This window comes from Tenrec ecaudatus, chromosome 18, assembly GCF_050624435.1.
Source record: "Tenrec ecaudatus isolate mTenEca1 chromosome 18, mTenEca1.hap1, whole genome shotgun sequence".
Classification (NCBI taxonomy): Eukaryota; Metazoa; Chordata; class Mammalia; order Afrosoricida; family Tenrecidae; genus Tenrec; species Tenrec ecaudatus.
Genome location: NC_134547.1, coordinates 67,245,833 through 67,534,190, shown reverse-complemented (window position 1 = coordinate 67,534,190; position 288,358 = coordinate 67,245,833). Strand labels below are relative to the sequence as shown.

The following is a 288,358-nucleotide window of genomic DNA, read 5'->3' as shown; positions in this document are numbered from 1 at the left end:
TCGACAGCACCTAACAGCAATCTATCACGTACGGCGACATTAACCTAGTTCACGCAGGCATTATTGTATTCCAAAATACGCTGAGTGCCACTGTAGTGTGCACCTGAAATTCACCTGGGGATGGCAGTCAGGGGAGAATAGTTCCAAGGAGGAAGAGGGGTACCCTAAGAACACTCCTGGAGAAGGGGTGCTCTGAAAAAAACGCAAAGCATCCAGACAACTTATGGCCAACTAACTCCCTTCGTCGTGGCCCCAGACCCTTTGCTCTTTCCCACCCATTGGCTTCCCCAGTGATTTCCAGTAAGAAAGGATCAGGCCATTGCCAACTTGTGGCTGAGCTAGTAGCTAAAACTCACTTTGGGAACTGACATCCTAGTTGATATATGGCAGCTCTTAGTGAGAGCAATGCTAGATCAGCTCTGACAAGACTGATTTACCACAAGGGATGACAGCCCACGAGGCATCTTAGGAACCTTGGTCAGACATCCACACAAAGGCCAGAGCGGCCATGTCCAGGTCCCACTGCATTTAATCTCCTGGGCAGGGGTGTGCCAGGCTAACCCGGACATAGGAAGGCTTGAAGTCTGAGTCAAGAGACGGAGTCTGAGTGCACAAAACATGTGCTCAAAGTCTTTTGGGGGACTAAGCCCTTCACCAAACTGCATATACTTGGTCATGCTTCTATTAGGATACAAGAAGGGACCCAGACACAAGCTGGGGACTCAGGGTGAGTCATTGACTAACTCCAAGGGAGGGCCACTGGCCACTCTTCCCATCCTCTCTCTGACCCCACATTCTACCATGGGCAGTCCCATGGGTACGTTCTCTTGAACTTCTAGTATCTCTGGTGTGATGAGCTGACCAAATCAAGGACCACCCTTGACATCATCTATCTCCCTCTCTTGATCCCCACTCACCCCAGCCATGGCTCCTCCTACTTGCCTCCTGTATACTACTGGTAGCTACGTGGGTGAGTTCAGGACCATCTGTCCCATCTATACTCAGCTTCTTGCCTTGGAAGGACCCAGAAGTTTCAGACTGTAAGTTTCAGGGATCTAAAAGATAGAAAGTACAAGGGTACTTCAACAAGTTCATGGGGGAAAAGGAATGTAAACATCATAGAATTTTTCCACCAATTCTCTGAGGTCCCCTTGTGACGCAGGGTGAGAGAGAGAAGAAACTATGAGACACACTTGGGCCTTTCATGAGCACGACACTGGGGGGCTGGGGTCTTATCAAATATGGTGCCTGTGTTAGGCTGGGTTGTCTAAAGAAACAAATGTAGTGACACTTGTATACACATAAGAAAAAAGTTTTATACCTAGAAGTATTTTATATCAAAAGAATGGCATCCCAGCCCAGTCCAACTCAAGTCTTCAAGTCCAATGCAAGCCAGAACCTTCTTCAGACTCCCAGAGCCACATGGGTACAGAGTCACATGAACCCAACACGCAGCAGCAGGCCACATGCTTGCAGAGTTCCAGCAAGCAGGAAGGCAAAGTCCCAGAGGGAGATCATCCCTGTTCATCTTGCTCTCGTACAAAAGGCTTACGACATCAAACAGGTGTCATCAGACTGGACTTGAGGTTTGAGGCCACCCCTGGCCAGGAGTGTCTGTCTGACAAAATCGCAACTACCATAGGACTAACCATCTAGTGTTCTTTCCCTGCAGGGCTAGCTGGAGGTCCTCAGGTCTCAGGGCGGGGCATTCCATGAACAGGCCACCAATCCCCAAACCTTAGTCAAACACATAGGAATGAAGAGAAGCAAAGCAGGGCCTGAGGCCTGCTGGCGGGTGTCCCAGACCCGACAGACGGCCATGGAGGTAGTGCTGCGGAGCAGCCTTTCTCCCAGGTGCTGCAGATGGGACATTTAGCAGCCAGCCGGAATGGGGTGGACCACCAACTGCATATTTTGTGGCCTGTTTAACAAGGCAGGCAAGGACCCCATTTCCAGAAAGACATGATTCCAATCTGACTGGAGGGCTGGGGGGCTTCTCCTCCCTTACTCCTTTTATAATTGTGCTAAATGGTTAGACTTTTAAGAGGGTAGTTTACTTCTGCGCTGTACATGTTCTCTTATTTTATTTGTTTTCATTTCTCCTCTTCTTTCTAACTTTGGTGCATTCAAAACAGCTCAGCCGAGGGCATTTAGTAGTGGCTGTACTTACATGTAGGCTCTTAATGTAGTCCCACATGGAATGTATTTTCACTTAAGTTATATTTTATTAGATAGCTGGGTTTCCCCAAAAGGAGCACAAGGAGCTCTATAGAAGGTGGATGTCTTTGATGAAAAAGACGGCTTGGGAGGGGACAGAGTGCAGATCACAGCAGATTCCTCTGAGAACCAAGCCTGGATCTGAGGCTCAGCCTTCCCACAGCATACCTGAGAGGTAGCCCTATGCACAGTGCTGATGGCCGAGGAGGGGAGTGGACATCTATGGGTGGGCCTCTCTCTGTCACTTTCACTGTAGAACCCTGGACCAGCAGGCCGAGGGCAGTGTCCATGAGAGGTAACCGACGCAGGAGGCTGTGAGCTGTCCCACCTTGGGTGTAAGAACAACATCCCACTTGCTGAAGGGCAGCCACAGCATCCTGGAAAATGCCAGCTCTGGGATGGGCGGGAAAGGAGTGTACTGGGGACGGGGGCAATGTTTGGAGGGTATGTGGCAGGTAGCTTTAGCTCCAGACCCTGAGCTGAGAGCCCACAGAGTCTTGGCACATGCCAGTGGATGCAGAGCCAAACGGCCCGCAGACTTCTGAGCTCGAGTTTGCAGTGACAAGAAACTCCGGGTGATTTTGGAGTCTCCCGTGAGGAGCCAATCTGTTGAGCTGCCTTCCCAGCTCTGGGACTGATAGGAAGCTTCCCAGAAAAGGTGTAAGCAGGCTCGGGCTGGCTAGCAGCTTGAAAAGCTGGAGTGGATCATACTGACCTTGAGGAACAAGGAGACAGTGGTACTGAACGATGAGCCTGAGAACATCTATGCACAAAGATGTGAGACCTGGTGGGGACCAGGCCAAGGGGGGTGAAGGTAGAGTCAAGGAGGGGCGGGCACAGCCTGACAGAACACCACCAAGGCAGGTCTTGGGCCCTCTGGCACTTCCTGGGCTCCATGAGCATGGCCAGGCTATGAAAGAGCAACACTGTCCTCCAAGGACTCCCATCGGCAAGGCTTCTGCTGCTAAATCTGAGCTGCCATCACTATAACCGAAGGGTTTCCGAGGACCTCACAGTGCATGTTTGGAGGCAGCCTTTCCTCGGGGCCACTGGTTAGCGCAATCTTCTCTTCAGGTAGAGCGAAGTTCTACATCTGCAAACCGACTTATACAGACAAAACTGCGGCTTAAAACACAAGACTGAGGCTGGATGGTGGGACTGGGCACATCCCCCTCCACCCTTCTTCCTTAAAGGGGAGGACCCCAAGGTAAGGGAAAGACAAACAAAACAGCTTGCCCCGGAGCCAAAAGTGAATCAGGACAGGAGGGAAAGCACCACCTGGACATCTCACGCCACCGAGCAGTCCAGATACAGAGGGATGCGGTTCTCACAGCTACTGCCTTCTGAGAAAAGGAGAGGATCAGCTACAAAAGGCATCAACAGCTATGTGTGCACAGTCTCTTCCAGGCCAGGCTGCAACATCGACTTTCGTGGCACAACCTGGTCATTACAGTATCACAGGGCTGCCAGGCGCTCATCTTCCTAGGTTAACACGGAGCATCCGCTGGGCGAAATTTCCCAGGTCTGCCGCTATCCCGACAGCTGTCAAGCACACTGTTAGTGGAAGGGGAAGTCGGGATAACGCTATTCATTGGCAACTGGGAAGCTGCTACCGATGTGTTAAATGCGCAGCCCTTTGAATCAGTGAGTCCCCTTGCTCCGGTCTTGCCCCGTGAATGCACTTACCAGTACATATAACAAGGATGCTCCCAGCAGTAGCAGAGCGGAGACCCAATTAGGACTGAAAGCGCAGGAGAGAGGGTGCTTTAAGAGGGCTTTGCTTGGAAAAGCAAAACACCACCAACTACTAAAATATTTGCAGGGAGGGAGGTTAGCTGAGTAAGTGATTATAAAAGCACATGAGAGCTCAACAGGAAGAAGGAAGGGTAGGGAAGAAGGAAGACCGTTGAAGGACAGTGACGGGAAGGGCATCGGCAGTGCCATGGACAGCCAGAAGAACCAACGGATCTGTCTTGAAGGAAGTACAGCCAAAAGAATCCTTGGAAACAAGACTTCATCTCCGGTAATTTGGCCTGTTAGCAAAACCTGCTGGTCCCTGGATCAGGACATCATGCTTGGTAAAGAGTGGGGGAGGGAGTGCGGAAGAGAGGAAGGTTCTCATGCTACAACAATGGGGCTCAAGCATGACAATGACTGTGAGGATGGCAGGGTTTCGCTCTGTCATACATGGGGTCACTACAAGTCCACAGGGTTGCTATGAGCAGAGCTGCCTAGATGGTACAACAGCATAGCATATGACAGACTATTATACACAGGGTAAAAACAGTCAGATAGATCCGTAAGATCTTCTCGAGAAGAGTACTAAGGCGGGGAGGAGGGGGAAGCAAAGTATAGGCCGTGCCCACCTGCAGAGGCACACACAAACTAGGTACGTGTAACCAGGTACGTAGTAAACTGCCAGCTCTATGACTCCCGCCTCCATCTGCACATTCAAGTCGTATGTGTGTACTGTCACTGGCTCGCGTCTTCACATCACTCTAGAGGTTATGACTTACCACCTAATAAAGGTCCTTATTGTGCCACCAAGTACCACACAGTAAGTTAGAAAGGGGGGGGGGCAGTCACTGTTCTAAATGTTCTTAATGTAATCCAAAATAATGGAGTTGGAGAGCTAAAACCCAGGCTGTCTTTGAAATAAGCTGGAAAAGCAGGAGCCAGCCTTTGCTCTTTGCTGTTACCATTTGTCAGTCCAGAAACGGACATAAGTGAGTGATGGCCCCTTGCTACAGATGGCAAGAACACCTTCCCAGAGTTCACAGAGGTATGATGGCCGAGACAGGAAATCGCCTGCCCTTCTCCTCTGCCCTGAGACACACAGTCAGTCTCCTCTGCCTCCAGGGCCCCTGTGCCGGTCGCTCCCACTGCCCAGCTTAACTCTTGTACCACTGTCCTCTAGTATACCCTGGCTGTCAGCCCCCCAGGGACCCCCTTCAGACACCAAGCATGTGGTTCCTCACACCACATGCTTCCCTGGAATGGCACTCATCCAGTTTCCAGTTCACAGAGATGTTGACACTCCTGGGCGCCAGGGCAGTGTCGGCACCTACTTTTCCCTCGCTGCAGACGCCCAGCTCCTATCAGCAGAGGGTGTCATCGAGTCATCAACACATGAGTGAGCGACAGTGAGTGAGTGGCTGCAGCTCACCCTTCATGTTAAAACAGTCAGTGGCTGGTGATACTCTCTCGCTTGAACCACCATCTCGGAGGCCCTGCATGACCTACGAGGCCCTGTCCCTCTCTGGCCTCTTCTCCCACACCAGCCCTCTGCAGCCACATTCTGCACACCAACTCCTGGGGACCTTTCTTGTTCCTCTGTGATGCTGATCCTGCTATGCAGGAAGCTGTGTTCCTGACCATGTCATTTGCCACTTCATTCACAACTCAGAGCAGATGTCACTACTTTAGAGAGAGCGCGCTCTCAGGGGACCAGTCTGTGTCATTCCTCAGCCCCTTCTCTGCATTACTTTCCTCCACGGAACTCCCCACGGCCTGACAGCCTATGTAACACTAACTCAATCACACTTACATAATCTCCCGCTCCGACCCAGGAGGTAAGCCTCCTGAGGGCAGGGCAAAGATCTTGTTCTGCATGATGTGATGTCCTTAGTTCCATGAGTATTGCAAATCCTCAACAAGTGTTTGTTGAATGAATTCACATGTGATAACATACACAGGCATATCAACATGGACATATGCAGAGCGAAAAATGGCTACGTATAAAACAGAGAGGCCTATTTCTAATCATATAATCCATAAACATAATAATCCCCCAGCTACCCTCAGAGGCACTATGTACACACTGGTTTCCCTTAATAGCTGATGTAATGGGTAAATGGTCTCACACCTTTGAGCAACAGAAGCACTGACAGTAAGCCAGTGAGCTAGAGCTCATTCTTTCATTTGAAAGTAAACAAAGTAAATGTGGCTTTAAAAATGCAGAAAACATTATTCCAAGAGCAATAAACTTTACACACCACACTAAAATCACCATGTGTTTATCCTAATGCACATATTTGACAACTGAAAAAAAAATGGTCATGTGCTTACCCATTCTTCTAGAATGCGTGACACTGCGTCCTTGGCTCTTGCCACGTTCCTACAGGCCAGGATCACGTATGCACCATGGAGGGCAAAAGACTTGGCGGTTTCAAATCCTGTGGTTTACGGGAAAAGTTGACATTAGAAACACAACATCAAACAGTGAGTTATAAGAAATGGACTTTTGAGGCCACATGCCTTGCCCTAGGGCGGTGATTCTCAACCAGGGGCAATCTTGCCCCCCACAGAACACTTGGAAATGTCTGGAAATATTTTCAATGGTCACAATTTGGTGCAGGGTGCTACTGGCATCTAGTGGATAAAGGCTAGGCATGTTACTAAACATCTTACACTGTCCATAGCAGTCCACCACAACACAGAGTGATCTTGCCCAGAGTGGTAACAGCGCCAAAGTTGAGAAGCCCAGCTCTTGAGACACACTGGTTCAAAGATGAAGGTCAGTCACAGAAGCACTCAAAGCAGTCAGTCACTGAATGATTAACAAAGAGCATATCGAGCTACAGGTGGGAGGCAAGGCTACATCAAGAACTAGTGTCCCTCAAAGAATTAGTGGCACTATAAGAGAAAGTATACTTGGAAAGTAAAACAAACAAGCATCATTTATGGAGCACTTGACAACGTGTCCTGACAGAAAGAGGGAGCAGAAAACACAGAGACATAATGATGGAGGGGAGAAGAGGGTGGGAATGGGGGAAGCTGGTGTAAGAGACAGGAAACAGTACAAGAGACCAATGTCAGGAATGAATAAAAGGACATCACTATGGGTCCCGCAAACACTACAAATGCGTCAGAGACTATGTTCAACAACACAATGTTACCAAGAGATCTAAAATATATAAAGGTGCTTCAAAATGTTCTTGGAAAAATTCCATGACCTTTTCAGTACATTTTCCACAAACTTTTTGAGTTGATTAAAGAGGACAAAATGCTAGAAAACACAATCCTTTGAAACAGTCACCAGAAACAAAGCGAAAAACACCTGAAAAACTGAAAGTTCTGCTTATTAGCAGGAGAGGATTAATTGTGCCCCAAATAAAATTCTGATCCCCTATGTCAACAGAGAAATTTACCAAGCATATAAGAAGAAAAAAAAATCACCAAATATATCAGCATACTTTGAAATTATAGAAAAAATAAGGCATTTCTCATTTATTTAATTAAGTTCAACTTCATTAATTAGCACAAAGTGAAAATTAAAGAAACAATAAACTACTACATACCCACTGCTACAATACTTAAAATTAAAAAAGAAATTTTAAACTCAACCATTCCAAATGCTGAAGAGAGTGTGAAACAACTGGAACTCTTGAACATTACTGACTAAAAAACAAAACTATCTAATTCTAGGCCTTAAGCTGCAAACCTGCTCTATACTTTATAATACCACATTTTATGAACTCTGAGAGAAGACCACGAGACCATAGTGCAACAGCAAAGGAATCAATTCTACTAGAGAAAACAGCCATGTAAATTTAGACAAATCAAGGTCAAATGACAACGTTATTGTGTCCAAGATGTTAATATTTATGAAAAACTAGAGTATCATCATCTTACAGAGATCAGCATGTACAAGAGTCTATTGAAGTTCATTCATTCATATCACTTCCACTAAGCTAATATTCATGGAAGCCGGGCTATTTATATACAATGGCTCTCAAGGAAAGCCAGCATGGCATAGTGGAAAACACTCAAGAATTCAGGACACTCATATTGATCCCAGCTCTAACCATTGACAAGTTACGGGACCTATGGCTATGCTTTTAACCCACCTGAAACCCAACTGTCTTTTTTTTTTTTTAAATGAGGAATGGATGGTGAACACACATTTGGAGTAGTTGGAAAATAAATGCTAGTTCCCTACTCTTCTAAAAATCCTTTGTGTAAATCTTATGCCTTCTCTGACTTGAATGACCTACCAAATAAAGAGGGGACTTCAGGAAGTTCTCCGACTGTCTTGCCCCGCTTCCCGTTAAGTGAAAAGAAGAAAGGGTTATCAGGGTTTGGTAAACCCAGTGGAGGGGGATTGTAAAAGCGTTTCCTGGAGCTTTTCAAAGGCTGCCGCGGCCACCAGTGGGAAGTGTGACCACCAGTGGGGAGTCCAAAGGTCCGCTGGGAGTTGCCTTTGCTGCAGATACCTATACCTTATCCTGGATTCTGGGCTATCGGAAAAACCTTGCTAATTGCCAAGAGGGCGCTGGGTAATTTTTTTTTTTCTGGAAAGGAGGAAGTAGGCTAGTCTGAGACCGTGACCTAAGCAATGCAAAGCTGCCACACAGGATACCACTCTCTTATCCTTTACAAACACCTCCAGAGCAAAAGCAGAGCGTGGAGATTTCAAAAGATGATGGCTTAACAGGAAGTGCAATAACACTTTCATAGTAAGTCATATCTCTAGAGTGTGGAGTTTACAAAAAAAAAAAGTTTAATAATGCTACCTACTGCTAAAGTCCTGCATAAAAGCCCAGGAGACCAGCATCCCTCACTACCGTAATACTGCAGCTGATGACCAGTTTAATTAGCTAAATGGAGTCGGGCTAAGCCAATTCTGCACAGTGCCAAAGTTTGAGCAAAATAATGAAGGCAATGTTTACTAAATTTAATAACCTGATTCATCTTATAAAAAATTAACTTTATGACAATGTTTAAATTGAACCAGTGTAACTGCAAGGAGATGGCAAGTGTGAGTCCAGAAGAATATTTAAAGCTCATAATATAAAGAAAATGAAGGCAGGCATTTTAAACAATAGCCAGCATCCATTTTCTCGTACTTGTTACATTCAATCCAATCAGAAAAACAAAGGGGCCATGCAGGTTTCACATCTCACTATCTTTCTTAGGTTCTAAAGCTTTGGACACAGACACACTAAAAGTCTCATAAAATTGAAAAATATATTTTTAAATAATAATGATTTTCTTCTTCTCTTACACCAGTCTACACTCTCCACAACAGAGGATTGCAGAGCCCTGGTGGAGTCTTTAAGCATGGGATGCTAACCTCAGCATCAGCAGTTCAAATCCATCAGCCACTTTGCAGGAGAAAGATGAGGCTGCTTGTTGCAGTTAAGATTTACAGCCTCGGAAATCCTACACAGGGGTCGATATGCGTCAGAATGATGGTGATGGGTGTTACTGGCTTAGAACAGAGGTGATAAGCTTATAACCAAAAGGATGTTTTAAAGTGCCTTGTTTAGTCTAGCTTTGTTCCTTCCTACTTGCCTTTCATTCCTTTTTCTCTTCCTCCCTCCCCTTCTCCCTCTACCCCTTTACTTTCTACCCTCTCTCCAGTCTCCCTCCCCTCCTCTTTCCCTCCTTTCTTCCCCAGATAATTAGCTTCCAGTATTAAGATATTGGGAAGACTGCATATCAAAAGCTAGATGTCTAACTTCTCGGGGGAAAAGCTGATTACCTGGCCAACAAGGTGCCCAAATAGTGACATTCAGGTAGGCCAAGGAGCCACCATCAGCTCCTCCTGCTGGCCACCATCCCTAATCAAGCTGCTGACATTATCCATCCAGTCCTATAGACATCTGATGCTTGGGTGCACAGGACCTGATGGAGGTTTCTGCTAGTGACAATGACTCGGGCTTACCACCAAACTGCCTCTGTTAAGACAAATCAGAGTCTCAAAAGAGGTGTCCCTCTAACCTGCTTGAGGTTTTACTGAAACCAGAGCCAGCCTTACTCTGCCAAGCATGAGAAGATGGGCTTCTAGGGACACTTCCAAAACTGTGACAGTAGCACTAGGCTCTGCACACAGAGAGACCCAGGAGAGCAATGACATGGGAGCCGCAAAGAGCTAGTTCCTTTATCCACCTCCCTGTGTGGCTCCCAGGGCCATTAAGCTGCAGCAAGACCAGGAACTGGGCCACAAACTACCTGGGACTGGAGGACCTACAACTGCCCCAAACAGGCAAAAGAAGAGGGGGCATGGCAAAACAAGGCCAGGGACTAGCAAAGGGGCCCCAAGACCAGGGAGACCTGGGAAAAACCTAGGCATAAAGGGACACCAACAATGATGATTACTGTTCTATTCTTTTAAGGTCCTTGAGTAATGTTGTAGTGAGTTATGTGTTGGGTTGCTCACTGCAAGGTCAACAGTTTTAAACCACCAAATACTTCAAGGGAGAAAGATGAGGCTGCCTGCTCCCATCAAGAGTTACAGTGTCAGGGAAACCCACAGGGGCAGCTCTACCCTGTCCTATCGGTCACTATGAGTTGAAATCCATTTGATGGCACAGATACTTGGAGTGGTTATATGGAGGGTGGCCGGGCGGGACACAAGGAAGCCTGATATCCCTCTTTTATGCTGGGCAGATAAGGGAGGCTGGAGACAGTTACTTAGAAAGGGCATGCTGGGTTTGGCGACAGAATGGTCACACCTGATACAACTCTGGGGCAGAATCAGCAAGTGGGGACAGTGACCCTCAGGCAAAACGACCATTGCCAGGTGTGGGGAGCCAGTCGCCCACAAATAGTACCACAGCTTCCACTGAAGCAGGGGACCAAGGCCATTGTTTCTTGTTGGAGTTTTTTAATTTTCTCCATATTGTGGATTCACTCAGGCAGTGTCCCCATTTACTGTAAATTATGGTTTTAATTATCATTTTTATTAAGATGCCCAAAGGAGCTGGGGCTTACAACACCCGTAATTTCTAATGGGCTGTTATTATTAATTTATAATTGTGAAAGACTGGAGACAAATGCGACTTGTAGCTCTACACAATTAAAAGGCCACCGAGGCAGTGATGTTGGTTTTTTGGATTTTTTTCCCTCCCAGAGCCCCCAGGGCTGCAATCTCTAGGAAACAATCAACAAGTTGCCAACTCTCCCAGCACAAAACGGCTCCCTCTCAGGAGGGCTATCAACAGGAACACAACAAAATGATGAAGTCTGTCCTCTGGAGTTAGATTTGGGGGACAATTCAAATTTCCAGATAACATTTTCGTTCATGAACTATTAGCTTTAAGGATGGGAGTGCCCAACCATATTTTAAATTCTGTATCATTGGCTAAGTGAATGCTATCAATAGAATTACCATATGTCCCAGGGGTAATGATTTATAATGTTGCCCAACAAAGTACAAAGGGAACTAGTGGCATATATACTAGGTGGTACCCTCCCCCCTTAAAAAATGGAATTCCGCTACCCTCTAAGTCAGCGGTTCTCAAGCTATGGTCATGACCCCTCTGGGGTTCAAACGATCCTTTCACGGGGGTCGCCCAATTCATAACAGTAGCAAAATGACAGTGATAAAGAAGCAACAAAAATAATTGAATGGTTGGGGGTCCCCACCACATGAGGAACTGTATGAAAGGGTCGTGGCATTAGGAAGGTTGAGAGCCACTGCTCTACGCTATGTAATCACATTATTTTACAACACAACCTTATCACATCCAAAGTACTCTACATTACACTTAAGACATTTGTCAAATCTGCGATTCCATTCTTGGAAACACTTTCCAAACTCATCTATTTAGAAGGATGACAGCATCTCCCTTTCTTTTTTTCTTCCCCTCTTCTACTTGGCCAAATCGCTGTTCTTTCATGTTCCTCTTCGTTAACAGAAACAAAAGAAGATGGCAAAACTAGTCCCCCATCTGCCACAATCAGGACTTTTTGTCACACACTGTTACACAATCTTTTCAGAGCCTCTAAATAGAAAGGTTGATTAACAGTCTGACATAATGGAAGGAACTCCAAATGCACTATCCCCCTCACGTTACAAAAAAAAAAAAGAGCATCATTTTTTGTGGGTGCCCTCTCATAAATCATAGATACATGAATGGATCTGTGGCCCACACTTAATTGTATCCCTAATCTAAGAACAATTAGTTCTTATGGCATGGCCCTGCTCAACACCTGCCCTCATAAAGAGATCAGCAAAGTGTGGTGAAGAAACTAGATGATTCCTGGCTATCTGAAAGAATAGGATGTAAAGGAACAACTGATCTAAAATTTATGGCAAGGAGGGTATAGGATGCCCAGTAGGCAATGCCCAAGGGCAGTGTAGCTGAGAGGAATTGCTGAAACCCGAATAAAGGGTGAGCATGATAGTGGGACAAGAGGAAAGTAAAAGGAAATAGGGGAATGAATTAGGAGGAAAAGGACATTTATAGAAGTCTAAATACAGGCATGTACACATGCAAATATATTTTTATATAATGATAGGGAAATAGATCTATTGACATATACTTATAAGTATTAAGGTAACAATGGGCATTGGGCCTCCACTCAAGTATTCCCTCAATGCAAGAACACTGTGTTAACCTGGCATTCTGTGATGCTCACCTTCACTACATGATCGTTGAACACAAAATGGGTTCATAAGCAAATGTGGTAAAGAAAGCTGATGGTGCCCAGCTATCAAAAGACATAGCATGTGGGGTCTTAAAGGCCTGAAAATAAACAAGTAGCCATCTAGCTGAGAAGCAACAAAGCCCACATGGAAGAAGTGTACCAGCCCGTGTGATCATGCGGTGTCAATGGGATCAGGTAACAAGCATCAAAGACCCAGAACAAAAAACACTATCAATGTGAATGAGGGAGAGCACGGAGTGGAGACTCAAAGTCCAGCTGTAGACAATTAAACATCTCCTCACAGAAGGGTCACAAGGAAGAGCTGAGCCAGTCAGGGTGCAGTATAGCACTGATGAAACATAACTTTCCTCAATTTATTTAGTGCTTCCTCCTTCACTATCATGACTTCAGTTCTACCTTACAAATCCGGCTAGACCAGAATGTGTACACTGCTACAGATAAGAGCTCACAACACAGGGAATCCAGGACAGATAAACCCCTCGGGGCCAATAATGAGAATAGAGATACCAAGAGGGTAAAGGAAGGTGGGGGCAGAATGGGGGAACTGATCACAATGATCTACCTATAACCCCTTCCTAGGGGAATGAACAACAGAAAAGTGGGTGAAGGGAGAGAGCAGTTGGTGTAAGACATGGGGGGGGGAATTATAAATCATCTAGGGTTTGTGAGGGAGGGGGAGGGGGAAATGAGGAGCTGATATCAAGGACTCAAGCAGAAAGAAAATGTTTTGAAAATGATGATGGCAATGTGTGTAAAAATGTGCTTGACACAATGGATGGATGTATGGATTGTGATAAGAGCTGTAAGAACTCTCAATAACATGATTTTTAAAACAGAATAGTGTCTGGGGTCTTAAAGGCTTGTCTTAAAACAATCAACCATCTTGAGGTGTCAGTCAAGTCCACCCTGGAGAAGCACACTAGGCTGTGTGATCCAAGGTTTATAAATAATAAAATCCAAGACTGGAGTAGGGAATGGCATCAGACCTTAAATTCTGAACACAAAAATTCATTTGCAGAGACCCACATGGATTAAGCTTCCGGTGAATCTCCTCTTATCACTGACCAAGGATGTGAATAGCCTTCCTATCAGACAGAATGCACTGGAAGGTGACTTAATGCAAATGCAGTGAAGGTTAAAATTTAATACTTTATCATTGTTCTCCCTTTGACCCACTTTACATTTTTTCTAGTTTTAATATTGTCTACTCCTTTTTCATTTGAGGTTTTTCGATGTTTCATTTTGTTATCATTGTTAGGTTTGTTTGTGTTTGAGTTTGGGTGTTTTTGTTTTTGTATATTGTTCTGTATATGACATCTGGGATACCTAAATATAGAGAGGCAGGCAGTAACTGGATTAATGGTTTCTTAGGATTATGGTTGGGGAGGTGGAGGATAAATGGGAGCTAATAATAATGAATACAAGAAGAGAAGATGTTCTGAAATTCTTTGTGGTAATGATTATACAACACTCTTTAATATGATTAAACCATTGAATTGCATGATATGGAAATTATATGTCAATAAAACTTAAAAAAAATCAGTCTCAGAAACCTGCAGAGGCAGTTCTGCTCTGTCCTATAGTGTCATTATGAGTCAATACCAAATTGATGGCAGTGAGATTGTGACCTGTGATTAATAGAGATACCACAAAATTTGATTTTTTATTTTATTTTTTTCTTTTCAATGGAATTTTATTTTTTAGTGATTTTTTCCTTTCTTTTTTTAACATTTTATTAGGGACTCATACAACTCTTATCACAATCCATACATATACATACATCAATTGTATAAAGCACATCTGTACATTCTTTGCCCTAATCATTTTCAAAGCATTTGCTCTCCACTTAAGCCCTTTGCATCAAGTCCTCTTTTTTTCTCCTCCCTCCCCACTCCCCACTCCGTCATGAGCCCTTGATAATTTTTAAATTATTATTTTGTCATATCTAGCCCTATCCGGCATCTCCCTTCACCCCCTTTTCTGTTGTTCGTCCCCCAGGGAGGAAGTCACATGTAGATCCTTGTAATCGGTTCCCTCTTTCCAACTCACTCACCCTCTACCCTCTCAGTATCACCCCTCACACCCCTGGTTCTGAAGGTATCATCCACCCTGGATTCCCTGTGCCTCCAGCTCCTATCTGCACCAGTGTACAACCTCTGCTCTATCCAGACTTGCAAGGTAGAATTCGGATCATGGTAGTGGGAGGGAGGAAGCATTTAGGAACTGGAGGAAAGCTGTATTCTTCATCGGTGCTACGTCGCACCCTGACTGACTCATCTCCTCCTCTAGACCCCTCTGTGAGGGGATCTCCAGTGGCCGACAAATGGGCTTTGGGTCTCCACTCTGCACTTCCCCCTTCATTCACTATGGTAAGATTTTTTTTTTTTTATGATGATGCCTTATACCTGATCCCTTTGACATCCCGTGATCTCACAGGCTGGTGTGCTTCTTCCATGTGGGCTTTGTTGCTTCTGAGCTAGATGGCCACTTGTTCACCTTCAAGCCTTTAAGACCCAAAACACTATCTCTTTTGATAGCCGGGCACCATCAGCTTTCTTCGCCACTTTTGCTCATGCACCCATTTGTCTTCAGTGATCCTATCAAGGAGGTGTGCACACAATGATATGATTTAAGCAACAAAGCCCACATGGAAGAACACACCAGCCTGTGTGATCACATGGTTCCGAAGGGATCAGTTATCAGGCATCAAAGAACAAAAAATTTGATTTTTTAACAAAACAAAGCCACTGTCTTAGAGTCAATTCCAATTTGCTTATATGGTTTCAACCCCACGGAGGTCTCCTGGGCCTGTGCATCTCTCTGAAAGCAGGCAGCTACATCTTTCTCGTGAGGAATGCATGGTAGCTTTGAAGCACCAATTTTGTGGTTCGCAATCCAGGGTTCCTTGTGACTAATGAGTAAATTTGTTAATTAAATGGAAAATGACTGATATTGTTGACTGTTTCGATTAAAACTATAACAAACCTACAAATACCATCAACAAGGGCACTACTTTCCAACTCGATCTGAATAATGTCAATAAAGAGTCGATGGCAAGAGAAACACAAAACCAAACCCATTGCAGCAGGGTCCATCCCAAGTCACAGCAACCCCACACAGCAGAGCAGAATAGCCCCCATAGGGGTTCCAGACTGTGACCTTGGTAGAAGCAGATTGCTCCATGTTTCTCCTGAGGAGCAGCTGGTAGATTTGAACAGCTAGCCTTTCAGTTAGCACATACCTTAGTTGCTGTGCCCCAGTGCTCGTCTCAGTGACATGATAGAGAAATCAACTCTTCTAGGGCATTTTAGACTCAAAGCAGTGGGTTGGAGTGGGTAGGGGGTTGCAGGTAAAGTTGTCCCATACACAGTCACCATGTCTGTAAGTTAATGTCATGCCTGTATTTGAATGATCTCCTTTAGAGATCACCATTTCTGTCCCTTATTTCTGAGTCCCAAAGAGTCAGGATCTCTCTCTCTCCCTCTCATTCCTGCCCACAATTGCCAACTCTTTAGAAGTTACAAGATGAGACAGATCTCACAAGAGAAGTCACTCATAGAGAAACAAGTAACATATCGAAGTGCCTCGATGCCCCACCTTGGAATGCCCTTCACCAGTCATTTCGCCTGGCCAGAATTCTATGGATGCATCTCGCCCATTAACCACCATTTATGAAATGTGAGATTTAGTCTTTGTGCTGCTTTAAAAGCACAAAGGCTGTACTGAGATCTTTTTCATGTCTGGCATTCATATCATTTGCTTTAAACTTCTAGCTATGTAGTAGATTCTGCCTCCCCTGAAAGATAATGTGGCGAAGCTGGCCCTGGGTACTATAGATGTGACCCTGGGTGCTACGTGGCCAAGGATGTTGTGTTAATGAGGCTATGTCAGAGTAGACTGGGTCCTAAATCCAATCACTTCTGAGAGGGAGCTTTTAAAAGAGCAGGACAGACATCCACACACCCAAAGGAGAAAGGTGGGCACCATCTGAGGCCCCAGCCACCAGGGAAGGAAGAAGTCCATGTTCTGACAACAGAATCCAAAACCCAGTAGAGAGGCCAAAAGGCCTCATTGCCTCTGAGAGCCTAGTTTGAACTTTGAGTCCCTAGAACTGTGAGAAAGAAACCTGCTCTCTGAGGTCACCTGGAGGTGGTAATTTTTTGGTTAAAGAGCACTAAGTAACTAAGACACTCAGTAAGCAATTGTCCTGAAAGAAAAGCGTGCCCGCCACCCCCAGCAATTTCGTTCCCTCTTTCCTTTCTGTGTCATTGCGTCCAGGCGAAGGATTCTGGTCTCTTCTGCTACTTTATTGCATAAATATACTTGCTTTATGGAATCTAGCCCCAAACTGCAAGGGCTTATATCAAATTATACCCTCTCCTGTTTCATACTGCAACCTGGGGCTTGGAATCAACGCTGCTGTTTCATTTCCCTGTGCCAGTGCTCTGAGAAGGGATCGATCACAGGTTAGCTTCTCTCAACATTTGTCCAGCTCAACAGTGCTCTGGCCCAGTGTTAGCGCAACCCCGCTCCTCGGAGACAAAGCCTGGAGAAGTCTTCGACTCTACTCTTCCAACTGCTAAGTCATCTTCCAAGGGGCAATTTGAGTCCCATGACCATTACAAGTTACTCCTTAATTTGGTTTGTGTTTAATTTCTAAAAAGTCAAAGAGAAATGTTCCCAAATACAGAGAGAGGCGTTCAAGAATGGGGTTTCAGTTCACAAGGGCTTGCAGTACTTTAATAAACAGGGCACAGAACCTTTCAGAAGGAACATTAAAACAGAGCCAAATAAGGAAAAACAAAGACCCCAGGGTAAAAATAGTAATAATACGTAAAGCAAGAAGTGCAGCTTTGCAGCTACGGAGGCCGCTCTGGACATGACTTCCAGTGAGGCTCCATTCCTTTCACTCCCTGGCATCTGGGCAGGGGTCCACTGTCTCCATGTTTTCAAAGGACAGCACATGCTGTTTAGCAAGAATTTCTGCTCTTCAGAGGGCAAGCCTTCTGTAACTAACAACACACACATACACACACACACACACACACACACACACACACACAGCCATGATTGCCTCTTATCATCCTGCACTCATAGCAGTTCACTAAGTGAACCAAAGTGTTTCTAGGGTTTCCCGTGGAAAGATTTACCCGGCAGTTCAGTCTTTATGGTTTGGGGGATTTTTTTCTGTATTATTTTTTTAAACCACTTTGATGGATTAATTTATAGCCACTTCAAGAACATAAGAAAACCCAGCTCTGAATTTGCAGGCGTGCTGGTTCTCCTGTTACTGAACAGCCAGTTGTTTTCACAGCTGGGCGCGGGTTTCCTCTCTGGGCTACCCCTTCTGGGCGGCTCCCGGGTCTCTTCTCCTTTCTTTAAGGACTAGAGAGACCAGAGGCAGTCGGCCTCCCCGCCCACGTTCCACTCCTGTCAATTAAGAGGAAGTTAGGAAGGAATTCAAAATAGGAACAAGAAAACCCCAAAACAAAAGCCTTCCTTACTCCACAGAGAGCTTCAAGAATGAAGCGCCAGTTCCATCCTGCACATTGAGTGTGGACCACTGAGCCCCTTGCTAATCCAAGCACTCTTCTTTTTCTTTTTTTTTTAAAGTTCATATCGACCTTGGCGCTCACCTTTACAGGAAGTGGGATATGACTTCTCCTCTTGACAAGATTAAATGCTTTATGCTCCCCAAGTCACGTGAAGGCGCTCAAAAGGCAGCGCTGGGGAAAGCCAGCCCTTCTAAGGAGTCCAAATTGGCTTTTCGTTCACCCGTCGCCTCTAACTTTTGAGGATGCAACTTCTCAGGGGCCTCGTTTCAATTCCATCTTTGAAGCAAAGACAGCACGGCCAAAGCTCCCCATTAACTCTGCGCTGTCTGGGTCCCCACGACCTTTTTAAAAATCAGTGACTCTGGCAACCCCTTCTTACAAGGGCAGCAAAATGCCAACTGAGGATTGGCGGTACTTCATCAGGAAGGGACACAGTGTCCTCTAAATTTAGTGGAATAGAGATAAGTTTAAAATACGAGAACTTAACTATCATCGCTTTCTGACATTTCGTAAAATCGGCACGTCTGCTGTAGCTGTTTTATTTTGTGGGTTGACTTCATCCCACCCCCACCCCCACCCTCATACAAACACTGGCAACCAGCTCCATCCAACCATGAGAGTTTGCTTCTGGTGAGTTCTTGAAAGAGTCAAATGCCCCATGACAATCAGTACAAGAACGAAGAAAACACACTAAAACCGATTGTGACGATGATTGTACAACTCTTCTTGATGTGACTGGATAATTGAATTGTATGAGATATGGGTTATATGCTAATAAAATTGTTAGAACAAATATAGATCTTAAAAAATCTAAAACAAGAAAACGAGAGAGTCAAAGGGATCACACCAGTGATGGAGGTGCCAGCATCAGTGGTTTTCAAACGCTTCACTTGGCTTCCCTTCCCCAGGAGTCAGGATGCACAGAGAACAGCACAAAGAGTGGCAGCCAGCTTGGCACTCCCCTTTCTGATCTAACACCCTCCGTCATGACAGCGCCCAGGCCCACCTGGCCAGGCACATACCACCACCACTTCTGAAGCACTCTGGGGAGATGCATCTGAAATCAGACTCGTTGGGGAGGGTGTGAAAAAGCAGTCCACTTTTTATTAGGGTGATGCCTTGTTTTAGAATGGCATGGCAAAGGACAGGAACAACATGCCACTCAGGGAAGGCCTACTCCTCCTTTACCTGGACCAGGCACCTGCTTGGCAAGGACATGGGGACATGGGAGAGGCACAGAGCAATGGTATTCTTTCCTCCTAAGACTGCCTTTGCCTGACTCCTGGAGACTCAGTCAGCTGTAAGTGCCTGCTTAGCGCCCTTCTACTATCCGCTGCCTCTGGGCCAAGGGGGCCCCTCAGGGAGCCCCAACTTAGGCAATGTGCACGATTAGGGATGATGCTTAGCTTCTGCTCAAAAAGGAGAGCTAGTGAGCTTGCGGTTGGTTATGGCATTCCAGCCCTTCTAGAGGACGCCAGCATGCAAGGAGCGTCCATTCAAGCTGTGCACCTGCAAGGGGTCTCAGCTCCCTGCTGTGTGAGCCCACCTGATTGGGGATCAGCCATAGGCGCATCTAGGGCATATTTTACTTCTCAACTGGATCATTTGAGAAAGTAGGCTGTACCAGAATGTTCATGGGGTTCAAGCACACAGTCACGTTTTAGAGAATCTATCAAGCTTCTCCTCAGGGCTTTGAGGGAAAGATGGACAGAGAAAAAAATAAACATAAATTGAGAGCTCAGAGGCCGGGGCTGCTCTTTGTAACAGGAGAAAAGGCAAGAACCCAAGAAGTCTAGCCCCTGCTTCGCCAAGCCTCAACAGCCAGGGAAGTAAGGTCAAAGTACTTTAGAACCAACTGGGGCAAATAACTAAAGTGGAATTGATGGGACTTCTGTATAAAATCTAACTTCTCTTAGCCATCTTTTTCTCCTTTTTCTTTTGAAACACCAACAGTACAACAGCCCTTCTCCCTATGCCCCTGGTCGTCCCTCTCTCCTGTCCCTTCCTGCCTCCTGAGCTTCCACTGACTGCCATGAGTTGATGCCAAGATTGTAACACTGTTCTGCCCTTGTGGTTTCCTTGCATGCTACGGGTCAACTTAGATGTCTGTCTTTTGTTTGCCTACGAGTCGAAATTGACTCTATGGCAGTGTTTTGATTGATTGCTTGATTGGTTGATTGATTTTTAAATTATTGTGTGGCTGAAAGTTGAGCCACAGGGGTGAGTTTAGATCCAGACTTGAAGGATTTCAAAGGGCCATAGACTTCGGGGTTCCATTAGTCTCTGCAAAGCCAGTGAGTCATGTCATGTTACTGACTTTGAGTTTTTCCCCACATTGTTTCTCCCACTCTATCCAGAACCATCTAGTGTGGGTCCTATCAGAGTGGTCAGTAGTGGTAGCTAGGCACCACCTGGTTCTTCTGATCGCAGGGTCATGGGGGCTGAGGTCCACATAGTCCCTATTCCTTCAGACTAATTATTTCCTGAGGTCTTTGATTTTTGTCACTCTTCCTCTGGATGAAGACAAATACTTGTACCTCAAACACTTCTAAGACACCTGTCCTTACTCACCTGAGAAGGATGTAGAACAGTCTACATCCTGTGTTATGCCAATTGACCTGGATGCTCATCCGCACCACAGGCTCTGGTTGTGAGCCCTCCAGGCCCAGCAACTCATTCTCTCAAGGTATTTATGGCTAGCAGTTTTCATAACTGAGGTTTCTCCTTTGAAATAACTGGAGAATAGTTCTATAAATGAGATGAAGCTCTTGCTTCTCAAGTACCTGGAACAGCAGCATCTACATCCAGTCCTTAGGATCTTATTAGATATGCAGATTCTCAGGCCCAGCTATGGAATCACAAACTCTGGAGCTGGGGCCCAGCAAACTGGGTTCTTTTCTAGCAGGCCCTCCAGGAGATGAGAAGGTAAGAACCTTGAGTCTTGGTCCTTATCACCTTTGCTAACCACTCAATGCAGATTTATACATGATTCTCATATGGGGGTCTCATCTGGCCTTCCACACCACACATATGTGATCATATGATATCTATTTTACATATGTAAACACTGAATCAGAAAAACCTACTATATGGAAAATCAAAGGCTGGATTCGAGGACCTGAAGCTTTGAAGACTCTTTGCGGCTTTCTCCTTGATGAAATCAGTCCGTGTTTTCTAAGGGTTGTGGTCCCAGACTAAAGGCTCACAGCCCTCATGCCTAGAGGCGGCATAAAGGTTACAATCTGGGTCAGATCACCCTGAATTAAAACCTGTTGTTGCCACTTTCTGATGACCCTGTGACCCTGAGAAAGATTCTTGTCCTCTATGAACCTTAATTTCCTCATCTGCAAAAAGAAGCTATTAAAAAAGGCTCACTTACTCTAATAGCATGTTAGTAAAATCCAGTGAGGGGACTATGCAGACTCCCTGGCAAATAGCAAATGCTCAATACGCTTGGATTATTATTAATACAAAATTAGCTCAAATGTTCTCTGGATGAAAAGAGATTACACTTTTGGTGGTGGGAAAACTGGGTGGAGCAACAGCTGTGAGAGGGAAAAAGATTTCACAATATCTAACTCGAAACCCAAGGGGAGAACACACCCAGGACTATGTTCCTAAATGTACCCCAAAACCCATTGCTCAGAAAGTCCCTATCAAGCAGAGTAGAACGTCTTCCTTGGGCTTCAGAGACTTTAAATCTTTACAGAAGTAGAGCCTCATCTTGCTCCCAAGAACAAGTTCTCCTTATTAAATGAAAAGACAGCATAGCAGTGCTTTAGGACAGCTAACGTTTATTTTTTTAACAAAGATATCTTTATATGAGAAATGAATGATAGAATAGAGGTCAACCAGCTCACTGTAAATGGCCACTCCAGATTGTAGGCTTTGTAAGCCAAATGGTCTCTATAGCAACTTCTCAACTCTGCACTAGTTATGTGAAAGCAGCCATAGACAATATACAAACGAGTGGCACAGGCAAGGTTCCAATAAAACTTTATTTGTAAAAATAAGTGAGAGGGCTGATTCGGCCAATGGCCCTGCCAGCCAACACTATAGTTTGCTTGCACCTGGAATAAACAATGCACGTTTAACTAACATTTAATTCTAAGCTAACCTGAAGCAAAACAAGAACAGAGCCTGAAAAGACATACAAGGTGACCTTGACCTGGGGATTTTCTATGAAAGAAAGCTTTATTACAACAGCCAAGTGCAGAACCCATGTGGATAATAGCCACCGAAAATTGAATTTTAGACCATTTACAAAAGTCTACGAAAGCAAATATAAAGAGAATCTCGTTAAAACAAATATTCAACAAATTTTTTAAGTATTCAATTTGCATCCAAATCTTATTACACTGTGTGTTTCACCCAGAATTTTATTCAGCTTAGAATAACTGCCTGGGCTTTTCATTGCAAAGCTGGATGTGTAACTATAAACTACATCCTGCCTCTCCCTTTGTGTGTAAAATTGACAAATGTGTTGCTTTTGGATTCCAGAATTCTGGAGAAAGCCAACTTAAATGAATTAAGATGACTAATGTGTTGATTCTGTTTCCAATCCAACAAAATGTTGATGTAAGAATCCATGTCATATGATGCTATGTGTTTTAGTTCAAATTTAACATCAAATATTGAATAAGGCAGTTTCTAAGTAAATTACTAAGCTAAAAATATTCCTTCGGCATAGCAAGAACTCCATCTTGCTTAAATAAATGGAAATTTGAACATCTTTGCTCAGATGAGCCTAACTAAGAAATTAGAAAAATGCAAACCTCTATTATCGTCAACACTATCGATTCCATCTTTGTTGGGATGTAGCACAATATTGTATATCAAGGAAACAGATTCATTTAAAGTTATTCCCTCATAATCATGACTTCAGCCAAAGCTCTACAGGCAACACTTGAGCAAAATGTTTCTTTCCTGGCAGGCGAGGTAAGCAATCACATCAAGGTGAATGGTCGGCAAGCTACCACAGGATAATTTGGAGTGTCTTCGAACACCCGGCTACTATGGGGTGTCTGGCATGACTAGCTCTTTTGCAGCATGATAATGTTTTCACACGTGTTTTCATTGCATTTACTTAACATTTGGCTGATGAGTTCCTGTGGCTATAACACACTGCTACACAGTTTTGATTTAAGTAAACTAACATTAGTTTTTCATCACGTAATACTTGAGAAATTTCTATTTCCACCAAGGCAGTGACAAGCTGCACTTTTGTAAAGCTGTTGAAAGTATTGGGAGCCTGGCTTCAGTTTGGTGAGCATTTCCCATGCAGCCTCCATGAGAAAGACATGAGCTGTTAGGTCTTACCACGTTCATCTAAGTTTATTATCAGATCATCTTCCTTTTCTGAAACTAATTACATTGCTGGCCATCAACAAAAGCACTTTAATAACTATCTTTGGTGTAAAAACATGGTCTGTGAAGGAGTTAGTAAAAAATAAGAAAATAAATAATTAGGGGAACCCATTATTTAAAAAAAAAACAAGAAAATTTTTTAAATTTTAATACAGAAAAATTTAGAAATATCTTATAAAATTAAAACATGTAATGGAAAATGCTGAGAATATATATATAGTTCTTTGGTTTTAGATTCAACTATAACAGGTTATCAGTAATTAATGTTCTTTGTTTTCATTTCCTGGCAGCTGTTTAGGAAATTTCCATTGTTTAACAAAGGGTAATTCTGAAAGGAAAAAAAGCCAAGCCCTCAGTGGTAATACTGAAGAGTTCTATGGGTGAGATATTGAAAGATGCGGAGCTCATCAAAGGGGATAGAAGAAATACATAGAATTTCTGTACAAAGAAGGATTGATCGATGTCCAATCAATTCAGGAAGTAGCAAACAATCAAGAACAGACGGTACTGCAGGAAGATGTCCAAGCTGCACTGACGATGCTGGTGGGAATAAGGCTCCAGGGATTGATGGATTACCAAGTGCGATGTTTTAACAAATGGATGCAACTCTGAAAGCACTCACTCGTCTGTGCCAGGAAATGTGGAACACAGCTGCCTAGCCGTCCAACTGGAAGATGTTCATATCTGTGCCCACTCCAAAGAAAAGAAATCCAACAGAATATAAAAGTTATCAAATAATCATGCAAAAGTAAAATTTGGCAAATGATAATTAAGAAATAGTTGCAGCAGTAAGTAAACAAGGAGCTTCGAGAAATTCCACACGGATGAATAAGAAGGCACGTGGTGAAGGAGACCATTGCTGACATCAACCGGATCTCGGCTGAAAGCCGAGGCTAACGGAGAGATGGTTACCTGTGTCTTACTGACTGTGCAACGGCACTAGCCTATGTGGAGCATAACAAGTTATGGACAACATCGGAAAGAATCAAAATCCTAGATAACCTCAGAATGGATTATACCTCAATATAAAAAACAAGAAGCCTCACAACTGGGCCAATAAACGGAGAAAAGATTGACGTTGTCAAGGATTTCATTTTGCTTCAATTCACAATCAAAACAGCAGTCAAGAAATCAAATGATGCATTAAACTGGACAAATCTGTTGCAGAAAACCAATCTAAAGTGCTAAAAAGCAAAGCTGTTACTTCGAGGATTAAGGTGGACCTGCCCAAGCCATCATATTTTCAATCGTCTCAGATGCATGTGAAAGCTGGACAATGAATCAGGAAGACCAGGCAACGATCTGATGCATTTGAATTGTGGTGTTGGCCAAAAAAATACTAAATGGATCAAGGACTGCCAGAAACACAAACAACTCTGTCTTCATAAAAGCACAGACAGAATGTTCCTTAGAAGCAGGACGGTAGGACTTTGTCTCATGCACTTCAGGCATGTTATCAGGAGTGACAGTTTCTGGAGAAGGACATGATCCTGGGCAAAAACAGAGGGAATTCCTTAATGAGATGGACTGACCGAGTGGCTACAACACACCCAGGCAAAAAGAAGTACTGTGCATCTGACAAACAGAGTTCCAGAACTCCACACCAACTCAGCATAAGAAATCCAAAGCCCTACCCAGCATTCAAATTGCTTCCACAGAGCCCTCAACGTCTAGTTTAAACATCTTTGTGACTGGGTGTCCATCTTCTCATGGAAGTTTCACGATGATTGGAAACCAAACAACAGCCCACTTGGTTCCTAATAAGTGGTCAAAGAAAAAGGGAAGGGCAACTACTTCTGGGAATCATGCTCTAGGACAGCAGTTCTCAACCTGGGTTGTGACTCCTTTGGGGGTCAACTGACCCTTTCACAGGGGTCACCCGATTCATAACAGTAGCAAAATGACAGTGATGAAGTAGCAATGAAAATAATTTTATTGTTGGGGCTCACCACCACATGAACTGTATGAAAGAGTCGGGGCATTAGAAAGGCTGAGAACCACTGCTGTAGAAGCAAGCAAGCTCCACAGGCATAGAGTTAGCAAGTTCACTGTTGCTCCCCCAGGACCTAGAATAGTGCAGGTATGGTAGGAACTCAGGGTCCCTGGTGGCATAGTGGGTTACAAGTTGGGCTGGTCTGCAAAACTACCAGTCCAAAACCACCAGCTGTTCCACAGAAGAAAGACAGAGCTTTCTACTCGTAAAGAGTTAGAATTTCAGAAACTCATGGGGCAGTTCTACTCTTTCCTATAAGGTTAAGGTCACCGTGAGTCAGATTTTAATCCATGACAGTGAGTGTTTTCGTTTGATTTGGTATAGTGGGAACTCAATAACTATTTGTTTAATGAATGAATATTGATCTCATTAGAAGGTCCTAGGTAGAATTGGAGAAAAATGTGGAACACAACTGACAATCATAAAAGAGATCAGGCTTACTAGTAGGATAGAGAGAGAGAGCGAAGCCCCGAGTCATCCTTCAAGTGTAGAACTGAACTCACCCTGTGATAGAATAATCAACCACTTAAGATCAAAAGCAGTATTTACCCAAGGACAAAGTCAGAGGGTTAGTTAGGAAAGTAGGAGGAACAGAAACAGGAAACAGAGTGTTTGTACACTGAGGGGACTGCAGTTGATGAGTTGAAACAAAATGGGTAAAATTTGAATGTAGAAGTGATGATCAACTCTGTAATCCTTCACATAATTCACAATAAAATATTTAAGAGGAGGAAAAAAGAATGATTTGTTGAAAGGCTGCCATTCATCTGGGTAGCATCAATAATAGAAAGCAATGCCTCTGTTCTAGCACAGTCCATTAAAAGTTAAAGCCTTAAGATTAATCATAAACTGGGACTGACTTCAAGTCCTGACAGACAGCTATTTAAACTTTAAGTAGATCCTGTGACAGGCTATATGTAAAAGAGGGCACAAGAAGCTTACATGATGGTTCAAGGGGTGGACTGTACTGTGCACCTCCCATACACCTGTTTCATCTTAGTACAACTATGTTATAGCAATCAATTCCATGAAGTTTTCAAGCAACTTCACACAAATGTTATCAGGCAGGTTTGTCCACCTTACCTACTCCTTTTCTGTCCTGAGTTTCTTTGACATTGCAGCAGCAATCTGCTTGGCACTCATACATGTAAAAACTCCAAATAATAGGGCATGTAAACCTGGTGAGCCATCTTGAACTACTGGGAGTCGGAGCAAATGGATAAATGATTTCCCTGTGCATTCCCTAGGCTCTGAGATGATCTCACAAAGTTCCACAGAGGGTCCTAAGGAATTGAGTCCAAATAACCCAGAGAAATTCTCCATCCCCAGTCCCATCTTCTGAAATCACATCCCAATGAAATTACCTATAAATAGGCCTCAATTTCCTATTCCACATCCGAGGGAACCCAGGCTAAGACACAGTTCTTTATAAATATTTTCAACAACAAGAAACTTACTACCTTGAGTTTATACTAGAATCCATTTTTATAACTTGAGTTGAAAATGACAGACTTCTGCCCATTGGTCCATGTTTATCTCTGGAAGTCCGCCAGATAAAGGTTTCTCTCTTTCCTGGGTAGCTACTAGGGCACCCTGATGGTGCAGTAGTAAACTGCAGGACTGCTGCCGGAAAGGTCCAACTGCTCTGAGGAGAAAGATGCAAGTGACTGCTTCTGAAAGATCTGCAACCTTGGAAACCCTTTGGGGCCGCCCTACTGTGCCGGAGAGGGTCGATAGGAGTCAGAAATCAACTCGATGGTAGTGGAGTCGCATTTTTAGGTAGCTACTAAGGCAATTTGTTGGCACAGAGGTTAAGCACATAGCTGCTGAACCCAAAGGTCAGCAGTTCAAAACCATCAGCTGCTCTAAGGCAGAAAAATACAAACATGAGCGTCCATTAAGATTTACAGTGCTGGAAATCCTATGGGGCTGTTTTGCTCTGTCCTGTGGGGTTGCGGGGACTCAACAGCCGTGGGTTTGCTTTGGGGTTATGCAGCTATTGTAAGAAATAATAGTCTTCCTTTAATGGCTTCTCCTAGGATCCCTGACTTGGCGGCATCCTCGGCCTTCACTCTATCGTGCTCTGTCCACACATGACCTCGATATTCTAGATGTGGTCTGACCCACAGGGCTGTTTACCTTTCTTAACAAACCATGGCCGTTTCCAACCCACAGTGGGGTTTCAGGGGAGGCCTTACCTCTGCACCCGCTAGGAATCTCAAGAAACGCAGTGAGATAGACACTGCCTTGAGCAGCTGTTGGTAACAGAGCTGCCAAATGACGATCACAACTCAGAGGGCCCACTCTCAACATCCCCCCGTTCACACCAGTGGAGTGGCACATTAAGCACTTCACTCTCGCCCTCCCGCCGTGGGGAGCACATGGTTTTCACAGGCTTGATTGCGGTCTATGGCAGCGGGATGATTGCGACTGAAGCTGGCGGGTGCCTGCTGGCTTCTCAGAGTCGGCTGTCCCAAATGAGCTTTATTATCACGCGGAAAATGCATAAATAAATAAAACATCTGAAAAAGACTCAGTCATGAGATATGGCTTCCTACTTCCTCTGCCACCCAGCCCCTGCCCCAAAAATCTTTTCTTTTTCATGACAAAGGTGAATTAAACCCCATATGTGTGCTTTTTTGCACTCTTCCATGCTCCCCTGTGCACTGGGGACCCACAGTAAAGCAAGTCTTCTCCCCTGGGATTTCACCTCCTCATTTTGCGCTAACGGTTCCATCAAGCACATCTTTACTGCTCAACTGAGTTCTAATTAAGCATTGCAAAGAAGAACAAAACAAAACAAATGAGTTGCCTTGTTTTAAATGTCCTTTTGCCAAGTGTAATCGCCTGGTTCTTAATATGAGAAGTAAATGTAATAAAATTAAAAAGGAATATTTCACCGAAGACAGAATAATTAAAAGGCATACTGTGCCGTCAGCAAAACCGTGTTGGCTCCCTCGGCTTTTTCAGAGGGGCTGGCTTTGCTGTGGGTGCTCTGCAGGCTCCCAACAGCTCTCCCGCCAGGCTCTGGAAGGCCGTTATTCAGGGTGCCACCCAGACGGTCAGCTGCTGACCACCTGCCTGACAACGTTTGACATTTCAGAAAACCTATCTGTTCTCAAGTAGGCCTTGTTCTCGTGATCCAGGCTTCCAAATCTCTCTGCTCCTTAAACTTGCCTTGAAGATGGGGGTCCAAGAGAGAGGTAGACAAGACAGACATGGTTCAGCCTCTCCCTTCTGTTAGAAACAAGGACCTGGTCCAGGCACAGCACGAAACGGTGCAGCTTTGGAGAGTGATGACCCTGGTGATAGCACAGCTGTCCCTCAGCTGGTGGGCTCATGCGGCCAAAGCTCAAGAGTCTCTTCTTCTCAGTTTTATGTGAGGGCAGATCTTCAGCCAGCTCCTCTGACGTTCTCCAGGAGAACCATGACACACGCTATGAAACAAACAGAAACGTAGTCCCAGGGACACAACTACCAAGGTCTCTAGTGGTAAATGTCTACCAAGCTGTGGCTTCACCTTGCTAAATTCTCATGCCTAAGAGGTTGAGGTCACTTCGTGCATCAGGAATCTATGCCCCCGGGTCAAAAAATACAGTCCACAGCCCAGAGTCAGTAGAATAGTGGAAAATACTCAAGTTAAATAAGAACGTGTAGTTATCAAGAAAACGCCACACATGAAAACAAGTGTGTGTTGAAGTCTAGTTTTCCCATGACACAGGCCTCTCACTTGGCTCCTAACATGCGGGATGATGACAATGTCCCCGTTTGGAGATGTCCTTTGGCATCTCTGTTTGTATAAACATCCCTGGCCTCTCTCTGCCTGGGAGAGGGCGATGACTGAAGGTGTTTGTGAGGCTGGGCGTGAGAACGCGGCCCCCCTCTCAGCTATGCCCTTCTGCTGCTTTGCCCCCAGCCCCAGGGGAGGACTGGCGTGATCCAGCATGACGTCGTGGTTTATCACCCTGCCTAAGTATGGCAGGCAGCATTAAGACGCCCACTGAGTCATAATTGCAGGCCATGTTCTGTCTCAGTCTTCCATTGGCTTTATCTTTTATTTCTGGATCTGTCCATAATGTAAGGGGTTGAGAAGGGTGTTATTTTCAAGACTCCTCGCACCACAACACCTCTTCTGGGTTAACAGGCCGGCTTAGCAAGAGTAAGAAGCTCCCTCCAGTCCCTGTCGTTTCAGACCAGTGTGACCACACATGGGCAACCAGTTTAGAAATCATAACTCACTGTGATCTGAAAGTCCATTGCTAAGCTCAGGAGCCCTTGTGATGCAGTGGTAGAGCACGAAACTGCTGAAACAAAAGGTCAGCGGTTCAAATCCATCAGCAGTCCCACAGGAGAAAAAAACCACCAATCTGCTCCCCGAAAAACTGAGAAACAAAATGTTGTCAAGATGATCCCAACTCATAGCAATCCTACAGGACAGAGCAGACCTGCACCCATAGGATTTCTGTGGCTGTAATCTTTACAGAAGCAGACCACTACACCTTTCTCCCTGGGAGCAGCTGCTAGATTTGAACCACTCATCAGGAGAAAGAGCACAGGCCCCGGGGCCCTGTCATGAGTCAGAATGGACATAACAGCACTTAACAACATACACAAGGGTTCAAGGCTACATCTAGAAAGTGAGCGGGCAAGCAAACGTGAGAGAACATAGGTGAGAAAAAATGGTAGTGTATGCACTCAGGAAACAGCATCCTTGTGAGCCATATCCTGGGAAGCCAAAAAGCCTATTCCAAAATTTGCATCTATACCACAAGAGGCTACTTTTTTTTTTCAGTTACATGTTATTCCTTGTTTCACCATATCCCGGTAATTTTTAAGACGCCAGGCTTATCTTGCAATCCCACGGTTTATAAAAGATTCCATTATAAGAGTACTCATTATTGAACCTTTTAGCCCAGATGTAATTTCTTACATGTTACAACAAGTTTGGCATGCATTGTGAATTTCAGCCAAGGTTGATAAAGTTCAATAACTTGGCTAACCAACCATGTGTACTACTCATTATAGAAGTAATAAATAGATTCATCAAAATGGACATGAAAAAGCCATAAGAAAACCGGATGCCATTTCCAGCCAGCCTCATAAAAGCACCTCTTGGGCTTTAATATAATTTTATACAGAGTCACAACTCCTACCCATCATTCAATACAGGTACCTATAAAACGAGCGTTTTCCCACATGTGCAGGCTGAATGAATCCCAATTCCAATGATGCCTTCTCCATCCCGGAGATCTCAGAGGCCACACAAGCACACATGTTTGTAGGTTCAAGTCCTAAAAGGATTCATATGAAGGAGAAGGGAATCGGGCAGGCAAGCCTACCCAGGTTTCTTTGCAATTATCTTTTTTAGTCTGCTTTCTCAATGCCATGGAATTGGTGCTAACTCACAGCCACCCTATAGGACAGAGTAGAACGCCCCCTGTGGGTTTCCAAGATTGTAACTCTTCCAGGGAGGAGAAAGCCCCCACCTTTCTCCCACGGAGTGATGGGGGTTTAGAACTCTAGTCACCGCTGTCCCATCGGGACTCACTTCTCTTTTGGTCAGCCTCCATGGTAGTAAAACCAGCTTGGAGCCCTGGTGGCACAGTGGTTATGCGTTGGGCTGCTAACCACAAAGTCAGCAGTTCAAAAGCACCAAACATTCTGCAAAAGAAAAAGGAGATTTTCTGCTGCCATAAAAAGCCCATGTTGGAATACACAGGGCAGTTCTGCTGTACCCTTTCAGGTCGCTATGAGTTGGAATCGATGCGAGGACGGCTACTTTTTAGTGGCAGTACTTTGCAAGACTACTTTCGATCTAATTCGTCTCGTGTAACACATCACTGTTAAAATCCACAGCCAGAACAGAAAGCCTGCTGCAGACACAGGCACAGGAAGAACCAAGAAGACCCAGGTTCCCAGGAGAGAAGATGTTCCTTTGGGCAACACCATCGCCATCCACAGTTGACCCCCAATAAACTGAACACAACTGGGAATCTGAATTTCACGGGAAAAGAAAACTTGAGGGACTGCATCGTCCTCCAAATCCTCCCCAGGGCATGTCTCCCCTACTTCTGAAAGAAAGCACAAACAGGTCTGCAGACTCCTTTTCCAGGGCACGAGAGTCTGCCCTCCTTAGAAGGAGACCTGCCTTCAGTTTGGGGCCCTCCAGAGGAACTGGCTAGCTACGGGTACTGAAATAGGGTCACTCCAGGTTACATGGCACACTGACCACCATGCCCTGTGCCTATTTCTCTGAGGGGTAAAACACTATGCCTGAGTTGGTGGGCATGGGTTAGTCTTCTCGGTGAGCTTGAGGTGCAAGGACAGTCAGGTCTACGCTGCAGCTCGGAGCTATGACGGCATCTGGATTTGCCCACGTGTGGTCTCTGTCCTAGCCATCGGAGCATCAACACTGTCCAATCGAGAATGAGCATCATTCTCGCCCGGGACAGCACTAGATTCTTCCCGTGGCTCCAGTGCCCTTGGACTTCCTCTGTCATCTGCTTCTCCCCAGTGGGAAGACCCAAGGCAAGGTTACTAATGGCACCTCACATGCCCCACTTCTTTTCACCTCTACCATGGGGTGGGGGTGGGAAGGCATGTTAAGCATTCTACCACCACAGCTCTCCTCAACAAGAAGAAAATCCTTTCTTGCTCTTTAGTGCAAGTGCCAACGGAATTACCACAACCTCAGGCAGACAGTGCTCTGCGCTCAAGGAGGCAGCAGGTCAAGAGATCAAAGGGCACATTGCATTGGGTACATCTGCTGAACAAAACCTCTTTCCAGTGCGGAAAAGCAATGTTCCTTTGAGGGCTTAGGTGCACCTGACCCAGGCTATGGTATTTTCAATGCCCTCCCTATACATGTGAAAGTTGGACACTGAATAAGGAAGACCGAAGAAGAACCAATGCATTTGAACTACTGTGCTGGCGAAGAATACAGAAAGTCAGCCTGCCTAAAGAACAAACACATGTATCTTGGAAGAAGTACAGCCAGAATGCTCCTTAGAGCACTGGTTCCCAACCTTCCTAATGCCGTGGCCCTTTGATACAGTTCCTCATGTTGTGGTGACCCCCCAACCATCAAATGATTTTCATTGTTACCTCATCACTGTCATTTTGCTACTGACTAGGCAACCCCTGTGAAGGGGTCGTTTGACCCCCAAAGGAGTTGTGACCCACAGGTTGAGAACCTCTGCCATAGAGATAAGGAAGGTGAGACTTGGTCTCACGTACTTTGAACATGTGGTCAGGAGAGACCAGTCCCTGGGATAGGACATCCTGCCCAGCAAAGTGGAGGGGCAGCGACAGAGAGGAAGGTCTTCGGTAAGATGACTGTGACAGTGCTGCAGTGATGGGCTCACACATAAGTGTGGCTGGCTGAGGACCAGGAGCTTTTTGTTCTGTTGCACACAGGGTTGCTATGGGTCAGTGATGTGAGCATCAGAGAACTACTTCATAAGATGTGGACACAAAACACTCCATTTTGGAAAAGAAATGAAAGTATAATATTTAGGCCTAGCCTAAATGTTGAACCACTGCCAAGAACCAACAGATGGTCTGAACAGCCACCCCAGAAAGCCTGGGGAACCCCAATAAGACTTGGGTAGACGCCGCAGAATTTCCAAAATGCCATCAAAAGGCCAGTTGAACAGCCTATGTACCCGGGTAGAGACACTGACTTTTCAGAGAGCTAGAACCAAGGAGACATCAACTCTGCTCTAGCTCTACCCGGGGTGAGTGCACCGATGAAGGCAATGCTCACTGGGACTATGATGCTGACATAAGAATGTATTGTATTGCCCCTATACTTGATATTTGCTTTAATGATCTTATAGTTTGAGTTAATTTTAGGATTATTAGATTGTTTGATGTGTGTTTGCAGTGAATAAATTGAGCATTCGAAAATGTCAGAGAGCGGTAAGTAATTACTGATTGCGCCGCTTGGGACAGTCAGAACGGATGCAACGTCACCTAACAGCAGCAACAGGCCACTGACGTGAATGCTTCACTCGGCACAAAAAGAGCATTCCTACAGAGGAATCCCTTGTTTTCTCAAAAACGTCAGCTACTTCCCACTCCTTCTCAAAAGCGTGAACGCCAGAATGGCAGTGATGTCCGGAGATATTAACGTCACATCTGAAACTGAGCAGAGATGGGAGAGCGGAGCCACAGATGAGCTTCGAAGGAGAGGCAGCTCAGCTGAGAGAAAGCTCCTGCTGGGTATCCTGACAAGATGAAGGTTGAAGGAGCCCAAGAGGAGTGGGCTTTCTGGGACCCGCAAAACTTCGAGGGTAAGTCCCAATTCAATGGTCTACTGAGTGCTGAGTGGACAGAAGACGGTCTTTGAAACAAGCGCCCGACCGTTTCCTTTGTGGCAGAGCCCAACAAGTGTGGCCACATTTCTGACTAGAGACTTGGGACAGCCAAGTCCGCCCCCATACACCGTCCTCTAACAGAGGCTCTGAAGCAAAACCCTCCTCCCCAGAAATCCCATCCCAATATTTAAACAAAGCACGGGGTCAATAACAAGTGACATTTGCTACTGCTTACCTGCTGCAAGGGTCCATTCACCCCACCAGACATGCACACACTCACGCATTCACTCACCTGCACAGTCACCCCTTCCAGAGAAATCCTTAAAGGAATTAGTCAAGGCGCTTTTAAGACACAAGGGCAGTCCCTAAACCGATCCTGGAGCCAGGACTTCTGTAAGAGGAAAGCAGGTGTCCTCCGACTGGAAACCCAGACACACTCATCTGCAGATGTGACCACTCGGCAGTGACGGGCCCCAGTCCCACTCAGCTCAGCCTTGCAGAAGCACCCCTGGCTTGCGTGCACTGGCTTCCAAATTATGAACGGCCTCTGCTGAGGTGTGGGACAGTCTTTATTTCAAATTCATTGAGAGTCATCTGGACAGTGTACACAAAACACAAGCTTGGGATTTTTTTGAATGGCAACAAGCAAGTCCCCCGTGGGAAGTAAAACATTATATCAATTCTTTAATCCAAACAAGACTGGTTTTATGGCAGTGGCACTAACTGCAGAGATACTCCTTAACAAGTGAGTGCTCTTGATGTCCCTAACTGTTCACACATGGTCTCTAAGAGGTAATACGAAGTGTGTCCACCTGGATATGACCCAAAGGTGTACCCGCTTGCCCAACAGCGGTGACAGAATGTGACACCCTGTGTCTCGTGTTCAGTTCTGCAGCTGCCATGCTGTCGGAGGAGCTTGGGAGGGAAAGGAGCACAGGAGAGCTAAAGCAACTACAAAACCTCACTGGTCTGTATATTGTCAGAGGCACAGCCAGTATCTGTAGAGCTTGGCTTAAGCGTGCGTGAACTCGAACTCGGGGAGCCCAGCGAGAACTTCAAGAAAGGTCTGTCCGCAGCACTCAGAGTACGCTTGCCACTCAACCAGCAACTGAATTCCATTATCTACTCTGAGAGCAATACACCTGGCTCCTCTGCACTTCTGCCAATAGTAAAATGATCTACTAGCCCGCTAGTTTGCACACTGGTGGTGCACATCTGGCAGTGGTCAACATCAGGCTGGGAAGCAAGAATAATGCTGGTGAGGGCTGGGTGTCAGGTTGGCTGGGTCATGATTCTCAGTGGCTTGGCAGTTGTATAATGACACAATTTAGCAGCGACACAATAATGTGACTTGGCTTATATGTAATGATGTCACCCTTCATTTTGTGATCTGATCGTTGTCCTCTATTCCTGTGTCACACCAATTTCTGCAACACACAAGCCACCATAGCACGACAAACTGACAGGGAGAAAGGATATACTATGGCACTGGTGAAGAATACGGAAAGTCCCACGGACTGCCAAAAAGAACCAACAAATTGGTCTTGGAAGAAGTATGGCCAGAATACTCCTTAGGGGCAAGGTTGGCGACTTGGTCTCGTACACTTAAGGGATGTGGTCAGGAGAGAGCAGTCCCTGGGAAAGGGCATGCTGCTTGGTAAAGTAGAGGGGCAGCAAAAAGGAGGAAGGCCCTCAAGGAGATGGACGGACACAGTGGCTGCCTAGGCTCAAACGTGAGGAGGATTGTGGTGTGGGACCGAGTGGTGTTTCTGTTGTGCCCAGGTCCCTACGAGTCAGAATCAACTCGGTGGCACTAACAACAACCGTTTCTGCAGAGTGACCTGTTCTTTGGAACCTTGGGTGTACACAGCTCTTAGGCTGCCAACATGTTCAAACACTGACTGCTCTACCATGAGATGGGTTTTAAAAAACCGTAACACGGTGGCATGCTTATGAACACCAGGCAGGCAAATAACTCTGGTTCACAGGCATGACGAAATACGCACTGACATTTGGTCACCAATCTACATTGTTTGGCCATACCTATCACACACAACCACAACAATGGGCTCCACCCTGCCGGCGATTGTGGAGATGATGCAGAAGGCAGGACACAGTGTCTGTAGTCTGGGCCTGGCCCCCAACATGTTGTGTTTGACACCCCTCCCCGCTGTTGTTGTTCCTTGCCATCAGGTTGGCTCTAGCTCACTGCAACCTTGACAAACTTTCCTGCCCCTCCCCGCACTCCGTGTGCAGGCAGAGCTAAAATCATTCTGTTCTTTTTTTTTTTAACATTTTGGAAAAAAATAATCAAGTTGAAAAAACTAACAACGGATCACTGAGCGAGGAAGGGTGTCAAACAAAACATGTGGGGCTCAGGCCCAGACTACAAACAGCGTTCATTTGTTTGTTTTTACCTCTGCCTGCACTCTGAGTGGGAGTTTCCCACCATGCCATCACTACACGGAGCACAGAAGTAGAGGAGTGGACAATAAAGAATAAGGCCTGGGCAGTTGCACCCCATCCTGCTTTCAACAAGCTCAAACGGGGACAACCAGGCAAGTATTGGGGGGCTTCTCCCCAAACGAAGGACACGAGAACCTTTCTAGATAAGACTTCCCCATCCAAAGGGTCCAGGATAGGGAGAAGACGTAGACGGAAGCAGGAAACTCTACTGCTCTCTGGGAAGGCATCTCGGAAGTGATTTATCACTTTCTGCAGCCTAATGGAGCGCCCCTCAAATCCCCAACATCTCATCTCTAGAACCAGTGGTTGTGACTTTCTGTTGCCCAAGAGGCTTTGCAGACCTGAGTGAGGATTCTGAGATGGGGAGAGTCAGCTGGGCCTAGAATGGAATCACTTGTGTCCTTATCAAAGACACTACGGGAGAAGGTGACAGGAGCGCAGAAGCAGAGACTGAAGTGACCGCCTTGAAGGGAAAGGGGGAGTCACAGCCAAGGAATACCAGAGGCTACTAGAGACTGAAAAGGAAACAAAGTCTCCCTTCCAAACCACGAGAAGGGACCCGCCCTGCTGACACCCTGACTTCATCCCAATGAAACAGATTTGAACTCTAGAGCTGTGGACCAGTAACAGGATCCAGTTCTGTGAATTGATGTCTGCAGAAGCCCTGGTAGTGTAGTGGTTACATGTCAGGCTGAGATCTGCATGGTTGGCAGTTCAAAACCACCATCAGCTCCGAGGGAGAAAGGCTGGGCTTTCTATTCCTATAAACAGTTTCAAGAACCCACAGCAGGTCACTGAGTCAGCATTGACTCAACAGCAGTGAGTGCAAGGTTTGTGGGAATCGGTTACCAGGACAGTAGGAAACGAATACACCTTCCTAAGAATGGAGTGATCCTATGAGGAAAGTACACGTGAAAGATGCCCACATACGTGTGCACTGGGGGAAGTTAGTGGCCAAGTCACTCAAACACAACTGGTTTCCTCTTGCTAAGTCTTCTCCCAGACAGGCCAACCGGCCACCGAACAGTAAGTACACTAACAGCAATTGCCACGTTAGTCCCAAACAATGCCCTTTTGTACACAGACTGACAGCTCCCAAGCCAGCCTTCAGGCCTGCAAGGCTCAACTCTCTTGCCACCCATCTGACTCTGCTCCCCACTGAGATGTTCCCCTGTACGGAGCTCTCACAGCGCGCTCCACTTTGTCAAGCGCTCAATCTGCAAACTGTACGTGAGCGCAGAGGAAAAAGAGTGGCGACAGTGATGTTTCTGTAGCATCACTTGGGACGTGATGACGATCGCTCCGTTGATAGGCAATTCTCACACCCAACTGCTGCTTTTAGGAGCCACGGCCACCCAACTGGACAATACAGCCTTGCAGGGAACAAAACAACTCAAGGCAGGCGGCGTTCTAGGAGAGCAGGCCAAGTGCTCTGAGACCTTCTTCCACAGCTGTTGCTTCTTGCCCCTGGACTGCGACAAAAATAACTTTTTCTGGTTGGTTGGTCTTTTTCCAGGTGATTTTTCTCTTCTTTCTTTTTTTCTGGATGAAGTTACAATGTGACTTCCAACTAAAAAATATACATCTAAAATGTTTCTTCCCTACAAAGGAATGGAGTCACAGCCATATGGCTGATGCTGAGGTTCCGGGCACACAAAAAACAGGCAGATCTGAAACGATTTCAGGGCTGCTTTCAACCCCCGGGAAGCACGGTCCACAAACGCCTACTGCCTTTCCTATGTGCCTGCAATGTTGGGCATATTGGGCCTGGATATTGGCCTGGGTGCTCCTTGACTCCCATCATGAACAGCCTGGCTAAGTGGGCAAGAGATTGGGGCAGGTGTCCAGGGAAGCAGAGTACTGGCCTGGTCCATGGTCACTCAGATGGGAAGGGGCCCAGCCAGGCTTGGAAACAAGGTCACGGCCTGGTCTCAGAGTCAGTCTTACTTTCCGTCCCCCGCGCCCAGCTGCCTCCCCAGATAGAAGCTCGCTCCCTATCACGCCTGCCCCGGCTGTCAGCAGAGCTATTTTCAGCTCTGGTGCAATTTCAATGCCAGGTAGCCGGACTCATCAGAGGAGATCAGGCGTTAAGCGCGGTGTGCCGGGGGGTGGTGCCGTCGAGGGCTGGAGGCCTGCAGGAAACCAGGCAAACCGAGGGAACCAGATTCACCCATTGCTGTCTCTTGGGACTCCCTGGGCAGCCGAGCTGACCACCTGGACAGTTTCTGCCCTGCTCCCTCCTCTGGGGCAGGATTTGAAGCGGTGACTAAGACTTGCGCCATCGGTGCCCCAACTGGCTTGGCCGACCAGCCTCTTTGCAGAATTAAAAAAAAAAGACTCAATGCCCACCTGGCATTCGAAAACTTTTGCATGACAGCCCATCAACCAGGATAAAGTGTAGGCATCTGCTCTGACAGCTCCCTTGGCTCGTTCCCGCTTGGGCCATTCCCAGGGGGCACTATCACGCACTCTGGGAAACACTGACTTGAGCTATAGCTGGTTTAATACGTAATAGATCCATTGTCCTCAAGTTGATTCACAATGGTGTGGATTCACTATGTGGAACTGCACCAGACTGCCAGACCTTTCTTCCGTGGAGCTGTTGAGTGGTTCTGAACTGCCAACCTTTAGGAGTCAAGCACAAACTCTTTGTGCCACCCACCCCGGGGATCACTTAATAAAGACTTAAGCGCAAAAGTTTTTAATGGGAAAAAAACAACTGGGCAGCTAGGCTGACCCCTTTTTCAGTATGTGTTTAAAGAAATGAATGCTTCGAGATAAATCCACTTCTAAGTAAGGGAGAGGGACACTTTAAAAATTAAATTATGCCACATGAGGTAAGCAATCGATTAGCAATCAATACATATCCAAAAGTTACCAACAGAAGAGGAGAAAGCAGTTATTCTGAGCTGATCAATCTAATCATCAGAGACACGCAAAGTGAAGAGCTGCATTGGCAAGCCACTCCTCGCCAAGGTTGGCAAGGATGAAGGGAGAATGGGCATTCAACCGCACAACCTCTGGTAGCTATTGCCTGATGAAGCAAATCACGATCTTCGAGCAGGGCACTCAGTGGAGCTGTCCCACGTGCATGGAACAGAGCCATGCCACAGTGGTGGACAAGCGGAACAGTCCCCAGGGACACCTGGCCTCCCAGTGCTTGGCTTTGCTGTGCTTCTACAAACTGCAGGTCTGTGGTCACCCCACGGAGAGCAAGTATCAGCACCAGCACATGGGTCACGGCTTGTTGGCTCTCGCCAGGTTCAAACACGATCCTATGCCGTCTCTCATTAACCAGACAGCAATGTGGTGTGAACGCTCCCTTTAACCTGCACTGGGAAGCCAACACCACAGGCGACCAGCTCAGTGTCAATACTTGCTCGCTTTATTGCCAGGGTCTGGAACCGAACCAGGAATTTTCCCCAGGGCCACCTCATCTCCATTCCATTGATACCACAATCTCCAGCCACCCAAGCAGGCTACCCTGGCCATCTGAGATGCCACAGAACAGGAGATAGCAGGGAAAGATGCCAACAACCCACACTTTGCCAGGAAAAAACGGCGGGTGAGGGAGGAAAAGAAAAGCTTGGAAGCTGTTAGGTGAAATATTCATGATAGGCGTCTTCTTGCTAAGAATTGGGGATGACTTTTATCTTCTTCATTTACTGACCAGCATGTTCTGTCTCCATCTCCTTTGTCACTTGCACACACACACACACACACACTCTTAGATAAGAGGGGCCTTGGTAATGAGTTGGGATGTGATCCACATGGTTTCCAGTTCAAAAGCACCAGCAGCTTTGAGGGAGAAAGACTGGGCTTTCTACTCTTATAATAGTCTCAGAACCCCACAGGAGGCCTCTAGTGCCAGCACTGACTCAATGGCAGTGTGAGAGAGTAAAAGACAGAAACTCTGATCTGCTTTCTGAGACCACACAACTGAACCTGGCTCCCATCCATGATGAAGCCCCAACCCAAAGGGCACCATGTGCTCCAGAAAGCACCCTAAGATGTGAACCGCAGCCCTCTAGGCTGGAGCTCACAGGAGCCCTCTGCTGTCTGATGAGGGCAGCGCAGATACCGAGGGCACAGTAAGAACACAGTGACTAAGGCCCTCGCACGGCCAGGCCAGTGCCTCCAGCTTTGGGAAGCAGCCCTTCCAGTCATCCTCTGGAGCCTTCATATGAGCGAGTGGTCCGAATGGACCTTCTCCTGACTGCAACCCTGGTGGGGAAAACGTGAGGGCTCCAATTGAAAAGGGGTTTATAGAAATGCTACAGAAAGTTCAAGGGAGGACGCAGGCTGTGTAGCAGCCAACAAGCGATGATGGCCCAAGGGGTCTGTAGTACCAGCCTCTCTTGGACTAAAATTGTCAATAATTCCCAGAATTGCAATTCCACGTTAACTGTTTATCTGGCAGACAGTGAACACATTTGCAGCCCAACAGCCAGAGGATGCCTTTCCTTGGCTGGAGCCGTCATGCAGGTGACAAGCTCATCACAGTGCTTTCAGGAGCATCCACTTTCCCCGGCCAAAGAGCAAGTTGCCGAGAAGAATCATCACATAAATAAAAGTATGTGAGTATAATACAGTGCTTTTGTTTTACCAACCCCCCACCCCACCCCCACCACCCTTAGAAATGTGAAAATAAGCAGCTTTGGGGAGCCAAAAGTTTTGTGTTCTGGGCCAAATTTCTATTCGAGAGCTAAAGCAGGCAATTAATGGGTTGCCTGGAACTTTCAAAGAGGAGGCAATGCAGAAACGAGCCTCTCCCAAAGGCTCTCCTGTGTGAGGGCTGGCTCCTTGATTCGCATTAAGTCCTGAGTTTAAGGGGTCTTCTCTTTAAGAAACCCAGAAGCCCAACCCAACCGACTGCAGGCCAGTCGCTTCTGCCTTGAGGTGACCCTATGGGGCAGAGGAGGCCAGGCGTCCCAGAGCCTCCAGGGCTGTCATCTTGATAGCACTCCGCCTTCTTCCATGGATCGGGTGTTGGCCTCCAATTGTTGACCTTGAGGGTTGCAGCAAAGTGCTTTACCTGCTGCGTCAACCTAGACCGAGCCCCAAAGGGCACATGTTCTAATAGTTCAAGAATCAATCAGGAACAAACCACCTATTTACAAGAAAAAGTATAATACATTGGCTAGGGCAGGAGGGAGACCCTGTGTTCTTCCATACACACACCAGGATGTCAAGGCATTCTAAAGGGATCATAGTAAGCAGAGGTGTAAATATTTAAACATTACAATTCCCACCTTAAAGGGGGAGGCGGGGAATCACACTATCGATAGGACCGAACACTCAAAAGCAATGGTGTCGTGGAAACGCAAGCCCCGGTGTAATCTGGCAGAACAAGCTGCTCCCTGGACACAATGGACCTTTCTATTGCAAAGCCCTCTCCAGCCTGTGCATCTCACACCAACAAAATTAAACAAGGGGGGGGAGGGGGGAAAGAAGCCACAAGCATTTCAGGCGTGACCCTATTCACTTTGAACTCTATCGCTGGGATGTATAAGACCTAAAAGACACATGAGGAAAATAAAAGGCATGATTTAACAAAAACGAAAGCACGCCCAGCAGAAGAGAAGGAAACTGGAGGAGAGGCCTCTTTTGTTCCCTTCTCGCAAAGGGCAACAGCGCCCTCTAGTGGAGAGACGTACACTGCCTGAGAATGAAGGATGGCACAACCCAGCGTCCTACTCAGAAAATCCGCCCAACGCCTTTTCACTTTGCTGCTGCCTCAGTGAAAGCACAAGATCAGAGCGTTGGAATTGACTAGGACGTCAAATGCCTGTCAAATCCAACATCACCTACAGAATCTTGACGAAGACAGACTTTAAGATAATCTGATTTTACAACCTTGGAACATTTTGCCTTGGAACAGTAGCTGATAATGTGCTCGTTTGTGATGTAGCTACTAAAATAAACTAAAATCTAAAGATGAAAGCCTGAAACTCAACTGGTCAAATCTGGAGAATGAGCACTCAGAGACCCAGCTGAGAACTAATCAAGATCACAGCTACCCAGGGGATGCCAACTCACAGGGACCCTATGGAAGAGAGTAGAGCAGCCTCTGTGAGTTTCTGCGCCTAACTCTTAACCAGAATACGAGGTCAAGTAAAACCATGGAGTAAATCCAACTGACAGATTCATAGCTGCCTCTATGGAGCAGAGCAGAACTTCTCCCTGGAGCTTTGAAGGCTAAAAATTGTTAGTGGCAGTCTCACCGGTCAATGACCTCCCAGTTAGCAGCCCAATCACTGACATGCATTATCATTACAATGTGAGGCTCAGCAGAGAAATTCACAGGGGTCTCTCCTTGGATCCTGGCTTCTCAGAGACTCGGATCATATGATTTCCATGTACGCTCAGTATTTCGATATAAATGGGCTACTGATTTCCTTATGTGACTAATTTGCCATCTTAATGTAATGTCATTCCAGGACTTTTTTCCAAGACTGCAATACAAATCTCAACATTATCTCGCCACAAAGTCATTTCAAAATCATTTTATTTATGATATATGGATAGATTTTAGGATGAGACAGAAGTGACAACAGATGTTTTTCATGTAAAATTAGAGTTTAAATTTCCAAAAGGCTATTTTGATTATTTTTAGTTTTCCCTCCCCCTCTACTTCATGAGTACCAGGCTCTTAAAAAGTTGATAAGTTCCAAGATCTCACCAGTTTAAGTCTTGTCAGTAATCAGAAAGGAAACTGTCATCAAGCATTTTCTGAGTCCCAAGTGTAGACTAAATATAAACAGTGCCTTCGAGTTATAGAATCATTGGGAGAATGTGGAGGGGGATGAGGGGTGGGGTGAGGAGGGACTTGTGGACTGAGTAAACCTATGGCACAGTTTAGGCTGAAAGGCAAAATTACAAATGGAAATTATAAGGCACGCAAAAGAAAAGAGAAGATTGAAAGTGTATGGGAAGGTGGTTGGTTTCACAACTGTGATGTGTGGATTTGAAATCTTAAGAACGCACAGATGTGTCTGCATGGAGAAAAGTCTATGACTACAGAATGGGTGGGCTTTAGAATGCCCATCAGATCAGAACTCATCTCCCTGGCAATGGCTAGAATCCAAGATGGCCATCACCCCGTGATTTCATACCACATGACAAAAGAACCAGACCCCACGTCTCCCAGCCTGGGTGCACGCTAAGCCAAAAGCACCAATGTCAACAGTCTCCAACAGTAATGTTTCAGGGTTCCCTGCCTAGAAATCTGATGCACTCCTCCTGTTTTCAAGGAAAGCAAACTTCAGGGTAGATTTGATAGCTGGAGCACATAGTTTTTACATCTTTTCTCTCTCACAGCCATCGAGTCGATACTGACTCCCGGTGACCCCTACAGGACAGAGCAGAACTGCCCCATGAGTTTCCGAGACTGTAACACTTTACATAGTAGAACGGCCCATATTTCTCCCACAGAGCTGCTAGTGGTTTTAAACTGCTGACCTTGCAGTGAGCAGCCAAACTGGTAACCACTACACCACCAGGGCTCCTCTTAAAATATCTAAACCTCAATCTAAGTTAGAATCTGTGTAACAACCCCGAGGGAGGTGATTATAACAACACATAAATACTGACTGATAGATTCCAAGGGAACCAGCTTATATTTGTTTAGGAGGGGAAAAAACCAACAAAAAAGCCAGTGTTTCTCTTGTTAATGGGTCCTCTGGCTCAAAAATCGAACTGGGCCAGGCAATTCTAGATTCCAAGTCACACTATTTAGTAGGGTCCGTTACTGTGGAGGTTCAAAAGGTGAAAGGAATTGTTCATTCTGACTAAACTCTTGAGAAGGATTTGAAAATCAGTTTTGAGGCACTCTGGGTTGAAGACTGGATATGGCAGGAGAGTTCTTTCACTGCTACCACAGAAAACTGAGCTGGAAATGTCAGGTTGGCTCCTCCTTGCTACAGTGCTCAAATGTAGGAGAATGTTTGACAAAGCCTGGGTATCAGCCCTTAAATGTGACCACAGCCTCTCCTGCTCACTGCCACCATCTTCATGTGTTCCAACAAATGTCCCTCTAACAAGAGCAGGGTTAATACTGTCCCCAAACCCCCTGTGTGGGGGTTCAAGGCACCCTCATTAGGACTTATGTGAAAGAGCCTGTCTTTGCTGGGCATGTGCCAGGTTGCTGAAATGCAGAGGGGCATGCTACACTGGACTATTTGTACACATGGCCAAATCAGTTAGACTGACAGGTTCAGGCTCAGAGAAGCTCGGGGCTTTGGGCTGTGAGATGCCTAGTCTCCAACAGTTCTTCTCCTGAGCCATCACAGCAAGATTTATCTGTAAGGTTCCCAGGTGGAAGGCATTTCCCTTCATTGTTACCACATCCAGGCCGTCAGCGGGTGACCCCAGAGCCATGACAGCCTGCCCCTCCCCGCTCAGTGCTCAGTGCCACACGGAGACATGAAGGCCTCCCTCGTCTCTACAGCTCGGCACTCTGGGCTGCGGGTTCCGGGCCGCTCGGTCTCCTAGCAGCAGCTCTGGGTGAAGAGACGGCTTCCCCCGGGATACTGAGGTGCTGAACTCCACACAGAGAGAGAGGTCCACAAGCTACCGCTTTCAATCTACAAAGTTCTTCGGGTTCAGACAGCTGGGCAAACAAAGGTCAAGGAGAGAACAGTGTTAGTTTCTGAGGCAGCAACATCCTAGGCCTTGCAGCTCCCTGAGAAAAGTGCACCCAGTTCAGGCGAGGGCTGCAGGGAATGGGCAGGGCCTCCTCCACACAGGCAGATGCCAGGGAGCATCCATTCATCAGTGCAATGGCCACTTCAGAGACTGCAGATGCCCTCTTACTTTCAAAGTGGTCCCATCACTGCTTCCCAAAAGGTCAGAGAGCACATCCTTTTGGCTATGTGGGACAGATGGTCTCCGCTCAACTACTCAGGCGACGGAACACACAGCCAGCCAGACAGACAGGAAATGGAAGCAAATGGACATGGTGTGTTCCAATAAAGCTTTATTAAAAAAAAACAGGCAGTGGGTCATTGGTGGCCAGCCCCTGATCTAGACAGCCCAGCACAGTCAACAGTACTGATTGGGAAGGGGTAGTCTCAGCAAAAACAGATTCCAGGGGCTCTCGAGGCTCTGTGGTAGCGGTTCCTCGGAATCCCCCAGCAGCTGCCAGAAGCACAGCACCCTCAGCTCTGGAGTCAACTGAAGAAGGCTTCCCTCCAACTGCCTCAGTCACACAAAACAGCCCCAATTCAAAATACAGCTCTCTCCCACTTGTTACTGGGGGCAGAAAAAGACAACAGTCAGCTTCTAGGTGATTTCAAATGGGTGATGTCTTAAATCAGACCCTGAAGCTCACCAAAAAAAACCAAAAAAACAAAGCTGTCCCCTCCGACTGTTAAATAAGTAGACAGTTCAGAACCAGGAGGAGGGGGGAAGGGGATCTGAGCACAAGGGAAGAGGAACCAAAAAGGCCAACCAAGACTAGGCATGCGCAGTAAGCACAAAAGCAGCAGGTAATACTACATGACTTTCCTATAGGGGACGCTAGACCTAACAACTTGCTTAAAGCTTATAAAGCATGCGCACACAAGAGCATAATGACTTTCAAAACCAAGACCCAACTGTGGTCCCCATCCCCAAAGACGCTAGCTCACTTTAAGAAAGCACTGCCCACTGAGTGGGGGGCCAGTGGGAAAAGACCTCTGGAAGAGGAAACCCACAGAGCATGCGAATAGCACGAGAGCAAAGCTGCCCCTGGGTCCTCTGCCACAATGATTTCACTCCTAATAAAGCGTTTCTGCATTCCATTGCATTCTGTGTCTCTTGGCGGAATTCCTTCCCCTACAAGACTAAGAACTGAAGGTTAGAACCAGTCCAGACCCACCTGCAACACGACCACCTCACTGTCCCCTTTCACAAGCAAGAGCGTCTCATCATTGGCAATGCCAAGACCGTCAGAGAACAGAACAGAACCATTGGCAACATCAGATTGGCAAAGTAACCTCTGAAGCCCAGGAGAAATCGCCATCTCTCAAGAGAACCACAGATGTGTTCTGTGCCAGTCCGGTCCACTTCTGGGAGAACAGAAATCCTCAAGGCTAAAGACTCAACAGCCCACAGTCAGAAGCAGGCCCCCATGGCGACAGAGAAGAAGGGAAGGCCGGCATCACGAGGGCTCTGAGAGAAGATGGCTCCTGAATGCCCAGCCGCCATGGAAACGAAGATGCCCACTTCACTCGACATTCAGCTACTTCTTTGAAACGGGCAGAAATAGAGTCGTGATAGCAGTTTCTAAATTGACACGTTTTGCAGCTCAGCTTTATCTAGAAGTCACAGCCTGCTCGGGCAGGGGCATTCCCCGACAGCCATGCAGGATATAAAAGCGTTAGTGAGTCAGGAGGGAAAGCCACGGGCCTCTGAAGCACCTGCCTTTCTTTGCACCTAATATGACTGTTGCAGCGAGGACGCTCTTTCCAAGCAGGTGATTGCCTGGAATGTTCAGTATGAGATATTCTTTTAATGGAGAATAAAAATCTCCAGCGCTCACTTTGACGTGCACTTCTGAGGAGCAGAGAGGGAAGCATGGTAAGAGGCAGGGTTAAAGGCAATATCTGAGGGAAGCTAGAGCTCAGGATGGCTGTGGGTGTGCACAGGAGGGCTAGTCACCCTAAGACAGGCATCTTGAGCCTGAGGATTTGTCCAGAGTATTGAACTGGACCAAAGACGCAGACTTGCAATGCCCACAAAACAAGTGACAAGCATTAGCAAGGGAGGGCTTTCCAGGGAAAGGGACAGCTTGGAAGAGAACCAAATATTGGGGGAACTTTGTGCAAGAGGTTTGAGGTCCATGCTGACTGACAGCACATGCACTCTGCACCATTTCTGAATCGCCTCTCTGAGTTGCAATTAAAGAGCCAATGAGATGGAGTTCTTTTACACTCAGAGCCACTCGACAGTCACGGCATGAACCTGCCATGATGAATCTTTGGAAGAAACATTAGCGAGGGTATGTCATCTGCCATCAGACCTAGCAAAGTTTGTACACTTACAAGAAAAATAACCAATAATTACATGGGGGGGCACATTATTTTACTAATTAAAATATAGTCTAGCCAGAAGCCAGAAGATTAAGGGAATGAGATCTTTTGGCTAATTTTCTGGTTAATTGAGTGTTAAACAACAACAAAAAGCTATTTTATTTTAGTGTTTAAGTCATTAGTTTTTTAAAATGATCCTACACTACATCGGTCAGTCCACCCACGCCCTTGCCGTAACAGTCAACATAATCAACACAAGCTATTGCTTCTTGGATGCCTGAGGAGTTGGCCATTGTTTCTAGGACAGTGTCATGGATGTTGCCAATAATAACTGCAGAGAATGTATCCCGATGCAGAAGTCCTGACAGCTAGATGGAACATATTCAGAGGCCAGGCTGAGGACAGTGAGTTGATATTAAAGAAATCATTCTCTATTGGACAAAAAAAAAAAAAGAAAAGACCATCGGCTTCTTTGTCCTGATAGACAAGTTCTGCTCTGGGCTGGCAGCCTAGACTTCAGCCCCTGGTCTGTGCACAGACCAAGCATTTCCAGATGCATTCTCATCTCCCGGGCTTCCCAGGTGGCACTGCGGCTTGCTTCTGGAGAATGAAGGCGGGGCATTCAAAATGAAGGCAGGAAAGCAAGGAGAGGATGGGGTGATACACAAAGGGGCAAGATGACCCACAGGGGGCACTATTTGGCAGGGGTGCAATCCCACCCAGAGGACAAGACAGAAGACTGTGCCATGCAGTTTTGGATCATTGTTTGCAACTCAGATACGGATGTAAATGAGCTTAAACAAAATGCCGCACACAGCACCACCCTAAGAGTCCAGCTGCTGTCTGCAGGGTCTCTGTTTGGGGAAAGCAACCCCCTCCCCACGCCATGCCATCAACCACCACCCAACCGTCACTGTCAGCGTACCACGGAAACTGTGAGACTCATATTAGAGGTTACAACAAGGACTAATGAATTCTCCAATTTTATAAAGAAAGGAGATCCTTTCCTGAAGGAAAATGATATTCTCGGGGACCAATGAAAACCTGCAGCTGCCTCTGTTCCAGTCAGGAGACAATGTTGTTGCCCATATTCCATTACCAATCAATGGTGGTTTGAATAACCCAGGGAATTGGACCATGTCCGGACAGCACCCAGCCCGGGTCAGAAGCTCTGAGGCCGAGCCTGTTGTCTCTGCTCCGTGAATACCAAAATAGCCACAGCCTTTTGCTGAGTGTTCGGCTTTCAGAGAAGTCAAGGTCGGCTCCAACTCAGCCTTCCCTAATGCTGAGATGTAGATGTAAAAAGAGGTCAGGATTTTAATGACATGGCAGTGGAAGGGGGCTATAAATACATCTTCCAATTAGAGAATCACAACCCAGAAAGTTCACTGCATGAAATTTACGTGGATTCATTTTTAACTCACACACACACACACACAGGCGCTCACGCACAAGCAAATAAAATCATGGTGGCAGCCTACCAATTCCGGAATTGGCCCCAGTCACAACAACCACTTTGCCGGTGAAGTCTCGGCCCTGCAGGATTTCCATGGCGGTGGTGCTGCCGTCGTACCTCTGCCGGGTGGTGGGTTTGGTGGGATTGTCATCCACGGTAAATGCCAGCCGTGGGTCCAAATAAGTGGTCCTCTTGTTTAGATGACTGTCGAGAAAAGGATATCATATTTGGCCTGCGCCCACGGGCCGTGGGCACTGGCATTCAGCACAGTAAGATAATTACATTTCTCAGCTACCAAAACCTTTCTTCACACTGACAGGAAGCAGGCCCCTTCAGTCGACCTTCTGGCCTCCAAAGGACCACACAGCCCCACGGAACGATGGCCATCAAATCCTCTTCTGCCTTGTAGCCAGCAGCCTTATGCATACCACACTAACCCAATGGGGATCCTGTCTCCGTAAGAAGCTAAGGAAGGTTTGGTTTAATCAGGCAGACTAAAAACACTAGAGAAATACCCATGAAAATTCTGCAACATTCGGCAGTGTTCAAAGGTCAGTTTTTGCCCCACTTTAAGGAAACCGAAACAGAAGTTGCAGAGGCCACGCCATGGGAGTGCTACCTTAGGCTCTGGACAGCTGGCCCACACTGGGAGCAGGTCCTGCCCTGCCACCATAGTTTGGTGTAGCTTAACTACAAGTTAAAATATTACATGCATACCTTTTCTTAAAAAAATAACAAATAATTCCAACCAACCAACAACTCCCAACTCTGTCAACATTCATTGCCCTCTTGACAGGAGTGGTCAAGAGGGCAATTGGAGCAGTGGCCTGGGTTAAAATCCTGGCTCTACCTCTTAGCCACTGTGACATCCTGAACAAGCAACTCGCTGGCTCAGTCTGAGCCATCAGCAGTGAACCATAGGTAATGAAAGCACTACTGCCCTTAAGGTTACTCTGAAGACTGGATTAGCTAAGGCTGTGGAGGTAAGGTGAGTCAGCTCCCCCTCTCATGTGATCTCACAAGGTGAGCAAGGCCAGGCCTGATTCCTACTTGGATGGGAGATAACCAGGGAATTCCGAGTGTAGTAAGCTTTGGAAGGGGCCCAATGGTATGGTGCTGCTAACTACAAGGTATTTCAAAACCATCAGCCATACTGTTGGGGGAAATGAGGCTTTCTAATCCAATAAAGATTTACAGCCTCAGAAACCCACAAGGGAAAATATACTCCATCCTGTAAGGTTGCTGAGTCAGACTTGCCTTGTTAACAGTGAGTAAGGCTTTAGAACCTTGATGGCACTGTCAAGTAAGCAAGAGACGGCTAACTGAATAGTCAGCGGTTCAAACCCACCAGCCCTTCCACAGGAAAAACTGAGGCTATCTGCTCCTGAAAAGACTGACAGCCTTGGAAACCCTGTGTAGGAGCACTATGAGTAAGGACTGAACGGATGACAGTAGGTTGAGGCTACATGATTCCTAAGTGAGTAATGTTGTCGTTTGTTATTAAAATGTACTTCAAGGACAGAATCAGAAAGGTGAAAAACATTAGAGACAAGGATGCTCCATTTATAATTATTATCTATAAATGGTTTCAATTTTATAAGTATTTATTAATAAAATTGTAAGTTATAGAATATCTGTATAAAATACTCATGCTCTACAACCCAGGCTGTCAAGTCGATTCTGATGCCCCGAAGCTATCTTTCGAGAAATAGGCTGCCAGGTCTAGTCTAGACCCAGGGTCCAACTAGAGGGTTCAAACCACTGACAACTTGATGATCGGCTGAGCATTCAATCATTAAACTACCAGGACACCTCAAAATCCTTAAGAGTGACTAACTCTCTTTGAGAAACAATAGGTCTGAGAAATTGTTCATATGATAAAAAGCTCCCGCTCACTGCCATCAAGTGGATTCCAACCCTGGTGACCCTACAGGACAGAATAGGACTGTGCCTGTCCCTGTGGGTTTCTGAGACTGTCAATCTTAACGAGTAGAAAGCCTCAGCTTTCTCCTGTGGAGCAGCTGGTGGGTTTGAACTGCTGACCTTGTGGTTAGCAGCCCAAAGCATAACCCATTAGGCCACCAAGGCTTGGTTCACAATGTATTACACGGGGAAAGTGGATTCCTATGCCGTTTCCCCCAGCACATCGCCTTCTCCTGTTAGTGTTTAAGAACGCTGTGCAGCACAGACAGGAAGAGCTCGTCCTGCAGAGAGCATGGTGAGTAAGGGGTCCATGTGGTTCTAATTTCCCCCATTTTCTATAGTTGATTTGTATTTCCACTCCTAATATTTAAACCTCATTAAAAAGTAAGGAGGCCAAGAAGAGTGTCTCTAAATACTTACTCCACAAAAAACACTTGTCCGTTCTCATCAGTTTCTTGTTCCCAGCCATATGGCATGTCTGAAACACAGCAAAGATTGACAGATTGGCAGGGGTCCTGGTAAACAGAAGCCCCCCTCTCTCATCCTCCCAGGTAAGAGAGGAAGACCCACACCTGGCAAGCCCCTGCCCAACAAGCCTATCCCACCAATCCAACAGCTTCAACACCCAAAAGTCATGTGATCCAATTCTGGCCACCACACAAGGTCTAATAACTAACCAAGTGGAGCACATATTTGTGCCTCTTGCTCAGTCTTAAACACTACATCCAATCCCTGCCTCTGCGATGCTCCAATCAATGTGAATTCTCAGCTGGATAAATCTATAGAACTTATCTATATGGGTGGCAGGCACCCAACACCTCATTCATATGATGACTTCTGGCATCTGTCATGCAATATTATGCGTGTGTCTGTGTGTAGCGTAAACACGTACTGTTTCGTGTTTACATACTGTGTCTTCAATTGGACCCTAAAAGCCCTTGAAACAAGGTCCTACCTTCTTGTCCTTCCATCCCTGGGATCTCCTACAGAGAAGCACCTGGAAGGCATGGGACTCTTTGTGGAAGCCACACAACACTGGTATCTGTATCGGTGCCATGAACCAAGAGCAACTCTACAAACAGATCATGTGACAGTACAAACATACAATGTGGTTCAAGGACCTGATAATTTTAAAACCAGGTTTTACTTTTATTTTACTTTTCTTTAAGACCAATAAGTCATCCTCACTCCACCTCATCATCTCATCCCATTCTCTTGCTGAATCCTACACGTACCACAGAGCCGACTGCAGCTCCCTAATGGTTTGCCAGAGAGCTGCCCCAGAGTGACATGCTGACCCACCTGGATGATGTCTAACCAATGTTTTAAACACAAGGCCCTGGGTCCTATGACGACAGCAAAATACAAACCTCCAGCTACTCGCTTTCTTTTCCCAGTTTTCGGATGCTCCCACTGAGTCTTCTCCTCGGTGTGACTGTAAAAAAAAAAAATCCACAAAACAATGATGAGCTATAATGACATTTCTAGGATGAATCCCATTGCAAAGAGTGGGAATTCTGGAACAGTCCACTGTGCTCATGCAGAACCTAGAGAGAGTTAGAGACAGTCATTCACACAGAACCCAGGGAAACTGCAAGGTTTAAAGCCAGGAGAGGTGTGTGACAAGGTTGTATCCATTCATCACACTTGCCATTCCCCACTTATTCAATGAGCTAAGAGGCTGGACTACATGAAGAACAAGAGCTCAGAATGGAAAAAGGCTCATTAACCACCTATGCTTGCAGAGGGCACACCTGGCTGGCCCAAAGCTGAGAAGACTTGAAGCGCTTACTGACAGAGATTAAAGATTACGGCCTTGAGAATGAAAACCCACACAACTAGGCCAAGAAACGTATCATGCTGAGCATGGAAGAGATTGTCAAGGATTCCATTTAACTAGGATCCACAATCAAGGTGCATGGAAGCAGCAGCTGCCAAGAAATGAAATGGCATATTGCATTAGATAAGTCTACCGCCAAAGACCTCTTTCAAGCACTGAAGAGCAAAGCTGTCACTACGAAGACCAAGGTGTGCCTGGCCCAGGCCATGGTCTTTTCAGATTCCTCGAATGCAGGCAGAAGCTGGATGATGAAAAGGGAAGACAAAGACAAGGGAAGATTGATGAGTTTGAATCACAGGGCTGGTGAGTTTGAATCAGAGGACGGTACCAGGGACCGTCAAAAGAACCAACAAATTTGTCTTGAGAGAAGTATAGCCAGAACGCTCCTTGGAAGAAAGGCTGATGAGACTTCATCTCGTACTCTGGACATGTTATCCCAGCAGGAGGACATGGTACTTGAGAGTGTAGAGTGTCGGTAAAGAAGAGGAATAAAGATCCTTAATGAGATGGACTGTCACAGTAAATGGAACAATGGGCTCGCACAGAGTCACGACTCTGTGGAGTCAGGATGACACAGAGTGGACACTGCTTTGTTCTGTCGTTCATAAGGTCCACACAAGATGGAACCAACTCAAGGACATCTAACAACACACTTCTAAAGATAACCGCATTAAATGTGTTCCCTTCCAGGTGATGCTGTCATTTAAAAGTAATAGAGCCAAACATTCTGTCAAAAAAAAATACTTTCTTCCATCATCGTGGACTCCTGTCACACGTCTGCCTCTACGTTGGTATAAAGGTGGCGTCTTCCCGCCTCCCTCACATCATTCACAGGACAGGGTCTACGTCTGCCAGGCCTGCTGCCACCACTTCAGTTGTGCTGGCCCCTCCCTGTCCTCAGCCCTGCCTTGCTCCCTCCTGCCTCAGAGACTGCCCCCTTGCTGTTCCCTCCACCGGGCCCACTCCCCTGTGGCTCCTTCTCATGTTCCCAGTCAAAATTCACCTCCTCCAGTAAGGGTCGGTCAGTCTCTAGCTAGAGCAGACCCACCAATTCCTACCCAGCTCCAAATCCTATCCCAAACATAAACCTCAAAAGGTGCCCTGATGGCACTCAGGGGATACCAGCTGCCAGAAGTCTCTGCACTGCTCACACACTGCTTTCTTCTGGTGCCTCGTCACCGGTTGCAATAAAACCATTGACTTGCTCACTGCTTGTCTCCAACACCCAGATCTCCTAGGCAGGAATATCTTATCCAGAGCCTGGCAAATGGTAGCACTCAAGAAATACTTGTTGGAAGGAGGAACAATGGAATGAACGATCCAATGAATATATGAACAAGTGAGGTCATAGCCCTGAGGTGGGGCACAAACAGATGGCCATGAAACATGCAGGGCAAGATAGAAGTCACAGGCTCCTTGGAGTCAGAAGGAGGGGCCCCTTTCCCAACAGCAAGGAGGCTGACCCCTGGAAAACAGTGAGGTGCAGGACCAGAGAGAGTGGCTTAGGGAGCAGGAAAGGGTGAGAGGAACCAGGATGCCATGTCAGAGGGGGGCCAGGCCCTGCCTAACTCCATTTCTCAACTTGTACCCGCCCTTCCCAGTCTGCCCTGGACATCTTAAAAGCATCTGTTTTCCTACACGGGACAAACAAGTCATGTAACAGTCACCCCCAACCCTCACTCCCTCCTAGATGCTAATAACCAGAGAGACTAGAAGTTCCACCACGGGTCTGTTCTGAGCACAGCCACCCCAAGGTAGACCCCAAGGTCTAATTGAAGAAGGTAACGTGGTGGTTGAGGACTCTCCAACCCACCAAATGTATGCCTACCACATTCCTCAATTTCCCCATTAGTAAAATGGGGATAGTATTAACACTTTTTGTTAACAGATGCCAGCTCACTGGGACCCCAAATGACAGAGCAGAATCGTCCTATAACGTTTCCTAGATGTAATGTTTGTGGGAGCACATTAACCCTCCTGTAGAGCCACGGGTGGCTTAGTAGGCTACCACTTGGGCTGCTCACTACAAGGTCAGTAGTTCGAAACCAGCAGCATGTGCTGTTTGAAAAAAAACAAGACTTTCTCCTCCAGTAAAAAAAATCACAGTCTCGAAAAACCACAGAAGCCATTCTACCCCATCCAACAGGGTGGCAATCAGCTGGAATCCATTCACTGGCAATGATTATGGATCTTTTGGAGAGTCACTAGTGGGTTAGAACTCATCTTTTCGTTCAGAGTTGAGTACTTAACCACTGGTCTACTACTAGGGTTCCCTGCAGTCATACCCACTTGGGGTCAAAGGGCTGAATAAGCCAGCATGTCATAAGGATTCTAAGTTGGCCTTCAACATAGCGGTGTTTTTCCAAAGTAAATACTTCTCTGTGAAAATTAATTAAAAGGTATTCCTTTTTACTATAGCCTAAACTTACTTTAACAGTCATGTCCTCAAAATGTTAACCTTCCTTAAATCCTCGTAGAAGCCTCTTTTTTTCTTTCAAACAACTTTTGGTTATTCAAAGAAATACTTACTCATGATTTTCATTTCAACCAAAACCAAACAAACTCACAGCCATGGAGTCAATTCTGACTCACAGTGACCATGTAGGACAGGACAGAACTGCCCCTGTAGGTGTCCTGAGAGTGTAACTCTTTACCGAGTAGAAAGCCTCATCTTTTCCCCACAGAGTGGCTGGTGGTTTCAAACTGTTGACCTTGCGGTTAGTAGTCTACCTTCAAAATTACATGTTGACATTATGCGAACAGCACACTCAGGGAAGAAATTCCAAGTCTCTTGCTTTTGAAGCAAAGTTTAAGTCAGCAGGGAGGTCTAAAGCCCCGACTGGAGGGGTCCAGGGAAGTACCTGAAAAAGAACACCATCTCCCTGCAGGGAAGGCTGGGGATGGGAGGGATGGCCAGCAGTGGTCTAGACTTGGATCAGAACCCTCCACCTCTTCTCCCCCCAAAAGATCTAAACTCCCTCTCTCACTCTCTCAGTGGGTGGGAAGGTCTCAGAGCGCCCCTTCCTTGATAAGAACCCAGATTGAGCCACAAGTGCCTCTCCGTGGGGGCCCCCAGGCCGGTAGAGGGTCCCACATAATGTGGGTGCCTTTGGGTTCTATCCTTGCCCCATGGTGCATGTGGTCAGGGATGCGTGTAAAGACGGGGTAAGGCTGGGAAAGGGATTTCCACAAGACCCCAGAGATCTAGGACCTCCAGACCTGGCAGCCCTGGCCTCAGGCCTGGCCCAGCTGCAACCAGAGGGGTAGAGTTGCAAACAGGCCATGACTGGTCATCAAATGGAAAGTCTTCAGGGGCGACTCAGAGAGAAGGTTGGTGGCCCTTCCAGAGTTGGGAGGGAAACGACTGAGCACAGACACAACTGGCAGGTCAGGAGAGCCCCAGGGGGCTGCTGAGACGGGCAGAGGTGTCACTCAGTCTCAAGGGCCAAGGAACCGAGGGCCTTGGCAGGGCAGAAGAAGGGGTGAGGAGGGACGTGCCCTCCAGCTATGGGAGCCTGTCCGTGCTGGGAAGACCCCCCCAGCTCTCTCAACAGGCAGGTAGTGGAGAGGGAACCGTGACAGGGCACGTGTGTACGTTTCTTATCACTCAACAGTTATTTGTGCGAACGCGTGTGCTGTGCTTTATGCCAAATGCCACAACTAACGCTCCTGGCGACCACCCTCGGCTCCCCGTGCAGACGAGGCCGGCAGCCGAGCCGTCGTGTCCTGCAGCTGCCCAAGGTCACGCAGCAAGTGACGGGGACCACACTGGAAAACGCACCGGGAAGCTGGGCATTTGTTGACAAGCACCTACTGCCAGGTCCCCGACCCGGCGGGGCACGTGGCTTCATTTCCTGGGTCGCCGCCGTGGCCTTCGGCCCCGTGACCCCCTCCCCCACCCACGGGTGCCCCGTCGCTGCCGAAGGGCCCTTGCTGGCCCCGGGGCTCCCGCGACGGACTCGCTGCAGCAATGCCTTCCTCTGAACGGGCCCGCGGGGCAGCGCAGGTGGCGCGTGAGGGCAGCAGAGTGGCCGGCGGCGTGAGGCCGTCGGCGTTCAGGGGGCTCCCGGCCCGGCGGCACCCACTGCGGCTCCCTTACTTGGCATAGTAAACCCAGCCGTCCTTGGTGGTCCTCTCCTCCCAGCCGGGAGGCAGCTCGTCCTCGCTGTCCGTGTCGTCCAAGCCCGCGTAGCGTAGGGCTGCCATGGCCGGCGGAGGAGGTTGCTGGGTCACCCACTCGTTCAATCGCCCGCAAGCCGGGTCGCTTTCCCTCAGAAACTCCTACTTCAAACAAGCGCCGCGCGCGTCGTCCTCGAGACCGCTCGCGCCTGCGCACTGCGCCGCCCCCGCCCCTCTGCCGACTCCGGACCCTGAAATCCAGTCTCCAGACTTTCCCAGCTGCTAGCTGTGAAAGGGGAGGGGCCCGACGAGGAGCGCGGCAAGAGCGCGTACGAAGCCGCACCACCACTCGAATGTATCTAAAAGACGGAGAACCATCCAGGATTTCCCAGATGGAACGGAGCTTCGTCAAACTGTCAGCCGCCGGGATGGGGCGTGAGCGTCCAGTCACGGCCCAGGACTCCACCCGTTGCTGGGAGACCCATAATTCCTTCCGTGTTGTTCTGCCCAATCCTGTGGAGGCTTCCGCGATGGGGCATCCTGGGAAATGAAGTCCAGGCCCAGCCGCGCTAGAAAAGTGGAGCTGAAGTGAAGGCTTCCGGTAGTGGTCTTCTGAGCTGCAGCCCCTCCTGGGGATGGAGCCTTAGGAAGATAGAATGTCCCTGCTCAGAAGCCTTCCGGGGGCGCTCCTTCGCCCAACATTGTGAGTCTCAAACCGGGTTGTGCATATAGAGCACCTGCAAAGCGTCCAAAATGCCGATTCCCGCCCTTCCAGGTTCCCCCAGTCAGCCTGACAGAAGTTACTATATCCCTAATACTTGGCGTTTATCCCGTGATAAGTTAGCATTTACCGGGTCCCGGGCTAGGATTCCCAGGTTTCTAGCTCTTTCCTGTGCCTGACGCCTTTGTGGAGTCCTAGCAAAGTTGAGACTCCATCCCTGCGTCCTAATGGTCCGTGTCCTCCTGACTACAGGGACGGAGACAACCCTATCTTTGGCTAGCATTTAGTAAAATGTCTGCAGCCACAAAGTTGCTGGATGGATGGATGGATGGATGGATGGATGGATGGATGGATGGATGGATGGATGGATGGATGGATGGATGGATGAATGAATGAGATTCTTCAGCCCTGGGACTGATCTTTCAGGAAGCAACCCTCGTGAAAACAAAATTTCAAAGCTGACCCCTTCACATTCTCATGGAGCGCGGCGAGCAATCTATATTTGTCCTGAGTCAAAAGGCTACCAAAGTAAAAATCTTCCACTTGCCCCCGCCTGTGATGTTTTCCAGAACATTCCCCTCACTGGGGTTTGGCGCCTTCCCGGTGGTATAGGGAAATCTGTGGATTATCATTTCTCTGGCATAGGTCTCTGAATAAGGCAGCCCGCCATCTGACTTTCAAATACTGCGGGTTTCCAGCAAAGCAGGGTTGCTTTTTGTCTTTTGAAGTCCCGAAATTGGAATTCCTGTAGGTGGGCTGCTGTGCAGGCTCCTCAGGGGAGAGATTTGCTTTCCTTTGAAATTGCCCAACCAAAAAATCTGATTTAATGAAATCACGTTTTCATTTCAAGAGGCCTGCTAGCCTAACTCAAACCTAGGGAAACACATTCCCCACCCCCAAATCTATGGGTATTTAAACCTGTCACTATTAATCTCTGCTCCCTCTTTCTCCTCTCACCTGAACCCACTGATTCCTTTGATAGGAATAGACAACTAGGGCTTCAACTGCTCTGGTGGTCTGAAGGGGGATGAATGAGGCCTAACTGATTATTAGGCTCCGTGGCAGCAAACACTATCTGTGGTTTGTACAGATATCTTGGGTTGTGCCCTTAACGAGAGGAGCTCGAGATGGTGCTCGACTCCTAGCAGGTGTGATCATTCCAACCCACTCAGCCCTGACAAATTGCTTCTCTGACGACTGTGATCAGGAAAACCCTATGGACCAATTCTTCTGTAACACATGAGAATTTCATGTGGAGAATTTCATGTTGAGAGGTGGAAAGGGAGCACTCATTGGTGACCACAGCTTCTACTGGCCCCTTGTGGCCTCTGCCTGACCATAGGTGGTCATATAGCATGGTGCCCTTTCCCAGTGGGGTTGTGGTCTCCTTGGTAGAATTCTCAAGTTCTGGGTCAACATTCTACTGCTTTCACCTCAACGTTCTCTCCTGCCTTCTGCATTTCAGTTTCTTGGCAAATCATTACCCTAGAGAGAGTCTTTCTTATACAACACCAAGGTCAAGACCCATTAGATGCCAATGCTCCTCCAATTATGACAACCAAAACTCTCACCATTGGTTATCAAATGTCCCCTGGGGAGGGCAAATCATCCCCAGGTGAAAATCTCTGATCTCTACTAACAGTCTATCAGAACATTGCCAACTAGGAAACCCATGCTGTGATTGTTAGGTAAACTGAGGCATGAAACGAGAAGAGACAGACCACACTCGCCGAGGATTGATTAAAAAGCAGGCTTTATTGGGGACAAGTGGACGGGTTCCGCAGCCCACAGTAAAGTGAAGCTGTGGAAGCCGCGCCAGGGGAGCGCTTGAGGGGTTTTTTATACCCCCCCCCCCCCCCCGTTGAAGCTTCTGGAGAGTTGACGTAAGGTGCGGTTTTTCTCAGTGGGGTATACGTGACTGTTTGTTCTGGTTCTAGAAACAATGAAATGGGCGGTCTGTGCTTTTAGAGGGTGCAGCTGTTCACAGAACTAGCCCGTTTCTGGGAAACCAGTCTGGGGGAAGGGTGTCCATGCTTTTACCAGACAGTGATGCCTATATCCAAGTGTTGAAGGGCCCATTTCTGGATGAGGACTATAGCGTGTACCTGCCTCTTGACTTCCTAGCCTGTCTCTGTAATTGAGAGCTAGAAGCCAACAGAGAGTCTGGGGAGGTAGTCCAGATAACAATAATGGTCTGAGAACCTCATCTGACTCCCCCTCTTCTTTAAATCTTATCTATTGGGATTTATTAGACTTTTAAAAGTAAAACATATAGGTACTTGGAGGCTGGCCAGCACAAGCATGACAGATTCTAAGGTTTGTACTCTGTAGCTTCACAAACTTGTATTGTTTTTGTCATCAAGAATTAAAAACTCAAAGGGGGAACTTATTACAAGGATCTACATATAACCGCCTCTCTGGGGGACGGACAACAGAAAAGTGAGTGAAGGGAGAAATCGGACTGTGTAAGACATGACAAAATAATAATAATTTATAAATTATCAAAGGTTCATGAAGGAGGGGTGGGAGGGGGGAAATGAGGAGCTGATACTAAGGGCTCAAGTAGAAAGCGAATGTTTTGAGAATGATGATGGCAACAAATGTACAAATGTGCTTGACACAATGGATGTATGCATGGATTGTGATAAGAGTTGTACAAGCCCCCAATAAAATGATTTTTTAAAAGAACTAAAAACTCATACAAGAACAACAGTCTACAGTAAGGGTGAACATAGATTGAACTAGAATATTAGCAAGGCCTGAGGGACCCCAAAAACAGCCCCATTATTTCTCTCTCACAGGTTTCATGGCCTCTTCAAGTCATTCACCCCCATTTACCTTTGACCTTGGCCTCCTTTTTTCTGTTTTCTCCCTTTACTGGCTTTCTCTGTTTACTTAATGTTTTTGTCCCCAGGCCCAATAGAATTTTAGCTTTGACTTTTGCCCTTACAAAGTCTACCACAGGATAAAGCCTCCTGTAGTACAATCATAGTGGGTTGGAGGAGACTTAAATTCAGGCACGAGCCAAAGTCCTCAAAATGTATCACCCCTAAGGACGTCTAAAGAGGTTTGAAACTGTAAAAGACGCATTTGATTTTGTAATCCAGGCTAGCTGGATTACACTAATTATTAGCCACAACTCAAATTCACGGCCACTCAATCAATTCTGACTTATAATGACCTTATAGAATAGAGTAGAACTCTCCCTTTAGGTTTCCAAAGCCCTAAATCTTTACAGGATCAGAAAGTCTCATCCCTCTCCAGCAGAGCTTGCTGGTGGGTCTGAACTGCTGAACTTGCAGTTCACAGCCCAACTCATAATCCTCTAGGCCACCAGGGCTCCTCATCACTGATTACTACTCACTGCCATCAAATCAATTCCAACTCACTTTGACCCTTTAGGCCACGATAGAACCACCCCAACAGGTTTCTGAGACTGTAACTCCAATGGGCGTACAAAGCCTCATATTTATCCCACGGAGCATCTGGGAGTTTCTAACTGCTGACCATATGATTAGCAGCCCAATGGGTAATCCACTACACTACCAGAACTCCTATGGCAATGATTATTATTGAGGTTTTTAAAAATAATAAAACCAATCAATATGTGGTTATACAACTGGATACCAGATGGCGCTGTTGGCCCACACTTTTAAAGGCTGATGCCCAATCCATACTGCACATGGATTTTTACCTTTGAACTATCTTTTTCTTGTTTCTGCAATATCTGACAATTTATGAACATAAGATGGATCCTTTTCTTCCCCCTGGATGTAATTTGGCACTACTGAAAAAAATGTATACAGTGGACACCAGATTGTGTAACATTTCTAAAGCTCTATGTCTTTAGTTTATTATCATGGTCAACATGGTGGTCTTTTCCCCACACGTCCAACACACAGCTCAACAGATCTGCCAATATGATTTATCTAAAGTCACTATTCCTTAAGAATGCAGCAATTGCCTAGAGGAATTACTGAGAGCCGAATGAAGGTCAAACATGATAGTGAGACAGGAAGAAAGTAAAAGGAAATAGAAGAAAGAATTAGGAGGCAAAAGACATTTGTAGAGTTAAACGTATAGGCACGTACATATGTAAATATATTTATATAATGATAAGGATATAGGTCTATGTACATATATTTATTAAGGTAGCAGATGGAAATTGGGCCTCTATTCAAGTACTCCCTCAATGCAAGAACACTTAGTTCTAATAACCTAGCATTTTGTAATGTGCACCATCCCACTATGATTGCTGAAGACAAAATGGGTGCATAAGCAAATGTAGTGAAGAAAACTCATGGTACCCGGCTATTAAAAGATATAGGGTCTGGGGTCTTAAAGGCTTGAAGTTAAACAAGTGGCCATCTAATAGGAAAGCAACAAAGCCCACATGGAAAAAAGCACACCAGCCTGTGTGATCACGAAGTGTCCACAGGATCAGGTACCAGGCATCAGAAGACCAAAAACACAATCATATCAATATGAATGAGGGTGGCCGGAGTGGAAACCCAAAGCCCATCTGATACAGACAATTGGACATTCCTTCAAGGAAAGCATGAGTCAGCCAGAATGCAGTATAGCACCAATGAAACATACAGCATGCCTCTCTAGTTCTTTAATGCTTCCCTACCCCCCCACCACCATGACCCCAGTTCTACCTTACAAATCTAGCTATAATGGAGCATGTACACTGGTACAGATAAGAGCTCTAGACACATAGAATCCAAGACAGATCAACCACTCAGAAACAGTACTGGGAGTAGTGATACCATGAGGGTAGGGGGAAAGTGGGGGAAGAAAGGGAGAACCAATCACCATGATTGGCATATAACCCCCTCCCAGGGGGTGAACAACAGAAACGTGGGGGAAGGGAGACAGCAGATAGTGTAGATATGAAAATAATAATTTATCAAGGGTTCATGAGGGTGGAAGGGTGGGGGAGGGAGGGAAAAAGAGGAGCTGATACCAAAGGCTCAAGTAGAAAGATGGCAACATATGTACAAATGTGCTTGATACAATTGATGTATGGATTGTTATCAGAGCTGTAAGAGCCCCCAGTAAAATGATTTATAAAAAAAAGAATCCAGCAATTGTACAATTCTACTTAATGTGATTGAATATGATATATGTATTAAATCGCAACTAATAAAAAAATACAGCCTGACTTCAACCAACTCGAAATCTAAACTTTGAAAACAAAAAATAAAGCCTGAGGTTTAGATGCCAAACTTATGATGCTAATGAAATCAGAAGCCTTCTAGCTTTTCTGATAAGCTTCTTATCAAGAGGTAACTGACAAAGAGGAATGCTGAGCAGGAGTCTTAGGAGAAACTGTCCCTAGCCTGGGTGGCCTTATTTGGAAGTGTGTTTGTGTAGCAATTAATCAGGTATACAGTGAGTGAGGGGGGAAACATGCTATGTGTGTTAGTCTGGGTTGACTTAGAGAAACAAGTTCATAGAACATGTGTATAAGAAAGAACATCATATAAAGAGTCATTGTACGTTAATAAAACAGCCCAGCTCAGATCAAGTCCATTAGTTCAATATTAGCTCATATGCCCGATACCAATCACAAAACACATCCAATGACACCGAATGCAGAAAGATCACAGGCCAGGGGGTGAGGAGTCTTGTGGATCCAGTGGCAGTGTAAGCATCTCAATGCTGGCAGGGATCTTCACGTGGCTTCTCCAGCTCCGATGCTTTGGCTGCTGTCAGCATAGCCCCATGTGCCTTGTCAGTAGAGATTCTCTAAGGGAGAGAACATGTGCCCTGCCTCCAGTGAGCTATTTACCTGCTTAGCGTCTCCAGTTGAGGTCATTAAGCTACTACCTGATTTGATAAGCTAGCTCCACCCCTTCACTCTGAATCCTCAAATTGACACCAGATTATGTAGCTACCACACTATGTCTCTGAGGGATAAAAACTCAAAACCCAGGGCCTTAGAATCCATTCTGACTGATCCTGATCCCATAGGGGCCGTGACAGGTTACAGGAAAGCTGAGAAAAACAATAGGCACTGATGATTAGCAGCAGACTAACAATGGCAGGAAGCCAATACCATGGTATAGATGGTTGCTGTTAAGTGATCTCCAGTTGATGTCCACTCATAGAGACCCCTTGTGCCCGAGGGGAGCTGCACCAGAGGGATTTCTTGGCTGTAGTCTTTTCAGAAGCAGAGCCACAGGCCAAGCTCCCATGGAGCTTCTAAAACAAAACAAAAAACCCTCACAGCCATCAAGTCCATTATGATTCATAGTGAGTGACCCTATAGGACAGAGTGACACTGTCACTCTTCATGGGAGCCAAAAGCCTCCATTTTCTCCCTTGAGGAGGTGGGCTCCAGCAGTCAGTCTCTTGGTTATTTAGCAGGTGAGTGCTCAGCAACTGCACCGCCAGGACGTCTATCAGACTCATGAGACAAAAATCGACCTTCCCTGGCTGTCAGTGGGGGCTGGCCTCTGGGGGCTAGAACATGAGAGGGAAGGGAGAAATGGGAACTTGGAGCATTCTTTCCAACTATTTTGGGATTGAAATGTTTTATCTTTTATGAAATGATGGTGATGGGATGGCAAGGGTTGCTTTTTGGTTCTTTCCATTTTTCGAATGTCCTTTGTAGTAGAGTTTAATTGGTGAGCATCAGGTTTACAGAAGGCTATGGATAATAAGGGAAAGCCCAAAATCCATTTGCAGAGTCACCACGTGGAGTAAGCCTCCATTGAATTCCCTCAGACAGGCAACCAGAGATGGGAACAGTCTTACCCACAGGCAGAGCCTCTTAGAAGGTGGATTTCCACCAATTGTTACTTTTTATGGTAGCAGAAAGCCCAGTCTTTCTCCCACGGAGCTGCTTGCTGATGGTTTTGAACTGCTGACTATTCAGATTCCAGCCCAGCATGTAACCATTACACCACCAGGGCTCCTTATGGTTGGAAGAGTCATTAATTTAATTGAAATTTTAAAAGTCCGTGTCTTTCTAACTTTAGCACCTACCTGCTAATTAGTCAGTATTCGCAAAATTGTATTTCAGCTTCATTTCATTCCAGGCTACTTTCCTTCCTATAAGGAAAAGGATCTCAGCAGCCCACCCAAAGGTGACAGTCACTCAAAAACTGCGGAGATGCTCCATTCTGTTTAAAGTCGCCAACCACCTGTTTGGAGTGTCTGATTGTGGCCGTGAGAGCCTCCAAGGTGTCACTCTGGCCCAAGGCTGTGACAGTCTATCGAATGAATTTTTCTAAAGACTCCAGGCCCTGGAAACCAAGATTCTGTCCAGACTCCGCAGAAGTGCACAGGCACGTATACCGGAGGGGAACGGGAGGACAAAGAAAACAGGGATGGCTTCAAAGCCCTTAGTAGCCTGCCAGGCACAGAGGAAGTACAGCTGCAAGTTGGCCGTTAGCCTTGTGGTTGGTGACTGAACTGAACTGGAAGAACCTTAAACCACCCCCAAGAAGCATGGCTTTGACCGGAAAACCTGGCCATCACAATGCAGCACTTTTTTTTTTTTTTAGCATCTCTGTTCTTTTTAGTAACTTCTGAATAAAGTCTCATCTCAGTGCAGTGGGCTGGGTGGCCGGGGAAGGGGACTAAAAGCCCCACCTGGGTGCCCGAGTGTCCAATGAGTCCTCTTGGGCTGGCCCCAGGGACCTGTTCAGACGTGGTCTCCGGCCCCACGGGCAAGCATCACGCTCACAGGGTCAGCGGCTCTGCGCTGGTGCAGCTCAGCAGGTCATGGCCCTCCATTGGCTCCTGGCCTCCTGCATGGGGCGGAGGCTACTCTTCCCCCGCCAGGGCCTCAGTTCCAACAGTTGGTGGGCCAGCTGGAAGCAGCACACAGCAAAAACGCTCTCTGCCACGCAGAATACCAGCGTGATGCCCCGCAGACACAGACTGGAGCAGTAAATGTATGTGGGGTCAAAGGGACAGTTGGGTGCAAGGGCCAGAACTTCAGGGTTCCCAAAGGTGCAGACGGCTAGCAGTGCCCTGTCCTGGGTAGCAAAGGTCATGGCCATGGAGGCCAAGAGGCCGAGGACGCAGGTCAACAAGAGGAGGGCACAGGCCACACTTGAACTGAACACTGTCCAGCGCAGGGGGATGCTCGGGAGGTATCAGGACAACACGATGGTAGCGATGCCAGAGATGATGACCCAGGCAGACACATCTCGGCTGCTGCGCAGGGTCGCCCCAGCAGGTGGCTCCGGAGGCTGCGGGTCGTCGAGCAGGGTGGGGGGTGGGTATCACACTCCCTTCCTCCATCCGTGACCTCCGGGCCGCCGCCTACGCACCCGCAGCACTTTTTATGCACAGGATCACATACAAACTCCATGACATACAGAGAGGTGGTTGGTGGTGCCATGGGTTAGGTGTTGGGGTGCTAAGCCCACCAGCCACTCCCCCAAAGAAAGAGGAGACTGTTGGCTCTCATAAGGATGTCCAGTCTCATGCTCCTCTCTCTGCCTGATATGCCATTACTTCCTTCCTTTAAGTGGCTATTCCTGCTTGTCCTTTGATACCCAAAGTTCTTCACTGGTTTTTGCATGTCATAGACCCCTCTGGCAGTCTGGTGGATCCTTTCGCAGAATGTCTTTAAACACGTACAGTAAACCACACTGACTTGCCAAGAACACCAATGCATCATTAAAATATAAAAGTAAAAGTATAATGTACTCAGTATGCATGAAATCGCAAGATCTGATAACAGGTTTCACAGTAATCTGAAAGCATAAACCAATTAACAAAAATAATGTTTCAAAATATCTTCAGTAAATATTTTTTATGTGATTTCTACTGGTGACAAAGTCACCAGTATTGCTAGTATTGGTTTCCTACATTCGTGGTGGAAGGAAATGGGTTATGGGTTCATGAGAAACACGGGGCAAATTACATGTAGGTGCACAGACCGTTTGAGTCCTGGTCATGGGCCCTGGCTGTGAGTCCTAGTGCTCTGTCCAGGTATTGGAAGCATCCCTTCTTCCAAGACAGCATAGAGCTACCTCTGTGGGTTTCCAAGACTTTAACTCTCTAAAGGGGTAGAAAGCCTCATCTCCTGAGAAGCAGCTGGTGGTTTCAAACTGCCAACCTTATGGTGATCAGCCCAAGACTTAACCACTATGCCACCAGGGCTCCTCGGATAGACATCTGTTGCTATCAAGTCGACTCCTGGTGAGTCCCCATGCGACCTAGGGCTTCCAGTGGCCAATCTTTTGCAAGTAGATTGCCAGACCTTTGTTCTGCAAACTCGAACCACCAACCTTTGAGTTAGCAGTTGAGCATGTTAACTGTATCACCCAGAGGCTCCCTTGAACACCACTAAAAACTTACAGCCATCAAGCCAATTTCAACTTATGGTGACCGTAGGGCAAGGTAGAACTGCCCCTCTGGGTTTCTGGTTAGAAACTCTTTACAGAAGCAGAAAACCTCATCTTTCTCTCTTGGAGGAACTAGTGGGTTTGAATTGCTGACCTGGCGATTAGTAGCTCAAGGAGTAACCCACAGGGCTTCTTGCTTGAACTCCCAGCCCCTGTGCTACCCAGCCTTGGAGATGATTCCAATGATTCCTGCCACCTCCTCCCCTCTTTCTTATGGAAGCCAGATACCAACAATATGGTATGGAAATGTCAGAGGGCAGCTTTCAAGGCTATATCACAGTGGACATCGTGGCTCTGCCCTGATTTCTCTTGGGTCATTTGCTCTGGAAGAGACCAACTGTCATGGGATGAAGACACAGGGGCTGAGGCCTCTGTGGCAAGCTGTGGCCCTCTGCTAGTAGTCAGTATCACCGCACCAGCCACATGAGCGAGTCTTATTAGAAGCAGATCCTTGGTCAAACCTCCAGATGTCCAAAACCTGGGCCAACATCTTGACTACAGCTTCAGCAGGCCCTGAGCCAGACTCCCACTCCAATGCTCTGGATTCCTGACCCTCAGCAACCATGTGAGATTAACAGCATGTGTTGTTGTTTAAAGCCAAGACGTTGCTGTGTAAATTTGTTACGCAGCAGGTAGTAACTAGTACAGCCTCCTCTTGTCTTCCCATAGATGCATCCTGTGCTTTCCTCTGGCATAGAATACAGCATAGAATGCTGGGATTGTGTGATCATGGCTCTGTCTGAAAGAATGTTGGGTTAGGATTGTGCCGCCTTCCACTTGCCCTGGAGTCCCTGGCATCAAGCTGAGTGTAAGCCTGTGCTCACAGCAGGCATTAAAGAAAGGTTTTTAAATATTATTTCGTATTAATTGGAAGTGAATACATATCTCCTTCCATAGTTCAATCCAGAAAGTTTATTAAACACCAGAGAATTGGCAGCCTCGGTTTCCTCCTAGATTGCCATATCCAGAAACAGCATCCGCTGTCCAAGCACAGTATAAGGCCTCATTCCATGATGTTGCATTTGCTAGGTGTGGTCCAGGGAGTTCCTAGTCATGGCAACTCTGTGCACAACCGAACAACTCACACCCCGCCCTGCTCCACCATCCTCACAATCATGGTTCTATTGGAGCTCATTGTTGCAGCCACTGTGTCGATCCATCTCGGTGCAGGTCTTCCTCTTTGTCATTTCCCCTCTCCTTTACCATATGAGACGCCCATCTCCAGGCACTGGTTCCTCTGGATGGCATGTCCAAAGTACACGAGAAGAAGTGTTGCCATCTGGGTTTCTAACAAACATGTGGCTGTATTTCTTCCAAGTCGGATCTGTTTGTTCCTTGGGTCAATAGCTCTTATTAATAGAGTCATTGTGGGTTCCTAGGACCTCAGTATGTTTATCTAGAGCAGTGGTTCTTAACCTTCCATATGTGGTGACCCTTTCATACAGTTCCTCGTGTTACACCCCCCCAACCATCAAATTATTTTTGTTGCTACTTCATCACTGTCATTTTGCTACTGTTATGAATCAGGTGACCCTGTGAAAGGGTCGTTCGACCTCCAAAGGAGTCGCGCCCCACAGGTTGAGAACCGCTGATCTAGAAAATCGGGATCATAATCCCCACTGAAGAATAACAGGTAACAGTCATTGAACACTTACTATGTTCCAAGCTGCTGTGCCAAGCACTCACCAGGAATAGTGCACTCCTCCCAGCCACCGGATGACACACTCGTGGGTCCTATTCTGATGCCCGTTTTAAAGATGAGCAAACTCGGGTTTGAAGCTGGCGAGCTCACTCTGACTTGCAGATCCCCAAGGGTGTCAGAGCAGGGCTGTGCTCCACAGAGCTTTAAAATTAGCTGGTTTCCCACAGGCGCATCTCCAGCCCTTTCTTCTGAGTGTGTACCTGCCAGGGGCTCCCACTGAGGTTTGAAGAGGCAGAATTGCTTCCAAGTCCAAGAAGGCCAGGACCACATTTCTTCAGTCTTCATCACCATGCTGGATACTCCACAGGCTCCATAAGAAAGCAGGTACAGGCCTTCTTAAGCTTAATCCCTCTTGTCAAACAAAGGCTCCTCACTCCACCTAGCTGCAGTGTTGGCATTTTTAAGGGATAGAAGATGACCGGCATCTGGGAGGGAATCTAGGTTTCCCTGGTTGTAGACACCACCACATTCTTCCTCTCGGCCACTGGAGAGAGAAGGCTGGCCCTCCCCCTTGGGCTGGCCAGTACACTGAGACAAAAGGAGAGAAATCCGCAGGGCCCCAGGTATTCCCCCAGCTAACCCTGGAATCAGCATCCCCCGGCAAATGCTTAGCACAGCACGGGATGGCTCAGACTTTGATGCCGAAGATGTTTCAGACACAGCATTTGTTTCATAAATGTCAGTTCTCTCAATGATTATAACCATAAAGACTGATGAAGAAATAGCTTACTAAGCTTAGATATCGTCTATCTTGAATGGGGATTGATATCTGGGGGGGAAAGATGTGATTGTAGTAGCTAGAATAGAAGTATCTTTAGATGGGGGGGTGGGGAGCACACTAGCATTCCTGCCCCTGTCCTCTTCCCCGCTCCCAACCACTTTTTCTCCTGACTGATAGCAGGGCATGTGTGGTTCATGGCATTCAAGCAGACTTTGGGGGGCGTGAGATGGAGATGACACCCCAGGGAGGTGAACAAAGCTAGGAATGGCCGTGGAACTGCACTTCCCACTCCCAGGGGGGTGGGGAATGGGGAGAGACAGGCAGGCACTGCCATGTATATCTGTTGTAGGCTGTGATAGTAAGTGACGGAGCCCAACTTTGAACCAAGGCTGTTTTCCCAAGAGCCTGTTATGCATGCTTCAATATTCCTCTGAGTCCACTGTGGTGTGAAAGGTTGTTGGCTCAGTTATTGATCTCCCTTTGGTGTTCTGCATCAATTTAACATTATTAAGCAATGATTGTGCTCTTCTGTGCTAAGTGAGAAAAACCATTGACTGGGTTGAATCGATGGGGAAAAATAGCCAGTATTATTCCATTCTGACCGTGTGCCCGATTCAGTAATAAAAACTATAGACATACTCGTATTAACTCATTGACTCTCACAACCATCCTATAAAGAACATGCTACTAATATTGTCATTCTATAGCTGAGAGGAATGAGGCCGAGAGAGTCAGAACTGCCTAGCTTGTCAAGGCAGAAGTCAAACGCTTACAGTAGGCTCAGCATGGAACCAAGAACACCCACTGGTATTCAGTGGCAGAATTCTCGCCTGCCATGCCGGTAACCAGGTTTGCTTGCCAGTCAGTACACCGTCCATGCAGCCACCACATGGTCTGAGTGTGGCTCCATTGTTACACAGGTCTCAGTAGATCTTCCAGACTAAGACAGACTAGGAAGAAAGGCCTGGTGGTCTACTTCTAAAATCAGCCCGTGAAAGCCCTGGAGACCACAACCCTGTCTAATCCACAAACCATCTACTGTTCATGACATCTCCATGAGTTGGGAAAAATAACAACTTTGAACCACGGTGGCATACTGCCACTTAGAACGGGATCCCGCCCTTCAGGAATCTCTGATCTTCCCAGGAAGACAGACAGCTCCTTGAATTTACCTGTTGTACCTCTTCCATCCCTCTTCTCCACAGTCCTGTCCCTGCCCTCCATCCTCAGGTGAGCATTCTGAACAGCTCACCTGGGTCCATGTTGTACACTCAGGCCACCTCTCCCTCCATGGTGACCCCCCTGTCATTGCCCTGATGTAGGCAGCCATGGCCCATCTGTGGGAAAGCAAGATATCCCAAACAGCCTCTGGCTGCACCGGACAGAAGGCACTGCTGCATCCTTAACCCAGGGCTCGATGTCCATCTTGTAGGCATGAAACACTTGAGGAAAGATAATCTTCATTACTTGCAAGGAGGGAGCAAGGGAGCCTGGGCCTCTGGGCCTCTGGGCCTCTGGGCCTCTGCTCCAGGAAACCCTTGACATGGCCCAAACCAAAACTCTCTCTCAGCACACAGAACAACAAAGCAAGATGCTAATTAGATTACTCTTGAGCTGAGCTGTGCTGGTGGACAGTAGGGTGGTGACCAAGCAGTCAGTTAGAATTTTGTTTGTGAAGGCCTCTTAAAAGCAAAAGCAAAGAAAATTCTTATGGGACAATTTTTATTCAGGTTCTCAAGCCAAGGTCTGGTAAAAGAATTTGCTTGTCTAGTTTTATTACTTCTAACTGGAATTGAGTATTTCCTTCACGTTGCAAATAGAGACATAAGAGTGCTGTGTGTCCCATCAAAACCCCAGATGTTTTCATAGGCCATTACAGATGCGGTACAAATCTCCAAGTATTGTTTGTGTTCACTGGGTCTTTGAAACGAGACACAGTTGTTAGATCTGTCACCAGGTCTTGTTAGTCCATGCATTATTCAAGAAGCATGTTTCTATGTATACCACAAATGTATTTTTAAAAACACATTTTGATAACTATATTTCAATACTATCAGTTTTCTTTGTAATGCCAACTGTTTTTATTGTATACATTTAAGGATGGAATTCTGAGGGCCTATACTCTGCACCAGACTCCTGAGAACACCGGTTCTCAATCTGTGGGGCATGACCCCTTTGGGGGTGGAACGACCCTTTTACAGGAGTTGCCTGATTTATAACAGTAGCAAAATGACAGTGATGAAGTAGCAACAAAAATAATTTTATGGTTGGGGGGGGTCACCACAACGTGAGGAACTGTATCAAAGGGTCGCGGTATGAGGAAGGTTGAGAACCACTGCCCCAGAAGGTGCCAGCAACAAAAGGTTGAAGATAAGTAAGTGTTTATAAAATAATGATGGCAACATATGTACAAATATGCTTGATACAATTGATGTCTGAATTGTTATCCGAGCCCCCAATAAAATGATTTAAAAAAATAAAGATTGTAGGTTCGAGTCCACCCTGAGGCATCACAAAGAAAAACCTGGCAACCTACTTCCATAAAAAAATTCACCGCTGGAAAACCAATGGAACATAGTTCTAATCTGAGACACACAGGGCAGCCCAGCATCAGGGTAGACTCGACAACAGCTGGTGTTGGCATACGATGCAGCTGACTGCCAACGAGCTCTTAGTATATTTATTTATTTATTCATGTAGATAAAAATAGAGGTCTATGAAATCATCCTAGGAAAGGAACAGCCCCCAGAAAACTGTGCTGCTTTTTCTGTCCTTGATAGAGAGCTGAGCTGAGCCCCAGCCAGGGTAAGCAGTTTTCAAAGGGTCAGCCAGTACAAGGTAAAGCCTGTGTGGAAGCCAGGCCCTAGCTCTTATCCACAACGAACACAACCTCTAAAGATATGGGTACTGCCCCGAGAGAATGGATAATCCACTGAGGAAGGCAGATTTGTTCTGCCTGCCGCACAAAACTCCAATACCTTAAAAAAAAGAACAGAAAAAGGAATCTCATCTGTCATAGCACACGCACAACTGGATGAATTATGAATTTTCATCAAATTCAGAAGATCTCTTGGGAATGGGTTCATCTGTCCAAGATTCCCCATGGTAGAACCTAGATGAGGAGGGCAACTAAATTAATTTCCTGACATACTGATGAATTTGGCACAGAATTTTAAAGGCTTGTCAGGTTAGTTGGGGAGTATGCTTTAGGCGCCCATCTTATTTTTTGAAGTCTTTGAGTTGAAGAAGTTTCCCCTTGTAGCCACTTACAGAATGACTCTTCACCCCCCGCCCCCACCCAAAAAGAATGCATCTCTGCACTATATCATTGAGAGCCACAACAAGAAGAGGAATCCAAAAAGAATCTGAAAAATTACCCTGCAAAGGACACTGGACACGGTCTACAAAGGGAAATGGGCTTTTCTGCTGGCTGAGGGCAGGGATCTTCAAGGTGAAGTGCTCACACCGGTAGATTGGGATCCACTCTATGCAATACCTACCAACAGCTGTCCCTCTCATTCCAGATGTGTTTGTCCAGCACAATGGTGGTGAAACAAATACACATTGGCCTGTGAACAACAAGGACAGCAGTTTGAAACCACCAACCGCTCCTGTGTTAGGATTCTCTAGAGAAACAAACCCAGGACACTTATGACTTTAGATAGATAGATACAGCATGAAGAAATAAACAGTTAATTAGTCCACAGAGTGGTACAGAGTGCTCAGTTCAACTCACTTCTGTGAGCCAGTTAATATACTGGCAGTCCTTCAACTCGCAAGGGCTGCTGGGTGCAAGTCAAGAAAGCAGACAGCTGAGTCTTCCATAAATAATACAGGCAGTTCATTCACAGGTAGCAAACAGCAGGGCGGGTCACCAACAGTCAGCCAGATGACAGGGTTTGACAGTCCCCAGCTCAAGTGATGTATCCACCAGCAGTGTGGTAAAACAGGTCTCAAAGTAACCTCAAACTATAGTGACACAGTCCATGGATTGGGTGTCCCACAAGCAGTGTAGCTCTCAAGTTGAGGTAGAGAACTAGCTAAGGCAGCTGCACACTGGTCCATCAACAGAGAGCAAGAGACAGAAAGGCGAGGCTCACCTAGCCATTTATCTCTTTGTCCTTCAATTAAACTGTGATCTTATTAATCCCACATGTGTTCATTGACCAGGTTGGCACAATAAACCTATCACCGCTATTTTGGAAAAAGATGGGGCTTTCTACTCCCCTAGTTACAGTCTCAGAAACCCAAAGGGGCAGCTCTACCCTGTCCTATAGGGTTTCTATGAGTCAGAATTGACTCCGTGGAATGAGTTTGGTTTTTTGATTTGGCTTTCTGCCTCAGGAAAGAAATCTAAATCACCATGACTTCAAGGCAATGGAGGCAACTCTACCCACTTTGCTAGTGATTGGTCAGTAGGTAGACATAGTACTCAATTCTGGCCAATGAGAGGTTAGAGACTCCTTGGAGGTGCTTCTGGGAAGATTTTCTTTTGGAAAGAAACCTTATGTTCTACTTGGAACTCTGCCACAGAAAGATGGGCTGCTTAGAGTTGGAATGACCATCTTACGAGCATGATGGAAATCCCTGCTAGAAGCAGCTTGTTCAGTCAGGACAAATACTCCCACATCTTAGGCAACAACCACTCCTGACTTCAGGTCATTTCAGAGCTCACTAATCATGGAAGGACCCAGGTGCTTTTGTTCTTCTTTTTTTCCCCCTGCTGCTTTCAGGACAGTGGCTTGTCCTCCTTGGCTAGCCCCTTTCCTGGTTCCTAGGGGGCCATCAGAGGTGGGAAGAAACAACCCAGAGGCAGGAAACAAGGGGGTATCCCTTTCTTGTGCATCTGTTCAAGAAGGAGGGACAAGGTGCAAGGTACCCTTTGTGGCAGTTCCATAATCTGTTGTCAATTTGAGACTTGAGAGTGAAGGGGTGGAGTGCAGTGTCAGTCAGGTCACAGCTTGGTGACCTCATTTGGAGGTGCTAAGAAGATAAACAGCTCATTGGAGGCGGGACACATGCCCACTCCCTGTGAACCATTCTTGTTGAGAAGACACATTCTTGTTGAGAAGCTGAAGAAACCACATGGAGACCACTGCCAGTGCTGAGATGCTTCCACTGCCACTAGATCCACAAGGCTTTCCACCCACTGGCCTGTGATGTTCCTGCATTTGCGTCATTGTATGTGTTACATGAGTCTGAAAAGGACTTTATAGATTGGTCTCAGACATATGGGTAATATTGGACTTATGGACTTGGTCTGGACTGGGCTAGGGTATTTTCTCAATATTCAATTGCTCTTATATATAAAGCTCTTTCTTATACATATATGAGTGTCTATGGATTTGTGTCTCTAGTCTACCCAGACTAACACAACCTTCATTGGCCAGAATTATGTCACATGCTCATCCATAAACCAATCATTGCAAAAGGAAATGGGGTTCTAATGATTACCTTAGATCAGATACTATTCACCCTTGAGAGTCAGGCAGAGGGCCCAGCTCAGCCTGACACATGTCCTCTGACACATGAACAAAACTCTGATACTATGAGCAAGAAAGGGTGTGTGTGTGTGTGTGTGTGTGTGTGTGTGTGTGTGTGTGTGTGTGTGTGAATACTTGGAATGAAGCTGGGAACAGGAGGAAACACAGGAGGAGAAATATTGGCATCAGAAATACTATGTTCAGCCAAGGAAGAAAAATGCAATTTGCTTTAAAACATTCATATTTTTCAGGCTTACTCTGATGGCAATCGACTGGTGATTAAATCCACTGAAATCAATAATCCACTGCAGAAAAAGAGGCAGCCCAGTTACTTACACTCCTTGTTATTCAAGTAGTATTAATGGTCTTATTTTTCTAAAATTGGGCTTAAGTTCTCAATTATCACATCACCGTCCTTAAATTTTCTCAACATTGTGCTTTAAAGAAAATCCAGACTTTTGAGTGGGGCTGAGAGCCTCTAATTCAGTGGCTCTCAACCTTCCTAATGCCGTGACCCTGTAACACAGTTCCTTGTGTTGTGGTGACCACCCCCAACCATAAAATTATTTTCATTGCTACTTCATAACTGTAATTTTGCTACTGTTATGAATCGGCGACCCCTGTGAAAGGGTCCTTCGACCCTCCCCAAAGGGGTCGTGACCCACAGGTTGAGAACTGCTGCTCTAATTCATCTGGCATTGGGTTGCCAGCTACTTGTGAGCCAAGGACACCTTTTACCACAGTGGGCTTGAATGGCAGCCCTTTCTGCTGCCCAAGTTCAAGATCCCCTGCTTCAAAACAAGTGCCAACCAGAAAGAGCAGAAGTTATCAGGGAATAAAAACAAAGTCTCTATTTGTGATTAGAAAAGTTGTAAAAGTAATTTTCCTAGGTAATTTTTTTTCAATCAAAATGATTCCCTGTTGCTGCTTTCTATGTCGGAACAACTGCATGTTACAAAAACAGGACTCTCTGCTGAAGTGATGAGTCAGCACCTAATAGCACCAACCAGGCCTTGCTCTTCAAGTTCAGGGAGGTACATCTATGGTGGCCCAGTTAAGGCAAAAGTTGGCATCGGGCAAAAAGGAAATGAAGACCAGAAAGGAGGTGATTGTAAACATGGCGCTGTTGTTGTTAAGTGCCATCAAGTGTGTTGGACACACGGTGATCCTATGTATAACAGAATAACACCCAGCCCTGCACCATCTTCACAATTGCTGTCGTGTTTGAACCCATTGCTTCAGCCGGGGCATCAATCATGTCATCAAAGCCCCTGCTCTTCTTTGCTGCCCCTCCACTTTACCAAACATGATGTCCATTGCCAGGGACTGGTCTCTCCTGACAACATGGCCCAAGTACGTGAGAAGAAGTGTCCATCCGGGCTTCTAAAGAGCATTCTGGCTGTACTTCTTCTGAGACAGATCTATTTCTTCTTTTGGCGTAAATGCATCGATTCTTCTTCAGTGTTCCTCATTTAATGTCCAACTTTCACATGCATGTGAGGTGATTGAAAGCACCCTAGCTTGGATCAGGGGATAGAATCCCTGGTGGCATAGTGGTTACATGTTGGGCTGCTCACCACAAGCTCCACTAGCCGCTCATGGAAGAAAGACCAGACTTTCTATTCCCATAAAGAGTTGCAGTCTCAGAACCCCAGCGGGGTAGTTCTACCCTATCCTATAGGTTCACGATAAGTCAGAATCAACTCAGTGACAATGAGTTTGTTTTTTTCTTTTTATTTTGGGTCAGGAGCACCTTACTGTTTTTCTTAGGGATACTATGATTCAGACCCAACTGTTATTTGTTTGTTTGGTTTTTTTTGCACAGACAAAAGTTCATTTATTACTGAGTAATCATGAAAGTCCATGGGTAAATGAGAAAATAACATCTAATTTTCATAACCCCTCAAGCTTCCCCAAAAATCTGTTCCTGAGTGATATTCTGTAGTGCTGAAATTTAATATTCTTTCCTTTTTTTGTTTTGAACTTGTATGTTTGAGTCAGACCCAACGTGGCAGCACTTGGCAATCACAACAATAACATGAGAACCGAGAAGAATTTTCTCATCCACTCATTTGTTTGCTTGTTTGTTTTTAGCAAACACCAGGATATCTAGTGAATGGGGACTTCCCAGACCACCCAGTGAAAAGAGAGTCCTTCAGGATGTTGCTCACCTCAGAACAAGGTTTGTTTCCTTCATCTCACTTTTTGCCATGTGTAGCCAACTGATGTGTTCACAAGTCACCTCTCTTTCTGGGCTTCGAGTTCCAAGCACATAGGGACTTGTCTGCGTGGTTCAGTCTTCGCCCTTAGCACTGAATGATTCCTGGTGCACAGTAAATGCTCAACAAATACTCACTGGATGAGTCAATGAGAAAGGCCATGGATGACACCTGAAAACAATGAGCTGAAAGACTTCAGGTCCCTGGAAGTTTAAATGCTCTAATGGGGTCTCTCGGGTGGATGATGCGGGACCTACTTGCAGATTCTTTTAAGTAATGTTCTTTAAAAGGAAAGACCTTACACCCCAGTCTTTACTTCAACTTGTTGAGCCATCTGTAATTCAGGCCCTGGGATAAGGGCAAGGCTTTGGCCTTTGGGAGGAACTGTGTGAACTAATTAAGACACAAACCCTAGATTAGAGAAAGTAGGGAGGAAGGAAGGGCTAGGTGGTGTCTTCAAGACCTGCTGGGAAGACGTATGGGGAACAGTCAACATGCGAAGAGATATTTGGCCTTGTTTGGCAAAGGGCTAGTAGCTTCTTAGGGCCGGATTGGAGACAAGCGGTGAGGGATGAGGCTGAAAGCAAGGAGAGCACTGGTTCTTGACCTGGAAAAGTGTTGCAGAACCACCTACAGGGCTGTGAAGACCTGGGTTGCTGGGCTGTCCAACTCAGAGGGTCTCTGACCTAGTGCTCAGAGGGTCTGGTAGGCATCGCTGAGATGAGCCTAGAGAACCCACCTCTTGCACGCAACCTTTTCCGTGGGTGTGCACTGAACGGACTGACCCTCTTCTAATGAGCAGAGCATGGCAGAAGGAGTGGGACAGCACTGTCAAGATTCAGTCATAAAATGACTGTGACTTCCAGCGTGGCTGTTTGCCGGCTCTTGCTCTTTGCCAGCTCACTCTGCGGGGTGCCAGCTGTCACACTCTGAGCTGCCCTGTGAAATGCTCACATGACCAGTGGCTGGTGTCTCCTCACGCAGCCATGGGGGTGAACTTCAAAATATATCCTTATCCTTTCATCCCCAAACACACACACACACACACACACACACACACACACACACACACACAGCCAATGAGAGGCCCTGAACCAGAGAATTTACTGGTGATATAAAAAAAAGAAAAGGCTTTTCTCTTTTGTTTTGTTCTAAGCCATTAAATGTTATGCCCATTTGTTACAAGGCAATAGATACCTGGAATGGAAAGTTTGCATTTTCAATCTCTGGAAATTTATTCCTGAGGGGATTTGGCAATATATATGGTTCATCAAATCCTATGCCTGGAAACATGTTTTTATAAGTTCCAGGCTGTTACAGAATTGCCTTTTAGAAATCAGTAAACACTGTTTATGTCTTTTTACATGAAAACCGCACTCACGATAATGTTGATTTTAAAATTAAATCCACACAAAGCAATGGGTTTACAGGCCCAGAGAGTTTGTTATTTGGTGATGGGGATGATACTCCTCTCCTCCCCACTGGCCCTCACCCTCTCCTTACTGAGGAGCAGGGGCGGATCAAGCAAGTGCATCACAAGCTGGACATGCCAGACTGATAGGCCAGTGACAGAGGTGGCATAGATCTTCAAGTGAAAGCCGGGCTGCGTGACTGCCTGGAGCCAGCTTGCAGATGTCTTGGCTTCAGATGTGGCTTCCACCCCATAAGTATAGAGATGCTGATTGTGGGCTCGGATCTCTGGCCTGGGCACCTGAAGGGACAAGCGAGTGGAGGAGAGTGTTGAGCAAAAGAACGGAGCACTGTCTCCATCCCCGGGGGTGTTGTGGGTGTCTCTGAAGGACAGGACTTGATTTTCTCATTATTCTAGAGGCTCAAAGTCCAGATCAAGGTTTGGCTGCACTGATTTCCTCTGTGGGCTCTCTTGAAGCTTGCACTGACTACCAGCAATCTTTGAGTCTCTTCGCTGGTAGACAGTTCTTGTGTGCGTCTCTCTTCCTCCCATGTGAATCCATCGCTGCGTTTCTTCTGTTCTTTTCAAAACTCAGCAAAAAAACTCAGCAGTGTCGAGACGGGTGGGACTGCTAAACATCACGTCTGAGTTACAGTGGTAACTCGGTTACTAAGCTAGTTGGGTAATAATCAACAACTCTCATGCTTCTCAAATATAACCCAAAATATTTAATGCTTGTTTTCACAATGTTAAAAGTGAACAGACTAATTTTGTTGCTCACAGTGTACCACTTACTATGTCTCTGCCAATTCTAAATTCTATTTGTTTAAAAAAAATGTGGATTCGTGTCTCGCATCCCAGTTAGCAATATGAGATTTTTCAACCCATCACACTAATTAAAAACCAACAACAACAACAAAACCTCATGAGTTTTCATGTCTGGATATATTCCATATTAGCTCAGATAGTATAGTGGATAAACCATTGGTCTCCTAACCGCAAGGCCAGCAGTTTGAACCTACCAGCTGCTTATTGGGAGAAAGATGAGACTTTCTGCTCCTAAAAATATTTACAGCTTTGGAAACCCACAGGAGTTGTACTCTGTCCTATAGGGCCATTGTGAATTGGTATTGACTCGAGGGCAGTAAATTTGCTTTCACAGTTTGGATCTTTGAAAAGGGGAGCCTTCAATGATACCACCACCTTGAACTTGGGATATAAGCAACACAATTTCTCATAAAGGGATTCATCAGTGGGTGGAATTTCTTGTTAATGGTTTTTTGAGACGTTAAACAACTCACTTAAATTGATTCAATATAACCCCCTTTGTTTACATCTTTCAACCAAAGAGCATTAACTAGTAGTCTTCTCAGAAGATTTGGCAAGGAATTCACACCCTACCTTGTAATCTGGGAGGAAGGCTGGCTTCTGGGGACTGGCTCATTTTGACTGGCAAACAGAAACCTTCTTGAGGTTTGGTTCCTGCTTCCCATCCTTCCATTTCCCTGACTTTCCCTCCCCACCCTACCCCACCCCCATCCCACACATACTCCTATTTTTGAGTTGGCGAAAATTGTGACCTGGCCATTTACAATGTCTGCTTTTCTTCCAAGGTGGGCTTGATGCCACTGATGAGGTCCAGTATGCCTGTCACTATTGCAGCCAAATACAGAGACCAGGTTGATTCGAGAAATTCTATGTTTATTTCAGCAAGTACTTGACAGACGGAAGCAATGGGTTAAAGCGTCCCAAAGTGCTTCAGAAATTCAACTGAAAGGCAAGCCAGTTATGTACCCTCAACTATGTGGTGAGCTGAGGAAAGGTTGAACAGTTTTCTGACAGTGAACAGAGGGTTTCAGCCATAAGACAAAGGAAGCAAGGTGTCAGGCTCCATTTCTTGTCTAAAAGACCTTGCGTGCCCAGATGGTTTTGTTCATCCAAACTTGCTGAATTAGAACATTCTTAAATTTAATTGGGGAATTTTACTGCAAGGGGTGAGGTGGCTGTTACATATGGGTTTTTGTGCAAACCTAATCTAGCAGACCAGATCTCAAGCCACAGGACATTTCCAGCCTTGATTAACAGCAGGCTAACTCTGTTTCTTCCTGCAGCAGGCTGACACTTAAATCCATGGAAATCTTGGTTGCTCAGATCCTAAACTAAGCTCTCAAATGATACCGAGGGCAACTTTAGGACATGTCTGACAAGTACCCAAGTATCAAAATAAGTTGTCCTGTGGAAGGTCAGTTACACACATAAAGTATTTTCTCATTTTATAAGTAGTACATACTCTTTGTAGGAAGTATACAACCAAAACCAAACTCACTGCCATTGAGTTGGTGCCAATTCACAACAACCCTACAAAACAGCGTAGAACTGTCCCTGTGAAGTTGTCGAGACTATAACTCTTTCTAGTGTAGAAAGCTCACCTTCCTTTCTCCCACGGAGCAGCTGGTGGTTCCAACCAGGCAGTTAGCAGCCCAATGAGCAAGCATTACACCACCATGGCTCCCAGGCAGTATATAAAATATGTGAACTATGAAAAAGAAAATAAAACCCTATCACTGAGAGGTAATCGCTGTTAACAATTTAGTGCATTTCATTTCTGTGGTCTGTGTGTATGCTACGGGGCAAAAATTAATTGTTCATTTCATTTGATCAGAATCTGTTGTTATTGATTGCGATGCAAATTCCCTTTGCTAAACCCACAAACAACATTAATCTATTTAGCAAGTTACCACTGCAAGGTACTTAATTTCCTTTGGGCATTGTCTTTGACCTTGAGAGCCTACTCGCTAGATTACCTACATAAAAACGCTAGCTCACGTTATTAGTGCTAATAGATTAGCTAGATGATTGCTGGTAAGTGCCATCAATCAGCTCTGACCCTTTGTACAGGAGCATGCAACACTGCCCACTTGGTCAGAATGGGGACAGCCCGGGGAGTTAGGAAGAGCAGGGACCCTCTAAACATCTATGTAACATCTATGTCTGGATTCCAATTCTGCTTCCAACTCTGTGACTTGGAAACCATGTAACTCAAGCAAATGCCTTAATCTACTTGGGTCTCAATTTCCTGATCACTAAACGGAGACAGTAAAGATCCCTGATAAGGTCATCGATAAGCACTGGGCAGCTAACTGAAAGGTGGGCAGTTCAAACCTGACTCCAGAGGAGAAAACACCTGGCTATCTGCTCTCCAAAAGGTCGGGAAAACTCTAGGGACAATTCTGCTCCATCGTGCAGAACTGCTGTGACCTGGAATTGGCTTGACAGCAGGTAACAACGTGAGACAGTGAAAATCGACACCATGTGGTAATTATGAGAATGCTCACAAGGAAATCGTTAGGTACATTTGAGTAGCCTTACAATGGGACTCAAAACGCTTTGGAAAAATTCTTGCCATCACATGCCATGTAAGTTTTTATCAGGGAAAAGGCAGTACTACTAGAAGGTTATACGGCCACCCCGCCTTTTGGGTTAGTTATTAAATGTAACCTTCGAAAGGCACCTCGTATTAGAATCCATCGTATTGACCCTCCAAAAAGAGACCGGAGAGCTGATCTAGGTTGCTCATTCTGGCTAAATCCACACCTTGAAAAACTAGTGTGATTTTCATTTTCTTCCCACTGGTCTTTGATAAGGACTGCTGGTGGCACAGTGGTTTCTGTGTGCGCTCCTATCAGCAGTTTGAAACCAGCAGCCGCTCCGCGGGAGAAAAATGAGGCTTTCTACTCCCCCACAGAAACCTCCCCCAGGGCAGTTCCACTCAGTCTTATAGGGTCTCTGTGAGTTGAAATCCACCCGATGACAGTGAGTTTGGTTTGGAGTTTTTGAGTCTTTAGGTGCTTGGGAAATTTCTCTCTTCCTTTCTCAACGCCATGTGATGCTTTACTTTTGAGCTAAGCCAAACTCACTGCTCAAGTTGTACTGAGGCTGCAGGACAGAGTAGAGCCGCCCCATGGGGCTTCCTAGACGTTAAGGCTGCAAAAGAACAGGCAGTACCATATTTCACCCTAGACCAGCGGTTCTCAACCTGTGGGTTGCAACCCCTTTGGGGGTCGAATGACCCTTTCACAGGGGTCCCCCGATTCATAACTAGCAAAATGACAGGTATGAAGTGGCAACAAAAATAATTTTATGGTCGGAGGTCACACCACATGAGGAACTATATTAAAGAGTCACGGCATTAGGAAGGTTGAGAACCACGCCCTGGGCTCATGGGCTCCAGCTGACCTTGGGGCTAGCAGCTCAATGTATAACCCCCCAGCCAGCAGGGCTCTTAATTTTTGAGCAGATGACTCTAAAAAGTGGAAAAACTCAACTCATTGCCATCGAGTCAATTCGGACTCAGTGACCCTGTAGGTTTCCAAGACTGTAACTCTCTCTTTTGTTGTTGTTGTCGTAAGACTGCAACTCTTTACGGGAGTAGGAAACCTTGCCTTTCTCCCATGGAGTGACTGGTGGTTTTGCACCGCTGACCTTGTGGTTAGCAGCCCAGTGTGGAACCTACTTCAAAACCAGGACTCCCCTTGGGAACGTGAAGGCCATTGGAGTTTTCAGTTGGCGATGATAACTTTCTTTTGCTAAGCAGCTCCTCTGAGGAGCCCATCTTCCTCACAAAAACGTTCATGGAGTGGGAGTGTTGGTCCACGACCTAGGGGTTCCCCAGTATTCCTTGCCTTTTACAGATGTGTTAATTGAGTCTCAGCAAGTACGTTGCTTCCTCGCTGACATAAAGCTACTTTGGAGTACACGTACAAACGTCTATCAGTCGTCCCTGGGCACCTGTGGTCAGCTGACCCTGGGAGTCAGAGGCTAAGGCAGGGTGTAGTCCATTCCCCTTCCCCCAAACCCTTCTCACCTTGGTGCCCAGGAGAAGGCAGAAGCCAGCCTACTGCCCCTTCCTCTCCAGTAGGCTGAGCAGTTGCCCTTGGAAGACGCTGACTGGTGCGGAAAAGTGGCCTTGTGCCAGCAGCCCCCATGCGCTGTGGAGATCCAGCGCATCTGCTGCGTTTATTCCAGCGGATGCCAGGAGCGCGCTGTTCCAGCAGCACCACCTTCAGCACCCGGTCCAAGCGGACAGCAACAAGGCCGCAGCCAGCCCTACAGGCCTATGCCCACGGCAGCAGCTGGCCTACCGCTGGCCTAAACCACCAGTTCCGCTTCCTTTCTTTATTTTTTCTTGTGATTTTAACGAAGGTTTCCAGAGCAAATCGGTTTTCCACTCAGCAATTCATACGCACGTTTTTTCGTGTCATTGTTGACAGTGTCCGTAATGACAGCTCTTCTCCCTTCCTTCCTGCTATGACCATTTCTACTCAGCGGGCTTCCACCCACAGTAGTTCCTGCTGTGAGTTTTATCCCCAGGCAAACGCTGCCCTAGTGATTTTGTGTGGCTAAGTGTGCACCTCCCTGGGCTTGTTGCATTCCAATAGGCCTATTCTTTGGACCCATTGTTGCAGCCACTGTATCTATCCATTTCCTTGAATGCATTTCTGGTTTTCCCTGAGGCTCTAACTTTACAAAGAATGATGATGTCTCACTCACTGGACTGGTCTTTCCTGATAATGTGTCCAAAATACAAGGAGACAAAGTCTCACCACCATTGCTTCTAAGGAGTATCTGGCGGTACTTCTTCCAAGACAAATTTGTTCATTCTTCTCCCAGTCGATCCATCTTTTATTCAGTATTCTTCACTAGCACCATAATTCAAAATGTTCCGTTTCTTCTTCCGTCTTCCTTGTTCATTGTCCAGCTTTACAGTTAGTAGGTCCCTTTTGCATCTCTTGCATGAGACTCATTTGATTGTTAAAATTTCAAAATAGGTAACTGAAGTATACCACAAAGAGTCACTTGTGTGGGCTTCGTTGGCGAGATGCGACCTAGATGGTGAGGATATGTATGTTCTCAGCAGTCTTTTCAGAAAAGACTTTTCGATCTCTCCTTAGTTTTCATTTCAGACACCACCTAAAGCAGCTCAAGGGAAGGGAAAGAAACCCTCCTTCTTCAAAACCACCACCTGGTCCATTTACCTCGGAAGCGGCATCTGTTATTGATGTTTCTATGACCATTGACCCATATTTGAACCCTGTGACATGGAAAAATAGTAACATTTCAAGAAAGCCTTCCAGTCTCTGTGCTGAGGAAATCAGCTTACTGCAAATCACCACCCTTCCCACGTGGCTTACACAGGACTCAAGGGTGCTCCTTGTTTTCCTGCGACAAGACCGGATGCAGACGCTCAAGCTTCCCAATCCTTGCTTCATTGATGCGTCACTGAATTGCCTGTCCTCACTGATCAGTTGTCCCTGGGTTCTGGGTGAGGTGGGGTGCACTGGTTCATGGGTGTGCCTGATGACTGAAAGGCTGAAGTTTGAGTTCATCCAGAGATGCCTTGCTGTTATTAGGTGCCTTTGAGTCCGTTCCACTCACAGTGACCCTATGTACGACAAATTGAAATACCTCCTTGTCCTCCACCACCCTCACAATTGTTATTTGTGGGCCCATTTTTGCCACCACTGTGTCAATTCAGCTCACGAAAGGCCCTCTTTTCCTCCTGCCCCTCCCATTTACCAGGTCCTCCTTCAGAAACTCGTCTCTCCTGATAACTGGTCTCTCCAAAGTACGTCAGATGAAGTCTCAACATCTTCACTTCTAAGGATGTACTTCTTCCAAGACAGATTTGTTTGTTCTTTCGGCAGTCCAGAGCCCTTTCACTATTCTTCACCAGCACCATAATTCAAATGCACTGATTCTTATTCTGTTTTCCTTATAAAACCAACCTCCTCAGAAAACAAAACATCAAACCCACTGATATCTAGCCAATTTCAGTTCATAGCATACCCATGGAACAGTCAAATTGCTCCACAGAGCTTCCAACTCTCAATCTTTTCAGAAGCACACACCCTTATCTCTCTCTGGAAGAGCAGCTGGAGGGTTGGCACTGCCAACTTTAAAGTTGGCAGTCCAATGTTTAATCCACTGCCTCCTAATCTCCTGAGAAGTCAGTCATTGGAAACCCTGTGGAGCACCGTGCTCCTCTGACACACATGGAGTTGCCAGGAATTGAGGTCAAAAGGCAGCTGCTGTTGCTATGATGATTCATTTTTACTGATCAGTCAGTAACAAACACTCATTAACCAAACCTGGGTCAAACATCTCTCCTTCTCTCAATTCCCTGGACTCTGATCCATGTGCAGTTTGCGTCAACACAGTAGCCCTCTTTGAAACCTCTCCCAGAGAATAGACTGAGCTCTGGGTAGAACATTCTGATGTACCGGACTATGATGTCACTCCATCGCCGCACTACCCCACACCTGGTTTCATCTCTCCTTGTTTTCCTCAGTCTCTCTAAAAGAAAAGGGCTCTCCTTCTAACTCTTTGATACGTGTTATGAATGCTTACAGAAGCAAGAGTTTAAATGTTTTCCCGAGATCAGGGGTTGGCAAACTGTGGCTCTTGGCTCTTTCAGTGCGTGAATGTGGCTCAGAAGTAAAATTGAAAATGAAACTATGATAATTTCACTTAAAGGCTATTTGCTGGTAAATATATATTTAAGGCTCTCAAATAAGGGGGGAACCAATCACAATGATCGATCTATAATCCCCTCCCAGGGTGACAAATGACTGAAAAGTGGGTGAAGGGAGACAGCGGTCAGTGTAAGACATGAAAAAAATAATAATAAATTATCAAGGGCCCATGAGGGAAGGAGGGGGAGGGAGGGGGAAAATGAGCTGATACCAAGAAGAAAGAAAATGTTTTGAAAATGATGATGGCAACATATGTACCGGTGTGCTTGACACAATAGATGGATGGATTGCTATGAGCCCTCAATAAAATGATTAAAATATATATTTATATATAACATTTAATATATTGTATATAAAAAAAATATATATATATGGCTCTCAAATAATTGTTAAGCTGTTGTAAGGGACAGGCTATATCTCAAAAGTTTGCCAACCACTGCCCTAGATCAGTGTTTTCCAGAGACAATGACATCACCCAGTAGGTGGTGCTAGAACAACCCAGGGGCCTGCAAAGGCAGATACCTACACTTTATCCTGGATGATAGGCAAGTTCTTAATTGCCAGGGGGTGCTGAGTAATTTCATTTGTTTTGTTTTATATAAGAAGTGCTGGTAAGCCAAATAAGTGTGGGCACTTATGACCTAGACCAAGAGCCAAATAAAGAAAAGAATTACCATCATGTCATTTATAAGAAACAGCAACTCTCCTCAGAATTAAAACTTAAACAAGGTTCTCTTATCAGTATGAGTTAGGAGCACTCATCCTATCAAAACCAATCAAAATAAATTGGGGTGTGTGGTGTTTCTAGCAGAGTTGGAATTCGTTGGGAGCTTGTTTGACACATCTCTGCCCAGACCAACTGAAGCTGCAGTTTAACAAGAGTCCCAGGTGGTCTGCAAGCACATAAAAGTTAATCAGCTTCCTGAAGAGGACATTTGCTGTTGGACTCTTAAAGATTTCCTGATAGCTAAAGGAAGCCAGCTATTTGACCTAGGGAGAGTAATTATATGGCATACATGCTAACATCCAGTAGAGGTTAATTGCTAATTGAGCATGTTAATTGGTCATGGCAGTTTTTCCAAGGAGCTTCAGGACACGTCTTCACACTCTAGGCCCAACAGCTTTCATGGAGATGGAGGAGCTGGATTACTAGTTGAAACCTACTTTGCATTCCTCTCTAAAGACTAATTGTTGTTTGCTCGATAATGCCCAGTGGGCAAAACAAACCAAAAGAAAGTCTAAACCAGTTCCTGTTGAGTTGGTTTCTACTCATCGCAACTGTGGGTGCTTCAGGGTGGGTGTGTGTTCCATGGGATTTTTGGCCTTTTGTTTTTATAAAGAACTGTTATTTAGTTGTTGGTGAAAGCTTACGGAACAAATTGGGCTTCCAGTTGACACTATCTGTGAAAATTGTTCCATGACATTGGTTACTTTAATCACATGTGTTTAATATTTTCTCCGCATTGTGGGTTTTCTTTTTCCCCTGTTCCTCCCACTGTGTTTGAGTACCTGTTGACCTTTTGGTGTCATGCAAGAGGTTTTGAAGTGGAGCATCAATCTACAGTGCTAAAAGATAAGCTCAGGGGATAGAGTCCATTCTAGGTTATCTCAGGGCAGTAGTCTCAGTGGTCCTCTGTTCTACACCATTCCAGTTGATCTGCCTCTTTTTTCTTTTAAAGAATCTGAGTTATACTCCCCATTTTCCTCCCATTCTATTCCGGTCCATCTATTGTGAGCCCAGCCGAAATGATCAGTGGTGGTACCTGGATACCATCTAGTTCTTCTGGTCTCTGGGTAGATGAAGTGATGGCTCAGTTGTTCTTGTTTTTGTTTTCTCTGAGTTTTTGGTTACCTTCCTACTATTTGGCTCCTGGTGGGTAGATACTTGCAGTTATGTCTTAGATGGCTCTTAGCAAGTTTTCTAAGAACCCAGATTCTACTCAATGCACTGGTATACAGATAGCAATTTCTGTGAGCTGTGTTACACCAATTGACTGAATTGTTGCATGAGACTCTTGTCCTGCACTTTCAAATTCTGAGAACAACTTGGCTGGTGTTTGGTCATGTCTGAGGAATACCCACATTTGTGTTTCCAGTGAATATTGGTGGTGCTTCCTCGCCACTATCTGTCATTTTATTTGCTTTTGTGTTGCTGTGATGCTGAAGCTATGTCGTCCATCTTTCAAATGCCAGCAGAGTCACCCTTGATACTCAAGTTTCATTGGAGCTTCCATACTAAGAGTAGAAATAATGAAGAAGTCCATTTCTGAAGGATTAGACACTGATAATCTTATGCATAGCAGCTAAATATTGCTGATAAAATACCTGAAGATGAGCCCCCCAGGTCAGAAGGCACCCAACATTTCGAACTTCTAAAGAAAAACAAGAAAGATTTGTCAAATCATCAGGCATTCGAGCAGAATTGCAAGATTGAAACAAAGGAAAGTAAATTATAAGAAACCCCAGCCAGACCCCAGGGCCTAGGGAAACACCAAATGGATGCCTTCTGCTCTCTGCTATCCTGTCTTGGAGCACTGAGATCCCCCTTTCTGCTCCCTTGTGGGTCTGTGTCAGGATGCTACTTGTGAGGTAACCAATTCAAAACCCCCAGCTGCCTCCTCCAAGCTGAGTGGATCTTAATGTGAATGGAGTAAAGTCTTTGGAACCTGTATTGGCTGATGCAGCACATCTCCAAAGGAGAAGACACAGCTGCAAACACCCATTACTAATAGGTTCATGGAATACATTAAGTACAAATCGAGGAAAACTGGAAATCACCAATAGTGAAATGGACGCCTAAAGATGAACCACTGAGGCACTGTTGTTAGGTGGTGTCGACTCTGTTCCAACTCACAGCAGCCCTAGTCTGTACAACAGAAGGGAACGCTAGCTGGTCCTGCGCAAGCTTCACAATTCCTTATGCTTGAACCCATCGATGAAGCCACTGTGTCAGTCCATCTGGTCAAGGACCTTCCTCTTTTGTACTGCCCCTCCACGTCACCAAGCAGGATGTCCTTCTCCAGGGACAGGTCTCTCCTGACAACATGTCCAAAGTACATGAGACAAAGTCTCACCATTTTAGCCTCTAAGAAGCATTCTGGTTGTACTTCTTACTGTTGGGCAGTTATACAGTGATCTACCGCGTCACTTATGGAATTCTGTGATCATCTTCTGTGGTGTGATTGATGTAATTACGGTGGGGGAAACAAGCAAAGCAAACTCACTGCCCTCGAGACAGCGCCACCTCAGAGCAACACTTTAGGGCAGGCAGAACTGCCCCTGTGAGCTCCTGAGACTGTAGCTCTTTATGAAGGAGAAAGCCCCATCTTTTTCCCACAGAGCGGCTGGTGGTTTCAGCTTGCTGACTTGTGACCAGTGGTCCAATGTGTAATGAGTACGCCACCAGGGCTCCTTTAGGATGGGATGAAAGCTGACCCAAAGTAGGGGATTTCCCTGGCCTTTTATCTTCAATATGAAACGCACTGCCATCAAGTCAATTCCAAGGAGTCGATCCGGCAACCACATAGCACAGAGTAAACTAGTCAGTGGGTTTCTGAGACCGTGGATCTTTATGGAAATAGAAAGTCTCATCTTTCTCTCTTGAAGCAGCTGGTGGTTTTGAATTGTTTATCTCACAAGTAGCAGCCTAACTCATAACCCACAAGGGAGCAGAAAGGGAGATCTCAATGCTCCAAGACAGTATAGCTGAGAGCAGAGAGCATCCAGTTGATGTCCCGCCAGGCCCTGGGGTTTCTTTTTTTTTGTAAGATAATTTTATTGGGAACTCTTACAGCTCTTATAACAATCCATACATCAATTGGATCAAGTATATTTGTACAGATGTTGCCATCATTATTTTCTAAGCATACTTTCTATTTGAGTCCTTGGTATCAGCTCCTCTTTTTACCCACTCTTCCACTATTGACTTCTTCCACAAACACTTTGAAAGCCCCCAGGTGTCATATCCTTCCTCAAGTTCACAAGAGGTGCTAAACCAAGAACCACGTATACATTTTTCTCCTTGCTTTTCCCTCACAATCAACTTGTGACCCTTTGATAAATTATGAATTATCATTATTTTCATATCTCCCTTCCCCCCGTGGTTTCACCCCCTTCTTTCCCCACCTTTCCACTACCCTCCTGGTATCACTACTCCCATTTCTGTTCCTGAGGAGTTTATCTGACCTGGATTCCTGAGCCCTTATCTGTACCTGTGTACATGCTCCGGCCTAGCCTACAGTGAAAGGAAGGATATGGGTCATGAATGATATGGGTGAGGAAGCCTCCAGGACCCAAAGAAATACTGTGTTTCATTGATGCTATACTGTGCCCTCGTTAACTCATCCCTTCCTTGAGACCCTTCTGTGAGGGGATGTCCCTTTGTCTACATATGGGTTTGGGGTCTCTGCTCTGACACCTTCCCCTTGTACTCAACAATATGTTTTTTGCTTGTTTGGCGTCTTCTGATGCATGTTACCTGATCCTGAGGACACCTCATGAGGCTGTTATATCCACAACAGCATACAGGCTGGTATGCTTCTTCCATGTGGGCTTGTTGCTTCTCTGGTAGATGGCTGCTTGTTTAACTTCAAGCCCTTAAGACCCCAGATACTATATCTTTTGACAGCCGGGCACCATCAGCTTTCTTCACCGCATTTGCTTGTGCACTCATTTTGTCTTCAGTGATCATGGTGGCAGGGTGAGCATCACAGAATGCCAGGTTGTTAAAACAAAGTATACTTGCTTGAGAGAGGGCTTGAGCAGAGGCCCAAAGTTCATTTACTTCCTCAATGTCTTGCCATAGAAGTATATGTACATAAGCCAATACATCTGTTTTTATGAATTAAAATAGTTACATAAGTGCACACTTAAGTTTATACGCCTATCCATAGCTTTGCTTCCTACATCTTTCCCCTGGTATCTTTTACCTTCCTCCTGCCCCACCATCACGCTTGCCCTTCTTCTGCCTCTTAGTAATTCCTTTCAGCTAGATTACTTTTTGCTCCATCACCCCCAGGATCTCTATGTCCTCCTTGTTGATTTTAATTTCCTAGTTGTTCCCCAGTCTATGGCCTTATTTGTTCACTGCTCCCTCCCCCCACTTCCTCTTCCCCTTTTGCTCCCATTGTTTTTTCCAACAGCTTGCTTCCCATTTTATATAGGTAGGCAAACCAACAATAATGTAGACTACATAGAAAGAAAACCACAAAATTGAATAAAAAGAGAAAAATAAAAATAATAACTAGCAAAAAATCCTGAAAAAGCACAGGTAATTCTAGATCTGTCCACTGACCTTGATGGCTATCTCCCCAATGGTCCTGGAGAGTTCTGGGAACTGTTCCTTCTAGCCTGAAGTCTATTTGGGGGCTCCTCGGGGGCTTTGTGGTTTGGCTGATCTGTTATGTTCCCTTCTTGGTTCACCCCACTGTGGGGGTTGCTGGGGTTTCTTATACTTTACTCTCCTTTGTTTCAATCTTGTAATTCTGTTATAATGCATGATGAGTTGCCAAACCTTTGCAGCTGTTCTTTAGAAGTTAGAAATTAACCCATCTCCTCTTGAAATATAAAACCTGCAGCTAAAATGTGGACAAACTTCCACGAGCAAAAGAACAATCTAAGCTCCAGATGGCCTGCCACCTTACTTATTGATTCTCAGGTAAAACTGTTCACAATATCTGGATCACTAGTTTGATCAGATCCATGATCTTTTGTTTCAGATTGTGCCATTTGATTTAATCAGCATAGTTCAAAAACCAGCACTCAGATCCAAATCCATCCACACTAATCAGAATTGAGATTTTATTTCTGTGCAGTGAAAAGAACTAAAACTGAATTCTAAGCACGCCTACTTCAAGTTTGCAGAGCAGGATGTTGTTCACAAGACACATTTAACATTGAAAGCAGAAAAAGCATTTATTTGAAGAGCAAAACAGAGTTAGGATTGCTTTGCTTCTGTATTGGAAAAAAATTCCATTCCCCAAGCCTCAACTTTGTAATTCCACAGTAAAGCAATGAAATTATTTTACACAACCTAGTTAAATAATTTAGAAGAATAGCATTTGACAGAATAAGGAATTACATAGATGTTTGATTTCAGAATAGTATTATTTCAATCCAATTTTCAACCTCCAAAGATTGGCTGCCTCTAATAGACCTAAATCTCTAATGAAGGCGAAGAAATATGCATATGTAAATATATGGGAAAGGAAGCTAACATATATGAGGGTGTTTCAAAGAGTTTATGAAAAAATGGAATTAAAAGATAATAGAATTCTTCCACAAACACTTTGAAAGCCTTCTAGTGTCATATCCTTCCTCAATTTCACAAGAGGTGCTAAACCAAGAACCAAGTACACATTTTTCTCTTTGCTTTTCCCACATAAGTGACTGCTTCTGCTTTGCCCTATGTCACCCAATCAAATCGGAAATGATGATGTGATACAGGAAGTCAAAAATGACCAACCATGGGCCTCATCAGTTCCCTCAGTATTTCTGAATCCCTGCAGAGACTTTAAAAGAAAGAGGGTTGAGGGCGAGCTTGAAAGAAAAGGAGTCAAATCAAGCCCATCTCTGAGACACTCACACGCTGATGGACAAAGCTGGATACCAGCCTCACCAGGATCCTCATCAAATCCAAGGGGCGTGAGCAGAGCAAAGACATGAGAAAGATAAATGGACCCATAAGGGATGATGGACAAGACTGAACAGTTTGAGCATCAGGACTGAAAGTGATTGGATTATGTAGCACCAAAGGATCTCCAACTTTAGAAATCCCCGTCCATCAAATGTACACTAAACTTGCAAGAGGAATTTTTTTTCCCAGTAGCCTAAGCTACCTCAAGCCAAAGAGGTGCGAGACTATTGCACTTGTAAGAGAGGCAGAGTTGACACACGGAGAGGCCCTAGGAAAGAGAGAGGAGTTGGGTAGCTCATTGTGCAGAAGGTGTTTTAAGCACGTGCTAATGGTTCAGTGTTTTTCTTCCACCCACCCGCTGTCCACCTAGCATGGGAAAATGAACAGACTGCTACACCACTATGAACTGAGCCTCAGCTTTTCTATTTTGTCTTAGTCTTGGGGACCTCCAGTCTACAAATCATGGCCATTCTTTCTTGGAAGGAAAACACGCTTGAGGAGGACCCTTTAAGGGATGGTAAACTCGCAGATGTATCTCTTGCTGCTCCGGCAGACCTCGTCACTCCACTTGCCCTGAGCCGACTGGGAGAACAGGACACAGTTTTCCCGTTTGCCACCGCTCGGCTGAGCCCGGTCCCAGTTCAGGAAGGAGATGGCAGTTCCATGGACATCGACAAACTTGCCTTCGGTGACCATGTCGTTGATGCCCACCCAGAAGTCGTTGACACCAGGCAGGCTTTTCTTCCCATAGTCTCGGAGGGCATTGGTCTCATCTGAGTTTCTGGGGATCACCAGGGTGCCTCCCTTGGAGATGCAGTCTTCGTTGGCTTCGTGGAAATGCTTCGAGACTTCGGAGGCCAGGTAGCATTTCTTGTGAAATTTTGTGCCTCGGAGACAGACTGTGAAGGAGTGAAATCAGACATAGTAAGATGCTTTTTGAGTGTGAGACACATAGGGCCAGACCTGGCAAATATCCGGGGATGCTTGTGGAATGAATGGTGTGTGATGGTAATGATGAGTTAACATTAACCAAAGGTTTTATGTGTGCCAGGCATTTCATAGAATATTAATTTATAATCATATTTTGGTTATGATATCATAAGCCATCTTATATCACGGATTTAAGTAATAATGGCAACAACTTATTGAAGTCTTCTTTTATTGCCTCTGTTTTACAGAGCAGGGTGTTGAAGTTGGGGAATGTTAGTTGTAACAACTTAGCAAGTAAAAAGGTAACTGACAGAGCACCACGATCATACTGTAAGAAACCCAAGTCCGCCCGTAACAGAGCTCAATGCTTCATGCTACTCAATAAACACAGGTCGGTTTGTTTGTGTTGCTAGCTATTTATGGGGCCTTCAACAAATGACTAGAAAAATTCCATTACTTCTCATTTCACTTTTGAGCCTCCCTCCTAATGCCGGAATTCCCTTGTGACTTTAGGAACTAGATGCTATTTCATAATTATTAAAATAAAGAACTAAATCAACTTCTGACTTAGCCTAAGGAGGGTCAGTGGTTTCCTTGCCCAGCTAACTGAAGCTCTGGCAACAGTTTAGTGTATCTAGGAGGAACCAAAGTTACAGACAGCTTTAGGCCTCCTGGCAAGAGAATAGGAGTGCCTGGGTGGTACTGAGCTGCTCACCAGAAGTTGGCATTCGAATCACCCGGGGTGCCTCCGAAGAGAGGCCTGGTGACCTACTTCTGGAAAATCAGTCTCAGCAAGCCCCGTGGCATCATTTTTCACCTGGAAAGCCAGGCTCTAGTGTGGAAGCGCCTCGCTCTAAAGGTTTTTCGGAGATTGATGTGCAGTTTGTGTGTATAAAGTATCTGTAGTGTCCAGTTGTGAGTAGAGGGTGAACAAACTCTGTCCCTCTCCTGCACAAGCATTTGACTAACACTTTACTTTCGACTTCCAATCGCCTGGAAAGCTTAGGAGGGGAATACATCTCCTGTGTTACTAGGCAACATTGTTTTGATAAAAGTGGCCCCTGGTTGGCAGCGTACATCAGGGCCTGGGAGTTACAAATAGTTGATGACAAGCATGGCTTCAGATGTCCTGAAGCAGGGCTTCTTGTCATTGGCAGGTCTCTCGAGGGAATCCTGGAAGTTTTGTTTCTGGGGATTTTGTAAACAGGGCATTGACTCCTTGAGGTCTAGACATGTGTGCCAGGGGGTTCCTGTGCCTCCCCAGTTCTCCCCTTCATGTAGAAGAGCTCCCCGAGCTCTCAACCCAAGCAATCTTACCTACTAGTAACAGTGGATCAGGAATCATCCCTACAGAACAGTCTAGAACCACCTCCTGTGATTCCTTAACCTTTATGGAAGCAGAGTGGGTTTGAACCGATGACATTCCAGTTAGTAGCCCAGTGCTTAACCACTGCACTACCAGGGTTCCTTCGGGGACTCTACTGTCATGGAAGAGGAGCATCATTGCCCTGCGGGCCAGCTGTGGTCCTGGCCAGTGGCATTTCCAGTGTTCTCTTGTACAGAAGGGCCCCAGTGAGCCTGTGTTTACTGAACCTCAGCTCTCCACTGAGCACTTAGTAAACATCCAGGGAACATAAAGCACTCATAGTTTAGCCAGGCCATGCTTATAATTGCTTCCATTATGTTTCACTACCCATTAGAAATAAATTACAGCTGACTTCCACAATATACTCCCGAAATACCTATTTTTCATATCCATGCCGCCCATCCACAGGCTGGCTGACGCTAGGAGAACTGGAAGACAGACCAATCTGATTTCTGGAAATGCTTCTCTCTTCCACCTTTGGGCATCGAGGTCTGGCTTGTGTAACAATCCCGGGACACATCTCTGGCGTGCCAGTATGTCATTTCCAAGGTGACTTCCAGAATAGGATGTGCATTTTGAATCCCTGACGCTCCATTCCTTTTTCTGTTTCTGTTGGGACAAGCCACCAGTACATGGAGCAGAGCCTCACCTACCTGTCTGTAGGGCCTGCATTTCCTTCAGGGCGTTGACTTCCCTCCAGAGCTTTTCAACTTGAGTCTTCAGGTCTCCATCCTTCTCTGGGGGTGGGAGAAGAGAAACGAAAAGTCTAAGATTAGAGAAAAATAAATAGTTGAAGTCTTAGAATTGAAATTCCACTATGAGGCTAGTTTTGATTATGCCAAGTCCAATGTCATGAAAAAATAACACAGGATGAAAACTTGGGCAAGAAGATTGATCAGAACTCTGTCCCCACCCCACCCCCACCCCCCAAAAAAACCACCCACCCCAAACTCACTTCCAGCAAGCTGATGCTGATTTATAGCAACTCTACTGGACAGAGTAGAACTTCTCCTAGGGTTTCTGAGGCTGTAAATCTTTATAGGAGGAGATAGACTTGTTTTTCTTTCAGAGTGACAGATGAGTTCAAACTGCTGACCTTGGGGTCATAAACCCAAGGCCATGGGGGCTCCTTTCACACATAATAGGGACAGCTCCAAGCCAAACCAAACTCACTGCCATCGAGTCCATGCTGACTCATAGGGACCTCCTGTGGGTTTCTAATACTGTAACTGCTTCCAGGAGTCAAAAGCCCCGTTTTTCTCCAGTGGAGCTGCAGGTGGTTTCAAACCGCTGACCATGCTACTCACAGCCCAACACATAACCACTGCACCACCAGGGCTCCTAATGAGCACTGCCAGTATTTGTTGAGTGATAAACACTTTTTGGTCTGTAAAATATTTCAGCGGTCTTCATGTGGTCCTGAAGGAAAGAAAATGAGACCCCCATTGATGATGAGCCACATGAATGAAGGGGGTGGGCAGATAAGCGGCAGAGTTCAGGTTCAATCCCATGTGGGGCTCTAATTTCTCCTGTCCTTAAGCTCCGTTCCCAGCTGATGATCACATATGATTGCTCCGAGGAGGGAGAAACCCTCTCCATGGAGAAGCGTGGTGTCACAAAGGGAAAGGATGTGGCCGGAAGGGTCAAGGACAAATTCCTGTCTATTAGCAATCAGCAACCTGATTGGAGTGGAATGTAGGGAATGAGCCAAAAGCAGTGGTTCTCAACCTTTCCCGTGCTGTGGCTTTTTCATAGTTCCTCATGTTATGGTGACCCCAACCATAAAATTGTTTCTGTTGCTACTTCATAACTGAAATTTTGCTACTGTTATGAATCATCATGTAAATATCTGATATGCAGGATGTATTTTCATTGTGTCAAATGGAACATCATGAAAGCATAGTGATGAATCACAAAACAGTATGTCATTATATATTGTGAAATATTTATTTCTAATGACAAATAAATGAAATTTTGTCTTGAAGCATGGTATAGCATGGGTAACAGTCTTAATATAACAACAGTAAGCTCCGCTGCTACATTCTGCGACAGTATACATAAAAAGCCAAAGTCAGTGTGAAGGTTGAGACTCGCCTGTTGACAGACAGAAGAGCAGTGTCTCAGTTCCTAAGACCATCAGAAATATGTGTTTTCCGATGGTCTTAGGTAAGGTGACCAGATTTTAACATTGGTAAAGCGGGACACCATTGATGGGGGGAGGGGGTTCTTGATTAAAAATGTGGTCTATATGGAGCAACAAAAATTTTCATAGAACACAAAAATAGTATTATATATTTTTAAATGCCAACATAAGTGCAATTTATAAATATAATACATTTAAAATTATGTATAGCATTATTTTATTCTTTGGCACATTTCTCATTTGAGTGAATTTTTTTAGTAGATTGCTGTCGTTTAAAATGTCATGAAATTTTTCACAAGAATTTGTTAAATTATATTTCACACATAAAATGGCTTTCAGAGTCTCAACACTTAATTGTGATTTTTCTGATATCCACACTTTATTTACCGTAGAAAAAACGCGTTCAGTCGCAGCATTAGTTCCTGGTAAGGACAGCATGTATTCCACAATTTTTAGTGCTTCATTGTATGGAACATGGTTTGTTTCAAAATGATGAAATATTTCTAACCATTAGTTCTCTATTATGATTTTTGCTGATGTCCAAGATTTAACCTTTTCCTTATCAATATAATTTTTTAATAATGATACCACATTCAGAAGATCATTTTTGGAAATGTTACTATATGGGAAATTTTGAGTAATATGATTAAATGATTTTTGCACATCGTTCCAATTAAGTTCTTGTTTTAATGTAACCCAATGAAAATATTCAATATCATTGTAATGTACCGTCCACTCTTCTAAATAATCTATTCAGTTACTATAGAACTTTTTAACGTGATTCATGATATCTGCACGATTTATTGCACCTTGTTCTTCTAGCTGGCTTATACTATTATGGATAGTTAACGGAAGAAAATTATTTTCTAACTGCTCTTGATACTGAAATTTTAAATTATTAACTTCATTTGCTACTTTGATTACCAAAATTTTGTCACCTTCAATAAGTTTTATAGCATTTTGAAAAAGAGCTGTTTGATTATGTGAACTCTAGCCAGATATTTGAAGATTCTTTTTCAAAAACCTCTTGTAAAATTCTAGGACATTTATTCTGTGATAGAAAGTAGGATTTCAAAGAATCATATATTTTCAAAATTCTTTCGACAGCTGGCAAAAGAGCTAACCAGCACATTTTACTGTATTCAAGTATTTTCTGATATTTGACTTCCGCACTTTCACAAAATTCTTAAAGCATTTCAACGTGCACAGTGTATATATAGAAATAAGAATATATTTTAATAACAATATTTTTCACATCTACGGGCAACAAATCGGCAGCTGTTTGAATGGCATTATGTATATTCCCTTTCCTGTTCTCCTGCCATTCCCTAGCTTGTCATGCATTCTTTCCAAAAATCGGAACTTTTTTAAAACACCGCGGGACAAATTGTTAAAGATCGGAACTGTCCCACCAAAAGCGGGAGGTCTGGTCACCTTAGTCTTAGGCGACCCCTGTGAAAGGGTCATTCGACCCCTCAAAGGGATCTCGACCCACAGGCTGAGAATCGCTGTCCTAAAGAGTCTTCCCAGCTGTTCTTGACTAGCCCACGAGAAGGAAGTCTAAAAAAAAAAGTTGAAAAATTGAAAATGCCAAATCTGATGGGATCTTAGGTTGACAGTTTATCCGGGACTCATAATAATAAATCATTAAAAATATATATTAAAATCCCCTGTGCCTCTCTCGCCCCCCTACCCCATCCCCGGTGTGCTCAGGAGCTCAATCCTCGCCATAATCTCATAAGGTAAACGTTATCATTAGCTCTATTTCACATAAAGGAAAAAAAGAGACATAGAAAGGTGAATTTAAAAAAAAAGAAAGAAAGAAAAGAACGGTGAATTTCTTAGAACGACCAATGAAATCCATAGATTGACTAAAGGTCACCCAGCGAGCTAGTAAGGTGCAGATTCAAGATTTGAACCTCACAGACTCACGCCTGTTCTTCTCCCATCTTCTGCAGTGATTGCCTTCACCTCCTTGGTCCCTAAGTGTCTTAGAGGAGATGCTAAAAGTGTGGTAAGAACTGGCCACAGCTGCTTCTCTGTGGGGTGCCATCTACAGACTATTGCTGTCCTGGATTTTTAAATGAAGGTCCCTGTTCTGAACTTGCCAAATTCATGGTGCCTTTAAGTGTATGTTTCTCAGGCCAGGTCTTCCCAATTTCCGAGTCAGGAAAATGTCATCTTGGGTCTCCCACCTCTGTTTCACTTACTGCTACTCATTAATTCCTAAAGCATCCCACTACTCAGCTCTGAAATATTAGTAGCCCCAAAATTTCCTAGAAGGGATGAATCATTCCAGAATAAATATTAGAAGGCACCCAAAATGCAAAACTGCAGCTGCTGGGATGAGAGTCACCTCCCAGCCCTCTTAGCTTCTTGTCCCGCATCATTCTCCAGGTGGCTGCTCTCCTTGTTGGTAAGTGTGAAGTATTGTGTACATGCAACAAAGGGCACCCATGCCGCATCGACTCCACCATGAGAAAGGACGGTTGACTCATGAATGCAACACATACTTTGCTATGAAGTACCAGGCAAACCTCGAGTTTGCAGCTAATCCTCTCAATCACCAATTTAGTTAAAAAACAATCTTCCGTTTTATTGCTGTTCTCCAAAAGCAGGTCCAGTTTAGAAATGCAGAAACAATTCTTAGAAGAAATGACCAATGCACATATGGAAAAAAAAAGTGCTCAGCCTCGGTAACAGTAAAAGAAATTCAGTAGAAAGTGGCTTGGGTTTTGTTTCTCAGGTTGATAAGGCTCGGCATGATGAGAGGATGTTGTATTGGCAGCAGGTGGGGAATGGATACACGCACACTGCAGAGGAGAGCGAAGGCTGGGGCTGTCATCTCAGGAGACAGTAGGTGCGAGAAGCTTATCATCTTACTTCTGTAGATATATATCATAGCATGCTAGCATGGGAATCAATCTATGTGCACAAAGCAGTTCTTTGGGACATTGTTTCTAAGCGAGATGGATGAATGAATACAAGCTTGCCAAGGGAGAATGGACCCTATAAATCATAGCCTGGATGCACAGTGGAATATCACACGGCTGTTAAGGGAATGAGGTCATGCCTCCTTCCTCATGCTTCACTGTCATCCGTGGCTGTACAGGATTCAACAGATGAAAGAAACTCATTGTCTGCCAACTGCTCAGTTGTAAAAATATCCATTTTAAAATTGTGCATTTGGAAGGAAAAAAAAGGCCCAGGAATATTACCACTGGACAGTTAACAGTGGACAATTCTTCAGAGAGGATTGAGAGATGAGCTGGGGGGTTTGCTTCTTAGTTTACATACTTTGGTGCTATGTTCAGGTTTTTAAAGATTTTTAGAAGTGCATGTCCGTGTGTGTGTGTGTGTGTGTGTGTGTGTGTACACGTGTGTGATATGGCCAGTGGAGACTGCGGGGAGAAAAGTTGTTTGATAAGTCTAATAGCTCATTGCTTCATTTACTGTAGAATTGATCTTCTTTGGTCTAATGGCAAAAATTAGTAAAACCTGCTTTGCAGGGAGAGGATGATACTGTCACCAAGTCATTACTGACTCATAGTAGCCCCCTGTGGGTTTCTGAGATTGTAACTGTGCATGGGAATAGAAATCCTAATGTTTCTCTGAGGAGGAGATGCTGGTGATTTCGAACTGCTGACCATGTGGATCGCAGACCAACTCATAACCACTATGCTGTCAGGGCTCCTTTTAAGATAGATATCAATTGGATATTATCCAATGAATTAAATAAATGACAGTTTGTGCTTTGTGCATATGTCTATCGAGAGAAAATGAGACAGAAAAAAACATGGTTGTGACCCAAACTGTCATTTCTTCAAAAGCCCCACAGTTCACACACACACACACACACACACACACACACACACACACACACACACACACACACACATTTCCCTGCCCAACGACTCCCTGCCACAAGGTCACCCGCCTAGCGGTGAAACGGGCTGACCACAGCCATCAGCCACACCGCCTGCTTGTCTCGCTTCTTCCTCCTCCTCCCCGCCCTCGTCTTCAGCAAGAGACATCCTCAGCTACATGAAACCCTCGGTTCTCATTAAAAGAGGTCTCAGGGAAGTATAACATTGTATAAGAAGAAAATCCCACACGAAGAACTTGACATCAGACCTAGATTTTAGTGAAAGTCCCTGGAAAAGGTCACTTCTCTGTATCAAATCAAACAGAACATGGCAAACACCCTGCTGCGCTGATGGGCTGCTCACGTCTGGGGTCCAATCAAGATTTTAGGTGTGTGTATGCGCACGTGCGCGCACACGCGCGTTGTGTTATCAATGAAAAGAAATTAAGAAGGCAATAGTAGTGCCCTGGTATTTAGCTGAAGACATCTTGAAAATATGTAAATACCTTTGACTGAGTATAATTTGGACTGAACATCACCCTGGGCCTTGGTGCTTTTCTTCTTTTGTTTTGGTTTCAGCGCATTACAAAGCGCCATCCTCCTGGTCCTTTGAAAGCTTTTGCTTTGGTTTAACAAGCAAGCCAATTTTGCCCAGTTCAAGCCATCCCAAATGTGGGATGCCATGGAGACTTCGTTTTGTAATATCTCTCTCAAACACTAATGTATGACTTTGGTCATCGAAGCCTTTTACGTTACAGAGTGGTTCGATGTCTCTGCCATGAAGACATGTCCATATTAGTATAGACTACTCAGGTGCTGCCGGAGCTATAGAGTTATAGCTGCTTAGTCAGTTTAGCAGCCCAGTGGCATAGGGGGCTATGCCAGCCACAGAGAGTAGCTGCTGTTCTGCAATACATTTAACACGGTTATATGTATATTCACACTCAATAAGATTATAGTAGTGTACAAGTACCTTTTATGTACATGAAAAGCAGTGTAACCTACTAATAATCTATTCGGCCTGCCACACCGTTCAGAACACCAGATGCCCACCTACCCCAGGAACCTCCCTCTGAAGATCAATTTAAGTCCACTTGGCAATGGCTATGCAATAGGGAAGATTTTAACCTGAAAAAAGTTGTGTGTGTGTGTGTATGTTGCTTGCTGCCACTCTACCAGTTAAAAAAACAAAATTTAAAAAGCCCTGCCATATGATTTCTTTTTCTCTTTTTTTGGGGGGGAGGGCATATGATATCTAGATGTAGCAAATTGTCCTGGCAAATGACAAGTTCCCTCAAGCCCCTGAAACTTCACATTTACCCGATGGCCGGGAGCTGTCCCCAAGGACCAGCTCCTGGAGGAAGGTGAGATGGGCACTAGTTAGCCCCTTCCCTGTCCAAGCAGCTTTGCCGGGAGAGGGGCTGATTACCTTTCACTCGGCGTTTGCTGTGCTTCCTGCCTTTTAACTTGGAAGTGTGGCTGGTGGTCTGGTCCAGGAACAAGGTGATAACCAGGATGCAGATGACAAGTCCCCTCTTGGCCATGACTCTCTCCCGGGCAGGCAGGCCAGGCCGCTCTGAGCAGCTGTGGATGAAGCAAGTTGGTAGCCCAGCTGCATCTTGCCAGGGAAAGCCTGTGACCGGCTTTATAAGCGTGAGCAGCGACGGTTGGCTGCAAGCCCCGCCGATGATGGGTTTGCCGCCTCTGCTGGCCGCAGCATAAGGTAGCCCCTTGTTCTCAGGCCTCGTGTTAGACACTTTTATTTTCCTCCTGTGTTTCCTAGTTGTGTCTTTTCCAGAGTGCATCTGGATTTTGCCTGCTTTCTCCCCTTTTTTCGTTCCTTTTGAAGTTAAGAGTCCAGGAAATGGGAGGTCCCAGTTCTTCAGTCTTGGTTTTAGAGTTCTGACGCTCCCGTAATGTTCCCGGGGATGGGCTATGTTCTGTTTGCAGGGCCAACAAGTAACAATAACAGAACAGAAGAGTTACTGCTTGTGTGTGTGATGCCACAAGGGCACTGCAGCCCAACCGTTACTGCTGCACACGCTCAGGTGCCGTGTCGTCTCCACAGAAAGAGCACATGGAGGTGGCGATGATGTGCTCCAAGGATCTTATTGGTGGCAGCTGGCTTGGATTCTGTGATAAAATCTAAGCCCCACCTCAGTCTATTGCAGAGTCATTATGAATTATATTCTTGAGCAGACATACCTCAGGAGAAATAAAAATATATAAGATGAATTATTTCCATATTTTTTTTTGCTCTGCCTTCCCTTCCTTTCCAGGGCTATTTTCCTAAAGTTACTGTGAAATGTCAACTCTAGTTATCTTTCGGACCCCCTGTCACCCGGCTGTTCCTGTGAAACCACCCCAAACACATTACATAACACGCTCAGACGGATTCTATAAAAACATTAAAGAAATGAGGGGCGTCCTGTGATAGTTCTTACCTTAAAAATGGGCTTGAAGGAAAGTTCTGGAGCCCTTCTAAGCTTCTGCCTCAGAAGCAGTGGACTTTGAAACAGCGTAACCAAGTCAGAATGAGCTGGGCCCAGGGGCAAGGCCTCTGCACGCTCTACAACCTTATCAGCAAGACTAGGCACCGGGAACCAAGACAGGGGACATGAGCTGCAGATTACAGAAGGTCTGAAGGGTCCATCTTATTTTGCCTGTATTGACGGGGTTGCTCTTCTTTTAAACAACATGGTTAGACTTTTGCTTCCTTTGCAATTCTAGTGTGGAAAACCACAGTCTAACCCGTGGACACCTCCTCCCAGCCAAAGCCACTCACAGCCCACCACTACCAAGGTCCGGCCACTAACGGAACGACCCTGATGTAGAAGCACCTGGTTGGATGTGGCAATGGAAGTGTGAAATCTAAGAGCAAGATGCTACATAAACCGCCTGTGCATGCTCTGTAGGCTCTGGGATCTCAAGACAGTCACTAACCCTCGCTGGGTCCTTACTCGTCCTCCCAGTGGCACCAGGGGTGGTTAATTTACAAGGCTGTTGGCAAGAGTAAATGGGAGAACAGCCCTAAAGCACTTGGCATCGCCTTTAGTGCTTAATATTGTTGCTGTTGAAAGATGTTGAGTTGATTCCAATGCAGAGCAACCATTTAGGACACAGTAGAATTGCCCCACAGGGTTTCCCGGACTGTCAACTTCTTTTTCCCTCCAACAGTTTTATTGGCATATAATTCACATACCATACCATTCTATCGTTCCGTCGCATCAAGAAGGGTTGTACGATCATCACCACAATCCATTTTAGAACATTTTCTTTGTGCTTGTTTGTATCCATTGTTATTAACTCCCCATTTCTCCCCAACCTCCCTTGCATATCATACCCATCAAGGACCCATTAATCTAGTTAGTCTCTATAGATCTACCTATCCTGGATTTCATACCCAGAAAAACATTTAAAAAAAACAAATAAACACAATACCAAAGTCAAACAGATAAAAACCTCAATCAAAAAGAAAGCAGAAAACATTAAAAACTAGATCAGTTTTGCATCTTTCTCCCCAACTTCTGGTGGGTTCAAACCACAGACCTTTCAGTTAGGAGCTGAGCAACCAGGGTTCCTTCCAAGGCTTAATAATTATTCTATTAACCACTCTGGTAATGTTGATGATGCTATCTGTAATAGCCTTACCACTAATTATGAGTATTCTCCATGTACAGAATACCAGGCCTTTTCAATCCTCAGAGCAAGCCTATGGGCTAAGTATCCCATGCTGGACTTGAGTGAAATTGAGCTTCCGGAAAGTTATGTGAACTTGTCCAGAGTTACTTCAATCCTAAGGGACTGAGAAGGAATCAAAATCTAGTTTTGGCTGACCTCAAAAGAGTTCTCTTTTTATCTGGACTCTGGGAATGGGCTTTGATTTGATTAGTGGGAAAGGATTGTGATTGATCTTATAACTGACCCTAGCTGCTTTTTTGTCATATTCCCAAATCCGTTGTTCTGAGAAGAGATTTCAAGCAATAGGATCATGGTGGAAAGCTAACGATCTTTGATGCCTGCTGTGTACAAAGGAGAATGATAAAGACAAGGTGTCTTTTTTCCTTCCGAGTCAATCTATATTGTTGCTAAGCTCGTTTTTTCTTTCCAATAAAGCCTTTGACACCTTTTGATTTATTTTTCTTCTTTCTTTGAACCAGAGCCTAAAGCCGGTGCCTTTTTTCTTAATCAAACATCTGAAGATTCACTTCTTCTCCCTCTAATACCGGAGCTCCTCAGCACAGCTTCTGACTGCTCACTTTCTCTCTAGATCAGTGGTTCTCAACCTTCCTAATGCCGTGACCCTTTAATACAGTTCATGTTGTGGTGACCCCCCCCCCAACCATAAAATGATTTCGTTACTACTTCATAACTGTAATTTTGCTACTGTTATGAATTGGGCAACTCCTGTGCAAAGCTCGTTTGACCCCTAAAGGGATTGGGAACCCACAGTTTGAGAACCGCTGCTCTAGATGATCTCATTCATCTTCATGGTAACATCTCTCACTGTGACCCCCAAATTCACCTCCTCCACTTGCCTCTCCTCCCTTTGGACTTGAATTTCCAGTAATCCACTTAACATACAGACTTTGAAATCTATTATGATCTAGGTTTACTTCTACAGTATCCCCCACTAGTGTGCCATGTGAATTCCCTCAGTAACACCAACAGTTAAGTGTTTGACTCTAAACCAAAAGGTAGGTGGTTCAAACCCACTCAGAGGTACCTCAGAAGTAAGACCTGGTGACCTGGAAGGAATATGGGTCTTTTCTGACATACATGAAGTCACCATGAGACAAGATCTACTCGATGGCCACTGGTTTGGTTCTGGGTACTGTTCAGCGAGTGAACAAAGTCCCTGTCTTCCCTGTCACAGTTCATCATTCTGACATCCACCCAACAAGGCGATTTAGAAACTCGGGAGTCACTTTTCCCTTCATTGTCTGTGACACAAAATCCAGATTCTCACAGCTCACGAGGCCCTGTGTGATACATACTATTCAGTGATCTTCCTCATTACCTTTCCGGCAACAAGCCTATGGTTCCCACCTCCATATTCATAGTTACTCACACTCATTCCTCTCTCCAAACAGCATCCCATTTGAAGTCACCAAGAGCATTTGTTCTAACCCATCTCCTGTCCAACTAAAATGAGTTTTCTCCACATCGCTGTGATTGTCACTCTCCTACTGAACACCCTCCTGCCTTTCCATTGTACCCTCCTGTGTTAGTCTGAGTACACTAGAGAAACAAATCCAGAGACACTCATATGTACTTAAGAGAGAGATTTATGTCAAAGAGTAATTGTATATTAGGAAAACATCTCAGCCCAGTCTAGATCAAGTCCATACGTTTGATATTAGCCCATTAGCCCATATGTCCAATACCAACCTATAAAGTCCTCTTCAGACTCAAACAACACAAGCAATGATGCCAAATGCAGGAAGATCACAGGCCGGTGGATAGAAAGTCTTGTGGCTCCAGTGGCGGTGGAAGCATCTCAGCGCTGGCGTGTGTCTTCACATGGCTCCTCCAGCTCCAGGGCTCTTGATTCCAGCAGCATAGCTCCATGTGGCTTGTCAACAGGAATGTGTAGCAGAGAGCGTGTGTGTCTAGCCTCCAGGGAGGAAGACAGGAGTTCCCAGAATCCTCAGGAGAAGGCCATGCCCACCCAGAGACCTCATTGCCTATGACCTGATTGACAGGCTAGACTCCACCCCTTCGCTCAAGGTAACAGGAGATTATGTAACTGCCATACTACCCACTGCCCTAGATTTAATTCCTACTTCTAGCAACCTAACAAGGAAGAGTAAAACTAGTTTTAGTGGCTGTAAATCTTTATGGGAGCAGATAGCCTCATCTTTCTCCCATAGAGCAACCAGTGGTTTCAAACTGCTGACCCTTTGGTTAACAGCCCAACTTGTAACCTACTACATCATCAGGGCTCCTTCATTGCATGTAACAAAATCCAGATTCTTATCGTGTATGAAACCTGGTGTGATAGTATGTGATGCTCCCTGTTAGAGACCTTGATCACAAAGGCCTTGTGCTAGTTTTGAAGCCTACTCGGGGCTCCCTCACTCCCTCTGTGTCTTTCCATGGGCCTCTCCTCTGCCACTAGAGCCCACCCCTTCCCAACTGTGAACTATGCATGTACACCCAAATTCGCACTATTTGCATATGTCTGGCTCCTTGTCCTTTGAGTCTGAACTCAATATCACCTCCGCAGGCATCCCTTCCCCATCTATTGATTTACGATGGGCCTACTTCATTATTCTCCATCAAAGTACCCTGTGTCCTTTATAGTCACTATTGCAAATTGATGTCAATTTTTAAGTGCATTTCCTCAATCAATTTACTTTCGGAATGTAAGCTAGGTTGTTTGTAAGCCTTCACAGGCCAGGGGTGTGTTGGCTTACCCTGCTCATGCATGTAGCACAGTCCCTGGCACATAATACTTGCTTGAGGCAAACAAGGAGACTTGAAAAACTCATTGAACATATGTACAAATATGCTTGATACAAATGAAGTATGGAATACTATAAGACCTGTAAGAGCCCCCAGTAAAATGATTTACAAGTAAAGAAAGATACATTCTATTATTTTTTCATTCCACTCTCCCACAAACTTTGTGAAGCCTCTTTGTATTTATAAATGCGTGACTGGCTACTTTTGCTTTTGCCTTCCTCCCTGTCTACCTCCTTCTGAGTCTCCAGCAACAAGGTCCTTAACCAATCAAGGACAACAATGAGGCCAAATCCGTGCCATTGAGCCAGTTCCAACCCACAGTGACACAGGACAAACTAGAACTGCCCACAGGCTTTGCAAGACTGTGAACCTTTATGGGAGCAGATCACCACATATTTCTATCATGGAGCAGCTATTTGATGGGTTTGAACCACCAAACTCTTGGTTACAAAGGAGTGCTTAGCCACTGTGCCAAAGTAGCTGAATTCATGGAAGAGATTCATATAGCATAATAATGTTTTGGAGCTCATTAAGAACGCTTCACTTTCAGCACTGGGCACCTCTGATTGTCTACAGATCCTTGAGCCTAAGGCCAGACTGAGATAAGAACTTTCTTTCCTCCTGTAGGAATTCTATCCTGGATCGAATTGTGTCCTCCATAAATGTGTGAAACGTGGCTAGGCTAGGATTCTCAGTACTATGTAATTATCTTCCATTTTGTGACCTGATGTAATTATTCTATATGTTATAATCCTAACCTCTATAATGCTAATGAGGCAGAATTAGAGGCGGTTACGTTCATGAGATAGGATGGAATCGACATGATTTAGGTGTATGTTGAATCCATCTCTTTGGGGATATAAGAGAGGTTAAGCCATCAAGCAAAGGTAGCAGGACCTCAGCACCACTCAGAAAGAAGAGGCAGGAGTCAGGCATGTCCTTTGGACCTGGATCCCTATGTTGAGAATCTCTTAAACCCAGGGCAGATGATGACAAAGACCTTCCCTCAGAGCCAACAGAGAAAGAAAGATTTCCCCTGGAGCTGGCACCTGGAATTTGGACTTTGGCCTCCTAAACTGTGAGAAAATTAATTCCTGTTTATTAAAACCACCTAACCAGCCCCCTGGTGGTATTTCTGTTCTGGGAGTGCTAGATAACTAAGACAGATTCCAACTCTGATCCATTCTCCTTCAGGGAAAAAGCTGAGCAAAGTCAATGGTTGAAATGATTAGCTAGGAAAAGAGAAGGCATGGGAGTTGGGGAATAGAGATGGGTCAGTCAAGGGTTTCTAGTGGTGCAGTGGTTATGAGTTGGGCTGCTAACTGCAAGGTCAGCGGTTCAAAACCACCAGTTGCTCCCGGGGAGAAAGCTGGGGCTTTCAATTCCCATAAAGAGTTACCCTTTAGGGTCGCTAACGAGTTGGCCTCAGCTCAATGGCAGCGAGTTTGGTTTTGGGCCTGATCCCTATCACAAATGCTGATCGCTGCAGGTGAACTCTAATTCCCAAACCTGGAAAGGAAAAGCCCATGGGATGTGGGTGATCTAGAAAACAAAAAACCAGAAGCCATATCAAGAGCTACACACCCATCAAAACAACGGGGTAAGTTGCCCTGTCCCCACCTCCGTCCTTCGAGAAGGCAGGCCTCACTCCCTTTTCAGGAGGCAGAACAGGTCCTCTCTGTATAGAGGATGATGTCATCGCCGCTCTCCTGGGCTGGGCCTGGCTTCTGAAAGGGCTACTTAAGAAGCAATGCACATTTATAGGCAAGGCAAAGGAACTATAAAAATATTCCTTTTAGTCAAAAAGTGTTTTGATGAGGATTTTAAAGCTGTCACCAGTGTTTTATTTTCCTTAATAAATGGCTGTTTACAACACGTCCTCTGGCCACCCTGTGCAACTTGTGTGTTATTCCACTGGCTGCTATTTTAAAGTTGCTCTAAGCTGTTTTCCAGAGTCTCCAATCCTAGCAAACAAGTCCATCTGGCCTCAGTGCTGTCCGTCTGTTGAGACTCCAGGCTGAAAAAGCTTGAGGTCCGCAGGCAGTATTTAGGGGAGGGGGAGAAGTCAAATTAGGAAATGCCATAAGTGAGGTTGGGATGTTCAGAGGGGAGACTGGTTATGGTGTGTGTGTGTCGGGTTGCCTTGTTTCTACTTAAGGCTCCTCCTGTAGGTGTGACTGCCCAGAGAGTCGGGGAAGGGGCAGATTTTAGGGGAGAGGGCAACGAGACGATTAAGCTGCGGCAGCCATGAGCATAGGTAAAGAGAAAGAACTCCAATAATGTGGGCTTAAATTTCCAGATAGGTCACTTACCTAGTTGTGGGGCGGGGCAGATGTGGGGTACCCTCTGGTTCTACTTTAGGGGGATGGTAGCTGCTTCTCAGAGGAGGTTTCAGATGTGTGATCTCATCTTGAACCGATTCCTCTCTTCTAGAATGTGGGGGTCCTTCTGGTTCTCTTCACCCTGCTCCTAGTGGGATCTCACAGACACCTTGCTGACCACTTCACCCTTGGCCCTGAACCTCGATACTTCCTTACTTGCCATACACAGCAATACGCAGTAGTGGAAAGTGCCCAAGTGACACCATCCAGACCTAGAGCTGATTCTTGGCCCTGTCACTTAACCAGCCTTGTGATTTGGGCAAGCTCGTTAATTTCTCTGTGCTTCACAGAGCTACAAATTGGGGACCATGATTATTTACTAGCGTCCGTGAGAAGACTTAAAAGATGCCCGTAAAACAATCAGGATAGTGGCTGATGCAGAGAGATATTTAATATGCAAACTTATTAACTTTTTAACCACCACCATCATTATAATAATGTCCTAGCTTGTATCCTACCAATTTTATAACATCTACTCCAGCCACCCGGCGTGTCCCCATCTGGCTGTCCCCATCCTCTAAATACCAACTGCAGTGCACAGTACATTTTTTTCAAAGAAGGCAAACATTGGGTTGATCTGTTTTTCCTAGGTGTACTGAAGTTTCCAGTTTATTGTGGTCCTGCTGCCAAGCTAGTCCAAGAATACAAATAAGTCAGTGTTTACCTCCCTTCTACCAAGAGGAAGGGCAGCCCGCAGTGGAAAACCCTTCATAATTCCCCTCTATGAACCATCTCAGGGTGGGCTTGCTGGAAGGTGGCGACAATGTGGTGCTGTGTTTCCTTAGAATTCAGAAGACTTACAAACTCTGCCTGTCCTTATGCTCCGTGAAGGTGGGTCACAGAGGCAACTGCTGAGAAGTTGGCTATTGGCTGCTTGTCTACCTTTAGATTCATGACCATTTTAAAGGTGGAAATTTGGCTGGAATTGAGGTCCTCTTGTATTTGTTTCCACACTAGCAAATCCCAACAAGCTAAAGCGCTGCTGCTTGGCTCTCAGGCGTAATGGGTGATTGCTTCTTGTTAACTTTTCTTGCAAGTATTTCTTGAGGCAGAGGATCTAAATGGTAAACCAAGGATGTTATATCCCTGATCCTTGTTTCTTGGGAAATGATTGGAAAAGGAACCATATACTCGGAAAACTGTATGTACGAGGCAGGACGGATACTTCTCTTGAATGTGATTAACAAAGGAAAGGAAGAGGAGAAGCAGCAGATGGAAGGATGGGGGAACTGGCAGGGGGGGCGGGGAGGAGAGTATTAGTGGTATTGTACAAACCAATCTTAGAACCTCCATGGGAAACTCAGCTTTGTCTAGATGGAAATAGGGGTGAATTTGTCTAGTTGGAAATAGGGTGAGCCCTGGAAGGAGGCATCGAGAGAGCAGTCCACTAGGGAATCCGTGCTGTACTAGCAGGACATCAGTATGTTAATAGTTGGACTCTGATGAGAGTTATGAAGTTAGGACACTATGAGGAGAAAATCAGAAATATCCCATATCCCGGGCACCCAGATGTTTCAGGGGTTGGTAGAGACATAAAGGAAAGAGATGCAGAGAATGTCAAAAAGCTCAAAGAGAACCGCAAGTCCCTTCACTGGAACACCGACAATTTGGGGACACCAAGTGAAAACTTCAGGTCACCGCATGGAATCTGAACCGACTAATGCGACAGAGAAGTCAAGTCGGAGAAGGTGACCAAAATGAAAGCTGACTTTGGAAGTTTGAAAGGGTTCAGCACTTCCTGTAACTCATGAGAAGCAACGCCTGTGACCAGCTTGCCCTAAGGAATTAGTAACTAGCAGTGAATTGAGTTAACTGTTAAAATGGAAAAAAGAGTTCATTGTTAAAATGGAAAAGGCATATGAGAATATCTGAATGGCCTTGAGACAAAGAATGTTTCCAAATGAAGACAGAATAGGAAGAAATAGCTGGTGAGTTACTTCTGAAAATTAGCTCAGTGATCAGGTGACAGATCAAAACAACGGAGTGCTGGATGGTGGGGCCTAGGTTGAAAGGCATTCAAGACAGAAAGTGATCACAACAGTGGATTCAACCATACCAACTGTGAGGATGGCCCAAGTCTGGCTAACATTGTATTTTGACCCAGCCGAGGTAGTTCCAATAGCCTCATGGGCATGTGAAAGTTGGACATTGAATACAGAAGACCAAAGAAGAATCAATGTGTTTGAACTGTGGTGCTGGGAGATATATGGCCAGAATGCTCCTTAGAGACAAGGTTTCATCTTACATATTTTGGGCATGTTGTCGGGAGAGACCAGTAACTGGAGAAGGACATCATGTTTGCTAAGAAGGCCCTCAAGGAGATGGATTGACCCAGTGGCTTCAACAAGGGGCTCAAGCATAGGGACAATTGTGAGAACGGTGCATGACTTGGCAGCGTGTCCTTTGGTTGTGGGTAGAACTGACTCAATGGCATAAAAACAACATGTGAGGTCTCCATGAGTTGGTTGGAACTCAATGGCAACGGACAACAGGAGGTCTGAGCTGCAGGGCTGAGGGGAAGTTCCTGAAAGGTGAGGCTAAGTTGAGAAAGATGATACCCACTGCCACTGAGTCAGTTTTGATTCAGCCATGCTCTGTTGGGTTTCTGAGGCTGTACATCTTTATAGCTCTTATATTTTGGATGAGACTGTGTTTTACCCTCATTTACTCCATGGCAGAGTGCAGGGCCCAGTTCTGTACTAGTGAAGTGCGTCCTTCAATCCCACCTACGGCCATTGAGTGGATTCTGACTCATAGCAACGCTATAGGACAGAGTAGATCTGCTCGAGGGCTTCTGAAGCTGCATATCTTTATGGAAGCAGTCCGGCCCCTCTTCCTCTCACTCATTGGCTGCTGTGTTCCAACCACAGATGTTTTAACTGCAACTCAGTGTTTAACTCAGGAGACCAGCAGGGCTCCTTCCTGGTATCCCATTCCGCAATATTCATTGTGCACAAAGGAGGAGAGTTGGCTCGGCCAAGTTGCATTCAGGATCAGGTTCTGGCTAGAATATCATCTAGCAAAACCTCCAACAGCCACCACCATCCCTCTTTCTAAAAGGGACATGCCCGTGGCGATTTTCCCGATAGGAAAGACAATGCACAAGGCACATTTCAGTCTGATGCCTTTCCTCCGAGGTGTAGAGAGGTCACGCAGGTTAGGGAGGTAGACAGCTGGCTTAATGGAGACTTGTGCCCGTTTCTAGAAAACATTGCTCTTTCTCTCAAAGGTGAACGCCTTTGGGGCTTTAGGATTTGAACCAGCATTTCGTACCTTTCAGGAAACCACGAGCACATCCCTCCTGAAGGCCTGGTAAACAGTAACAGAGTGTTTTAGGCGTATCTTGTTTTCAATCTCAGCAGTCTTGTTCAGCATCTGTGTTCCCTGGACTGGCGGAAGAGCCATCCCATTTGCATTGGACGCTGTGTTTTTCAAAAGGGTTCCTTCAAGTGGAAACCAGACAGGAAATACTCCGACAGGCTGTCTGGGCGTGGAGACGGCAAGTCCAGGAGAACAGCAATTTCTCTGAAAGGCCCATATTCACCCTGACCGCTTCCTTCTGCCCGGGCAAGCTAGGCCACACTCCAAAATACATACCTGATAGCTGGGATTGTTACTGGAAACCCAAGTCCTTGCAGCCAGGGGGAAGGAATCGTCTCTGGCCGCCGTCTGCTGGTGGCTGTGCAGAAGGAGTTCACAAAAGAAGAATCCCTAACTCACGAAAACAGAGAGAGGATGGAGAGATTGGGTTTCTAGGCCATCAGTAAAACTCTGCTGTAAATGTTCATTGATCAGCATGGCATGGCCCACAGAGGTTGGCTAAAGGGAAAGGCCATTCCTACAATGGACAGAGTGCGATAGAGGGCTGGGGAGGACCGGCTGCAGGGAGGCATGCACCCAATCACACCCAGTCAAAGCAGTGAGAGTGGCGACTTTAAGCTGAAATTATTTCCCCCCCTCAGGTTTCCTATTTTTTCTGCATAAAACATAGGTCAAAGTTTCAAAGGAAAAGATGTTACTACCGTATGAGACACATGGAGACATGCCCCAATTTTAAGGGTATATAACTGTCTGCGTTTACATACAATACCTATGCTGCTGATTCCCAGGTCAATCAAGCCGAACATCCACAGCACCCAAGTTGCTGTTCTCTAAGAATAAGCCACTGGGGACTGTACCCACTCAGTGTCAGGCTGAGCTATATTGACCAGCATTCCCTTAGCTGTCAATGTCTGGTTGTGGTGGTCCATCTCTTCCCCTAAAATACACCCACGTGGTCAAAACTGGAGGCAGTGAGAGGCTGATACGGACTCCAATCCAGCATCAGCCCAGGTTCATGACTTCCATCTTGTCCTTATTCTCTTCCACTTTACAGCCTTCTTCCCTTCCCTACTCCCTCTCTGGTGGTCTTCAAGTTCTAGCATCAGTCTTCTAGAAACTGCTTAACCAGTTCTAACAATAAAGTCAAATTCCTGTAGCAAACCCTTGATTGTGTGTGTGTGTGTGTGTGTGTGTGTACATAAACCAATACATGCATTTCTCCAAATGGTTTTGCTTTTCTGCTGGAAGGGCTGTCTGATACAGATTAAAGGGTGGATGATGGTGGCCAGCCCCCAAGAGTGCTCCCCATGATCGGTACTTCTCAGAGTTCATGCCCTGTGTCCTTCCCACCTGGACTGGAAAGACTGACTTGTGTAACTGATAGGAAACTGCACATTACTGTGTGGGACTTCCAAGGGTAGGTCATGAAAGACACATGGCTTCCCTGTCTCTCTCTCTCTTGGATTCCTTGCTCTCGAGAAAGCACGGGCATGAGGACAGTCAGGAGGCCCTAAGAAGAGGTTCCACGAAGAGGAACCAAGGCCTCCTGTGAACAGCCAGGCTCAATGTGCCGGCCCTGTGAGGCGAGCCACCCTGGAAGCAGGTCCTCCAGCCCCATCACTTGACTGCAGCTCCAGCTCACATCTTGTTATTGTTGTGTAAGCTGCCCACATAACATGACATCACTGATACAATTCTCGTGGTAATCGGATGGTATGTCAACCAGACACTCCTAGCTAGGGGTGGAGTCAAACCTGTCAATCAAGTTGCAGCCTGATGACATCCTCTTGATGGCATAAACCTTTGTATAAGAACAAGAATACAAATGGAATAGAGAAAATCTTTCTGGGTCGCTCCGCCTTCCTACCGGCTGGAACTTTGCATGCCTCCACGGCCCCAGGTGGGCCACCCAACCCTGAACGCCATCGGCTCCCAGCCATGCGTCCACTGACCTTGGATCCATACGACTCTGCCCCCCACTGGACTGTGATCTTCCTGCTTCACTTTTCTGTATCAGCAACCTGTAGCTTCTTGAATCTGAAGAGGGACTTATGGTCTAGCATTGGATTTATGGACTTGAGTTGGACTGGGCTGAGATGCCTTTGTGATTATACTTCTTGATATAAAGCTCTTTCTTATACATAGGTGAGTATCACTGGATTTGTTTCTGTTGTAGACAATCACTATCCTGGCTTATTTCAGTCAATACTATGCATGTGATTTTCATCCATGTTGTTAGATGTCGTTTTAGTGTTTTTCATTACTGTATAGTTTCCCATTGAAGCAACAGTAAGAAATCAAATGACATATTGCATCGGGCAACTCTGCTGCAAAAGGCCTCTTTAGAGTGTTAAAAGCCATGAAGTACCTCTGAGGACTAAAGTGTGCCTCTCCAAAACAAGACCCAGGGCAAAGATGAAGATGGCTGCAAAGATGATCCCATTTGTAGAGCGTGCTGTCAGTCCAGTTCACATCCACCAGCTCATCTGTGCCAAGAGAGGCTGGCACACACGTTAGAGCACTAATCATTGTCCTTTGGGCAGTTCATTGGACAATGCCCATGACACTTGCTAGACTGTGTATCTCAGCAAGGACAGACTGGGTCTCTAACTCATGTCTAAGCATGATACAATGACTCTAGAGGTTCATTCCCTTCCTCCACTCAGCCCTCCTTATTCCATGTTACGATTTCCCATCAATAGGAATCAGTGTGAGGAAGCAAAAACTCCCCTTTTCTGTGGCCTTTTATTTGTAAATCCATCCCAGTGACCCTCGATTGACTTGTTGGGCATAACTGTTTAATGAAGCAAGATGTTGGATATTTAGCAAATGAAACGTTGCCCTATGAATGAGCAGTCCCATGACAGGGGAATTGGATTTCTTCTTTACTTTAGATAACTGACAAGACCTGATTAAATATTCATTGAACTTTCCTGGAGACAAGGCCTGAAAAGAGCGATGTGATTGCAGCTCATATTCATAATTTAGGATTCAAGCTCCTGGATACTTCCTCTGGAATAATAATGCTATTTCCCCCCAAGGTGTGTCAAATCAAGGCGAATTGGTAGGTAAGGGAGAGGAGAAGATTATGTCTGACCTGGTCTGCTGGGCTGGGAATGGAAAAGACCATTAATTAGTTGTGAGTGGAAGATGGCCCCGTCGCACTTCCTTCTTCAAAACTATCCACTTGCTCAGAAGCAACAAAGCCCACATGGAAGAAGCACACCAGCCTGTGCGATCACGAGGTGCCAAAGGGATCAGGTATAAGGCGTCATCATAAAAAAAAAAATCTCACCATAGTGAAGGAAGGGGGAAGTGCAGAGTGGAGACCCAAAGCCCATTTGTTGGCCACTGGAGATCCCCTCACAGAGGGGTCTAGAGGAGGAGATGAGTCTGTCAGGGTGTGACGTAGCACCAATGAAGAATACAGCTTTCCTCCAGTTCCTAAATGCTTACTCCCCCCCACTACCATGATCCGAATTTTATCTTGCAAGTCTGGATAGAGCAGAGGTTGTACACTGGTGCAGATAGGAACTGGAGGCACAGGGAATCCAGGGTGGATGATACCTTCAGGACCAGGGGTGTGAGGGGTGATACTGAGAGGGTAGAGGGTGAGTGGGCTGGAAAAAAGGAACCGATTACAAGGATCTACATGTGACTTCCTCCCTGGGGGATGAACAACAGAAAAGGGGGTGAAGGGAGATGCCGGATAGGGCTAGATATGACAAAATAATAATTTACAAATTATCAAGGGCTCATGACGGAGTGGGGAGTGGGGAGGGAGGAGAAAAAAAGAGGACTTGATGCAAAGGGCTTAAGTGGAGAGCAAATGCTTTGAAAATGATTAGGGCAAAGAATATACAGATGTGCTTTATACAATTGATGTATGTATATGTATGGATTGTGATAAGAGTTGTATGAGTCCCCAATAAAATGTTAAAACAAACAAACAAACAAACAAACTATCTACTTGTTAACTGCCAGCAGGGGCCTGCTGTGTTCCAGGAAGTGTTAGCAGCATAAAGAGACAGGGCAGTATACCACATAGTCTACATCCCTGCATTTATGGGACGTAGTTTCTAGTCCAATGCTTCCCGGTGCCTACTCTTTGGGGAGCTGTCACACGTATGCTCTCAAGTGTTGGTTGGTGATGTCAACAAGGTTGCAGCTCATAGCACTACCATGTGCAACAGAACCCAGCACTGTCCCACCTTCACAATCGTAACTGTACTTGAACTCATGGGTGCAGCCACTGTATCAATCTATCTTACTGTGGGTCTTCCTCACTTTGGCTGTCCCTCTACCAAGCATGATATCCTGCGGCAGGGACTGGTGCTTGCAGATCAAATGCCAAAGTACACGAGACAAAGCGGTGTGATCCTAGCTTTTAGGAGCATTCTGGCTGTACTTCTAGCATTTGTTCATTCTTGTAGCAGTCAATGGTATGGTCCTGGCCATCCATGATTTGCTTGTTCTTCTGTCACAATGACCTAGGAGAGAGTATTTATTATCCCCTGGAGTGGACGTGCACAATTTTTGTCCACCCAGCATGTTTCCCTCCTCGTCAGACCTCTTTGCTATGGGAAAGGAATTCTTTGAGATTTGAGTGATGACAAAAGCTCCTTGCTTATGTTCTAAATGGACAGATGAACCACATATGACCTATCAGAAAGACTCCTCACCAACTAGGGTCTTTGCTGGGACCTAGTGACCAGAACTGTTAGAAAACCTCAATGTCCTCCTGCAGGGATTACTAAACTGACAGCCACTGGCAGCCAGCGACGCATAGGATTTTCTGGATCGCATGAGCGAGGGAAGTGGTCTTACTGCCATCGTCTGAGGTCCTGGCTTTAGTTGTGCTAATGGCCATTATCTCCTAAGACTTACCTCCCTGCTTGCTGTCTTTCTCCCTCACATGCCTCCCTTTCTATTTTCCTCTCTGGTTTCAGCAAATATTTATTGAGTGCGATTTTAGTTTCCTATTGCTGCATAGATAACCAATTACGCCAAACCTGGAAGCTTGTTTGTAGTATAAAAGCATGTTTATTAGCTCAGAGTTTCTGAAGGTCAGGAGTCTGGGCTTCGTTGAGCCCTCTGCTCATGGTCTCAAAAGATTGCAATCAAGGTATTGGAAGTGTGTGGGGCACTTGGGATGAGGTAGTCATACAATGGAGAGTAAAATTCAGAGGCCACTTAAGACCTTAAAATCAAAGGCAATTTCTTCTTCATCTCTACAACTCTTCCTTCACTATGTTTTGAACAATTTGAGTTCTCAGAGTGTTCATTGAATAAAAGCTTTAAATGTGTATCATGTAACCACTGGCCCAGGCTGGGATTTGTCCTCCAATCTGGGCCCTATTCAAACTATTATCCAAGCCATTGTCCGGTGAAAGTGCACGACAAAAGACAACCAGGGGATTTGGAGTCAGACAGAACTTGGATATGAGACCTTGACTTATCACTGTAAGTTATGTGACACTGAAAATATAGCATAATCTTTGGCAGGTCCAATGTCCTCAACTGCATACTGGAAATCATACTTGCCTCAGTGGTAGTAAAAACTCTTATAACCAAACTCACTGTCGTTGAGTTGATTCTGATTCATGATGAACCAATAGCCCTGGTGAGCTTTAGCTAACCTTGTGGGTTACATGTTGGGCTGGTCAGCAGTTCGAAGCCGCCAGCCACTCTGTGGGAGCATGTGGAGGTTTGCTGCTCCTGTAAAGATTTTCATTTTAGAAACCATGGGAGGGGGCAGTTCTACTATGTCCTATAGGGTCGCTCTGAGTCTGGTATAGTTGGGAGGTCAAATGTCATAAAGCCAAACCAAACTCAAGGTTCATAGTGACCTTATAGGGAAGGCTAGAACTTCCCCTTTGAGTTTGCAAGGCTGTAAATCTTTACAGGAGCCATAAGCCTCATCTTTCTCTTGTGGAGTGCCTGGAGCTTTGAACTGCTAACCTAGTGATTAGCAGCCCAACATATAATCCAGTGTGGTGCCAGGGCTCCTCCACAAATGGATGCCAATGCAGTTTTCCATCCTTGAAGTGCCATCTAAGCAGAAATTGCTAGTCACAAAGGAAGCAGGTAAGAAACAGAGGAGGTAAAACCATGGTCTTGAGCTTAGGGATGGACAAGGGTAAGGAGTATCCGTGGAGGATATAAAATAGAGTAGTGTGGAGCCCTGGTGATGTAGTGGTTATGCATTAGCCAATGGTTGTAATTAACCAATTACCCCAAATCTAGAAGATCAGCTAAGCCATAAGACCAGCAGTTTGGAACCCTCATTTGTTCCTCAGGAGAAAGGAAAGGCTTTCTACTCCCATAAAGAATTACAGTTTCAGCTACCCACAGGGGCAGATATGAGTTGGAATTGATTCATGGCCTTGGGTGAGTGAATGAGGAAAACCAATCTTGACACTTCGACTGTGAAACTCCAGGAGTCTGGGAAGGGTGTGTTTACAAGAAAGCCTCACAGGGAATTTGATTTGCAGGACTGATTCTGTAGAAGGAAGAGTCAAGGGACATCTCAGAGGAGCTATGCGCATCACCGCTCACTGCCCCCTGGCCCAGAGGCATTTGTCTCACCAGTAGAAATGCTCTATAGGGTCTTCCCGGTCTATAGAGTCTTCCAGGTCTATAGGGTTCCTTCCAGCTCTCTACTTCCAGAGCATAACCTAGTGTCTGGCGACAGGACATCAGTGGCTGCAGGTTGATGCTCACACCGGGTTACTTGGAGTGTGTCAGGGTGATCCTAGGATTTTTCACTAGCTGACTTTTTGCAAGAAGAGTACCAGTCCTTTCTTCTAAGGCATCTCTGGGTGAACTTGAACCTCCAACCTTTTGGTTAGCAGTCTAGTGTGTTAACTGCTCCACCCAATGACTCCAGCAACATGCTCGCTGCTTGCTAAGTATTGGCGGGTCCCTGAGTGAGCGTTAGTGGAGCTGCAGGGTGAAGTCTCCTTGTCCAACACTAGGTGGCAGGAGGCTCATGCCAAAGCTACACTCACTTCACCCAAATCACCCCCCAAACCACGCCCACTGCCTTCATGTCAATTCTGACTCAAGCTACCATGTATAGGGTTTCTGAAGCATCTTTCTCCTTCTTCTTTCTTGTTTCACCAAGGACCTCACATTTCTGCGTTTGATCTGATCTCAAGTGATAACAGAAATCACTGATAAGATGGGGTGGAACAAACACATGCCATTGTAGAGTCAGGTTTTTGGAAACCTCACATTCCTTGTTGTTGGTAGTTGTTGTTAAGTGGCCCTTTGCATAATAGCAGGGAACTCCCCCTGGGTCACCTGCCATCCTCACAATGGCTATGTTTGAGCCCATTGTGACGGTCACTGTGTCAGTCCATCTTGCCAAGGGGGTTCATCTTTTTCATTGCCAAGCATGATGCCCTTTTCCAGGGACTGCTCTCGTCAGATAACATAACCAAAGAATGTGAGACCACGTTTCCTCTTCACTGCTCTAAGGAGCATTCTGGCTGTACTTCTTCCTACACAGATTGGTTTGGCTGATTGGTTTTTGTCACAGTCTTTGAGACTTCCAGTATTCTTCAGCAGCGCCCTAATTTAAATGTATTGATTCGCCTTCAGTCCTCCTTATGCCTATCCAACGTTCACTTGCATGTGCGGCGATCGAAAATGCCACGGGTTTAGGTGCACCTTGGTCTTCAAAGTAACATCCTTGCTTTTCAATACTCTAAAGAGATCTTGTGAAGCAGATTTATCTAAGGTGAACGTGTCTTTTTGATCTCGAGACTGTTGCTTCCAGAAGCATCGATTGGGAATCCAAGCAAGATAAAATCCTTGACAACTTTAATCTTTTCTCTGTTTATCATATGACTTACTGGTCCAGCTGTGAGGATTTTCGCTTTCTTTGCATTGGGTGGCAATCCATATTGAAGGCTGCCACCTTGAATCTTCATAAGCAAGTGCTTCAAGTCCTCCTCACTTTCAGCAAAGTTGGGTTAACTGCATATTGAAGGTTGGCAATGAGCCTTTCTCCAATCCTGATGCCAAGTTCACATAAGCCGACTTCTCAGATTATTTGCTCAGCACGCAGATTGAATAAGTACTGTATGGTGAGAAGATGCAACCCGGACGTACACCTTGCCTGAATTTAAGCCATGCAGTATTCCCTTGTTCTGTTCAAACACCTGTCTTTTGAGCCATGAACAGGGTCTGCGTGAGCACAGTGCAGTGCTCTGGAATTCTCATCCTTTTCAAGGCTGCCCAGAGTTGGTACGATCCACACAGCCAAGTGCATTTGCAACATCAATAAAACACAAGTAAACATTTTTCGGGTATTGGACTTCCAGCAAAAGAAATCTTAAATTATGTTCTATTTCTAGTATTTTAATTAACCGCAGGCTAGCCCTTATACCCCCCTATCAGGATTACCACAAAATACCCCTGTGGATTGCTTAGCAGCACCCCAGTGCTCAGTGCTTAGTAAATATTATGGGGGTCCTGCTGGTTTTGATGACAGTAACCTCTAAAGGATGTCTAAGTCCCACAGTTACACATCCACTGGCCCGTTGCCTGTCATTTTGTCTTCAACTCCAGTTGGTGCTGCTAACGTTCAGCCCTTTCAGAGTACTGGGGCTGTGTGTGGGCCCACTGGGGTGATGCTCTTTCATCTGAGCCTCCTGGTGAGGTGGCACAAAACTTGTGGAATGGAAATGGCTGGCTGCAGAAAACTGTCACCACCCAGAAGCCAGGTCTGATTCAAAATCATTGTGAACAAGGTGGTTTCTTACAGATGAAAACCAAGGGTCTAGTCCCTGAACTGGTGGACCTTCCCAGCCAGCCACTCCACAAGTCAAAGTTGCCACCGACCTTGTTTGCTTGAGAACAGGTTTCCCCAAAGTTTGGGATCTGTGGTCTCTGAGCAGCCTCCAGACGACTGTGGCCCATGCATTCAGTAGTGTTGGATCGCTCAATGAGAATGCAATTCCCTTCCTACAACTCCTTAAATCCTGCTGTGTCACCTTTTACATTTTGCGAATCTCTCTCTGCTAAACCACCTCAGACTCAGAGACTTCAACCATTTTTAACTAGACCCCACCTCCATCCCTTGGTAGATCTATTTATTATACTATTTCTCAGTGTTCTTTGGGGAATTTTGAAATTTGTTACGATTTTCAATTTACAGAAAAGTTGCAAAAATAGAAGGAAGAACTACCTTATGTCCAAATCTAATGTGATGTAAATTTGCCCTCACTTTGAAAGGATGGAACCGACCCCTAAAAACACCAAACCAGATAGGCAAGAACCTGAAGCAAGGGGAGTTGTTTCCTCCAAAGGCCCATCAACCAACAAGTAGCTTGCCGTGCCCCTAAGTGAAAGGGTTCTTCTTAAAGACCTGATTCACATTAGAAGGCTATGGGAAGAGACATGCACAGTGAAAGACCCAAAGCTTGAGGATATACACTAAGGACCAGTCAAGTCACATGCACTCTTACACATGCCCTCTTCAAGCTTGGGCACAGGCAGTTGCCCACGAGCCAGCAAAGCTATGTCACACACATGCGTGTGTGCATCCACTAAGAATCTACTGTGTTAGGCCAAGTTGACTAGAGAACAAATCCAAGGACACTCATGTATGTATAAGAAAGAGCTTGATAGCAAGAAGTAATTGTATGTAAGGAAAGCATCCCAGCCCAGTCCAACTCAAGTCCATAAGTCTGATATTAGTCCATAAGTTCAATTCTAGGCCATAAATCCCTCTTCCATATGTAATAATGCAGGAAGATCAACGGCCAGGGCAGGAGGTGGGGGCAAGTCTTGTGAACCCAATGGTGGTGGATGCATCTCCAGGGCTCTCACAGGCCCCAGCATGCTTCTGACCCCAGCATGACTCTGGCAGCTCTCTGAGCAGGCAGAAAGAGAGGAAGTTCCCAGCATTCTCATCATGAGGAAGCCACACCCACCATGAGGTTCCATAGGCTACGACCTGATTGACAGGCTAGACTCCACTACACGTTTATATTTTCAAGTTGACACGAAATTATGTAACTACCACATAGACCAAATCCCATAACCATCCTCCCAAGTGGATGTGGGTGGGCACCGGGGAGGGGAGGCATAAAAGTGAAAGTACACCCTCTGCTTTCTCCTTTTTGGTTCCACCTTCCCCTACTTCTTTCCTTCCTCTGTCGCTTTCCTTTTCTGGAGAGGGCACCTTCTCTCCCTCTTGTGGTTCCCTCACCCCTTCTTGCCTCGTTTCTCCGTGTGTCTGAACATGGGGCCTCCACGCTTTCGGGACATTTTTGTCTTTGAAAATGTACTATCAAAAGCTTTACTCTTACTCATAAAAGTTTATCTTGACTTGCAATTGGCTTCTGCCATGTGAATTCTATGTGCAGAGAGATGCAAGAACTGAGGAAAACCATCCCCAAACCCGTGGCCATCAGTCCATTCCAACTCATCCTGCCCTGCAGCGCAGAGGCAAACTACTCCCTAGAGCAGCTGTTCTCAACCTGTGGGTTGCGACCCCTTTGGGGGTTGACCGACTCTTTCACAGGGGTCGCCCGATTCATCACAGTAGCAAAATTAAAGTTGTGAAGTAGCAATGAAATTTATTTTACGGTTGGGGGAGGTCACCACCACATGGGAACTGTACTAAAGGGTCATGGCATTAGGAAAGTTGAGAACCAATGCCTTAGGGTTTCTGAGGCTGTAGATCAATATAGGAGCAGGGGTCCCGTAACCACACTTTAATCACCCAAAGCACGCAATCTGACACTGATACAATGGTATGATCACATCCGAAGCCCACTTTCAAATTGCATCAATCATCAAAATATTGTCCTTCATAGCTCCTCTGAAAGCCTGCCACTGTGCCCAGGGTCCAACCCAGGATCTTAGAGTGCACCGTTGGAGACAGTGAACAGTATACAGAGAAGATAATGACTGAAAATTGAATTGAGCAATATATGGAGAAACCGTGGGTGGCAGAAACAATGCCTTGAGGGGAGTTGTAAAAGACACAGGAGCGGGACACAGTCTGTGCCTCCAGTTCTTTTCCAGTCACAGACTTCTTCCTCCCCCTAAAACCAAATTCACTGCCATCTCCTTGATTCCGACTCCTAGCACCCCTGCGGGGCAGGGTATAACTTTCCCTACGTTATAAAAACACTGCAGGCTCCATCTGAGAAGCTGCCGGTTTCGAACTGCTGACTTTGTGATTAGCAGCCCAACACAGAACCCACCATGCTGCCAGGGAAGAGACATACACAGCAAGGACATTTGTGACTGCCAGATGACCGTAAATGGCAGCTGGGGATTCCAATGAAGCAATAGGTGCTATGTGCATACCCACCTAGTTATGCAAACTGCCCTGGGTGCCCATGCTACACTCTCCATTTTGAGCTGTTGGGCTCCAACGTGGCCCCACATGGCGCACACACCCACCAAAAAGATAACCCAAGGAAGAGCTGATAAAGCCATCTGACTGCACAATTGCTCAAACCAGAAGCCTTGCCCCAAGAAACAAGGTAACAACCCTACAAAAAACACTGACTCTGTGAGCTAGAAAAGACTGCGCCTATGGCAGTCTCTCTGCAGGTCACCGTGGAGCCTCCGTTGTCCAGGGAGGCACGTTTCTAGGTTTTAGTAAATGTGCTAATCGTACAATTTCATGTCAACTTGATAAAAGAATGTCAGCTTGATAAAAGCCTGTCTATCAGGTCACAGCCTGATTGATCCCTCCTCCTAGGCGTGGCCTTCTCATGAGGATTCTGGGAACTTCTCTTTCTCCTAACCCTTCCTGACTTCTGAACTTTTTCCTTTGTCCTTTAGCAAATGCTGCCCGTTCTGATGTGAAATGGTTGATTATTCTAAGGAATGTGAACTTCTCTTTCTCCTAACCCTTCCTGACTTCTGAACTTTTTCCTTTGTCCTTTAGCAAATGCTGCCCGTTCTGATGTGAAATGGTTGATTATTCTAAGGAATGTGTACCTCCGTGTGTTATCTTTCACCTGCTAGACTTATCTATTGCTGGACTGAGGATCTCTGGAGGCATGGTTGTTACATGTCCCGTGTGATCTCCAAGGTCAGCCATTCGAAACCACTAGCTGCTCCGGGGGAGAAAGACAGCCTTTCTACTCTCACAGAGTTAGTCTCAGAAAACCACAGGGTCAGTTCTGCCCGCTTTCTATAGTGTCACGGAGTCAGCATCAGCTCAATCAATGGCAGTGATTGTGAGTTTTGAGATTGTTGGGCGGGAGCTCTGCTGGTGTCCTGGTTCTGCGTTGGGCTGTTATCCTAAAGATCAGCAGTTCAAAATCACCAGGCACTCCTTGGGAGCAAGACAAGGCTTGCTACTCCCGCAAAGAATCATAGTCCTGGAAATGTACAGGACCAGTTCTACCCTGTCCTTCAGGAATTGGAACTGACGGACGGCACTGAACATAACCACCACTACAACCACCACCACCACCACCAGTAATAGTTGTTTGCTGAAAATTGCATCATGGGAGTGAGTTCAGTTTCAGGGCTGCAAAGTGACCAAATAAGGGTCATAGTCTTGTGGGTTCTGTATGGCCGGATCAATGCCAGGCCGGCTTCTAGCAGTAATTGACCTTGAATCTCCCCCACCCGTGTGGAGCTGACCAGAGCTGGCTGAAACAACCAGCAGCAAGTGGCCTTGAATCTCCCACACGCACCTGTGGAGCTGACCACAGCTGGTTATGTAACCTGTCAGCAACTTTGCAAGTTTTTTTCTTTCTTTTACTCACGGCCCATTTTGTGCATGGCCCATTTGACTCAGTGCCCGCTTTGTTCTCAGCCCACCGCTCTGCACCCAGCATGAATACACCGGGAACCAGGAAGACACCTTACATTCCAGAAACCCGGACATACCTGTTCATATATAAGCATCACCCCTGTAACCTGATGCGTGACTCCCCAACCCAGACACTGTGGACCATGGGACTTTGCCCACACTGGGTCCTTTCTCTCCAATAAAGCCTGTTTGCTCTAATTCGACTGATTTGGTCTCTGGCTCCTCTCAACTTCCTTACAGGTCCACCAGTCTCTATCAGACCAGTCAGTCTGGTGTTCTGTCCAGGACATTCTGCTGTGGACCCTTTCAGAACAGTAGTGGTGGCATCCAGTTCCATTTAGGTTCTCAATGACATGGGGAATGAGGCTCATGAGTCCACTGGACTATTTGCATGGGCCTTCATTTTTCTTTGCTCCAGACAGGGAGTAACCATTAGTGCTTTTTTAAGAGGCTGTTTTCAATTCACTTTTCATCAAATAAAATATAGACCATTGTCTTTTTGGACTCTATTATGCCAATTAACCGTGGTACCCCCTGAGTCTAGTTGTAAGCCTCCAGGCTCCAAAAGTGTTTTGCTAAGAAGGTTTCCTATCTTTGTCTCTCATGCGCTACTATATTCGTGGATATATTTGTTGTTGTTGTTGTTAATGCCATGGAGTTCATTCTGACCCATAGTGGCCCGATCTAAAACAGAACAAGACACTATGCGATCCTGTACCATCCTCACAATTGTTCCTATGCGTGAGTCCATTGATGCAGCCATGGGGTCAATCCAGTTCCTTTGAGAGTCTTCTTCTTTTTCGCTGCCCCTCTAGTAAGAGTGCTACCTTTCTCCAGGACGGGTCTCTCCTGACAACATGTCTAAAGGATGTAGGATGAAGTCTTGCCATCCTTGTTTCTAAGGAGCACTCAGAGTGGATCCGTTTGTCCTTTCGGCAGTTCACAGCACTTTCAATATCCTTCTCCAGAACCACAATTCAAATACATTGCTGACACAGGCTGACCTTGTGGCTAACAGCTCAACCCATGGTCTCCTGTGATTTGTACGAGATCCTCAGCCTATATTTATCCCTCTTGACGTTTTTGAAGAGTGTGCGCCAGGGTGTTACTCTTGTTTAGCTTCTGTAAAATGTTTGATTTGGATTGATCAGACAAGAACAAATTCAGTTGTGCCTGTTTAGGCAGGACATGTCACAGATACGATGGTGTGTAACTTTCTGGTGAGTCACATCAGGAACCCCACCTTGTCAGTCTGTCCATCTGGCGGATACTGCCTTTGATGGCTTGGTTGGAGCTGCTGTTGTTTACTTTGCCATCTGTCTTGTTGAGGTTAGGTAAATAGCCTGTTGCTCGTGAAATTAGAACCAGTTGATTTTGAAGGAGCCCTGCTGGTGTAGGGGGTTATGGTTGGGGCCGCTAACTGCAAGGTCAGCAATTCGAACCCACAGGCTGCTCTGAGGGAAAAAGCTGCGGTCCCACCCTGCCCTAAAAGGTTATTATGAGTTAGAATCAGCACGATGGCTGTGAGTGAGTTGATTTTGTAACCACCAATGTGTGCATGTGTGTTGCTTAGTTGGCTTTTTACTATCTTTCCTTCTTCTTTTAATTACATTTGTTATTGATGGGCTTACAGCTTCCATCCTACTCAGTGGATAATAATACATTCATGTCATTATTATTATTATTTTATTTTTAAAATCATTTTATTGGGGGCTCATACAACTCTGATCACAATCCACACAGCCATCCATCGTGTCAAGCACATTTGTACATTTATTGCCGTCATCAGTCTCAAAATATTTTCTTTCTACTTGAGCCCTTAGCATCAGCTCCTCATTCCCCCCCCCCCCCATTATTATTATTTTTTATGCTGAAATTGTCCCAGATTTGATCAAAGGGACTCCCTCTCCCGGCTCTGTTACATTGATGTCAATGAGTGTTTTCTACTCACAGCAAATGATTTGATTTTCTGCTTATTAAAAGTAAATGCTATTACAATTACCTAAATCAAAACCACAAGTTGCTTAAGAAACATGTTAATAATGCAGATAATAAAAATGACAAAGAACTAACTTGGGAAATACTAGTCGTGTATGGCAGGTACACTGGCTCTGTTTTGTGTGTGTGTGGTTCACCATTTGTCCAAATGAAAAACAGGTTATTTCAGAGCTGCCTACATGAGAGCACATGTTCTCCGTCTCTCATCCCTGATGTGCCATGAAAACTCTTTGACAGACCACGTGTTCCTTTGGAAAATCAACGTACCATACATGTGTGTACAATCAGGAAGCTAAACCATCCCTAGATCTAACCCAACTGAGCAGGGCAAACACCCTCCCTTTTATTTATTTTTTGTTGTTATTGTTAAGAACATACACAGCAATACATGCACAATTCAACAGTCTCTACACGGAGTGACATTGATTACATTCTTCTTCCAGCTGTACAACCGTTCTCTTCCCCCTGGCTTGTGTCTTGCCATTAACATAAACCCACTATCCCCAAAGGCTCCTAAGGCATCTGTTGAGTTGCGTTTAAAAGAGCAAAATGCTCAAGGTAGATTTTTTTTTTTTAAACACCAGTTAAGCTAAACTACTGCTTGGTTTTAAGAAGACTTCAAGGGATATTTTTAGTTTAAGATTTAAATATTACTTCAAGGCAATCATTTAAGGCAGTCATTGATATTTCATGGCTCCAGGATTTCTAGAGCACATGAAAATTTGAAATTCTTTAATGCATTTTTTCATTTTGGGCCAGTACGCTTCTGATCAAAATATTTCATCATGGTAGCCAGGCACTATTCAATTATTTTCCTAGCAAAGGAGGCAATTTTCCATGGAGACCATTAGCCACACATTCTACTTATACTTTAAATGTCCTCTTTCCATCAGATAGGATGGTTCTGTTAGATCTCTCGGCGGAGAGATATACCTCGGTCCTTGGCTCTGCGTGAGGAAGAATTTATGCCGAAGCCTGGTTTGTGATCCCAGTGAGTTTATAGAGAATAGTAGCAGTTTCAGGTCCTACAGTAAATGCAACACAAGCCACACAGAGTCTGCGGCATAGTTGCGAGACTGTGGCCTGGCTGCTCCGGGCCGCGGCCCGCTGTGCTACATAGTGTAGCAGCCGCTGGGAAAGAGAGCACCAGAGCAAAACCTCTGGCTTTTCAGGAGCCCCTTGGGAAGCATGGTCTACAATGCTGGTTGACCATATTGGCTAAATCAAATTCACCTGGCTTCGATGGGCCATCCAGGTGAAACGCCCACCTAGGTGTACCACCCCTTCAAGGCCAGAAGCTCGAACCTCTGAGCATGTGTAATGGACACCCCAGGCCCTATGCTAGCTAACAGTTCCATGGCTGCACGCAACAGAAACCAGCTGGGGAGCTCACAGAAGCTAAGATGAGTCTGAAGGGTTTGACCTGGGAGAAAATGGAAATACAGGCAGCTTCAGGGATCTGGGCAGTAGGACTCACAGGCCATCTTTTTTGTTGCCGTTGTTAACTTTTTCATTAGCACCTATTCTGCATGTCATACAATTGAATAATATCTAGAAGAGTTGTACAGTTATCACCATGCTCGGTTCTAGAACATATTCTTCTTCCTGGTACCAATTGTTATTTATGTAATTTTTAAAACTGGCAAAAAATATATACAACCAGACATTCTCTGATTCAACAACTTCTACATGTTTAATTCAGTGCCATTGATTACAATCTTCATGTTGTACAATCATTATTGACCTCCCTCTCCAAATTGTTCCACCACGAGTAACATAAACTCAATGTCCCCCAAGCAATAACTCCTACTCCTTCACCCATGGTAACCAGGGGGTTGGTTTCTTTCTTAATAGTTTTCTTGATATAATATTCACTCATCTATACTTTCGTGTGAGATACAGAAAGATTTCTCCCAAGGTGTTTCCCCCCAGTATATGCCAACTTTAGCTTCTTGCTACACATGGTCAGCAATTGGAGGTCAAGGAAAGTAGGTCAGAGGTTATCCTCCCTAAGGGATATTAGCCATCTAGAGCAACCAGACTGTATAATCTGTCCCACCCTAAGCAGGGCACACCCCCTTCTGATAAGGATAATGGAGTGTTTCTCTGGCAGAGAGCAGAGGGAGGTCAAGCTCACTCAAGGGTGACCAAGGTTAAGCTGCCATATTGAGCCCAGGGTCCACCCTTCTTATCACATGTATACCCTTAGTCCCTTTCCTTCCTATTACATGTGTACCCCTAGCTCATCCCCTGTCACTCTTATGCCTATTATGCAGCCCCTTCTTGTGACAGTGTGGCTCCCTGTAATCATGTCCCCCTAAGTATATATGGGCCTTGGCCAGAAAGAGAGACTCCTCCTGGCTCTCTTTGCCTGTGCAGTGTGAAGACCTGGCTGGTAAGATCATGGCCATCCAGGATCACAGCCATTCATGAGCATGCTACCATGAAAGGTGTCTGGTTTCTTTATTTTACTCTCTCTCTTGCCTCTCCAATTTCTCTATGACTTTACTATAATCTTTATATTTTAACCATACAATTGTGCCCATTGAACCTGTGATTAGTTGTGGGGGGGCTGGCTTCTCCCACACTTCCATGGTGAAATCTTTAAAAAAAGAGTTGTATATACATCATCACAATCAGTTCTAGTGCTCCCTCCCTGGGCATCTCTCTAACGCACTGATATCAGGGTAAAGCAGCTCCGTCCATTTTCCTGTCCTCCTACCTCTGCCTGAGCCCCATTTGGCTAGAGGAGGTCAGGGGGCCACTCTGCCTTACAAATGGACCTGGTGGCAGCGCGTTTCATTTCCAGCACAAAACACAAGGCGGGAGGCTCAATCCCAAAGAAAATGCAGGTGCCATCGACAGGGCGGTTCATGATAGCACACACTGAAGAGTCCTCATGGCACAATGGTTGAGTGCTTGGCTCCTAACTGGAAGGCTGAGGATTTGAATCCAGGGACAAGGGCCTGGAGATCCAGCCTCATCAAGATGCTATTCTAGGGAATCCTATGGGGAAGTTCCACCCTGCTATGAGTTAGAACCTTCAACAACAATAAAACCCTGTGCTTGGCACTCACACATTTGATGTCTTGACTCATTTCATCTGCACAACAATTCGATGAAGATGGCAAAGCGCTCTTTCCTCCTTTATAGAGGAAGCAGTGGAAGCCCAGAGGTTAAATCATTTGTCCCAGGTCACTGCTGGTAGCTCCAACAGTCGGGATGCCAGCGCAGGCCATCTGACACTGGCCCTCAATCACAGGGTGAAGAAAACAAAAACAAAAATCAAACTAAACTCCCTGCTGTGGAGTGGATTCCGACTCATAGTGACCCTATGGGCCAGAACTGCCTCTGAGTTTTTGAGACTGTCAATCTTTCCAGGAGCAGAAAGCTTCATCTTTCTCCCATGGAGAAGCCTGTGGGTTCAAACCACTGACCTTGTGATGAGCGATCCACCAGGCTTCTCTGCCTGTGCTCAAAGTTGGGGGAAATGAATTCTGGGCAGGCAAAACCAAGCTTGTCCACCACACCTCTATTGCAGGGACACTTTCTTTTTTTTTAAAAAAAAACAACAACATTTTATTAGGGGCTCATACAATCCATACATACATCAATTGTGTAAAGCACATCTGTACAGTCATTGCCCTCATCATTTTCAAAGCATTTGCTCTCCACTTAAGCCCTTTGCATCAAGTCCTTTTTTTCCCCTCCCTCCCCACTCCCCTCTCCCTCATAAGCCCTTGATAATTTATAAATTATTATTTTGTCATATCTTGCCCTGTCGGACATCTCCCTTTATCCCCTTTTCTGTTGTCTGGCCCCCCAGGGAGGAGGTCACATGTAGATCCTTGTAATCGGTTCCCTCTTTCCAACCCACTCTCCCTCTACCCTCCCAGTATCGCCCCTCACGCCCCTGGTCCTGGTATCATCCACCCTGGATTCCCTGTGCCTCTAACTCCTATCTGCACCAGTGTACATCCTCTGGTCTAGCCAGACTTGCAAGGTAGAATTCAAATCATGATAGGGGGGTGGGGGAAGAGGAAGCATTTAGGAACTAAAGGAAAGAGGTATTCTTCATCAGTGCTACATTGCACCCTGTCTGACTCATCTCCTCCCCTAGATCCCTCTACAAGGGGATCTCCAGTGGCCAACAAATGGGTTTTGGGTCTCCACTCTGCACTTCCTTCCCCCTTCATTCACTATGGTAAGATTTTTTGTTGTTGTTGTTCTGATGATGCCTTATACCTGATCCCTTTGACACCTTATGATCGCACAGGCTGGTGTGCTTCTTCCATGTGGCCTTTGTTGCTTCTGAGCTAGATGGCCACTTGTTTACCTTCAAAACTTTAAGACCCCAGACGCTATACCTTTTGATAGCTGGGCACCATCAGCTTTCTTTGCCACATTTGCTTATGCACCTGTTTGTCCTCAGCGATCATATCATGGAGGTGTGCACCTAATGATATGAATTTTTTGTTCTTTGATGCCTGATAACTGATACCTTTGGAACCTCATGATTACACAGGCTAGTGTGTTCTTCCATGTGGACTTTGTTGCTTCTGAGCTAGATGGCCTCTTGTTTATCTTCAAGCCTTTAAGACCCCAGACACTATCTCTTTTGATAGCCGGGCACCATCAGCTTTCTTCACCACATTTGCTTATCTACCTGCTTTGTCTTCAGAGGTTGTGTTGGGAGGGTGAGCATCATAGAATGCCAGTTTAACAGAAGAAAGCATTCTTGCATTGAGGGAGTGCTTGACTGGAGGCCCAATGGCAGGGACACTTTCTTATCCCTGCTCTCCCAGCTTGGGCACCCAGAGCTCCGCAACTCTTTTCTTTCTATTTAGGCCACTGAGCTAGTACCCCTGGGGACTGGTGTCTCTGACGCTCATGGCCCACCTTCCAGACAGTGGGTTCTTTTTTGTCCAGTCTGTGTTTATCTCTGAATTTCCCACAAGATGTAAACAGGGTTGTCCACATAGCCCAACCTTCGTAAATATTTGTAGAAGTGAAATGAAGAGTCTCCTTAATAACATTGCCATCAGAGGTGAGAGAGCAAGACTGAGCTCTAGCACAACCATGGGAGCCTTTGATACACTCCGAAGCACGAGGAAGAATCAACTGGATGGCGATCTGGTTAATAATCAAAGACTCCAAGTGTCCACATGATGGCCCACTATCTTTCTGCCCTGCTACTTAATTAATTTCAGAGGACCAACGGGATGCCAGATTTTTATCTCCAAACAAAGGCAGTCTCCTTGGACATTATTCTGGGCTTAGTAAATAGGTACTTACTTTTGTTTTTGCAAAAGATTAAGAGATCAAAAGTGTGCTTGTCTGCACTGGTTTGGTTTCCTCTGTAATTTATCAGGGCTGAGGGCCCCTCCTGCTGGTCTTGGATAGAGTTCTTTAGAATCAGGAAAACAGCAGTAATGCCTTCTTACTCCCTGGCAGGCTTTTGAAAAAAATGGAGACAGGGCGGGGCCAAGAAGGCATTTGATACAAGCTTAGTTCTAGAAAAGGTTTTTCTTTCTCTTTCCCAACTTGTGAAGTGGGATTGGGTGTTGTCAGTGGCTTGGGCAATACAGAAAGCTGGGATTTGGGGGTCCCAGATCTAGAAACTCGGTTGCTAACTGTGTAGTTTGGGGCATTTTTATTTTTATCTCATTTCTTTGAGTTTCATCAGGAAAGTGGGGATAATTTTGCTTACCTTATAGAGCTGTTGAGAGTCTTCAGGGTAAATCTGCTGCACAGGACCTCATCAGAGTATGGAAAAGCAAGGATGTTACATTGGGTACCAAGGTGGGTCTGACATGAGCCATGGTATTTTTAATGGTCTCCTATGCATGTGAAAGTTGGACATTGAATAATGAAGATGGAAGAAGAATCCATGCATTATGAATTGTGGGGTTGGAAAGCATATTGAAAGCATATTGAAGATTCGGGATGGAGGGAGTTGTCTCTACCGAATGCCAACGCTAAAGGAAAACTAGCTGTCCATGCCACAATAAAGAGGTTGCAAAGAATCGGGCACACTAATTAGACACCTACAGGAAAATCCAACCCGGGCCCCACACAATAATTAGGCACCGGTAATAAGACATCACACAGGTGCATCTAAACTCGGCCAATAAGATCTGCCAATACCCTCTCTCATGCATCCTCTGCCAGTGGGGAAAGGAGGGGATAAATCACACAGGTTGTGGGCAGGGCTCGCTCTTTCAGGTGTGCACTGCAATGGGAGGGTGGGGATCTCTCCCATGTGAGCAGCAGGTAACACGCTCTTGACCTCTGGGAATGCCCCTCTCTTGGTTCCACAAGCATGGTTTTGTGTTTCTGTTTCCGTATTCTTTGCACGTGTTTTTTTGCACTCTCCTGAAGTGGCCATTTTCAGCCTCCAGTTGCTACATGGTCCCCGTGTGGCCTCGTATACATTCCAGAAATAGTATGGACTTTTTGAGATTGTAATACCCGAAACATTAATTTTCCTCATAAAAATCACTTGGATTTACAAAAGTTCTTTTGCCACGTGAATTCTTTCAGCATTGAGAAGCAAGAACCGAGGTAAACCATTAGAAACCTAACAAAAGAACAAACCCCACTCCCGTATCGCCACTCTCACCACTGGTCCTGAAGGGATCATCTGTCCTGGATTCCCTGTGTTTCCAGTTCCCGTCTGTACCAGTGTACATCCTCTGGTCTGGCCAGATTTGTAAGGTAGAATTGGGATCATGATAGTTGTGGGGGTTGGAAGCATTTAAGAACTAGAGGAAAGTTGTATGCTTCATCGATGTAACACTGCACCACCCTAAGTGGCTCAACTCCTCCCTGAGACTCTTCTAAAAAGGGATGTCCAGTTGCCTACAGATGGACTTTGGGTCCCCACTCCACACTCCCCCTCATTCACAATGATATGATTTTTTTGTTCTTTGATGCCTGATACCTGATCCCTTCAACACCTCGTGATCACACAGGCTGCTTGCTGTGCTTCTTCCATGTGGGCTTTGTTGCTTCTGAGCTAGATGGCCGCTTGTTTACTTTCAAGCCTTTAAGACCCCAAACGGTTTAACTTTTGATAGCCCAGCACCATCAGCTTTCTTCACCACTTTTGCTTATGCACCCATTTGACTTTTTGAGACTGTAATACCTGAAACTTTCCTTTCCCTCAAAAGTCACTTGGATTTACTACAGTGCTTCTACCGTGTGAAATCTTTCAGCATTGTAAAGCAAGAACCGAGGTAAACCACTCCAGAAACCGAACAAGAATCAGGTTAAATAAGGAATATAGTATTGTTTCCAATGTAACCTACACATTTGGCTCAAAGACACCCTTAGGAATGGATCCTATTCCTGTGTTGAACAGGCCTCAGAATCATGACATCAAAGGATGAAGGATGTAGAACCTCCATTCAGGCCAAGACTTGGCCACTCCACCCACCCATTCAGGGCTGCCCAGTGCTGTGAGGTGCTGACGTGAGCCTGTAGGCACTGGCAAAGAAAGATGGAACCTTGTGCTTAGGTGAGGTGCTGTCACCATGCCAACAACTTTTCAGTCTCAGGCAAACTCTTGGGGAGGAGCTGGTGAGTGGTCCAGCGTCCAAAGTGGCCACCAAAGGGCTTACAGCAGTGTCTGGCCTAGCATGAAAACTGGGTATACCGTAGCTGTCACTGACATGCTAAGTGGTCCAAAAGGTTCCCGAACACACTTGGTGCTTAATGGACAGGTTGATGGTTTGAAGTCGGTGTGTGGAGTCTACCCACAGATGCCCCAGCAGACGGACCTGGGCATCTATTCCTGAATAATCAGCCCTGGAAAGCCCTCTGCAGCCCAGTGCCACTCACATGCTTAGGAGTTAGAGCTGGCTCCGTAGCACTGGGAACCCCAAATCTAGTTCTGCTCACCTCCTCTCTCTTCGCTTGGCGGACACAATAGCTGATCGGAAGAGACTTCCGCACATCTCCTGAGAAGATGCTCAGTATCAACTACAACCCTCTTTGTCTCTCAGCCCACCTACTCCCTCCATTCCCAGGCCATCTCGACAAACAAATCTGCTGTTTGTTCCTGAGATAAATCTTACTTCTTTTCACCTCATTAGTTTTTGTTGCTAAGACACTAAAAAATATTTTGTCGGGACATTCTAGGAATCTAATCAGTAAAAGGAGTTGAATGAGTGAAAGGATGTCTTAAAAGAAGTCACAGCCCAGCTTCCAGAATGGACCAGATGCTCTGGTCCCAGGCCCAGACTGGCCCTGCTGCGTCCTTGAGTCTCTCTAGCCATCCCAGGACACCCACAGCATGATTATCTCCGTGCTGTCCAGGGCACGCGGAGGCTCAGAGGCCAAGCAATTTGCCGGAATTTGATCCCTGGTCAGTAAGAGTCCAAGGCTTATGCTCTTAATCCCTGCGTACGTGTGAGCACGAGTGCTGAGATGATGTTTCAGCGGCTGTGGTCTCAGTTATTCCTTTGTTTGGGTGCCAGTTTGAATTATTCACAGAACTCTTCCCCAGCATCTTTGCCCGACTGGTAACAAGAGCTCCGCTCATTCAAAGCTCGTGGCGGAGACTGTGAAATCATTGACTTTTGCTCCCACAAACAAATCAGGGAGTGAAATACTGGGTTTTTTTTTTTTATAATCTCTGCTATTAGAAAGAAATTACCAAGTATTTCCAAAACATCTTGTCCTTCCCAGCAATAGTACATGGGGAGAAGGAGAGCACACTGCTATTTATTGATGACATGTTGTGTACCCAAAGGAGACCTGATGATGCCATGGGTTATGCATTGAACTCCTAACCACAAGGCCGGCAGTTCAAAACCACCAGCCGGTCCAAGAGAGAACGAGAAGGGTTTCCACTCCCATAAAGAGTTACAGTGTCAGAAGCCCACAGCGGCAGTCCTACTGTGTTCTAAAGGGTTGCTATGAATCGGCATCGACTCAACGACAGTTTGAGTGTTCTTCTGTTTGACTATGCACCCCAAAAAGCCCTGCCGGCATAGTGGTTACTAGTTAGACAATTAAATTCAAGTCAGCAGTTCAGAACCAACAGCTGCCCCAAGGGATAAAGATGAGACTGTCTGCTCCCATAAAGGTTTACAACCTCGGAAATCCACAGGGGCGGTTCTACCTGGTCCCGCAGGGATCCTGTGAGACAGCATCGACTCGATGGCAAGGAGTTTGTCCTGTCACTCCACCCACCTGTTTCAGTCACAGGGTTCCACCCTCCAATCTGGCCTTGACAGTTCCTCACCTCCCTGCTTGTATACCAGCAATTCCCATGGTCAGATGGACATTATGGTTGCTGCTGCTGATCTACATTTCAAAGTGATTACAGGAGAACCCCAGACCTGGAAGCTAATCTGTTCTAGAAGGAGCGTTGAGATGCCATGGAGCTGAGTTCTAAATCAGTTTTTCCCCTAAGAAATAACTGAAAATGGATGAATCTGTTTTCGAACACCAAGGTTTTGCCCCAACCTTGCCTTTTTATACAAAACATTACACAGAAATCTCAAATAAGCTCATAGTTAAATAATATAATTTAAATAAGAAACACAACAGTTCACATCTACAGTATGGCCCGTACCTTGAGATGGATGAAGATCTGGAGCTGTGGACACGATGTGGAGAGGAGGTATGCAGAATCATTGTTTGCGAGGGGGATCCCCTTCCATAAGATCAACTGGGAGCTGCTTTGCAGTTTTTTTCCCTTCTTTGCCTTTTTTCACTGGGACCTAGCTAGAGTTCTCTTTTAAAAAAAAATCTGTCTAATGTGGTCTGCTGTTGGTGTTTCCTTAACTGTTTTCTAAAAGGGTAAACTAAATTATCATCAACAGTATTGATCACACAGTTAACCAGTTCCTTATCATGATTCTTTTCAAAAAACTCTTCTTAGGACCCATGTTTTTAAATCTAAAAACAGTACAAAAAGCCACAAAAACTAAGAAAATTGTAGCAAAAACGCTTGGAACACAGCCACCAAAGGTTTAAACAATGCCAACTAACACGCGAACTGCTTTTGTTTACTAAAATCACGTGCGTCGGGTTGGATTCAAATGTTTTGTGCAAGCGCCAATGCAAAATTTTCTCAACATTTCGCATCAAAAACTGATGCTGTCGAGTCCCGATGTGGTCGAGTACCGGGGTTCTACTGTAGCTACAAGCTCCATTTGGTCCTGGGACTGATAGGGTGCATCCGAGCATAAACCGAATACAAGGTCAAGTCCTCAGTCAAGTGCCTTTAGAAAATACAGGTCTGTATGGGGGTGCTTTAAAAAGTTCATGGAAGAATGCCATTATCTCTTCATTCCATTCTTCCACCAACTTTTTAAAGATCACTTATACGGGAAGCGAGTTATAAACATGAAGCCCAGTTGTTTGGGTTTGTTTTAGCTTGGAAGCTCAATTGTGCTTCACGATTGTGAAATCCTCTTTCCTGAAGCCCTAGCCCCTGGAGATAGACATGCTGTGTCTCTCAAACAACCAGGAGGACTTTAGATCATGAAAATGAAAACTGTGCAGACGGGCACATTTCAAACAAGCACTTGACCGTGCCCTTGAGTGGAGAGTCAGTCACAGGAAACAAAACAAAATGTGCTTGAGAGGCCTATCGTTTCCTATAAAGCAAAACAAAGAAGCATATCCTTGAAAACTGGAGACACAGAGTCCCCTAAGGGTTGGCAGTGGGCCAGGGATGGTCATTTGAAGTGCTTCCCAGTGACTCACCTGTTTCAGGTGACAGGTAGCAGAGGCTGGCTTGTTGTCAGGTACCATCGTGTAGATTCTAGCATAACAGAACACTGCCTGGTCCTGCGCCATCCTCACAATGGTTCCTATGCCCGAGCCCCACTGGTGCAGCCACTGGGTCAATCCATCTCTTTGAGAGCCTGCCTTCCTTTTTTTCGCTGTTCCTCCACTTTACCAAGCACAATGTCCTTCTCCGGGGACTGTCCTCTCCTGATCACATGTCCAAAGTACTAGGAGCTTAGATTCTAAAGGTGATGGCCCAACTGGAAGCCCTTCCCTCCTGTATGATTTAACCTAGACTGCATCTCCCAGAAATGTTGGGAGGATGAGCCAGTCATACATGTAAGTAAAACATATCATCATGAGTGGACAGACACAGACTCAAAGACAACCAACAACGCCATCATCTCATGGAGTCAAGTTGACATGGAGTCACGTTGACATGGAATCAACGCGACTCGTAGAGAACCCGTGGGTTTCTGAGACTGTAACTCTCTACATGAACAGGAAGCCCAGCTTTTCTCCCTCAGAGCTGCTGCTGGTTTCGAACTGTCAATGACTGGGGTGGCAGCCAGCCCAACGCTTAACGGACACTACCAGGGCTCCTTCCAGTTGTCACCACCGTCGCACAAAATCACACGGAATGTTGTCGAGCCAACCCAGACTCCTGGAGACCGTGTGTGTGTGTGTCACAGCAGATCTGTCCCGTGATTACAAGACTTTTCTGCCAAGGCACCTACCTCTCAGTGGACTTGAGTCGACAACCTTTTGCTAAGCCACTGAGTGCGTTGACCATTTGCACCAGCAGGGACTCCAGCGGTGTTTCCCACCATCCTCTGCATATTGGTTTGCCTTTCTCATCCCTTTAAAGGCCCATCTCAGCTCTATCCCACATCTCCCCATGTCGCTTTTCAGTTTCCTTTCGGGAAACTCTCCTAAGACCAGACTTAAATGTTTTTCTTTTTAATATTTTTTTTTTGTTCTTTCTTTCACAGTCCTGGCCTTAAAAAACAAACAAACAAAAAAACAGGGAGCAGCTAATCCAACCACTGTGTAAATAAATGACACCAAGCGAAGGGATGCTATGCTGAATACTTTATTTTTATATATATATTTTTTATGTAAACATAATTTGCTTTTTAGGCACAATATAACAAAAGCTCTAAAGCCACAAAGACGTTAGACAATGCTCGGTTCACTCCAGTTGAGCTCACATTACAGGGAAGCCTTCACGTTCCTAGAAGGCCAACCGCCCCGCTCTGTACAAGTTCCCTCAGGAAACCATCACATGACGTGGGAGAAGGTGCTTAAAACAAGGGCGTGAAACCATACACTTTTCTCTGATCAGACTCTTTCTCCTTCCTGTCTACTGTCTGAGGAGACGGGGGCTTTCTTGAACCAACTGGCACAACGAGTGATTGAATACTAAACTAACCTCGCTAATGAATCATCCAGCCGTGGAGAGAGATGCCTTTCCATGCAGTGGTTCTGGATTTCGAATGTCGTGGGTCCCTACTGTCCTAGCCCCCACCCAAGAGGAGAGCCATGGTACCACCCTCAGTGACTCTACTCCCGACCCACTGCTGAATCATCCACCCCGACTCGACTCATAGTGACCCAAGAGGACACAATAGACTGCCCTTATGGGTCTCTGGGCCTGTCAGTCTCTATGGAAGCGACTGTCACATCCTTCAGGGGGGCTTGAAAAGCTGACCTTTCAGTGAGGGGCCGAATGCTTCGCCCCAGTGTCAACAGGACTTCATCCTCACTCCCTCCCTTCTAGGAGCTGCCACGTCTGCCCAGCCCACTGAGACTGCCACTGGGAGGGGCTTCCTCCGGGGTCCATCTTCAGCACGGGGATGGGAGAGAAGCAGGGCCACGAAAAGAGGGTGTAACACTGGTGATGAGAGGCAGACCTACACGCACCCCCGTATGGCACACACCGGAGGAAGTCCTAGGGCGGGAGGAGGAAATGGCGTTGGTGGCCCCGCTGAGGTACTCTTCTCTGGTGGCTCATGAGCTCACGCGCACACTCAACAAGAGGACAAATGCCCTGCACACAGATATTTGGCACACGCCCGTCATCGTCACAGGCTTAGGATGGGAGAGATGGCTATGAGGTCACGTTCCTTGCACAAGCAGGTTGGAATAAAACAGGTGGAAGGTGCTCGTTTCCATCACTGGTGGGGTGGGGTGGGGGTGGAGAGTTGAGTCTACCCGAAGGCTTGTGGGCGGGGAAATCGAGAGATGAGGAGCCCTCTGATGCCAACGTGAGTTGGGGGGGTGTCCGTCCCATGGATGCCCTGTGTCTCCAGCTCAGTTCTGTGGGTGCTTTAGACTTTTGCGCCAAATGGACTCGGTGGACAGGCTAGAACCCTTTGTGAATAAACAGTGAGACCCTCCCGGGAGGGTAACCTTTCACCTCTCAGGCCAACCCAGTCAAGTGGTGTGGGGGTGGGACTTCTCAAGGGTCGTGTGTTCCCTGATATCCCGAGAGCGGAGGTCCGACAACAGGTTCACACTACGACTCTATCAGAGCAAAGACCTCTACGTTTGGCATCAGATGCTGCACACGGACCTCTTTATCTCAATAGTTTGAATTCATTTTCCGAACAGAGATGCTCATGGATTCCCCAACCCCAAATATGATTTATAAGTGAGCTCTTCTTTGGGATGAGGGGGACCCGCTTTCAATGTGGTCGCTTACTCCCAGGAGTTGATGGGAAGTAGGCAGAGTCTCAATCATGCCTTCTCAATTAGTTCCATGCTGTGGTGCATTTTCTTACAATTAAAAGACAATCCATCCATACGGGGGTCGTGTGTGTGTGTGTGTGTGTGTGTGTGTGTGTGTGTGTAAGTGGTTGCTCATGAGATGTGGTTTCTGAGGAGCGGTCTCTGTGGTTGGTCCTCAAACTCATGCTATGGACCCAGCTTCTCGCCCGGACACTCAGACCTGTCTCCCCGTGTTTACTGATAGAAGCCAATGAAAGGACCAGAGTCTGGTGGGTTAGAGGAATTTGGCACACATCTGTGACAGTGAGACAATGCAGTGAATACGCTGCCTCTTCGTGGGGCGGGAGGGAAAGTGAAGTTTGGAGAGTTCCAAAATGAGCGGCCCGTGAAAACAGCTCCTGGCCTACCTTCTTGGTGCCAGTCAAACTGGCAAGGAGTCTGAATGGACGGCAGCAAAAAGCTTCATTGGCCAGAGGAATGCCAGGCCCTGGACTCGCGCACTGACTAACACCTTCCCATCTCAACTTGCCTTGGCCGATGTCTGGTCTCTCGGGCATTGGGCCTATGGACTTGCATTCATTTGCAAGGATGTTCTGGGACGGTTGAGAAGGGCCCAAGGATGGATGGTTTTGATTGAGGGGAAAGGAGTGTCCTACACAGAGGGGGAGGGACATAATACTGCGCGGAACGGGGCTGGCGCTTCAATCCAAACGAACAACAGGGATCAACAGCTTTTTAGCTCAGCCGACTGACTGCAGGGACAAACACAACACACACTGGACTACAGCATTTGTTCACTGGGGCACAGAAGAGCGCTTTGCAGCCCGGCCGGTCTTCTTCCCAACCACCCTCGCGTTCTCCTGCCTAGGTCCCTCGTTACTGGATGAAGGGCATCCGCTCCTTGTTCTCGCCGTCACCCTCGTGGTCCTCCTCCTCCTCGCCCGCCTCGCTGGTCTCTGTGCTGTCGTTGGCCATCTGAAACCCAACAGAGGACATTAGAGGAGTTCTGCCACCCCGCCTCCACCTTCTCCAGGGGGCTTCCATCTCAGGGCTGCTCAGAGTACCAAGAGCCAAAGGACCCTGGCCTCCTCTGGGAGGCAGTACGTGCAGGATCCCAAGACTGCTGTTTCCATTGTTCCGGAGTTCCCAGAATGCTCTTAGCACTCATTTCAGTATGCGATGAATGTGTGTGACCATGTGGTTAGGCCTCGTCCTCCCCCATGAGCCCACAAAACCCAACCCAGTCGGTACTACCCAGTCGGTACTGACTTACAGGGCACCTATAGGACAGGGTGGAACTGCCCTGGTTCCCTATGCGTTTCCAAGACTTAACTCTTGACGGGAATGGAAAGCCCTGTCTTTCTCCCGAGGTGCTGCTGGTGGTTTGGAACTGCAGACCCTGCAGTTAGCAGATCAACATTAGCACAAGCGGCCCGTATTTCCTTCAACCCCCCCACGCCTGAACCTGACAGACACTCCAGCCCCCCCCAGCCCCCCGAATCTCTTGTCGCACTGCACTCACCAGTGGAGTCGGGGTCTTCTCTACATCCAGAATTAACTTGCCGATGTTCCCGCGGTCATGGATCCGCTGCATGGCCTCCTTCACCTGAAGGTTGAGGGCAGAAAGGTAAGCTGGGGTTACAAAGTGTGAAGGAAGCCCCCGGGAAAGGCAGATCCACAAACATCCCACTGGGGGTGCTGTGGCCCAAGGCTGGTGGTTACCCAGGCAAGGGTGCGCAGCATTGGGGCACCAATCACCCGGGTGTTGTGTGCGGAGGAACCCTTATAGCGCTGTCTAGTAAATATGGGTCTGTTTCCTACAACGTTGCAGGTTCAAACCTGCCAGTGGTTCTGCAGGAGAATGGTGAGGCAATGTGCTCCTTTCAGGAAGTCCAGCTTTAAAAATCCTATGCAGGGTCACTATGAATCAGAATCGACCACAGAAAGGACCCTGAGACAATGTAAATCACACAGACAAAATTGACGTGGTGTCAGTGAGTCTGATCTGGTGTGGGACGTACATTTGGATCTTATGATCGTGCCTTGATTTCCTGTCTCTAAACAATGGGGCTGCCTGCAGATTTGTGAAAGCCCAAACCAAACTCACTGCTATCCAGTGGATTCCAATGCAGTGGTGTCACAAGGCAGAGAAGAACTGATCTCACGCTTTATAGTAGGAGAAAGGCTCATCTTTCTTCCAAGGAGCGGCTGGGGCTTCTGATCCACTGACTTGGCTGTGAGCAGCCTAATGCGTTAAAGGCACTGTGCCAACAGCGCTCCTCAGATTTGTGGAAAGCTCCGGAAACTAGGTAGATTACCCGCCACACCCCCTCATCAGTCCTTCAGACTTCCCAAGAGGTATATGCTTCTGCAAGGCGCCCTGGTGGTGTAGTGAGTGTCAGGTGGGTTGCTAGCCACAACGATGGGACTGCCTGCTCCTTTAAAGATTTAGTTTGGAAACTCACAGAGCAGTTCTACCCTGTCCTGTAGAGTTGAAAGCAACTCTAGTGTTTTGTTTTGTTTAAAAATATGCTTCAGTGTCAGGGCACACCAGTCAGTGTCAACTTTGACCAACAGTTAATGGCCAACCGTGTAAGATATTTAAATACTATCTACTACTGATTCATATTGTTGCTAGCTAGTGACCAATTAACCTGAGGATGAGTTAGATTTAAGGAACTTCTCATGACGGCTGGGCTGCTAGGTGCAGACTCTGCCTCCTACTAAGTGGGGTTTCTCCCAGAAGTAGTATCTCCCTGAGATGTCGAAACCTGACTTGGCAAGGGATCCAGCCTCAAGAGACAATGGAACCTTTCTTCAGACAGGGTGGGGGCTGCCGGGGGTCTAGCCTAAGCAGATTTCCTGAAGCCTTAGAATTGTTCACGCAGTCAGCCCACAGACATTCACGAAGTACCGTCCGTGTACAGGCCAGATGGCATGGGTTGGATAAAAATTTTTTTTTTTGAAAAGAGCAAGACTGAGCATCTGCCTCTGAGGAACTCAATCTGCAGCGATGGAACAGTGTTTGCTTGTTTCAGAACCAAAGCCTTCGTCATTACACCGCTCCTCTTCTATCGGCTCTTTGAGGCTGTGCTTCAAATTAGGTGGGGGCACACTTGCCCAACAAAAGGTCCTCAGTCACAGCATTGCTTTTAATGAAAAAAGAAAAAATCGAAACAACTCTTATCACAGCAAAGGACAGCTCTTACAAAGATCCATTTGATGGAAACTAGCAGGCTTAAAGGTTTTGAGACTCTTGCTAAGTGGAAAAACGGAGATAAACCTTTTTATTTACATCTTCACTTAAAAAAAATCTAACCAACACACACATAAAACTTTGACAACTTAATAACATGAAGACAAATCACCCACAATCAAATGGGCAAAGGACTTGAATAGACATTAGCCCATCCATCTACTGCGATTGAGCGATTGAGCTGGTTGAGATCACAGCATCTTTAAAGGGCAGAGTAGAACTGCCCCCGTTGGGTATCCTTTACAGGTCCAGGCAGCCGCAGGCTTCTCCTGTGGAGCTACTGGTGGGCTGAACTGCTGCTCCCGTGGTTAGCAGTTCAACGTGTAACCCGATATGCTCTGGCTCAGCACATGAAAAGATGCTCAGCAGAGTTACCCAGGGCAGATGCAAATCTAAATCACAAGGAGATACAAGCTCCTGCCCGTAGGACAGTTAAGATCAAAGCGAAACAGAAAATAGTAGATGTTAGCGAGGGTGTGGGGATATTGGAGGCCTTAACCATTACTGAAGGGAAGGAAAAGTGATATAGTCCGTATGGAAAACAGCATGAAAACTAGAACTATTACATGATAATTTAATAAAGCCAGACACACTTCCATAGGGTTGACAACGACTCATGGTGATTCCGATGTCACAACCCATCAATCCTCCTCCTAGGTATACAGCCCAAAGGCTCAAAAGCAGGGACCCCAAAGAGACTTGTTCATCAAAGTTCACGGCAGCATTATTCACAATAGTCCCAGAGTGGAAACCACCTAGATGCTCCCCAACAGCTGAGTAACTAAATATAGAGCAGACATCCAATGTTATACTCCCAGCCATCAGGAATAATGAAGTCTTGTTCCTTCCGATAGTAGGCATGGCTTAAAGATGTTACGCTGAGTGAAATAAACCAAACCCGAAAAGGACATGTATTGTGTGTCATCACTGGAGAAAGCAGCAAATGGGTGGAGAGCAAAGTTCACCCGTGGTGACCACCAGGGGCAGGAAGGAGTTGGGATAGAAGGGTTAAGAGGGATGGAAACATCTCATTAATCAAAAGGCAATGCCAGGCAGCTTACTATTGTGATCACTATCAATACGTTGTCCACACGGGAAGTGTTGAGACGGTGAAAGTTGTGTGACAGGTGTATTTAGAACTGCAGCCACAACCAGTTGCCGAGGCAGCTAAAGTTCAGTCGAACCTCTGGGGGATTTGGTTCCTTGGGTTGGAGGCTTAGGGTCTTGGTTTCCTAGAGCAGCTAGTTTAACCGGCTTTCTGACATACTCGTGCTCCATCAAGTGGTGCCTGCGGTCCTTGAGCTTGCGAAAAGGCGATCCAAAACACAACCGTTGGTCTGAGGCACCTGGAGCAGCAGAGGAGGAAGGAGGCTGGGAAGAGAAGAGCCTGCAATGTGTGGCTACCTGCCGCCAGGAATGACTGCCGCCTTTGCCAGGAGACTAGAACCGGATGGCACCCAGCTACCATCACAGGGCGCACTTGTACTACGGATCCCGCCGGAGAATCCTGTTCAAAAAGGAGGAAAAGCCAGAGCAGAATTTCAAACAGACACCAGACCTTCTGGAGTCAAGACGGGTGGATGAACGCCTGTAAGTATTACTCTGAAACGATCCTTAAACCTTTAAAAAAATGTCTGAGTCATCGTACAATTGGGACAATAATTTAGCTTCACTAGTAGAAATGATCTGCCTTGAGCAATACGCTCTGTTAAGAACGGTCCAGACAGCAAGCACATGAACCGCAGCATCTCAGAAGATGAGCTCGGCTCCAAGGGGGGCAGTGGTGTGATGCAAACTATGGAGCGTGACCAGCTCAGAAAATGGTTGATGGAAAAATAGCATCAACGCCACTGAACGGTTCGTGGAGAAACAGTCGAGCTGGTGTAATGTCTTATAGTGTCTATCTCACAACAGCAACGCACGTACCATCTAGAGAGAAAAACCCCGAAGAACCTCAAACGGGATATGGACAGGCAATAAACAGGATCGAAGGGGGAAAGGCACTTTTTAACTTTAACCTCGCGAACACTGTTATTTGGTGACAAGCGACTTCATCAGCATGTAATGTAAACTAAATACGCCTTACGAGCAGTCTTAAATAACCTGGCAGTGGTTGAAATCAATGTCCTATGACGGCTACATTTCTCAACTCTAATACATAAGAAGCCAGTGGCTTGTCTGTATTTGTGGTGAACATGGCTTTTCAAAGCGCTTTCACATTTATGGACACCCACAGCCATTACTGACTAAGCATCTTTATGCTTTGTGGTAACCCAATGAGCCCTGCCTTCCGGTATTCCTGCTCTTGTGCAACCCCCTCCCCTTAGTTAGGAGCCGAAGCTAGCGATTTCTTTGTTTTAAATTTTTTTGTATACTTTGTAAACTTTGTTTCTGATTTAAAAAACATTTTATTAGTGACTCATACAACTCTTATCATAATCCATACATACATCAATTGTATAAAGCACATTTGCACATTCTTTGCCCTCATCATTTCAAAGCATTTGCTCTTCACTTAAGCCCTTTGCATCAGGTCCTCTTTTTTCCCCCTCCCTCCCCGCTCCCTCCTCCCTCATGAGCCCTTGATAATTTATAAATCATTATTTTGTCATATCTTGCCCTGTCCGACATCTCCCTTCACCCCCTTTTCTGTTGTCCATCCCCCAGGGAGGAGGTCACATGTAGATCCTTGAAATCAGTTCCGTCTTTCCAACCCACTCACACTCTACCCTCCCAGTATCGCCCCTCACACCCCTGGTCCTGAAGGTATCATCCAAGCTGGATTCCCTGTGCTCTCCACTCAAGCCCCTGGCATCAGCTCATTTTTCCCCTCCCTCCCAAACCTTTGATAATTTATAAATTATTATTTTGCCATATCTCACACTGTCCGATGTCTCCCCACTAGCGGCTTCTTCTAATGAGCAGAATAGGGGCAAAGTGATGGACTATCACTTCTGAGGTGCGGTTACAAAGAGCTGTGAATTCTATCCTAAAGTCTCTCTCCTGCTCTTTTGTCACCTGGATAAACCCAGCCGCCATGCTGGGAATGCCTATGGAGAGGGGACCGTGGGCAGACTCTGCCCAACAATGAGGACCTGAGAGGCTTAGTCCAAAAGCCGGTGAGAAGTGGACAACGGCCATGGAGAGAGGTCAGGAGCAGATCTGCTGCCAGTTGTGCCTTCAAATGAGACCACAGCTCGGCTGACGCCGTGGTTGCACCCCAAGCTCGATCCCTAACCCACAGAAACGATGTGACAATAAATGGTGCTGTTTTCGGTCACTAAATACAGGTGCGGAGCCCTGAGGGCACAGTGGTTACAGGTTGAGCTGCTAACTGCAAGGTCAGCAGTTTGAAACCACCAGCTGCTCCTGGGCGAAAGACAAAGCTTTCTACTCCCGTCAAGAGTTACGATTTTTGAAACTCACAGAGGCAGCTCTGTCTTGTCCAGTAGGTTGGACAACTTGGGTTGGAAGCGACCTGGTGGCAGTGAGCACACAAAGGGTAATTTTATGCAGCTACAAGTCACTAAAAAACAAAAACCCAAAGAGCCCAAACCCACTGTCATCAAGTCCATTCTAGCTCCCAAGTGACCCTCCAGAGCAGCGGTTCTCAACTTTCCTAATGCCGAGGCCCTTTCATACACTTCCTCATGTGGTGGTGACTCCCCTAACCGTAACATTATTTTCGCTGCTACTTCATCACTGTCATTTTACTACTGTTAGGAATTGGGCGACTCTTGTGAAAGGGTTGTTTGACCCCCCCAGAGGGGTTGCGACCCATAAGTTGAGAACCGCTGCTCTAGAGTCCAGTGGGTTTCTGAGACTGGCCATCTCTACAGGGAGCACACAGCCTCATTTGTCTGCCTTGGAATGACTGGTGGGTTTAAACCACTGACCCTGTGGTTAGCAATCCAATGCTTAGCCAGCAGCGCTCTAAGTAACAAGGCTCTAAGGAACGGCTTACAGATCCCCACAAGCTTGCAAGATACATACTATACCCATTTTACAGATCGGTAGCCTAAAGCTCACAGGCATCAACCCATCAGACACTGTGTAAAAGAGATGTCGGTGCTCTGCTCCTGTGAAGCAGGTCCACCCTGTCCTATCAGGTCGCTCCAAGGTACAGTCTAGAGATGACAAGGGTATTGGTGACAGGACTGTGGTCCCGTTTGGAATGCCAGGCTTTAAAATGGTTGCTATTTCTCCATGCTGCCCAGACTGTGTTGATTTGGATCCAGGGAAGGGGGGAAGGTACCACCTCTTCCATAATAGCTGGTCTGGCTTCCCAGGATTCAGTGTTTTATTATCCTGGTAGTCATTAAACACCTGGAAAGGCCTCAGAGATTGGGAACAAGTCCTAAGCTGTTTCCCAAATAAGACAGCCCGGGGACAGGGAAATGCTGTTTTCTCACCAGCTAAAGCTTCTTGTGATGTTAGGGGGGAGAAGTACCCTGCCAGGCTGGCTCTGATCTGCATATTTCCTTGGGCTTTTCTGAAAGGAAAGGGGAAGCTTATTTCCAGGAGACCATGCCAGTGGTCCTGCTGTTTGAATTTCTACCCTCTTCTCAGGTAGCTCCTGGAGGCAGTTAAAAGCCCTTCTGATGAAAGCTTAGAAGCAAAGACACCACGGCTCTCTGATCAACTCATTAGCAATGGTGGGAGGCATTTTCTGCATGTGTGTAGTAGCGTTTACATTCTTGGCATCCCCGTTTCCAGGAGGCTACAGATGATAGCAAAAGCCAACACTCTTATTTCCAGAGTCCCCATGTGGCTTATGCCTCTACCGTATCTTTTCTGACCATTGACCAGGGAGGTGAGTGGTCCTTCAGCCTCTGCAGCCAGTCCAGGGAGGGCCAGTTTCCACGCCGTGCTGAAGGCCCCTTAGTCCTGCAGCATGTCCTGATGACTACCTTGATTGGCAGTCCCTGGACCAGTCTGGTGAGCCCTTCTCTCATACCTGTCCCAAACATGGTCCCATTCCAGCTTCTGCAGTCCCCTGGATCGCTATGATGTACTCATCTGCCATGCTGTTGTGACGACGTCCTTTAGAAAGCTCTGTATTTCACTCAACCCTTGGACACCATGATGACCTCCCACTAATGGTCTCCTTTGTCCGATGATGTGTGCTTGTCTTTGTTCTGCTTAAGATTTAATCAATGTTCTCCTTAAATTATATTTTAATTTGGGGGCCTCCTTTGCACCCTGAAAGACACAGGAAACCAAATGCCATAGCCACGAGGTTGCCTCTGATGCACAGTGACCTGTGAGGGATGGAGCAGAACTGTCCTCCACCGGGCTCTCAGGGGGGCTGAACTTCAGGGGTGCATTGCCTGGCTTTTCTTCCGAGGCGCATCGAGGGGGACTTGACCTCCAATCTTTCAGTAAACAACCACATGTATTAACCCATTTGTACCTCCCAGGGACTTTTTCTATATGGTAGTCCATTTAATCCACATGCTGGGTAGCTTCACAGATGGAAAGGGACTGAGAATCCTAGGAGTCTGTCTCAGATCACTAGCAAGAGGTGGAAGGAGCAGGTGGGAACTGGGAGAGCAGTTGCTTCCTTTCAGGAACTGGGCAGAAAGTCAGGATTGTGCCTCTCCCCAACAGGGTGCAGTCTGCAGACAGAGGCTCTGCCCCCATTTTCCCTGTGGCAGTCGATAAGCTAAGCAGGGGCGGTGTTGGGCACTCCTAACAGCTCAGCAGCCCCCAAGGGGAGGCCGTGCCCCTGTGGTCCTCAGAGACTGTTCTAAAGCCTCTCTCCAGGGAGAACTGTCCCCCTGTTGTACGCCAGAGACAAGCCTCCACCTGCGTTGTCTAGTACGGTCTCTGCAGCTACAGGTGGCCGCCAGCACTGGGAACACAGCACGTGTCCACGTTGAGATGCTGGAATGATAAAACCACCGTCTAGTCCATGCTGACTCTTGGCAGCCCCCTGGTGCGGCAGGGCAGGGCAGGGCTGCCCCCCAGGGCTCTGGGGGCTGTGGCTGTGTGGAAGGCTTTTCTTTGGCTGGCCGGGTGGGTTCCAGTGGACAGTGCACACCGGGTTTTAAAGACTGAGCCCAGGAAAACCACACATCGCACCCATTATAGTTTATACTGACCCAATATTGAAATGATTGCATTTTGGATGTAGTAGGTTAAATAAAGGAAGGAGCCTTAGTGGTGTTGTCAGGTAAGCACTGGACTTCTAATTACCAGGTCACTGGTTCAAATCCACCCACGAATCCTTGGGAGAAAGTTGAGGCTATCGACTCCCATCAAGATTTATTTACGCTTTTTACTGTAGTTAAACCACTGAATGCCATGACTCGTGAATTATATACCAGTAAAACTTTAAAAAAAGAGAGAGATTTCGAGCCTTGGACACCCTTTGAGAAGGAATGGTCGCAACAGCATTGGGTTGATGATAAAGTATTACTGGACTACTTTGCATTCTTTTAAAAATAGTTACTGTATGTATGCTTTTGAATTGTCCATCTGTCCCACTGCGGTGGCTTGTGTACTGCTGTGATTCTGGAGGCCATGCCACCAGAACTCCGATGTCTCCTCCTTTCTATGTCCCGAAGCTGGGAGCTGTCTCATGGTAGCCAACTCATAGATGCCTGGGTGGCCCCACGGAGTCTGTTCATACTCAACACCATGGCCCTGCTCCTCCCACGCCTAGTCTGAGAAGCCAGCTGGTCAGATCTGGTCTTGGCAGCTGGATTTTCCAGGCTGCAGATTCTAGCTGTACACGGGCCATCTCCATAGAGTGACTTCTTACCCAGACAGTAGAAGGAAATTTGAATCATGTCATTCAAACATCTCCAGAAGCCAAGATTCTGCGCCAAGAGGCCATCTGGACCTTGTCTGACACTTCTTGTCCCTGGGAGGCTGACCATGGCAAGCGGGCCATTCCAGGAGGTGCGGAAACAACACTGGGAAGGATGTCAGGAAAGTCAAGTTCCAGCCCAGGCTGTGCTTTGCACAAGTCAAGTCCTTGCAGCAAACCTCAAGATTCTTCAGATGTTCAATGATGGTGTCTATCCTGTACTCCCTTCTCCATCCACTCATCATCCAGCCCCTCACTCAGCTGTGCTGTGGAGGGAGTGAACTGTGCCCCTTGATAGGGAATAAGTGGGGAGTTAGATACTTAAGGAAACTCATGAGGAAAGGCGGTATGGCAGATAGATTACTGACCTACCCTCAACCATCAATGATGTCCATGATGATGGGGAATAAGTAAGGAGTTAGTTGTGTAAAGAGGGTCACGGGTGGTAGGGGAGGGGGGGAAAGGTGGTGTAGTGGCCAGAAGAAAGACTTCTCCTTTCAAAGATGTCCACAACTCAATCCTCAGAAATGTAAATGTTACCTTCATAGGTGTGATTGAGGGTATTGTCCAAGTGGGCCCGGCAATTACATTGTTTATAAAAGGAAGGCAGGTGATTACAGTTGGAGAAGGACACTTGAGGATGGAAACAGGTTGGGGAGAAGTGGCCACAAACCAAGGATTCTGGGCAGCCTCTTGCTGGGAAAATTATTGGTCCCCATTTCAAAGCTGGGAAGCCTGAGGCTCAGAGAGCCTGTGTACTCATACAGAATCTTACTCCCAGACAGTAGCAGAACCAGGCTGTGAATCCTGGTGGTCTGCCCTGGAGCCTGCTACACACAGAGCCACCAGGCTCTCGAGCGCACCTTCCTGCCTAGGTTCCCCTCTTGACCCAAGAGGGCACCATTTAGAAGGGCAAGGGTCAGCCGAGCATGCGTGATCTGGGAGACTAAAGGCTCATCTTCCCCAAACCTGAATTTCACAGAAGGAAACTCTAAGGGGGTCACTTTCTGAGTCTGTTGCCAAACTGGGTAAGTAACCAGGTCTGTGCAGGACCATCATTCTCTGGATTCCTCACTGTCTGCTTGGGGTGTCTTAGTCAGGTCCCCAACCACTTATGTCTTGACCAAGAAAAAGAACTCGCTTGGTCAAAGCTCACTCTTCTCTGTATTTTCTGCTATTTCCATCTGCAATCTAAAGTGCAAGTGTTAGGGTGTCTCTTCTCCTCAGGCTCTCCAGCAGCTTCCATGGACACTGCAGGGCCCTTCTCACAGGGCGCCAGGTCTTATTCTGCAAGGTCCTAGGCAATTCTGAAACCTTGGGGGTCTTTCCAAGACCACCCAGGTGAGGAGAAAGTGCTCACTGGCCTGGATTCCAGGGTCATTCTGTGGCCTTGGTCTTCAGAAAGTCATATCACCGCCCTGGGATGCAAGGTTCTCTTCCTCAAAACCTCTCCTTACAAAAGGAGGCATCGGCTACAGGAGTTCTGGAAGAAGTTCCCACAAGCACTTCCTTTCTCTTCTTCCCTATTCTCCAAGGGCCCCGTGCCTGGGGAGGGCTGGCTCCATTGTCTCCCTTCATTATCACTTATTATCTAGCAGCACAGATGCACTTTGCAAATATGTCACACACACACACACACTCCTGGGGGGAGGGAGGATCACACTGCAAAAACCATGAAGCATTGTTCTTGGAAAAACAGAACTGGGGTCAACAAGAGAAAGCCTACAGCACTTAGTAGTCCCAGAGCAGGTCCAGAAAGAAGAGGAAGTCGAATGAAGACAGTGCACGGTCAGCAGCCTGTCCTCGCACACAGCACGGCCCACGACACTCATCAGTGCACTGTCCGTAGCCCACACCCTTGAGGCGCAGGCATCTACTTTCAGACGGACCATTTCATCTGAATTTTAAAATTGGGGAGCAAAGGGAGTCTTCTTCCACCAGTCCATTGCTTTAATACTGGGTGGCAGTGTCTTTGGTATTTGCACGGGACTCACTGGGTAGACCTTGAAACAGAGAACCAGCCAGCAACTTGTGTGGGGGTGTTCCGGGGTGGGGTGGTGGTGTCCAAATGGTTAATATGCTTGGCCGTAAGATTGGCAGCCAAAGTTAGCAGCCAGATGTCTTAAAGCAGTGGTTCCAAACCTGTGGGTCGCACCCCTTTGCGGGGGGTGGGGGTGGTGTCGAAGAACCCTTTCACAGGGGTCGCCCGAATCATAACAGTAGCAAAATGACAGTGATGAAGTAACAATGAAAATAATTTTATGGTTCGGGGGTTAGATAGGTGGAGCAGGGGACAGGGTGTCCAATGGGCTTGCTCAGAAATTCCAGCTCCGGACAGGTAGGGGTGATACACCTAGGTGAGCAGTACACCTGGATTGGCCCCATCTGGGCCAGGTGAGTTTGATTCAGTCAATAGGGACAACCAGTATCATTGACCACGCCTCCTCCCAGCAGAGGGCCTGAAAAGCCAGGATGTGAAGCCCACCGCCCAACTGGAGCTGCTTCTCAGAAGGCTGTGCAGTGATCTCCTCTGGCCTCAGGGCTCTGCCTGTGGGTGTGAAGTGCCCTGAGGGAGCCTGTGTCAAACCTGAAACTTCTTCTATCCTTTATAAAGCTCACTTGGATCACAATCCAGGCTTCGGAGTGAATTCTTTCTTGCACGAAGCCAAGAACCGAGGTATTTCTCACTCGAGAAACCTAACAGCAGCCCATTCTGACTCACAAAGACCCCACAGGACAGAAGGAAACAGCCCACAGGCTTTCCAAAGACTTGGTTTTACAGGAACAGTCTTTGGGTGGGTTTGAACCATCGACCTTTCCAATAGCAGCCAAGTGCGTAACCACAGCACCACCTCTGCTCCTTCCACCCTGCCGAAGCACCTCAAAAAATAGTACTACTTTCTTTTATGGGGCTCTCTCACTCACGATATTCCAGTTTAGTCTAACAATAACCAACCAAGTGAGGGAGATGTTTTCCGAATTCAATGGAGGTGGAGCATGGGGCATGGACAGGAGACTGTCACCTACAGCCAGTTCCTCCAGGTGGGATTCCCCATGCACTTCAACTTGTCCACAGAGCACTGTCACTGAGATCTTGGGGTTTAGAAGGTCCTGAGGGTCTCCTGAGGCCAGCTTCAGTATAATGGGGTAAGCAGGAGCGATATCACCCAGCAACACGGAGAACCAACCCTTCCGGGACATCCCAGAACTCAGGTCTCTGGCTTGTTTCTCTGTTTCCGACAGGCAGCAACCACTCAAACTTAGCAGTCAAGCCCTGCCCTCTCTGGTAATCACCCCAGCTGTTTTCCGCCCTGACACCGAGGCTGCCTGGTACTCATTACAGATTTACTTAGCATGATTTATTGGAAATTAGCTCACACTGGGTAGCTGGCTTCGTTATGCAGAGCTCCTGACTTGTTTATTTAGCGCCAACAGATTTCCACCCATCGGAGCTGATCTGGCTCCGCTGGGCCGCACGCTCAGCAAAGTCCATTGGCACTCGAGCCCTGGAGCATGACCAGCAGGGAAATTCTACCCCCTTTAAACAGTTCTGCGTGTTTATCGTTAAAAATGCACACCACTACATTTCCCCATTCAACATTCTTGTTTTTCGTATGGACAATTGAGATCAATTGTGCTACTATTGTTAGGCAGCAGGGTAGGGTACAGGGATTGTCCCCCACCTGCCTGTACATGCCCTTTGGGGGGTCCAATGACCCCTTTCACAGGGGTCATCCGATTACATACCCGTTGCAAACTTACAGTTATGAAGTAGTAATGAAAATAATTTTATATTTTTGGGGTCAACACCACATGAGGAACTGTATGCAAGGGTCGCGGCAGGAGGAAGGTGGAGAACACTGCTCTATAGAGTTTCCTGCGATGCAGCTGTCGACCCCAGATGACAAATATCTAGACTCTCTTTCCATCTCCAGTCCCCTGGCACCGGAGTGGCCAGTGTCTTCACACTTGGGTAATAAGAGTGAACGATGATCCACGCTTGTTTCGGGTTTCAAGTAATCTGTGATCACAACCAATGAGGGATAACATGGCAAATAATGGGAACTCAAGAACATTCCCTGGTAGGTTTAAACCACCGAGTGGCTTAAGATCAGGAAAGGTGTGTGTCATGGTTGAGCCTTTTAACCATGCTTATTTAACCTGTTGAGCACATAACCTATGGAGCTAGATGATAGGAAGAGTGTGGCCTCAGTATTAAGAGAGAGGCTCGTTGATAAGCTGCGATATAACAATAAACCCAAGGAGGTGTGCCTTCATTTCAACGATCAACAAGGAGATGGAAAGGGCAGCATTTTCCCAGGGATAAAGCTCAGGAGGCAGGAAATGAGAGGAAAGAAGGATGGGGAAATGGGAAACGTGGGAAGAAGAGGGGAGAGGGCTGCCATGATGTGGGCAGTGGGACCCATGTCGTGAAACACAACATGTATGGACTGTTGACTGGAAAACCAACTTGCCCTGCAAACGTTCACCTAAAACACCATCAACAACAACAAACATGGATGGCTTCGCACCAAAACAAAAGCCCCCAAACCCGAGAGGTGCAGATGGCACAACCTTGCGTGCTGAGAACGAAGAGAACTTGAAGCACTTAGTGATGAAGATTTAAAAAAAACCAACAACTCCAGCCTCAGTAGAGATCACACTTCAATAGAAAGCAACCAAAAAGTCCTCACCGCTGGATCAGTCAGTGATGAAATCCTCACAGTAACAACAATAACAATATTCGATGTCCATCTGAATGGTGTGAAAAGGCATCAAGTCATTAGGGTGCCGATGAAGCCACTTAATAACCAAAGCATTTGGCTTGTGCTATGAATAGTAATAAGCATATCCACCTACAATGGTGGGTAACACCACGATAGATGGAGCAACTATTGAACCTGTCAAAGGTTTCATTTTATTTGGATCCAAAACCAACGCCCGGGACGCAGCAGTCAAGAAATCAAATGACATATGATGTGGGGCAAATGCGCTGCCAAAGAGCTCTTTACAGTGTTAACAAGCAAAGAGGTCACTTAAAGTACTCGGGTATCCCTGACTCAAGCCATGGAACTTTCCATCCTCTCACATGCATGTGGAGGCCGGACAATGAATAAGGAAGACGGTGGAACTGATGCCTTTGAATCCGGTGTTGGTGAAGAATCCTGTTATGTCATGGCCTTCCAGAAGACTGAACAAACCTGCCTTAGAAGTACAGCCAGACTGCTCCTGAGGAGACTTCATCTCACATACTTGGACTTGTTAATTGGGAGATACCTGTTCCTGGCTTGGTAAAATACAAGGCGAGGAAGCTCCTTGACGAGATAGATAGCAAAAACAACGTGCTCAAGCATCCCTGTGGATGCTGAGATGACGCAAGACCAGACAGTGCTTCCGTCTGTTATACACAGGGTCCCGATGAGTCAGAAATGGCTTGGCAGTCCTTAACAACAATAACAATATTCAATTTCCATCTGAATGGTGTGAAAGGCACCAAGTCATTAGAGTGCAGATGACACCACTTAATAACCAAAGCTCTTGGCTTGTGCTATGAATAGTAATACGCATATCCACCTAGAAGAGGGAAAAAATTAAAGATGGATTATTCCACGGATCACTGTGCCTATGAGATGATAAATTAAAAGCTTTGAAAACAGAGAAATGCGTCATACTATAATTAAGAATCAGATCTTCCCAAGTCATCAGTGGAATATTGCTCACATTAACCATGTCCATCCTTGGGAGGTATTGTTAATGGTTTTAAATCCAAAGTGGGTGTTTAAAAATAACACATTCATTTCCAGGAGGCTTGGAATCTAGAATTTCAGTGCCCAGCCAGGTAGCTTCAGGTCTCTAAAGTGAGGGGCCCCCAAGATTTTCATCGAGAGGGAAGAATGATTGGGAAAGTAAATTATGAGCGATGACGGGTGGCAGACAGGGAAGCAGGGGTCTCCAGGTTGGTCCAGTTACTGCAGAATGTGGGGACAGACTAGGAGGAGACATGACTTCACTGCCCACTGCCTGTGAGTTGATTTTGACTCCACACCTCCATACAGGGCTTCAGAAGCTGTGAATCTTTTAATTAAAAAAATCATTTTATTGGGGGTTCTTGCAGCTCTTATAACATTCCATCCTCTTTCTTCCCTCCCCCTCCATGACCCCTTGATATTGTAAATTATTATTGTTTTCATTTTGTGCACTGAGCGCTGTCTCCCTTCACCTGCGTTTCTGTTGTTCATCTGGGGGGGGGGGATTATGCGCACTGCAATCGGTTCCCCCTTCCTTCTCCTCCCACTTTCCCCCTAACTTAATGGTATTGCTACTTTCATTTCTGTTCCTGAGGGGTTTATCTGACCTGGATTCCGTGTGTCCTGAGCTCTTATCTGTACCAGTGTACATGCTCCAGTCTAGCCAGAACTGAAAGGCAGCACTGGGGTCACGATAGGGTCATGATAGTGGTGGGTGAGGAAGCCTCAAGAAACCAGAGGAATATTGTGTGTTTCATCAGTGCTTTACTGCTCCCTGGTTGACTCATCCCTTCCTTGTGACCCTTCTGTTAGAGGACGTCCCATTGTCTACAGATGTCCTTTTCTTCTATACCTACAGTTTTGGACCTCTGTTTTACCCCCTCCCCCATTTTCAACAATGTGGTTTTTTTGGTTTTGTTTTGGGTCTCCTGGTGTCTGTTATCTGATTCTGTCGACACCTCATGATCGCGCACAGGCTGGTGTGCTTCTCCATGTGGGCTTGTTGCTTCTCTGCTAGATGGCCGCTTGCTTAAAGTCAAGCCTTTATGGCCCCAGATGCTTTATCTTTTGATAGCCGGGCACCATCCACTTTCTTCACCACATATGCCATACACCCACTTTGTCTTCAGCGATCGTGTTGGGAGGGTGAGCAGAGGCTGTGCATCTTACAGGTAGCTTCCTCTTTCTCGCAAGGAGTGGCTGGTGGGTTTGAACAACCCATCTTTCCATTGGCGGTCCAACACTTACCGGCAACAACACCAAGAGAGGTGGCTGGGATGTAAAATTGAAGGAGGCAGTCTCTCAGGGTAGTGCAAACACAGGCTCAGGCCCTGAGAGCAAGCGCCGTGGTCTCTCTCGCCTCTTTCGGGCCCTGACTCTGCAAGGATGGCTGCTGTTTGTGCAGGAAGGCCAGCGCTAGCACCGCCTTTACAGGACAAGTATTCGCTTGGTCACAGGACAGTGGACAGGGATGCTCCCAGAAGTTCTTCCAAGGGGCCACTGGTAGGAACACTGGCTCAGAAGAGGTCAGAAAGATGCCGAGAGTCAGAAGAAGTGAAAGGAAAAAGCAAGACAGTGTTCTCTCGATGGCAGAACTGGTCCAGGGTACCACTGAGACTCTTGATCAAATCCACCTCATGGTCATAACCGATACCCCCTCCCCCAGGCCAGATGTCTCAATTAGATGAGGGTTTGGAGAAGCACAGCATTATGGGGGACGCTATTTATTTTACGATCCATTCTGTGTTTACACTGATAAGGTAACTTCTCAGAGTAGTTCTGAATTCCAAGTTCAAAGTGCAATCATCTTAGAGTGCCTCTAGTCTCAACTGGTCCAGGAGTCTTAGGAATTTGAGTTTTGTTCTACTTTTTCCCCTCTTCAGTTCTACCTGGCACCACGTATTGTCTCTGTGGTTAGAGTGGTTGTTAACGGTGGTTGGGCTCCATCTAGTTCTTCTGGTTGGTCTCAAGGTAGTAAGACTATGGTTCATGTAGCCTATAGGCTCCCAAACTGATTTGACTAATAGCCCTCTTCAGAAAAAAAATTGCTCAGTACCCCCATGGAAATGAAAACTTTTGTATTATAGCTCATCATCCAGGATACAGTATAGGTATCTGCTTTTGTAGGCCACCCCCAAAATTCAAGTGCCTCTGAGGGCGTGGTGTCACCCACTTTGGGAAAGCCAGGTGTAGCCTACTGGTCTGGCAGACCAGTTTCTTCTTTGAGTCTCTGGTCTCCTTCTAACCAATAAGCACCATCATAGGTAGTCACGTGTGTTCTATGTGCTCTTGAAGGGTCTTTTAAGCTTGGCACCATTGGTGTTTAGGGCACGGTCAATCTTGTAAGGGGCTGAAGATGTTTTCCAGCACCTATGGGATCTACCCATAGGCTGTAGGAGCACTCTCCGAGTTGTGATAACCAAAAAGAGTCAAATGCGATTTTGCTCCTGGAGGGCAAAATCATCGCCTTGGTTGAGAACACATTCCCCATCTCTATCTCCCCATCGGTCTGGGGGCTCCTCAACAGCAGGAACTCACATCATCTCAACACCCATCCGACACCTTGGGCAGGAGCTTGATCTCAGGAAGCTTGGCTCTGCTAGATCCCCAGAGGCAGGACAAACTCACAGCACACGCTCCATAGCAGACGGACACAAGGGTCCCTGTCCTCAAATGCTCATGATTCGGCATTCTTTCTTAAAGCATGGACCGAGCAAAGACTGTATGCATGAAAACTGGGGGTCTGGTGCTTAGAAAGCACAATGCACCGCCTTCCCCCAGTGAAAACCATTTGCTGCAGACTTGGTTCTGACCACAGTGACTCTGACCAGGGCAGAGTAGCCTGTGCTCCCCAGGCTTCCCCAGGGCCAGGGTTCATAAAGAGATCACCAGGCCTTTCCCCCGAGGTACTCTGGCTGGACCCAAACAAAGTCGGCCTTCCCTAGGCCTGCTTGTTGAGGATCTCTGATGGCATTCCAGTCTGGGTGACTCTGGGGTTTGGGGACCCTTGAATGAGACACTGTTTCTTTGAACAAGCATGGCCTGAGCCTATGAGTCAGTCTCAATGCGTGGTGGATGCACAGCTGGGATCAAGAAAGACAAAGTCCTTGTCCCTGCCCAACTGACTGACTAACAGCCTCGGCAGAGGAGCACTGAGGTCACCACTTGATGAGACCTGGGCTTCCGTGCTGTTGCATGTTGGGAAGCAGCAGAGAGAGAGCTCCTCATTCCAGGGCAGCTGAGAAGGAATCAGACCTCAGGACAGAGAAGGACTGCTTCTGTGGCTTTTTTACACTGTCGCTCTTTACGGGAGTAGAAAGTTTGGGAAGAGGCTGTATATACTTATTCCCAGCTCCCCAGAAATGGAACTTGACTTTTAATGGCGGAAAGCACACCCCCATTGCAGCCAACCAGCCACGGATGTCTCTGCCTGAGACTCTTTGCACCTACAATCTCCTGTCCCTGTCTACGTTAGACAGGGTTTTCTAGAGAAACAAACCCAGGATACTAATAATTTTTTTTATCTATCTATCTATAGATAACATAAGAAATAAACAGCTAATTAACCTATAAAACTGTACGAATGGCTCAGTGCAACTCACTCCTGTGAGACAGCTAATACACTGGCAGTCCTTCAAGTCTTGAGGGCCGCTGGGTAGTCCTCAGTAGAGCAATTCAGGCTATCCAGCCATAGGAAGCAAACAGCAAGGCAGGTCACCAACAGTCAGCCAGGTGACAGGGTCCGACAGTCCCCAGCTCAAGAGATGTACCTTCCAGTAGCGTGGCAATGCAGGTCTTGAAGGAACCTCAAATTACAGTGACACAGTCCACGGGTTAGGTGTCCCACAGGCAGAGTAGCTTGCAAATTGAGACACAGAACAAGCAAGGCAGCTGCACACTGGTCCGATGATCAAAGAGTAAGAGACAAGAGAGGCGAGGCTCACCGAGCCATGTGAGCTGTTCATGGGAGGAGAAAGGCCCATCGTTCTCCTGTGGAGCAGTTGGTGGTTTTGAGCTGCTCCCAAGCTCCAATCTGCTTCCAGTCTGATGCCAAATTCGTGGCTGCCAATAGGTGCAGACCGATGTCGTTTGTATTCCACATGTCTGGGACTGCTATCATTCCACGGCGATCTTAGCAGTGATGACTGTCATTAGATGATCACGTCCTACTAGTGGCGGCTTTGATGGCTCACCATGATCACTCAGACCACGATCAAGGCACGTGCCACGTGTCCAAGCATTTTTCATGGAATAGCCCAGTGGCTCCTCAACTCTTGGATGAAGATATTGTTATTCTTGTGTTATCCATGTAGGATCAGGGATGTTAACTAAATTGCCCAAGGTTACACATGTAGCCAGTAGAAGAGCTGGAATTTCAATCTAGACAGTATATCAAGTACTTACAAGTGGAATGGGATTATGTCTGGGTTTTGCTTTAACCCCACCTCCAGCACCCCCCCCAAAAGGCATAGGGGTGGGGAGGTCACAAAAGGGCCAAAATAATTTTTTTTAAAAATCATTTTTGGTGCCAAAAAATATGTGTTTGGAGCTGGAGGGGTATGGTGAGTATTTTATTATCTCTACTTTTGTACATGCTTGGAACTTTTCAACAGTAAAAATGTATAAAATGGCAATTTTGAGCTTTTGATCCACACAGTCAAGACAGTAAGGAGCCCTAATAGTCATGTGCTTGCTGGGCTGCGATCTGCAAGGTCAGCAGTTCAAAACCACCAGATGCTCTGAGGGAGAAAGATGAGGCCTTCTGCTCCCGCAAGGAGTTGCGGTCTCAGAAACTCACAGGGGAAGTTCCACCCCGTCCCCCAGAGTCATTGTGAGTCAAAGTGGACTCAATGGCAGTGAGTTAGGTTCTGGTTTTGTCAGGACAACCACCTCAGCACTCAATGCCCTACAATGAGCCCACTCTGCTAGGTGCCAGTCTATGTTTGATGCCGATGTTGGCAAGTTTGGCCCTTGAAATTCAAGGTGTCCTTCCATCACTCCAGGGAGAACCATGAAGCCTTTTAACCGAAGAGCCCACCTTTGACAGAGAATCACTTTCACCTGTGGAATAGCTCTGGCGCCTCAGGCAGCCCCTGCCTGAGGTGGTGATTAGCCTCATCATTCCCCATTGCTCAGGATTCCTGGCAGTTTTCAGGGAAAGGCCCCCACGGATGGAGACGGCTTGAGAGTGAGTGCCTGTGACGACAGCGTGTGCACAGGTGGGGTGAGGAACAACCTGCCTTCCCTGCAAGTCCCATCTGCTCGGAGCGTTCCCCTCCCGCCCCCCACCTCTTCGTCCTCCATGGTCTGCAGAGCAGCGCGGTACCAAGGCGAGGCAGCTGCAAGGGCCAGGAACTGCTTAGGGAACGGAGCTCGGTGAGGAATACTAATACTGACCAGAACAGCTGTGCTCGACTCCAGCTCCGGTAGGCAGTGAGGGTACGGGCAGACCCTGGGTGATGAGTGTCCAACCCGGGCAACTCCCGCTTACTCTTGAGCACTCTGCAAACTCTGCCTTCATCTTGAACGGGTGGAACCAACCCCTGCTCACATCTCCGCTAAACACTCACACATACACACACACACACACACACACACACACACACCCATCCCATCCCCTCAACCCTTTTCTCTGCTAAACACACACACACACACACACACACCCATCCCATCCCATCCCCTCAACCCTTTTCTCTGCTAAACACACACACACACCCATCCCCTCAACCCTTTTCTCTGCTAAACACACACACACACACACACACACACACACCATCCCTCCACCCCCACCCCAACCCTTTTCAATTCCAGAGAAGATGCCCAGCCTCCTCTTCCACTAAAACAAATCTCACTGCCACGGAGTCCACATAGACTCGAGGGCAGGGTAGAACTGCCCCCGGGGGCTTTCCAAGGCTGTCCCTCTTTGTGGGAAGAGAAAGTCTCAGTCTTTCTCCCAGGGAGTGGCTGGTGGTTTCAAACTGTTGACCTCACAGCTTAGAAGCCCGATTTGTAACCAAGAAGCCGCCAGGGCTCCCTGTGTTGCTCTCGAGTCAGGCTGCCTAAGATCTACAGACACCTGTTCCTCCTGACCAGCACATTCTCAAAGACACAGTAAGGTTGGGATCTTGTTTCCACCCTAGAAACTGCCTTTAATCTCAATTGTCATCCTGAACAGCTGTGGTTATTGAGCACTTCAAACATGCTGGTAATAACCGGCTAATTGTTTTACAGACTTGTCTCATGTAACCTTCACCGCTTTGAAAGAGGCAGGCAGGTGGCTTCTGACAGACAGGAGAGGCAACAGAGACTCCCAGAACCTCAGGAGCCCATCCCGGCTGCACAACGGGTAGCGGGAGGAACTCGGGCTGAATGACAAGGGCCAGGAGGCTGCTCCTACACCCAAAATCTTGCTCCTCCAGTGCTGACAGCAAGAACGACAAGAGGAGGACACTGGGGCTGGCCAAGGTGGGGTGCCTGCCCAAAGACACCGAGCTTGAAGGCACCGGGTGTGAGCCAACTCCAGCCAGAGTTCGTCCGTGTGACCCTAGGACCTGCTTCCTTCCCCATCCTCCAGCACAGAGGCCGTCACCCTGATGAGGCACGGAGCTACGGACACACACTGTCTTGCTGACTCTCTGCCCTGGGTCTGGGACAGAGCAGGTGCTCAGGGGCACCTGCTGGAAGGATGCATGTAGCAAAGAGATGCTGGGGAGATGAAGTGAGACAGTGAGGGTCCCAGGGACCCCACCCCACAAACAAAACCACCAGCCCAGCCTGAAGGACAACGCAGGATGAAGGTGGTGGCCGGGGGAGATCTCCGAGAATGCCGACTAGTGGACCGTCCACCCACACCGTACGGCACAGAGGGACACAGGAGCGTGTCCTCCTGAGGGGGTGGGGCTGTTCTCCCGGCACCAGGTGCGGCTCCCAGGGGGCTGCTTTGCCAGAGTGAAGTTTTCAAATGTCCCCTGGGAGGCGGTGACCAGGAAAAAGTGTTCCTGGCAGCACATGTCTCCACCCTGCCCTGCTGGCATCTTGGGCAGAACAATTCTTTGCTGTCAGGAGCCACGCTGTGTTTTGTGGGACACTTAGCAGCAAGCTGGGCCTCTACTCACTAGTTGCCAGTAGCTTTCCACTCCCATCCCTGTGCCCGTAAACTAAGGTGACCAGATTTTAACATTGTTAAAGCGGGACACCATTGATAAAACTCATATGCTTGCAAAATAGCCCCATGGCAGCCGAAAACCGTATATCTTAGCTTATCATGCATTCTTTCCAAAAATTGGGACTTTTTAAAAACGCCACGGGCGTGGAAAAATTGTTAAAAATCGGGATTGTCCTGCCAAACCCAAACGCACTGCTAGGAGTTCGATCCCAACCCCCAAGGATGGACCAGAACTATCCCAAGGCTGTAAATCTTTATGGAAGCAAACTGTCGCACAGGTCTCCTTTGGAAGGATGGTGGATTTGATGGTGCGCACACACACAAGTATGGATGTGCCATTAAGCTAGATGGAAAAACTCATGTCAATTTTTTTGCCGACATTAGCGGGGTTTTAGACTCAGTTTGCATTGGGCTCAGACTCAACTGATAAAATTTCAGGAATTTAGCAAGCCGAGTTGAGAGCATGTTGGTAGTGTGAAGTCAACCATGGCCAGACACAAAATGGTGAACGTAACAAACCAGAGACTCCTGCCATGCCCACCCCCTTACACACACACACACACACGCACACACGCACACACACACGAGAGCTGGTTGCTCAAACGCTCGCAAGCTCACTGTGAGCCAAGGCTTTGCAGAGCACTGCGAGCTTGCGTGAGGTCTTAGACTTCTGGGAAGGTGCATTCCCTTCATCTCGCTGTGGAGCGTCTGCGTGAAGACACGTGACACCCACGGAATAACGTCCTCTAGCACGATGGCCTCATTTCTACGACTGCATCTTAAAGAAGAGTAACAGAAGCGGCTGCAGAGAAATTTGCGGTAATTGATTATTGTCTGTAAATTACTCTGACAATTCTTTTTTTTCCCACCAAGACTTCTTTAATGAGCTATTTTGGTGCCAACGCTGTAACGTTTGAAATTTATAATGCCTTCCAAGCTCATCAATTTCTGCGTGTAATGACTGTTAGAGAAAAGAAGATGTCAGATCATGCCCAAACCCGGCTCATTGCTGGCTAGTCCATTACGGCTTGGCGACTTTCCAGGACAGAGCGAAACTGTCCTCACCGGACTCCGGAGGCTGTGAATCTTTACGGGAACAGACTCCCATGTCCTTCTCCCACTGAGGGACTGGTGGGATTAAATCCCCACCCCCCCCCCCTTTGGGCTAGTCGTGGAGCATTTTAGCCTCTGCACCACCAGGAATCCTTAGAATAATAAAGTGCGAACATTACACCCTCTATATCCCCTTTCAAGTCGCCACTGTCTGTTGTATTCCAAGTTTCTCTGTCTATCCTTTCGATCTTTACTTGAAATAAAAAACCAAACGCATTGTCATGGCGTCGCCTCTGAGTCCTGGCAGCCCGTGTGTTTCAGAGCCACCCTGCTCCAGAGGATCTCCTGGGTGGTCCTTTGTAGGGAGGCACATTGCCAGACCTTTCTTCTACCAAGCGGATGGATGGGTTTGAACCATCCACCCTTCGATGAGTATGCCAACCCCGGGTTACCTATTGGAGGTAGGGGAAGGTGTGAAGCTTTGCAGTTAGGGGTCTGTGAGGCAGTAATTAGTGCATGTGTTGCCCATGGCACGCTGTTAAATGTTGAACAAGCTCTGTGTAAGTAGGGGAGGGGGACGGATGCCTGCCTTGTAGCACTTGCTCATGCCTGTGGTGTAAACACTCCCACGGTGGCTGAGAAGACGTGCCCACGGGGTCTCTAGCACACACTGGCTCCAGTGCTCCACGGAGTGTTGTTCAGACCTGTCTGCCCCCCGGTGGTGTCAGCTCCAGGGGTGGGGGAGTGAGGCGCCAGGCTGACTCCAACCAGGGTTCCTCTCCTTCTTAGGAGACTACCGTTCTATCTCACACTCTCTGGGTGACTTTCAGCTGCTGCCAAGCCTCTGGCTTAAGAGCGTCTTTGGGATCCTCACCCAGTAGAAATGTCGTGGTTAGCTTAAGGCTTGGCTGTTCTCCTCTTCCTGTAACTTTAGGGCCCCAACTCTCTTGGGCAGAAATAGTCCCACTCCTGCTCTCAGTATGTGGCTTCTTCTTGTTCTTGCTGCTCTGATGGGAAGGTGGGAGACAGGTATGGGGTGGAAGAAGAGTTGCCTACCTTGTAGTCTGAGATGATCTAGGTATCTCTTACTAAACTAGCAACCTTGGGCACATGATGTATCTTTGCTGAGTCACGGATTCTTCAGTTCTAGAGTGGAGATGCATAGTACCCCAGAAGGTTTTTGAAATATCACTGCTACGGAGTCGATTCTAACTCACAGCGACCTTTATAGCACAGAGTAGAACTGCCCTGTGGGCTTCAGAGACTGTAACTCTTTACAGGAGTAGAAAGCCTCGTTTTTCTCCTGCAGAGCAGCTGGTGGTTTTGAACAGCTGACCTTTCACTTAGCAGCCCAATATGTAACCCACTACGCTACCTGGGCTGCATCCAGAAGGTTTTAGGGAGGATAAAATAGGGTTCTGGACATATGAGTGCTCTTCAAGTGTACATGTCAGCCTATTAAAGATAACCAGGAAGGGCCAACGTTTTGCTCTCTAGCACGAGTTAAGAGCTTCCAGTGTATCTGCCAGGCCTCTCCCCAACAATGCAGGGAATTCATAGGAAAAGTCGGGGGTGCAATGGTCTCCCTACAACTTAATGCCCTCCTTCTCAGCAGAGGAAAACCAAAGTAACAAAGACAGATGGAAATAAGATGCTTTAGAGCAGGGGTTGGCCAACTTTAGAGACAGATAAGTCAATCCAGTTCCTCGCAACAATTTAAAAATTATTTGAGAGACACAAGTATATTTTTACAAATATGGCTCAAGCGCAGCACTTTGTGGACCCCTGCTCTAGAAAATGACGAAGCAAACCGTTACCAGGCCTCCCACTCCCCCCCCGTGCAATACACAATGCTGAGCACGTCAGACAAACCATGCATGACAAGCCCCAACACTGCACACAAGTATCATTGCTCCCATTTGATGGGAGAAAAAAACAGAAGCCAAGAGTGAGTGTGACATGCTGTCCCTGGCCACAGTGCATGTATCCCAGGGATGGGCTTACGATTCCTAGAGCTTCACTTCACCAAGGGTACCGTTTTCACCTAGCAGTTCTGTCTCCAGCAGTGGCCCTGCTCACCATCTAGGTAAGTCTCAATCGGTTCTCATGGTTTCCACATCTACTTCCTCCCACCCCGCCCCCATAGTTCTATTGAGATACACTTCTGAACATACATTTCCAAGTTTAGTTGTGTTAAAGAGTGGCATATACATCACTACAGTCAGCCTGAGAACATTTTTTATTTCTTGTACTCATTATTTGCTCCCTATTCCTTCCAACCTCCCTCCCTCCCTCCTCCCCGCATCTTCAAGAAGCTATCACACCAGTTAGCTCTATATATTTGCCTAACCTGTGCTTCATATACTGGAAAACATACAAAAACAGAAAATGTATTTCAAGAGAAAGACAAGATCAACAACTATACTAAAATAAACCAGAGAAGAAAACCTTGGTCAAGAAAAAAGCTGGGAATGCTAAAAATAGAACAAATTAAAAATGGGTCAAAAGGGATATCAAAGAATCAGGTATTGCATTTTAATCTAATTACATCTGCCACAATTGAGTTTACCATAGTCTGTCTGATAGCAAGTATTTCATATTCCTTGACGATGGACAAAGGGGACCCACCAGAAGCTCAATCCATGTAGGGACCTTCCAAATGGATTTCGGGCTCCCACCACAGCCCTCTGCAAATTGAGTGTTCACAATTTAAGCTCTGATACCATTCCGTCCTTTGGATTTGGAATTTATTACTAATCATCCTTGGATCACACGGGCTGGCCACACCCACTTCTGATCTTCATTCTCTTCCATCCTTCCTCTTCTTTCCTCTTTCCCTCCCTGTCCCCATCGCTTTATCCTTCTAGATCTCCCTTTCCCTCTCCCATCCTTCTATCCCTCTCTTTTCTCCCTCTTTTTCCTGCATCTCCTTATCTCTCTAGCCTCCTTTCTCCTCCCTTTTCCTCTTCCACCCCTTTATTCTTTTATCTCTTCTTCCTCCTGCTCCCTTCTCCCACCCCCATCTTTTCATCCCTCTGACTATCTGTGATTTGGGACACGGGTAGGATCTTCCCATAAACATCCGAGTGAGAGTGGAGTGGAGAGAAAGGCAGGGAGTGGAGGAAGTGCTGGGTATAACGTTCCTGCAGAGTAAAACCAAACCTGCTGCCCTGCAGTCGATTCTGACTTAACCCTACAGTAGGCAGAGTAGAACTGCCCCATAGGGTTTGCAAGGCTGTTTGATGCAGTGGGTTCGAACTGCCAGCCCTTTGGAGAACAGCAGAGCGCCTCAACCAGGGTACCACCAGGGTTCTTGTTGCAGATTACAAGGTGTTCCAACAACAAAGCAGAGCTCGACTCCCTGAAGGGAAAGTTTGCCTCCGATTTCCCCAAGAGCTGCAACTCTGTAGACAATCTGTGCTGCTACCTGCATTGCCAATTTATTCCATCAGCTGCAGTAAGCGGTGATGCCATTTCTTAATTGCATGCCATAAAAAACTCTCAGTGATCACTTTAGCATCATATCTGATTAGATGGAGAGACATCCAAACAAAATTTCACTCTTGAAATGAATCTTCTCTTATATTTTGGAGAGATCTCTGTCAAACCACTTTGCTGGATTCATTTAAGAGTCTGAGCCATGTCTGATGGGGCAGAAAAAACTGAGAGCCGGATGCTCTGAGTCCTTTCAGAAGACACGCTCTACGGGACCAGTGGGAACTGAGCCTTCTAATGCCTTTTCCTCACAACTCAAAGCTGCAAACTAGCCCAGAATTCCCTCCAAGGGTAGAGCAAGATGAGGATCTGTTATGGATGGAATTATGTTCCCTAACATGATACAAAGGAGCATCCAAAAGTCCATAGAAATATGGACTATGTTTTCCTCCCTGAAATTACATCATTTCATGTCAACTTGAAGATCTATCAAAGTGTAGGGCTGGTATTCAACCTGTTAATCAGTTCACCTGATGGTGCCTTCTTGTGGGCGTGGTCTGAGGCCCTCCCCCTGTCTGCCTGCTTCTTGCTGGCTGCACCAGTCCTGGCTGCAACCGTCTGCAACCGCCCTGGCGATGTATCCACTGCCACTGGATCACATGACTTTGCCTGTATCTTCCTGCATCTGCATCACTGCATGGACTGCTTGATTCTGAAGAGGGACTTATGGGCTAATATTGAACTTAAAGACTTGAGTTGGACTGGGCTGGGATTGTTTTCCTGATACACAATTCTTGATAGAAAGCTCTTTCTTACTGGATTTGTTTCTCTAGTCAACCCAGTCTAACACACCCCCTCAAATATAAATCAACTTGGCTAAGTCTTACTTCTCCAGATAAGGCAATTATCCTACATTTTGTGGCCTGATGTCTTGTAAATTCTTATCTCGATGATGTTAATGGGACAGGAATAGCAGCAGTTCACGCTAATGAGGCAGGATGCAGTCTACAGGATGAGGTGGTATCTTGAGTCCATCTCTCTTTAGATACAAAAGAGATTCCATATGCAAGCAGAGAGGAGAGGGGACACCCCTAGGACACTCCCGCCCCCCCAAACTAAGAAAGAAGAGCTGGGTAGAACTAGTCTTTTGGACCCAAGGGTTCCTGTACTAGGAATCTTCTAGACCCAGAACAGTGATATCTAAGCTGATAGAAATATCCAAGGAACACTGGGCCCCCAGATGTTGAAGAGAGACAGGGGTTTCCCCTCAATCTATAAGCTATCACAGAAAGAAAGCCTTCCTCTAGAGCAGTGGTTCGCAACCTTCCTAATGCCGCAACCCTTTCCTACAGTTCCTCATGTTGTGGGGACCCCCAACCATAAACTTATTTTCCTTGCTACTTCATCACAGTCATTTTGTTACTGTTATGAATCAGGTGACCCCTGTGAAAGGGTCTGTCGACCCCTAAAGGGGTAGCGCCGCTCTAGAGTGGTGCCCTGAATTTGACCTTCACACCCAAAGGGTGAGAAATTTAACTTATTTTTATTACAACACCCACTGGGACACCTCTGTTACAGCACTACCCCCAGTCACTGCCGGTAAGTCAATGCCAATTCTAGTGACCCTGGAGCCACGCACGGCCGTCGGCCCAATGCTGTCACAAATGACCCCAAATTCAGTGCCTTCCAACACCTCTGGAGGTCCGGCGTCTGAAATGCCTTTTACTGGGCTAAAATCAGAGCGCCGCCAGGGTTGTACATCTTTTGGATGTTCTTCATCTTATTCAGCTTCTAAAGGCCACCTGCCTTTCTTGGTTTATGGCCTCTCCCTGCATCTCCAAAGTCAGCATCTTTAGAGCATCTCTGGCCCTGACACTCCTGCCCATCTCTTATAGGAAACCCTTTGATCACACCGGGCTCCTTCCTAAGAGCCAGCATCATCTCCCCATCTCAAAATCCTTTACTTAATCACACCCTCAGCACCCCTTGTGCAGCTTACAGCAGCATGGTCACAGGCCACGAGGGATTGGGAGAGGCATCGCGATGGGGGCATAACTCCGTCTACCACAACCACATGGTTTGTTTCCAAGCCCCAAATCAAGCGTGTCCCTTGATTCCCTTCTTCCCTTCAGGAGTTTGTCCAAATCGACCGGTCTAGTTGGCTTGACAGCCAAACCACATCCAGAATCCGACCACCTTTTACGCTCTCTCTCTCTAACCACTGCGATGGAATGCCCATCACTAATTCCTTGAATGACTGCAGTAGCTTCTTCTTTATTCTCCCGCTTCTGCTCGTGCCTCCTGTGTTAGTCCGGGTAGACTAGAGAAACAAATTCATAGATACTCTTATGTGTAGATAAGAAAGAGGTTTATATACAAGAGCAATTGGAGATTAAGAAAACATCCCAGCCCAGTCCATATCAAGTCTTTAAATCTGATATTAGCCCATATGTCCAATACAAATCGATGAAGTCTTCTTCAGACTCCTGAAACACATGCCAGGACCCCGAGTTCAGGAAGATCACAGTGCAGTGGGTAGAAAGTCTTTGGATCCAGTGGCATTGTAAGCATCTCAGTGCTGGCAGGGGTCTCTACGTGGCTTTTTCGACTCCAGAGGTCTGGTTGCATCAGGGTAGGTCCATGTGGCTTCTCCAGCTCCCAGGGCATGGAGCCATGTGTCTTATAAGCTGAGAGAGAGAGACTCTCAGGAAGTGAGCCGAGACAGAGTGTCTTCCGCCTCCAAAGAGGAAAACAGAGGAGTTCCCAGGATTCTCAGGAGAAGGCTATGCCCACAGAGGCCTTATTTCATTGGCTATCACCTGATTGAGACTAAAAGCCACCCCTTCACTCTTACTACACTCAAGTCCCAAATTGACACCAGATTATTTAACTGCCACACCTCCCTTCTCCCAGAACACAGGCTGGTCTCCACCAAGGAGGCACCGGGGTATTCCAAGTGAGAAGAGCAGATCGTGTCAGTCTGCCACCGCTCGGAGCCCTTCAATGGCTTCCTTCATACCAGGCCGGAAGGCCTTGGGTTCCTTTAGTACTCCAGATGCACCCTGCCCCAATATTCTGCACCCTCCGCCTGCTTCTCTGACCTCATCCATCCCCTCCTCCTCCACCCCGGCCACTTTGGCCTTTCTGCTTTCTCCCCCTTAACATAGTGAGCCCATTCCGACCCTAGGCCCTTTTCACCTGCGATTCTTGTCCTCCAGTTCGCATAAGACCTCCTTCCTCGCTTCCTTCAGGTACTTGGTCCCAAGTCCCCTTTTCCAGAGAGTCTTTCCTTGACTCCCTCCCCAAACTAACTCCTCCACACACACTTCTCCATTCCCTTAGCCAGTTCCGTTTTCTTTGTGGAATTGGTAATTAATCATTAATTATCCAGTTCATTTCTGGTCTAATTTTTCACCCAGATGAAAAATTTCAGCTCCATGATATCAGTGTCTGCTGATTCCCCACATCCTGACGAACAAACACAGGCCTTTAATCAATATTTGAATGCATGAGCATTGACTTGAATCAATCCCCAAAACAGCCTTGCCAGGTAAACCCAGTTTGGGGGAGTCAGATAGATATAGAGATGATTCTGGTTTTGGCGCTTTTGAGCTGAGGGACTGTGGACAAAGCCACTGAGCTGAGTTTCCCTGTGTGCAATGGGAAGGCACTAAGCTGCACTGCAAGCCCATCACGAAGGTCAACAGAGATCGCGTAGTACAGCTGCCATGGGGGCGGGGGGGGGGGGGAGATATCCTTGAAGCATCTGATCACATTAGTGCCTTTTCTTCTCAGTCACTGAAACAATGAAATCCTTTGGGGCTTCTGGTCCACACCTGAGCTTACCTACAAGTGGCTCTTCTTGTCTTCCCGGATACTCAGGACTATACTTCCCAACCTCTTAGCAGTTAGGCAGGGCCACGTGACTGGTTCTGGCCAATGAGATAAGTGAGGAGAGTATTTCCCAAGTGCTCTGGGGCCCACACACTATTGCCATGCGATTTGTGCTGAACTCTAACCCACTCAGTCCTACCACCCTCCTGCTGGCCATATCAGCACCACTGGAAAGAGAGGCCCCTGTTCTCTCCCGTTGGACTTCTGTGAATCCACAGTGGCAAACCAGAATGCAGGCCAGTGGGCAGGGCAGGGCAGGGCAGGGCAGGGCAGACTGCTGAATGCACAGCCAGATGGCAGGGAGGTTCCCACCAGCAGGGGGCGGCATTCTTCGAAGCACACTGTTTCTATGGCCGGTGCCATGGAGTGAAGACCTGCTCTTCCTTCTCTGTATCTCAAGATGAACTTCTGCACAGCTAGGGTGTCGCACCCAATGGCGGGGAGTGAGTTATTATAATTGGGAAAGGTGTCTAGCACCCGCTTGTCAGTGGGCCTTACTGGGGCAGCGTGTGCATGGCTGTGACTCTTAGAAGTTATCCCCCTGGCATTCCAGATACCAGCCAGACTACCTGTGATGGGCAGGTACCAAACAGACTAACACAAACTTAGAAGACTGGCCTGGTGGTCCACTTCTAAAAACCAGTCAGTGACATCCTTACCGGTGGAACATGCACACATACCGTGTTGGAGATGGCACAGGACCAGCACTGTTGTCCTCTCTTATTCTTAGGTCGCCAAGAGGCAGCATTGCCCTTGATGGTAACTACCAATGCTTGAAAGTACCCTAGGACTGCCCAAAGAAGAAGAAGCACAGTCACGAAGCCCCTTAGAGGCCAGGACGGCCAGATTTTGTTCCGCATACTTTGGACATGTTGTCAGGAGGAACTAGTCCCTGGAGCAGAACTTCACTCTTGGTAAAGGAATGGGGCGCAGAAAATGAGGAAGCGCTTCAACAAGCTCGACTGACCCGGTGCAGTGATGGGCTCAGACACAGGAACAATTGTGAGGATGGTCTAGGACCAGGCAGTGTTTTGGTCTCTGGGTTGGAACCGACGATGACCCTAACCACGCGTAATCGCAAGGATGCTAGTTTCTCAAACTTCATGCCGCAGTGCACTAGGGAGTTGGGAGCGATTACGAAGCCCTCTACCATGAAAAATAGTCTCTCACGGTCAAGTAAGTAACAGAATGGTATGCAGCCCCATCCGCAGTAGGTCCTGCGGGAAAGCGATGTTAAAAACAATACTTGCCTCCTCCCCTAGTGACACTTGAACTTCCTGTGTGTCGGTGTCTATGTCGTACGTTCTGCCTTCCTCTCCATGTCGCCTTGCCTCACAAGAAAAAGAATCCAGAAACAATCCTGCTAAGTGCCGAGGTACGGATGAAAGACGGACAACCTAAGACAGATGAACTGTGAGGGTTCCCTTAATGGCGAAGCACGTCTCCCCGCAGCTTTTCACACCGATCAGAAGTCTTCTTTCCAAAACGAGCCAGGGAATGACTACCCAGTGGTGGAGATGTAGGATCTGGGTTTCCCCCAAATATTTTTAGCTCCGAGATGTTACAGGGAACCTCTATGTATCGGCATTTGCTAAAAGACAAACAAACCAAAACTCAAGCACAAACTCACTACCTTCGAGTCGATTCCAACTACTAGAGACCAGTTCTAAACCACCACGAGCTGCTCCTCAGGAGAGAGACGGGCCTTTCTACTCCTGTCAAGAGTGACAGTCTTGGAAAGACTGCTGCATTCATCTCCACTCTGCGATTTCCATGCTTCCTGGGAGTTTGTCCAGTATTATGTCATCTCCAGATGGTTCCGCTCACTGCTCTGCCATTACATGAGGAAATTGGATGTCTTTAGAAAGTCACTTTCAAGAAACTACTTCTCTCTTTTTCTTCTTCAAAAAAACGGACTCTGGTATCTCACATCACTGGTGAATTTTACCTACCATCAAGTACAGTGTTTGATCCTAGATCCTGCCTCTCAGCTTCACTGAATAACCTGACAGTTCTTATCTCCTGGGGACCACATCCTGGAACACTGGATGTCAACGTTAGTCCTCTGTGGGCTGTGGCTATCTGTTTCTCAGAGGTCAAGTGGGTGCTCTTGGACAGGAAACTGCTGCTGAGCAAGGACACACACAAAGTCAAGACCGACAGTGGTGCTAACAGTAGGGAAACCCACTGCTGCTACTGAGGCTTTGTCTGGCTGGGAGAGAGAGAGAGAAGACAGGCTACAGGTAGAGTCGGTAGTCCATTCAGGAAGGATGATGCATATGTGGGACCCAGTGGATGGTTCATTCCAAGGATAAGGAATGTGTGTGTGTGTGTGTGTGTGTGTATGTGTGTGTGTTGGTGGTTAATTCTAAGACAGATAAGAGATCTGGGATGGAGGTGAGTGTTGCTACTTTATTCCAAGAAGGATAAATAGGCTAGAGGTAGTGTGATAGTTAGGTTTATTGTGACAACCTGGCCAATAGGAACATGTGGGATTATTCAGGTCACAGATTGAATGGAGGGCAAAGAAATACATGGCTCTGAAAGGCCCACCCCACCCCCTCTCTTGTGATTGGACCAGTGTACTGCTGCTTTAGCTAGTTCTCTACCTCAATCTGAAAGCCGTGGGCCAAGCCCACCCATGGATCGTGTTGAGGCTCCTTTGAGACTTGAGTTCAATATCCCATCCGGTTCTATTACACTATGCTACTGATTGTTGCTGGCCTGGCCTGCTGTTTGCTGCCTGTGGGCAGACTCTACCTGTCTTACCAGAGGGAGGACTCTGCTGTCTGCTTCCTTGACCTTGGACCCAGCAGTCCATGTGAGTTGAAGGACTTCCTAAATATTAACTGTTCCACGAAAGTGAGTTGAACTGAGCCCTCTGTACTGCGGTGTGGACTAATGAGTTGTTGTACTCCTTCTTGCTGTATAAACCTATCCATATATATATAACCATAAGTATCCTGCTTTTGTTTCTCTAGAGAACCCTGCCTAACACAGGAAGGCATTGGTGGTTTATTCTGAGAAGGAAAGAAACAATGAGGTAGGGGTAGGAGTATATGGCTCATTCCAAGAAGATAATAGATAGGGGCTAACATGGTGTTTTAATGGTCCATTCTACGAAGGATAAGCAAAAAGGGGTAGGGGCATGGGTTGGTAGTTCATTGGGAAACCCAATGTCTTATGGAAAGATGTGTAGGAAGCAAATTATACAGTGATGGACAGGCAGCGGTTAGAAGGGCAAATTTGGGGATCACTTTGCTGGTTGCAAATCCCAGTTCTACCAGTCTTCTCAGCCAGGATGCTCGACTTCCAGGTTTCCTCGACCATACAACGGGGATGAATACAGGATCAAACTGATCTATGTTGGAAGCAGTCAGGCCAGTGCGCTCCTTAGAGAGAAGGATGGCAAGACTTCATCTTCCCCACTGCGCACATGTTGTCAGGAGAGACCAGTCCCTGGAGATGGACCTCCTGCTTGGTAAAGTGGATGGGCGGCGAAATAGAGCAAGGCCCTGGACAAGATGGACTGACACAGTGGCTGCTAGGAATGACTGTGAGGCCCTGCGCCGTCTTCACAATCGTTCCTGTGCCTGAGCCCATTGACGCAGCCGCTGTGTCCATCCATCTTGTCAAGGGCCTTCCTCTTTTTCGCTGCCCTTCCACTTTCCCAAGTAGGAGGTCCTTCTCCGGGGACTGGCCTCTCCAAAGTAAGTGAGATGAAGTCTACCCATCCTTGCCTCTCAGGAGCTTTGAGGCTGTACTTCTCCCAAGACAGATCTGTTTGTTCTTTTGGCAGTCCACAGTACCTTCAAGCATCTTCACCACACCATACATCAAATGCCTCAATTCTTCTTCTGCCTTCTTTACTCATGGTCTAGCTTCCATACGTACATAAGATGACTGAAAATATCCTTGCTTGGGTCAGGCTCATCTTAGCCCTCAAAGTGACATCCTTGCTTTTCAGCACATCAAAGAGGCTGCATGGTGCAGCAGGTTTCCAGAGCACAGTGAGATATCTCAGCCCTTGCGGAGCACTGGGAAGTCTGGCTCCAGTCCTTGGACAAGGCCTGGGGCATGAGTCCTGTGGCAAAAAGGTTCCACCCAAAGCCAGCAGACATTGAGGCACCAACTGCCTGGATTACTCTGCAAGGAGGGGTGGGGAGGAGGGGCTTGGGGTGAAGCAGTGTTGGTTTCCATGGATCAGACACCAAGGAAAAGGATTGTAAACAGATTCTGAAAGCTGTGACTGAGGGAATTTTAAGCTACCTGAAGTGCAAATCACCATTAAAGGCTCAATCGGAATGGCTGTGTGTGTAGCCAGGGCCCCCAGGGAGGCAGCAGAGATGAGTGGCTAAGAATGCAGACTCTGGAGATTGAAGGGAGGCTTTGATCCCAGCTCTGGACCTCCTTCTAGCTGTGTGACCTCAGTCACATTTCCTAACTTGTCCCTACCTCAGCTTCCCCAACTATAAAAGGCAGCCACCCTATGCCAACAGTGGGATGTGTAAGAAGTCCTTGACCATCACCAAGAGCGCTGGTGGTGTCACGGTTACACACTGGGCTGCTAACTGCAAAGTCAGAGGTTTGAAACCACCAAACTGCTGCTCTGCTGGAGAAAGATGGGGCATTAGGTTCCATGGAGTTGATTTTGACTTAGGGGAGTAGCGGTGGTGGGCATCTGGTTAAGTAGACAATAGTGTTTTTTCTCTCAGCTGTTATCTTTACCAAGATAGATCACCAGGGCAGCCTCCTGCAGGGAGGCTGGGTGGGTTTGAACTACCAACCTGCTGGTTAGCAGCCAAGTCTGTAACCACTGCCCCACAAGGGCCCTTAGGTGTGAGCTATGCAACTGTCCTCAGAAATCTGAAGTCACGATGGTGTGTGCTGGAGAGCCAGTGTCCCCCGTCTACCACCCTTGGAAGGAGACATGCCGAATGGGAGGGAGGGCGCAGAGGAAAGGTTATAAGGCAGGGGTCGGCAAACTGCGGCTCCCAGGCCATATGCGTTCTTTCAGGGTATATATGCAGCTCAGAATTAAAATAGAAAATGAAAGTAAAACTATTATTCATATCATGGCGATTTCATTGGTGGGTTAAAACGTATCTATGGCTCTCGAATAATTTTTTTAATTGTTGCGAGGGACAGAATTGGCTCTTCCGTCTCAAAAGTTTGCCGAGCCCTGTTACGGGGACCCTGACTCTGAGGCCCAGACAAGGAAGTCTCTCAGCTCAACCTCTGGGCCTGGAAATGAGCCAGAAAGGGTGCGGTGGGGCTGGAGGCAGCCGCAAGCCAACTTGGCTTTGTATTCTAAAAGGCTTTTGGAAGACCTGACCACATTCCCACCACATCCTTGGAAGTTCTATCCTGCCCACACCCTCCTCCCTCCTTCCTTTTTAATGATGGATCATTGGCAGGAAAGGATCAAATCAATATGCAAAGATCAATCATCAAAGAACCAAATAAAGCATCTGGTCGATCTCGCAGTCAAGGGTATTTGAAGGAGGAAGAGGGATGAAAGATGCTGCTGCGGCTTCTGCTGTTTTCAAGAGGCCTCAGAAGGCACCTCTCTGTGACCCAAGCAACAGCACCCCAGGCCCAAGATCTGTTTTCTCTTCCCTTCATGTAGTCTCTCCTTTTAACTGCACACGTCACTCACTCACGGGGTTGGGGGGAGCAAAACTGATTTGGGGGCCAGAGACTGTGGAAAGCAGTTCTGGGTTAGCCGCATCTCCTGCCGAGTCTATTTCAGACAGCAAAGCGGAGACAACTCTGGACCGTGGTTGGCCGCATGGTCCTGTTCTTGTATCAGCTCTGGGAAGAATCTAGCAATATCTATCACACCCGGGGCTGTGCATAAAGAGACACCTTTAATTCCCTCCACAGCTTTGTCTTAAGCGGCCTCCACCCTATTTTAAGGCACCCCGGTGGGGCAGCCTTGGAGTGCCATGCTATACAGAATACCGGCGGTTCAGAGCGACCCGGAGGCTGTAGAAGAGATGACAGCCCGGAGAACCCTCCCGGTAGTTCTTCTGCTCAGCCGCAGAGGGTCCCCATGAACTGGATTCGACAGGACGGCCCTCTACAACAAAACCAGAAGCCCCATTTTATCGTGCCCACCTGTCCGTTTGTCCCAGTGGTAGCTTGCCTGTTGATAGGCTAGAGTCACATCCCACTGGCATGTCAAATACTAGGAGGGTGACCTTTGGTAGACAAGTTCCATTGGATATGCCAAAGGCACGCCAGGAAGAAAATCAGCCAATGAGGGCTTCGTAAGCATCGCAATAGGATGCGGTCTGATACAGGGCTGGGAGATAAGCCTCCTCTGTAGAAGGCACTCAAAATGCACAGAGACTATGAAGACGGACTGGGGCAGACCAATGAGCTAGAAGACAGCCCAGGATGGGCCATGCTGCATTCTTCCATGAGAAGATTGTGCTAGGCGTGAATGCCTAGTGTAAGTGCATATGTGTGGGTACGTGTACTCACAACCTGACAACGGGGGTCTATCTCATGCTCACTGCAGCTGCAACCATTCCCTGTATGGAGGGAGGAAGGGAAAGGTAGGAAGCTGGGCCTCAAACCTCTTGGGAGACGCCATGACTATGGAAAACCAGCCAATCAGACAAGGGAAATCCAATGATGTGCCAATTTCATGACCACCAAGCTCACACTGGGGGCCCCTGGGGGTTTCCCCAGAAGCCGCCTTGTCAGTTGATCAGACTGCTTTCAAAGGCTGCTTCTATGAACCCATCTCCAGGGGTTCATAGAGCTGAAGAACTAGAGGGTGCCCGACTACCACGATCAGACACTCTGATTTGGATAGTGTGTTAAGTCTGGGTAGACTACGGAAACAAATTTATAGATACTCATATGTGTGTAAGAAAGAGCTTTATATAAAAGAGTCATTGTGTATTAAGAAAATATCCTAGCCCTGTCCAGAGCAACTCCATAAGTTCCATATTAGCCCATATGTTCGATACCAGTCTGTTAGCTCTTCTTCAGACTCATGCAACACATGCAATGACGCCGAATGCAGGGAGATCACAGGCCAGTGAGTGTAAAGTCTTGTGGATCCAGTGGCAGTGGAAACATTTCCAGGCTGGCAGGGGTCTCCACATGGCTCCTCCAACTCCAGGGCTCTAGTGTAGTCCATGTGTCTTATCAGCAGGAATGTTTCACAGGGTGTGTGTGTCCCACCTCTAGCAAGCTATTTATCTCCTTGAGCAATTTATCTCTATATTATCTCATTGATGAGGTCATCAAGCTGCGACATGATTGACAGGATAAATTCTATCCCTACACTCTTAATAGTCTCAAGTTGACAATGGATTATGTAGCTACCACAGAGAGAAATACATGGTCCTGGGTAGAGTGGGAGACAAACGTAGAACTAAACTCAAGATCATAAAAAGACCACACTTACAAGTTTGAAAGAGACTAGCAGCACCCTAAGACTATGGCCCTTAGGCACCCTTCAAGCCTAGAGCTGGCCTCATCCCTGGGGCTCAACTTGTAGCCCCACAGGCCTATAAGGGGAACAAAAACACGGTGGAGGGATGAGAACAATCCTTAGGACAATTGACCACACAAGATCAAAGGGGCAGCATTTGCCCAGCAGCAAACAGACAAGGGAACCCAGGGAGGAGCCTGGGAGATTGCGAGGACTTCATTGTGGGGACTTCAATGTCCCGAAGCAACTGTGGGCTGGAACACTCGCCTGCTCTGTAGATTTAGTACAGTCAAATCCCAATACAAACCTACAGAAGCTGTGTTGTACCGGCCTAGGTTGGTACAGCCTCCTTCAGGTTGGAACCCTGAGAAAGAAGGGGCTTTGGTAGACCTTCTTGCCCTGCCCCCTCACTTTTAAGACTACATATGTAAATTAAGCAAAGAAAAGATTTAATAAGCAACCTACACTCCCATCAGGAAGCAGGTCACCTCAATTAACGTGAAGAAGCTGATGACCCCTAAGGAGATGACATTGGATTTTACAGGAGTCGGGTAGGAGCACCCCTTAGGCTTGACTCATCCCTTTCCTACTTTCCCATTGGTCCATATTCTTGCCTCCCGATTGGTCCTTATTGCAGCATCATGTTTGGCCTGGTCATCCAAGGCTTGTGCACCTCACAATTCTGTGGGGTGGCATTCGTCCATAGATTACCTGGCTGTGGCCTCTGGGATGGATGATGTGAGGCGATTTGGGATGGGTCATTCATATCGCCAGCCGTCCTGCACATGCCCAACGGAATAGATCGGCTTGTCCCTCATTTAAGGGGAGGACACATCCCAGAGGGGAAGCCACGTGATCAGACCTGTACAGGCACACACATGCCCACAGCGATTCCACGTGACCAAAAATCAGTTTTCCGTAGACCTGATGTTCCAGTCAAAAACAAACCAACAACAACATCCCCCATCAAGTCAGGTCGGACTCGCAGCAATCCCGCTGATGTCGGAATAGAGATGTGATCCACAGCCCTGGCCAGAGTGGCGTTTCTCATAAGCAGAGCCCAGGCCTTTCTTCCGCGTGACCTCTTGGAAGAGTTCTCAAACCACCCGCCTCTTGTTAGTGGCTGAGCCTTTGGTCGTTGGTGCCTTTGGTGTTTTGTGCTCCCCAGGGGTTCCACCCAGGAAGGATCACTGGTCACAGTCAGTACTCATCTGGAAAAGTCTGTCTGAAATGCACCTGCTTCTCTACGTGATCGATCCAGGTCACTTTCCGGTGGATTGGGGTGGGGGCGCTGAGGCCTCAGAAACCACAGAAGGGCACAAAGACGCAGGGAGCGGGGAAACGAAGTGAGTGCCCTGATATCTCAGCCTTGCTTTCTCCTTCTCTGTGCCCCCAACCTTCCCATGTGCCCCCAACCTACCCGAGGGCGACCCCTGAAGTGGTGGAGGCTCCCACAAACTCCCGTCACACCTGCCTATCCCTGTATTCCACCCGCCATCTGTCCCTGGTCAGCAGGGGAAGGGGTGTCCCTGCACTACCCCCCCACCTCCATCTCCCCTGCTTCTAATTAATTAGAAACAGGTTGCCTGGCAGCGCTCTTGCGAGCCCATCACCTTCCATGGGCTCCAGTTAATTGGAGAATGTTTGGTTTCAACTAATCCGCTCAGCATCCTTTCTGATCAAAACAGCACCTTGACCTGGGCACAGCGCCCAACACAGGGGGCCAAGCTGGCTCTCAAATCCGGATGCCAAAGCAGCTTTCTGTTTTACCCTGAACACTCAGCTTGCAGGCACAGCGTCCCCCAGACCAGCAGGATGTGTGCACACGCACATATACATACACCGACCTAAGAACTCGGGGTTGGGGGGCGTCCATTGGCACAGAACCCCCTGTGAAAGGAGAGAGGGTGCCTTAGCATGTTTACCCACCAAGATCCAGAAGTTAGATAACAAAACAAGATGAGTGACACCTGCTTCCCAGGCCACTTCATTTTAATGAGTGGTCATGCTAAGCTTATGCACAAAAGCTTATTCCACTTTACAAACATTTACTCTGTTCCGGGCCAGATGTGGCAAAGGGTTCACGTGCCGAAGCCAGAGAAGGATCAAGGAAGGTTCTGAATCCAAGGGGCTCCCAGTGGAGCAGAAGAGAACGGCGGGCAGATGAAGAATTACAATGGTACCATATGTCCCAGACATCTTGCTACTGGGCATACACCCCAAAGGAATGACGAGGCAACCGTGCGCAGAGAAATGTACCCCTGAGTCTATTGCAGCATTATCCACACAGCAGGAAGATGGAAACACCAAAATGCCCCTCGGTGGAGGAAGGGATGGATGAGCTTTGGTACATGCATACTGTGGGAGTTACATAATCTGGTGTCAACTTGAGACTATTAAGAGTGAAGGGGTGGAGTTTAGCCTGTGAATCAGGTCACAGCTTGATGACTTCATTTGGAGGTGCTAAGGAGATAAATAGCTCGCTGGAGGCCAGACCCACATTCTCTGCTTCCTTTCCCTGCCAACAAGCCACATGGAGGTGTGCTGATGGCAACTAGAGCTTTGGAGCTGGAGGAGCCACGTGGAGACCCGCACCTGAGCTTTGCCTCGGTGTGGTGAGATCAGGTCGGGCGCAGTTCCCATAGTGTGTCTGGTGTTGCCCCCTATAGGTCAGTGAGGGGCATCATGTCTCATAGTGGGATTGGCCATGTGGTCCTCTCTGTGGATTGGCTTCTCTAATTGGGGTCATCGTCCTCAGGGCCTGGTGGACCAGGATGTGCTCCACTCTCTCCTACTCCCCCTTCATCTGCTCCCGTGTGCTCCGATCAGATATGTCCCTCTCCCGGAGCTGCAGATTCAATGCCATCCTTTGAAATAAATTCTTCTGGGGGGAGGGGAAGGTATCCACTTTGTATTTGGTACTGGGGCCAGCCCCCCAGACTCTCCACTGGTTCCCTACTCCACGCCGGAATTCTGCATTCACACCTTGGGCAGGCACTGTTCTAAAACTACTTCTACTTCTTCACCAACTCCCTCATTATCGGGCATTTTGCGTTTATGACAAGAGGGATAATTTGCATCCAGCTATTTCGGTGACTTGGTAACATAAGGCTGGCAGTCACGAAGTGACAAGGGTACGAGGCTAGAATGACTCCAGCAGTGGTCATTAGGTTATGTGTCAATGTGGCTGGGCCATGATTCTCACATGGAAGAACACACCAGCCTGTGTGATCGCATGGTTCTGAAGGGATCAGTTATCAGGCATCAAAGAACAAAAAATCATATCATTGGGTGCACACCTCCATGATACAATCGTCGAGGACAAATGGGTGCATAAGCAAATGTGGCAAAGAAAGCTGAGGGTGCCCAGCTATCAAAAGAGATAGCATTTGGGGTCTTAAGGTCTTGAAGGTGAACAAGCGGCCATCTAGCTCAGAAGCAACAAAGCCCACATGGAAGAAGCACACCAGCCTGTGTGATCACGAAGTGTCGAAGGGATCAGGTATAAGGCATCATCAGAACAAAAAAATCTTACCATAGTGAATGAAGGGGGAAGTGCAGAGTGGAGACCCAAAGCCCATTTGTCGGCCACTGGAGATCCCCTTGCAGAGAGGTCTAGGGGAGGAGATGAGTCAGACAGGGTGCAATGTAGCACCGATGAAGAATACAGCTTTCCTCTAGTTCCTAAATGCTTCCTCCCTCCACCCTCATTATCATGATCAAAATTCTACCTTGCAAGTCTGGATAGAGCAGAGGATGTACACTGGTGCAGATAGGAGCTGGAGGCACAGGGAATCCAGGGCGGATGATACCTTCAGGACCAGGGGTGTGAGTGGCGATACTGGGAGGGTAGAGGGAGAATGGTTTGGAAAGACGGAACCGATTACAAGAGTCTACATGTTATCTCCTCCCTGGGGGATGGACAACAGAAAACGGGTGAAGGGAGATGTTGGACAGGGCAAGATATGACAAAATAATAATTTATAAATTATCAAGGGCTCATGAGGGAGGGGGACCGGGAGAGAGGGGGAACAAAAGAGGACTTGATGCAAAGGGCTTAAGTGGAAAGCAAATGCTTTGAAAATGATGAGGGCAAAGAATGTACAAATGTGCTTTACACAATTGGATTGTGTTAAGAATTGTATGAGCCCCTAATAAAATGTGTTTTTTTAAAAAAAGAACAGTGCCCGGTACATAGTCAATGCTCAGTGGGTATTGCTTATCATTACTGCCATCATTTCCATGCTCATCATCATCCTTTTTTACCTACCCCCTGGCCCTCCCTTTTCTCTCTCCCAGCTGTGCTCTCCTTTCCTGGTTTTCGGCTGCTGTGAGATCTCCCCGTGAGGGGATGACCAACGACTCTTGTACAGGTACAGAAAGTGCTCTCGGCCTCTTTTGACTGCCAGCTCCTTTCTTCTGGGCCCCAGTTCACTGGCAACTCATCCTGGAGAGCCATGCGCGGCTGCTTCCACATTACACAGAGCCGTGAGGCCAATCTTTCTCTGCTCTGCTGTGGTTTTATTACCTCTCTCTACGTGGGCTCTGCGGTCACCGATGGGTGAACATACAGCCGCAGGCTTTCCCTGTACGTAGAGGTCAGCACAGCACTTGGCCCTCGGTCTGCCTCCCAGAGGCCCAGGGAGAGGAGATGTAACATTGATGAGGTTCCAGGCACTGAGCTAATACATGAAGTGGTGGGTGCATAAAGCTGAACATGGTGTCTGTCCTTGCCTTTAGGGACCTTAGAGTCTGGTAGGGAATATGGGCAATAAGCAGGCAATTGTATCTCAGTGGTGGGGGTAAAGAGATTGGGAAGCAGCTAGGAGCATCTGAGCTGGGGAGAGCTGGTGCAAGACCCACAGAGTTATGCAGAAGAAGCAGGCCCAAGGTAGCCTTGACTTCCGAGGCTGCTGGGAGGAGCTCTGTCTGGGTGTTGACCTACCCAGGCAGGCCCATAGCAAATCCGCCAGCAACATTCTGATGATTTCCCCAAGTTACACTGTACCAGGTGGTCAATCAGGTACTTAGGTGGTATCTCCACATGGGAGGGTAGCCCAGGTGAGCGCTAGTGGAATCCACCCTCTGAGTGATGGAAGAATCAGTCACTCCCGTGGAATTGGGACGCATGTACCAGTCGTGCTAACTCTGGGGTTGTGTGTGCCTCTTCCTGCCTTGGCATTCAGTGATGCTGAGCTGGGGATCCCCCCAAATGCTGGGACTCGAGTTGTGGGGGAAGGCCAGCCCCCCACAACCAATCGCAGGTTCGATAAGTACAATTATAAGAAATATAAAGTTTATAGTAAAGTCCTAGAGAAATGGGAGAGTCAAATAAAGAAGTCAGACACATTTCATGGTAGCATGCTCACCTCAGCCCCACTGTTCGGGGGTCCTAGTGGAGATGGGAGATGGAGGGCAGGAGAGAAGGGGAGGGGAAGGAGGACAAGGGGAAAGGGAACAGGGGAGTGAGGACTGGGGAGAGCTCTTTATTACTATCTTTGGGGGGGCATGCAAGCTCCCTAACTACAGGTAAAGATATACATCATAGGAAGGGGTTGCACTATAGGTTATACAGTAATCAGAGGGGGATTGGGTAGGGGTATCCATGTACTAGGAAGGGGAGGGATTGGGGGCACACATGTGACAAGATGGGCGGATCCCAGATTCAGGATGGCAGCCTAACTTTGGATGTCACTGAGCAGGGGTGACCTGTTTGCTGGCTCTCCATGGAAAACATTATCAGTAGGGTGTGAACCCCATCTATAGGGACCAGGAAGCAGTCTGAATGCCTTCAGGGAGAATATCTCATAAGCATCTGACCTCCCACCCAGTGCTGGCAAAGAGCCTCTAATGTTTGGCATTTCTTTGGAGGAAACAAAGCTGGGGAAAGGTCTCTTTATAATCCCACATGGAGTGTGTGAGAACATGCCCAGAGAAGCCAGTTTTGACATCATTCGCAAATGTCTGGGAAGGCCCTTAGGGACCAAGCTTCCATACCCCAAGCTTGCCCTTGAAAAGGCTCTCTTTGGTGAGTCTGGACATCAGTCCCTCTGCTTCCAGGCGGCGTGGGCTGAGAATGGCTGAAGGAAAACATAAGCAAGAAGGAGCGAGGGAAACCGAGCCTACAGGACCTATGAGGGGGCCTTCCATCTTCCTTTGTGGGGAGATGGCACCAAAAAATAAAGGTATCTGCCCACACATTTTTTGAAGCGCCCTCATATCAGCCCCAGGGCCCTTAGCTCCCAGGAGCTGCTCGGAATGCCTGTGAGAGAAGCAGGAGCGACCACGCTGGACGACCCCCTCGTCAAAGGCGTGCTCCTTAATGCTGCAGCCCCTGGTTGGTCAGTCGTTCGATGAACACGTGAGGCACAGAGATGAGGAAGGAACGGGAAAGAGAGAGTCCCATTTGCAAGGCGTGGAGGGAATCAACTGGAACACCACGCACCCAAATGGCTTCCAAGGAGGTAAACGGAGAAGAGCCATGCAGAGAAGTCTCCCAACCAACCTAGTGACTTCCAGGGGTGACAGGGCGCACCGAGATGAAGCAGGGCAAGGAGAGCATAAAAGAAAACTGTATCAGAACCGAGACAGGACAGTGGAGACCAGCAGGACCTGCGCCCAGCACATTCCTCCAGCCAGAGAAAAAGACACCTCCCGGCCTCTTGCCCCACGTTTCCATGAAAGACAAAAGCAAACAGACCAGAGAGGTGGAGATCACCAGGGGCATGGAGTTGCTTTGTCCTTGGTTGAGCCTAAAATGAGTCTCTTTTTGAATGACAACGCAGCCACGCCCACGCATTTATGGCTCACAGGTTTGTCAGCACCAAAACACAAAAACAACACCCCCAGGTGGTATAAGATGTGGGACACGCCAGAAGCATCCAATTGCCTTTACCAGCTGCCAAGGGGAGCCCCAGAGAGAGAGGCCAGTACACTGAGAAGTTGGAGGCAGTTTAGGAGGCTCACACGCACACCAGGCAGAGCGGAATTCATAACTGGTAGCAGGGTTTTCTAAGACCCCCATGTCCTTACTGAGCTCACCACGCTGCGATGTCCCCAACTTCACCTCCACTTCATCCTCAGCCGGTGCTGCCCCTGGAGGTGCCTTTCCAGGGCGGCGCTGGACACAGAGAGGCTGCTCAATAAGTGCGAGCGGATCTTATGACTAAGTGAACAACGATTAAGTGAAACTACCTGGAAATTAAAACAGCATTTTCTTTAATAAAGAGCGGGTCACAGAAGGGGTTCCTGTGCAGCCAAGTGACATTCAAAGGCCACTTCCAGGTGGGCTAAGGAGGAGTTTCTACTCCAACATAAAGCTGTCTGTCATAAAGATGCGCTCCGGGATGAAGGGAATGTTCTAAAACTGATTGGGGTGATGACTGCATCACTCTCTTTTTTTGATGCGGGGCCCTCGCAGCAATATATATTTTAAAACCATTGTGTATGTATTCTTTTTTTTAACTTTAATTTTTAATTAAAATATCACTTTATTGGGGGCTCTTACAGTTCTTACAACATTCCATACATCAATTGTATCAAGCACATTTGTACATTCGTTACCATCATTTCCAAAACATTTTCTTTCTACTTGAGCCTTTCTTATAAGCTCCTCTATTTTCCCCTCCCTCTCGCCCTCGTGAATCCTTGATCAATTATCTATTGTTATTATTATTTCGTATCTTACCCTGTCTGTTGTCTCCCTTCTTGATGTGACTGAACTATTGAATTGTACGCTATGTGAATCATATGCCAATAAAACTGTTCGGTGGGTGGGGGCAGTTAGAATCTCGGAAACCCACAGGGGCAGTTCTATCCTACCCTACAGGGTTGCTCTGGTGGTGTACTGGTAATGCTCTGGACTGCAATACATAAGGTTGGCAGTTCAAAATCACCAGCTCGCTGTAACCATTAATGGTTACAGTCTCAGAAACTCACATGGGACAGTCCTACCCTGTCCTAGACTCACTATGAGGCGACATTGACTGGCGTGCACTGAGTTTGCTTTGTTTGGCTTGCGTCTGTTCAAACCCACCCTGCTGCTCCACGGAAGAAAGACCTGGCAAACTCAGGGCACAAAGAGCACAGCCAAGGCACCCTAGGGAGCATTTTCTGATCCATCACACACAGGATCGCCATGATGTCAAAATCTTGTCCCATGATAATGTTCTTACAAATCCAATGGCACTGCACCGTGCTTCTAAACAGAGCGCATTTAGGCTGATGTCAGAGCCCAGACAGAGTGTCCGCCCCCAACGGCTCTTCTTGGAGTCATCTGGGCCCCTGTCCTCCTCCATCTGTGTACAGCCCAGCGCCTGTCTTAGAACAGCTCTTCACCTAGCAGTAGTGCCGTGAGGTTTCAATCGATGAAAGTATTCCCATATAGTCATCTCTTACTCCCACAGATTACCGTATACACTCGTGTACAAGCCAACTTTTCCAGCACATTTTTAATGCAGCTTTTGTGGTAAAATTGGGTGCCTCGGCTGATATTTGGGTCGGCTTATACTTGAGTCATGCAGTATTCTTTTTGTTTTTCTTCAGGGGAGAGCGCGAACGCACTACCACAATTATGCAGTCGCGTTTCCCACATTTGGGGAAATCGCAGGGGTCGGCACATCCGGAGTGCAATGGGTGAGCCTCGCCCTGGGAAAACCACCTTCGTGATCATGGTAGCGTCCCTGCCAGGTAAGTATACATATGGTATTCTTAGGAAGCTGATATTACCTATGCTGGCTATGTAATCAAAGTATATTTACAAAGCCGTCCTGTTTTGTAACATGAAGCAAACGCATTTGTGCGCCCGCAACTCCAAATAGAAATGAGTAAGCAACCGAAAAACAAAGGTCAATTTCCAGGGGCGGGAGTGACTCTCTGGAGCTCTCCATATGAGGGCGCTGCTCTAATTCATCAAGTCTCCCCATGAGGAGATTCTGGTTCGGGGGATGGGGGCAGGTTTCCTGCCAAACTCTCTCTCATTAATAAGCAGCACAGGAGATGCCGACTAAGAACAAAGATGCATCACCATTCTTTCGGGGAGGGAATGCTGGACATTAAAAGCCTTATCTACTCCAAGAGTTTAAGGCCCCAACGATATAACCCCACGCTGTGTTTGTGTGGCCATTTCTTCTTTTTCAAGACTTCTGGTATGGGGGGGGGCTCTTCTTGTTCTTCTTTTTAAAATAGTTTGCCTGGCATAAACGTCACATGCCATACTATTTCATCATTCTATCACAGGAAGAAGCGTTGTGAAGTCATCACGCTACAATCCATTTCAGAGCATTTTCTTGTAGTGCTCATTGTCATTCTGAGCTCCTGTCACTTCCAGGCACTGCTGCGTGGTGCAAACGGTTAAGCCGCAGGCGAATCACTGAAAGGTTGGTGGTTCGAACCCACCCAGGGATGCCCAGGAGGGAAGGCTGGGTGTTGGCTTTGGGCAGTTCACAGCCCAGGTGCTCTGTGGGGTGCTGTTCTACTCTGCACACACAGGGATCACCACAAGCCAGCATCCCCTCGACGGCACCGGGTTTGGTTTGGATTTGGAAAACTTTCCATCCATGACAGTTCTGTTTGTCATCGTACGGTTAAATTTCACCTTAAAGCACTTATTAAAGGAATCAGTGGGTTATGCAAACAGCTTTCTATGCCTCAACCATTAGTGACGGAATAAGAAAATAGATGTGAAATTTCACCAAACGCCTTGGCATCTATCGAGATAATTACACACAGTTTGTACAGTAATGGGATGAATCGCATTAATAACCCGGCCCGCACCATGTCCCCCGACGCGCAGAGGCGAGGCTAATTGCTCAGAAAGGACTGTTAGCATGGAGTTCTGATCTCATCCCTGGCCCCCGACCCCGCTGGATCCTTTTAATGGACAGAACCTAAGAAAACCGAAAGTGAATGAAATGAACTCATCGCCATGGATGTCTACAGTTGGGTGTGTGTGTTTAATAGAAACGATCTTAGTCAATTACATGCACTCTCAGAAAGTCCGGATGTTTTTGATACAGAACTCTGAAAGACCTCACGCTGCTGGTGTTTCTACTGTGTGAAAGTGCCGTCAACAAAACAGCCACTAATCTGAAGAAAGTTGCCATTAGGAAGATTGGACTGAACATAGGGGCCAGCGGCTCAGGCCACAAATGCCTGTTCAGAAGGTCCCTTTCTCAGCAAACCACACACATGGTGGATTTATCATGGGAAACGGCAAGGGTGAGAACCTTAAAGAGAATTGCATTTCAAGGCAGTCCTTCCGGAGGGCCCAACCTGCTTAGGTTGGACTGGGCTTTATCAAGACATTACACTGTCCAGTGGAGGAATGGCCAGTGTGGTCCAATGTAAACAGCCTCCCCGAGAGACTGGCAGTGGCCATGTGAGAAGGACCCTGGACTTGCTCACAGTAGAATAAGGAAGAAGGTCCTGGCACATACATTGACTTGGTCACAGTGCTTTCAAGCTCTTCTATGACCATCAGGCATCATGGAGGAGCCAGATCTCGCTCCATCCCCAACATCACGTATTTAGCTCCACCTCCGGCCCTTGGCCAGTCGCAATGCTGTGTCCCCCTTGTTCCAGTTCACATTTTACCCTTTAAACTTTATTTGCCACCCCTGGGCCACCAGAGTCACCTGATGGCTGAAGCCATACGCCATATGATTCACCCATCTCGGTCATTCACATCAACGTTATCAGTAGGGTCAACTTTGGAATGTCCTCCTCAAAACGAAACCCTGTAGCTGTTAGTCATCACCCCGTCCCCCTGCCACACCAGCCCTCTGGCATAAAACCCCAGTGTTGTTGAGTCCACTCCGTCTCATAGTGTTTCAATCCTTACAGGGGCAGAGAGCTTCATCTTTCTCCTGCTGAGAGGCTGGTGGTTTAAATCACCAACCTAAAGGTTAGCAGGTCAATACTAACCTGACCGCGTCTCCTGGCCTCCTTGCCACACACCTTAAGTTACCATTAATATACTTTCTATAGGCTCTCCTATTCTTCACGATCCTATTGATGCACACAGTATGTCGTCTTTTGCGCCAGACTTCTCCCGGGTGACATAGTATAGTCATCTGTGCCGTATGTATCAGCGTAGCACTCTTTCTGCTCTTTACACTCGGTGCTTACACAAACAACTGTTGTTATTCGATGCTGCCGAACCAGTCTGGACTCACAGCGACCCAATGAGCCACAGAACGAAACACTGTGCCGTCTCACAATGGCTCTCATGTTGGGCCCACTGTGTCGATCCATCTTGTCAAGGGCCTTCCTCGTTTTCGCTGCCCCTCCAGCGTATCAAGCATGATGTCCTCTCCTTACCTGACTATGAACTTGGAACTAAATCTAGTTCCTTTGCCTTGGAACTAAATCTCATTTCTTGTTCTACTGGCGGTTCTTGTAGACTGGGAAAATAAAGCAAATCAAGCAAGCAGCATAAAGCCAGCGCACACACATACTTACACACTCACAAACACAATCCTTCTCCTCCCCTGCCAGACAACAAAAGAACCAAGAAAGTCTGCACGTCTGCCTCTGCTGCCTTGCACAAAGTACCTGGTATTTCACCCAGGGCTGGAAGGAGCCCTGGTGGCAGGATGAGTTACAATCCAGGGCCAGCAGTTTGAAACCACCAGCCTCTCCACAAGGAGGCTGTCTGCTCCCATGACGAGTTACTGCCTCAGAGACCCACAGGGCAGCTCCACTCTCCTAGGACAGCCACTATGAGTGGGAATCGACTCGATGGCAGAGAGTCTGAGTCTGGTATTTTCCAGGAACCCCGTGCTGTGGCGTCCATTCAGCTCCTAGCTAGTTACAGGGCAGAGTAGCATGGCCTCACCGGGCTTCTAGGACAGTGAATCTTTCTGGAAGCAGGGAGTCTCATCTTCCTCCCACAAAGACCTTTTGGCGAGCACCTAAACCACTGTGCACCCCTGGGGCTCCCTCACCCTGTCTACTCTCTCTGAAGGAAATCTGCACGGTGGGTGCAACAGCACCTGTCCCGCTCGTCTCTGTAGGTGTCACAGGCAAGTCACCAAAAACCAAATTCACTGCCCTGATGGACTCTCACTCACAGCAAGCTTGGAGGCAGGGGAGTGCTGCCCCCGGTGAGTTTCTGAGCCGGTAACTCTCCACAGAATGAGAAAGCCTCTGCTTTCTCCCTCGTAACGGCTAGTGGTTTCAAACTGCTGACTCTCCAGTTAGCAGTCTAACTTATATCCCGTACACCACGAGGGCTCCTTAAAGGCAAGAAAACCGGTGCAAACACATGCTGTATGGTGGGGGCTCAAGCTCCTAGAATTGTCACCTCTGTCCTTCTCCACACATCCTTGCCAATAGTATGCTCAATTGCCCAACACATAAGAAGGCAGGAGAGTTAGAATACAGTCCCCGGGTAATTTGGGGGTGCTGAGGCTCAAGATCTGCCCTTGGAGTCAAGGGAATTTGCTGCCATTTACCACTGCAGACCTTGGCGAAGGCATCGGCTCTCCCCAACTCAGTCCTTCCTCTGGAACATGGGCATACCCATACCACGTCCACAAGGTCCAGCCGAGGATCCTAAGACCGTCAGCTCCTGTGGATGGGAAAGCAAGCTTAGCCGCCACATTCCTGTGCTCACCCGGTGGGTGCTTGTTGAGCAAACTGGCTGAGGGCCGATGCTCAGAGGTGAGCTGGAGAAGCTCTGGGAATGGTAGCTGCTTCGGGAGAGACGTAGAAAGAAGAAGCAAACTGAGGCTGCACCAAGCACCTAGTCGGTGGCACGCAACCCCATCACGCAAGGCACAGAGCACATACTGCATGCAAACAGCTGGGCAGCTGTTCACTCACGAATAAGGGCTATCGGCCCCACTTACAGCTGCGGAAAACCAAGGAGAGGCTAGAACTGCCCCCGTGCCCCTGCGACTATTAACTCTTTATGGAATTAGAAAGCCTCAACTTTCTCCCTTGGAGAGGCTGGTGGTTTTGAAGTGCTGACCCTGTGGTTAGCAGCGTGACACATAACCATGGTGCCACCAGGGCTCCTTAAAAGATGCATTCACAGATGTCAGGAATAAATGCTCCAGGGTCTTCTCCACAAAACCAGGCTGCCTCCACCCGGGGAGGTGGAGGGTCAGGGTGAATGGCTCAGGACAAAGCCAGTTCCTTCCTAGAGGTGTTCATTGGGCAGTTAGCTAGCTACCTGCGTGGCTTCAGGAGGGAGCCAGCCCAGCTATTAACACGGTAGCAGGTCCTTCCTCAAAGGACTGCTCTGAGCAGATGGGGCGATGCCAGTGACATGCCTGGCACTCGGCGACCCTCTTATTTTGGCTGCGAGTGTTACTTGGTTGTTTTGTCCAGAATCCCACAGGCTGTTGCTCATTTACAGCTTATTAAATGACTAACTGGAACCTGGTACTTGGCTGGCAGCACCTCCCCAAATGAGCCGGGAGGTGAGTAATCCGAGGTGGGATGGCTGGTGGGCTGGGAAGCCAAACAGCAAGCATGTGTTTCTGGTGTGTGCCGCTAAAGAGCTTCTGTTCCACAGAGCAGCCCCCACAAACCCCATTGGCAAGGAAGAAAGCTTCAGCGGAGTCAGCCTGCTCCCAGCCTGGGGGTGGCAAGAGGGAGGGAGCCAGCACCCAACTGTGAGATAAAAGGAAGACGAGGCCACCGCCTCTCTTTCCAAGAAGATTGTGTTAGTCCTGGTAGACCAGAGAAACAAATTCACAGAGACACTGCTCATATGTGTGTAGGAAAGAGGTTTATATACAAGAGCAATGAATATTGAGAAAACGTCCCAGCCCAGTCCAGATCAAGTCCATAAGTTCAATATTAGCCCATATGTCCGATACCAATCTATAACGTCCTCTTCAGACTCATGAAATGCACGCAATGATGCTGAATGCAGGAGGATCACAGGTCAGTGGCTTGGAAGTCTTGTGGATCCAGTGGTGTTGGAAGCACCCCAGCGCCAGCAGGGGTCTCCTTGTGGCTTCTCCCGCTCTAGAAGTCTGGTTGCATCAGGGTAGGTCCATGTGACTTCTCCAGCTCCCAGGGTGTAGCGCCATGTGTCTTGTCAGTAGGGCGTCTCCAAGGGAGTGAGTCAAGAGAGAGAAGCGTCTCCCGCCTCCAGGGAGGAAAATACAGAACTTCTCAGAATCCTCAGGGGAAGGCCATGCCCACACAGAGACCTCATTGGTTATATCTTGACTGACAGGCCAGACTCCACCCCTTCACTCGTAATCCCCTCAAATTGACACCCGATTATGTAACAATCACAAAGATGAAACCACAACTCTAACCAACAGCGGCCATCAGGTTGACTTCCACTCCTGACAGTCCCATGGGTGCTTTGCTCCAAGACTCTGCACCAGAGGGTCTTCAATGGCTGATTTTTTGGAAGTAGATGAACCTCAGGCGAGTTCTAACCACCAACCGTCTGCTTAGCAGCTGTGCATGTTAGATGTCTGCACCAGGGCCTCCAAGAGGCCAACTTCCATCAAGCTCATTCTGAGAGTCAGGGTGTGCCTCCTGAATCCCTGGGGCACTGCCCTTCCACCAGGATCATCATCCCATCTTACAGATAAAGAAAGTGCAGCAGAGAAAAGAAGTGGGGAAACTTTCCCAGGGAGTCCCAGCTGTCCCTGGAGCCGACTGCGAAGAGTATCCTTCTAACCCCGGGCTCTGCATGCTGCCTCTTCAGCCAGTGACAATTCATAGCACGGTTTCCCGTTTAGACCTTTCTCCTCGACTCTCACAACAGTCCCGGAACGAGGATCCATTATTCTCATTTTATGGGTGAGAAAAATGAGGCCCAGGAAAATGAGCCGCTGGAGGGACACAGGGAGGAGAGAAGGGGACCACTTAGGGAGACAACACCAACCAAGGCAGAGAGGCCACAGAGACTCACAGGACTGGAAGGGAAGGACGGCCAGTAGGCCAAGAGGTGGCTTTAAAGAGCCAACATGGGCTCTGTCACTGTTTTCTGGAATCTGACTGCCCACATCATGGCCTCTCCAATGCCATCGTCAATTCCTCCCTTGTAGGCAGTTCCAGGTGCTCCTGGGTGCGTGGCCAAGCTTCCTCCTCGTGTGCGTATCTTAGTGTCTCATCTGTTCCTTTTATTTCTCAGAAGTGATTAGATTCAGAACCCACCCTGCGAACCTCATGTCATAATCGCAAGATACCAAAGACAAGTTGCGATGAGATGACCTTGACTCATGGCAACCCCGCGTGTGTCGGTCTAGGGTTTTCAAAGGCCGATTTTTCAGATGTGGACTGCCAGGCCTTTCTTCTGAGGCACTCTCGGGAGGGACTAGAATCGCCAACCCTTCAGACAGCAGCTAAGTTCATACACCTGAGGTATGGTGTACCTCCATAGGTAAAAAGCTAAGAATTCCAGCACATATATGGGGGACACAGAGTCAACTCATAGTACCAATGAGGCTGGAGTGTATGAGGAACAGAGCTGGGGGTTTCTGCCTGCCCTGTCTCCACTCCCTTCCTCCTGCGAAGTAGCCAGAACAGGGACTAAGAGGGATTGTCTCCCCAGATGCCTGCATAGGGCCACAACAAAGGGTTTGGAAAGAAATCAGGCACATAAATCAGACTCAAGGAAAGATCCAAACTGAGCATGCTCAGACACAAGACCCCTAGGCCCAGTTGGGTGAACTGAGCAGTCCCGGCCACATGACATCACCCAGGTGTGCTTAAACTCAGTGAGGTCAGCCAATACCTTCAACTGCACCTCCCCAGCCAGAGGAGATAAGAGTCTGCCACAGGAAGGCCAAGCATTTTTGACTTCTCTTGTATGCCTCGTTTACTCTCTTGCTTTGGTGCGCTCTTACGAGTCAGAGAGTGGGGCACACGCGCATCGCCCGGGCGGGTCTTGGGGTCCGAGCTCCCTCTCAGGCCTCTCTCTCAGGGTGCTCTTTTGGGATTTCCTGCTCTTGGCCCCTGGGGTTTCCTGTGAATACCTGAGACTTCCCTTTTCCTCATCGAAGTCACCTGGATTACAAACGTGCTTCTGCCACTTGAGTTCTTTCAGCATGGCGAAGCAAGAACCAAGGTAAACCATTCCAGAAACCTAACATTCCCAAGGTCGGCCTTGTAGCCCCCACCAGCCCTTGCTCAGCTCCTCCAGCTTCCAGGCCTTCACCCAGGCCACGGCTCCTGCCTAGCCCACCCATACACCCACTTCTCTTCCTCCCCGCTCTGGCATGGGCAGTTCCATGTCTACCATGCTAACTGCTCCTAAGGGCAGAGCCTGGGCTTCTCACTGCCAGGTGAGTTTCAAAGCCCACCTGGTGCTTGCTTGGAACGCAGTCAGTAGGCACTTTTGTTGAATGGATGATGGGTCCGTTCCCAATGGCGGCGGTAACAAGTGATCACAAGCTTAGCGGCTCCAAATATCACACAGGTGTTCTCTATTGATGACATCAGACCTGACAAGGGCCTCCCGGCTCCACTGAAGATGCTCACAGGGCTGCAGAGGCTCTGACGGCCTGGGGGCAAGGCGTTCCCTGCCTTCTCCACCTTCTCAAGGCCACATTCCTTGGCTCATGGCCTTCCTCCTCCTGCTTCCATCTTCACATCCTCTGCTCTCACCTGGCTCCTCCTGCCTCCTCCTGGGCGGAGTCTTGTGATTACAGTGGGCCCACCAGAATAACCCAGGATGGTCTCCCTGTGTCAGGATCCGGAATGTCTTCAGGTCAGGCTCGGGAATGGGGATGTGGCAACTTTGGGGGCTTTTATTCAACCACCCAGATGAAGATGCTGAGCCAGAGTGGGCCTCAATTCGTTTGGTCAGTCTGTAGCTCTGGGCAGGGTGGGGGCGGGTACACAGCAGGATATGGGGACATGCTGGTGCCGGAGTATTTGAGCTGCAGAGAACACACGCTGGAAGAATGTGTGTGGGGAACTGACTCAATGGCACCTAACAACACCTCTGTACAGAGTTTGTGATGGCAAGCATCATTAGACCATCATTGCTGACCAGATGAGAATGCAGGTGAGACATTATAAGGCATTAGGGACACTTCCTTAAAATTTGGGCAGTGAACGTCTCTGTGGCCAAGGAAAAGAGAACCACGGGATGGGCATCCTTTGCTTAATTATCTAAAAGATAATCATGCCAGATTTCTGGGGAGACCATGTTTCCCTCCTACCTTCAAACCGATCGATGGCATCATCTGGTTTCCAGCTCCTGGAGAACTTCTGGCCTCGACGGCATATTGTTCTGTATATGCGCTGCCAGACACAGGAGCCGCTAGGCAGGCCCCGCTAACGAGCCCTTGAAACGTGGCTTCTGCAAGTGAGGCACTTACATTTTAATTTTACCTCATTCTAAAGCATCAAAATTTAAGCCGCCCCATATGGCTGTTAGCTGCCATGTGGATGGGGCAGACAGAGGACTCTGTAAATCAGGTTGTAACGTACTGCCGATGACGCCTTTCCATCACAGATTTTCAAAATGGCCAGGCTCTCCTGGCAGCCTTCTTCTAAATACTGCATGGCAGATGGGGGAAGGCACTTTTCACCAGAGGCCACAGCTCCATCACCCCGGCATGCATCTTTCTAGCATTTTTGTTGGGCCTCAGTTGGGCAGCAGGTAATTTCAGAGACTGAAGCTTCCATATTTCTTAAGCCAGCCTCTCGACTAACAATCCCCTTAAGCAGAACCCAGTCCCTCCTCTGCAGGGCAGCGAAAACCTCCATGATCTGACCCCACTGACCGAGCCAACCGCAAGCGCTCTCGGCCGGTTGTTGGCCTGCGGGCCGTGGTGTCGGCTACCACTCGTGGCGACCCCAAGCATCGCACCATGAAACACTGCCCAGACCTGAGCCTTCCTCACTACTGTTATTACGCCAGAGCTCATTGTGACGGTCATCTGGTTGAAGATTATCCGCTCTTTTTTGCTGACCCTACTACTTTTGCCAAGCACGATCTCTTTTTCCAGGGACTGGTCTCTGCTGGTAAAGTATGCAAAGTATGAGAGACCACGTCTCGCCATCTTTGCACCTAAGGAACATGCTGCAAGTTATCTTTCAAGACAGATGTGTTCGGGCTGCTGGAAGTCCATGGTATAGTCAACATTCTCCAATGTGGCGATCCAAATGCGCCGATCGCTCCGTGGTCTTCCTCATTCATTGTCCAGTGTTCACGTGCACAGGCCACGAGTGAAAATACCACGGCTCAGGCCAGGCACACCGCAGCCCTCAAAAGGAGGCCTCTGCTCTTCCACAGAGAAGTTTGGGGGAGCAGCTTTGCGCGCAGCAATCCATCATTTGATTTCTTTCGGCTAGCAGCTCCTGCTTTTGTCAGCTCACACCTTGATCTCCACTCCCCGTACCCCACACTCACCTACTTCCGGTACTTCCCGTGTGTGACACTTCTTAAAAACCCCAACATGGTCCAGATGATCACTTTTGTCCTTCTGGTCTCAATCAAGCCACGCCATTCTCGAAACCATCTCTGAATATTCATTCTAATGTGCACCATTCTCTCTCTCTTCCCAAATGTCCACGGCACTTGAAACCCATGTCCCATGGGTGAACCCTGAACAGCCTTTGATTCCTAGGTTTTATTCTTGTCTCAGCATCGAAGTCATGAACTCCAGGATAGGGGCTGTGCTTGCTAATCCCATCCACAGAGTTTTACATCCTAAAATGGTACCAGACTATAGTAGGTGTTTGGTTGGTCACTGTTTCCAGGGCAACAAATATTGGTGTCATCCCTTCCCAGTTGGAATGCATTCACCAATTATTTACAGAGTGTATCCATTTCCGGGACGTTTGTAAAAATTATCACCACCATGACTTAAAGTCATTTGTTCGTTTATAAATGAAGAGGCTAGAAGTCAGACCCAGGTGTTGGCAGGCTTCTGGAAACCCTGAAGGAGGATCCATTCTATGTCAAGTCCAAGCTGCTGGTGGCTCCCAGTGATCCTTGGCATTTCCTGGCTCCTGGAGGCATCCTTCCATCTTCATATCGCCTTGTTCTCTCTATCTTTGTCTTTTTCTGCCTCTCATGAGGATACTCTCATTAGACTTAGGGCCTACCCTAATCCACTGTGATCTCATCTCAAGGTCCTGACTTAGAATATATCTACAGAGACTCTTCCCCCCAAAATGATCACATCATTTTGGGGTGGGGTGGTGGTGTCACTAATTACACCACCAGTTATTTCAAACTTCACTAGCACCACAGGTGGTAGGCAGGCTTCAGCCCAACTTCTAGACTGGGACAGAAGTGGCCTTGAAAGACATGCTTTCTCTGTTATTTCTTTTGAAAGAGATTTGAACTTCATTGTTAGTGCCATGGGAGTTCCTGTAAAGTTTTTTTAATAGGTTTTTGTACAATTTATTTGTTCATTCCTGCTAAGAAGAATTGTGCCATTATCACCACCATCCGTGTCAGAACATTTGCTTGCACTCATCGCTGTCAGCTCCCCGTTCCCCCCATCCTCCCCTGCCAGGCCCCTAGGCAAGGATCAGTCCAGTCACTGTCTCTACAGATCTAACTATCCTGATGTTGGATGCAGAAAACCATACAAAGCACAAACAGGAAGCAAGCAAACAACAACAAAAACCACCACAACAACTAGAAAAACCATAGAGAAACCTCAATCAAAAGGAAGCAGAAAATATTAAAAATGGAAACAACCTCCGAGGGAAGATTCAAATGACATGGTGTTACATTTTAACCTCATGACATCAGCCATGACCAACTTGACCATGCTGTTTGACCGCATCGCTATTCACCTCCCTCAATGATGGTCGAAGAGGGGTTTCGGCTTCCGATTGTCATCCATAGCCTTTTGCAAGGTGGGCATTTACAATCTAAGCTCTGATACCATTCCCTCTTTTGGAGTCGGATTTTATAATTTACAATCCTTGGATCACACCATTTGGCAGACTTCTTCCAGGTGGACTTAGTTGATGTCTCCCTTAGATGGCTGCTAACATGAAGACAAGCATTTAAGACCTGAGGCACTATTCTTTCTGATACCCTGGCACCATGTGGTTCCTTCACCTTCATTTGCTATTGTACCAATATTGTCAATGATCTATGCATGAGAGCGTGCAGGGAGCAGGCTCCGGGCATGCTTTCTCTTTGAACCACAGGGCATCTTACACATCCATCATGATGCAGTGGCCCATCGAGGAGAATTCATGGTCCATGGGCCTGGTGCCACATGTGGTTTCCCACTAAGTAATAAAACATTTCATATCTTGTAAGCCTTATGTGCTTCCAAACTCGACCAAGGCAAACCTTTACAGATCACAACAGAACACTATCCAATACGAGGGTGTCAGGAGATGCTGTGGATGCAAACATCTCACTGACGTCAGAAATGACGCAGGACTAGATGATGTTTCATCCTCTTACATGCCCAAGGTCACCATGAGTCAGAGCCAACTCAATGACAAATAACCACAGTTACATCCAACCCACCACCGAGAGGTGCACTGTCAATCATACTGCACGGCCGCACTTCTAGCATCTACAGGCATACCCAGGCTGCATCATACCCACTCGGCCTCAGGGATTACATGAACGACACCGTCAGAGACAGATGAGTACAAAGAAACCAGCCCCCGGCCTTATTAAATCTAGTTTGAGGGCACTGAGGGTCCAGGACATTTTTCTTTTCATTTCTAAGGACTTTATATTCCGTCGATGAGGTTATAGAATTGGCCAGAAAAGTAATTTGTATAGCATTTACCAAAGAGGAGCGGGGGATCAGTGTCGTCTTCTTTCTGAGGTTCACAAGGAATAAGCCTGCTTTCGTCAAAGCCAGCAGAGCTGCGTGGGCTTTTGATAAAGAGCTGAGGCTGGCCCAACAGCAGCACAAACAGACGTCTGTAAATATTGCAGCAGAAGAGAGCGCTCAGCAAGTTGGTGGGTGTTGCTGATGAGTGGCTACGGAAGCTTTAGTTGGCAAACAGGCAGCCACCGTCTGCTTCTCTCAGTGGAGGGCGAGCCTGCCATGGGCACTATCATTCTTTTGTGTGGCTCAGGGAGATCTCATTCTATGGTCTCAGCTCGGGGAGATCTGCCTCTCCTTCCCCCTAGGAGACATGGCCATGTGGTTGCCACAACTAGGACAAAGGAAGTATGACTGGCTTGTAAGGGGGAGAGGTCAAAGGTGCTGCTGAGCATCCTACAACACACAGGATGGCTTCCACCATCAAGAATTATCTGGGACACGTCAGCAGTTTCCATTGCTCCACAGAGCAATTCTAACGCAAAGTAATAATATCTTTTTTTGGGGGGGTACAGTTTGTTCGTGCATTGATTTTCCCTGGGGGCATAGTGGTTATGTTTTGGGCTTCTAACCACAAGGACGGTAGCTCAGAACCACCAGTCACTCCTTGGGTGAAAGATAGGGCTCCTTACTCCCATAAGGAGTTACAGTCTCCGAAACCCAAAGGGGGCAGGTCTACCCTATCCTACAGGGTCGGCATGAGTTGGAATCGACAATGGCAGGGAGTCTGAGTATTTATCAGGAAACATAGTACACCTCTGCATGTCAGTGGAATCATTTATCCACTCAGGTTCTGAATCGTTTTGTGTCCCTCTTCTGTGTCAGGTTGGGGAGGGGGGCTTGAAGAATGTCATCAAAGGCTTTCCTCATGTGTCCACTCTGGTGGGAAAGAGACAAGACTTTCAAACAAGTCTGCCAGCGATCAATACAATGGTGAACCTCAAACTGGGGACCGGGGAGGAGATCCCTGGGTGGCATACGTTGTTCCTGTGCTCAGCTGCCCAAAAGGTGGGTGGTTTGCATCTACCCGAAAGCACTGTGGAAGAACAATCCGGGGAGCGACTTCCGAAAAAACAGCTACTGACCGCCCCCCACTGAGGAGCACAGCTCTATTCTGATACCCACGGAGTGCCCATGAGTGCCAACGGAATCGAAGGCAGAGGGGCTGGTTTCAGAGAGAGAGAGAGAGAGAGAGAGAGAATCGCCAGCGGAGTGCAATAGGCCTCTTGGGAGTGAAAATCATCTTACTCTGTTTTACGTATAGAGCAGTTACACATACATCGCACCCCTACAAAGACAGAGACGTATCTGTGCTATGAGTCTCACGAGGGGGTGACTGGAAATAAGAAACCCTAAAAAGGACCCTTCCGTGTGAGAAGACTAAGAAGGAAATACCTGAAACACACCAGGAGCAATCGTAAGCTACACATCCTGAAACGCTGCTCTCTGTAAACACGCCCTCCTACTTTGTCACCAGAACACAGCCCCATGCGTCCGTGCACTCCTCACACTCCCCTGCCGTTTCCCGCACTCCAGTCTTTCCGGCTCCTCCTCAGCCTGAGTATAAGCGCCATGAGCACGAGCCATCTGGGCCGTTCTTCACCATGGAATTTTCCATAGCTGTCTAGTGGCTACTCAGTAACTATTTAGTGACTCCATCACCATTACCACGGCAGAATGTCCTCTTACTTCAGGGACTCACTGGGGCTAACGGAGACCTCCCCCAACCCCACCCCAACCCTTGGATCTCAGCAATTGTTTTAAGTATACCCAGATTTGCTGGCTCCATTGGGCCCTTAATTTAATGCTACATCCCCTTCATTGCACAAAGACAAGGTGAATCCCATAGCCCTGGCCTTGACTATCCCTACATTCTCTCTTCTCTGACCACTGAGAACCCAACAACGGTGCGATCAGCCCTCCCCCGTCCACTGGGATAGCATGCTGAGTATCAGATGGACATCTGACATGTTCAATTAGCAACGTTCCTAGGGAAATTATAATGATAGCCAATCATCTTGGAAATTTACACAACAGGAGGCACGTACGACGGGCTGATTTGGTTTAGTCAGAAATTGAATCACGGCGAGCATTTGCAATGGAACAATGAGCGAAAGGAAGCAGATGGAAAGGTTAATGATGTTACCCACCCCTGGGAAGTGAACTCTTCGCTGGCTTTCTCATTATGCTTTGGGTTAATTTATGAATTTCCGATGATGAGAAAGGCATACTTTTATAATAAGAAACAAGGTTGGCTGGTAGTTGGGTTTCTAAAGACCATGTACAAAATGCAGTACCCGAGAGGATTAGTGTATCTACCCTCCTGGGCTGGTCCCACTTGATTCCACCGCGACCCGTCCCATAGGCTTTGAGGGGTGCTCTCTGTGCATAGAGAAGCCGTCAGATTTCACCCACTTAGTTCACTTGCGGCAAGTCCCACTAACTTCATTACCAGGTGGCCAGCCACTTTCTAATCCACAGAATCTAGGCTTGAGTGATCTTTTTAAAGGAGTCCACAATGCCCCTCCCCACATGTGCCCCAAAGCACTTCTACTCCAAGGTACCTCACTTTTGAAATATGCAAAAAGATATCTTCTCCCAAGTATTTAAAAATAAATTTCAGGATCTCATGGCTCCTGGAAGTCAAAGTTACAGAACCCTGACTTCGAAGAATCCCTTCCTAAAACCTAGGCCACATCTCATCAGTCTCCCCTGGAGAGCCTACTAAACGGACCTCCAAAATACCCAAACCATGCCTCATCCCGGAGAATTTTCTAGAGCCCGTCTTCTCTTAGCAATGTCCACCTGAGCTAAAACAACGAGTACACGCGTCACTATCCTTGCCAGTTACCCGAGGGGCTCTCCATCTTGTTGTGACCAAAGAATGCTTTCTAATCCTAGAATTTTTGACGGGTCACTAAAAGAAAAAACGCCATCCGGCATTCAACCCAACAATCTGGCAACAGTGACCAACCACATCCATCACAATTGCTAACGTCGTCTTGCCGGAACTCAACAGTATCTGCAGTTGACACACAAATCACGTTAGCTCGGAGCCATTATTGAGGGCATTCAGAAGACAACACCAGGCATGACCTTGAAACTAGGCACCGGCTGCCTGTGAACATAGTGTATTTCACATCAAAAGGTGCCGGCACGCGGGCATGGTGAGGCATGTAGCTTGACTGTAGGTAACAAAGCATTTCTTACATGGGAAGCCCTATATTGTAAGACAAGGACTCTAGGATCCTGGTTTGAGACAGACAAACATGGAGAAAAGTCACTAAGTCAAAGATGGTATCTGATTGCCCCTAAGATACTGAGCGTCAGAAAAAGATGCTTTGCTTCGCGGCAATCACCATTCTTACCTCCTCCAGAGCCCACAGCGAGTCGACCACAGGCTTGATCTTCTTCTGGTTGTAGAGTCCTACGAGCCTGTCCACCACTGCTCGGACGAGGCCCGCGCGGCCCTGCTTGAAGAGCAGGTTCAGCAGGGAGAAGCCGGCCATGACTTTGTTCTCTTCGTACAGCTTGATGGGGTTCACCTTCTCCACCTGCCACCACTGCAAGCAGAAAGGGCAGGAGGTGACAAGGAACCAGACCTCGTCAGCAATGCCCGGGGGAGGGGCAGGGGATGGAGCTCCAATGAGCTGTGTGACTTCAGGCAAACCACCTAACCTCTCTGTGCTTCTGTTTCCTCACTGTGTCCCACGGCCCCTCCTGAGGAATTCTTGTGTGAAGGCCCCCCTGAAGTGCTCTAGAAATGTCAATTCCCTTCATTGTCCCCTTAAGTCACCAGGGATGCTTTGAATGAAACAAGTAGGCTTTCTGGGTCAGGAGTGAGGCTCAATCTCTGAATGTTCGCTTCACCTGTTAATCGTCACCATTGTCCCCAGTCTGAGTGCGAATGGCCCACGTGACAAAGGAGACACACAGGCTCAGTGGGACTAGAAGAAAGACAGTGGACCTGAGTCTGTGGCTTTCCAAACCTTTTACAAGAACAGAAAGCCTCATCTTTCTCCCTCAGAGAGGGCGGTGGTTTGGAACTGCTGACCTTGCCATCAGTAGCCCAACGTGTAGCCCGTGACACCACCAGGGCTCCTTGCAGCGACAAAGCTGTCTGGTCAGGAGCGGCTGTCTCAGGCAGGGGACCCTCGGCCTTCCTCGCAGCTCAGTTTTCATAAATGCCTTCACTGGGCGAGGACACACGCTGCAATTACTTTGTTAACACTGTATGTTGTGTTTGCACATTTAGGGGAGAAAGGGAAAACACTTATAACAATCGTATGTAATTTGAGACCAATTTGGTGGCCCACAGGAGGCTGTCAACATCCTGTTAATTACAGCCGAAACAACCAAACAGCTGTGAATGGCACAACGCCTGAATAACGGGGACACACTCCGTCCCGGCAGCACCCCGTCTTAGTCTCCTTTCCTGCCCCACTTGGGGCTTCTGCTGCCGAGATGATTCTGAATTTGAACCTTCGATAGTGAATGCAGAGGGAAGTTCTTTAATATGAACCTCCTAAAGAGCTGGGTATTTCCCACTGCAGGATGCAGGCATGTTAGGAGGGGGGAAGCTTTCGGGAGCCGGTGTTAGCATCTGGCAAATGTTCATTGATGAGATCCAGTGAGTTAATCAGATGTTCACTTGATCTGTGACTGAGAAGTCACATCCCTGGACACTTGTCCCTCCAGGGACCTTCTCAGATTGCCATGCTCTCCGAGAGCTAGAAAACTCCACGCACTGCTACTGAGTCAATTCCGACTCAGCAGGATCCTGTAAGATGGTAGAACTGCCCCTGTGGGTTTCTGAGACTGTCCCCCTTTACAGAAGTAGAAAGCTTCTTCTTTATCTGGTGGTTTCAAATGGCTGACCTTGTGGCTGGCAGCCCATTTTGTAACCACGATGCCACCAGGTCTACTTTAGCTTACCTCTAGCCATAGACCTGGTGGTGTGGTGGGTTAACACACTGGGCTGATAAACGCAAGGCCAGCAGTTCAAAACCACCCACTGCTCTGTAGGAGAAAGCTAAGACTGTCAAGAAAGATGAGATTGATGATGACAGCTGGCAGCCTTGGACACCCACAGGGAAGTTCTACCCAACTCTAGGGGGTCACCAGGAGTCCAGAGTTTCCTAGCTCTAGGTGAGACTGTCAATCTGAGAAGGCCCCTGGGGAGCCAAGTGGCATATCAAATGAGCATCAGTTTAAGGTCCTGATCCTCTAAGGCTGTGGGTGACCAACCTGTCCAAACACAACCTGCTCAAATTCAAACCAAATGCACTGCCACCCAGCTGACTGCGACTCATCGCCTAAGGAGTGTGCTACAGTCATCCGGTGCCTGGAGTCAATGGAATCTCAATGATCCCAGAGACCTAGCCATATAAAAAATCTTAAATCAGCCTACCCCAAGGGCAATTAAAAGGCAGTAGCACTCAGTTCATTTTTGGACCCACGATTACGAAATCCACTATGCCAGTCATCCTGCTGCACTTCACTGCCACTCCACGGGCTGTCGGTCACGGTTCTTTCTGCCCACTTCTCATGGAGAAAGGCAGGATGGAAGCTCCGTGACAAACGCATGATGCAGACGACGGACAAACACAACAAGGTCTATGAATCTGTGCAGGAAGCGCTCACGTCTCATTTGACGGCCAGCACCAATACTTACCGATTTCGCAAAGCTAAAGAAGCTCTTGGTCTCGCCGGTCACCATATTGGACGAACCTGCCAATGGAAGATTCCCAGATCAAAGCAATTGCCAACAGAAACCAACATCTCTTGTTACCCGAGGCGGCGTGGCGGTTGTAGGGTCCATCCCTGGCACGAGCTTGAAGGGGCATTGAATCCAGCCTCGGCAAACTGAGGGCAACCAAGGGTGGGCCCACTGGACTCTTTCAGTTAGGCGTCAAGAGAGCCAAGAGAGAGAAATGCTTCTCAAGGCGAGTAGCTCACCACTGTAGGAAACAGGGCACGCGGTAAAAGGATCGTCAGTGGTTCGAGCAACGCGTTAACCAAATGATGAGCTGCTGAATGTCTTTCGGGTTCTGTTTCTGATCCCTGAGGAATCCAGTGTGAGCCTACTTGAGTTCCGTTCTCAGGCTCTGGCCTGGACTAGGATTTTGGAAGCTGGGGCTGGCTCTTATGTGGGGAAGGGGTTGAGTTTACTTACTCATGGGTTATCCAGAGTCAGTATCCTTACATCCTTTCCCTGTCTCTCATAGTTCTCTTATCACTGAGTCTGATAGAGTCATCATCAATCCATCTGTGCAGATTCCCAATGACGTGGGCCCAACTGAAAATCTCACTACCATCGAGTCAACTCACAGTGACCCTATAGGACAAGGCAGGGCTGGCCCCATGTGGAGTTGGATGGAAAAAAAAAAGAGAAGAATTCAGAAGCAGGTAAGTAAAAGTGAAGACAAGTTTAGAAGCCAAGGACATGGTGTGACCAGTGACTCATCTTCACGGACACCAGGATGTCATGAGTGGGTTGTTGAGTTTGTTGTCACTGTCAGTGTGTGCAGAGTAGAACTGCTCCCCAAGGTTTCCAAAGCTGGTGTTTTCAGAAGCAGATTGGCAGGCCTGTCTTTGGAGGCACCTCTAGATGGGTTCCAAGCACTAATCCTTCTGGTCAGTCATCTAGTGTCCCACCATTTGTGACACCCAGAGATGTCCCAACAAATGAACAAACAAAACCCAAATGCACTATCATGGAGTTGATTTCAACTCTTAGTGACCCTACAGGCCAGAGTACAACAGTCCTCCTGGGTTTCCAAGACTTCAACTCTTTACGGAAGTAGAAAGTCTTAGCTTTCTCCCACGGATCAGATAGGGGCTTTGAACGGCTGACCCTGTGGCTAGGCACCCAACGCACAACCCACAACAACACCAGGACTCCAAAGATGTCTCAGCAGAAAGGTTCAAGCTACTTGAAACAGATGGTATTGGTGTGACAGTTACATAACCTCCTGTCAACTTGCAAGGGGGCGGGGGAATCAGGTTGCAGCTAGACGACCTCATTTGGAGGTGTGCAGGAGATAGCTTGCTGGAGGTGGGACACACAACTCTCCCTGTGAGACATCCTGTTGACAAGCCACATGGAGCTATGCTGATAAAGCCAGCGCTCTGAAGCTGGATGATCCATGTAGAGACCCATACCAGCCCTGATCTACTTCTACTACAACTGGATCCACAAGACTTTCCATCCACTGGCCTGTGATCTTCCTGCATTCTCCATCATTGCAATATGTTGCTTGAGTCTGAAGAGGAATTTTTATAGATTGGTATCGAACATATGGGCTTATCTCAGACTTATAGACTTGATTTGGACTGGGCTGTTTTCTTAATATACAATTACTCTTTTAGATGAAGCTCTCTCTTATCCACATGAGTGTCTATGAATTTGTTTCTCTAGTCAACCAAGACTAACACAGTTGGAAATTGGGATCCGTAGATGGAAAGTATCACTATTCAGAAGGCAGCTGGGAGGCAGAGTGGGGAAAGATTCTCTAAGAAGGCCCAGTGGGCAGAGCTGATTCCTTGATGTTATCTTTGGGGACACAAGAAAGCTCTTTGGGGGTAATATTTTGATGTCGCAGTGATGCCTTTTCAGCAGGCTTCCTGCCTAGTCCCCAAATATTTGGGAGAAAATTCCTTCTCAGAGTGCTGTCACTTAATGGAAAATCCAAAGGCTATCTGCTCAGCTTAACTAGCCGGCGCAGGTACGTTAGCAGGTAGCTGATAAAGCAGGACTTCTGCTTTCATGGGATGACGGCTGAGAAATCTCAGTACCAGGCTTTCATCACTTGTAACCAAGCAATCGATAGAATGAATTAGACACCTTTAAGCCAATCCAGTTTAATTCCACCAAAATGGCACCCTGAAACTGGAACAAAATTAGAATTTCTGATAGATAATAAATTAAGGATGAATAACCCATGCATCTGCACTTACTCATCTGTTAGCCAGAGTCAATAGCCCTAGAGACTTAGCCTGTCTCTCATCGTTTGTCGTATCAGTGATTCAAATAGTCATCATCATCATCAATCTATCTGTGCGGATTCTCGAGTACGTGGTCCCAATTGAAAATCTCATAGCCGTCGACTCTATTCCACACCCCTCCTCATGCCGTGACCCTTTCATACAGTTCCTCGTGTTGTGGTGACCCCCCCCCAACCATAAAATTATTTTCGTTGCTACTTCATAATTGCCAGTTTGCTACTGTTATGAATCAAGCGACCCCTGTGAAACGGTCGTTCAACCCCCAAAGGGGTCGCAACCCACAGGTTGAAAACTGCTGGTCTAGAACAAAGGGTCGATTTTTTATTCTATTTATAAAAGGGCAGTGGTGCCCTGAAGCTCAGAGACTGGTTGACCTCATTATCATTTGGCTTTGGAATATGACATTTAGTCACAGATAAGCCTTTTTGTGTTTGTGAACTAGTATCCAAATTAGTTTGCAAGCTGCCTTGGCTCCTTCGAGCTGCTGTAACAGGAATAGCAGATGTGGGTGGCGTTAGCAAACACAAACATGCTTTCTTGGGGTTTCGGGCGAGAAATCTAAATTCAAGACACCGGCTCCGGGGGAAGACTTTCTCTGTGCGCTCCGAGGGACAATCCTGGTCTCTTCCAACCCCTCTCCTCGGGGCCCTTGATGATCTCCACACCGGATCCACCCTTCCCCAGTTGTGCTTCCTGCTTCTGGCTGAATCTGGCTTTGTAGAACTCAGAGTGGTTGTGCATAAGACTGAGAAGGCGTCACCATCCAACCAAAGCAAACCTTCTTCCCAAATGGATCACTTTCCCAAGGGTAGGGGTCCGGATTGACAGCACGTGTGTTTGGTGGACACAATCCCATCCATCACACATGCCCGTGGAAGAAGAAGAAGAGAGAGGGGTGTCTCTGAAGTCCAGTATGTCAGAGAAAGCCCGCCCCCAGCTGGAGGTCATGGCCTGGCCCCCTTCCCTAGACCCCAGGGCACGAAGGAGCAGGAGAAGCATGTAGGGTCAGGTATCTGCTTCATCCGCTCAGGGTTTCTGTGTAGACTGGGACGCACAGGGCATTTCGAGAAGGAGAGTGTGTTGGTTCAACTGCACCTTCTGTAGACCCTGACATCTTAGTCTCTGTTCTAGCGGGAGCTTCTCACGCCCTCATTTTCTGCACTTCCTGTGATGTCATTCATGTTTTCCCACAGTATCCCAGGCTATGGGCCAAGTCCCTCAGTAGTTCTGCACATATTGGCGACATCTCTTTTGACATCAACTGTCTTCATGGGGATTGGAAGACACTATCTTTTATACTAAAAAACAACTAGCAACAACATTATAGAGAATGTGAAACCAAACCACAGACCCCTGCACCCACCATCCTTTCCTTCGCGTGTCATTGTTTAGGGGTTTCATCTGCAGGCACACTTGCCATCGGCCCAACCACGGGCCATGGCACCGCTTCTCCGGAGCACTCACCGTATAAAATGTAGGTCCCCAGCGGCTTGAGAAGGCTGAGTCCTTTTCCGGTGTTGTCCCCACAGAGGCAATCCAAAACGATGTCCACACCTTCCGCAGAGATTCTAAGTGGCGAGAAGAGAAAGCAAAGTGCCGTCACCAGTCAGGGGCCCAGACCGCCAATCCCTTTCTCTGCCTTCCTCATACCACAAAGGCTCCAAAGAGACAGTAAATAGGCAAAGCCTGGGAGGTGGAGTGACCCTCCCGACTCCAACTGGATTGACACAGTGGCTGCAACGAGGGCTCAGACACAGGAAGACTTGTGATGATAGAACAAGACCCGCCGGAGTTTCCTTTTACTGTTCACAGGGCATCATGAGTCAGAACGGACTCAGTGGGCACCTAACAATGACGACGATGACAAGGTGCACCTCTAAGGATTTCACCCAGTTGGAATCAGCCAGAAATCTGGCTGCTGGTGGCTATTTGGAGACACCTGGTAGCGGAGCAAAGAGGGGAGGCATCGGATCAGATGGTCCAAGTCTGTATCCAGATAACTCCCTTAACTTCTCTGAGCCATCAAGACCTGAGGGCATGGCCGCACACTACAGTCGACTGCAAAAGCTCATGCAAGGTTAGCAGCTCTGCTTCCAGCCTCCTAGAGCACAGCATAGTGCAGTGCTTCCCAACCTTCTTAATGCCGCACCCCTTTCATGCAGTTCCTCATGTGGTGGTGTCCCCCCCAACCATGAAATTATTTTTGTTGCTACTTCATCACTATCATTTTGCTACTGTTATGAATCGGGTGACCCCTGTGAAAGGGTCGTTCGACACCCCCCCTCCAAAAAAAGGGGTCGAGACCCACAGGTTGAGAACTGCTGGCATAGTGGGTTATGCACCAGGCTGCTAACTGCAGGGTCAGCAGTTCGACTCTACCAGCGGCTCCATGGGAGAACGAGTGAGGTTCTCTCTCGTGTACAGATTCATAGCTGGAGTAGCCCCTGGGAGCAGTTCTCCTCTGTGGTATGGGGTCACGATGCGTCAATCAACCCAATTGCAGTGGGTTTGGTTTGGGTTTAGGTCCTCCACAGCCCCACCCATAAGTTCAGGATGAGCGAATGCAGGCACTGTAGGCAGCGGCCCTCCGACCTGAGCTAGCATTGGAAGCATGATCAGCGAGGGCAGGCGGCCAGCGCCCGTGGTTCTTAGGCTGCATTCTCCTGATGTTGTACAGCTCTGCGGAGGTGAAGAACAAACACTAAATAGCCCCAGCTCAGGAATTCTTTGGGCCACAGTTGGCAGCAAGATACTTTGGAATTGCTGACCCACGACTTCTGTGTCCGCCCTTCCTTTGTCCCTCGACCCCTTGTCCCTTCATGGTGAACGCCACCTCTTCACTTTCTGCCCACGCGGGTCAGCGATGAATTTCTGGAGGTTGCCAGCAGAGCCCACAGTGGGAGAGAAAGCTTCCAGCCTTGGCAGAAAGGAATGCTTTGTCATGAGTCTCCTTTCCAGCAGGATCCTGGGTTCTGCACCCAGTGCTTCTCAGCCAGAATGCCGTTTGCTCATGGAACTCCTGACCATCACCTTTATGCTCCTGGCAGGGGGAGTGAGGTGCTTCCGAGGGGTCAGCACTGAGCCGGGACAGGTGGCATCTCACAGAGGGCCGAGCACAGTGCTGGGGACACCCACTAAGCACCAGGCACTTGGATTGGGCTCTGAGGATGCAGAAGAGGAGGAACTAGATCCGAGCTTGTGCTCCTTGGCCGAGGCTGTGCCTGTACCTGCAGCCTCAAGTTGATCGGAATGACAGGGATCTCCTACAGGTTCTGGTTTTTCCTCTGTGGACTTTGAGCTTCTCTGATCCTGATCGGGATCTCTGGTCCCGATGTCCAGAGCTTTCTCTCAGGAGTCACTCAGCAGTTACAGGAAGGGGGTGGGCTTTTGTAAGTCTGGGAAGACTAGAGAAATAAATCCAGGGAGGCTCAGATGTTCATAAGAAAGAGCTTTATGTACAAGAGCAATTGAATATTGAGAAAATGTCCCAGTCCAGTCCAGATCAAGTCTGTAAGTCCAATATTAGCCCATAAGTTCAATACCAATCTATAAATTCCTCACTGAACTCATGCAACACATGCAATGATGCAACACGTGCAATGATACTGAATGCAGGAAGATCACAGGCCAGTGGGTGGAAAGTCTCGTGGATCCAATGGTGGTGTAAGCATCTTAGCACTGACAGGCATCTCTACGTGCTCCTCAAGCTCAGGGTACTAGCGTAGCTCCATGCATCTTGTCAGCTGCAATGTCTCCCAAGGAGTGTGTCTGTGTCCCTCCTCCAGAGAGCTATTTATCTCCTTAGGGCCTCCAAATGAGGTCATCAAGCTGTGACCTGACTGACAGGTAAGCTGCAGCCCTTCACTCTTAAGTCTCAAAATGACAACAGATGATGTAACGACCACAGGTTTTTACTCATTAGAGCTCCGGCTGGCTCTCCTCTGGGCTGCTGGAAAAGCCTCCTCAAGATCTGACCTTGTCGCTCGACTGAACTTGTCTAAGGGAAGCATTACTGCCTCTTAGGCGCATCCAGGAGCTGGTGTCCAGCACTGTCACTCAGCGGCCATGTCTGTTCTCTCTCCACATGACCCCGCTTTGTCCTCGCCACATGTGGGCGCCATGTTCCCGGATTCTCGTCCCTTCTCCATCACCATCCTGCACAGTGACACCAGATCACTTTGGAATGGAAAACTCCCCTTTCACAACAGCTCTGCATGGCTTCAAACCGGCAAAGAACTCCCCTTCCCAACCTTCCTGGCGGAATCCAATTCAACTCCCCCAAAGGGCCCTTCCTCAACTGAGCCCTGGGGTTCTCAACGGGAAGTGATTTCCCCCATGGAGGGCATAGGGCGGTACGCTGGTACAGCCCAGGGGGTGCTCCTGTCATCTGAGGGCAGGGGCGGGTCAGCGGTGGAATTCTCTTCTTAAGTGGGAGACCCTGATTGAAGACCTGGCCAATGCACCCGAGAAGGCTTGCCTGTGGCTGTGTGGAGGAGCAGCTTTCAGCAAAGCTTCCAGGCTGAGATGAACTAGGAAGAACAGCCTGAAACATCAGCCAGCGAGGAGTCTCTGGATCACTACAGATGATCAGAGGGATGGTACTGGACCAGGCAGTGTTTCCTTCCATTGAGCATGGGGGCCCCAGGAGTTGGGGGTTGACTCGGTGGCAGCTCACAATAGACGTCTACTGGGGAGAGGACGGGGATGCTGCAACAACCTCCCACCGTGGAGCTCCACCGGCCCAGAGCATCAGCAGTGCCAAAGGACGAACCTTGTCTCTCGCTCGCTGCCACTGAGTCAATGCTGGGGGTTTCTGAGACTGGAACTTATGGTGTAGAAAGCCCAGTCTTTCTTCCTCGGAGCTGCTGGTGGTTCCAAACTGCCTACCATGTAGACCATAGCCCAATGCATAACCACTTCACCACCAGGGCTCCCTGTTCTACTTTTTCTCTAACCAGGTCACATTATCTGGCATTCCATGTCACGCCCAGGCTGGCTTCTGGAAGCATCCCAGCTGCCTTTGAGAGAATGAATATAGGTGATCCACAGCGCTCACTCCGCAACTAGAAAGGTAAATGTGTGGCCCTGGGCAGTTGCTTAAAGAGGCTGAGCCTCAACTTCCTTCTCTGTATGTAAGGCCCACACCAATGTCACAAGATGAATAAGGAATGGAGGGAAGCTGCTCCATGTTCCTGGGCCTCCGTTTAGAGCCTGGTTCACTAGAGACACTCGTGTGTGTAAGAGAGAACTGTATATCAAAGAGTAATTATGTATTAAGAAACCATCCCAGCCCAGTCCAGACCAAGTCCATAATTCTGAGATTAGCCCATATGTCCAATACCAATCTATAAATTCCTCTCAGACTCACAAAACACATGCAATGACACCAAATGCAGGAAGATCACAGGCCTGTGGGTGGAAAGTCTTGTGGATCCAGTGGCGGTGGAAGCATCTCAGCACTGGCGTGGGTCTCCACGTGGCTCTTCCAGCTACAGGGCTCTGGCTCCATCCATGTAGCTCCATGTGGCTTGTCAACAGGAATGTCTCGCAGGGTGTCGAAGCAGAGAGTAAGAGTGTATCTGGCCTCCAGTGAGCTATCTACTTCCGTCACACCTCCAAATGAGGTCATCAAGCTGCGACCTGATTGACAGGTTAGACTCCACCCCTCCACAAGTTGACAGCAGATTGTGTAATTGCCACAATCGGTTACTGTACTCCTCCAGCAACTTCCACAACAGGACACTGACCCCATGGCCTTGCCATGACCAGTGCAGCTGGCTGTCTCCACCACCGATTGGAAGCTTCAGACGACAGTGCTTCTTATGTTCATCGCTGGGCCTGGGGTGCTCAGTGCATTAGAGAGAAATAAAGAGCAGCTGCCCTGGAGTTGTCTCTTATTCACGGTGACCTTTGTACCAGGACAACACTCTGCCCAGCTCTGCATCATCCTTAGCCACCCGCATGTTCAAGTCCATCACCAGGGTTAGTGAGCCCATGCATCTCACGGAGGGTCGCCCTAGCCCTGGGAGGTCTGCTACTTCACCAGAATTATTCTCTTCTCGAGACGGATCCCAACCGCTCTGTCCAAAGCAGACAATGTCCTGCTGTCATCTGTAAAGCTTGCTTGGCCTACTTTTTATGGGCAGTGGATCACCAGGGGGCTTTCTTTCTAGTCTGCCTTAGTCTGGAAGCTCTGCTGAAACCTGTCCAACCAAGAGGAACCCCTCTGATAGCTGAACGGCTCGGAGCTGGTTCTTCATGAAGGTGGTGAGGAGGCGAGTCTCAGACGCTGCTGTCCTCTGCTCTCCTGAGAGGAATTGGAACCACCGAACTCGGGGTCAAGGCTGCAGCCTGAGGGCACTGAAGACAGGAGGTAACAGAGCAAGGACCCCGGAAGTGAGGGGAACTGGAGCCTCCTAGCTGTGAGTGTGCCATCTTCTGACCCTCCTCCCATCACTCCCCACCTCCTGCCTCCTCCAGCCTCACTGGCTTCTTTTCAGTCTTGGGTTTACGAGCAACCCCTGAGCCTCACTCTGACACACATGGTGTCATGGGTAACACGTTTCATAACTAACCAGGTGCCAGAGAGGCTACCCAGAAAGGCCTGGTGATCTCCTTTCTAAAGAGCCGACATTGAAAACCCTGCAGAACCCTGGTCTACCCGTCACACGCACGCGGTTGCCAGGAACCTGGACAAAAACAATGGCAACTGTTTTTGTTTGTTTTGGGAGAAGGGATGGGCTCAGCAGATGCTGCTCTTCCTAGTTGGAAATGCTCTTCCTTGGAGCAAGCTCTCCTCCTGCAATTCTCAGCCCAAATGTTGCTCTCGATGGATGACCCGCCTGATGATCCCGCACGCACACGCTCACTCAAACCTTCTGCTTCTCTATCAGAGCGTGTTTCTGAAGCCCACATCAACTGTTATGGTCTCACCGCCCCCAATGCCTTCCCTCCATTAGACTCCAAGATCCCTGAGGGCAGTGACTTGGTTCAACCCCTCCACTCTACGCCACCCCGAGTACAGTAACTGGTCTACCATGGACCCTCCATGCATAAGTGCTGGGTGGGTGGATATGTGTAGGAGGAGGCTGGGTGGCACGATGGTTAAGCACTCAGTGGCAAACGAAAAGGTCTGCGCTTTCTACCCACCAGTCAGTCGCTTTTGCACGGGAGGAGGTTGGGTGGGCTGCTTCCCGCAACACAGCCGCCTTGGACGCCCTGTGGGCAGTTCTCTGTCCTCTAGGGTTGCTATGAGCTGGACTCAGCTGGACAGCATTGGGTTTGGCCCTTTCAGTTTTGATGTAGGTATCAATGAAAGCATGCTTGCAAAAACACCACATCACTTGAAATGGTGGCAGGAACGGTCACTGAATGGACAGTGGCACCGCCAAGCCACTCTCATGCTGCTCATGGTACAGACCATAGTTGGAAATACTCAAATGAAAAGCAGAAAGAACTACTTGGGGGCATGAAGCACTGGGGAGGCGGTGGGGGCTGGGGAAGTGCATACCCTGAAGTTTTCTAATGCAACCTTCATTCTCTAGAGGTCTAAGGCATAAGGGTGGGACTTTTAAATCCCTGGCTGTAAAGCTCTCTTTGGGGTTGAACTGGGAATGCTGGGATAACTGTCCATCCCAGGATCATGAAGATGGCCCAGGACTGGGTAGCCCTGTCCTCCATTGTACATGGGGTCACCCACCAGGAGTCAGCAGCTAACAAATTAGGACAGAGTTTAGTAATCCTAAGCTTCAAACCTGTTTATTATTATGGCAGTTACATAATCTCTGGTCAACTTGTGAAGGGGTGGAGTCTAGCCTATCAATCATCCCATAGCCAATGAGGCCTCTGTGTAGGCATGGCCTTCTCCTGAGGATTCTGAGAACTACAGTATTCCTCCCTGGAGGCTGGTGACACTTTCTTCTTCATCTTCCTGCTGACAAGACACATGGAGCTCCGCTGGTGGGACCAGAGCCATGGAACTACGTGGAGACCCACACCAGTGCTGAGATGCTCCCACCACCACTGGAGCCACAGAATTTCCACCCACTGGCCTGTGCTCTTTCTGCATCCAGCATCATTGCATGTGTTGAGTGAGCCGGAAGATTAATTTATAGATTGGTAATGGACATATGGGCTAATCTTGGACTTATGGACCTGATCTGCACTGGGCTGGGATTTCTTAATACACAATACTCTTTGATATAAAGCTCTTTCTTATACATATATGAGTGTCTATGAATTTGTGTCTCCAGTCAACCCAGACTAACACAAGTATTAACCTCGTGATTAAAGGCCTCCCCTCCAAATGAAGACAGCAAAGAGCCAGCAACTGTGTGGGGTTCTTTTACCTTTTTACTTCCTGCACATAGTCTGCATTTCTGTCAAACAGGTGGGTCACGGAGTCTTTGATGGCTTCGTGCTTGAAGGTAGAAGCTGTTCCAAAGACGGTCACGTTGGGGACGGTGGAACACAACTGAGCCACAGCTTGGCCCTGGAAGCGAAATGCAACAGACAAGTTTCACATAAGAGCCACCATCCAACCAGCTGGCTTGCTGGGTGTAGACAGAGTCTTTCAACTGCAGCACGATCGTCATTTTTAGGATGGATCAGTGGTGGAGGGTGGACTTGCCCTGGGAGAAGTTTAGGCAGTATCTCTGGCAGCCACTCATTTTATTCCAACAGCCTCCTCCTGCTGTGGCAGCCCTAGATGTCCCCAGACATTGCTAAGTTTCCCCAGGGGACCAAATCACCCCTGGTTGAGAACCAGTGAGGTAGAGGAGAATCTATTAGATTTTAGGATGTTAGAGCCCGGTACAGTCCAAGCTCCAAGACTTAACAGTTATTCCTGAACCACGCGGAGCCTCAGGCTCTCTCCCCATCTATTCATTGACAACCATGGTACCCATTGTCACGGGATCTGAGGCAATATCTGAGTTGGGATCCTCTCATAGCAAACCCTGAGACAGGATGTGAGTGCCCAGACTCTTCTCTGGAAGGTGACCTCAGGGAACATCAGCGTGAGCAAGGAAGACAGAGAAGGAAAGTGAGCTATCAAGTCTATTTCCACCACGAACGACTGGAGCACAACGTACACTGTTAGTAGGCACAGAAGCCAGCTAAGAATTAGCCCACCAGGAGGCAAGGAAGCGGACATTGGTTGGGGGTTGCTTCTACAAAAGAGTTACTTCTGGCTTGTCCTTAGGAAGCCAGTGTATCCTTCTGGCCAGAGTCAGGACTTCGGTGTGGTGTGCTGTGCTGTGAACACTGGGCACACTTGGTAGCACCTGCTACCCCAACCCCCAAATACACAAACCCACTCACTGTCATTGAGTCCATTCCAATTCACAGCACCTTGAGAAGGTTTCCAAGGCTGTACCTCTATACAGCGAGCAGACAGCCGCACACTACACACGGTCCTATGTCCCACAGGTCCAACATGTGCCCCCGCCATAACACATAATAGGAACTCACTTAAATTTCAATGTTCTTTCCCCCAGAGTGGCTTATTCTATCCTGCGCACCTAAAGATACGGTCAGTACCTGAATTTTAAATCTGTTAATGGTCCAGGAGAAATCCCAAATGGGTGATTTTTCCATGTCCTTTTCTCAAAATCCGAGTCGCTGGACGAGATGCTGTGCTTCCTGTACCTCTAGCAACCTTCCAATGAAAACTCGATTTGCTGGTACAGCACATGCATTCCAACAGCCAGCCCCCTCTCTTTCCAGCACCTCTACCTGCCGTGTCAAGGAGGGAAGTTACTCTTCCCAAGTGTGCTGCGGTATGACCATCTGCCTATTGCCTGAAGTACATGTCTTTGTGTTGGTGGACTAAATCAGGCTGGCAGGTAAATTTACGGAATTGTTATCTCCCCACCAGCTGCAATTAAAGGCCTTTCGGGGAGAATCATAAAAGGTCAGGAGTCGGGAGATCCTCCACCTACCCCCTCCCCCCCCAATCATTGTCAATGAGGGAAGGAGACTCAGAAAGGTTAAGGTCACCCAGTTTTTCAGAGGCCAATCCGGAGCTCCAAGGAGGGTCTCCTGGCCTCTAGGGTGCCATTTTCGGATATGCCACGCTGTCCACTTATTTTGACACCCTGAGCTAAACAGACTTTTAAGTTGAGGCTTAAAATAGGTGAGTTACTGACACTTTGTGTGGAAGTCAACATTGCAGAATTTGGAAGTGAACCTAAGACTGCAGACCAGGCTATCGTTTTCTGTTCTAAGAATAGCTTTGCTATTTGTTTAATTTTTGTATCCCCAGACTGGGGGGACCAAGTGGGGGGCTGGCCTTTCCTAGCAAGTGTAAATATCAGGCATCAACTCTAGCATTTCTCGACAACTCTCAGGGCTCAGTATGTCATGATGTCGCTTCACGTGGACAGGGGCGCAAGTGAGCCTGATGGGAAATCACAATGAACTCCAATATCCTTGTAGCCCTCTGTTCTCAGGTGAACATGCCTTTGTCCATTCAACTCTCTTTCAAACGCCCTTCATGCACTCTGCTACAGAAGCTGGTGGAACAGAGCGAACCCCAGACTCTACCTTTAGTCCTCAGCATCTACCCCTTTGGCATCTTGGCTCTCCCAAGAACTCAAACTCAACTGATGCAGAAGGGAATGCAACCGAACCTGCCCCAGACAAGTTTCAGTAACACAGATTGAAAGGATGCAGGAGGAATGGTCAGAGTTTGGTGGATTAGAGCAAGCCCTATCCTCTTGCAGCTTTCTAGACCCTTTAGAATTTAGAAAAACAATCAGATTACATTGTCACATACCGTTTCCCATGCAAGCAGGGCCTCATCATTCTGAAGATGACACATGGTGGTAACATGAGATTGCAGAAGTAATGGATCACAGGGAGAAAACATAAATTCCAAGTTGCATCTTCTCCTCAGGATACATCCAATTGCAGACTCCCTGCTGTTCTGCTTTCTCTTACTGAATGGAATGGCTCTTACTGAGGTCTAACTTAAAAATAAGCATGTGCACAGAGCTCCTCAGGTGGATGAGCTTTGACCATGGAATACCCCGAGGGTGAACACTGTCCACAACAAGATAGAGGACATGTCTAGCACCCAGATAGCTTCCATCTTTAAACTTTCTATCAAGTCACTTAGGAAATAAGAGGACCGTGCAAGATCTTCAATGAATTTTTGTTAAATAAGTAAACAATACTCAGCATCCCGTTATTTAAGCAGAAAAGTGCTTTCCTTGCCATTTAAAGAGAATCTGTCCTCTCCCTTTGGCAGATCTCAAGGTGTGTGCAGCATCGGCATCTAATTTACCCTCCCTTCTCCCAAGAGCCCAGCAAATAGCATATGCTCAATAAACATTTGTGGAAGGCTGAATGAATTTTCAATAAAAAGGATTTTGCAATTTACTTTCACACCCAGAACATTAACAGGACATAAAACGAACACGACAATCCATTCTTCCAACAACAGCACTAAATGGAAATCTGCATGTGCTTAGTTTTAATCAATTCCCTTTTCCCTCTCTAGAATGTAACAATTCTGAACCCAGCCCACATGCAGCCTCTGGATTGTGAACGATAACAATCGTAGGATGGGGGCTCCCTTTGGCCCCACCATGTGCGAGGCACCGTGCTGAAGAACTCCTTGAGGTCCCTAAACTGCCACTGGGGTACATATACATGGTTTTTATGTGTCCGCTCAACACTTTTTACAAGATTAGATTCCAAAGACGGGGTCATTACGTGAAAACTAGTGTTCTGGGAAAATGGAAAGTAACCATATCTGATCACAAAAAGGAAGATGATTAAATCACTACCTAACCGCCCAGTCTCATAATTACATAACCTTAACCATCACAGTCACTGTGACTCTTACCTTGGATCCCAGCGCTTCTTTTGACCCGACACGGCATCAATCATGTGCAAAATCATCATGTAGCACATTTTTCCACCATTGTCGTAAACGTGAGATGTCAGATAATGGGACAGTCAATAAGCAAGGAAGAGGTGTACTTCTTATAGTCACTAAGTGAGGAACAGACGTGCTTATACAAACAGGGTTAGTATGTGTCACTGTGTTTGTACTAATTTGTATGGCAGCCTGGGGGCCTTTGAGGCAGTGTTTAAAGAGCTTGGCCACTAATCAAAAGGCCGATGGTTTGAACCCATCTTTGAGACCAAGATGTGACAGTCCACTTCTGTAAAGATTTCTAGTCTCGGAACCCCTGTGGGCAATTCTACTCTGTCCTGTAGTGTCGCTATGAGACAGAAGTAACTCAAAGGCGATGAGTTGCTGATTCTAATGGAGATATGTTATGAATACAAGATGCATACTATTCAAAGTACAATTATATATCAGAGCTGTGAGGGTAAGAACACCAATTCCATCCACCGAGTCAGCAGGATAAGACCCTGTTGGTGCAGTGCCCTTTGGCTAACGCACAGAAAATGAGGGGCAGGCACTAACTCGGTATGTGGATGCGCGTTGGGAAAGACTAGACAAGCAAAGGCTTCTCTCGTGGCCAAGTTACTTGTTCTCACGTTTGTTGTGTGACTGAGGGCACCCGAATGGCTCCCTGGCTCTGTTCTTGTTAGGTGCCTTCAAGTGAGTTGTGACCCCATGCACAACAGAATGAAACGCTGCCCGATACTCTGCGATCCTCACAATTGTTCTTCCGTGTGAGTCCTTTGTTGCAGCCACTGTGGCAATCCACCTCATGGTGGGTCTTCCTCTCTCTTGCTGTCCCTCTACTTTACCAAGCCGGTCCTCCCTTCACCAGGGACCGACCTCTTCTGACAACATGTCATGAAAATGTGAACGTGAACTTGAGGGTCTCTATGGTCTCTCTAGGTCTCGGGTTTGCTGGTCATGCTGGTGGGTTCATCAGTGGTCTAAAGAAGGTCTAGAGGGCAGCGGTGGAGCAATGAGAGAATTCGCAGCTGGGTTTCATTCCCAGCTCATGTATCAACTCGAGTCACCACACAGCCATCAGACATCTGTAGAGGCTTGCGTGAGGCTATGGGGCCGAGTAGGTTTCAATGGGTCTTCCAGACGAAGGCGGCTAGGAAGTAAGGTCCAAATCAGCTGATGAAAACCCCATGGTTCACAATGGTCTGATGCACAGACCATGGTGGGGATGGTGCAAGACCAGGCAACATTTCATTCCCTAGGAGTCAAGGACCAAACAGCAGCCATCAAACAACAAAGCCAGCCTAGTAGAAGAAACCTCCCAAGAAGAACGCAAGTTTACTTACTACAGGTTTGTTGAACTTTCCACTGCTACTTTGACCATTTCGAAGATCATCTTACAGCCGCCATCTCTTTATCCTCTTTTAAGCAGCTAACAGAAACCCCAGACCATTCATGTGGTCACAGAATGGAAAAGAGTGAGGACAATGAGTTCACGGATGGACTGAGGACGCCTGAAGGAGATGCCTGAGCTCAGAAGATGTTTTTCTTGCAAGAAGTGCCAGTTTCGTTGTTGACCTTCGTCAATGCGCAGACGCACTCAGAGGAGAAAAGACAATGGAATACTATCACCAAATCTCACTTGGGCTGCCGGAGCTGTACTTTGTCTTGTGATAAGATAAACTCCCAGGCTGGGGGTTAGACACAGGATCAGAAACATGGTTTTTCAGACCAGACAGCAGTTTATCTGACTCACGGGTGCAAGACCCGCTGGTATTGTTAGGTGCTGTTGGCTCAGCTGGGACTCCTGGTCGTGACCTTAGGATGACACCAGGAAACACGGCTTCCTCCTGTATCATGCTCACAACTGCTGCTTATGTCTGAGTCCGTGACTGCAGCTACCACACCAATCCCGTGGGGGCAAGAACAACCACTCACCTCCCCAGGTACCCCTCCAACAAGGACAGCCAGAAACAGCCTGTCCTCATGTACGAGGTTCTGTGAACCAGTCCGGTGTCCTGCTGCCTTATCTTGGTCGGCTCGGCAGAGCTGTTGACCTGGGGGGGGCACATGGCACGCCCTGTAATATCCGTGTGCCGGGAATTTCAAGTACAAGAAGCTGGGAGATAAACGATGATGGCAGCATATGTCCAAATGGATGGATGGATTGTGATAGGAGCTGTCAGAGCCCCGAATGAAAATATATATTTTAAACCTATAAGAGCCCCCAATAAAATGATTTTTTAAAAAGCTTAGAGGCCCGTGCCTGAAGGGGAAGAGGGAGGAAGGAGAAAAAGTAGCGCGGGAAAGGCCGTGTTCCATTGCTCAAGAGAGGACAGCCAACGTTTTTTTGGTAACCCAAAAAAGCAGCAGACACATCCTTTCTATGTCATCTATTCTCTTTCCTTTGCCCTACAGGCCTGTGGCTCTCAATACCCATCAGTGTCACCGCGCAGCTTGTTAGAAACTGTCTCAAACCCCACTAGGACGCCTAGAATCAGACACTTTAGAGACGGGGCCCAGCAATATGTGTTTTTAACAAGCCCTCCCAGGGATTCTGGTGCAGCTCAAGTTGAGAACCACTGATGTAGAACATCCTTAATGTGCTATCATGTGATTTCCACCATCCCAGTCCATTTCCATTGTGCGGCCCCCAGGATGCTCTGAATATACGTCTCTCGGCTCTTTAATGAAAGCTAGGTGGGGCCTGCTTCTCAGCGTGCATCATAGATGCTCCCGGGGTAAAGCTAAGGCGCAGCTGGGGCCGAGAGCCTCACGACGTTTTCGTCTACATCGGTCATGCATGGTCCGCTAACAGCCCACTTCCTCTTTGCCCAGTTGAGGTCCACACCACAGCCTGTGGGTTTAGGATGTGGGAGCCTGTAGCTCAGGGCATGATGGACACGGTCCCCTGTGAACCAGAGAGATGGGCAGAGAAATTAAGCCCCGCCCCCATCAGCAAGGTCAGAGTCCTAAAACCAGGAAGGGTCCCAGCATCCTCCTTCCAGCTCCAGCCAGCCACCAAAGGACTGCCAGGGTGACATCCAGCCCTCCTCTCTTGTTTGGACGGCTCCTCGTTTCCTGCAGAGGCAGGAGGCTGAGAAAGCAAGTGGTGCAGCGGGGTGATGAAGGTAGCTTCCAGCACGCCACCTCGTCTCACCTTCATCATGACCTCCAGGAAGTAGGGAGGGCTTTGGGTGTCTTGTCTTGGTGAAGGCACTGGCACAGGGCAGTTCAGGAATTGCTCACAGTCAGTCACCTGCCAGGCATGCCCCATCAGCAGCAGAGACAAGGCGTGAACCCACACCGTGTGCCTTTAGCATCTACAATCTTAACCACTGCCCTGTGCTCTGGGGCAGGACTGGGTCTGGGGAAAAGGAAGGGAGAGAGGGAGAGAGGGAGGGAGGGAGGGAGGGAGGGCAACCAACTCTTAGTGGACACACTCTCCTTAGAGCCCATCCTACCCTCTCAACAACACACTGCCATCATGGAGACAAGGATCAGAGGCTTAGAAAGATCAAGTCGTCCAGCAATGCTGTTCGTAATTAGAAACTGAGGCTGGAAAGGGTAAGTGCTAGGGATCAGAAGTTCTAGGATCCAAACCCAAGCTTCCCTGTCCCTCAGCTCCAGTTCTTGGAGCTGCTGCTGGCTGCCTGAGCAAAGAGCCAACAAGACAAGAGGTTTCAGCGCAAGTCAGAGCTCCCGGATGCAGGACCTGGTGCAGCCGTAGAGCTGTCACCGACCGCCTGGTTGGTTTGGGCCAAACCACCTAACCTCCTTGAACTTCACAGCCCTCTTCCCTACATCAGGGATAACTGTCAACCCTGCGTGTGTCAGCGGAGGCAGCGTATCTGACGCACTTCATTCAGGGTCTGACACAAAGCAGGTGCTCAGGAAAGCTGGGTTCGTCCCCGTATCCCTCCAAAGCCACCTCTTTGGGGAAGTGTCCTGGGAACCTGAGCCATGAACTCCTGCTTTGCCCCAACACCCTCATATCACAACCCAACCATTCATCCCTCTGGGCTGTGAGTCTTTCCTCCTTTTCCCTCTATTTCCTCCTCCTGCTCGTTCTCTTTCCTCTTCTTTCTTCCTTCTCCTCTTCTTCCTCCCTTCTCCTGCTCTTCCCGGCAGGCACAGCTCTGAGCCAAGGCTCACAACGTGGCAACTGGAGCGTGAGCCACCTGCTTGTGCCCCATGGGTTGGGGTAATTTCGTGTAATGTACAGCCTGCCCAACTGTGCAAGCTGACTCTTCTAAGCAGCCCGAGGGGGTTCACACCAAGTCTGGTTCCCGCATCAGCACCCCTCTCTCACCAGTGGAGACTGGGATGGCTACAGGAAACTCACAGCCAAGACTCTGCCGTTGTCTCAGTTGGACCACGGCAATCTCGTGACTGGCATCCTGGCCACACAGCCAATCCAAGCCACCAGATGGCCCGGCCCTGTTCCCCGTGCTCTCAGTCACGGTGGGGCATGGGCACGGGCATGGCCAGGCTGGCCGCCATCCAGAGTGCCTCTGGATCAAGTTCCTGCACGATGACATTTGCCAAGCGGGCGCCACGCTCCCATTTCCAGCCAATTTGTACCCATCGTTTGGATCTGCGGCTTTGAGAATGGCATCTCTTCAAAAGCAACAGAAAAATCTAGATACTTGTGAGGCAGGATCGTCACCTGATTTGTTGCCCAAATGGAGGCTCGTTTTGAGAGCAAAACCCTTCTGCTGTCGACTCGACTGGCATCCGCAGGCAGATCTTGGAAAAGGACAAGACAAGCTGCTCCCAAGAAGAACCTACAGCCGCTGGAGCCAGCCGGCCCTGGCTTTTAGGGGCGTTGTGAGCTGGAACCGGCTGGAAGGCAGTCGAGTCGAGCTGCCCCCACATTCCTGTGGCTTTCATCTGGGCAGAAGCAGGCAGCCACCACCTTGTGCTGCAGAGCGGATGGGTTGGGTTGGTAGGTTAGAACTGCCAATATTTCAGTTGGCATCTTTTGAAGAAAACTTTTTACTGTGTGTGTTAGTCCGGGTTGACTAGGGAAACAGACCCAGAGACACTCATATGTGTGGAATAGAGAAGTTTATATCAGAGTAATTGTATATTAAGAAAATATTCCAGCCCAAGCCAGATCAAGTCCATAAGCCCATATGTCCGGTACCAATCTATAATTTCCTCTTCAGGCTCACACAACGCAAGCAATGATGCCGAATGCAGGAAGATCACAGGCCAGTGGGTGGAAAGTCTTGTGGATCCAGTGGCGGTAGAAGCATCTTGGTGCTGGCGTGAGTCTCCATGTGGCTCCTACAACTCCAAGGCTCTGGTTCCATCATGGGTCTCCATGTGGCTTGTTAGCCAGGAAGACAAACAGAGTGGCTCTGTGTCTTTGGCCTCCAGTGAGCTATTTATCTCCGAGGTGCCTCCAAATAAGGTCATCAATCTGTGACCTGATTGACAGGCTAGACTCCACCCCATTCACAAGTTGACAGGAATTATGTAACTGCCACACTGTGCATGAGGTAAAGGTTTACGGAACAGACCATCAGTCTTCCAACTCGTCCATTGTCATCCCCTCAATGTACCATTCATCACCCACTCACTCAGCTTTCTCTGTGTGTCCACTCCTCCCTCTCTCTGAGCACTCTGAACTTTGCTGTTGGGGCCACGCAAGAAGATGTGTTATATGCTTTTCCCTTTTTTCGGTCTATGAAACCCAGGGCTGATGAATCCACAGGGGTAGCAGGTAGAATAAGGAGGTAGGGAGTACAGGGGGGGGGGGGGGTAAAGGCAGATGAGGTCAAGGAGTCCATGTAGAAAAAGAATAGTTGGGAAAGGACATGGTGGCAATTGGACCAGTCTACTGGGCGTGATTTGAAATAAGGAATGAGATGGTATATGTATTAAATCCCAACTAACAAAAATCAAATTAAAAATGAATAAAAGAGGAGCAGGAATGTGCCAGGTCGAGGAAGAAGGGGGACTGGCGTCGGCTCGTGGATGTGAAAAGGGCACAGCTGCAAAAGGAGGATGAGCCAACATGCGTGGGTGGAGATTAAATAACTGGTGGGAATGGGATGTTGGTGAGGGCTGCTTGCGCTAAGTTTTGACTGATTATGAAAGACTTTCTTGGAAGAATATGAGCTGTATGTTCAGGCAAGGTTGGTGAGACTTCGTCTTACGCATTTTGGACATGCTGTCAAAGGAGACACCGGTCCCTGGAGGAGGACATCATGCTTGGTAAAGCAGCGCGGCAGCGAAGAAGAGGCCGGCCCTCGGGGAGATGAGCGGCCACGGGGGCTGCCGCAATGCGCTCAGGCATCAGAACCACTGAGGGTGGCGCAGGCCTGGGCAGGGTGCCGTTCTGTTGCGCACAGGGTGGCTGTGGGTCAGAACCAGCTCCGTGGCACAATAGCAACAGCAACCACACGGCAGGCTTGCTCCCGGAGTTTGGACTACCTCCAAGGTGGGCATGAAGGGGAAGACCTAGTCTGCATGGGAATGGATCTCAGGAAGTAAGGAGGAGGTGGGTAGTAAGGGCGGCAGGGATGAAACTCTACGAGACGGCTGGACACGGAGAAGACCCGGAGCTTCCTTTTACTGGGGACCCTCTGGGGGACTAGAACACACTCCTGATTCTCCCAGGGAAAATGAGGAAGCTGGCACAGTGAACCCCAATGCTCACTCCTTGCTCTTTCAGGGAAGCTCCTTGGGGCAGTAACTTGGTGGCAGTTGCACCCTGCCCAGTCCCGGCTAAGTTGTGAACCAGAAACGACCTCAGGCAGAGAGCTGCAGGAAGGCGCTATCATGATCCAAGCCGGTCTGCAGTTTGACCTCAGAAGGGCAAATGGGTGTCAGCAAGCGCAGCTGAGAGGAGACAGAGACTTGTTGCAACAGCTGCAAGTCGTCATGGGTTCCCCCACCTGGGTGTTTGTATTGATCGTTCCCTGCAGGCTCTACTGTGGTTCTTCCCTGCCTGCCTGCCGCTGCGTAAAGGTCACCTGCTCAGCCTCAGCTCAGTGAGGTCTTTTGATGAGTAGATCCGGAGGAGGTTTCACTCCTTCATTTTCTATGAGCATCTTGAGCCTATCCTTTTTAAATGTATACCCTCACCCTTGTGTGTGTGTGTGTGTGTGTGTGTGTGTGTGTAGAACCAGCTGCTGTCGAGTCGATTCTGATGCAGGCCAACCCCACGTGTCAGAGTAGGACTGTGCACCGTAAGGTTTCCTTTAAACCCATTTGTCGTGGTTTGGGTGAAGCTTTACAGCGCAAATCAGCTCTCCACCCAACCATTTTAGACCCATTCTGTGTCAGGACACGGCTGTGGTCCGCACAACATGTCAGCCCTCGCCCCGCCTCCTCTCTGGGTTCCCCGTTTCCATTCATTCTGCTTCCCCGCCACCTTCCGGCCTTCCGAGCGTGGCTTGAGGCTCTACCTGCCTTTCTCGTCTCACCATGGTTTGTATGGAGAAATGTGTTGCTCCCTGCCATCCCTGGCCTTAAAGCCATGCAAATCTAAATAACATGAGGTAATCATTTCCCCCTAGCAATACAAGCCAACTTGAGAAAAACCGAAAGCCACACATGCGGGTGAGGGTGTGGAGAGGTCAGAACCCTCCGACACTGCCGGTGGCTGTGAAATGCTGCCACCCCTGTGGAAAATGGCGTGAAGCTTCCTTAAAGGGCTGGAAATGGAAAGACCACGTGATCCGGCAGCCCGACTCCCAGGCAGATAGCTTAGAGACGTAAGACCAGCGACCTGCATAAATGCATACATGCGCAATCACGTTCATCACAGATTTATTTAAAACGGCAACAAGATGGAAACAACCCAAGTGGCCATCAACGGATGAATAGATAAGTGACCTATGAACAACTGTCGGGACGCAGGTGGGCAGTGTTTCCTTCTATCACAGGCTACGAGTCAGGACCGACTTGAAGTACCTACCGACCACAGCCACATACACACGCGGTAGAATACTACCTAGTGTTAAGGAATCCGGAAGAATCCACAGAGCAGCATGCATGCACCTGGAGGCCATCATGCTGAGTGAAAGAAGTCAATAGGATTTTCAAGGCTGATGAATCAAAAGTTGATCAACATGCTTGTCTCCTGAGGAGCCTCTGAGTAGGATCGAACCTCTAACCTTTCAATTAATAGTCGAGGGCACTGACTGCTTTGACCATCCAGGGATGGTAGGTGAACATACAGACATTCATGTTGTTGTTGTTGTTCTTCTTCTTCTTCTTCTCCTTCCTCCTCCTCCTCCTTCCTCTCTCTCTCTCTCTCCCCTCCCCCCAGACACTATTGTCTCTCCACAACAGTGGGCCTGCAGGGCTAGGGAAGAACTTGGGCAGCAGACAATGAGACAGCCTTGGCCTGGGCCTGTGGGGAGTGGGTGAAGGGGGGCTCAGGGCTTGGCATTAAACACCCACAGTCACTTTCTCATCGTGAGGTGGGCTCCAGAAAACAGAGCTTCTTTGGGTCACTGTTGTTGAGGCTTAAAATATTTGCCCTCCTTAATGCATTCCTGATGGGATCTGTTGGCTAATCCTCCCAGGTTCAAGCTCTCAGCCTCCCTACGCAGTGATTCCTGGAAGGCTTACAGCCTTCTGTGGGAGGACTCAAGGTCCCCCCGGGCAGACAGGGTGGCCAGATAAAATGCATATTTCTTAAACCTGGCAACCCCACTGGCACTGACCTTTCTAGGAGGCTACAAAGACCCATGCACATCTCCTAAAGCAGAAGCAGTTTGGTGGGGGCCCAGCCTCTCCTGCCTCTGCCACATGACCCCACACAGTACCAGAAACGACAGCAGGTGGCCAGGCTGCTTCGATGCCCCCCCCCCCTGTCCCGCACAGTCGAGCTGGCAGAAACGATGAGCAGATGGGACAGACCCGGACCTGCGGTCTCTCTCTTCCTTCCCTGACCTACTGTAGACTTCAATCACAGCCGCTAGGGAAGGTCCATCTGAGCTTGAGCTCTCCCTCCACCTTTGACAGGCACAGGGCTTCTGATGTTGACTCGACCTTAGCAAGCCTCCCATGTTTTCAATCTCCAAACGGGTCGGTGAGCATGATAAACAACCCCAGGCTTGTTGTGGGCCGAGTAAAATAATGAGTAGCAAGCACTCAGCGGCATGCTCAGGAAGACCCAAACGTGGAAATCTACTGTTTTAGTCGATTATAACAGGGACTTGTATGTCAAATCATTGCAATTGTTTGTAGTCGTCAAGTTGATTCTAATTCACAGTGACCCCAAGGGTGCACAATGGCACCGCTGCATTTCCAGACTGTGACCTTTAAGAGGCAGATGGCCAAGTGGATCTCCCATGATGCCTCTGGGTGAGGTCTGAACCCACCTTTCAGCGAGTCATTGAGTACTTATGCATTTTAACACCCAAGGATGTCCACTGGTTAAATTGGGAGCCCTTATTGGGATGCCAGGGAAGTACTGGGCCGCTAGCTCCAAAGTTGGTCGTTCAGCCCCATCAGCCACCCCACAGGAAAAAGATGAGGCTGTCTGCTCTCATACAGATTCACAGCCTCGGAAACCCTGCATAAGGCCACTATGAGTTGGATGGACCCAATGGCAATGGGTGGCATTGGAAGACATTAAGTTACAAATCCAAAAAGCAGATACAAGATAAGAAGATACGAGATAAGGGGACCTGGTGGCACCGTGGTTAAAGGGCTCAACCATGGACCCAAAGGTTGGTGGTTCAAACCCATCACCCCCTAGGCCCCCCCACCGGGAGAAAGATGTGGCAATCTGCACCCATGAAGATCTGCAACCTTGGAAACCCTTGGAGTCAGTTCTCCTCTATCCTGTAGGGTTGATATGGTCAGAATGGACCCGAGGGCAGTGGAAAATATATACAAAATGACTTCAAAAAGCTTGCAAAACAATGGAATTCAAAGATAACGGGATTTTCCCATGAATTTCTGAAGCTCCCTTGTATAATATGACTACATGTTTATTTCATTTTATTTATATTCATTTTAAAACGTTACATGTATTTACATGTTATATTTGTCTGTAGATACATACATTCTAATTGTATATAAAAGAAATGTATAAGATTGTTACCTGGTATGATCTTGGAATGTATTCTTCCATCAGTGAGAGTTTAGAGAGTGGGGATGAGGCAGGAAGTGGGGGGTGGAGGCGTTTTTGAGAAGCGAGCATTTCAGGAAGTCTCCGGCAGCTCACGCGGTATCCCCGCTGCCTTTCTTTCTTGGCCACACTGGTGCATAAAGTGTCCTAGGTACCACACTCTCCTGGGCATCCATCTATTTCATGTTTCTGCACAACTTGGAAAGCTCCAATTTGTCCTGGGCAACTCTGCTACCTGTCATCTCCACCCAGAGATTAATCACTTGTTCTCTGGAAGTGCTGAAGCCAGTTCAGAATCTGTGCTCTACTTCACATAGAGAGACCACTGGTCTCCACCTGCTCCAGCATACCAGGAATCCTCTGTCCCATCCACCCAGCAGGCATTACCCAAGGCCAGCCAGAATGATGGGGAGATATAAATATACATATATTTTTTTTTCCATTGGCCCTCAGGACTGATTGAGCCTTATTGAATTTCTTCTGAGTGCCAGGTTTGTCCTAAGTGCTCTCTATTCAGTGGGTCTTAAATTTTACCTTTCATCCAAATCCCCTGGAGAGCTTATTAAAACAGAGATCGTGGGTCCAGCCCAAGAGTCTCCAATTCCATCACCCTGCAGTGGAGCCCAAGAATTCCCATTTCTAACAAACTCCCGGGTGGGGCTCCTGGTCCAGGACCGTCTTGTGAGAAGCTCTACTCTACATGAATGAGTTCACCTAACTCTCACAACAACACTTGGGATTATTCTTCTTTAGTCCCGAGACATGAGGAGCCCCAAATGGCTGGGTAGCACTCTTAATTTCCAGCTTAAAAAAAAAATCAGTGTTGTGCATCCTGATGGAAACATCCCTCACTCTGGAGCTAAGGCCTCTAGACCTGCTTAGTGCAGAAATTCCAGTGGTGCCAATCCCATTTGATTCCTGGAGCCATGAGCCCTGGCTATGGGAGAAACAGCACCATGTCGTGGCACTGGTTTCCTAGAGAACTGCCCCACTCCGCAAACTATTGCCATTTGTGTATTAGGAGGCCATCCATCGCACTCGGAAGCCAGTGGCTTCAGGGTGGTGGAGAACATGGTAAACTCAGTGAATTTCCTGAGCATGGGTTCTCTGCTGCACTTTATTTGTGTGCCGTGAATGCCCTTGATCCCAAGCAGTGCTGTGTGGGATAGATACCATGAGGGTTGATAAAAGCATTCTCTGAAGCCCACAGATGGTAGTTCGGGTGGAAGCACGGTATGCAGGGAAGGCAAATCCAAGACGTTTCCATTTCAGCAAGAACAAAACACTGCCCTTTCCATGATGGAAGGGGTCCAATGTAATCAACCTGCCACCCAGGTGGCTGGCTGATTATCCCTAAGACTGATGCCATATTAGGGATACAATGCTCGTCTCTGCTGCTGGCAGTGTGGGGACTCAGCAACCAAATCAGCCTTGGTGAATAAACCCATGTTGCTGAAGCCATGCATAACCCCCATGCCTGCCACCTTGGCCACTTTGTCGATGAGCCCTTAGGGTAATGTGGCACTGGGAGGAAAGGATGGCTGAGTGCCATAGAAAATGTGATTGTCCAAATCCGCCTCTCCTGGGGTCACCCTTCGGTGAGCATGCTCAGGAGACATAAAAGGCTTGACTGCTTTGGCCCATTCAGAGAGGGCTATCCACACGACTCATCCTCCCACCTCTTTGTCACTGGTTGTTCAATCAAGTCCAAGTCCTTGACCATCTAGCCAAACCATTACACAAATCACAGTCACATCTCTCGTCACCTCTCCTTCTCAGCAAAAGGAACAACTTGGTGCATTTCTCAAAGTTCTGCCCTCTGGAATGATTCCCTTCACCACGGCGCTTCAGGGGGGTAGGTCCCTAAAAGGGGCTGCAGTGGAATCCCTGTCTACTTCCAAGTGGTGTCTGCATATTGCGCAAAACCATCTATAACCCAGGCATGACTTTCTCTTCCTCAGTCAACTTATCCTAAGGAATGTCCCATGGGGCCATAGGTGCAGACTGGGAGAAAGAAGCTAATGTGACAGGAGTGGGGGCCATGGGCACTTGTCCTAAAACTTACTATGCCCCCAGGGCCGGTGTGAGCCCTATCTTGTACACACCACTTCCATTTAATGAGGGAGTGCTACTGTGAATACATGACTGACTTTCTGATTCTGTGGCTCAGTCAATACCTAGTTCATTACGGGACGTTCAAGTCAGGGTGGTGAACAGGTGTGTACCAGAAGACATATTAATATCTCAAGCAATGAAACCTTATCTGGGATAGTAGCATCTGTTGGGTTTGAACCACTGACCTGTTCATTAGCAGCCACGCAACTAACCACTGGGCCACCAGGGCTCCTTTCCGCCGGTACAAACCAAGTAGAATGGATTTCACTCCTAGGGACACGATGTCCATGTAGCCAGCTCCACAGGAGTCGGACTAGTCTGATCACTGCTTTGACACTGCTGTCCCCTACAGTAAGCCTGCCCGCCTTGTCTTTGTTGATGAGGGACGGCACCCGGCCCCTGCCACCCCAGTCCAATCAGCCCCACTCTAGTTAGGCGTCTTCATTAGTTCAGGCAGTTTCCACGGGTGAATATTGACTTAATAAAATAGTCTTTAAGGATACTGGGCCTCCCGCCAGCCCCAAACGGGCTCCTCACCGCTGTCGTGAACGGTGCCTGTGATGGAAGCTGAGAAACTCATTCTAGAAGGCCCATGTCCCTACACCTTTGGATGCTTTCTTCTACAATATACCCGGGCAGCTCTGCCAGCTCAGCTTGGTTTGGTGAATGAAGGCCAATGCACGAGCCATGCTTCAGTGACCCACCCAAGTAGACGATTCGATCCTTGCCTAACCTCTCGAGCTGTAGCACGGAACGAAGAATCTGTGCTTAGTGCACCCCTCTCGACAAACCCCGCTGAACCCAATATCGTGTTCCCTGCCCATTATCCCACGCCCTTAATAGCCTGCCCCCCCCCACACACACACACCCACTCACTCCCCAGGCTTCAGTGAGTAGACACAGTTTAAGTCCTCAGGTTACCAGGGTGTGATTGAGGACAATTCTGACGTGCCCTTTCATGGGATAGAAACTTTCCCTCCCTTCAAAAGGATCGAACCCCCTACTCACAACAGATCTCCCACCTTCACCAGCTACACGGGCAGCTCTTCCATCCTGGGAAAAGCTCTGAGCCTTTTCCTGCCCTGACGCGAGTCTAAATCAGAACCAGATGCACCTCTTCCTAATGACCTTACCCAAGGACCCGCCTGGGCTCTGAAAAGCAACCGTGGCCTTTCCGGTGTGTTATGGAGTCAACGGATGGGCCCCCAGGGTGACAGACACTCAGTGAAGACCAGACTGGGCGTCTGGAATTCTCAGCCCCCACCCAGAGGCCCGGAACTACAGAGCTAAATCTCTTTAAAGTCTGAGGCTGCCTCTTGTGTTGAGGAAATGCCGTGTTCAGGGTGACAAGCTCAGGAATACAGGAGAGTCCCCAACAGGTGACTGTCAGAGAAGAAATAAGGGGAGCGCAGGCCGGTGTCACCTGCCCTCGTCTCCGGGTGTCAGCTGCCAGCTGTCCTGATTGACCTTCTGTTGCTTCTGGCGAGAAATGTCAGCATGTCGTTGCAGAAAGTCGCTAACGAATGAACACACTGAGACTAGCCGTCATCCTGGCAGCCAACATTTGCATTCCTCCCTGCCAGATGGAGCCCGGAGTGATGCAAACAGCCAGCTCACTCAGCTGCTAACTGAAAGGTGGAAGCTGTACGGGCTTAAAGGTTGAAGGTCACCTCTAGGTGTCTTGGGAAGAAAGGGGTGAGGGGCCATCTACTAAAACCTGGGCCATGGAGATTCAAATGGAGCACAGCGTTCCTCTGGGGCAGTCACTGTGTCTGCCTCGACTCGGTGGCAACTAGCTCTTTGGGTCTGTTTGTTTTCCCTCCGCTAGAAAGCACACAAAGGACAGTATGTTTGTTGGTAGGTGCCGTCTGGCTGGTTCTGACCCATATAACCCTACGGACATCAGCGTGAAATGATGCTCCGTCCTGCATCGGCCTCACAATTGCATTGACGTTTGAGCCCGTTGTCGCAGCGGCTGTGTCAATCCATCGTTTTCATTGCCCCTCGACTTTCCCAAGCATGAGGTCCTGTTCCAGGGAAAAGGGCACGGCAGCCCGAGACTTACTTTCAGCCCTGACGAATGTCAAAGTCCATGAGACAAGGTCTCACCACGCTGTCTAGCTGTACTTCTTCCGCCACAGACTTGTCGGTCCTTTTGGCAGCCCAGGGTACTTTCCAGAGTCTTTGCCAGCACCACGACTCAAAAGCCATTCTAGAATCCTCTTTCTAAAAACCACATGAAATCGATGAGATAGATATCATGCCGATTTTCTGCAGATGAAGTATAGAGGCCCCAAGAAATTGGGCCTTTCTCAAGGTCTCTCAGAAACAGGGGAAGCTAGGATGAATGATCGTTCTGGGCCACCATACTTTTTCCTGAACAGAAAAGGTGTCCTTTTAACCCTTTTCTTCCCTCCTTTCTCCCTCCCTTCTAGCTTGCTATGCATGCTTACCCAGCCACAGCAAGGGGACAGGCCCTGGGCGAGGTGATCAGGACCCAGGGGTGAACAGGTGGCACCTGTTTTGCCTTCCTGGACATGGCAGCTGGGACTTCCTTTCAGCTCTTCAGTAAGGTCAGAGGAGTCCTGGGGGCACAGTGGGTTACTAGCTAGGCTGCTATCTAAGGTTGATGGTTCAAGCCCACCAGCTCCTCTGAGGGAGAAAGAGGAGGCTTTCTGCCCCTCATCATTTCGGCAGCATCAGAAACTCACAGGGAAATTCAACTCTGTCTGGTAGGGTCGCTCTGAGTTGGAATAGATTCAATGGCAGTGAATTTGGTTTGGGTTTTGCATGACTTCAAAAATAATTCTGGTGATGGATATGACCCCTCTTGAAATCACCCAAGGAGCCCTGCTGCTGCTGGAGAATAAGCAGTGGGTGGCTAGCCGCAGGTTGTTGGTTCACACCCACCAGTGAGTGTCTCTAGACAAAGATGAGGCTGTCTATTCCCATAAAGATTTATTGGCTCATCATCCCTATACAGGGCCACAGTGAGTCTGCAAGGACTTGATGGCAGTGGGTTTGATTGTGTTTTGGGGGAGGGGTTAGAAACCATCATGTTAGTGGGACATCCTCTCCTTGTCTTGAAGCTCTCTCAGCTCCTGGATAACCCCCCAAAAGTCAGCTCATCAACTAAGCCCAGTGGGTTTACCCCCATGGTAAGCAGAAAGATAACCCACCCCAGTGAGACACGGGCAAAGGATTTGAACAGGCGTTTCTCCATGGAAGACAGATGAGGGGGGCTTCAGAAAGATCATCTCTCAGTTGCGTTTTCCACAAACTTTTGGGAGCCCACCCCACGCCCCTGTACAAACGGCCAATAAATAGCCGAAGAGATGTTCCACATTCTTTCTCCTTAGAAACGCAAATCTCAAACCACAATGAGCTGCCACCTCCTCCTACCCCAGATACCCCCTCACCCCAGCAGGATGACTCCATCAACAGAACCAGAGAAGAAGAGTGCTGGCGAGGAAGTGGAGAAAGCAGAACCCAGGTCCAAGGTGGGTGGGGATGGGAGCTGGCGCAGCTGCTGTGGAAGAGTTTGGGGGTCCTCAAAGATTGAACGTAGAGCTGCACTGACTCCAGCAATTCTACCCTCAGCATATGCACCTCAAAGAAGGGAGAGCAGGAACTCAATGATTTCTACACCACCGCCCACTGCAGGTGAGGGGCCCTGGAGGCACTGTTGGGGAACCGTTGGACTGCTAACCCCAAGGCCGGTGGTTCAAACCCGCCCATCGCTCCTGGGCAGCTAGACGAGGCTATGCTGCTCCCCGAGAGATTTACAGCCTCGGAAACCCTACATAAGATCTCGATGAGTCAGCATGGACTCGCTGACAGTGGGTACAGGGCTCACCTGCAGCATCATTTCTAATAGCCCAAAGGCAAAAGCAGCAGTGTCTACCCCACAGGTGAATGGATAAAGCAGCCACAGACATCAAGGGGCTATTTCTCAGTCTTAGAGATGCAGCTCTGATGCACAGTACGACTGGACGGACCTTGTTCGAGAGCACGGTGCCAAGCGAGAGAAGTCAGATGCAAGAGGACGAAAGCGTGTGTGCTCCCACTCGTAGCAACTAGCTAGAACAAGCCGCAAGAGGAGGCTTGTGGTTCCCGGGGTTTGGAATTCGAGGAAGCAAGGAGTTAAAAAGACAAGCCAAACAGCCAGACCGAGGGCTTTTAGTTCATTGCCAGTATGAAATGAGGCAATTTATTTCAGCTGCAAAAAAAAAGACAAAGGATGACATTTAATGAGCTGAGTACCTAATGGAAGGCAATAGAAAGAAGAAAACATCTCCGAGCACTTGCTGAATAAATGTAAAGCAATGCATTTCACCCAAGGTGGGAAAAGGAAAAACCGAGTGAACCACGGGCTCTGTGTTCACAAGGAATTGGGTTTGTCCTGTTGGCTCCACCTCGAAATATCTGTGGGACCTGGAGCAAGTTACCAGACCTCTGTGTGCCTCGGCTGCCTCTATCAAGATGGGGGCGGAATAGACTCTATTCTCATAGACAGGGGCCCTGGTGGTGCTGTGGGATAAGCGTTGGGCTACTGACCAAGGTTGGTGGTTCCGAGCCACCGCACGCTGCTCCATGGGAGAAGGAGGAGGCTGGCTGTTTCTCTAAAGATTTACAGTCTCACTCACTACCCTTTGAGAGCAGTTCTCCTGTAACCAGTACGAATCAGAAGCAACTCGTGTTAATGGGTTTGGTTTCTTTGGAGGGTGAGTTCAGAGACAGGAGCCCTGATATGCATCGATGAGGTGCTCATGTACCAACTAGAAGGGCAGTGGTTCGAACCCACCAACCACTTGCAGGAGAAAGACATGGCAGTTTGCATCTACAGAGATGACCCACTAACCATCGATCGCGTCTATTCTGACCCTAGACAGAGTTTCCGGGGCTTTGAAGATTTTTACAAAAACAAATAGCCTCGTCTTTCTCCCGCAGAGAGGCTGGTGGATTTGAACCTCCAGCTCTGTGGTTAACAGTCCAATGAGGGCACAGGAAGCCCTTGGTGAGATGGACTGGCACAAGAACCACAGATGGCTTGAGTATGTTGGTGATCCTAAAGATGGCAAGGGGCTGGGTAACATTGTGTTCTGTTGTACACAAGGTGGCCTGAATCACCGTCAACTTAAGAGTAGCTAGCATACAACAATGTACCCAGCAGTGGTTTGTTCTTTCCATCCATCCATCCATCCATCCATCCATCCATCCATCCATCCATCCATCTCCCTGTCAAGCTACCTATCTTCCTGTCTAGCTATCTTCCTGTCTAGCTACCTACCTACCTATGTTCCTGTCTATCTATCAGTATCATGCACAAAGTATCTATAAGTATCATTCATAAAGCATCTATCTACCTACCTACCTACCGACCGACCTACCCATCTATCTATCACTATCATTCATTAAATATCTATCTACCTGCTTACCTATATTCCTACCTACCCATCGATCACTATCATTCATAAAGCATCTATCTACAAAGTTCCTATTACATGTCAAGTAGTGTGCTAAACTCTCGCTACCTCAGCCAGTTCTCACCAGCAGTAACCATTACAGTTTCCGTTTTGTGGAAGTTAAGCTACTTGCTCAAAGTTACGCAGCAGTAAGATAGAAGTACTGAGGCTTCAATCCAGGTCGGCCTGTCTTCAGTAGACAATAGCCCTGCCCATGAAATCTTGCTTCAAGTGTTGTTGTTGTTGTTGTTGTTGTTGTTGTTAGGGGTCACCAAGATGGTTCCAACCATAGCAACCCCGTGCACAACAGAACAAAACACCGCCTGGTCCGGCGCCATCCTCACCATTGCTGTGCCGAGCCCACTGTTGCAGCTACTATCAGTACATCTCACTGAGAGCCTTCCCCTCCTTCACTGCCCTTCGACTTCACCAAGCATGAGGTCCTTCTCCAGAAACTGGTCTCTCCTGACAATAGGTCCCAAGAATTTAAGACAAAGTGTCGTCATCCTTGCTTCGAAGGAGTATTCTGGCTGTACTTCTTCCAATGCAGATTTGTTTGTTTGTCCTCGCTCCAAGCCCCGAACCCCAAACCATTGCCTTCAAGTCAATTCTGACTCAGAGTGGCCCTACACGGGGTTCTGAGACCGTGAATCTTCGTGCAAGGAGACAGCCCGTCTTCCTCCAGCAGCGTGGCCGGTGGCCTCGGCCGGCAGGGTAGCGTCCCATTGCCGAATCCAGTGCCACCAGGACCCCTTTCTAAGTACAATGCTGCTCTGATGACAAGCTGCTCTGACAACGTTGGGGAAAGGACTCAGGCTACCAGGGAACGCAGGATGGCTGCTTAGACAGAGGAGGTAACATTCCAATTCGGAGAACCTCACGCTGGCCAAAAAAATAAACAGGAGTCAAAAGGCCAGAGGTCCAAGGAGCTCGGCACCTTCTGAAACACACGACTGAGAGGCAGTGTGGCTGGAGGCGAGGGTGCCTGAAGGCAGCTCACGCGCTTGCCCTGGCCTCTTCCCAGAGGCCCCTTCGGAAGAGATCTGGAAGAGAGGCATGCTTCATCTGTTTGCTAGGAGGCTGGGTGGTGGGGCGACAAGGGCATAAAACACAAGCGCGGGAAGACTGGGACGACTGTCCACAGGCTGCGGCGTCGTGCCATAGACACACACTAGAATGAGAGTGCTCGTTCTGTCACTTGTTGCTCATGCTTGCTTCGTGGTGAAAGGGGGCGGGGAGAATGTATTCGATTTCTCTGGCTGCTGTAACCCATTTCCACGAACCAAGTGGCTTGAAACAACAGGGCTTGTCATCTCCTGGAGGACAGAAGCCCCAAATGGGCTGCGCGGGGCTACAAGGAAGTTGTCGGCAGGGCCGTGCGCCTCACAAAGTCTCAGTGAGAGAGCCCACTTCTACACTGTTTCCATGCGATACTAGAGGCCTCCCACGTGCCTCTGCCTCCTTCCCGAGAGCCCACAGTGCAGCCTCTCCAAGTGTCCCTCGGATCCTTCGGCCTCTGCCAGCATGGAGGGTCCTGGGGATGATCCTGGACCCACCTGAGTAAGCCAGGCTCACCTCGCCACCCCGAGACCCTTAACTTCAGCACAGGCAACACTCAGAAGTTGGGCACCTCGAGTCTGCTAAGCGCAGTAGCAGTGTGGGCAATGGCCGCACGTACCAAATCTGTGTCGCAGTGGAGGGGGGCACTTCCATCCATCCCCAGGGCACCACGACGATGCACAGACACAGATCCCTCAAAGGACTCCCCACCATGAGCGTAGGGGGTGGCTGTGTTCTTGGGAAAAGCACGGTTCTGCCTGCGAAGATTCACCAGCCTTGTCTCTGTAGAGTGGTCTAGATCAGCGGTTCTCACCTTGTGGGTCGCGACCCCTTTGGGGGATGGAACAACCTTTTCCCAGGGGTTGTCCGATTCATAACAGTAGCAAAATAACAGTGATGGATGAAGTAGCAACGAACATAATGTTATGATTGGGGGTCACACCACACGAGGAACTGTATGAAACGGCCGTGGCATGAAGAAGATTGAGAACCACTGGTTGAGATGCTCTTTAGGCCTCTGGGTGGGTTAGGGGATGTCAACCCTAGCCCGGCTTCACCTACATGGAACTGCACTTGACAACCCAGCTCTCTAAGGATAACCTTGAACCCAGGGCCACACAAACCCAAACCCACAGCCATCAAATCTAGTCCAAACCGTAACCAGCCTCTACAGGGTTTCCAAGACTGTACATCTGTGTAAGAGCAGACAGCCTCCTGGAACCGCTGAGGGTTTTCAACTGCAGGGACCTTTCGGTCAGTCAGCCAATATACATCCATCCCCCGCGCCCCAGACCACTTAACGCATCTTGGTCAGGGCAGATGCTGGGCCGGCCAGCCTTTAACCTCTGTCCCTATAGATTAAGCCAGACAGAACCCATCTTCTTGCTTGAGCTTTGCATTAAGATGACAATGAAGTCTCTATAAGGTAAAGCTTCCTGACAGTAGCTGCATCTACTGCAACAGATTTGTGAGAGACGTTCGTCGCATGTCAGCCTACCTTCCTTCTGAGGAAGCCACAGAAACAATCCTTGGGGGTACGGTTTCCCCAGATTCCTGGGCTTCTTCCTATCAGATGCACACGGGCTCCAGGAGCTGATCGTTTCCAATGACTATGAGGAAGTTCAGAGCCAAATTGTTCTGTGTTTTTGTTTTTGGTAACTCCTTGATAATTTTCTTTCTTTCTTCCTGAATGTTTTCTTTTATTTAACAGTTTCATTGGCATATAAGTCACGTATCATACAATTGGATGGTTTAAATACAATAAAAGGAGTTATGTAATCATCACCACAAGTCATTGGAGTACATTTTCTTCAGTCTCATACCCTTTGTTATTAGCTCCCCAGTAACCCCCAAACTCTCCTGCCATTACCCTAAGAAATTACTATGGTAACTGTCTCAGAAGATTTACCTATTATGTATTTCATATAAAGAACATACAAAAAAAACAACAACTCCAACAACAACAAACAAAACACAGAAACACTTCCATCCAAGAGAAAGCAGAAAGCCACAGAAACTAGACCAAATTTCAAATGGGTCAAATGGGAAAACAAATGATAATATGTTAAATTTTAACAAACAGCCTCTGCAGTCATCTACTTTCCAAAGTGCTGTGTATGAGGGCCAAGCTATGGTCCTGGTCCGTGGTCAGAGCCCAAACTGATGTCCAGCCCAACGCTTGGACCTCACGGCCTCCTGTGCTTCTCCCTGTGTTCACGTCCTTGCTATCAGCTCCTCCGGCTGCTTTACATATTGGAGGGGGGGGGGGAAGCACAAGTATGTCTCGTCCCGGCCCAAGACCGGCAACCACTTACAGTATTTTCATCCTTCTTCTCTTCTGAGAGATCTCCCCCCCTCCCCCACCCCCGCCCTTGTTCTAGTCCTCTGTTCCTGGAAGCAACTCAAGTACAAAGCAAAATGTAAAGCCCTGAAAGAAAGCATCATCACTGGTGATGCTCTGCGCAGAACGGAGCCCAGCATCCTTGTGAAGACTGCAGCTTAGGCGGATGATCAGAAAACACATCTCTCTGCTTTGTATTCTGAAGAGTGCGGAGATCGTAAGTGCCGGCTTCCCAAATAGCTCGCTCGCTGGTAGCAGGTTCACTGGAAGTAAAATCTTAATTTTCCCCTCCTAAGAGATGCCTAGCTTTTATCGTATCTTCACTCGTGGTCAAAAGCCGCCAGCAAATGCATGAGCATGACTGAAGAGCTTCCTCGGAAGGCATTCCCAGCACTCCCACTCTTTGCCCTCACCCTCTTGTCAGCGAGCGTGTCTTCCCAGAAACAAAAAGCCCAAATGGGCTTTACACTCCAATGGGCTGGAATGGTTGCACCATATCCAGGATGGAAAAGCAACAACCCAAAACAACCAACACCGGCAAAACCTGCCTGAAAGTGCCCAAAATTTCCCTCGAAGACCATCTCTGAGACAGAGCCCACCACCATAACACAGACTCATCACTCAGAGAACCTCTCCACCCTACTACGGGATGTGTCTACACTGCGTCCCATTCACCTCTAGAACTGGACTCTGCAGAGTCCAGACCATGGTATGTGTTCAAGGACTCTCATTGCATTGATCAACGATGACCGGTCACCCACTTCCATCTGGGCAGTTCTGACACACGGCAACACCAGGCGTGACCCAGTAGGACTTTGGCCTGTGAGGTTTTCCATGGATGGTTTTGAGGGGCTGATAGGTCACCAGGCCAGGCTAATAGGTCTCATGTACCTCTGGGTGGGTCTTAACTGCTAACCTACCAAGACAAGCATTTAACTATTTAGGACACTCAGAGACTCCTAATGAATAATACACCCCATACTCTGAACGACCAGAGCTCTGCTGATGCCCTAGTTGACCCCAACTGGTACTGCGGGCTTGCCACGTGGGAGGCATGCGATACATCCCGAAAGACTGGCACCGAGACTCATCAAACTCGTAGAAAGGCCTGCCACGCCGGAGCTCCGGAGCGGCAATTGTGACCGGCATCGTTTTCCTCCCTGGCAATAGCACACCTGACAGATGACATTCCCCATCGGCAACCGCTCTCCGGGGTGTGCCTGGGCTTGTGTACTTCTCAGTGTGCTAGTATCGTCTCCAATCCCCCACCTCCCACGCGAGCAAATCCATCAGCACACAAAGGAATAAGAGAGCCCTTCGCACGGGGATATTCTGAAGGCCCGTGTGGTTAATGGAGACAGGAAATCATCCACCACTTTGGGGCCTCAAATTATTAGGAGCTCGTGAGGCCTTTCAGAAGGAGCGGCACAGCCGCCCATCCAGTGGTTGGCAGGGGGTTCTGAGAGACGGCAGGCAGGCTGCGCACCATTCTTCTGCCGCCACCCCTCGCTGACAGCACCCAGCCCTCTTTGCTGCCACCTTAATGATGGTCAGAATTACAGGGAGTGGATCGGGTTGGGACCTCAACTGACTCCCCCAGTTCCTGTTCACTACCTCCATAAGTATTATTAGACATATGCCGTGTTCTGGACTCTGGATATAGAAAGTAAGAAGAGAAGGGTCTAGCATACCCAGTCCGAGAAACGCGTCTCACTAGAGAGATCGCTGAGACTCACTAACCCCGTTGCATTCACTCTGTGGTCTCACCAAGGGTGGACACGCCACCTGGATCTTTAAGAGAGATCGCCCTCATTCTTGGACATACCAACCACCTTGTCCAAGTGGTGACCCTCCCACCCACCCAGGTTTCCAGCATCATGCCGCAGCGAAGAGGAGTAATAAGAAGCGGACTCACCACTCCTCCCCCGGCCGAGTGCACAAGCACAGACATCCCCTCCTGGAGGTTGGCCACTTCGAAGAGCATCATGTAAGCTGTGACGAAGTTCATGGGGAAGGCGGCGGCCTCAGAGAAGCTCATGTCATCTGGGATCTTGTAGACAAACTCCACTGGCGTGCACACCACCTCCGCCCAGGCGTTGTAGTTGACAAAGGCCATGACACGGTCGCCGATCTGGGTATGGGCAAGCACAGGGTCAGAGGAAACACCAAACTCGATGCCATCAGTCCATTCTGACTCACCCTGAGGCTATAAATCTTGATGGGAGCAGAAAGTCTCATCTTTCTCCTGCAGAGAAGCTGGTGGGTTCGAACTGGTGACCTTGAGAATATCAGCTCAATGCATAACCCCCTACGTCCACATTACCAAACATCATTGTTCCACTTAACTCAGATCCTGATGACCCAAATTCCCCAGCATTTTATAGACGAAAAAACAAAAACCTTGGGGAAATAAATGACTTAAAAAAAAGATATATATTTACAGTAAAATAACCACACTGAGACGGAAGTTTCCCAAGTGTACAGTGATTTCATGAATGTCAACAGCTCTCTATTTCCTGCCCATCCATCCTCATCACGATCCCTCCTCCCTCGAACCGAGGGCAACAATGAGGGCTCACTGCCCTCCCTGAGATGCTGGGCATCGATAAGGTGGTGGGGGAAGGGGCAGGAGAGCTCAGCACATCTAACGAAGGCTCCAAGCATGGGGCCCAGTCTCCCTCCCCTGTCAAAACCACCTTCCTCCTGGCCAACCTCTGGTCTTCCCTGAGGGCTTCTGGGAGATAGTAGTCTCCACTCCTGGTTGGAGAATGGATCTTTTTTCCTCACAAGAGGTTTTTCTATATACACCCTTTGAGCACAATCCCCAAATTACCATCTTCTGAATATGAACCATGTACCAGGAAGAAAGACCTGAGGATCTTCTCCCACAAACCAGCCAATGAAAACCTGGTGGAGCTCATTGGTCGGACCCCCAGCCCATTGTGGGATTGGTTCGGCATTTCATTCCATTGTACATGGAGTTCCCTGGAGTCAGAGGCCAACCCTGAGGCAGCTAACAGCAACAATAACAATAATGTATCAAACGTTGACATCTTCTTCTGTTGGCCATTTTATCTATAAGGTAGCTTCAGGGGCTAGTGATTGTCCCCATGAACAGAGGAAGACATAGATAAGCAAGGTTCGGTGTCTTGCCTAAGGATAAACATCTGTTACGTGGTAGTCAGGGGCCAGGCTAAGACTCCAGGTGCATCTTCCACGGCATCACAATGGCCCCTGTCATGTTGGTTTATCCGACTCTCTTAGTCTTGGCTTCAGGCCCTGGGTACACGCCTGGAGGTGCACTTCAAGCCTTCCAAATGCTCACAGTCCTTGAGAACTTCTTCCACCCTTCCAGGGCCTGGGGCACCCAGACCAGCAGAAGAGCCCCTTCTTTCTATTGGTCCTCCTCAGCGGGCAGTTAGCTCTTCTACTTCATGAGACGCAGTGAGCCGGTATTCAACTCCTGTTGAATAAGTAGACGTGAACTCCAATAGCTACCCTGGTTCCTTACAGGAGCTCACAACGGTTTTGTTTTGTTTTAAATTTTATTGGGGGCTCGTACAACTCTTATCACAATCCGTACATCCATCCATTGTGTCAAGCACATTTGTACTTGGTCAACAGAGTGCAATGGAAAGAAGATGTCAACCCCAGACAGTGACGGTCAAAGTCATCACAGTAACCGGGCTCCCTCATTTCGATTGCATTGCCCAAGTGGCCAAAGCAACTCAGCCACTGGCTCAGCCTCGGGCTGATCTGGAGGCAGGTGCCTTGGCCTCGCTTCTTCCCCTCCTGTTTTCTTTCCTTCCTTTCTTTTGAGGCTCAACTCCCCTCAGTATCAGATTCCACTAAGACAAAGGAGTACGTACGCCCTGGGTGAATGGGCACGAATGATTCCTGTCCTGCTGTGCCCCTCGTCACGACTTTCCGAAATCTCCCTTGCAATCGCTCGGTCCAGGAGCGTGATGAGAGGAGCTTCGAGATTCTGTCTCCAAATTATCTGAAAACCTTCCGTCACGAGGAGGGGCTATTCACATGGGTTTTCTCCCAGGTCACACCCAGCTGGAGTCTTAGAGGGGGCTGCTTTCATGTGCTCAGGCAAAGCTAGCGCAGGGAGGAGGCCAAGGTACTGTCTGGCTGGGATCATGAGCACGTCAGTGGGAACCGTCTCTCTCTGTGTCTGTCTCTGTGTCTCACGCACGCATACGCAGCCGTCGAGCCTGTTCTGACTCATGGCAAACCCGACAGGACAAGGGAGAGCTGCCCTATGTGCTGTGGGCTGTAACTTTACGGGAGTAGAAAGCCTTGTCTTTTTCTGCAGGAGCGGCAAGTGGCTTCTAACAGGTGACCTGGTGCAGCCACTACCCCACCAGGGTTCCTGCACCAAGGTTTAGGAGGAATCACTTTTAAGTTCAGTTCTAAGAGCTTGTGGGAGCCGTCCATGCCTGGATGGGGCACTCTGGCCATATACTGCTTCCAGAACAGACTGGTTTGTCCTTTCAGCAGTCCATGGCACTTTCAGGGTTCTCCTCCAGCACCACAATCCAAATGCACCAATTCTTCTTCAATCTTCCCCATTTAATATCCAACGTTCACATGCTTAGGAGGCAATGGAAAATCCCATGGCTTGCGTCGGGCACACCTTAGTGCTCAGAGTAACATCTTGTCCTAAAGAGGTCGTGTGCAGCAGATTCACCCATGCAACGCGTCTTTTGATCTCTTGACTGCTGCTTCCATGAGCACTGATTGTCGATGCAAGGCAAGACAAAAATCCTTGACAACTTCAAGCTTTTCTCCATTTATGACAATGCTATCCATTGGCCTACAGGTTGGTCAAAAATCCCCTCACACTCAACTGCCATCGAGTCGATTCTGACTCATAGCTAGTATGAATCATTGGAGGTACCCAGGGACTTTTTGGGTGGGCGCATGGCATTATAGGGAAAGGAAAAGGCTCTGGTGATTTGAATCCAGATTCTGATGTTACCAGTGACCTGCCTGACTCGATTACCTGCCTGTCAGCTCCTACTGCATGCCTGCCTGATGCTAACTACCTGTCTGACCTCACAGACACGTTCACCTATACAATGACACCAGGCTTTAGTTAAGATCTCGTCGAGCCCTTGAACCTGAGTTGCATCATTTTTTTGCTTTCAAACAATTGTATTTTTGCCGCATCGATTTGCCTATCTTTTTGCTGTTTCTATAAACCCAATTTTCATTGATTTGCATGAAAATGGAATGAAGGGATCACACATCTTTCTACCTATATACATTTTTTATTCTGAGGAAATTTTCACATGTATGACAATACTCCAGATAATATAATAAAATAAAACCCCGTGTACCCACTGCACTACATTAAAAGCTACTAATCTATAGCCCTCTCCCGCTGCCACTTCCCCAATGACTGAAATAGCAATTTATAAATGATTCCTTAAATAGATCAGTCAGGGAAAGACTACCCAGAACCAAGTTATACAATACGAAAGCTACCCCACCCCCACCACTGTGGTGGTTCAGAATTGATTTTTGAGCCTGAGGAAATGGGAAAAAGGGGAGGTGAAGGGGATGCACATTGAGTTCATCCAAGGCCAAACGCTCTTATTTAATTGTTGCAAACTATGAATGAAATGAGCCCTAGTGTTGATGTGGATTAAGCACTGGGCCGATGACCACAGAGTTGCCGACTGGACCCCACCAGCCACTCTCAGGGAGGAAGATGGGGCAGTCTGCTTCTGTAAAGACTCAGCCTTGCAACTCGGTGGGGCAGTTCTGCTCTATCCAGCACGGTCGCCCTGAGCTGCAGCAGACCCCACGGCAGTGGGTTGGTTTCTGGTTTTGTTTTCCACGTACTGGGGGTGCAGGGGACACTAACAGGCTTGGCCTCGCCCAGCTCGCCCGACGGCTGTGAGGAGCCAATGAACAGCATCAAGACTGGCACTTTGCGTAAGGGGTGGGGCTATCATCACACACGGTTCAGACAAACCAAAGGAGACAACAAAAGCAACACAGTCTGTAGATGGTTCCCGAATCCAAGGACTCGTTAAATCCGACGTCCCAACATTACCTCGTATCCTTTCACGCTGTCGCCCAGAGCTTCCACGATCCCAGAGCACTCAAATCCGGGCACCAGAGGCGTCTTGGGAGGGTTATCAATATTCCCCTGTCGCACCATCAAGTCAATGAAGTTTAAGCCACTGTGGGCGGCAAGCGTAGGGAAAGAGAAAATCAAGATGAGATCCAAATGAGAGCCCCTGGTTTGACTCTCGACCCCCTTCCCTTGTTCTCCCTCCCTCTCTCCCTCCCCCCTCTCTGCATCCCTCCCTCGCTCCCCACCTTTCTGACCACAGGTAGTCAATGAAGTAGTTAATGACCACTCCACCTCGACAGATGCCAACAATGTATCAAAACTCAGTTATCTTTTTGCAAAGAGGGATCAGGGGCGGGGGCAGTAGAAGCAACAGTTACAGAGCTTACTCAAACCACAGTCACGGAATCCTATCTCCAGGCTGGTTACAGGTGGTTTATGAACACCCACTGACCTCACTCAGTCATTACAGATCGCAGCAGTTAGTCAAAGGTAAATCCAAAGTCACTGCCATAGAAATGATTCAAATTCACAGTGAACTATAAGACAGGTAGGGCTGCCCTTGTGAGCTTCCAAGGCTGTAAACCTGAGTGGGGCGCAGAAAGTCTTATCTTTCTCCCTGGGAGCGGCTGGTGGTTTTGAACCGCTAACCTGGCAGGTTAGAAACCCCATGAGTAACCCGCTCCGCCACCAGGGCTCTTTGGGAGGAGTTGAAAGTAGAAAAATACAAATTAGGAAGAGGTGGGGATAAGCAGACATGTGGAAAGCAGTCAGACACATCGGACCACAATGAGCCATTTGTCAAGCCTTCCTTCTCTCTATGGAGCGGAGGGAGTGTCTCACTGTGTCCCAGTCCCCCGCCCTCTGCTCCCCAGCTGCATCCATAGGAACAGTAAAGGCACGGACAGTATCCTTCTGAAAGTCACCACGCTCTCAAGGTGTTCGCGGCCACGAGGCAGGCACTTTCCCACCGTGACCCCTGTTGGCACATCTCTGTGTATCCCCTACTTGTTGGCTTCTGGAGTACACCAGGCACAGCCTCAGGCTCAGAGCAACACAGATGTCCTCGAACATTCGAAAACACGTGCTGTCAGTTTGGGTACTAACACCTCACACACGCCCAGGGTACACTCGGAATACTGGGTGCGTTTTCTACATTTTGACTCCCAAGTGACGGAGACGCAAAGCCCTTGCTGCTGAAAATCACAAACTACAGCCTTCAAGATGGAGCGCACTTGAACATGAAGGAAACAGACGGCCTCACAGCGGGACCAATGAGCGATATCACAAGAAACAGAGACAAGACACAAGTTGTCACACATTTTTTCCTGGTTGGATGACCACTGTTTTTTGGCTCATTTAGTCCCCCATGCTCTTCAGTCATGTGACCATTTCTTTCTTTAAAAAAAACCGTTTTATTGGGGAATCTTACAGCTCGTATCACAATCCATCCATCCATTGTGTCAAGCACATTTGTACATATGTTGCCATCATCCTTTTCAAAACACTTCCTTTCTATTTGAAGCCTGGGTATCAGCTCATTCCCCCGCTGCCTCCTTCATGAATTCTTGATAATTTAGAAATTACTCCCTTCACCCACTTTCTGTTGTTCATTCCCCTGGGGGGTGTTATATGTCGATCATTGTGATCGGTTCCCCCTTTCTCCCACCAACCTTCCCCCTACCCTCCTGGTACCGCTGCTCTCATGATCAGCCCCAAGAGATTGATCTGTTCTGGATTCCCTGTGTTTCCAGTTCCTATCTGTACCAGTGTACATGCTCTGGTCTAGCCACATTTGTAAGGTAGAATTGGGGTCATGATAGTGGGGGGGAGGAAGCATAAAGAACTAGAGGAATTCTGTATGTTTTGTCAGTGCTATACCACACCCTGACTGGCTCATCTCTTCCTTGTGACCCTTCTGTGAGGGGATGGTGTGACCATTTCTTGGGGAGACCTTGGTACAAATTCCAATCCCACACCTCCTAACGAACTTGGACTTACGATCCTGAAATGGACCGTGGTTCAGGCAACAGCTCCTTCTGTGACACGTAGGGTCAGTCGCCATGAATCAAAGTCAGCATGACGGCAATGAACAAGAACCACCACCACCTACATGACCTTGGCTAGCTTCCCTTTCCTTTCTGAGCCTCCACTTCCTCGTGAGGGCCCACCCCTCCGGGTTGTTCCGTGAATGAAGAGAGTCAGGCATTGAATCCTCGCTCCAGGGCCACAGAAGCACTCCAGACCGGCTATCCCTTTAAGGTTGCCTCTGGACTTCCAGAAGGCAGAGCATGTGATGAGTCTTTGGAAAACTCCATTAAAAAAAAAAAAAGGTTAAAAAATCATTTTGGCGCCGAGATGGGAAAGCTGCAGCTCTCTCTAGGCTTCATATCTCTGAAATAGCTCCTTTTCTGACACAACCCCATAAAGAAAGCAGCGTCGCACAGCAATAAGAGCAAATGGAATGCACAGCCCAGATCCAGCGCCACATCTCATTCCACGCACATCTCAGCTCCCTGTGTTTTCCTCCACTCGCAGATCTGGGATCTCCCAAAGCCCCGGTAGAGAAACACCAGAAGAAATTAGCTGACAGTCAACATGCCAACCCCGGAGAGGGTTGCATCCGAGAGGCTTAGCCCACAGCTTCCTAACTCGGTCTGCTTTAGCCACAGACCGTCCTGCTTGAACCAGGCCTGGTGACCATAAACAGAGCCGCCGAGAAGGGCTAAACGGATCCCACAAGATCCCTTCGCATCTGCACCCTCGGCGAAGCCCGCGCGTCCCTGTGACAATGGCAACCCTCTCCCAGGGGGCTGTGAGGCAGGGACACCCAGGAGGCTGGGTCCATGGTGTGTCTCAGCATGGAGGCAAGGCGAGCATCCTTAGTGGTGAACTACCAGGTGGCTCCAGACCTCCAGCGCCAGCGTCTGTCCCCACAACTCCTCACTTGCCCAGAGTGAGCATTTCCCAGTGGCCAACAAGTCCTCTCTAGCGGCCTCGTGTCAGAACAGGACTGGGTGCCACGGGGTGCTTTTTCTGCAGTGGACATTACAGACCGCCAGGCCTTTCTTCCATGGTGCATCCAAGTGAGCCTTGAGGTCAGTTGCTGAGTGCACCCCTGGGCACCCGTTGTCCTCGGCTTTACTGAGGGGAGCGTCCGCGGCAGGAACTATGCTGATGACTTCATAGTCATGATTAGATGGAAGACTTCCATGAGTTATAAACCATCACGTCCATTATCACAGGAGGAAACTGAGCCCAGTGACATGAAGTAAATGACCTTTGAGCAAAGCCTCGAACCAGAGCCCTGGTCCACCGGATGCTATCAGATCATCACAAGAAGAACTCCGTGATGAAAATGCCCCCCAAAATCTCTTGATGGGGACTGCGCTGCCCACTGGCCCTGCCGAAGGCCTCAAAGACATGTGTTTATAAGGCCTCGTCTTAGTTGACAGCTGACTGCACCAGTCAGGGGCCCATGACTGAGGAAGGACCACCACTCATAATTGTGGGATTATAAAGAGACTTTCCCCCAGCTTTGTCTCCCCCAAAGACATGCCAAACACTAGAGGCTGTTTGCCAGGACTTGGTGGGAGGTCAGATGCTTAGAAATATTCTCCCTGAAGGCATTCAGCCACTGTCTGGTCCCACCACTGGTGGAGCCCACTCTCTGCCGTTAAGGACAATGGGCTACTTCTCCCTAAAGGCTTGCTGACTTCAGTCTAGTCCCTGTAGGTGGGGTTCATTCCCTACTGATAATTGTTTCCATGGAGAGCCAGAGAATGGGTCAAACCTGCTCAGTGACATCCAAAGTTAGGCTACCATCCTGAGTCTAGGATCCGCCCATCTTGTCAAGTGTATACCCTTAATCCCTCCTCTTCCTATAGCATGTGTACCCCCTAGGTTGTCCCCCTCTCAATGCGGTATAACCTATAGTACAACCCCTACCTGTGACATATGTCTTTACCTGTAATTAGTGGGCATGCACACCCCCTGAATATATATAAGCCTTGGTTAGCAATAAAGCAGCTTGGCTCTTCCCGTCCTATCTCCTCCATTCCTCGCTCCTGTCCCCTCACCCCTTGTCCTCCTTCCCCTCCCCCTCTCTCCTGCCCTCTGGTCTCCCATCTCCACGTGGACCACCAAGCGGGGCTGAGCTGAGCACGCTACCATGAAATGTGTCTGACTCCATTATTTCAATCTCTCTTCCACCTCTCTTTATTCTATATATATATATATATATATATATATATATATATATATATATATATATAACACAATTGCGCCTATCAAACACGCGATTAGTTGTGGGGGCTGGCCTTATCCCCTGCACACATAAGCAAAGGCAGGACTCCTCTGTACCTCAGCAAAGAAAATGGAGCTGGTCCACAAACAAGGTGTTTTCTCAAATTGTGGATGTTGGAAGACACACATCAAGAAAAGCAGTCAGCCAAACAATGTCAGTCAAAGGCTAAAACTGAGCTGGAGGGGACTTGGATGATCCAAAGTCTTGGAAATGCAGGAACAAAAAAGCTAGTAGTTATGGGAACTAAGGAGCCCTGGGGGTGTAGTGCAGCGTTCCCCAGAGACAGGGGGTCTTGTCTCTGGTCCTGAGAATCCAGTCTCCATGGGCCCACTGATGCCTCTGCATGATCATGCATCTCTGCAGCACAATCTCCTGGTGTGGGCTGCCAGTGCAGCCTCGTATCCATGAAATGAAACTCAAACACATACCAATACTCATCGCCCTCAAGGCCACGGGCGCTATGCATTTCCCCTTTATTTCCTTCCAGACAAAAACAAATAACTGTAGTCTAGAGGCAATAAGCTACCTGCCTGCCCAAGGCCACAGTCAGCCATCTCTCCGCCTGACACTTGTCTTTTTCCACCACAGAAAAGGCAGGTCTCAGGCCGTGCACCTTCAGAATGGCCAATTCGCACATTCTTCAAGATACTTTGATTTTCACTTGAAGTGCATTTTCAGAGCAGCAATGGCCAGACCCTGATGTCGCGGCTCAGGTACATCCAGGGGGGTCATCTTCAGAGCTTTATGCTATCTGATTTTTTATTCAAGGAGTCCTCATGCTGCAGTGGTTAAGTGCCTGGCTGCTAACTGAGAGGTCGGTGGCTCGAACCCACCAGCTGCCGCACCCAGGCGAACGACGTGCCAGTCGGCTCCCATAACGACGAGAGTCCTGAAAACCAGCTGGGCAGTTCTAGCCTGTCCTGTAGGGGTCCTTGAGTCAAATTTGACTTGACGGCAGTGGGTTGGGTTGGCTTTGGGATTTTTTAGCATTTCCAAACCTTCTGAGACAGCTGGGGGAACAAAAAGTGCGGGAGAGTGCGAGGTAATAACATTATGGCCTCTCATCCTGTTTTTCCCAAAGATTGGCACGATTTTAATAAAGGCATTAAGAGACGATTTTATTTTTCCTCCCTTCCTAACTTAATTAAGGCTCGGTCAAAAGGGTTATTTATCACTAAGGCAAGGCGTCCTGAAGGAACGAAGGTAGAGGTTTGGAGAAAGGACCCTGCCAAGCTCAAGACACAGGCCGAGGGATGTGAAGGCAAGCGTGAGACAGTATAAGGAAATTTGAATAACGGTAACTTCTTACATCTGCAGGATGCGGTACAGCTTACAAGTCTCACCAAGCCTTGTAATAAACCCAGGCAGGCAGGAAGTGCAGGCACCCTTAGTTCCACGGGGCGAGAACATGTAACCTTGACAAGAAAACATGGTTTGTCAAAGGCAACATCATCAGGGCACCGCAGAGTAGAGACCAGAATCGAGAACCTTAAGCTCCTAGCTTAATGGATATGCCAAGATCCGTGACATCGCAGACATGAGTAAACGAACTGTTACCGAAATCAATGCTTTCAAGATGCTGGGGTAAGAAGCCTAATGGGCAGTGACGGCAGGAAACCAGGCTATGGGGTGTCCTGGCCCAGAGCTGCGGGACCTTGACTGAGACTCTGGCACCCTCCCCTCTCACGCTCTGCAGATGACAGAAGCCTCAGTCCACCATGGGTCAGAAACGGAGCCCTGCTGCCAAACCAGAAGAGCGGGGATTCGAACCTACCAGAAAAGGTCCCGTGATCTGCTCCCCTCGAGATCCAACTCAAAACCCAAACTCACTGCAGACCAGTCGATTCCAACTCATAGCGACCACCGAGGGCACAGTGGAACGGCCCTGTGGGTTGTCCCTGACCAGAGTAGGAAGTCTCATCTTTCTGCTTCATAGCAGCCGGGGGATTCCAACTGCTGGCCGTGCGTGAGCTCAGCGGCCCAGTCCATAACCCACTCTACCACCAGGGTTCCTTCCCATAAAGATCACAGCCGATTAAATCCTACGGGCAGTTCCACTTGGTCACACAGGGCTGCTCCCAATGGAATCGACTAACAACATAGTTTAGAATGTTTTCAGCTGAAAAGAAAAACTGCCCTAGGGGAGGAGTGTAAGCTGGCAGAGTTAAGAGGTCTGGTGGAGGTGACAGGCAGGACAGGGGTGCGGATTTCAAAGGGTTTTAGACCTCTTGCCCCATTCGTCGGTTGTCAATGTTCTCAGCCAGGCCCAGGGGAACCCTAACACTGTCAGACCATCCCAAGAAGAACTCTGGGATGAAAGTGCCTCCTCTCTGGACAGCCCACTCCCTCTGGACGCAAGTCAGCATCAGGGAGCCCCTGGGTGCACCATCTACCGGGAGCACATCAAGATCAACGGCCATCCCAAGTCTTACCCCATCACTGGCTCCAGAGAGCAGGCCACGGAACTAAGAGTCCGAAACCGAGTTGTGCTCCCTGGAGGGCCGTCGGTGAAGCTTGTCCTGTGGGAGAGCCTATGCTCACTTCTTTAGGGCGACCCACGGAGGAGCTCTCCTTTAAGTCTCTGCTGGGGACGAATGGCTGGATCTCGCAGGCCCGGCCCAGCGCGCAGACCTGCTGTGCTTCTTTCGCTGAGCTCTGTTTGCTCCCTCGTCTTCCTCCCTAACGTTTGGGTCTTGGTACGGCTCTCGTTTTCTAGACTATAGTCACTTCCAACTTAATATTAAATATCTGGATGCTTTGGCATGGTTACATATGTAAATATATTCATGTACGATGATAGGGAAATAGATCTACGTGCTATAAATAGATATTTATAGGTTTAGCATTAAGGTAGCAAATGGACATTGGGCCTCTACTCAAGTGCTCCCTCAATGCAAGAACTTTGTTCTATTAAACAGGCATTCCGTGATGCTCACCTGCCCAAACAAATCACTAAAGAAAAAGCAGGTGTATAAGCAAATGTGGTGAAGAAAGCTGATGGTGCCCGGCTATCAAAAGATATAGCATCTGGGGTCCTAAAGGCTCGAAGGTAAACATGTGGCCATTTAGCTCAGAAGCAACAAAGCCCACATGGAAACACACCAGCCTGTGTGATCATGAGTTGTTGAGAGGCTCAGGTATCAGGCATCAAAGAAAAAAATCATATTGTGAATGAGAGGGAGTATGGAGTGGAGACCCAAAGCCCCTCTGTAGGCAACTGGACATCCCCTTACAGAAGGGTCTCATGGAGACCAGTCAGCCAGGGTGCAGTATAGCACTGATGAAACATACAACTTTCCTCTAGTTCTTTAATGCTTCCTCCTCCCACATTACCATAATCCCAATTCTACCTTGCAAATCCGACTAGACTAGAGGATGTACACTGGTATAGGTAGGAATTGGAAACACAGGGAATCCAGGGCAGATAAACTCCTCAGGACCAATAATGAGAGCAGCAATACCAGGAGTGTAAGGGGAAGGTGAGGGTAGAAAGGGGGAACCGATCACAAGGATCTACATATAACCGCCTCTCTAGGGGATAGACAACAGAAAAGTGGGTGAAGGAAGATGTCAGACAGTGTAAGACATGGCAAAATAATAATTTCTAAATTATCAAGGGTTCATAAGAGAGGGAGGGTGAGGGAGAGGGGAAAATAAGGAGCTCAAGTAGAAAGAAAAAGTACCAAGGGCTCAAGTACAAAGAAAAAGTTTTGAGAATGATGATGGCAACGAATATACAAATGTGCTTGACACCATTGATGTATGTATGGATTGTGGTAAGAGTTGTATGAGTCCCCAATAAAATGATTTTTAAAAGGAAAAATATATATATATACATATATATAATTTTTTTTACACTGCTACAGACTTCAGCACGCAACAGCGGGTTTCCCAGGGCTTGTGAAAATGCAGGTTTCTGGGCTCCACCCCAGAGTGACTCAGCAGGTCTGGGAGATGCTAAGGCTGCTGGTCTGGGGACCACACTTAAGAGGGTCACTGATCACTTATTTCTTGCTGAGCTTCCTTAAGCCCTTTTGGGATGAAGCGAAGAGATGCTGATTAAATAGGTAAGAAAATGAAAAGCTCTCTCATTTTCCTCAAGGGAAGTGGGATTTTTTTTTCATCTTAGTCCAAAAGATTATATTTGCCCTTGTTAAACCGTGATCTTATTAAATTAAGTTTCATGCTTCCAATTCGCCTCTTTCTTGAATTCTAATTCTCTTATCCAAAAAAACCCTTGGCCCCTCTAGGGAGAGGAACAACAGAAACCATGGGGGAAGGGAGTCAGCAGGTGATATAAGATGTGAAAATAATGATAATTTTATAATTTATCAAGGGGCCATGAGGATGGGGGTAACTGAAACTAAGGGCGCAGTAGAAAGGAAATGTAGAAAGTAACGATGGCAACTTATGTACAGATATGCATGATGCTACTGAAGTATGGATTGCTATAAGAGCTGTAAGAGCCCCCAATAAAATGATCTTTAAAGAAAAAACCTTGGCTAGCTCTCCCGGATTTGTATCTTCTGGAAGTGTGGTCATTGGGCCATCAACCTCTTTGTCAGTGGAGCTGATAAAAGCTATCAATATATATTGGGTTGGAGGACTCGGTTCTGGTTTTCTAGGGCATTTGTGTCACAAGTTGCACTTAAATGATGGTGTCGACAAAGAACACTGAAAGGACAGTGGACGGCCAGAAGACCAATCACATCTGTCCCGATTTTCTGGATCTCAAGATCAGATTGGCGGCATGCCCTCCATATGAGGTCCTGATACAGATCAAAGGTAATGGTCCAGGTAAGGCATGGTGTTCCCCCCCCCCCCCCCAGGAAGGACTCAGTAACTGCTCACTGCTATCCACAGCCAGTCCTCACATAAAGGAGTCACAGGTCGCCCGGCCTGGGAAGCAGACGCTAAGACTGAGACTTGCATGCAGGAGCTCTGTTGGGAATGGTTCTAGGTAACACCACCTTTGGAGTGTTCTAGAGCTAAGACCAGTGGTTCTCAACCTTCTTAATGCTGAGACCCTTTAATACAGTTCCTCATGTGTGGTGACCCCCCCAACCACAAAATTATTTTCGCTGATACCTCATAGCTGTAATTTTGCTACTGTTATGAATCAGGCGACCCTTGTGAAAAGATCCTTGCCCCCCCCCAAAGGGGTCATGACCCACAGATTGAGAACCGCTGGCTAAAACAGTTCTGTTAGGAAGCAGGACAGGGACAGGGGGCTGTCCCTCTCCATGTCTGAAGGCCCCTACAGGAGGATGGGAGAGAAGCAGGTGAGCCCTAGCCAGCCATAAAGACTAACTGGGCATGGGCCAATTCAAGCCCGAGGCAGGTGGGTGGTACACCTGGGCGGCCCAAACTAGGGCCAGGTGGGCTTAATTCAGCCAATGGGGTCAACCAATACCTTCAACCACACCTCTCAGCCCAAGGCCTCAAAAACCGTTACCAGGAGACTGCCCGGCCCTTCTTCACCCTTCAGCTCATGCCCTATGCCCGCTGGGCCATGTCTCTGGCCTCAGGCTATCACGTGTGGGTGTGAGTCCCTCGAGGTTGCCCATGTTCAGTGACTGTAAAACCCAAAACTTCTTCCGTCCTTTCTAAAAACTCACTTGGATCACAAGCCAGTCTTTGGCATGAATTCTTTCTTGTGTGAAGCCAAGAACCGAGGTATTTCCCACCCGAGAAATCTATCATTCCTTGAAGCAATCCCACGTGGAAGCAAGGAGAGGCCAAGCCTTGGGATGCCTACATCAGCTAGAAGGTGCTAGAAGGAGGTGAGTCCTTGAGCAAAGAGCTTTCCTGCAGCTGAGGACAATCCTGGAAGGCATGCGGCCTTCCCTCTGCGGCCAGAGGAAGGAGAGCGTGTCCTCAGTCTTAACCGTGGACTGGGGAGGCGTAGCCTGGGTCTGCCGAGAGGGATCGTGGTGTGGTCCAGCTGTGATGCTTCTCTCTTCTCAGGTTCACAGTTATTGCCTGTGATGGTGAGTTCTTTACGTGGTGCGGCCCCAGGAGGAAAGGGCCAGGGCCTCTTAGAACGAAGGGGGAGAAGGCAGAAAGTAGGATGAGTGCTTTAACCTGGGGCCTTGCCCACTGAGCGGAAGGGCCGTGAAGGAATGAAAGGGGTCAAATACTCACGGAAGGCACCAAACAGGAAGACAAAACTCACTGCCATCGACCCCGACTCATTGCACCCCAACAGGACAGGCTAGAACCGCCCCTGTGGGTTTCCAAGACTGTACATCTTTATGGGGGTAGAAAGCCTCCTCTTTCTCTAGAGGAACGGCTGGTGGCTTCAAACTGCCGCTATTGCACCACCAGGGCTCCAGGCTAAGAAAAAGAAACCAGAGACGGGAGGACAGCAGGCAGAGGTACAGTCAAAGGCATTCAGGGCTGGTAAAAACAGACAGACAGTCATCCAGTTGAGTTGATGGTGACTCATAGTGACCCTATACCAGAGGGCAGGGTAGAACTCCCCCTGTGACTGTAACTCTTTTTAAAAATCATTTTATTAGGGGCTCATACAACTCCTATTACAATCCATACATACATACATCAATTGTGTACAGCACATCTGTACATTCACTGCCCTCATCATTCTCAAAACATTTGCTCTCCACTTAAGCCCCTGGCATCAGGTCCTCATTTTTCCCCTCCCTATCTGCTCCCCCCTCCCTCATGAGCCCTTGATAATTTATAAATTACTATTTTGTCATATCTTTCCCTGTCCAACGTCTCCCTTCACCCACTTTTCTGCTGTCCGTCCCCCAGAGAGGAGGTCACATGTAGATCCATGACGGTAACTCTTAATTAGAGTAGAAAACCTCTCTCTCTCTCTCTCTCTCTGCAGAACTTGTGGATCGCAGCCAAACACATAACCATCCTACCACTAGAGAGGGTAAGTCGGGTAGACAAACCCTGACACATTCAGGGCTGTCTTGGTGTCTGTGAGCTGTCAGCGGTCCCAGAGTGCTGGTGGGAAACTGCCCACCAGGGAGGGCTCGGGCACATCCCACCCGTGAAGCGCTAACCGGGCCTCAGCAGCCCCGAGTGGAGACAGCGTGGGCCACAAGCAGCAGCGGCACACCTTCTGTATTCTGCTCTCCTCCCCCTGTCAGGATCGTCATGAGAACATTCGCCGCCAAGACCCCGTGGGGGCCCAGAAGCACCTGCTGGATGCTGTGGCTTGTTTTCCCCGGGAATGGAGTTTTCATTTTTATTTTGTAATCTCCGCTGATAATTTGAAAATGCTGAGGACAAGAGGCTCTGGTCTTAAAAAAAACAACCTTGCTGACAACTCTTTCTGCTACGCCACCCCCACTGGGGGAAATGGGCTTGTTCAAACACCAGCTTTACTGTCTCAGGACTGTGTCGACAGATGGAGGCACATCTGCTATGAAAGATGAAACCCCGATTGTCTGCATCAGTTCCCGGTGGTGGCTTTAACAAAACTGCACACACAGCCTAAGTCTATTGGCTCGTCGTCTCAGAGGCTCGAAGCTGGCGGCGCCATACGCATGCCCCAAGTCTCTCGGGGAGTACCATTTTCATCTCTTCCAGCCCAGGGAGCCCCAGGCTCCCGTTGGCTCATGGACGCATAGCTCCAATCTCTGCTGATCTTCCCCCTGCGACCCTGTTTCTTCTCCTTTTACAAGGCCATCAGTGGTGCTGGATTAGGATCCAACCGACTCTACCCCTCAATTACCCCCTAGCCAGTTCTAGCTACAAGGACCCTACTTCCAAATAAGGTCCCTCTCTGAGGTTCCACAAAGGCCATGCATTTTGGCCAGATGCTATCAGCTGTCTTCGTGAAGTCACGCTGCCCTGGCAGAACGATCAGAAGTGGGTGTCTTTCCAGAACAGACCTGAGTTTCCCACAATTCTGGAATGTAAAAGTCCCATGAGGTGCTCATCAGGAAAGGAATCGATCCTTTCCTGGTTCCGGATGGCTACCTGCACTCCTTAGCCCTCCTTTGTTTGCAGAAGACGGTCACTTGGGATCCGGCTCTATCCCGGGTTGGAGTTTATTCTCTCTTACTGTAGCTCAGAAATGATTAGGTTTTGGATCCACCTTCCTCTGCTTTGACCTCGTTACTATAACAACGATAACAACAACAACAAAAAACACCTTGTTTCCAAACAGGTGCAAGAGTTAGGTGATCAACACGGATTTTGCAGAGAAATCAAGCCATGCCAGCAGCAAGCCAGAGTGTCTGAAACAAGGGGGCAGAGGCTGGAAAGAATATGCCAGGGACCCGGATCCTCCGCCTCCTTGCTCCTCCCTGTTGGCCGGGGCTCCCTTGGTGTTCAACCCCACCAGCCTACCCTCGCGCTCACCACTCCACCCGATGTGACAACTAAAGTTCTTGACACATGTCCGGATGCTGTTTAAAACTGACGTGACGTATCAAGCCCGCCATTGTTGCCCCTGCCACCCCGATCCCTTTTCCCAGGATACCTGCTGTGATGTAGGTCGACAGACAATTGTACAAAGCCGCTGTTGTTAAAGGGTCCAACAAATGGAAATCTATTAAAGTCGTACGTCCAAATTTGTATTCAAACCACACTCCCATAGTCTTTCAGATCAGGGGGGGAGTGACCTAGGAGCTACAGTGAGAATAATAAACATCTGACACAGGCTTGCAACAAAAACTGAAAAGCGTGGGACACATGGGGCCCAAACTAGCTTTCTTTAGTCCAGCGGTTCTCAGCCTTCCTGATGCCGTGACCCTTTCATGCAGTTCTGCATGTTGTGGTGAGTCCCCTCAGCCATAAACTTATTTTCATTGCTATTTCATCACTGTCATTTTGCTACTGTGATGAATCGGGCAACCCCTGTGAAAGGGTCATTCGACCCACAGGCTGAGAACCGCTGCATTAGTACCAAGGCTTATCCCTGGGATTCAGAATCTGGAATGAACACATCTACTCTCAGCCTCCCGGGGAGGGGTACACAGTCAGTATTTACATCTAAGTAGATTCCTAAGGTCTAACATCTCTATGTATCACGTTGGATGTTGACTAAGCATCCACCTCTAGCAGGTCCCTGGCGGTGATTGGTTGCACCAAATATCCAGTCTAATCCAATTCAAATTCAACAGATTCTCCAAGTTTCTGAGACAGGTCAATGGGGACCAGGACAGCTCTGCCTCCCAGGAGTCCAGAGCTCAACAAGTAAATGACTACCCAGTCTGACAATGCCAACACAGGAGGTGGGACCCGAGTCACGGGCAGCCTCAAGGGGGAAGCTATGAACTCACTTTGCAGGGACCAAGGATTCTTCTCACAGGAAAGTATCACCCGGGAAAGGGCGTGCCCTTTATTCTCATTTTCCCTCCCTTCCCAGCCTTATCCCACCTTTTGAGGGGAAAGAAGAACCACACGGTCCCGGGCGTCTACGACTCAGTTTCTCAATGCAGCTCCCACTGGAGCAGGGTCAGCCTATGTTCATGTGTGCAGTAACATGATTTCTTAGCATGTCGTCACTGATGACTATCGTGTTCTTTAGAACAATTGTTTCTATAGGAAATGGGAGTGAAGCCCGGGGCTTCCCTGTCCAACGGAGCGTTCTGTGACGTGGACATGCTCTGGAGCCGGGCTGCCCAATCATGGCAGCCACTAGCCACAGGTGGCTTCTGAACACTCTGATGTGGCCAATGTGACCGAGGAAGTGGGCTGGCTGTGGATTTTGTTGTTGTTAGGTACCGAGTTGGTTCCGACCCATAGTGACAGTATGCACAACAGAACGAAGCACTGCCCAAACCTGGACCATGCTCACAACCGTTCCCATGCTCTAAAGCCCGTTGTCGCCGCCACTGTGTTAACCTAGCTCCCTGAGGGCCTTCCACCTTGTCGCTGCCCTTCTACTTTACCAAGCCGGCTGTCCTTCTCCAAGGACTGGTTTCCTGGCAACATGTCCAAAGGATGTAAGAAGAAGTCTCGCCATCCTTGCCTTTAAGGAGCACGCTGGCTGTACTTCTGCCAAGACAGACGAGTTTGTCCTTCTGGTAGCTCATTTTTGCCAGCACCACCATTCAAACACAGAATTTTAGTTCTTATGACTCTAGCCCAAGGCCGAGTCAGGAGCAGGACCATTACCCTACTGTCTGCCCCTGGAGGCTCAGCACCTCTAGGGCAGAGGATTTGTCTCAAAATCTGTTTCAGTGGTCTGAGCTCAGCACCAGAGGAGACACGCTGTAGCCTCTTAGACAGCGACTCCACAGCTGGAGATGGAAGGAGGGAAATGCCGAGGGTGGTTGATTGAAGCTCTTCCTGACCTTCCTATTGCTGGAAGGAACTACCTCCGTCAGGCTTGTCTGCTGCCCTTGTTGTCTGCATTGAGGAACGGCGAAGGGAAGAAATGAAAAGGCCCAAGACACGCCTGATGGATGCACTCTGGAAAGAGCCAAGGTTTACTCCTTGGAAATGAAAGTGCAGATGTGAAAGATGAGCAAAACCAGGCCCAAAGATCAGTCATCGCCAAGGCAGGGCCTGCGAGTCTAGGAGGGTTTGAAAGTGAGCAGGGGAGAAAGGGGGGGCGGGGGGGATGCAGTTAGGGAGAGAACCTTTGTGGAGGTTCTGTCTGACGTATGAATGGATGCCGCTTTGGATGGTAATGGCTTTAAGACGGGTTGGAGGAGCCCCGCAGCACAGTGGTGACGCGGCGCGGCCCAGGGGTGTGCATCCACCAGCAAGTGCACTTCTCAGGAGGGAGATGATAGGGCAGTCTGCTGGCACAGAGACTTACAGTCCTGGGGAGCCAAGGCGGCAGTTCGACTCTGCCCCATCGGGTCGCGGTGAGTTGGAATGGAGGGAGCAGCGGTGAGTCTGGTTTATGGAGTGACAACGTTTGCCAACGTTTCCCGCTATTTTTGAAGTGGGGCCTCCGTTCCAGGGCAGACACGTTCGCTGCTGCTATGGGTGGCCTGCATGTGCAGAGTGGAACTGCTCCCTGGGTCCCCAGGTTCTGACCTTCCAGAAGGAGCTCACCAGGCCTGGTTTTGGAGGCACTTCTGGGGAGCCTCCACCTGCCAACCTTTTGGCTCATCAGCCAGCCCTGCAAGCTTGCACGTGCCTAGACGGAGGCTGCAAAGGGGAGAAGACGAAGGAGCACAAGGTGCAGAGGCGGGAGTGGGGCCTCCCTCAGGTGCGGTGGCTGGTGGTGCTGAGGTTCACCAGGGGAGGGAGAGCTGCCTGAGTGTGTATTTCCATGGACGTGGCATCCCGACAGCCTGGACCGTCTCCTGTGAGCTCAGTCTGAGATGTCCTGGAGGCCCGGATGGTGGAGAAGACTGAGAGGATGGTTGAGGGAAGACGGGCGCATTGATGACTGTCTTACACATCTCGATGCCAGCTGCAAAACGCTGAGTCAGAGTATATGACAAGGTGCCCAGTCGGGATCAATAAATCATGTTTGTGCGTTTCCTTAGGAGGACAAAGAGAATCCAATTGCAAAATCATTCAGACCAATCATAGGAACAGTGGGGCTTAATAGCTCCCCATTAGCTGATTGAAATAAACAGCATAGATAAATAAAAAGCAATTGTTTTGTTTTCCTTTGACCAGGTTTGTTAGTCTGAGTACTTTAGAGAAACAAATCTGCAGAAATTCATGTATAAGAGAGAGTTTTATATAAAGGTTAAGTGCACATCAAGAAAACAACCCAATCCAGTGCTGTCCAAGCCCACAAGTCCAACATTAGCTCACTCCAAAGTGAGGCTCACCGAGCCATTTATCTCTCCGCCCTTCAATTAACCCCACATATGTTTATCAACCACGTTGGCACAACAAACTTTATGTCACCAGGGATGCTTAGATAGATATATATGTATACATATATGTATATATAAAGAAATTCTGTAACTTGACAGAATCTGCTTAGAGACGTGTGTGTCTGTGTTGGGAGGAGAGAGAACCATGCAGAGTGCAGCTTGGAAGGCGACTCAGACGTCACCGGAAGACTGGCCCATGACCCCTGTAGGGGCCATGAGCTAGCCCCTTATGTACCTGTGTGCTGAAGAACAGCAATGCCTTTTGGGGGTGAGGGAAGAACCCCCTACTCATCCTAAGTAAAGAGTAAGTGAGAGAAAACAGGCTTGGACAAAGGAGTCATTCACTTCAAGGAGGGTCTGACTGAGAACGTAGCATGTGGCACCGCCCACATGATCCTTCCAGCCGGGGCTGCTGCCTGGTCAGAGAAGCAAGAGCCCAGCTGGCGTGGAGTCAGTTCCAAACTCCTGGTGACGACCATGCTGTCGGAGTGGAGCATGACTCCATGGGAGACCTGATGGCTGGTTTTTCTGGAAGTGGATCATCAGCCTTTCTCCAAGGTGCATGAGGGTGGAATGGAACCTACGACCTTTCAGCTTGCAGCCGGGCACGTTAATGATGGGCACGTCCCAGGGGTGCAGAGAAGTGAAGGTCGAGTACGAGGAGAACGAGGATATGGGCCTCAGAGAGAGACAAACACTGGCTTGAACAGTAATTCCGGATCTTATCTGAGGTTTGCTCCTTAGCGAGTTTTCTTCCCTTCTGTAACCCTGTTTCTTCATCCGTGAAAATGTTTGGGTTGGTACACATCGCGATCAACCCTCCGCACAGTGCCTGTGGCACGTAGAACGTGCAATGAATGTCATTATGATGCTAATTATACACAATTAATAGTGAGACTAACATTCATACTAACTTCAGGCAGCACGGGCATTGACTACGAAACACGGCAGAGGCTGCGCCGTAATGTGGACTGGGTGGGCAGGGAGCCCAGCTCTGCCTGGAGCAGAGAGATAATGGGAGGGTGTTACTGGAGGGCTTCGGTGCTGGTGACTGAAGAACTCCACGGGAGAAGCAGAATTGTGTCTGAGTTCCATGCATCACCCTCGTGGAGAAGCCCAGAAAGTATCTGCGAGGGGTTGGGGGCAACCCAAGCTCTACAAAGGGAACTGAGGACCGTGAGTCACAGAATAGCGAGAGTTCTAAAAGATCGGCCTGCTCATGGGCTACGTGAAATTCAGCCTTCACTCCTCTGAAACCAGAAGAAGTAGATGGTGCCCAGCTCCCTCTACCAACCCTTCTGATTGAGATCACAATAGAAGATCCTGGGTAGAGTGGGAGAATGATGGAAAACAAAACTGAGAATTGGGGGGGGAGGTGCGGGGGGAGAGAAGAAAGAAATCAGACTTACCGGTTCGATAGATATTAGTAGTACCCCAAGACTAGGGCCCATGGACTCCCTTCAAGCCTAGAGTTGAACTCGCCCCTAGGGATCAACTTTCAGCCACACAATTTCTCTCTCCCCCTGCCATCAAGCCAATTCTGACTCATGGCGACCCTACAGGACAGAATAGAACAGCCCCCATGGATTTCCAAGACTTTAACTGCAGGAGTAGAAAGCCTTATCTTTCTCCTCTGAAGCGGTCAATGGTTTCAAACTGCTGACCTTGTGATTAACAATCCAGCACATAACCACTATATCACCAGGGAGGGCCCCACCAATAGCCAAATAATAGACACACTTGTAGGGTGAACCCCACCACCGCTTCTCCTTCCAACAAGGAGTCCAGCAAGAGCCCCCAAAGGGCCGAGTCTGCCCAGGGACAAAACTCAGCAGACAGAAAAGGGCAGGAAGAAGAAGGACGAATGGAAACCGAGCGGAAGGGGGCGGAGTCCCCCACTCCATAGTGGGGGTGCCAAGTCACCCCACCAAGACAAATGTGCACGGGCTGGTGAGTGGATTGACTGTACATTCTCACCCAAATCCCAATCACAAGTTGAAAACTGAAGTCATCTTAGCATCCAGGCTGGGGACCCAACTGTGCGCACCAGCCCTCTCATCCTGACGGTCATGGGAAGCTGCCCTGCGGGCTGCTCCCAGAGCCCTGGGATCTTGCGTAGGTATGAAATCCAGGAGAAAATGACAGAGTACTACATTTCCCAGACCAGGCAAAGCCGTCATTAGAGCAGCGGTTCTCAACCTGTGGGTTGTGACCCTGAATGACCCTTTCACAGGGTCGCCCGATTCATAACAGTAGCAAAATGGCAGTGATGAAGTAGCAACAAACATAATTTTATGGTTGCGGGTGTGGTCACAATGTGAGGAACTGTATTCAAGGGCGGCGGCATTAGGAAGGTTGAGACCCACTGCATTAGAGAGTCCACCTTGGGAACTCCTGTTTCCACCAGCAGCTCGGTAGGGCTTCTCAGGGATCCCCCCGGATTCCCCCCCCCCCCCACACACACACACGCAGGGTCTGCAGACGGCAGCAGTTCAGAAGTGGAGCAAGTGGGCTTGAGCTACCATGCTTGGAAATCCTAGTTACTCCTCACGGGAGCTTCCGCAGGAATGCGCACGTGACATCCGGGGAAAGTTGACAGCGATGTACTTACTTCTCTCTCCAACAACTGGGTGAGTGCTTACTCTGAACCAAACGCCACCCTGGGTGACCAGCAGTCTACCGATGACAAGAGAACATCTCTAGCCTTTCAAAAATGACGACTGGAGGGATGGAGAGGCTAAAGGGGCTCAGAGTTGAAATCACCCTGTGCATGACTTAACGTGATTCAGTACCTCTGTGCTGGGAAATGGATAGGAAATGGGATGCCTTCCCAAGTCCTCATCCTGGTTCTTCACGTTTTATGGGGCAGGGGGCGGTGGCGTGCTCACAGGGGAGGGGAGGCAGGGGGTTGTCTCCTATGTGCCTACTGGTTTCCATTTTGGAAACTCCAGTGTGCGTCTTACCCCCAGGGTCCGGTAATAACTTCTGGAGTTTGACAGTCACCATGCATCCCTGGTGGAAACACGAGGGTCATTCCTCTAGCTCAAGGGAGGAGGGCCTGAGACCTAAAGGTGGTCCAACACTGTGTCCTTCACCCCCCTGGGTTATATAGGGGCACACGAAGGGCCAATCCGATTCCTTCCTTGATACGTGACATTTGAGAGACGCTGCCTTTCCCAGTAGACTTGCCACCTGGGCAGGGCCGGATGGAGCCGAAGGCTGCCATGTGCAGGCCCCTGGAAGGAAACCCCATGCAGGAGGAGCACCGGAAGCTCCTTCATGCAGCGTGGGGAATCAAAGAGGGAAGGGAGAGCAGCCGGGTGCCAAGTCTTCAACACGGCGGGCAATGTCATCAGCAGGACCAGCACAGTTGAAATCAAGGCGAGAGAAGCCGTGGGAGAAGTTTCTGGTCTTCCCTTGGAAGACTGCTAAAGCTGCTGACTCACAGTAAGAGCACAGGACATCTCTCCCTTTGCTCCCCTCTTCCTTCACGAATGAAAAGTTGGTCTTCTTCCAAGTGTCCTGGCACCGTGGCACCCTGTGAGAGTACTGGGCCCTCTGTGATGGGGGCTGGGGCACCTGGGATCAGGACTCCATTCAGAAAGCTCCATGAAGGACCCAGGCCATACAGAATGGGTTTGAAGTCAATCACCTATGACGCATGCAAAGAGCAGAAAAGGACATGCAAGGAGAGTGACCACATGGTCACCAAGGGACATCATGGTAATACCTTCTTCTAGGGACAATGGAATGGGAAAGCCTTTCCCTACAACTGGCGCCCTGAATCCAGACTTCTAGCCTCCTCAACTGCGAGGAAAGAAATCTCTGTCTGTTACAGGCACCACCTTGTGGTATTTCCGTTACAGAGGCAGCAGAGAACTAAGGCTGGAGCTGAGGTGTGGCTGAGGGCCCGTAGATCCGTGACAGAAGGGCATGATCTGAGGGCAGGGCCTCATCAAGAAGGACCACGCTCAGAGAGGAGCCAGCCCCACCTGTCGAAGCAACCTTTTTGTCTCCTGGGCCTTCGAACCTTAAACTCGCTCATTTGAACACCACCGATCCAAATGATTTTCCGAAGGAGACCACGCACAAAAGACCCATCCTAATTTGAGATGACACCCCTGCTGCCCTTTCCTATCAAGAAGGCTCTGCTTGCTTCTAATTAAAGTGTTTCTTCGATGACAAGTGCCAAGGTGCCACTAAAGAGAGCGTCTTCAGAAAGGGAAGTGGCCCGGGAGCTGGGAGCCGCAGGTGCTGTTTCCCGCGTCCCTGACAGGGCTCTCGTCAGCCTTGAATGCCAGGGCCGTGATGCGTCCAAAGATCGTGGTGTTTGATTCTTGTGGACAGGAACCAGGCTGTGCTGCCAGCCACGCAGAGTCTGATACCAACGAGCGGTCCCAAACCCCAAACCCGCTGTTGTCGTGCTGGCATGACGGACCGAGGCCATGTCAGTGCAGAGTGGGTTTTAAGTCAATCACCTTCGAGACATGAAACGAGAAGAGGACAAGCAAGGGGGTTACCTGACGGCCAGGGTTTCCAGGGCAGGCGGCCTCATCTTTCCCCAGCAGAGTGGCTGTCAGTTCAAACCATAACTTCTCGGTTCCCAGTTGCCTTTTCTGAACCACTGTGCCACCAGGGCTCCTTGACCCCAAACCCACTGCCATAGACTCCCACCCTGGGCCGCTCCATTCGTTGCGGCGCAATTGCTGCAGTTTTCTTGGTTGGCACCTTAATGGAAACAGGTCACCAAGCCTTTCCACCTCGATGCTGCTGCTGCTGCTGCCGCGTGGTGGGAACCAGCAACCTTTCGGCTAAGAGTCAAGCATGGAACCAGTAACAGGAGCCCCAAGGCCCTTCCCAGCCTGGGAATAGGATTTAGAAGTCAAGGGCATACTTTGTAATGCCCGTGTGGTGTGGTATGAGAGTAGGAGACAGCTCTGCAGGCCTGGTTTCCATCTTTTACACCCCAAGTAGCTGAGGAAGGGAAAGAGACATTCCCGGGGTCCCCTGTGTGTCCAGCGCAGGTCCGATGTTCACAGGCCTGCAGTCAGTCTTCAGAGCAATGGTCGAACGCCGGTGTTCTTTTCCAGGTGAAGAAGGGGAAGGGCTGTCTGCTGATCACCACTCAAGCCCAGCAGCCTCATGTGAGTGTCAGCTCAGACCCGCTGTCTATTTCCCTTACTGCCACTTATTCTCTGAGTCACAGTTTCCTCTGCCAGGAAGTACGGGCGCTTGCTCCTGAGCTACCTGCACCTCGTGGGCTTGCGAGCCTCCAGTGGAAAGCTGGCGTGGGCACTGGGCTTTGTCATTGCCAGGCTGATGCAAGCGAAGTGAGGGGTACAGGGCGGGTGACTATTAGTCACAGTTCTTTCTCCCCAGTATGACCCCCGCCACACATTCCTGATGACAACCGTCGCCAAGACGACGCATAGTGCCCTCCTGCGAGCCAGGATCTCACCACACAGGGTTTTCAATGGCTGATTTTTCAGTTGATCACCAGGCCTTTCTTCTGAATTACCTCGGGGTGGTCTCCCACGGCCAGCCTTCTGACTCAAACTCCCAGCCGGTGAGTAGATTCCGACACACAGCGACCCTATAGGGCGGAGTAGAATTGCCCACTGTGGGTTTCGGAGACTGTAACTCTTGAGGGGAGTAGAAAGCCCCTTCTTTCTTCCGAGGAGCATCTGATGGAGCAGTTGGTGGTTTTGAAATACTGGCCTTGGGTTGGCAACCCAATGCTTAACCTCGATTCCATCAGGGTTCCGAATGCCTATATAATTAAGGTCTGGCTTCAGCTTATAGGAGTCTAAGATGTGTCCAATATGTTACAAGGTTTCATCTCTGTTTAGAAAAAGTTGAGAGTAAATACCCACACACACTGCTAACAAGGGGTGAAAGACAAACCAGCCAAGTGCCATCGAGTTGATTCTGGCTCAGAGCGACCCTACGGGACGGAGTAGAACAGCCTCTGTACGTCTATGCACACAAACAGCCTCATCTGTCTCCCAAGGATCGGCTGGCGGGTTTGAACTGCCAACCTTGTAGTTAGCAGCCCAACATGTAGCCCATTACACCACCAGGGCTCCTTAATGAGGGGCAATTTTAACTAGAGTCCTCCTGAGAATAAAGCCCAGTGCTTTCTAAAGGGCAGACTGCCTCCTCCCAGCTCTAGCTGAATCCCCGCCAAAGCTGCCGACCAATCACCCTGACAGCCACTCTGAAAAAGGGGCTACCCTTGCCTAGATGGATACCAGTGCCCACGCACATACAAACACACACCATCCAATCCACCCCACTCCTCTTCCAGTCCCTCCTTCTTGCCCTCAGGCCACATAGAACCACAAGGTCAGCAGTTAGAAATGACCAGCTAGCAGCTCCGTGGGAGATGGGATGAGGCTTTCTGCTCCACGGGGGCAGCTGTACTCTACCCTAAAGGGTTGCTTTGAGTGAGAATTGGCACAATGGAAGTGAGTTTGGTTTTCGGGTACCAATCACACGGTCAGCCCAGAATGACGGCTGCCCCGATTAGCTGCTGCCAATGCTCTGAAAGGCCCTGTGCAGCCAGCCTCTGTTCGCTTCACTTTTTCTTCACTGGCAGTGTTCTTAGGTTTATCCCCAACCTGTGTCAGGTATCACAACAATGCTGCTTCCTCAATATTTCCCCCTACACTGTGGATTTTACCCAGCATTCCTCTGTCAATGGGTTTTAGTAGTCATGTTACCTCCCCCCCTAACCACCCCCTTAACATCGGAATAAGATCATGATGAGAACAAGAGGGATGTATAGAGATGCAGAATTAGCAGAAGAGACACTGGAACCTCATGGCCCTATAGGGTCGAACTGCCCCCAGGGGGTTCCCAGACTGGAACTCTTTACAGGAGTGCAAAGCCTTGTCTTTCTCCCACAGAGCGGCTGGTGGTTTCAAACTGCTGACCTTGTAGTTAGCAGGCCAATCCATAGGCCACTAAATATGACCTGCTCGAAGTGTGGGCCCACACCACCTCCCGAGTGTTCTGTGTGAGTGCATCGTGCCAACCCATCTCATGGAAGCTTTCCCTCATTTTTGCCGACCATGTACTTTACCAATTGTTTGACAGATGTGGTCTGGTGCTATCAAATCCATTTTGATTCGTAAAGACCCTGGAAGATGCCCCATAGGGTTTTCCAAGCTGTAAGCTTCAGGGGGGCAGATCATCAGGTTGGATGTTTGGGACTTAACCATTACACCAATGGACCTCTATCTTAGGGCTATCACTCTTAAACGCCACTAAACTCACTTCAACGGAGTCAGCTCTCACTCATAGCAAGACCTTATGGGGCAGGATGGAACTGCCTCTGTGGGTATTATCAAGGCTGTACATTTTTACAAGAAAGCTTTATCTTTCTCCCCTGGCAAGTGGCTAGTGGATCTGAACTGCTAACCTGGCAGTCAGTAGCCCAACCTGTAATCCACTACACCACCAGGCTCCTTATCTTCTTAACAGAGACACCAAAATATTCTCAGGGTCTAAGATGACCGAGTATAATCAGTGGGTTCAAATGATGAGTATCAACACACTTCTTTGTTCTTGAGCCAGATGAATCTTCTATTTCTGGGCCTCCTGTCCGCCTTGACATTTTTATGGGCAAGGAGTGCATTCCATTTTTGGATGTGAGCAGACGCCATCACCAGCCTCAACCCTCACCAGGCAGGAGACAGCTAATGGGCAAATGTAACCTTTGGTGCATACCAGACACCCTTCAGCTAGCGCCCACCCCCCTCCATCTTCCCAGCGCCAATGTGACTCAGCACAGGCATCCTTTGCTGTCATAAGCTTGACCTCTCCATCCACCCCAGAGGGAGCCAGGCCATTGTATTCTGAGCACAGCAGCAGCCTGGCTCCTGGCTGGGGTATTGGGATTCTCAGAGCAATTGCTCCGTTTTATTAGCATCTTTGTCACTTAACCTCCGTGTCTCCATTTGTTCGTTTCCACAAACACAAGGAAGACCATGTTGGCCATATTTCATTGGATCGATCTAACTAGTGACAGTTTTACACTGTGCTATTTGGGGACAACCTGCATTCAAGTTGCCAAATGCAACAGCGGGCAAATAGAGCCATAGGGGCCAGGGCAGGGACTAGAGTGTCTTTGGTGGACCCAAGAGGTGATAACAGCATTTCAAAGAGCATGGCTATTCTGAGTCAAGACTAGTCATTAGCTCCTACATGGGTTCCTGTAGCTCAGAAGTGGAAGAAGGGCAGTCTGGGCACAGAAGCACCGTGGTCATGCTTCAGGGCAGCATGGCCACCTGCAATTTTGAGTCTTTCGAGTCAGTCCAATGTATTAATGGTTCCTTGGCCTGTCTGCCTCTCCTCGTCTCTTGGTCTCTCCTCACCTCTCTTTTTTATGCACTTGTCAATGTCTTTCTACCTCCAAAATTAGAGTAAAAGGAATCCTGGTGGTGGAGTGGTTACAAATGGGGCTGCTAACCCTAAAGTCAACAGTTCGAAATCGCCAGCAGCTCCACTGGAGATAGATGAGGCCTTCTATTCCCATAAAGAGTTATAGTCTCGGAAACCCACAGGGGCAGTTCTACCCTGCCCTGTAGGGTTGCTATGAGTCAAAACTAACTTGATGGAAGTGAGTTTGAAGTCTAAATGTAGAGTCCAGCAATTTTCCTATTGCTCTTCCACTTAGCAGTTTGTGATCTTGAACGTCAGTTCACGCAACTTTAAAAATGAGATAGTTTTTGAAAACGGTAATGGCAACATATATACAAATACGCCTCATACAATTATGTATGGATTGCTCAAAGAGCAGTGAGAGCCACCAATTCAATGATCTTAACAAAAATTAAAACCGAATGTAAGCTTAAAAACAAAACAAAAAATAAAAATGAGATAGTCATATTGACCTTGCATGTGGAAGTTGGCCACTGAATAAGGAAGCCCGTAGAAGAACAGCTGCGGTGGCACAGTGGTGCTGGAGAATAGTCAAAGTCCCATGGGCTGCTAAGAGGACACATCGATCTGTACTGGAAGGTGTAAGGCCAGAGTGCTCCTTAGAGGCATGGAGGTCGAGACCTGGTCTTATACACTCTTTAGACCTATTGTCAGAAGAGACCAGTCCCTGGAGAAGGACATCATGCTTGGTGAAGTAGAGGGTGGCCATAAAGAGGACAGCTTTCAACAACATGGACTGACCCAGTGGCTGCATCCGTGGGCTCGGGCACAAGAAGAGTGGGGAGGGTGGTGCAGGGCAGGGCAGTGCGTCCTGTCATGCACAGGGTTGCTATTGGCCGGAGCCCAACAACAAGGATATGGCTCTGTTGAGTGGCCACAGGGATGAAATGCGAGGTCCAGTGTACGAGGGCAAGTAAAAAGTATTCTTACAAAATGAGAGAAACCCTTTATTCAACCGGAAAAACCAAAAAGGTGACGCGATCATTTCTCGGCATATCCTCCATTTAGGTCCACACACTTCTGAAGGCAGGGTCTCCATCTCTCTACTGCTTCCCCAAAGCTGTCTGTGGTCGTTAATTGACACCATCTTAAAACTGCAGTGTGGCCTCCTCGGAGGTCTCACATGGGTTCCTTCTCAATGTTCTTTGAGCTTTGGGAACAAAAAGACATCCGAAGGGACAATATCAAGGTGGTAGGATGAAGGGGCTCATAGGCTAGCTCTTGCTAGCCTCGAAGAATGGACAGGTACCTTGTCATTACAGAAAAGAAATCCCAGAGGCCACTTTCACGGATTGAGTTTCAGTTTTCTGAAGACTTCTTCATAGTAAGCCCCCTACAATCACCCTCTCAAGATGCTCCCTTTGGGGTCCCCAAAAATAGCCACTCACCTTCTGAGCTGACCTGTTTGCCTGGATTTAACTGGCTCAGCAAGTCCCCTAGGAAGCTACTGCTTTGGTGAGACCTCCTTTTGAAGCCCCTGTCACCAGTGAGACTCAGACAAGTGTATTACTGAGATAACTTGTCTGTAGATCGTCCACCGGCCAAATCGACATGAGGAAACACGGTCGGTTGAGAGCAAGCCCATGCATGTCTGACAACAAAGAAGAATCCATGCGTTTGCATGATGGCGCTGGTGAAGAATGTTGGAAGTACCACAGTGCAATAGTGACATGATCTGGTGTCAACTTGAGAATATTAAGAGTGAAGGGGGTGAAGTCTAGCCTATCAATCAGGTCGCAGCTTGATGACCTCCTTTGGAGGCGCTAAGAAGATAAATAAGCTCACTGGAGGTCAAATACACTCACTCCCTTGGAGACATTCCTGCTGACAAGCCTAGAGCTGGAGGAGCCACGTGGAGACCCACACCAGCACTGAGATGCTTCCACCACCACTGGATCCACAAGACTTTCCACCCACTGGCCTGTGATCTTCCTGCATTCGGCATCATTGCATGGCTGTGTGAATCTAAAGAGGAATTTATAGAATGGTATCGGACATATGGGCTAATATCAGACTTATGAACTTCATCTGGACTGGGCTAGGACAGTTTATCAATATGCAATTGCTCTTGTTTATAAAGCTCTTTCTTATCCATGTATGAGCGTCCATGAATTTGTTTCTCTAGTCTACCCAGACGAACACACATGGTCTGCCAGAAGAACAAACAAATCTGTCTTGAAAGTGCAGCCAGACTGCTCCTTGGCAGCAAGGATGGCTAGGCCTCATCTCACAGACTCTGGACATGTTGTCAGGAGACCAGTCCCTGGAAAGGGGCATCATGCTTGGTAAAGTAGAAGGGGAGTGAAAAAGAGGAAGGCCCTCAATGAGATGGACTGACGCAGTGGCTGCAAGATGGACTCACACATCACTACAGTTCTGAGGTCAGAGCAGACAGGGCAGTGTTTTATTCGGATGTACGCAGGGTCACTACGAACTGGAACGGACTCAATAGTACCTAACAATAGCAACAACAACGTGTGGAATGGGACATAAGTTGTGAGATTCTTTTTTTTATTTACACAGACAACTGAGTACTGGCTCCTAACAAGTGCTCAGTAATGCTGGATATCCCTCCCCTAAATCTAGCTTATTCCTTTGTGACAAAATAGAACCTAGCCAATCTGGTGAGTCTCCGCTAGTGTGGCCTGCCCTCAGCCCATTTCCAGACCAGCCAATGGAGCCAGGGCAGACTGGGGCCGTTTTTCATCCAGTTGGTCTCCTTCCAGCCTTTTCATGTGGCCTCTTGCTGTAAATCAGCCTGGAAAAATAAAGGTCCCCAATCCATTAGTGCTTTTCTACCGTAAGCCAATCTGAGCCACAAGCCAGACAAGGCTTGTTAATGGCCACTTAAATTCATGCTCGCAGCCCAATCAGGAGACCCTCAGCCTCACCATCTACCCAACTCTGCCCAGGAGAAGTTCAACTGTGGCCGGACTGATGGAGGCGTGGGCACCAGTCTGACTCACAGAGCGGGAGACCTTGTAACCTGGCTGGCCTAGAACACTCCCAGTTTCCCTCGCTGTCCGAGATAATGACTAAGACTGGTCTTTTCACTCTCGAAAGAGTTCCAGTTCGGATGGTGAATGACAGAAGCTGTCTACGGGAACAAAGAATAATCATTAAAATCACAGCAATGGTTGAGATCATGATAAACCAGGTCCCGACTCATGGTGGCACCATGCGAGTCAGAGCAGACCTCAGCTCCATAGGCTTCCCGGAAGTCAGCACATCCGATGGGGCTCAAACCTCCAGCCTTTCCGTTCGTGGCCAGCCATGCTGACCATTTGCACCAGGAGCTTCTTAGATCATAGTAATCAATCAATAAAACCTACTGCCACTGAGTCGATTCTGACTCGAGGCAGTCCTACGGGACAGAGAACTTCGTCTTGGACTTCCAAGACTGTAATTCTAATGGAACCAGGCTGCATCCTCTTTCTCCCAAGGAGCAGCTGGTGGATTTAAATCCTCGGCTTCAGGGTTGGCAGCTCATCACTTAACCACCAGGGCTCCTTAGATAAGAATAGTTAGTATTTCTTGGCCACTTGATCTGTGCCAGATATTTCCATAAAGTTCCTTATAGATCGTGCTTGGCAGAAACTTCCTTACACCCATCGGAGTATTAGGATCACTCATTTCATGGATCGAGACATGTAGAGAAGTCGCACGTGTCCGATGCCCAGCAGGTTGAGGACGCTCTATTTGTCCCCAGGCCAGGTCCCTTTCTGGAGGATGCACCCAGCTCTCAACCGGAGCTCTCAAACAGAAGCCCCCACAGCTTGAGAGGTTCCATGCCCCTATTCTGGGGGCAGCCACCCTCAATGACTGGCCATCGGGGGACCCAAAGGTGACCTCCTTTGCTCCAAGATGGGACTGGTTCTTTAGTTCAAGTCATGTTCTGGCTGAGCCCATGGCACCTTCCCCTGCCACACTCCATTCTCCTGAGAGCTCCATCTCATTAAGCCACTGGAGAAACTCGAGAGCGGGGCTGGTTAGCAAGGGGCCGCGGGGGGATGCACGCCTAGGAAGGTCTGGCTCGTCTTTATCACCAAGCGGACATGGCATAATACACCCTACGTTACACTGAGACTACACGATTATAATGATGGTTCCTACGTGGCCAAGTCACCAAGCAATAGTATGTCGTGTAGGCGCAGACAGGGCAGCAGCAGCAGGGCCCAGGGACGGCTCAAGCAAGCAAGGCACTCTGCTGCTAACCAAAAGGTTGGAAGTTCAAGTATATCCAAGTACCTCGGAAGAAAAGCCTGGTAGCTAACTCACAGGGTTCTGGAAAAAAAAAAGACACTGCAAAACAGTCACACACACACACACACACACACACACACGGGCACCATGAGTTGGGATCGACTGGAATGACGACAGCGAAGACCACTAATTACTGAATGCCTACCACAAGAGGGGGCTTCAACATGCGTGGAAGAATTCCTTTGTTTTCCTTTCGGGTGTTTCCACACACTTTTTGAAGCCCAGTCCTCTTCTTGCCTCCAGTCTTTTCGACAGTATTGTGCGTGTGGGCCTATTAGACTCATTTCTCAGACGGGACATGGGAAGCGTAGGGAAGTCACCAGATGTGCCCAGCTAGGTCACAGAGGTAGGAGATGGTGGGGCCTACGTCTGTCTGCCACTGTAGATTTACACCCAGGTTCCCTTACGGTGTTACAGTCTCGGAAACTCACAAGGGCAGTTCTGCACTATGAGTCAGCCCTGACTCAATGGCAGTGAGCTTGGGTTTGAGTGTGGTCTTTCTGCCAAGGCTATTTCAAGCCACTTGCTGAGGAACTGGTTGGTGAGCAATTGGAGAAGTGAATGCCTCCTTAGTGAGGTTCGGAGAACAATTTAAATGGAAGACTTCAAGACTGCCCTTACCCCGACCCCAGGGGCTCTCTCGGAGCTGCCTTTGACCCACAATCTCTGCTTTTCCTGGAAAACCCATGCTACTCTGGGAATAATGAGAGAATGTTCCCTTTAGCCGGATATTTAAAAAGAGAGAGAGAGAGAGAAGAGAGCAAAGCGGCATGTTCACTGAAGAAAGGGAGGAAAGCCAGCTTCGATGTCAAAGGCTCAGAGATGTGAATCATGTCGTGTGGCTTTCCCACGGAGGGCATCAGAACGGGATGACAGCGCTTTAAGGAGAGACAGAATCAAAGCCCAACGCAACGATGTTTGTAGCACTCAGAAAATGATGCACCGTGTCCAAGCCTCGGTGTGCCTGTTTGTACTCAAAGAGCCATGCCTCCCTCCCTCTCTGGATTATAAACGCATGCGGGAGCTGAGGGGACACACACATCGCCCCTCAGAGCTGGGTCTGAAGCATGCTCACGCAGAGGACTGTGCTTTCTGCACAACAACAGCAACAAAACGCATCCCATCTGATGATAAAAGGTTTCCATTCAGCCAGGAGACCATCAAGGGGGTCATACAATAGAGAATGAGTCATCCTAGTTCCAAAGGCTAGAACGTAAGTCAATGGGCGTCTTTGGCCAACCAGCCTCAGCCCCGTGGAGGAGGAAAGCCTAGGGGGTAATCTCTGCCAGCCTCTTCAGATGCTGCCCTTGCAAAACCCATCAACTCTGGCTCTCAGCTTGGCAAAACGAAAATCAATTTGGGCTCTTTGTGCCACTCTATGTATCCCAAATGTCACCTCACCCCCGCCGTGTTTTTCAAGCCATGGGGGAAGGGCAACTGCAGTGACGTGTGCGTGTGTGTGCGTGTGTGTGCGTGTGTGTGTATGTACAGAAGAGCGGGCTTGTGTGTCTGGCTTTGAAAATCAATCTCCCGGTCTCCAGCCTGCCATTTATTTCAAAAATGCTTTCATTAAGCTCAGCATTTATGCCGTTAGCATAAAGCCAGAGAGCAGAGGCCTATTTACGATGCTGGTAACTTTTCACTATCACTTGTGTTCACGCTCTGACACGCAAGTCCCACAACCCAATCCTTCATGTGGGTAGACGAGCGTGCACGCATGGTAGGGTTTCCCATAGTCTATGGGGGCACTTTCCCACAAATTTCTGGAAGCCCCTGGTCCATCTCCTCCCTAGCTCTCTGTAACAGGGAGGTACAGGAATGGATGGCCAGAAGCACATGTTAAGGGACTGCTTAAGGAAGGAGCGTTTAGTCCTTAATGTTTTGAGACAGGAAACTCTTTCCCCAGCGTGCAAGGAAAAGTCCGCGACACAGGTCCCCACCCACCCCGCCCCACAATCATCCCTCCCCAATCTAGTCATTTGCTATGCGTTATGTACTGTGCTGGATACTAGGGATTTACCTATCGAAGGTGTACTTATAATTAAGCCACCAGGCCCGCTCTGCGGGAGCAAATGAAATAAAACTGGTTTAGGATACGCCCCCCCCCCACCCCTGACAAGGAATTCTTCCCTGACCCCAAGTTCCCCGGGGGCACCCAGCAGTCTGGTGAGACCCCACCTGGAAACCTGCATCTGCTCTCAGGGCATCCAATGAAGAGGAACCACCTGTGCCTCTGAGGTCCCAAATTCGGGGCTCGGGTCCCAGACTCTGGAAGCAGGCTGCGCCTTAGGGAGCAGTGCCTTTCACTTGGGCACAGCCGCTGGAATAGATAACTGAGTGTGCGTCTAGCATGGCGCTGCCCGGGCTCCAAGTGGAGGGGCACACTGGCGTCCTTCCCACAACAGGGCAGGGTGTCTGGGGGCTGACGGGGCACTTAACCCCGGGTGCAAATTCAAGGGGCCACCAGCCTAATGCAGGATGGCCACGAACAGAAAAGGCCCCTCATTGAAGCCACAGGGCAAAGGTGGGGGGGGGGGGAAGCTTTTCTGAAGAGACCCCATACCAAAGTGTTCATGAATACATTGGGGGAGGGGCAGTTCAGGGATGGCTTTTGGATGCTGGGATTGAGGGTGGGACCGCAATTTAGAGATCACCTCTACCGGGGCACTTTATCCTCCGCCCTTGCAAGTGGTGGACCCCTCCCCCAAACTCTGACCCCATCCTCTGAGAAATAACAGAAGATGTGAATGGGGGCCAGCCGGAGTCGGAGGGAGGGCTCTTCAGCAAGCTTTGATACTCAGTACCCAAGCCCCAGCAGAAAGGAGGGGTCCAGGAAATGGGGGGGGGCAGTTTGGCAGGCACTTGCCCAGCGCAGGCACACAGATGAACAGGATCTCAGTATGGAATCCCCGCCACGCCACTGAGCAGAGGCTGGGGGTTCCAGGGCCAATCCCTGGCTCTGTCTGATCCTCAGTGTCCTCGCCGGTAACAGGGACGGGGATGGCACCTAACTCACGGGGCTCTGGGAAGTATTAAATAAGATCGCACAGGTAGAACTCCAGAAACGGCGGCTGGCCCACTCCTAAGTTCTTTTAAAAACATCTTTATCATCAGGTGCCCCTAGCGGAGCGGTCCCACCAGGCATTAGACCCCCCGCGGCGCAGCCTTCCAGATGCCCAGGCTGGGCATCCGCATCGCCATGCCCACTCGTCACCCCCAAGCGCTCCCAGTCTCCTCCGGTCACCCCTACATCCGGCCCTCAGCATCCTCCGCGGCCGGACACTAGCAGCAGGGTGGCCCTGAGCCCCCCCGAGGAGAGCGCCGAGAGCGGCCCGAAGCAGCTCCACGGCCGCCGGGCCTCTGAGCGCCCGCCGCGTCTCCACCTGGGGCAGCAACCTTCCCGGGGTTCTTCCCTCCCTCCCTCCCTCCCCCCACCCAGGAGCACGGAGCGCGCCGGGAGGAAGCGAGAAGGGCGAGGATACTGGACCAGGCTTTGACGCGGATCTTGAGCTCGCTGTCCTGTGGCTCGGGCATGGCCTTCCTGGTGACTCGAAGCTTGTTGAGCCCCCCGAAGCCGGCCAGCACCACGGCGCGCATCTCCTGGGCGTCCCCGAGGCGGTGCGAGCCGCCGCCGCCTTCCGCCGGCTCCTTGCCGGCCTCTTTCTCGATCATCTGCTCCGTCTCCTCCGCCTTCTCCACGCCTTCCTTGGCCATGGCGCGGGGGGCACGGGGCGCGGGGCGCACGGGCTGCGGCGGCTGCGACGCGGAGGGCTCGGCGCTGCTCTCCCGCGGGTTCCTCCTGTTGAATGTGGGATGCTCTGCTGTGCAATGGCTGCAGCCCCAGCGAACGGCGCAGCGGTCCACAGCCTCCGCCGTAATCCTCGCAAGAGCTGCGCGCGCGCCGCCCCACCCCCGCGCCCCGCCTCCCTTCCCGGACCCCGCGGGGCCGCAGCTCCACTTCCCGAACAGGTCCCCACTCAGCCTTTGGATCGCAGCCGCCGACCTGGCTTTGCTCAAGACTCGTGCGCAGAAAGCGCGCACTGCCCTGCCTTGTGGGCGCAGTACTTGATTATATACGGTGCAGTTCCGGCGCCTTGAAATGGACAGAGATGAACGTCTGGACCGGGAGGCAGCATTCCCGCGGCAAGGTTGCCTCCTCTCCGCCCCCCCACCCCCCAACTTCCCCCTCCTTCTCCCCCGCCAAGGTGCGGGGGCAGCGGGATAGCCGAGGAAATTGGACTATTTCCCAAACGGCCGCTCAGGCCTGGAAGGGCAGGCAGGAAATAGGGAAAGGAGAATCTCCACCTCCAGCACCCACAACTCTCCTCAGAGCCCAAGAGGGCTCCGACCAGCCTAGTCCCAGCGTCCTTTCACTCCGCACCTGCAGGGTCAGGATGCTCTTTAAGGGCCCAGCACCCAGGACGTCCTTAGATGCTATCCTTCCTAAGCACCGTGACTACTATAGGCCCTCAGGGAGTTCCAGAAACGCACCCCGCTCTAGGGCCTACAGACCAGGGAAAGTGCACAACCTTCCCAACCCCGCTCCTCTCAGCAACCGCGCTCACAGGCACACATCACCCGCGCCCACAAAGGCAACCTGTTCTTTGTTTTGTTATCAGTCCTGGTCCACGGGGGAGGGAGGCCGCGGGGTGGGGGGCGGCTCACGGACACTTTTTCATTTTTCTGGAAAAAAAGATGGGAGCTGGGCTTGTGGTCGTTTGAGGAAAGGATGTAGTTGAGGGGTAGTGTTTGTCCGTGTTGCTGCAGTCATTTGAGATCTTGGCACCTCCGCTTCCCTCCTCCGTCCCTAGAATGGGTGCATTCGTTTGGTTTCTCTGCGTTGTGCTGGCTGCTGGCGCGAATGTGACGGAGGCACGACTTTTGTCTCTATAGAGTCGAGTCACCAGGAGCATGCGGCAGGGATGGCATCATCACAGATAATAGATACAGCACCAGCTGCCCGCCTCGCTTCCAGCTAGTGGCTTCTGATGCATCTTGAGTGACCCTACGGCACAGAGTGGAATGTCCCTACCCCACCCCTCTCGTGGGTCCAGGCTGTAAATCTTTAGCAGAACAGACAGCTGCATCTTTCTCCCCGCTGGGTGGCTGGTGGTTTCAAATTGCTGACCTTGTGATTAACAGCCCAGCCGGTCACTCACTACCCCACCGGGGGTCCTTGAAGGTAACACAGGGAAGGGTACATGCCTCTTCTCCTCCTCTCACCCTGTGGATCCATGGGCACCTGGCCTTCTCTCTTTCAAAACAGGGATGCTACCTTCTACCCTGGCTCTGGGAGCCTGCTGTCCCCCTGGCCTGGAACATACCCTCCCACCTCTAGCTCGAGTTAACTTCTAGATTTGCTGCGCGCGCGCGCACACACACACACACACACACACACACAGTGACATGATCTTATGACAACCGCATTCTAGAATGATAATCTTGGCAGTAAGTGGGCAGTGGGTTCAATGGAGATGGGTTGGAGACAACATTGTTTTCTAGGGTGCCCTCAAGTCCGTTTCGACTCATGGCCACTGTGTGTCCTGCAGCATCGTCATATTGATTGCTCTGTTTGAGTCCCTTGTTGCAGTCGCTGGCTCAATCCATCTTGTCCTTTTTCCACTGCCCCTCCACTGTACCAGGCACGAGGTCCTTCTCCAGAGACTGGCCCTTCCTGATACCATGTGTAACATGAGACAGCGTCTCGCCATCTTTGCTCCTAAGGGGCATTCTGGCTGTTCTTGGAGCAAGATCACTTTCTCAGGAAGTGGGTAATGGATTTGACGATGCAGTTACTGGAAGCACATGCGAACAGTTAGAGACTACAGGCCAAGAAGAGAGCGGAGCCTCACCAGAGGCAGTGGCTGGAAGGAAGGACAAGGAGCGGGAGGGGGCAAAACCCAACTCTCCACATTTTTCATCTTAATAATATCATGGTTTATTGGGACTCTCTCCTGACACAAGAAATAGAGTGTGGTCAGATTATTCCCAAAGTGATCACAGGAAGCTCCCACCGGGAAGACAGAAAGGAAGACAGGGAAGGACAAGTCCATACAAGGTACCTTGGAGAGCAGGTTATTGCAGGAAGGAAGTGGGGTTCAAGATCACAGGGAACCCCTGACAGAGAGTATTTAACAAGCCTCAGAGTTCTCCCCCTTGAGGGTTGGGGCGGAATAGAGGTATTTATTTACTGTCGTTCATGAATGATTGGCCAAGGACGGTCCCTGGAAGTGCTGACTCCCTAGCCCACAGGCGTACGTAGGCCAGGAGAATCCCAGGCAAAGAACACAGGTGTTCTCAGCAGGAAGCCCACAGGTTGAATGGCTGGCTCCATGGGGCCATGAGTTTGGCAGTGATAACGCATGCGTGCAGTGTCTGTTACTGTGTTAGAGGTGTTGACTGTTTGAATGAGGGGCCTTGGTGGCGTGGTCGTGTCCTATTGGGCTGCTCACCTCAAGGTCAGCAGTTGGAAACCACTAGCCACTCCACGGGAGAAACAGGAAGCTTTCTGCCCCCGCAGAGTTACAGTCTCAGAAACACACAGGGGCAGCTCTCCCCTGTTCCCTAGGGTCGCTGTGAATTGGCAGGGATGCGATGGCAGTGTGTTTGGTTTTCTGGTACTGTTCTGGACAGGAGCCCCAGTGGTGTGGTGGTTAAGTGTTGGGCTATGAACCAAGAGATCAATGGTCTGGACCCAGGAGTCAGATTCAACTCAGAACTGCCTCATAGTATTTCCAGAAATGGATGGCCACATCCTTCTGTCTCTGAGTAGTTTGTGGGTTTGAACCACCCACCTTTTGGTTGGCAGCGGAGGACTTGACCACTGCACCACCAGGGACCCTTTCATAAGGACCGCTGTGTTGGAAACTTAATGAGAGCTTTCTACTTTGTCCTGGAGTGTCTCAGAGTCAGAACTGACGTGATGGCAGTGGGTTTGGGGTTGTTCATTACATTTCAGGTGACTGCTCTCATTTGATTCCTAGAATAACCTTACGAGATCATTATCATACTTCACTTTACAGAAAAAGAAAATGAGTGTTAGCACGGTTGATTCATGTGGTCTGAGGCATATGGATTATTAGTGGTTCCTTATTCTAAACGGATTCCAAAATCCATGCTCCTCATAACTTATTAGGTGTATTTACTTGAAGGGGAGAGGGATATGTGTGAAAACAGCTCTGCCTCGCATTAATAATAACCTAGTGGCACATGTATGTTCTCTGCTCTTGTCTTGGCCTTCTGAAATTCTCTGTTCCACCAAGACCTCTTCTCTTACTTCTGAGAGTGTCCCTGTCCCATGACAAAGGTAAACCTGCTTTACAGTCAGCACACAGTGTGTCTCAGAGAGAATGTGCCCTACTGGGTGTCAGAGGGAATGGGAGTGCTCTCCAGGGCAGTCTTTGGCCATTTAAAAGCCCCAGGTGATCATCGGTTTGCAGCTGCTTGGCATAACAGCTCAGAGAAAGCACACCACAATCGAGGCTGCTATCTCTTCCTCTAAAAACTACATTCTGCTCTTCCCGATTAAGTATTCCCAGCTCAGCTGCTCTCGAGGGCAATGCTACAGAAGCCGTGCTACTATGCTTCTCTCCAAATAGACACAATTTATCTATTTTTTCACCATGAAAATGATCCATTGAACTCACACAGAATCTGAGTTCACATTGTATGACATATGTCTACAGTGGCCACTGCTGTTGAATTATAGTATTGCAGCTCAGCTGTATTATTTTTTAAATATGTAGTATGTGTGAGAAAGGGGCAAATTCAGGAACCCTTCAAGTAACCATCTGAGAAGACTGTCATAGAACAGAGGTGAGCTCTTTGAGTTGATAAAACAAAGAAAATTACCTTAGCAAGGTTTTGGGAGTGGGTTTCTAGATAACTTGGAACGGGTCAGTAATTTTGTAGAGAAATATATACCTGGGTCCAGTATCTTCATCCATATCTATTTTTCCATTGCATGTGTGTCTTCCAAACGTTAATGGGAAATGGAATGAAAAGACAATGGAACTTGTCCATGAACTTTAGGAAGCCCCTTCACATTTTCTTTAGTATCATTGGTGTCAATTGCTGTAAAACAAAACTCGCTGCCATCAAGTCGATTCTGACACATAGTGACCCTACAGGACAGGGCAGAACTTCCCCTGTAGGTTTCTGAGACTGTCAATTCTTTAGGGGAGTAGGAAACCCCATCTTTCTCCCATTTAGCAGCTTGTGGTTTCCAAATGCTTTCCCGGTGGTTGGCAGCCCAACACAGAACCACTATGCCACCATGACTCTGAGAAGGTGCCCTGCATACATTTAGTTAATTAATATTCAAATTAATCCTTTGCCATAGACACCAATATAACATAGAGGTATAAACTTAAAAGAGAAAGAGTAACTCTCCTAAGGTCATGTCTGAGTAGGTGGCAGAGTTGAGATTGACTTCCTGAAGTTGGTTCTTTACCTCCGTGCTATTATGTCTCTGGTTTTATATGCTTCTATATCCATCATTCATAAAAATATGTTAAATCAGGAGGTAGTACACAAAAATAGAAGATCAATACTGAACAATTTAGATTCTGGCTAATGAAAGTTCTTATCAAAATTCATATATTGAAAGGTGTGTGGTAAAATTTCATATAGAGTTTGTGTTAATGGCATTTAAAAGATAATGGGACATGGTTGTGATTAGCCAGCATTACTCTTTTTTATTAATGTGGTTAAAAAAGGGAGATATATATATCTAAACATTTGTTTACTCCTACAATTTAGTGATAGAGTCCTGGCAGCAGTGGTACTGTGGTTAAGTGCTCAACTGAAAGCCAGTGATCCAAACCCACCAGGCAGCTCTTGAAGAAAGATGTGGCAGACTGCTGTGTCTGTGAAGAATGAGAGCCTTAGAAACCCCCTGGGTGGTTCTATTTTGTCCAGTAGGGCCACCATGAGTTGGAATGAACTCAATGGCAATGAGTTTGAACAATTCCATGATGTGAGTTGTGCTTATCATTTTGTGCAACCAAGACCACTCATTAACTGCCATCGAGTCAAGACTGACTCCAAGTGACCATGACCATGACATCACTCTGGAGATGTACTGGAGAAGTGTGAAACCCATCCAGAAGATGGCAGAGTATACTTCTGGCCTATATGTCTCTGTGTTAGTCTGGGTAGACTAGAGAAACAAGTACACAGATACTGTGTGTGTAGGAAAGAGCTCTATGTACAAGGGCAATGAAATATTAGTGTGCAGCCCAATATGAAACCACTTTGCCACCACGGCTCCTTATTCAGAACAGTCAACACCCCTCACACAATAACAGACCCTGCTGTGTTAGTCTGGATACTTTAGAGAAACAAATCCACATAAACTCATATGTATAAGAGAGAGTTTTATATAAAGGGTAAGCGCACATCAAAAAAACATCCTAACCCACTGCTGTCCAAGCCCACAAGTCCAACATTAGCCCATATGTCCGACACTAATCCACAAAGTCCACCTCCACTCACGAAACACACGCAGTGCTGCCGATTGCAGGAAGAAAGCTGGATCAATGAACATGTAAGCATCTCAGTGCTGGCAGGGGTCTCCACACGGCTGCTCTAGCACCTAGCGCTGCATTGGGGTAGGTCCATGTGGCTTCTTCTCGGGGATGTCTTGCAGGAAGTGAGCCTTGCCAGCTGAAGCAGGGAACTTGCTAAGGCTGCTGCACCCTGGTCTGACCATCAGAAAGTAAGAGACCCGAGAACTAGAAAGGTGAGGCTCACCTAGCCATTTATCTCTCCGCCCTTCAATGAACCCCACATGTGTTTATCGGCCAGGTTGGCACAATAAACATTCACTATCTCAACTGCCAAACTCATAGCCCCTTGGAGCTAACCATTCAACCTGCAGGCCTCCTTCTGAGAATACCTGTGTTCTTTGTCTGGGATTCTCCTGCCCCAGGTATGCGTGTGGGCTAGGCTGGATGGGCTAGGGCAGCAGTTCTCAACCTATGGGTCTTGACCCCTTTGGAGTTCAAACAACCCTTTCACAGGGGTCCCCTACCACATCCTGCATATCAGATATTTACATGACGATTCATAACAGTAGCAAAATTACAGTAATGAAGTAGCAACAAAAATAATATTATGGTGGGGGGGGCCCCACAACATGAGGTACTGTAGTAAAGCATTGTGGCATTAGGAAGGTTGAGAACCACTGAGCTAGGGAGTCAGCACATCCAGGGACAGTTCTTGGCCAATCATGTACTGTAAGTAATCGATCACCAGCAACAATTCTGTAAAAGAAAAATCCAAGATGCTGCCTGTAGGATCAGAGGAAACATCACTATGAGAATAATGACAAGGTGTTTGTTTCTGCTACAAACCACAGAAAACCCCAATGAAGACCTGGCTTAAGGAGTGTAGAAGACACACAAGAGTGGTACGGAGGGAGATGCCTGCTTGTCCCCCAGACACAATGTTCCTTCCAGCTCTGGGCTTCGTCCAGATGAGAGATTGGCCGCACTCTCCTGATGGGAGTCTAGCCTTCACTCCTGCTTCCAAATGGAGGAGGGAGACGGGGGTGAGGGGCATAAAGACGCGCATCCTTCTTTTTTAAGGAGCCTTCTGGAGTCCCTCCAATATATCAGCCTTCCTCTAATTGACCAGAACTTGGTTGCAGGGCCACGTCCTACTGCAAAGGAGGCTGGGAAATGTTCTTCTTAGCTAAGTGGCAATGTCTAAGCCAGGGTTTGTTATTGATGGGGAAGCAGAAAGACAATACTGGGAAGCACAGCAGTATCAGCCACGGGGGGGGGGGGGGGCACCAAGGGCTTGAACAGATGAACCAAGACGTGGAGAATGTAAGGGAGCCCCCATTCATCAACTTTCTCCCCCAAACAACAGCCACAAAACTCCATGACCCTGCCCCCGGAGCACAGACCTTGCGGTTCGATTGCACCCTCAGAACACCTCTTCTCTGAGCTGGTTCGGCTGGATGTTTCCCTTCCTAGAGATCCACCTGCCCTGTCAGACTGGAAGCCCACGGCAAGACCCACTCCACTTTCCCCACTAAAACATGCTGGTAGAAAGACTGCACAACTCATTGTAGCCGTTTCTTAACCTGATGGTGTGTTCATAGAATTAGAAACATTTCACCTGCTCTTGCTCTTTTCTCCAGAACGAGCTGTTCTCTGCAGAGAGATGGTCTTACTGATGGTTCCGTGTCAGTTTAGAGACACAGCAGGCCAAGGGAGGAGGACTGAGGGAGTATTTCAACCAAGGTAACTGGGTTAGGATTTTGAAGCTTCTTTCATCCCAGAAGATAATTTCTGAGTTATTTCTCTTACCCGCTTCCCCGTGAACATTATCAAGGGTTTCCCCCCTAGTGTGAAACAGACTGATTTCTTGCACGAGTCCACATACAATGATGCTCTCTGCTTCTCTGAATGCTGCCAAGGGCTAGCTCTCTGCCAAAGTGCGAGTACATCATTGTGATGCATGATCCTGGGAGGGGTGTAACATTCAAGTTCAGAAGCAAGCTAAGCTTGCCCTCCTTAGACGGTCGTCCAAGAGAAACCTGAAGAGGGTTCCCCCTCCCATTTTCCCCCCTGGCAAGCTGAGAGCCTCCTACTACACATCAGGAAGGAACAGCCTTCCAGCAACCCAATCTCTTATTTCCCTGATGTCTCTGATTTGAGCTAACAAATTTCACTGGGGGCGGTTGGTCTCCCCCTACCTAGCCCACATCCCCATCCCCATT

General features: G+C 48.0%; 3 protein-coding genes and 2 pseudogenes across 3 annotated transcripts in view; all 5 read right to left on the bottom strand.

Annotated features, from left to right (window-relative positions):
* WWOX (WW domain containing oxidoreductase) overlaps positions 1-57,041 on the bottom strand; it is a 936,085-nt gene extending 879,044 nt beyond the window's left edge. Inside the window, exons 1-5 of the mRNA XM_075537052.1 lie at positions 56,645-57,041; positions 52,076-52,140; positions 51,126-51,183; positions 48,808-48,986; positions 6,286-6,392 (exon numbers count right to left, since the gene is read on the bottom strand). Coding sequence (XP_075393167.1) covers positions 6,286-6,392; positions 48,808-48,986; positions 51,126-51,183; positions 52,076-52,140; positions 56,645-56,751 — 516 coding nt within the window. The 5' untranslated portion in view covers positions 56,752-57,041. The remainder of the gene's footprint in view (positions 1-6,285; positions 6,393-48,807; positions 48,987-51,125; positions 51,184-52,075; positions 52,141-56,644) is intronic.
* An 8,039-nt stretch (positions 57,042-65,080) lies between these two features.
* On the bottom strand, positions 65,081-66,718 carry LOC142431784 (transmembrane protein 54 pseudogene; annotated as a pseudogene).
* A 26,250-nt stretch (positions 66,719-92,968) lies between these two features.
* CLEC3A (C-type lectin domain family 3 member A) lies at positions 92,969-102,309 on the bottom strand. The gene is made up of 3 exons (XM_075537438.1): positions 102,195-102,309; positions 95,411-95,494; positions 92,969-93,360 (listed from the first exon to the last, which is right to left on the bottom strand). Exons 1-3 carry the CDS (start codon positions 102,307-102,309, stop codon positions 92,969-92,971), a joined length of 591 nt encoding a protein of 196 aa, XP_075393553.1.
* A 37,246-nt stretch (positions 102,310-139,555) lies between these two features.
* Positions 139,556-280,472, bottom strand: VAT1L (vesicle amine transport 1 like). Its single transcript, XM_075536585.1, has 9 exons — positions 280,115-280,472; positions 247,816-247,945; positions 243,661-243,876; positions 217,128-217,270; positions 210,244-210,347; positions 206,447-206,502; positions 204,141-204,335; positions 142,731-142,814; positions 139,556-142,183 (listed from the first exon to the last, which is right to left on the bottom strand). Exons 1-9 carry the CDS (start codon positions 280,339-280,341, stop codon positions 142,085-142,087), a joined length of 1,254 nt encoding a protein of 417 aa, XP_075392700.1. The 5' UTR covers positions 280,342-280,472; the 3' UTR covers positions 139,556-142,084.
* On the bottom strand, positions 188,567-188,721 carry LOC142432986 (U1 spliceosomal RNA; annotated as a pseudogene).
* Positions 280,473-288,358: the final 7,886 nt, after the last annotated feature.

Excerpts from the sequence above, each read along its gene's own strand:
- CLEC3A (XM_075537438.1), bottom strand. The coding sequence starts at position 102,309 with ATGGCCAAGAGGGGACTTGTCATCTGCATCCTGGTTATCACCTTGTTC. Across the intron at positions 95,495-102,194 it reads CAGCAAACGCCGAGTGAAAG|AGAAGGATGGAGACCTGAAG; the intron begins GTAATCAGCCCC and ends TCCCACCCCCAG. Across the intron at positions 93,361-95,410 it reads AATGCAGGCCCTACAGACAG|TCTGTCTCCGAGGCACAAAA; the intron begins GTAGGTGAGGCT and ends ACTCCTTCACAG.
- VAT1L (XM_075536585.1), bottom strand. The coding sequence starts at position 280,341 with ATGGCCAAGGAAGGCGTGGAGAAGGCGGAGGAGACGGAGCAGATGATC. Across the intron at positions 243,877-247,815 it reads ACAGCGTGAAAGGATACGAG|ATCGGCGACCGTGTCATGGC; the intron begins GTAATGTTGGGA and ends GCCCATACCCAG. Across the intron at positions 142,184-142,730 it reads AGAAGACCCCGACTCCACTG|ATGGCCAACGACAGCACAGA; the intron begins GTGAGTGCAGTG and ends GTTGGGTTTCAG.